The sequence below is a fragment of the Caloenas nicobarica genome, chromosome 1, assembly GCF_036013445.1.
Source record: "Caloenas nicobarica isolate bCalNic1 chromosome 1, bCalNic1.hap1, whole genome shotgun sequence".
NCBI classification, from domain to species: domain Eukaryota; kingdom Metazoa; phylum Chordata; class Aves; order Columbiformes; family Columbidae; genus Caloenas; species Caloenas nicobarica.
In genome coordinates, this window is record NC_088245.1 from 43,662,690 (window position 1) to 43,880,489 (window position 217,800).

A 217,800-nucleotide genomic window follows, 5' to 3' on the forward strand; every position below is an offset into this window, starting at 1 on the left:
TTCCAAGAAGCCAGTTTCCACGAAACTCCTCTGCAACCATTTCTTCCTGGAATTGTTTCCTGAAATAGAAACGTAATTTCTCGTGTCTGTTAAGGAGATATTGGCACAGCTTTACAGTGGAATGAATGCTCTGCAGCTTTTGGTTTCTCGTGGTGCAGTTAGAGCACACACAGCAACATTGTCAGCAGTTCTAGTAAAATTAGCAATCACACGTAAAGCAGGAGATGAGCTGGGACTTTGAAAAGTGTTTTGCTTATTTTAGCCTGCTGTTTTTAAAAGTAAGCTACTACACTTGCTTCCCAGAAGTTGGTCATGATTCTGGTCCTCATTCCTGAAGGAATCTCCACAGCAGAACTCTTGTTGCCTCTAGTTACTCAAAACCCCTCTCAGCTATAGCTAGTACTGCCCCGTTGTATCAGACTTGAGGGATTCCTGTGGAACTCCTTAGGCTGGTGAGAAGAGAGGTTGGAGTTCACTTCATATTCTTTTACATTATTTAGAAATCACTTTTATTCAAAAGAAATTGTAAAATGACTATTTTTTTCTTATCTATAATCTGCTGACAAGTAAAAATAAATAAATCTCAGTGAAACAAAACCTACTCTATGCTTTTCTTCCTATAGCTGTCATGAGGAGCTTGCTGGCAGCCAAAGAGCTGGAGTCCAAGGCAGTGCAAAGCTAAATGGCTTTGTGTTGTCTGCACTTTGTGTTGCATTTAGGATTCTACGAGACTGAACCCTAATCCCACAGGGTATCAGCTGTGAGGCTCCCAGAACTCATTCCCCAGGACTGATGCCTGGCTGGCTGCAGCCTTTGGCTTGGAAGGTGCCCTTCTTCGCCTTGCATCCAGTTCTAGCCCTGACAGAAAGCTGACCCACGTGCCTCTGGGTGGCCTTGTAATGATGGCTTGTGCCTATGTGTCTAATTTTTTGTCTTCATGACTTCGTCTTGCCATAATATATGATTCTTCCTTTTGTCCTTCATACAGTGCACAAGAGAGGGGCTGTATGGGATATTTCCTTCCACTTGATGCATTTTAACTGTATTTGGCCAATTCTTCCTGCAGAAACAATATTTTATGTTTTATTTATTACCGGCAGTTCTAGCTCAGCCCCTCTCAAATGCTCAGAACTTGATGGCCCTGATTTTTGCAGCAATTGGTTCCAGCATATGGATTAAAATGGAGTATGCCATAGAGACAGAGACAAGGTAGAGAGAAAAGCCCACTGACTTGCTTACCAGGCAATCCTAAGTGCTAAGAAAGGTAAAGGAGACAAAACTCTGTACCTGTCTTAAGTAGCATATTTTTCTTCTCTTCTCCTGAATGTATGTACAAAGCTATACACATGAAGAAGACACAAACTATACAGGTATATTACTATAATGAATAAAATGTTACCCAGGTATGTAAGAACACAGGAATGGCCATACTGGTGGTGGTCCATCACAGTACACCACCAAGGGGTGGTCCATCACAGTACCCTGCCTCCAATGTGACTGTGCGTGGATGCCCAGGGGAGAGTATGAACAGAACAAACATATTTTTGTGGTCTAACCTGGCAGGCAGCTAAACACCATACACAGCCATACCACCCCTGCAGTGGGATGGGGGAGACAACTCGAAAAAAGGTAAACCTTGAGGGTTAAGATAAAGACAGTTTAATAGGAAAGGGAAAATAATAATAATAATAACAGCAATATTAATAATAGCAATAATAGAAAAATATGTAAAACAAGTGATGCACAAGGCAATTGCTCATTACCTGTCAGCTGATACCCAGCCCATTCCTGAGTAGTGGTTCCCCTGGCCACCTTGCCCCAGAATATATATTGAGCATGACATCATATGGATTGGAAAATCCTTTTGGCCAGTTTGAGTCAGCTGTCCTGGCTGTGCCCCTTCCCAGCTTCTTGTGCACCTGGCACAGTGTGAGAAGCTGAAAAGTCCTTGGCTGCTTAACAACCAAAACATCAGTGTGTTATCAACATTATTTTCATACTAAATTCAAAACACAGCACTATAGCAGCTACTAGGAAGAAAAATTAACTCCATCCCAGCTGAAACCAGGATGCATATCCAGTACTTTTCCCAAGCACTCTCCTAGAGTCTCATTCTTTTCAGCTGAGTTTTCCCAAGCCATATGTGCCTATTCAAAAACTCCTAGTGCTCTATCTATAAGGTACATGCCCACCTGAATCTATGTATGTTTGTTTTGCATCCATGACATCCTTTGGCAAAGGGTTCCACAGACCGACTGCTTGTGTACAGATTTTATGTCAAATGTTTTTGACTGTAACATGTATTTGGTTTGCTGGTGAAAGAGGGAAATTATTTTCATGGCTTATGACTCTCCAGTTTCTCTATTATGATCAAGGAACTGTGGCTTCAGCTGCTTGGTGAATAATCACCCTCCTCAAGAATCTTAGGGAAACTTCCAAAAAAAGTGAAGAAGGGAGAAAAAAAAAAAAAGGGAAAAAAGAAGGATGGGGACTTAGCTCTTCACAGAGCTCTTTCTGGAAGTGGAGTCTGCTTCACCAAACCAGTTTTTATTGTTTAAGACAAATGATACTTTATATTCAGGAGAGACTCCCAACTAAACTGGTTTAGAATTTGGGATACTTCTTCATGTGGTGAGAAAACTTCATGTGTACATTAGCCAATGTATGCCAACTATTTTTCAGAAAAGAAAGAGCAAGAAGAGTTTTGATTTCTGCAGGTATCTACTTCTTTGCTGGTAGAGTCATAATCTATAACCAAAGTCTTGGGAATTAAGCAAATCAGATAGATACATGACACTTTCATGTGCTTTCATTGGCTGAAGAACTGAGGCTCCAAAATAAATCCTGATATTTTGCAGCATGTTGTTTGTTCTTTGCTTTAGGCAGTAGGGGCAGAGAAAACTGGAGTTTGTCTTGTGCCTGGCAGGATTTACTCTTCCCAAAATTTACATCTTTGCTTGCTGTCCTGGTTTTCTTGGGCCTTGTGCCTTTTGTGGGTAGTCTCTCCTTCACTTTCCTTTCTTCCTTTCTTGAATTGCTCTTTGCACTATGATCAAGACCTGAGTCAAAAAGGAGAAAAAAACAAATCCATATCAACTACTACAAAGTTATTACTCACTAAAACATACATGGCTTTGGTTTCCTTCACAAGAAACTGTGGTATTACAGCAGAAACATTTCCTTTACCAAAGGAGAGCCACAGCATGATTCAAAATCTGGTACTAAAATGTGGAAACTTCAGCCATTGGCATGCAACCTGTTTTTTTTGCTCCAGTGATAAGATATTCTATTGACGCCCTCTGGAAAGGTTCATTCCAACATTTCATGGAATCAGAGCATACATTCCTTTATGGTATGCTGATACTTATGACAAGCAATGATCAGATGGCTAAAGCCTCTCCCACCAGTAACTGCAGAAGGACAGCACAGGGTCAGAGGCATTATGCTTTGTCATTAGGTTGAGATTTTCCAAGCTCTTTTCCCTGAGCTGTTCACAAAGAGGTTAATGAGCTTCTGGACCTCTAGGGTCTCATCTGGGAAGCTCCAGTTCTGACCTCTGCCACAGTGTACCAGCTGCTGCTGAACACCAAGGAGTTTTCCAGCACTGCTAATGCACAAGAACCACCTGTCTTAAGTCTTTCAGTACCTTGAGACAGCTAGACCAAGAAACCCACCAAACAGAATGAAAACTTATTATTTGGTGTATTTCAAAAAGAACAATAACTGAGAAACCTTTTAAATATTGAAATGTCTTCTCTGCAGACTTGAAGACACTTTTGCCATCGTGTTTATTCATCTTCTGGGAGATCAGATTAAAGCTGGAAGAATGGAAATGTTCTCTTGTGGATATGATCTTATCACAGCATACACATATTCCTGCCTCCTGGGGCACAAATGGCACAAATTGTTGTGTTTTTTTTTTTTTCCACCTCCCAGGAGGCTGGGGTGGCTGAAGAGCTTGATCTGGAGCTGCTGCTTCCTTGTATTTCACACAGGATTTCTTCCTTCAGGGCCAAAGTGCTGAGAAGAAAACAGAGACTAGCACCGCTGAGACAGAACCATGCTCAGAGCTGAATGCTGAGCAAGCAGAGACTTCAACCAAAATGCCTGCTAGTGTCCCAGAGGCTGTGGGAGTCCGACAGGAGCAGCCTTTCATCGTTCTGAGCCAGGAGGAGTATGGGGAGCACCATTCATCCATCATGTACTGCAGGTAGGGGACTGGCAGAGAAGAGGGCTTTCTCATAGAAGCCTCTCTAGAGGACCAGCTGTGTCTGGCCTCCTTCTCCCAGCCTCTCTTCTGTCCAGCACGTTGTGCACATGCTCTCAGTTGTAGGGCAGTCGAGTTGCTGTGACTGAAAATAGCCTGTAGCTTGTGCAGTGAGGATGGACAGAGATTTTTGTGATTGGGAGATACCATCCAGGGAAGAAACTCCCTGGGAAAGCAGGATGGCATTGCTTAAGGGCATTATGCTTTGCATGTGGAGGTTGGTATGCTTCCTTGTGCCAGTTACTGTGGACCGAACAGGAAACGGTGCAAGGAAGCTCTGATTCCTGCAGAAGTAATTGGTGTGTGGCCATGAGACCAAGGATTGCTGAGCTATCTACCTGCATCTAAGAATTTTAAGGAGAAAAACTATCCAATTAGTTTTCTTCTGCACATAGGGTTGATTGTTCTGGACGGCGAGTGGCCAGCTTGGATGTCGATGGGGTCATCAAAGTCTGGTCTTTTAACCCCATAATGCAAACTAAAGCTTCATCCATTTCCAAATCTCCATTGCTGTCTCTGGAATGGGCAACCAAACGTGATCGGCTGGTGAGTAGCCGGTGTATGGAGCCTCGAGGGTCACGGCAGATGATTTGGGGCTGTGTTGCTACTTGTTGCACATTAACTTCTAGACAGCTGCCTTGTGGATAAGATCAGGCCAACAGTTAGTTTCCACTTCAGTGGGACATGGGCAACTGAAGCCTGTAGGGTCTAAGAAAAGCTAGAGTGGGGAATGTGCTCTGTGTATCGAGCAAGGAATTCACCACTGGTTGCTCCAAGATAGAAGTTCCCAAGCTGCAGGATAGAATCAGCTCCTTTAAGAGAAGTGCCTCTCCAGGCAGAGCAGGCAGCCCCTTGCAAAGGCAGGCAGAGACAGCCTGGTACAACAGCCCATGGGAGCCCTGCAGCAGGGAGTTGTGGGGCTTTATTCCCACCCTTTCTGCTTGTGTGGGTGTGAGAAAAGCTCTGTGGTCGGTATTATACTGGTGCCTTATGAGTTGGAGGTTGGTGTGTGCATAAGGAGCTTGGGACTTGTTTAAATATCATTGCAGTTTTAATGTTTCCTATAGCACTTTAGCTCTCTTACTAGAGAGGAGCCTTAAATTATATGCATTCTTCTGAGTCCTGGAACTGTTGCTTGTGTTTCACACCTTCCCTTGGCAAAGAGAGAGGGCTGTGTGAGACGGCAGGCCTGCAACCGAGGGAAATATTGTTTGCACTCTGGCACTGATGTGTCGCTGTTGCCCCCAAAATTCCACCTGTGAAGAGCTCGTGCTGCAGCTTGTCTCTTTCTTTCCTTTTACTCTTAGAAAGGAAGTTGTCCATGCAGTCATTCTGATGTTTCTTCTGCTTTGTTGAGTGTATTTCTCTGCTTGCTGGTAGATTCTTCTTTCTGAAGTATATGGGGATTCACTAGCAAATCAGGCTCTGAAGTGAGAAGGATCTGACTTGCTTAATTTTCTTTGGTGCATCCCTCCATGGTTTTACTTTTGATTTAAATTGTAGCACCACTGATAAAGCATGTGTGAGCCCTTCTGAATTATTTCCTTCTCTCCTGGGTGAAAGGAGTTGGCTTCTACTTGTTTTTTTTTCTTAAACTTAGATTGTTAGTTCTGCATTACTCTTTCCTTGCTCCCCTAGATATTGAGACTCCACATGTTTTGCATCCTATAATGTTGAGCCATAATCTAGAAAGTGGCTTTTACTCCACCTTAGTGCCTGTGAGATCGTTTTCTCACTGGAAAGCAGCTTCTCTGAGTCTAGGGTAGTTGTACTCAGCATGACATGCACAGAAAGACAGGATGTGCCCTAATGGGGTGATGCTTAATACAAATGCATAAATAGGAAAAAAAAAAAAACTTTGTGGTGGTGTTGGTGGTTGGACAGCATCACTGTACTCACTTGCACTCCTTCCATCTCCTCCTTGTTGGTTTCAAGCTGTTGCTTGGCAGTGGGTTTGGGACGGTTCGTCTTTATGACACAGAAGCAAAGAAGAACCTCTGTGAAATCAGCATTGATGAAGACATGCCCAGGTAACTATGGAATACTGATTTTTTTAAAATATAAATATAAATGTTGTTGGTTTTGACTGTGAAAAGGTAGGTGAACTCTCAGTGTTCCTGCTGCTTTTGTGCAACTACAGGACTATTCAGCCTTCACCCAGAGGGTGGTCCATGTCTGAGCAGTGTAAAACTGCTCAGTTAAACAAGAGACACTCAAACTCTGTCTAAGCACACGGATCCTGCCCCCACTTATGGTGCACCATGTCTTGCAGGGTCTTAGTGGGAGAGCTTGTGGTCAAGTGTTGCACTTGAAGCAGCTGCTAGAGAGAGGCAATTCAAACTGTTTGTGTTTCAGGATCCTCTCACTTGCCTGCAGCCCAGGCGGCGCCTCCTTTGTCTGTTCTGCAGCAGCCCAGAGTCCCATCTCCCACATGGACTACTCAGCAGTCAGCTCTGGGGGCAAAAGCATGAACCAAGTTCCTGGGAAGCTGCTACTGTGGGACACTAAAACGATGAAGCAGCAGGTACTGACTGGGTTTCTTTCCTTTCTCAGTCTGCTTGCTGAGAATGAGTGTCTTCTGTTTTAATGTGTAGGAGCCCTCTTTCTAAATTATACCGACTTTCTTTTCAGTAGCCTTCTATTGTTCCCCCCTTCCTCCTTTCACATCTGTCACATGCAGGATAAAAATGTTTTAAGTAGCTGCTGCGTTTGGGTGGGGATTTTTTGTTTTGTTGGTGTTTTGGTTTTTTGAGGGATCCTTCAAAATAGTCTGTAGCCTTGTTTCTATCCTGCCTGCACAGTTTCTGACTGGAAATCTCCCAAGTGGATTGAATGATGCTTTGCTTAGGCTTTCTCCACTTGAGCTATATTGAAGGGATTTCTTTGCTGCTGTTTCCCATGCCCTCCCTGTTTTTAAGTGATGTGCTTCTTTCAGAGACTTCATCTCCTGTCATTTTCTCTATTGTTTCCTTTTAGATGGATCACTTGTCCCATCCCTTGCCCTTAAGAAATGCTGTCCCTGACGTGTAGGAGAAAGCAACATACTCAAGCTAATGCCCGCCAGAACCTGGTTTTGCAGCCCTGAGGCCAGGGCTGAGAAAGCTGTGGCTTGGCTGAGGTGAATTGTTGGTTTAGTGTCCCAGTAAAATGCAGCTGCCAACCCTGAAGTCTGTAGTCATGAGAGGCGTAGGGCTCTGAAGTGGAGGAGTTCTTGCTACCAGATACTGTCTTTCCTCGCTCCTCTGGAGATCAGCTCCTCAGCACCCCCAGCTCTGTTTCTCAGCATTAATGCAGACTTTCCCTTCCAGCTGCAGTTCTCCCTGGAGCCTGAGCCCATTGCCATTAACTGCACAGCTTTCAACCACAATGGCAACCTGCTGGTCACTGGCGCTGCAGATGGGGTTGTTCGTCTCTTTGGTACGTTGAAATTAGGCAGTGAGGTGGCCCCTTGGTGTCCCCAGCTGGCTGCCCCTAGCATCCTTCTGCCAGCAGGGAGGCAGCTGTGGGACATGCCTGAACACCAAGATGGAAGCTATTTTCTCTCCTTCACAATAGCTCTCAGGAGTGAACTGACATAAACTTTCCCTGAGGGACATTGGCTGGAGACCCTGGTAGTGCTGCTGGATTTGTTGTTTCCCTCCTGCTGAGGAGCAGATTTAATTTGCCCTCGTGCCATGCAGTCTTGGCTGTGCCGTATAGCAGTACCACTGCCAAAGGCTGAGTCTCGAGGAAAGGAATTGATATTCAGCCTTCCAGTTGAAGGCAAGAGCTTCACATCAGTCCTCCTTCCCTGAGCAATTTCTGTTTCTCAGGTTTTCTCCTCTTCAGCCTGGCCTTGCAATAAAGGCAGTTTGGGCCTCCTCTGTGAATGAGAGATCTGCTTGTGGCCCAGGCGCCAAGCTGAAGGCAGCAGTCCCAGGTCTGTGGGAGGACAGGGCTGGCAGCAGCTGTGAGGGTGGGACAAGGGGAAGAGAAGAAGAAAGGTGGCAGTGCGGCTTGGATGCAGAATGCCTGCAGTTGGCAGTGAGCATGTGAGCAGCCCTGTAAAGCTGGGGGAAGAGGTGACTAGTTACAGGCAGTGATTTTTGTGGCCAGTGTAAAAGCCACATGTTGGAGAATAAGCACAGGGTGCTGGGATTGGATTGGGCTCCCCAGGCTGGTTTAGAGGGCTGGGACAGAGACCTTATTGAATGTAAAGGGCCTCTCTCTCTTCACCTCGGCTGTGTATGAGTAGTGTTCAGTGCTGGTTCTCCCCTCAGATATGCAGCAGCATGAGTGCGCCATGAGCTGGAAGGCACATGATGGGGAAGTCTACTCCGTTGAGTTCAGCTATGATGAGAACACAGTCTACAGCATAGGCGAGGATGGCAAGGTAGGCTCTGGGTGACCTACTGCTCAGCTGGCAGCAAGATCCCTTCTGGGGTCCTCTATATGGTAGGGATAGCAGTAAAAATACCCTCAGCAGCCTGCAGATCCTCCAGACTCTAACTGTAACCTTAGGTGTGCAGCACTACCCTGCTGTATGCAGTCTCTGCAGAGACAGTGGCTAGAAAGCGTATTAGCAGCCGGAGCCGTCTCAGACCTTGTCTGTAAATCTTACTGTTGGTGACATCTGCTTCCTAGAAAAGCCATGTGAAAACGACCTTTTGATGCCCTTGAAATCACATTTGAGATCTGGGATTCACCAGGGAGTAAATCCTTGACCACTTTGCATAAATTTCCTTGCCAGGAGCTCCCTGTTGCTTATAATAAAGGCTTCAATTTCTGCAGTTCCACAGTCTTCAGCAGTATAGAGGTATGGCTTAGGGAGGGAGGCTGCCTGAAGGTGTGGGTCCTTGGCTGATGAGAGTTACGTGAATTCCCGCCAGGATCCTGCATGCAATGTGGAAGGACACATAGGCAGCAGTGCTGGTGGAAGGTAGGGCATATATTTGCCTGGATAGCAGGCAGTATTAATAGCCTTTGCAGCCTCTGTTTTATAAACATAGCCACTTAGATGTAGATGTCAAAATGCCATATTCAATTCGTAAGGAATAGCCACTTTGCTTAAAAACAAGGAATGTCCCCTCTACTTTCATTCCAGTCAATTTAACTATTCACTTTTGTCATCTCTTTTTCTTCTTCTAGTTTATTCAGTGGAATATTCACAAAAGTGGCTTGAAGGTGTCTGAATACAATCTTCCCAGTGAAGCTACAGGTCCTTTTGTTCTGTCTGGATACAGTGGCTACAAGCAAGTCCAGTTCCCACGAGGAAGGCTTTTTGCTTTTGACTCTGAGGGCAACTATATGTTGACATGTTCTTCTACTGGAGGAGTCATTTTTAAGGTAAATCTGAGAAGTGATGGGAAGTACTCTTACGCATCCATACAAGCTCTTGTTACAAGGCTGCAACATCAGCCAGTGGAAGTTCTCAAACAGCACCTACCATTCCCTGCCCTGTGAAAACTGATGCTTAGTTTCATACAGTGTGCATTTTAGCCGTGTGTGGTATTAAGCAAGTGTTTGAACCTTCTATAAGTATTTGGCCCTGTGTTTGTAGCTAGAGTATGTGTGTTCTTTGTTCTTAAAGCTTAGCTGCAGCAGTTTTCCGTAGTGCCCGAGTCCCTAGGACAAAGTTGGTGGTTTTGTGGTTTTTTACTTAATACATTGATGCATGCCAGTTCAATGCAAAATGTGTGATAGTTGACTGATGCCTATCTTTAATCTGCCTTGTGTACTTGCTGATGTTATGTTAGTCCCAGACAGATTCTCTCCTCTTACTGTGTGCTGAAAGGAAATGAAGGATAAGGCTGAATGGTTCCAAGTACCCAAAGTTCTGTGCCACAGTAGCAAGTGGTTACTGACCACATGCCTTTTGCCTGCCTCCTCTTGAGTTGATGCCCATCAGTATAAGTCATTGCAAGGCAGAGGAGATGGAATTTTTACTGTGCATCTGGGACGTTCAGAGCACCCGCACTAACATGAGCTATAGTTTAGGCTTAAATGCTCCTCATCAGTGTGTGCTCTCAGCCTGTCTCATTTAATTACTGCAGCTCGGCTGGTGTCAGAAGCTGAGCTTGCTTGAGAGCATGCGCTTCTATTGTGAGACTAGAACTTTGTTTCTTCTCGTGAGCTACATGCATCTCAACATCTCTCTGATTTTTCTGCTTAATTGTGTATGCTGATAGGGAGATGAAGTCTGTAGCAGGCTTTGGCTTCGCCTGTGGATGCACTGTCCCCACCACAGAAACGTATCTCCTTAAAATCTTATGCTTTCCTTTTAGTTAAATGGTGAGGACAAGGTTCTGGAGAGCTGCCTTTCCCTAGGAGGACACCGAGCTCCTGTTGTCACAGTGGATTGGAGCACAGCTATGGACTGTGGGACCTGCCTCACTGCCTCAATGGACGGGAAGATTAAATTAACAACCTTACTGGCTCAAAAGTCTTAACCTGGACAGTGGTGAAGGGAAAGAGCAAGAGACTTGATGAACGGTGTTAACTCCACAGGAACAAACTGCATGGGAGAGAAGGCAAACCGTAGTCCTTCTTCACAATGTATATTTGCCTCTTGACAAAAGTTAAATATATTTGCCAAACTGTGCAATAGAATGCCGTTATGGGACCAGATCAGTGGGAGCACTGAAAAATAAATCTCCACTGACCCATTGTGGCAGCTGGACTCCCTCCATTAGGGAGTCTTGATGATCATGTGGCTAGAATGCTACTGAGATGATGTATTAGGGATTCTACAGCAGAAAGTGAGGCTGGAGGAGGCATGCACAGTGCATGGTGATGAGATGGCTCAAACCGGAAAGGCTGTTGTGAAATTAGAGTATTTTTTCAGTATAACACTTGTTGTTGTGCTGCTTTTTGTTTTATTTCCACAAAAAGAAAATACTCCCTTGCACTTGATTCCTGTGTTCTTCTTAGCTGTTGCTGCAAAACATGGAGGGTGGCTGGGGCAGTGCTGTACCCAGAGAGTCTCCTGTGTGGAGAAAAGACCCATGTGCACCCTTTCACTGGGTGCTTCCAGCACTGACACTCACACGCTGCGGGGAACCAGTGCAAGACATGCAGGAACAAAAAGAATTGCATTCGGCCAGATGTGTTGCATTCCCTGATGCTACCTGCTGCCAACTAGAGAAGAGATGCTGAGTCAGGCTTGTTGCAATGCCGGTGTTGGAGTTCAGAAGCTACATACCGCCTAGCAGTGAGCAGGTGGTGGACAGGAGGAGGGAGGGCCAGAACCGTTCTGGTCCTCTCTCATGCTCTCTGTCACTGGAGTTGTCTCTCTCCCTGCACACCCCCAACATCAGGGCAAGTGCTGTGCTCAGGTGTTGCAGAGGGGGTTGAGTGGACTGCTAAGCAGCCAGATTTCATCTTACACAGCACCACGGAACTTACTGCTGCTTATGTCCTTGGCCTTTATGGGGAGTTTACAGGACTGTTCCTGGGTGGAGGTCTCTTTCTGAGGTATGTGCAGAATGGGTCCAATTTACAGTTTGAAGGTAGGTTTGGTGTCTTCTCAAAGCTGTTTTGGTTTTAGAGCCCAGAGATCCCTTAACATTCACCAATGTGAAGGGCGGTTGCCTGGAGGGGCAAGTCTGCTTTTGCCAAGTGTGCTTCGGTGACTTTGTGAAGGGTGGCTTCTCCAAGTTGTAATTGCTAGCTGGCTATCTCCTTGCACTTGAAGTGATGAGGACTGGGCCAGGTGAACCTCCAGAGCTGGCTGCTTCCACTGCTGCCCAGCCAGACCTGGAGCACGATGGTTCTTCTGCACTTGCAGGTCTCAAAGCAGGGGTTAGAAATCAAGATTCCCTTGGCTAACTCTATGGCCGTTCTTCACTGGTGGCATCAGACCTCGCAACGTGACTTGGTGTCTGAGGAGGCTGTTGCCACCTTTGTGCCTGGAGATGCTGGCTACAGTCTGCGGTTGTTTTGTCTGTTGCACATAGCCCGAGGAAGACTACAGTTAGAGCAAAGCTGACGTCAGAATCGGGCAAAAGGCTGGTTTAGTCAGGCAGGAGGCGTAGCTGAAGGAAAGCGGGCCTGCAGCATGAAGTTTCCAGACCACAGGAGACATTTGTGCCTTGAAAGCCCAGCATCATCGAGGGTGGAAGGAGCCTCGTCTCGTCCAACTCGTCAGTCCCTGCCCTGCTCAAAGCAGGGTCAGCCAGGGCAGGTGATACAGAGCCACGTCCAGTTTGGAGCATCGCCAAGTGTGGAGACTCCACAATCTCTGTGGCACAAAGAGGCCACCAGCAGGCTGACCTGGGGCCTCAAGCCCCAGGCCAGGTGTCTGGGGCCTCCAGCCCATGGGCCCAGGAGCCCCACTGAGGCGCAGGCAGAGGCCGCCAGGCCCTGTCTCAGCTCCGTCAGGCCGTCCCTGTCTCGGCTCTGTCAGGGTTTCCCTGTCTCAGCTCTGCCAGGCCGCCACCTCACCGGGCACTTGTTTGTCCCTCTGGGCTCTTGGCTGCCGCGTCTGCCTGCCCCGGGATGCCCTGCTCCCCCTGCGCACATAGGCCAAGGCTGGGCCCTGCCTGGCTGGCGACGGGACCCCCTTTGGCTCCCCGTCCCCAAGGGAGCAGCATGCCCGTGCTGCTCCCTGACACCGCTCTCTCACTGCCCCCACAAGAGAAAATGATTATTCCTTAGGCTGAGGTGGCATTCCCCCATTCCAGCTTGTGCCCACTTCTTCGCACCTTTCCCCTCGGTGGGCTACAAATCCATCAGATCCCTGTGGGAGCTGCAAAGCTTCCATGGATACCAGAAGCTCGCCCACCACCTTCTGCCCAGACCACTAGGAGGATTGCTCTAGAAAGGAAGGAAGAGCCTGGTAACTGATTATTAGCAGTAGCTCAGCGCTAGTCCCCGATCTGAGCGCAATCATGGCTCAGGGCTCCCCAGAGGAAAAGGACACAGATTTGTGCTCCCTCTTGGAGACGTCTGCACGACTGATATTCCTTCAGAGCAAGGGCAGAGAGCGACGTGCTAAGTGCCTGCATGGGTTGAAAGCCTGAGTGAGCCTTCAAAGATAGGACGGTCCTCATCCAAATCTGCGAGGTCCCAAGCACTCCAGTTGGGCAGCAAAACGAAGACACGGAGTAGACGACACAGTTTATTAAATAGCAAGGTGCAATGGAGCACCTGGAACTAGATGCAGGGCAACGGCTGCACAAGGCGGAATGTAAAGATTTGCAGGCTTCATTCCTGCCCCTTGTGTGCTCTCTGTTTTCTGGCAGCGACACTTCCTCTGCTCCAGCATCTTCTTACTGCTAATGGCAGAGGTTCAGGAGTGACTGGGGAAGGGCAGGAGAAGAAAAGGCTTTGTGTTAGTTTGACAGCAGGCTGGGCCAAAGGCGGTACTGGGAAGCGGCTTCTGGAAGTACAGCGCTAATGTGCAGATCCAGATACCGAAAACCAAACACTCCAATGTGTCAACAGCAAAGCTACAGCCTGTGGGCTACAGCCACAAGTGGAAAATTGCGTTCCATGGAGATAGGGATCAACTTTTTGTGTTTTTTGCCTTATTTCTTGTCCAGCTCTTTCTCCCCTCTCTCTTTTAGACTGCTCTGCTTGGCTGTGACCTACCGAGGGAGGCCCGAATGACTTCTGAGGCTAAGCCCGGGTTCTGGACTGGTTCTCCCTGACTCCCAGGCAAAGTGGAGAAACTTCTCACAGGTCCTGGGTTTATCTTGCCTGCTGCATGTGTTGTTTCAACTGCATCTCCAGCTGTTGGGAAAATGTCACCAACTTGTAGGTGGCAAACCAAAAGAAAGTCAAAGAGAGATCTCTAAAGTCACTCACTTCTGTGGAAATCCGCAAGGTGGGAGGCCATCGAGACTGCATTTGTCACCTGCTGACAGAGTATTAAAACGTATTATAATCTCGGGGTATGATATAAAATATCATCTATAAAATATCAGATATAAAATCTCGCTCGGGGCCCCTGGGACTGCATCCTGCTTGGAGAGGCCATTGAGCTCAGCAGCCCTGCTGGGACTCCTGGCTCATGGGTTTTAGCTATCAGGATAACTACATCTATGTTCCTCAATGTCACCATCATCTAATGCTACAACAGCAGCAGGAGCATCAAGAGAGTTCAGTTGAAAGCCAGAAAGCTGAGGGATGGGGCGGCAGGACTTTAAGGGCAGCCTGTAGTCAGTAGAACAGAGGAAACGGTCTCTCCCAGGCTCTCTGGGAAAACCTCTTCTTCAAATTTCCCCACCTGAAGATGGAACTAGGCTCTGGTAGCTCGTGAAAAGGGAAGGTTGTGACTAGCTTACTGAGGCAGAGGCATGCAGGTCTTTCTGAAGGGCTTCAATGGCCTTGACTTGTTGCCGGGCTGTGGCTTCCAGCCTGGTCATTCCAACTTGGAGCCTGAAAAAGAAGTACAGGTCTTATCACAGAAGTCCACAAGAGCACAAATCCCAAAGGAAGAGTGTGATAGAACCTCATCTAAAACAAAAGCATCTTTGAAAACCATGTAGTATTATCTTGCTGGCATGCAGGAAGAACAGTCCGGTTGTTTTCCCACAATTGCAGAAAGCAAAGCCTTGCCCCGCTGTGTGACTTCCTTACTGTTGCATGTGTTCTTCCAGCTCTGGGATAGCTGCAGTTCCAGAAGATGTGACCAGAAGGCTCTGCAGGTTCTTGGAAGCTGTTAGATCCCTCTCCTTATCCTTTATGGCATTCTCCAGGGACTCAGCATAACACTCGGTCCGGATAAGCCGTTCTTGCAATTCCTGCAGCTGTCAAACCAAAGCAAGAATCCCCAGTAGTCAGCTTAGGTTTGATAAAAAGGAGTGGACCCCCAACTAAGGGTCTGTTCCTCACTCTGGTTTGCAACAGGAAAGGCTTGGGCCCCTGCCAAGAGACAAGAGACAGGCTTTCTCCCTACCTGAGCTTTAGAACTGTCCAGTTCCTTCTGCAGCTGCAGTTTCTGTTCCTGCAGGTCCCTGCTGTAGCGCTTCTCGGCTTCAAGTGAAGCTTCTGCTGCGGAGTACTTTCTGAGAGCGCTGGCAAACTCCTGCTGCAGCCACCTGACCCATTCCTAAAGAAATGGTGTTCCATGCGCATGGAGAAGTCAGGAAGAAGATGACAACAGGACACATGCTTTTAGTCATGGGATCATATCATCAGATGGATCTTCAGCATGGCCAGCAGGTGGAGGGAGCTGATTCTCCCCTTCTGCTCTGCTCTTGTGAGCCCCACCTGGACTACTGCCTCCAGCTCTTGGGTCCCCAGCACAAGGAAGACATGGGCCTGTTAGAGTGGGTCCAGAGGAGGCCCACAGAAATGAGCAGAGGGTTGGAACAAGGGTGGTGGGACACTGGAGCAGGCTGCCCAGAGAAGTTGTGGATGCCCCATCTCTGGAATTGTTCAAAGTCAGGCTGGACAGGGTGTTGAGCCACCTGATCTTGCGGAAGATGTCCCTGCCCACAGCAGGGGGTTGGACTAAATGATCTTTAGAGGACCTGTCCAACCCAAACCATTCTATGCTTCTCTGACTCAGTGAATTCAAAGATGAGAGATTTTGGCCACCACCAGCAGGCATCTGCTGGCACCTTTCTCAGCTGTCGGCAGCTCATCATGATGCTTTCTCTTCCCTAATACACAGAAAAGGCTTCCGTATTTTCCTCCTCCTCGGAACAGAGGCTGAGAGTCTGTGCCACTAGCTTTTTTCTAACCGACTGTTTTCCCTCTTTATGCAGCACTTCTGCTTCACAACAGGAACAAAATGAGATCTGAAATAGACTTCAGGTCCTGATTCGAAAGCAGCCTCTCTGCAGCACTCCAAAAGGAACTCAGTAGCAAGAACAGGTCTCCTTATAACTGACAGGCTTGATTTACAGATATCTGCATCAGGCCCTAAGAGTCACCTGACTGTCGCCTTGACAATCGGTTTGTGTTGAAGCCTCCTTCTTGAGCGGAAGCTCTTCTCTCTCCGGTGCAGAAACCTGAGCGAGCAAGAACACAGACCGACAGACAGTGAGGAAAGGAATCTGCAGCAACACAGCAGCATGACACTGCATTTCAGCAGCTGGGCTTAAGAAGCGTAACAATTCCGTTACCTCAGGAAGACAAAGCAGCTCATCCAAAGAGAAGTCAAAATCTTCTTCTTCTTGTGCTGCTCCTCCTGCTTGCAACACCCCTACAAAGAGGTAAGAAGCGCCACACTGCTGTGAGTGCTTGTTTCACTCCGCTTTTCCCCACCCGCTTCACTCCAGAGAAGCTTACAAAGGGAACCATTTAGTCCGTCAGGAAATTACCATTGTGGCGCTCCCCTTTGACAGGCTGCACACATGCTCCTTGTTGGCTTGCAGGTGGAAGCATCACGGCATCTAACAGTTCTGTTAGACCTTCAGAATCCGTCTGTGTAAATATAAAGACACGAGTTAGAACTGGCACTTCCAAAGAAGGGCAACGAAGCTGGTGGAGGGTCTAGAGAACAAGTCCTCTGAGGAGCGGCTGAGGGAAGCATGGCTGTCAGTCAGAAGAGAAGGAGGCCGAGGGGACACCTTATCGCTCCCTACAACTGCCGGAATGGAGGTTGTGGCAAGGTTGGTGTCAGTCTCTTTTGTCAAGTATACAGAAGTGGGGCAAGAAGAAAGGCTTTTGTTGTTCCAGGAAAAGTTTAGATGGGATATTAGGAAAAGCTTCTTCACTGAAAGAGTTATTAAGCACTAGAACAGGCTGCCCAGGGAAGTGGTTGAGTCAGCCTTCAACCATACACTTGAACTTGATGATCTTAAGGCTCTATTCCAACCTAAGTGATGCTAGGATTCTACCTCAGAATCAAAAGAGGAGTCATCGTCGTCGTCTTGTGCTGCTCCTGCTGCTGGCAACACACCTACAAAGAGGTAAGAGGCGCCACGCTGCTGTGCTTATTTCACTCCGCTTTTCCCCATCCGCTTCACTCCAGAGAAGCTTACAAAGGGAACCATTTAGTCTGTCAGGAAATTACCATTGTGGCGCTCCTCTGCAACAGGCTGCGCACACGCTCCTTGTTGGCTTGCAGGTGGGAGCAGGACGGCATCCAACAGTTCTGTTGGACCTTCAGAATCCGTCTGTGTAAATATAAAGACACGAGTTAGAACTGGCACTTCCAAAGAAGGGCAACGAAGCTGGTGGAGGGTCTAGAGAACAAGTCCTCTGAGGAGCGGCTGAGGGAAGCATGGCTGTCAGTCAGAAGAGAAGGAGGCCGAGGGGACACCTTATCGCTCCCTACAACTGCCGGAATGGAGGTTGTGGCAAGGTTGGTGTCAGTCTCTTTTGTCAAGTATACAGAAATGGGGCAAGAAGAAAGGCTTTTGTTGTTCCAGGAAAAGTTTAGATGGGATATTAGGAAAAGCTTCTTCACTGAAAGAGTTATTAAGCACTAGAACAGGCTGCCCAGGGAAGTGGTTGAGTCAGCCTTCAACCATACACTTGAACTTGATGATCTTAAGGCTCTATTCCAACCTAAGTGATGCTAGGATTCTACCTCAGAATCAAAAGAGGAGTCATCGTCGTCGTCTTGTGCTGCTCCTGCTGCTGGCAACACCCCTACAAAGAGGTAAGAAGCGCCACACTGCTGTGAGTGCTTATTTCACTCCGCTTTTCCCCATCCGCTTCACTCCAGAGAAGCTTACAAAGGGAACCATTTAGTCTGTCAGGAAATTACCATTGTGGCGCTCCTCTGCGACAGGCTGCGCACACGCTCCTTGTCGGCTTGCAGGTGGAAGCAGGACGGCATCTGACAGTTCTGTTGGACCTTCAGAATCCGTCTGTGAAAATTAAAAGACACGTTAGAAGTGGCACAGACTCCTTCTGGACCCGTCTCTATCCAGAAAACTCCTGCTTCAGTCAACATGCATAATGTGGTACCAGGTGATGGAAAGACCGAAAAGGCCAAACACAACCAGCGTGTTAGACATCTGTGTTGGTCTCTTTTGCCAAATATGCAGTAATAGTACAAGAAGAAAGAGCCTTATGTTGTTCCAGAAAAGGTTTAGATGGGATATTAGAAAACTTTCTTCACTGCAAGGGTTATCAAGCACTGGAACTGTCTGCCCAGGGATGTGGTTGTGTCACCATTCCTGGTGGTATTTAGGGGACGTGTACATGTGGTGCTTAAAGACGTGGTTGAATTGTGGATTTGGCAGTGCCAGGTGTGCAGTTGGACTCGATGAACTTAAGGGTCTCTTTCAACCTGAGTGATGCTGGGGTTCCAAGCCTGAGTCAGAAGCAGCAGCAGAAAGTAGAGAGCCAAAAGGTAAGCATGCCCAGTCGGGCCCCACCTTCAGAGAAGGTACCTCAAAATCAGACAGGGAATCAAAATCTTCCTCTTGCTCTGCTCCAGCGTCTGGCAAGACACCTTCAAAGGAAATAAGAGGCACAATGCAGTTGTGAGTGCTTATTTTACTGTGCCTTCTGCCATCCCGCGGGCCCTGCATTGAACAAAGGGTTCTCATTCTCCTTCAGGCCACAGCGATTTGTCCTCATCACCTCCTCCACGGTGGGGGATCCTACCTGCTGCAATCCGCGCAGGTGCTCCCACGGGAGGGGCAGCAGTCGTCCCAGAGGAAGAGATCTCAGGTACTGCTGGACCTCCTGTGCCTCCTACAGAGCATTCTCCTGTCCTTTTACTTCTGGCATATTTCTCCAGTGTCTTAGTAAAACTGTATACGAAAAGGAAGGAAACGAAATTGGTGAACGTACCCCCCCACTTGCATACGCTCTCTACAGGAAGTGCAACAGCCATTCATGATTGGCTTCGGGACTGGTGCTGCAGGCAGGGCTTTGGGTTCTTTGATAACGGCTGGTTTTATAAGATACCAGTCCGGTCAGTGATATGTGGGAAAGGTTTATCCCACAGGGGTAAAAGGATGCTGGGACAGGAATTAGCAGGGCTCATTTGCAGGGCTTTAAACTAGATTTGCAGGGGGATGGGGTTGTAGCTGGGCTTGCATCAGTGGGGCAGCATGCTGGAATCCATAAAGACCGGGAGGCCCCTCAGGCCCCTAGGGTGAAATCGGCGTACTCGGCTCGCTCCCTGAAGTGCCTGTTCACCAATGCGCGCAGCATGGGGAATAAGCAGGAGGAGTTAGAAACCTGCGTTCGGTCAGGAGATTATGATCTGGTGGCATTAACAGAGACATGGTGGGACAGCTCACATGACTGGAATGTGGTCATGGATGGCTGTGTCCTTTTCAGGAAAGACAGGCCAGCCAAGCGTGGTGGTGGAGTTGCTCTTTATGTGAGAGAGCAACTACAATGTATAGAGTACTGTCCAGGTGCGGTTGAGGAGCAAGTTGAGAGTCTGTGGGTGAGAATTAAGGGGCAGGCTGGCAGGGGTGACACTGCTGTGGGTGTCTATTACAGGCCTCCAGATCAGAGTGAGGATGTTGATGAGGCCTTCTACGGGCAGCTGAGCGTGGCCTCACAGTCACAGGCTCTGGTTGTTATGGGGGATTTTAACTACCCTGATGTTTGCTGGAAGGACTACTCAGCCAGCCAGCCTCAGTCTAGGAGGTTCCTCCAGTGCATTGATGACAGCTTTCTGATGCAAATAGGGGAGGAGCCGACTAGGAGAGCTGCGCTGCTGGATCTCGTCCTCGCTAACAAGGAGGGTCTGGTTGAAGCAGTAAAGGTGGGGGGCTGCCTTGGTTGCAGTGACCATGAGATGGTGGAGTTCAGGATCTCCTGTGGTGGGAGCAGAATACCGAGCAGAATTGCAACCCTGGACTTCAGCAGGGCCGACTTTGGCCTTTTCAAACAATTGCTGGAGGAAATCCCGTGGGCAAGGCTGCTTGAAGGTCAAGGGGCCCAAGATAGTTGGTTAACTTTCAGGGACTGCTTCTACCAAGCTCAAGATCAGTGCATCCCGACGCGCAGGAAGTCAAGGAGGGGAGCCAGGAGACCTGCGTGGTTAAACAGGGAACTGCTGGGCAAACTCAAGTGGAAGAGGAGGCTTTACAAATCATGGAAAGAGGGGCTGGCCACTTGGGAAGAATATAAGGCTGTTGTCAGAGGATGTAGGGAGGCAACTAGGAAAGCTAAGGCCTCCTTAGAGTTAAACCTGGCGAGAGGGGTCAAGGACAACAGGAAGAGCTTCTTCAAATACATGGCAGATAAAACTAACACCAGAGGCAATGTAGGCCCACTGATGAACGGGGTGGGTGCCCTGGTGCCAGAAGATACAGAGAAGGCAGAATTACGGAATGCCTTCTTTGTCTCTGTCTACTCTGCTGGAGGCTGTCCTGAGGAGCCCCGTACCTCTGAGGCCCCAGAGGAAGGCAGGGCAACGGAGGAGTTTGTCTTAGTTGATGAGGACTGGGTTAGGGACCAGTTAAGCAATCTGGACATCCATAAATCCATGGGTCCAGATGGGATGCACCTGCGGGTGCTGAGGGAGCTGGCTGAAGTCATCGCTGGACCGCTCTCCATCATCTTTGCCGAGTCTTGGGAAACGGGAGAGGTGCCTGAGGACTGGAGGAAAGCAAATGTCACTCCGGTCTTCAAAAAGGGCAAGAAGGAGGACCTGGGCAACTATAGACCGGTCAGCCTCACCTCCATCCCTGGGAAAGTGATGGAACACCTTATCCTTGGTGCCATCTTAAGACATATCAAGGATAAGAGGGTCATCAGGGACAGTCAACATGGCTTCACCAAGGGGAAGTCGTGTTTGACCAACCTCATAGCCTTTTATGAAGACGTAACAAGGTGGATTGACGATGGCAGAGCAGTGGATGTGGTCTACCTTGACTTCAGCAAAGCATTTGACACCGTCTCCCACAGCATCCTCACGGCAAAACTGAGGAAGTGTGGACTGGATGATCGGGTAGTGAGGTGGACTGCAAACTGGCTGAAGGAGAGAAGCCAGAGAGTCGTGGTCAATGGGGCAGAGTCTGGTTGGAGGCCTGTATCTAGTGGAGTGCCTCAAGGGTCAGTTCTGGGACCAACACTATTCAATATATTCATCAATGACTTTGATGAGGGAATTGCGTGTACTATCAGCAAGTTTGCTGATGACACCAAGCTGGGAGGAGCGGCTGACACGCCAGAAGGCTGTGCTGCCATCCAGCGAGATCTGGACAGGCTAGAGAGTTGGGCGGGGAAAAATTTAATGAAATATAACAAGGGAAAATGTAGAGTCTTGCATCTGGGCAGGAACAACCCCAGGTTCCAGTACAGGTTGGGGAATGACCTATTAGAGAGCAGTGTAGGGGAAAGGGACCTAGGGGTCCTGGTGGACAGCAGGATGACCATGAGCCAGCACTGTGCCCTTGTGGCCAAGAAGGCCAATGGCATCCTGGGGTGTATTAGAAGGGGGGTGGTTAGTAGGTCGAGAGAGGTTCTCCTTCCCCTCTACTCTGCCCTGGTGTGGCCTTGGCCTTGATGTTTTATTCACTGCTGTGGGAAGCTGGGAACCTGGTTGACCTCCCTGACAAACACATCGGCTTTTACAACTTCTGCCTGTGGAACGAGACAGCTGGGAAGCTGCAGTGCCTGGAGTACAAGCATCTGCAGGTGATGGGCATCAGCCTACTAGGAATAGTTCTAGCCAGGATTTGTGTGTACACCTGTCTGGTCTTCAGCATTTTCTACCCTATTTTTGTTGCACATGTGAAGTGCACAGAGAAGAGAGAGGGCTGGAAGGTGATCCTCATCATACTCATCATCAAGACAACAATCCTGTTTGGAGGCCTGATTATGTTTCTTTTCCAAACCTCACAGTGGATTCACCCCTCTGATTTCACTGGAGGCTTCCTGGCACTGCTTGGGACTCAGGCTCTGCTACTGCTCCAGATTCTCACTGCTACCTCATCTGGACCAAGCACACGCATCCATGTCAAAGCCTTTTTACTGAGGAGGCCATGCCCACTGAGATTCGACAATGAAGACGACGCAACAGCTATTGATAACCTGATTTATAACAGTAATCCCACGACAGCTTTAGTCACCGGCAGGAATTTGATCCTTAGTCCAAAGACCCATGTTGAGCCATGCTCTGGCACACGGCTGTGTGCAGCTCTCTTGAGGCGAGCAGGCAGCAGACACTAAAACTCACAGCGCAGCGTGGAAACTTCACAGTAATAGCAGCGTGTAACACACACCGTGGCTTGGGGCACAACATCAGAGCAACAGCATTCCTGGCCTTGACCCGGAGGACAGTGGACAGATCAGAACCAGCACACAGTGGACACAGCCCTCTGGCCATATCTAGCCTAAGTATAAGCAGCCAGAGAAGCAAACAGGCTTCCTTTCTTTGAGTTGCCTGAAGAGACTCTGCTCCTTCTCCACGTCCTGGACTAACCAGGGATGCCTTCAAGGCAATTGTGACTTGAGGAGCTGTGGCTTCACACTGCTGTCACAGCAGTGGCAGCCTCAGATGTGTACTGGAGATACTTTCTTCAGCAGGACCACCTGTACTTCACCTGCAGGAATAATATCTGAGGTGACTCTGCTTTAGTTCATTAGGGTGAAGGGGCCCACATCCAACCCCAGCAGCAGCAGAGCACCTGGAGCGGCAGCCAAACAACTTGCTGAACATAGCCCTGAAGAGGAGGGTTTCCACAAGCCAGCAGAGGATTTGGGTGCAGAGCCCCAGGTTTGTCCCTACTGATACTACGAAGCCAAGCCCAGCACTCCAGCAGCCTTTGAGACTCTAGGAGAGACTGGATCTATCTGAGGGCAGCTTACCACAGAGCCAGCTCAGCTCAGCCCAAAACATACCCCATGCAAGGGTGTGCTCAGGGAGCAGGGCCAGGGCCGCTGCAGGCTGGGTTGCAGTGCCCCAGCTGGGCCATCACAGCCAGAACACTGGATGGAGGCTCTGCCACGGCAATGCACAGCACTGCTCCATGCCACATCTGTAACCTCGCACAAACCTCGCCGGCTTTCCCCCCCATCCCCTTCAGGCACATGAGGGTCCGTTTTCTCTCCTGCTGCAGTCTTTGGGGGGATGTGGCTGGTGATGCTGGTTGGCTGATTCTTCATTTCAATAAAGGCTCTCGCGCCTGCTTCAGTCTCATCTTTGTTTGTTCACCCCCTCTTCAGACTGGGAAGAGGATGCTAAGCCATCCTCATCCCTTCATAGACCCCCATGCACAATGCCATGGGGTTAGCCCCCTCAAGATGGTCCCTGCCAGTCTGCTCCCACCCATGTCTTCCTGAGCTATGGGAGGCCTGCCCAAGCCTGGAGGCACATTCAGTGTCAGGTCCAATGTGGACAGCCTGCCAGGCCTCACTGCAGCTGTCACAGGGGGACCACAAGGACAAGGGAGCCCAAAGGCTGGCCAGCAAAGACATTCCAGGCCCAGCAACTCCGTGCTCCCCTCCAGTCCCAATACTGACTCACCAAAGAGATACTCACAGAAACTCAAATGTCCTCTTTAATCTGTCCATGCTCCAAGATACCAAACAGAAAGGAACATAATCTAATCTGGAGCACAGCGCACACTGATAGAAGTGAGTGCCCCCTTCCTTCTTCCCCATGGCCTTCATAGGCCTCCTCCCAGCTTCACAGGCCATCAACACAGCAGATACCCAGCCCACTCCAGGCTGTCCTCCTGCAATGCTGTCAGAGGGGCCACCTCCCCTTTGCTCCTGGGAAACCACAGAGGAGGCAGCATTAGCTGAAAAAGATCTCCCTGACATATTTCAGAACATCATCTTCAGAGTCCTCCCAGTCTGTCCTCTCTGCATCAGCATCAGCACCAGTGTCAGGAGGGCATGGGAGAGCCGGACCGCGGTCACTGCCTGCCCCAATGCTGGCTGTGCTTCCAGGTGCCTTGTTTGGTGCTTGCTGAAGCTCCTGCTCGCCTTGGCTCCAGGACTGGGTTTCCTCCTCACCTTCCTCGCACTGCAGATTCTGCCCAAAGAGAAAACAACCAGACACAGCTGTGCGACTTCAACCCGGGAGCACTCTAAGGAGGGAGGGGGGCAGTGCGGAGGGGCAGCCCATCGCCAGTCCCCAGGTTCCCAGCGGAGGCAGGTCTTGTCCCGCAGTGCCCGGCCGGGGGATGAAGGCAGCTGTACCGGCCCTGGCAGCCCCCGTGAAGGGCCAGGGCCGCGTCCCCACCCCCGGGGGTCCGGGCTCACCTCGGCCAGGACCGCCAAGGCCACGTCCACCAGCTCCGCCTCGTTCATACAATACACCACCTCCGCCGCCCTGCGCACCGCACGGGGAGAGACGCTCAGCGGGGGGAGCGCCGAGCTTCGCCCGCCGCCGCCGCCGCCGCCGCTCCCCCCGCCCCAGCGGCTCTACCTGGGCCGTGCCACCGCCTGCCGCCGCCTCCGCACCGCCTTGGCGGGGGGCGCCGCCGCCCGCTCGTCCCCCGCCGCCCCCATCCAGGCCGGGAGCAGCCGCCGCCGCCCGCCCGCCGCCATCTCTGCCGAAAGTCTCAATCATTTATACAACATCCTATCAGTATATACACGCCCTCAGGGGAGTCCTGTAAGCCTGATTAATTACAATATTTGCATACAACTTATATAGCATGACTCTTACTACGTCTGCTCAGTGAGTAGGGGATCTTCTGCAGGCGGGAAGCCTCCGAGAAAAAGGTATGGCTTTCTATTAAAATAATATTATCATGAGTAAAATTTTCTTTTGGTTATGCACGTCCACAAAATTTGGCGATAATCACTAGGTAATAAATCAACTGCCCTGCACGCGACCACTTTTAGCACTGGTGAATGTTAATGGATCTCCGGGCTCTAAAACCAAAACAGCCTTGAGAAGATACCAAATGTCTCTTCAAACAGTAAATCAGACCTATTCTTCACATAACTGAGAATGAGATCTCTGCCCAGGAACAGTCCTGCAAACGTCCCATAAAGGCCAAGGACATAAGCAGTAGTAAGTTCCGTGGTGATGTGTAAGCAGATAAAATCTGGCTGCTTAGCAGTCCGCTCAACCCCTCTGCAACACCTGAGCACAGCACTTGCCCTGATGTTGGAGGTGTGCAGGGAGAGAGCACAAGGGAGGGTCTTTTCTCCACGCTGGAGACTCTGGCACATCACTGTCCCAGCCACCCTCCATGTTTCGCAGCAAAGACAATGACGAGAGCACAGCAATCAAGTGCAAGGGAATATTTTCTTTGCTTGCTATCCTGTCCACCCCACAGCTGCTGCCAGCTCTCTCCCACAGACGTGGGACTGCTGCCTCCACCTCAGCACTTGGGACAAAAGCGGATCGCTCCTTCACAGAGGAGAGAGGCCCGAGCTGCCATTAGCACGAGGCGAGGCAGCTACACAACCCAGATGAACCCTGCAGTGCTTGGAAAGTAGCACCTGTACCGTGAACATGCCTGCAGTGAGCACTTCAGTCTCCAGCAGTAGTGCAGTAAGCCCTGCATGTGTGTGTGTGTGCGTCTGTGCCTTGCTCTTTATCAGCTGGCTGTGAAGATGTGTAGGATGGCTCATGAATGGCCGTTGCTCTTCCGGTACACAGGACACGCAAGTGTGGAGGTATTGATACCAAAAAGTCGGCAAAAAAGACTCTTTAACACTGTTTTGAAAGTGTTAAAAAGCAGGCACTTCTATTACAGTACGCCGGACGCTCGGAGGATCGCTCCTCTAATCGAGCATGAGCGTGACTTGCACTTTTTGGTATTTATTCCATATACCTCTTGCATATTCATTTGTCTCTACTGCTTAGTTAATACATTAAACATAAATTATTTACATAACCCCACCCTTTCCCGGAAGTCCATCTGCGGTATTCGAGAGTCTTTGTCGGGGGTCTCTAGTGCTCCCCGGTGGTCTTCGCAGCTGGTGCTCCCCCCGCTGTCAGCTTCTTGACCTAATTTCTTCAGCAAGCATATTGTCATTTTGTGCTGCTACTCAGCAAAAGTCCTGTACCCCGCTCTTCATTTAGTGGAATATTCCGCTTTCCCAGCTTGCAAGGTTTCTGTTACATGATGCCTAGCCTTGGTACATCAGGCCTAGTCTTGTTACATTATGCCTACGGGTTTCTAAAAGATTTTTGTTCCTGTTATCAGTATCTTTACCAAAGGCATTTCCTTCCCTTCTATATGTAGCCTTCCTAAGCAGCTGCAGCAATATGCGGGCTGTGAAAGGACAGGAGAATATCCTGGGGGAGGCACACAAGGCCCAGCAGTACTTGACAGCTCTTGCTCTGGGACAACTGCTGTCCTTTCCGGATCCTTCACCAAATGAGCGTTTGGAGTCCTGGAAGGTGAGGACGAGTGTTGTGGCAGCATTGAAGAAAGGCTGTAGGAAATCACTGCAGATATAGGAGAGGGGCCAGTATAAAAGATGAAGCAGTAACATGGCTTGTGAGAGTTGACATGAGAGTCAAAGCAGTCCACTCCGTTTTATCAAACCTAAGCTGACTACTGGGGATTCTTGCTGTGGTTCGATGGCTGCAGGAATTGAAAGAATGGCATATCCGCACCAAGGGCTAAGCCGAGTCCCTGAAGAATGCCATGAAGAATAAGGAGAGAGACTTAACAGGTGCTTTCACCCGTGGCTGACACAAAGCAAATGACTGTGCGTTTCTGTCTCTACAGCGGCTGTCAACAAGCCCCTCTGTGTCCACTCCTACTGCATTTTACTGCACAGGGGGACACATCCTTCAACATTTTGCTCCTAAGGAGTAGGCAAATAGGGCTCCTGAACAGCACATATGCTGTAAACAGCACATTTTCAAAGACAGATCTTGGCCTCCCTTTCAATAACCCACCCACTCTTGCATGCAAAATGGAGCAGACTGCAAATCTACCTGGCCTTCAGTTTCTAAGGTCAGGCTTGCTTGGGGTTTTGGCTTCAGGCAGCACTGAACACCGTCAGAGCCAGCTGTTTCAGCACGACGCAATCTGGTGACGCAAGGCAGGGAAGGAGGGGGAAGCCAGGTGGCAACGGACCTCGAGATGCCCACAGAAGTCACTTGGCTGCTTGCAGCCTGCCGAGGCACAGCTACCCTAACGCACCGGCAAAAAGGAGCCAACCAGCAGGCCCAGCTGTGGTCCCCAGGCTGCTCTGCCAGCACTTCAGCCCATGGAGCAGGCCTGCAGCTCCCCAGCTCTTTCCTTGCTGTCCTGCTGGCCCTCTTCTCCCTGCTTGGTTTCTGGGCAGGGGTCACGTGCTTCACGTGCCCAGCACCGTGCACAGAGCAGCTGAGGCACATTCTCTTCTGAATCACAGGAGCTGAGCAGCATTGCAGAAGAGCTCACTGGAGGAAATCTGGCCACGCAAACACACGCCTCAAACCAGCACGATGTACATTCACAGGAGCCCCGAGGGGGTGTCACTGTGAGTGACAGTGAGAGCTGGGCGAGAGAACTCCCGAGGTCCCTGCCCACCCGAGAGAAGCGCTGGCCGCCTCCAGCTCCACTTTTGGGGACCTGCATCGCCGGACTCTGCGGCCACACGCTGAGGGATAACAAGGAGCTGCTGAGGGGAGGGTGCTACAGCCACTGCCGCAGCCTCCAGCCACCCACCCCACTGCGGGCCACCCTTATGGTGGAGCGGGTGGATGCTCCGCTCTGCCCTGCTCTGCCAGCCTGCTCCCTGTAGTGACACTTCCGTGCAGCTCAGCACGCCTTTGTCCACGGTTGACTTCTCAATTTCGCGATAGGTTTGGCTCTCCAGTTGGAACTTAATTACTGCTGGACTTCTCATTTATTATTAGTCGAATATGAACTTTTGAGTAAGCCTCATGCTAAGGTCTTTTGGGCTGTCTAGCAACAGTGGCACAGGGCGAAGCTTTGCTGCGCGCTCAGCGCTTCCTCGGCAGCCCCGTCTGTGGCCACCCCCGCCGTATTCTCCCCCAGAACCGCGCCCGACGCAGACGGACGCATCCTTCAACAGTCTGAACGCGGCAGCGAACTGGGCTCCAGAACCGCAGCTGTGCAAATGGCACATTGGCAAACGCATTTCCCGGCCGTCCGGCCCCGCGGGAGCCACAACGCCGGCCCCGCAGCCCGCTCGGCCCCGGCCGGCGTCACCCCGCCCGCGGTGACGCCCCCGTCCCGCCCGCTGTGACGCCCCGAGCTGCCGCTGTGAGGCCGCCCCCTGCAGGCGCCGGCGCTCAGTGCTGTCGCCGCCACAGCGGGACCGGCAGCGCGTGTGTGGCTCGGAGCGTCGGGAGCTGCGACCCGCTCGGGACTCGCCTCTTCTCGGCTCTTCTCGCCTTCTCAACGCCCTCGACCCTCGTTCTCTCGGAGCTCGGTTCTGGGCTGCTCTCGCCCTCTCCGTGCCCTCTAGCCTTGTTTGCCAGGGGCTCGGTTCTGGGCTGCTCTCGCCCTCTCCGTGCCCTCTAGCCTTGTTTGCCAGGGGCTGGGTTCTAGGCTGCTCTCGCCCCCTCCGTGCCCTCTTGCCTTGTTTGCCAGGGGCTCGGTTCTGGGCTCCTCTCGCCCTCTCCGCGCCCTCTTCCCTCGCTCTCCCGGGGCTCGGCAGAGTCCGCCGGGTGCCTCCTGCGACTGCTCAACCCGGAGCGGGCCGTGCCCTCGTCGCCGCGAAGCATGCAGTGCTTCATCGAACTGCTCAGGAGGGTGCCGGAGCAGCCACCGTCCAACAGCGCTTCCGCGCCCAGCACCGCCGGGGCCTTGGAGCTCCGGCAGAAGGGCCGGGGCGGGCTGCACAGCGCGGCCGCCAGCGGCGACCTGGTCCGGCTGCAAGGAATCTGGTGGCGGAAGAGATTCCGTATCAACTCGCGGGATGCCAACAAGCAGTAAGAAGCGGGCAGTGCCCATAGCGAAGATCCGCGTGCCCTGGCTGCAAGAGCCGGCGAAGCCCAGCACGATCACGAGCACCCTAGGGACAGGCCGGCTCCACAGCGCTGCCCTTACCGGAGGCCCGCCCGAGCTGGGACAGGAGCCAGCGGATGCGCCACTCTGCCCTGCTCTGCCAGCCTGCTCCCCGTAGCGACCCTTCTGGGGAGCTCCGCAGGCCTTCGTGCAAGCAGAGACGGCTCCTTTCCTCTTCCTTTCCAGGACACGGAGTCACAGAGCCACAGGGCACAGCTTCCCGTTGCTGCTAGAAATCCCATCTCCCCTGTCTCTGGGATACATCCGGCGCAGGACTCGCTGGGGGCAAAGCCAGGGGCTTACGCAGACTCCACAGTCTCCGCAGACCTACGTGGCCTCCAGAGGCTCCAGGCTGCCAAGACGCCGTATCCTTTGCTCTGCTGGGTGGCCGGGCAGGTCTGGCTGGAGGCAGGGACCAGTGCCTGGGCACAGGAGTCCGGTTGTGCACCTTCATTGCCACAGCTGAGAAGATGCCTCCTGGCTCGACAGAGGTGCTGAGGATGGTGCCTAGCCAGCCCCAGGCTTTGGGTGTGCAACTGCTGCCACCGGCTCTGGCACGGGAAAGCTTGCTTTTGGCTGCTTTTTTGGCAGTTGAGCCTTGTGGCCCTAGGTGGTAGGCAGCACAGCCTGAAACAATGTCTTCGGCTGTCTTGTCTGTGTTAACTGGATGTATTTAATTTCTAGGACGCCTCTGCATCTTGCTTGTGCGAACGGCCATGCAGATGTCGTTCGATTTCTGGCAGGAAAGAAGTGCAAGCTAAACCCTCGTGGCATGTTTAAGAAAACGCCGCTGATGCTGGTACGTGGAATAAGTTACGCTGTTGTACGTGGGGCTTGTCAATGATGCACTGAGAGATTCCTGCCTCGCGTGATTCTTTACGTAGGCCTGTGTAGAAACAAGTATGTTGCAGTCAGGGGGGAAGGGGCATATGTTGCCTTATCTTTGAAGACGCTCGTACTTTCCCGTGTTGGGAAGATGCAGGAGTTCTGCCAGAGAGAAATGTACATGTGGGAAGTGACTCCTCCCTTGTGGCTTGTTTCCAGGCAGTACAGCACCAGCACAAGGACTGTGTGACCGCTCTGCTGGAGCATGGTGCCAACCCCGACCACAAAGGTGCTGGTGGCAACACTGCCCTTCACATGGCTGCCATCATGCCCAGCGAATCGATGGTGGAGCTCTTACTCAAGCACAATGCCCATATTGATGCTAAGAATGACGTAAGCTTGGGCTTTGGGTAAGGCTTCTCTTCCCCAAACTCGCTTGACTTTCCTGTGTTCTTCTAAGGGAGACAATTTCTCCTTTCAGTTGGGATACACTCCGCTTGCCGTTGCGGTCATCGAGCGCCGTGAAGAGATGGTCGAGTTCCTCCTTCAAAACGGAGCTGACGTGAACGCTCGAGATATTCATCAAAGGTGAAAGTTTTGTCAAAAGCGTGCATGGGACTCCTGAGCATTGTTCAGATTGGATTGATGGGAGCTATAGGAATGAGCTTTGAAAAAGAACCAGGAGCTGCCCAGAAGGAGCTCCTTCTGTGACACTTGTGAAAGCAGACCCGCACTCGGCTGCTCTCTTACCTCAAGGGACGATCTCTGCACTGAGGACTGCAGGAAAGCGTTGGCTGTGGTGCCAACAAACGCACGCGTGCGCGTGCACACACATGCACACAGAAACAGACACACATACACAGACCTCCCGAGTCTGCTCTGGGGAGACGCTTGGCCTGGAGACCTCCTGAGGTCCCACCACCCTCAATTGTCCAACGCATCCATGTGTTTTGCTGTAATTTCGCTCTGCCTGTAGGAGGGGAAATGAATTGTTTGAGGAGCAAAGAAGGACTCAAGTAATGGCAAGGCAATGTCTGCAGAAGCTGATGTATTTCCTATCGTTTCTTGGACACTAGGACCACTCTTAAGATTGCTGCTTACACTGGGAATACGAATATAGTACGGGTGCTTCTTCAGCATGGTGCTGTTCTGTCTCATCGAGGCGAGGACGGCTTCACAGACATGGGTTATCTCGATCGGTTTACTTCTGAGTAAGTGTTTTACACCCTTGTTAGAGCAGCTGCATTGTCAGCATGTCCGTGCTGATGCACAGCCCTTTTTGCTTGAATGGGGTGTTGAGACCTTTGTTGAAGCTGGGCTCAGTGACATCTTCTGATGCATGTCATTCCACGTCAAGAGCGGATTTGGAAGCTGGGCAAAACTTCCCTCCACAGCTCTCTCTGAGAATTCACCTGTGTGCTGCCAAGCTCCACTCGACTGACTAGCAACTACCTGCCTTTTGTTTCAGAGGGGGTCCAACCGATATGCCCTGATGAGTTAAAATCTTCAGCGGTTTTCCTCCTCTCGGGTGTAGTTTGGCTCCCCTGGCTGTTCCTTCTCTAAGGTGGCTACGTGCCCTTAACAGCTAGGCTGAAGGAAATAGCCCTCTCTCCTAGTGATGGTAAACTGTGCAGTAAAATCCCCTTTAGGAACAAAGCATGTTTGAGGATTGCTCTAGCAAAACAAGAGGTTGGCTCCTTCCCCGCAGGCTTCTGGCACAGTATCAGTCTTGTGCTAATGCACCGTTTTGCATAGCAGCCTTGGCCTGGAGCATGTTTTTATGATTTTCTTGCTTCTTGGGGGTTTCTTGTTTTGTTTTTAGTTCTGCTTACGAAGCCACCCTGAAAGTGGTCTCTCTCCAGAGCCCAAACTGCCCCTCTGCCAGGGTTGTTAGAAGATGACACCTGTGCAATGTAGTTAACCCCTGCAGTGCTTGGAATGCAACCGCAATCTTTGTTGGCCTCTTGACATCCCACTTAGGAGCTCTGCACACTCTTGGGGCCTCAGACTAAGGATGGGAATTTCTGAAACCCTTCAAAGTCCAGAAGGAGTTTCAGGAGATGTTACCCCAGCTTGACGTGAAGAGTGGCTGCAGCGTTAGTATTGCTTCCCGCTGAGGTAGAAGCCTTGTAGTTAGATGTCAGTCTCACTGGCCCCCAAAATGGAGAGAGGGGTTTATAACATGAGACTGTAGCCAGCAGGGGTGAATTACCCCATCGACATGAACAGGCACCTCTACTGCGAACATACCTGTAGTGAGTACTTCAGTCTGCAATAGGACCGCAGTCAGTTCTGTGTATGTATGTTTGTGTGTGTTGCCATTTACACCTGGCTCTGAATATGTGTACGATGGCTCCTGAATGGCTGTTGCACTTCCAGTAGAGAGCGTATGCAAGTGTGGGGGTACGTTCACCAATTTCGTTTCCTTCCTTTTCGTATACAGTTTTACTAAGACACTGGAGAAATATGCCAGAAGTAAAAGGACAGGAGAATGCTCTGTAGGACGCACAGGAGGTCCAGCAGTACCTGAGATCTCTTCCTCTGGGACGACTGCTGCCCCTCCCGTGGGAGCACCTGCGCGGATTGCAGCAGGTAGGATCCCCCACCGTGGAGGAGGTGATGAGGACAAATCGCTGTGGCCTGAAGGAGAATGAGAACCCTTTGTTCAATGCAGGGCCCGCGGGATGGCAGAAGGCACAGTAAAATAAGCACTCACAACTGCATTGTGCCTCTTATTTCCTTTGAAGGTGTCTTGCCAGACGCTGGAGCAGAGCAAGAGGAAGATTTTGATTCCCTGTCTGATTTTGAGGTACCTTCTCTGAAGGTGGGGCCTGACTGGGCATGCTTACCTTTTGGCTCTCTACTTTCTGCTGCTGCTTCTGACTCAGGCTTGGAATCCCACCATCACTCAGGTTGAAAGAGACCCTTAAGTTCATCGAGTCCAACTCCACACCTGGCACTGCCAAATCCACAATTCAACCATGTCTTTAAGCACCACATGTACACGTCCCCTAAATACCACCAGGAATGGTGACACAACCACATCCCTGGGCAGACAGTTCCAGTGCTTGATAACCCTTGCAGTGAAGAAATTTTTCTAATATCCCATCTAAACCTTTTCTGGAACAACATAAGGCTCTTTCTTCTTGTACTATTACTGCATATTTGGCAAAAGAGACCAACACAGATGCCTAACACGCTGGTTGTGTTTGGCCTTTTCGGTCTTTCCATCACCTGGTACCACATTATGCATGTTGACTGAAGCAGGAGTTTTCTGGATAGAGACGGGTCCAGAAGGAGTCTGTGCCACTTCTAACGTGTCTTTTAATTTTCACAGACGGATTCTGAAGGTCCAACAGAACTGTCAGATGCCGTCCTGCTTCCACCTGCAAGCCGACAAGGAGCGTGTGCGCAGCCTGTCGCAGAGGAGCGCCACAATGGTAATTTCCTGACAGACTAAATGGTTCCCTTTGTAAGCTTCTCTGGAGTGAAGCGGATGGGGAAAAGCGGAGTGAAATAAGCACTCACAGCAGTGTGGCGCTTCTTACCTCTTTGTAGGGGTGTTGCCAGCAGCAGGAGCAGCACAAGACGACGACGATGACTCCTCTTTTGATTCTGAGGTAGAATCCTAGCATCACTTAGGTTGGAATAGAGCCTTAAGATCATCCAATCCAAGCGTATGATTGAAGGGTGACTCAACCACTTCCCTGGGCAGCCTGCTGCAGTGCTTGATAACTCTTTCAGTGAAGAAGCTTTTCCTAATATCCCATCTAAACCTTTCCTGGAACAACATAAGGCTCTTTCTTCTTGTCCCATTACTGCATATTTGGCAAAAGAAACTGACACCAACCTTGCCACAACCTCCATTCCGGCAGTTGTAGGGAGCGATAAGGTGTCCCCTCGGCCTCCTTCTCTTCTGACTGACAGCCATGCTTCCCTCAGCCGCTCCTCAGAGGACTTGTTCTCTAGACCCTCCACCAGCTTCGTTGCCCTTCTTTGGAAGTGCCAGTTCTAACTCGTGTCGTTATATTTACACAGACGGATTCTGAAGGTCCAACAGAACTGTTGGATGCCGTCCTGCTCCCACCTGCAAGCCAACAAGGAGCGTGTGCGCAGCCTGGTGCAGAGGAGCGCCACAATGGTAATTTCCTGACAGACTAAATGGTTCCCTTTGTAAGCTTCTCTGGAGTGAAGCGGATGGGGAAAAGCGGAGTGAAATAAGCACAGCAGCGTGGCGCCTCTTACCTCTTTGTAGGTGTGTTGCCAGCAGCAGGAGCAGCACAAGACGACGACGATGACTCCTCTTTTGATTCTGAGGTAGAATCCTAGCATCACTTAGGTTGGAATAGAGCCTTAAGATCATCAAGTTCAAGTGTATGGTTGAAGGCGGACTCAACCACTTCCCTGGGCAGCCTGTTCTAGTGCTTAATAACTCTTTCAGTGAAGAAGCTTTTCCTAATATCCCATCTAAACTTTTCCTGGAACAACAAAAGCCTTTCTTCTTGCCCCATTTCTGTATACTTGACAAAAGAGACTGACACCAACCTTGCCACAACCTCCATTCCGGCAGTTGTAGGGAGCGATAAGGTGTCCCCTCGGCCTCCTTCTCTTCTGACTGACAGCCATGCTTCCCTCAGCTGCTCCTCAGAGGACTTGTTCTCTAGACCCTCCATCAGCTTCGTTGCCCTTCTTTGGAAGTGCCAGTTCTAACTCGTGTCTTTATATTGACACAGACGGATTCTGACGGTCCAACAGAACTGTTAGATGCCGTGATGCTCCCACCTGCAAGCCAACAAGGAGCGTGTGCGCAGCCTGTTGCAGAGGAGCGCCGCAATGGTAATTTCCTGACAGACTAAATGGTTCCCTTTGTAAGCTTCTCTGGAGTGAAGCGGATGGGGAAAAGCGGAGTGAAATAAGCACTCACAGCAGTGTGGCGCTTCTTACCTCTTTGTAGGTGTGTTGCCAGCAGCAGGAGCAGCACAAGACGACGACGATGACTCCTCTTTTGATTCTGAGGTAGAATCCTAGCATCACTTAGGTTGGAATAGAGCCTTAAGATCATCGAATCCAAGCGTATGATTGAAGGGTGACTCAACCACTTCCCTGGGCAGCCTGCTGCAGTGCTTGATAACTCTTTCAGTGAAGAAATTTTTCCCAATATCCCATCTAAACCTTTCCTGGAACAACATAAGGCTCTTTCTTCTTGTCCCATTACTGCATATTTGGCAAAAGAGACTGACACCAACCTTGCCACAACCTCCATTCCGGCAGTTGTAGGGAGCGATAAGGTGTCCCCTCGGCCTCCTTCTCTTCTGACTGACAGCCATGCTTCCCTCAGCCGCTCCTCAGAGGACTTGTTCTCTAGACCCTCCACCAGCTTCGTTGCTCTTCTTTGGAAGTGCCAGTTCTAACTCGTGTCTTTATATTGACACAGACGGATTCTGAAGGTCCAACAGAACTGTTGGATGCCATCCTGCTCCCACCTGCAAGCCAACAAGGAGTGTGTGCGCAGCCTGGTGCAGAGGAGCGCCACAATGGTAATTTCCTGACAGACTAAATGGTTCCCTTTGTAAGCTTCTCTGGAGTGAAGCGGATGGGGAAAAGCGGAGTGAAATAAGCACAGCAGCGTGGCGCCTCTTACCTCTTTGTAGGTGTGTTGCCAGCAGCAGGAGCAGCACAAGACGACGACGATGACTCCTCTTTTGATTCTGAGGTAGAATCCTAGCATCACTTAGGTTGGAATAGAGCCTTAAGATCATCAAGTTCAAGTGTATGGTTGAAGGCTGACTCAACCACTTCCCTGGGCAGCCTGTTCTAGTGCTTAATAACTCTTTCAGTGAAGAAGCTTTTCCTAATATCCCATCTAAACCTTTCCTGGAACAACAAAAGCCTTTCTTCTTGCCCCACTTCTGTATACTTGACAAAAGAGACTGACACCAACCTTGCCACAACCTCCATTCCGGCAGTTGTAGGGAGCGATAAGGTGTCCCCTCGGCCTCCTTCTCTTCTGACTGACAGCCATGCTTCCCTCAGCCGCTCCTCAGAGGACTTGTTCTCTAGACCCTCCACCAGCTTCGTTGCCCTTCTTTGGAAGTGCCAGTTCTAACTCGTGTCTTTATATTGACACAGACGGATTCTGAAGGTCCAACAGAACTGTTGGATGCCGTCCTGCTCCCACCTGCAAGCCAACAAGGAGTGTGTGCGCAGCCTGGTGCAGAGGAGCGCCACAATGGTAATTTCCTGACAGACTAAATGGTTCCCTTTGTAAGCTTCTCTGGAGTGAAGCGGATGGGGAAAAGCGGAGTGAAATAAGCACAGCAGCGTGGCGCCTCTTACCTCTTTGTAGGTGTGTTGCCAGCAGCAGGAGCAGCACAAGACGACGACGATGACTCCTCTTTTGATTCTGAGGTAGAATCCTAGCATCACTTAGGTTGGAATAGAGCCTTAAGATCATCAAGTTCAAGTGTATGGTTGAAGGCTGACTCAACCACTTCCCTGGGCAGCCTGTTCTAGTGCTTAATAACTCTTTCAGTGAAGAAGCTTTTCCTAATATCCCATCTAAACTTTTCCTGGAACAACAAAAGCCTTTCTTCTTGCCCCATTTCTGTATACTTGACAAAAGAGACTGACACCAACCTTGCCACAACCTCCATTCCGGCAGTTGTAGGGAGCGATAAGGTGTCCCCTCGGCCTCCTTCTCTTCTGACTGACAGCCATGCTTCCCTCAGCCGCTCCTCAGAGGACTTGTTCTCCAGACCCTCCACCAGCTTCGTTGCCCTTCTTTGGAAGTGCCAGTTCTAACTCGTGTCTTTATATTTACACAGACGGATTCTGAAGGTCTAACAGAACTGTTAGATGCCGTGATGCTTCTACCTGCAAGCCAACAAGGAGCATGTGTGCAGCCTGTCAAAGGGGAACGCCACAATGGTAATTTCCTGACGGACTAAATGGTTCCCTTTGTAAGCTTCTCTGGAGTGAAGCGGGTGGGGAAAAGCGGAGTGAAACAAGCACTCACAGCAGTGTGGCGCTTCTTACCTCTTTGTAGGGGTGTTGCAAGCAGGAGGAGCAGCACAAGAAGAAGAAGATTTTGACTTCTCTTTGGATGAGCTGCTTTGTCTTCCTGAGGTAACGGAATTGTTATGCTTCTTAAGCCCAGCTGCTGAAATGCAGTGTCATGCTGCTGTGTTGCTGCAGATTCCTTTCCTCACTGTCTGTCGGTCTGTGTTCTTGCTCGCTCAGGTTTCTGCACCGGAGAGAGAAGAGCTTCCGCTCAAGAAGGAGGCTTCAACACAAACCGATTGTCAAGGCGACAGTCAGGTGACTCTTAGGGCCTGATGCAGATATCTGTAAATCAAGCCTGTCAGTTATAAGGAGACCTGTTCTTGCTACTGAGTTCCTTTTGGAGTGCTGCAGAGAGGCTGCTTTCGAATCAGGACCTGAAGTCTATTTCAGATCTCATTTTGTTCCTGTTGTGAAGCAGAAGTGCTGCATAAAGAGGGAAAACAGTCGGTTAGAAAAAAGCTAGTGGCACAGACTCTCAGCCTCTGTTCCGAGGAGGAGGAAAATACGGAAGCCTTTTCTGTGTATTAGGGAAGAGAAAGCATCATGATGAGCTGCCGACAGCTGAGAAAGGTGCCAGCAGATGCCTGCTGGTGGTGGCCAAAATCTCTCATCTTTGAATTCACTGAGTCAGAGAAGCATAGAATGGTTTGGGTTGGACAGGTCCTCTAAAGATCATTTAGTCCAACCCCCTGCTGTGGGCAGGGACATCTTCCGCAAGATCAGGTGGCTCAACACCCTGTCCAGCCTGACTTTGAACAATTCCAGAGATGGGGCATCCACAACTTCTCTGGGCAGCCTGCTCCAGTGTCCCACCACCCTTGTTCCAACCCTCTGCTCATTTCTGTGGGCCTCCTCTGGACCCACTCTAACAGGCCCATGTCTTCCTTGTGCTGGGGACCCAAGAGCTGGAGGCAGTAGTCCAGGTGGGGCTCACAAGAGCAGAGCAGAAGGGGAGAATCAGCTCCCTCCACCTGCTGGCCATGCTGAAGATCCATCTGATGATATGATCCCATGACTAAAAGCATGTGTCCTGTTGTCATCTTCTTCCTGACTTCTCCATGCGCATGGAACACCATTTCTTTAGGAATGGGTCAGGTGGCTGCAGCAGGAGTTTGCCAGCGCTCTCAGAAAGTACTCCGCAGCAGAAGCTTCACTTGAAGCCGAGAAGCGCCACAGCAGGGACCTGCAGGAACAGAAACTGCAGCTGCAGAAGGAACTGGACAGTTCTAAAGCTCAGGTAGGGAGAAAGCCTGTCTCTTGTCTCTTGGCAGGGGCCCAAGCCTTTCCTGTTGCAAACCAGAGTGAGGAACAGACCCTTAGTTGGGGGTCCACTCCTTTTTATCAAACCTAAGCTGACTACTGGGGATTCTTGCTTTGGTTTGACAGCTGCAGGAATTGCAAGAACGGCTTATCCGGACCGAGTGTTATGCTGAGTCCCTGGAGAATGCCATAAAGGATAAGGAGAGGGATCTAACAGCTTCCAAGAACCTGCAGAGCCTTCTGGTCACATCTTCTGGAACTGCAGCTATCCCAGAGCTGGAAGAACACATGCAACAGTAAGGAAGTCACACAGCGGGGCAAGGCTTTGCTTTCTGCAATTGTGGGAAAACAACCGGACTGTTCTTCCTGCATGCCAGCAAGATAATACTACATGGTTTTCAAAGATGCTTTTGTTTTAGATGAGGTTCTATCACACTCTTCCTTTGGGATTTGTGCTCTTGTGGACTTCTGTGATAAGACCTGTACTTCTTTTTCAGGCTCCAAGTTGGAATGACCAGGCTGGAAGCCACAGCCCGGCAACAAGTCAAGGCCATTGAAGCCCTTCAGAAAGACCTGCATGCCTCTGCCTCAGTAAGCTAGTCACAACCTTCCCTTTTCACGAGCTACCAGAGCCTAGTTCCATCTTCAGGTGGGGAAATTTGAAGAAGAGGTTTTCCCAGAGAGCCTGGGAGAGACCGTTTCCTCTGTTCTACTGACTACAGGCTGCCCTTAAAGTCCTGCCGCCCCATCCCTCAGCTTTCTGGCTTTCAACTGAACTCTCTTGATGCTCCTGCTGCTGTTGTAGCATTAGATGATGGTGACATTGAGGAACATAGATGTAGTTATCCTGATAGCTAAAACCCATGAGCCAGGAGTCCCAGCAGGGCTGCTGAGCTCAATGGCCTCTCCAAGCAGGATGCAGTCCCAGGGGCCCCGAGCGAGATTTTATATCTGATATTTTATAGATGATATTTTATATCATACCCCGAGATTATAATACGTTTTAATACTCTGTCAGCAGGTGACAAATGCAGTCTCGATGGCCTCCCACCTTGCGGATTTCCACAGAAGTGAGTGACTTTAGAGATCTCTCTTTGACTTGCTTTTGGTTTGCCACCTACAAGTTGGTGACATTTTCCCAACAGCTGGAGATGCAGTTGAAACAACACATGCAGCAGGCAAGATAAACCCAGGACCTGTGAGAAGTTTCTCCACTTTGCCTGGGAGTCAGGGAGAACCAGTCCAGAACCCGGGCTTAGCCTCAGAAGTCATTCGGGCCTCCCTCGGTAGGTCACAGCCAAGCAGAGCAGTCTAAAAGAGAGAGGGGAGAAAGAGCTGGACAAGAAATAAGGCAAAAAACACAAAAAGTTGATCCCTATCTCCATGGAACGCAATTTTCCACTTGTGGCTGTAGCCCACAGGCTGTAGCTTTGCTGTTGACACATTGGAGTGTTTGGTTTTCGGTATCTGGATCTGCACATTAGCGCTGTACTTCCAGAAGCCGCTTCCCAGTACCGCCTTTGGCCCAGCCTGCTGTCAAACTAACACAAAGCCTTTTCTTCTCCTGCCCTTCCCCAGTCACTCCTGAACCTCTGCCATTAGCAGTAAGAAGATGCTGGAGCAGAGGAAGTGTCGCTGCCAGAAAACAGAGAGCACACAAGGGGCAGGAATGAAGCCTGCAAATCTTTACATTCCGCCTTGTGCAGCCGTTGCCCTGCATCTAGTTCCAGGTGCTCCATTGCACCTTGCTATTTAATAAACTGTGTCGTCTACTCCGTGTCTTCGTTTTGCTGCCCAACTGGAGTGCTTGGGACCTCGCAGATTTGGATGAGGACCGTCCTATCTTTGAAGGCTCACTCAGGCTTTCAACCCATGCAGGCACTTAGCACGTCTCTCTCTGCCCTTGCTCTGAAGGAATATCAGTCGTGCAGACGTCTCCAAGAGGGAGCACAAATCTGTGTCCTTTTCCTCTGGGGAGCCCTGAGCCATGATTGCGCTCAGATCGGGGACTAGCGCTGAGCTACTGCTAATAATCAGTTACCAGGCTCTTCCTTCCTTTCTAGAGCAATCCTCCTAGTGGTCTGGGCAGAAGGTGGTGGGCGAGCTTCTGGTATCCATGGAAGCTTTGCAGCTCCCACAGGGATCTGATGGATTTGTAGCCCACCGAGGGGAAAGGTGCGAAGAAGTGGGCACAAGCTGGAATGGGGGAATGCCACCTCAGCCTAAGGAATAATCATTTTCTCTTGTGGGGGCAGTGAGAGAGCGGTGTCAGGGAGCAGCACGGGCACGCTGCTCCCTCGGGGACGGGGAGCCAAAGGGGGTCCCGTCGCCAGCCAGGCAGGGCCCAGCCTTGGCCTATGTGCGCAGGGGGAGCAGGGCATCCCGGGGCAGGCAGACGCGGCAGCCAAGAGCCCAGAGGGACAAACAAGTGCCCGGTGAGGTGGCGGCCTGGCAGAGCTGAGACAGGGAAACCCTGACAGAGCCGAGACAGGGACGGCCTGACGGAGCTGAGACAGGGCCTGGCGGCCTCTGCCTGCGCCTCAGTGGGGCTCCTGGGCCCATGGGCTGGAGGCCCCAGACACCTGGCCTGGGGCTTGAGGCCCCAGGTCAGCCTGCTGGTGGCCTCTTTGTGCCACAGAGATTGTGGAGTCTCCACACTTGGCGATGCTCCAAACTGGACGTGGCTCTGTATCACCTGCCCTGGCTGACCCTGCTTTGAGCAGGGCAGGGACTGACGAGTTGGACGAGATGAGGCTCCTTCCACCCTCGATGATGCTGGGCTTTCAAGGCACAAATGTCTCCTGTGGTCTGGAAACTTCATGCTGCAGGCCCGCTTTCCTTCAGCTACGCCTCCTGCCTGACTAAACCAGCCTTTTGCCCGATTCTGACGTCAGCTTTGCTCTAACTGTAGTCTTCCTCGGGCTATGTGCAACAGACAAAACAACCGCAGACTGTAGCCAGCATCTCCAGGCACAAAGGTGGCAACAGCCTCCTCAGACACCAAGTCACGTTGCGAGGTCTGATGCCACCAGTGAAGAACGGCCATAGAGTTAGCCAAGGGAATCTTGATTTCTAACCCCTGCTTTGAGACCTGCAAGTGCAGAAGAACCATCGTGCTCCAGGTCTAGCTGGGCAGCAGTGGAAGCAGCCAGCTCTGGAGGTTCACCTGGCCCAGTCCTCATCACTTCAAGTGCAAGGAGATAGCCAGCTAGCAATTACAACTTGGAGAAGCCACCCTTCACAAAGTCGCCGAAGCACACTTGGCAAAAGCAGACTTGCCCCTCCAGGCAACCGCCCTTCACATTGGTGAATGTTAAGGGATCTCTGGGCTCTAAAACCAAAACAGCTTTGAGAAGACACCAAACCTACCTTCAAACTGTAAATTGGACCCATTCTGCACATACCTCAGAAAGAGACCTCCACCCAGGAACAGTCCTGTAAACTCCCCATAAAGGCCAAGGACATAAGCAGCAGTAAGTTCCGTGGTGCTGTGTAAGATGAAATCTGGCTGCTTAGCAGTTCACTCAACCCCCTCTGCAACACCTGAGCACAGCACTTGCCCTGATGTTGGGGGTGTGCAGGGAGAGAGACAGCTCCAGTGACAGAGAGCATGAGAGAGGACCAGAACGGTTCTGGCCCTCCCTCCTCCTGTCCACCACCTGCTCACTGCTAGGCGGTATGTAGCTTCTGAACTCCAACACCGGCATTGCAACAAGCCTGACTCAGCATCTCTTCTCTAGTTGGCAGCAGGTAGCATCAGGGAATGCAACACATCTGGCCGAATGCAATTCTTTTTGTTCCTGCATGTCTTGCACTGGTTCCCCGCAGCGTGTGAGTGTCAGTGCTGGAAGCACCCAGTGAAAGGGTGCACATGGGTCTTTTCTCCACACAGGAGACTCTCTGGGTACAGCACTGCCCCAGCCACCCTCCATGTTTTGCAGCAACAGCTAAGAAGAACACAGGAATCAAGTGCAAGGGAGTATTTTCTTTTTGTGGAAATAAAACAAAAAGCAGCACAACAACAAGTGTTATACTGAAAAAATACTCTAGTTTCACAACAGCCTTTCCGGTTTGAGCCATCTCATCACCATGCACTGTGCATGCCTCCTCCAGCCTCACTTTCTGCTGTAGAATCCCTAATACATCATCTCAGTAGCATTCTAGCCACGTGATCATCAAGACTCCCTAATGGAGGGAGTCCAGCTGCCACAATGGGTCAGTGGAGATTTATTTTTCAGTGCTCCCACTGATCTGGTCCCATAACGGCATTCTATTGCACAGTTTGGCAAATATATTTAACTTTTGTCAAGAGGCAAATATACATTGTGAAGAAGGACTACGGTTTGCCTTCTCTCCCATGCAGTTTGTTCCTGTGGAGTTAACACCGTTCATCAAGTCTCTTGCTCTTTCCCTTCACCACTGTCCAGGTTAAGACTTTTGAGCCAGTAAGGTTGTTAATTTAATCTTCCCGTCCATTGAGGCAGTGAGGCAGGTCCCACAGTCCATAGCTGTGCTCCAATCCACTGTGACAACAGGAGCTCGGTGTCCTCCTAGGGAAAGGCAGCTCTCCAGAACCTTGTCCTCACCATTTAACTAAAAGGAAAGCATAAGATTTTAAGGAGATACGTTTCTGTGGTGGGGACAGTGCATCCACAGGCGAAGCCAAAGCCTGCTACAGACTTCATCTCCCTATCAGCATACACAATTAAGCAGAAAAATCAGAGAGATGTTGAGATGCATGTAGCTCACGAGAAGAAACAAAGTTCTAGTCTCACAATAGAAGCGCATGCTCTCAAGCAAGCTCAGCTTCTGACACCAGCCGAGCTGCAGTAATTAAATGAGACAGGCTGAGAGCACACACTGATGAGGAGCATTTAAGCCTAAACTATAGCTCATGTTAGTGCGGGTGCTCTGAACGTCCCAGATGCACAGTAAAAATTCCATCTCCTCTGCCTTGCAATGACTTATACTGATGGGCATCGACTCAAGAGGAGGCAGGCAAAAGGCATGTGGTCAGTAACCACTTGCTACTGTGGCACAGAACTTTGGGTACTTGGAACCATTCAGCCTTATCCTTCATTTCCTTTCAGCACACAGTAAGGGGAGAGAATCTGTCTGGGACTAACATAACATCAGCAAGTACACAAGGCAGATTAAAGATAGGCATCAGTCAACTATCACACATTTTGCATTGAACTGGCATGCATCAATGTATTAAGTAAAAAACCACAAAACCACCAACTTTGTCCTAGGGACTCGGGCACTACGGAAAACTGCTGCAGCTAAGCTTTAAGAACAAAGAACACACATACTCTAGCTACAAACACAGGGCCAAATACTTATAGAAGGTTCAAACACTTGCTTAATACCACACACGGCTAAAATGCACACTGTATGAAACTAAGCATCAGTTTTCACAGGGCAGGGAATGGTAGGTGCTGTTTGAGAACTTCCACTGGCTGATGTTGCAGCCTTGTAACAAGAGCTTGTATGGATGCGTAAGAGTACTTCCCATCACTTCTCAGATTTACCTTAAAAATGACTCCTCCAGTAGAAGAACACGTCAACATATAGTTGCCCTCAGAGTCAAAAGCAAAAAGCCTTCCTCGTGGGAACTGGACTTGCTTGTAGCCACTGTATCCAGACAGAACAAAAGGACCTGTAGCTTCACTGGGAAGATTGTATTCAGACACCTTCAAGCCACTTTTGTGAATATTCCACTGAATAAACTAGAAGAAGAAAAAGAGATGACAAAAGTGAATAGTTAAATTGACTGGAATGAAAGTAGAGGGGACATTCCTTGTTTTTAAGCAAAGTGGCTATTCCTTACGAATTGAATATGGCATTTTGACATCTACATCTAAGTGGCTATGTTTATAAAACAGAGGCTGCAAAGGCTATTAATACTGCCTGCTATCCAGGCAAATATATGCCCTACCTTCCACCAGCACTGCTGCCTATGTGTCCTTCCACATTGCATGCAGGATCCTGGCGGGAATTCACGTAACTCTCATCAGCCAAGGACCCACACCTTCAGGCAGCCTCCCTCCCTAAGCCATACCTCTATACTGCTGAAGACTGTGGAACTGCAGAAATTGAAGCCTTTATTATAAGCAACAGGGAGCTCCTGGCAAGGAAATTTATGCAAAGTGGTCAAGGATTTACTCCCTGGTGAATCCCAGATCTCAAATGTGATTTCAAGGGCATCAAAAGGTCGTTTTCACATGGCTTTTCTAGGAAGCAGATGTCACCAACAGTAAGATTTACAGACAAGGTCTGAGACGGCTCCGGCTGCTAATACGCTTTCTAGCCACTGTCTCTGCAGAGACTGCATACAGCAGGGTAGTGCTGCACACCTAAGGTTACAGTTAGAGTCTGGAGGATCTGCAGGCTGCTGAGGGTATTTTTACTGCTATCCCTACCATATAGAGGACCCCAGAAGGGATCTTGCTGCCAGCTGAGCAGTAGGTCACCCAGAGCCTACCTTGCCATCCTCGCCTATGCTGTAGACTGTGTTCTCATCATAGCTGAACTCAACGGAGTAGACTTCCCCATCATGTGCCTTCCAGCTCATGGCGCACTCATGCTGCTGCATATCTGAGGGGAGAACCAGCACTGAACACTACTCATACACAGCCGAGGTGAAGAGAGAGAGGCCCTTTACATTCAATAAGGTCTCTGTCCCAGCCCTCTAAACCAGCCTGGGGAGCCCAATCCAATCCCAGCACCCTGTGCTTATTCTCCAACATGTGGCTTTTACACTGGCCACAAAAATCACTGCCTGTAACTAGTCACCTCTTCCCCCAGCTTTACAGGGCTGCTCACATGCTCACTGCCAACTGCAGGCATTCTGCATCCAAGCCGCACTGCCACCTTTCTTCTTCTCTTCCCCTTGTCCCACCCTCACAGCTGCTGCCAGCCCTGTCCTCCCACAGACCTGGGACTGCTGCCTTCAGCTTGGCGCCTGGGCCACAAGCAGATCTCTCATTCACAGAGGAGGCCCAAACTGCCTTTATTGCAAGGCCAGGCTGAAGAGGAGAAAACCTGAGAAACAGAAATTGCTCAGGGAAGGAGGACTGATGTGAAGCTCTTGCCTTCAACTGGAAGGCTGAATATCAATTCCTTTCCTCGAGACTCAGCCTTTGGCAGTGGTACTGCTATACGGCACAGCCAAGACTGCATGGCACGAGGGCAAATTAAATCTGCTCCTCAGCAGGAGGGAAACAACAAATCCAGCAGCACTACCAGGGTCTCCAGCCAATGTCCCTCAGGGAAAGTTTATGTCAGTTCACTCCTGAGAGCTATTGTGAAGGAGAGAAAATAGCTTCCATCTTGGTGTTCAGGCATGTCCCACAGCTGCCTCCCTGCTGGCAGAAGGATGCTAGGGGCAGCCAGCTGGGGACACCAAGGGGCCACCTCACTGCCTAATTTCAACGTACCAAAGAGACGAACAACCCCATCTGCAGCGCCAGTGACCAGCAGGTTGCCATTGTGGTTGAAAGCTGTGCAGTTAATGGCAATGGGCTCAGGCTCCAGGGAGAACTGCAGCTGGAAGGGAAAGTCTGCATTAATGCTGAGAAACAGAGCTGGGGGTGCTGAGGAGCTGATCTCCAGAGGAGCGAGGAAAGACAGTATCTGGTAGCAAGAACTCCTCCACTTCAGAGCCCTACGCCTCTCATGACTACAGACTTCAGGGTTGGCAGCTGCATTTTACTGGGACACTAAACCAACAATTCACCTCAGCCAAGCCACAGCTTTCTCAGCCCTGGCCTCAGGGCTGCAAAACCAGGTTCTGGCGGGCATTAGCTTGAGTATGTTGCTTTCTCCTACACGTCAGGGACAGCATTTCTTAAGGGCAAGGGATGGGACAAGTGATCCATCTAAAAGGAAACAATAGAGAAAATGACAGGAGATGAAGTCTCTGAAAGAAGCACATCACTTAAAAACAGGGAGGGCATGGGAAACAGCAGCAAAGAAATCCCTTCAATATAGCTCAAGTGGAGAAAGCCTAAGCAAAGCATCATTCAATCCACTTGGGAGATTTCCAGTCAGAAACTGTGCAGGCAGGATAGAAACAAGGCTACAGACTATTTTGAAGGATCCCTCAAAAAACCAAAACACCAACAAAACAAAAAATCCCCACCCAAACGCAGCAGCTACTTAAAACATTTTTATCCTGCATGTGACAGATGTGAAAGGAGGAAGGGGGGAACAATAGAAGGCTACTGAAAAGAAAGTCGGTATAATTTAGAAAGAGGGCTCCTACACATTAAAACAGAAGACACTCATTCTCAGCAAGCAGACTGAGAAAGGAAAGAAACCCAGTCAGTACCTGCTGCTTCATCGTTTTAGTGTCCCACAGTAGCAGCTTCCCAGGAACTTGGTTCATGCTTTTGCCCCCAGAGCTGACTGCTGAGTAGTCCATGTGGGAGATGGGACTCTGGGCTGCTGCAGAACAGACAAAGGAGGCGCCGCCTGGGCTGCAGGCAAGTGAGAGGATCCTGAAACACAAACAGTTTGAATTGCCTCTCTCTAGCAGCTGCTTCAAGTGCAACACTTGACCACAAGCTCTCCCACTAAGACCCTGCAAGACATGGTGCACCATAAGTGGGGGCAGGATCCGTGTGCTTAGACAGAGTTTGAGTGTCTCTTGTTTAACTGAGCAGTTTTACACTGCTCAGACATGGACCACCCTCTGGGTGAAGGCTGAATAGTCCTGTAGTTGCACAAAAGCAGCAGGAACACTGAGAGTTCACCTACCTTTTCACAGTCAAAACCAACAACATTTATATTTATATTTTAAAAAAATCAGTATTCCATAGTTACCTGGGCATGTCTTCATCAATGCTGATTTCACAGAGGTTCTTCTTTGCTTCTGTGTCATAAAGACGAACCGTCCCAACCCCACTGCCAAGCAACAGCTTGAAACCAACAAGGAGGAGATGGAAGGAGTGCAAGTGAGTACAGTGATGCTGTCCAACCACCAACACCACCACAAAGTTTTTTTTTTTTCCTATTTATGCATTTGTATTAAGCATCACCCCATTAGGGCACATCCTGTCTTTCTGTGCATGTCATGCTGAGTACAACTACCCTAGACTCAGAGAAGCTGCTTTCCAGTGAGAAAACGATCTCACAGGCACTAAGGTGGAGTAAAAGCCACTTTCTAGATTATGGCTCAACATTATAGGATGCAAAACATGTGGAGTCTCAATATCTAGGGGAGCAAGGAAAGAGTAATGCAGAACTAACAATCTAAGTTTAAGAAAAAAAAACAAGTAGAAGCCAACTCCTTTCACCCAGGAGAGAAGGAAATAATTCAGAAGGGCTCACACATGCTTTATCAGTGGTGCTACAATTTAAATCAAAAGTAAAACCATGGAGGGATGCACCAAAGAAAATTAAGCAAGTCAGATCCTTCTCACTTCAGAGCCTGATTTGCTAGTGAATCCCCATATACTTCAGAAAGAAGAATCTACCAGCAAGCAGAGAAATACACTCAACAAAGCAGAAGAAACATCAGAATGACTGCATGGACAACTTCCTTTCTAAGAGTAAAAGGAAAGAAAGAGACAAGCTGCAGCACGAGCTCTTCACAGGTGGAATTTTGGGGGCAACAGCGACACATCAGTGCCAGAGTGCAAACAATATTTCCCTCGGTTGCAGGCCTGCCGTCTCACACAGCCCTCTCTCTTTGCCAAGGGAAGGTGTGAAACACAAGCAACAGTTCCAGGACTCAGAAGAATGCATATAATTTAAGGCTCCTCTCTAGTAAGAGAGCTAAAGTGCTATAGGAAACATTAAAACTGCAATGATATTTAAACAAGTCCCAAGCTCCTTATGCACACACCAACCTCCAACTCATAAGGCACCAGTATAATACCGACCACAGAGCTTTTCTCACACCCACACAAGCAGAAAGGGTGGGAATAAAGCCCCACAACTCCCTGCTGCAGGGCTCCCATGGGCTGTTGTACCAGGCTGTCTCTGCCTGCCTTTGCAAGGGGCTGCCTGCTCTGCCTGGAGAGGCACTTCTCTTAAAGGAGCTGATTCTATCCTGCAGCTTGGGAACTTCTATCTTGGAGCAACCAGTGGTGAATTCCTTGCTCGATACACAGAGCACATTCCCCACTCTAGCTTTTCTTAGACCCTACAGGCTTCAGTTGCCCATGTCCCACTGAAGTGGAAACTAACTGTTGGCCTGATCTTATCCACAAGGCAGCTGTCTAGAAGTTAATGTGCAACAAGTAGCAACACAGCCCCAAATCATCTGCCGTGACCCTCGAGGCTCCATACACCGGCTACTCACCAGCCGATCACGTTTGGTTGCCCATTCCAGAGACAGCAATGGAGATTTGGAAATGGATGAAGCTTTAGTTTGCATTATGGGGTTAAAAGACCAGACTTTGATGACCCCGTCGACATCCAAGCTGGCCACTCGCCGTCCAGAACAATCAACCCTATGTGCAGAAGAAAACTAATTGGATAGTTTTTCTCCTTAAAATTCTTAGATGCAGGTAGATAGCTCAGCAATCCTTGGTCTCATGGCCACACACCAATTACTTCTGCAGGAATCAGAGCCATCCTGCTTTCCCAGGGAGTTTCTTCCCTGGATGGTATCTCCCAATCACAAAAATCTCTGTCCATCCTCACTGCACAAGCTACAGGCTATTTTCAGTCACAGCAACTCGACTGCCCTACAACTGAGAGCATGTGCACAACGTGCTGGACAGAAGAGAGGCTGGGAGAAGGAGGCCAGACACAGCTGGTCCTCTAGAGAGGCTTCTATGAGAAAGCCCTCTTCTCTGCCAGTCCCCTACCTGCAGTACATGATGGATGAATGGTGCTCCCCATACTCCTCCTGGCTCAGGACGATGAAAGGCTGCTCCTGTCGGACTCCCACAGCCTCTGGGACACTAGCAGGCATTTTGGTTGAAGTCTCTGCTTGCTCAGCATTCAGCTCTGAGCATGGTTCTGTCTCAGCGGTGCTAGTCTCTGTTTTCTTCTCAGCACTTTGGCCCTGAAGGAAGAAATCCTGTGTGAAATACAAGGAAGCAGCAGCTCCAGATCAAGCTCTTCAGCCACCCCAGCCTCCTGGGAGGTGGGGAAAAAAAAAAAAAAAAAAAAAAAAAAGGGAGAAGTTGCACTGAAACAGAAGCATTGTCAGCTCAACACCCCTTCTGCCAGGTACCCTCTGAACACAAGGACAGTGTGTTGCACAACTGAACCATTTAATATGGCCTCCTTGATTGTAGAGTCCTTTATATCCCGTTCCATGTGCCCAGCCATACACTTTCCTGTAAGAATTAAAGGAACTGTAACACCTCTGCTTGGCCTGCCTCAGCTGATACCAGAGGCCCATTTTGATGCCATTAGAACACATTCACAGGCAAGTCAACATATTTCAAGGAATTCTTGCATTTAGCAATACAAGTTAAATCTTTATAATATGCAGTTCAGTAAACCTGCACAAATACTCTTGTTGGATGGTGATCCCAAATAGATGGATTATCCTTGTCTGCCAGAGATTTAGTCCATGTTCGCTGGGACAGCCACTGCAGCCAACTGACTGATGACAACAATAGAATTGACATGAGTCCAAAAGCTGAAAACTCCATTTGACAGGGCAGACAACACAAATGGAGTTTTAGGAGGTGAAGGTACCTGAATGAGACAAGATCTGCACTGCAGCATACAGAAGCGTTTGAAAGCAGGTTAGTTTTCCCTTGCCACCAGAAGCTGAACAAGAAGCAGATACAGCACTTAAGCCAGTAAAACATGTGTAAGCATTCCTCTGCTAAACCATCCTCTGAAGATGAAGTGCCCCAAAATGGTATTGGTGTTAATGGTTTTGAATTCCTGTTCCCTAACACATCTTGCCTTATTTGTAGTAGCTTCACATCTTGAGCAATGGGTCAAACACTGCATAATCAAATCATCTGAAATCGCAAGGCTGGAAAAGATTGGGAAATAAATCCAAGAATGCCCCTCTCTGTGTTAGTTAATGAGGGGAGATAACAACCAAGGAATGGCACTCAAAAACAGTGCTGCATTTCAGTTTCTATTTTGCTTACACGCGCTGAAACAACAGAAAGCTAAATAGTATCAGTTTCCTCTAGAGCACCAGAAGCAACCTTTACAAAGCCAGGAAAACACTGCCTTAACCTGGAACATCACAGGAAAAGCAAAGTCAAAGGATTCTTAGCAGGAATCTGGGCTTGGCGATTTTCTGGTAAACGTTTAATTAAAGTGTTGTAGATGAGCCACGAAGAAAAAAGTTCTCAGAGAGCCTTGAGTGCTCAGTGGTGGAGAAACACCTCCTCTTTAAAGCAGTGTTTGCCCACACAGAATAGGCACACATATGGGCTGACAGGCAACTGTCCCTCAGCACTGTTGCTACCACAAGGCAGCATCTCATGCAGCCAAAATAAACATGGCTGAGATGCTGACATCATTCCTCCTGGGCTCTGTATCCTCTGACCACAGGGCTGCTGAAAGCCAGACAATACACATGTGAACAGATGTAGTCTGCTGACCTTCAGTGGTTAAAATCCAGGACACGGTCTTATTATTTAATTAGATGAGAAAGCAGGGCACACCCCCAGACAAAACAGCAACATACAGCACAAAAAAAAAATCCAAAAAACGAATGTTGCTATGAAGGATACTTCCACTACTATCCAGGAAAACTTTCTATGCATTTTTATCCGTCCCACACAGAGACTCTGCAAATCAGGATAACTCACTTGGGTGGGACAGATGACTCAAGCCCATTGCCACTAAGAAAAGGGGATAACACCACAGTATTTGAACATAACCATTAAGATGGATGAAACATACCCTTCCCAGGACCAAGCTGTTGAACACATCATCACGAAAGACAACTTTTCTTCCATTTGAAACATCAATACTGATTCCCTTCTAGGGACACAAACTGAGTGTGGAAGGAGTTGATTAACTACAGAGATTAACCTTCGATACATTTAGATCTGAGTAGCAGTTTGGAAGCTTAATGGGAACACTTGTGCTTGTTTTACCACCTAGCACAAACAAACTACAGAAACACCAGCCCTCCGCTTCCCAGCCTGGCAGCGTTGCCCAGTACCTGGAAGGTCCCTTTTGACAGCAGTTCCTTCCTTTCCTTCCCATGCTCTTGCAAGCGCTTCTGCCGCTGCTGCAGGGAACTTGACTCGCCTGCTACTAACCCACTGAAGTGGCTCTTCCCATCCTTACAGCTCACCATTCCTTCTTTTGCTTTGGCACTCTGGAAGGCAGAGGAATGATTTGGCAAATTTATGTTTGTGCTAGGCTGCAGGACAAAGAGCAAAAGAGGAGGCAAAGAAAACAAGCACCCACAATGGCTCCACGAGCCCCCAGAAAACAGCAGCTGTTCTTGTGCTGCATTTTTCAAGTGGAAGGAAAAGCTTGGAGCAGTGCTGTACAACAAGTTAACTACTTGGATACTGAACACCTTTCAACAAACACAGTTGAGAATTACCTGGTGATTTGTTGGTTCTTTCTTCCCTAGCAGCATACTGCCAGTCTGTGTTGGAGAAGCCCCACTTGAATGGGCTGGTCTGGAAGGGCCCTTTTTACTTTGGGAGAGAAAAGAGGACAGGAAGCCTCCCCTGGACTGAAGAGAATGTGCAGTACTCCTCTGGCTGCAGGTCATATCACTAAAAGAAAAAACAAAACAAAACACAAACGCACACAAACCCCCACCAAACACAATTATGAAAGTGTAGTGAGACAACCTGATCAAAGACCACCCAACAAGCAAAGTGCCAGCAGTTTGAACCACTGGAGGACAGATGTTCCTTTCCAAGCTGATGGACCACTACGCATTAAAAAAATGTTTTAAAACATCCTGTTAGTGCCTGGAGCAGATCACTATAATTACTGTAACCAAAGCTCACTTATCAGAGATGCCACTGAGACGACAGGCTCAGCTGTTGCTGAATCCCCTGTAGGGCCACCTCAAACCCCTTCCACTCCATTTGGTTAGTTTACAAAGACCCTAAGGGAAAGGCAGAGGAATCCAGATTTCCAAAGAACCTATTCAGCCAGGATTCCCAATTCAAGGCATAAACCAGACCTAAATCGAGAGGCATTCAGTATCCAGTGTTTCACTGAACACCCTTAGATATTCAGCAAGTCATGTTCAGCAATTTTAAAACACAGGCCCTCAATATCTCAAAAACTGGGCCCACAGAAAATAAGGAAGTTTAGGTCCATTGCTATGATTACACACACCTCCCTTCTCAGCCCACAACACCAAGAGCAGCAGCTGCTTCCCAAAACAAACGTCTGACCTCACTCCGCTGCAGCTTCCTCTGAGAGCAGAGCAGCACCCAGGGGAAGGGGAATACAATCACATTCACTGTGTCTATCCTCTATTCCAGGAAGGAACTGTTCTACCAAAGCTGAGCCTTGGGTTGAGCAAAGACAAGTAAAAAGCAACCAAAACTGGTCGCCACACTAAGAGACAAGTCATACACACAAGGAATGCCACTTCTAAGGCAAGTTTTTCTAGTATAAATGGACAAAAAGTGAACATGGGAATAAATCATCCCATCCCTCACATCCCCGCCCCCATGTGAGGGACTTCCCACAGAGTAGTCAAAAAAAATAATCTCAAATTAAACTCCATAGTCTGTCCTGTACAAAGAGTGTAAAGCAGTTATCAAGGTAGTTCATCGTACACTTCGGTCTATTTAATCAGACATTTTTTAGACTAAAACAAAGACTTTGTATGTGGTCTCTGCTACAACTTCTATTTGTCACTGTCAGCAGCATTTGAACCATTTTCCTCCTGTCTGAAAAGGAGTGGAAGAAGAACATGAGAAAGTCAAAGCCTCAGCAGTGTTATTAAGACCTTGTGGCTAAGCTGCATTTGTTTTCAGATCCTTTTAAAGCAAAGAAAAAAATCTCAATAACACAATGAATTCAAACACAGACTTGCTTTACATGACTGTGTACTGGGGGAAAATTAAGAGTCTAAATAACAATTAAACAAGGTTTATCGCTGTGTATGTTGCCTAATTTCCACAGATGGGAATACAATAGATGTAGCCATAGAACACAGTTTAATTGCAGCAAGTTTATGGGGAATTCTGTGCATAACTGAGCCTCGCAGAAGAGAAACTCCTTTCCCCTTGAATTTGCAAAAGCAAGAAAGCATCTCCGCCTAACAATGACCCCTTTGGGTCAGACAGTAACAGTGTACCAAACAACACATGGCACTCGCCTACTGCATGCCAGGCACTAAAGAAAACAGGAGTCAAGAGACAATCCACTTCATCCGAGCAACACTGCAAGGTATTGCACTGTGTGCAATGCCAGTGCCCTGGCTGTCCAGAACACCCTGGTGTAATGGTGAGAGCTGAGCAGAAGCATTTCCATGTGTGATTGGCAAGAATCTCTCTCCCAAATGGCAGGGAAGATGCCAGTCACAAATTCCCCCATTAAATCCACTTAGTTCACCAGAATTTCTGCCTGGATGTCTTTCCCAGGGCAGGGAACAAGGAAATGACACTCGAGGAGCCTCCCTGACCCAACAAAAGCAGCAGAGCCTGTCCCCAGCAGGCACTCACAGCTCAGAGTCCCCGAGTCGATCCATGTTGGCCACATACGCAGGCAACTTGTGATGTGCAACCGCTTGTTCCACCTCCAGTTCCTCTTTCTTCATGCGTGAGGACTCAGCCTGCAAAGCAAACAGCTACAAGGAGAGAGGAGAGCCAAGTAAACAGAAGGTCACTGACATTAACCTCCTTCCCACTTGCTGTTTAGTCCTTTTAACAGCCCTGGAAGGGTGAGGAGGGAAGAAAGCCACTCTGGCTGACCACCACACTAAGTCCAAGTAATCAAAACAAGCAGTACTTAAGACACACGAAACAAGTCTACTTAAAACCCTTGGCTCCTCTCCTTGGGCTGTTGCTGAGGGACAGGAATGGTGCTGGGAGATGAGAGGCAGCCAGGGCAGAGCTGATCAGCCACCTCGTGCTGACGGTTCAAGGCCAGGACAACGCGCATGATTGCAGCAGCGATGTACGGGCACCGAGCCCAGGAGGTCGTCTTTTTCCCACAGCCAAGGGCTTGGTAAGCTGGCAGGGTGCACAGAGGGCAACGCCACCAGGTCGCTCTGAAACCCAGCTCCGCACCTCGCCCAGCTCCCTCCCAAGCGTGGCAGTGAGATTTATCTCCACGTGACGGAGAGACATTTTCCTCTTAGCAGAGAGGAACGTCAAGATGCAGCTTTCTGCGGTTTATGCCTGTGACTCTTGTTCACATAAAGCAATCCTCAGGCTTTGCTGTTTCCGTAAATTTGTTTTTCAGAAATAATTCTTCTTTTTCCTTTTATCACAGTATTTAAGGAAGGAAATTACAAGAAAAAGGAGCTTTAGAAATCCAGTTGGTTATTCACGTATTTGCATTGTTTCAGCAGTGAAATCAGAATCACTACTTCGTTTCAGCTAGCATCAAATTCAGTATTTATTCACACCATTTTTATTTAAAACATGTATTCCATAGGTAGCTGCTTCCTTTTCTGACCTGAGCAGTTCCCCAAAAAGAAAAGCCTAGTTTTTACCTCTGCCTATTTGCCAGAGAATGCTTATGCAAACTCTAAGTTATAGCAATCAACATACCACAAACAAAAAACAGCTTTAATTTGATTAAAAGTACAGAATACAAAATTGGAGGAAACAAAAGAGCTCTATTTGAAAACATACCTTATCCTGCTGTCCCAATTCACTGACCACCTTTGTAGAACCCTCCTGTCAAAGTTTACCTGACCCACTGACTCCATACAGTACAGTGACAAACCTCACTTTTTTCCCCCAAAAAAAGCCTCCTTTTTGAAATCAATTATTCTATTTTACTTTTTAGAACAAATTAACAATGTTGATCAGCTACCAAAACAGTTGAAACAGGAAGCACAACATACACTGTGTTTTGTAAAACAGGAGGTAAAGCACAAAACTTATTTTACTGAAGTATTCATGCAAAGAAAGGTCTTTCTTGGTATGGCGGAGGAATTGAAACTAGAGCCCTGCTTACATGAACAAGGCTTTCTGCTCATACATGATCATCCCCATGTGATCTGTAGTTTTGAAAGTTCTTAAACTGTGGATTTCCCAAATCTAATAGAAAATCACACCGGGAAAGGACCAATGTGTGTTATCTGCTGATGCTACTGTCAAAAACAAGACTTGGAGCTGGGCAACATTCTGTCTGAACTGGTAAGCCCTTCTTACAGTTTACTGTAAGGTCATTATTTGGGAAACAGACATTCATGACATTTCAATTAGCTGATCTAAATTGCTTTAAGTGCACTGCAACCATGGTTAAGTGGCCATTTCAGAAGTAACAGTGTTTGTCTCTTTGCCAGAAGTTATCACCCATTTCTATTGCTCCACCAGCTAAAATCTGGAAATGACTTAACACTATTCACAAGTTTCCATGCTAAGTCAGACACATATACCCTTAACCTGCCACTAGTTTCAGTCTTGACTTCGCGGCATATCAGGAAAGGAGTATGCACAGTGTCCAGCCACCTGTCAGATAGCACAGGGAGAGGGACAGTAATACCCTAAGCAGACATTTCACAATATGATCACAACGTCTGCTGGAGACGGTTGAAAGTTAAGCCAAAATAACAAAGGACTCATACAAGAATCTGCCTTGGAATAACTGCACTGAACAGCTAGAACTTTCTTGAATGGGTGGAACAAATTTTACAAAACTTACGATCTCATGCAGTCAGCAACTAAAGAGTGACTTCGGTTCTGACCTTATGCCGCAACGATTCATTTTCTTCTTGTATGAGACTGCTCCTGAGGCATTCAGCTTCGAAGTTCAAAATGACTGGAACTGGTGAGGAATGTTAAAGAAAACCAAGGCAAAAAATTGTGTGCACCTGGCTGAATACTAAAAGTCAGTGTTTCATAGTGGCCATTTGCCTGTAAGACAGCAAAGTTTCCAAGTCCAAACTACCAGCAAGAAGTGCAACGCCAGAAGACTAGTAATATTTTAGCTACACAAGCTAACTTTGTACTTTCTTTGTACTTTACTGTTGCATGAACTACTTCACACTCGGGCTTTGCAAGGATTTTTAAATTTTTCCTTTTTACATGTCAGAAGTGGAAGACAACACAGATCATGTTAATGCCTTATTGTACACTGAAGAAACAGCTGTATTCCAGCTGCAGTGTAAACAAACAAGGTCAGAACTTGGTAGTGTGGGACAAGAGCTGTTCTTTCTGCCAATACTGAACCGCCCTATTACAGTGAGCTGTCACTAGACAATGTTGTGAACTTATGTACCCAGAGAAGGGTCTAACAGGAGATTCTAGTTCAGTTATGGACTATGACCCAAGGTTGCAGGCCTGTGTTGCACCATGCCAAGCAAAGAGGAAAAGCATTTCAAAACGAGATGTGCACAAGATTTGTAGTCACTTGCACAGGGGATGAGTTCAGCATTAGCAACAACCACAATTGTTTGTGCTCAGGGAATAAAACATATAATCAGATAATTGAACAATAACTATTCCAACATCCTCTGGTAAACACCAGCTTCCTATTAAGTCTTGGCTCTAAATAATCACCTGAAAGCAGCATGTTCTGCAATACTATTAATATATTCTTGGCGCCAGTGTTAATAGTAAGCGTAACACCAGGCCAAGAGAGATTTAACTATTAGCTGCAAAAAAGGATATGCATGCACTGAAACAAGACACTCAGGAAGTTGTGCAGAGACACGATAAACGTATCTGCCCACTGGCGCGAGAAATAGGTGGCGAAGGTGGGGTTGGAGTCGGGGGCGGGGAGGAAGGGCAGGACAAACCAATCCTTCCACTCCACCTGGTTCTGGAGCTCAGAGGCCTGCTTGAGGAAAAACTCCTGCGCCTTGTCATTACGGCCGCTCTGAAACACAGCAAGAAGAACAAGGCTCACACTTCCATTCACGCCACCACATGGGAACATAGGCTCTGCATTACGAACACACTAACAACTAATTTCACCTCCCAACAGAGCAAGTGGTTAGTTAATGGATTCATCTAGGAACAAGGGTTTTAAATACACTACGAGAAGCTCACAAATGCACTTAATCTGACCTTCTTTCTAGTCACCAGTCTTGTTCAAAGGCTGAGGCAAATCAAACTGATCACTTACACTGACTTCCAGCTAAACCAGTGCAGTTTGTGCACTGATGTAAGATGTCAGCATTCATATACAGGACTAAAGTATATTTCAAATTACTCAAGTTTACAGCAGATGTGGCCTGAAAAGGTTTCCATCTGATACATCATTCAGACAGGACGGTCATACCTCAAGGTAAGCACAGGGCAAAACAAAACATGAAAAAATGCACTTCCAGAAGTGTGCATTAGATTTTGCCTCCTCCAACACCCATCATTTAATATTTTCTGTCAGGGAATGGAACCAAAGGGGAAACACTGCTTCTAAATGGTAAGAAATGAAACATGAATTCCTGACAGGTATTTGTCTATTCTGTTTGCCAAAGCCCACCCTGTGTATTGTATTCCATTGACTTTCCTAGGGTTTCAACAAGATAATCTTTGCTCCATTTTAAGCTCATTATTTTCTGTTCTATTCAAAGCAAACAAAAAACATTCACTCGTTTTCTCTCCCACATTACCTTGTACAGACTTGAAGCCCACTTCTCTCATCTCTTATGAACTAAAACTCAACTCCACCAACTTCAAGTCACCTTTTTTTCTTCTGGACCCTCCAACTCCCTTGATGCTTTCTTTAAGAACCATGGTGCCTGGAAGATCTGGCTGAGTCCTGCGAGCAGGTTAGAGCGGAAGGAATACAGACAATCCTGCCTGCTGATCCCCATCGCTTCAGTAAAGCACTTCCCTACACTGCTGTTGCCTGCTCCATTGTTCCTTATTCTGCAGAGCAGCTGACTACTTCTACCTATATACAGGGGCTCGGGGCCTTTTTCTGGCTGTTTCTTCAACTTAGGAAAATTGCTTGGAGCATTATTCTTGTCCTCCTCTGCCACATGAGAAGTGTTTACGAACCTTGTGATCTCTCCCAGTATCCAGGTTATTAGCAGCAGCCGAGCAGGACTGAGCTAGCAATACAGCCATCCTGTCTGAGAGGGACCTGCCTTCATGTCTGAGTATGAAATTGAGAGCAGCCCTGCAGAAAAGCATTTGGGGTTCTGGTGGATGAGATTGGACATGAGCCGGCAATGTGCACTTGCAGCCCAGAAAGCCAATCGTATCCTAGACGGCATCAAAAGGAACATGGCAGCAGGTTGAGGGAGGTGATTCTGCCCCTCTGCTCCAGTGAGACCCCACCTGAAGTCCTGCGTCCAGATCTGGAAGCCCTCAGTACAGGAAAGACATGGACCTGTTGGAGAGGGGCCAGAGGAGGCCACAAAAATGATCAGAGGGCTGGAACAGCTCTCTTAAGAGGACAGGCTGAGAGAGCTGGGGTTGTTCAGCCTGGAGAAGAGAAGGGTCCAGCAAGACCTTATTGCAGCCTTTCAGTACTTAAAAGGGGACTATAAGAAAGATGGGGACAGACTTTTTAGCAGGACCTGTTGCAGTAGGACAAGGGGTCATGGTTTTAAACTAAAGGAGGGGAGATTCAGGCAGGACGTGAGGAAGAAATTTTTTTTACAATGAGGGTGGTAAAACACTGGCACAGGTTGCCCAGAGAGGTGGTAGATGCCCCATCCCTGGAAACATTCAAGGCCAGGCTGGATGGGGCTCTGAACAACCTGATCTGGTTGAAGATGTCCCTGCTCATTGCAGAGGAGTTGGACTAGATGACCTTTGAAGGTCTCTTCCAACCCAGACTATTCTATGGTATCTTGCTCTCAGTTAACCATATTTCCCTCCTGCTTGAGCTTCCCTAATCTCTGCATCAAATTCATTACTTCACTCCAAATACACAACACATGAATTGCTTGTTCCTTACCCACCAGACCTGCCAAGAGGCTCACACGGGTATTTCATTGCTCTGGTTTTAGAGACCAGAATCATTTTTTAAAAGAGAACCCTAAAAAAATCAAACATTACCTGAACAGTATGGACAAGGTAGTATCGGAATAAGCTTGTTTTCAGCTTGTTCACTGTTGGTCGGTACACATCTTCCAAACGGCTGAAAAGGCGCCGGTCCAGGTAACTCCAGTAATCCCGCAGGGCAGCCAGATCATAGCTCTGAACAAACTGCTGCAGCTGGTCCACTATCTTATCTACCTAAAGAGGGCAAAACAGGGAAGACTGCGGTCACGTGAGGGCTGTGCCAGAACAACAGACTTTCTGTAACTTAAAGCTGAGAAGCTTTAACTGCACAAAACCCACTACAATCCACTAATGCATTAGCTATTTTCCTAAGCCATGAAACACTCTGCATTTTGTATTAGCACTCTTCCACTCCACAGCACTTCTCAAATTAGAAATAAACATGAAAGAACATAGCCAAACATTTTGACAAGAAGATCACATTTTGTTAAACACAGTTGGTGCAGTTTTTTTGCAAGTAACCAAAACTTTCCACTTCTTTTAAAAGAAGTCAGTTGACAATGAAGAAACAGGAAGAATGTGATTAAATGCTGACAACTCAAGTGCAGCATGTGGAAAAGTCGTATTTTTAAAGGAAAAAAAATGTATTTAGCCAATGGAAAGAGGAAAACTGCAACTTTTGAAGTACTTTTACCTTCAATAACATCATCTACTAAGAAGGCATGGCATAAAAGTTTACAACCTTTTTTTTTTGTCATTATGTCTCTTAAAAATTCATTTCTGCAATATGAGTGAGGCAGAACAGCAGTGTGGGAATCAACTTTTAGTTCAGTGATTTCTGATGGCCAAGTCAGGCATTAGGGGAAAAAAGAAAACCTGTACCCTATACAAAATTCAACTACCAAAGTTGTTAAATACGTGGCTTGCTCCCCTCTCATCAGTTAATGTCATAAGACATCAACCGACCTCTATTTCTGTGGCTTCCTACAGATAAAAGAAACAGAAGTCTGTGATTCCACCAGTCCCGTCTTAATTTTGTCTTGGGCAATATTATGCCAATTAAATCAATTGTTTAATGACATCTAAACATTAGCAAAGTGCTGATGTATTTTTAAAAAAAGCAACATGTTTTATGAACGATAAAAGGTTATGCTGCTGGTTAAAGAAAAATCTGACAACCCAAAACACTACAGTCAGCGCCCAGAACTGCTGCTGCAGGAACCCAAAGCTTGCACGAAGGGCTGAAACTGTATTTTCGAGGCCGGCAAACTCTGCGCCAATTTCCACGCTGGTGCTTAAATCATCCAGACTAAGGAGCAGAGCTGTAAAGCAGATGGATAAATATCTCACGACCGAGAGGAGACCCAGGCAGAGAAACGTCCTCCTGCCGCCGCTCCGTACGCGCGTCTCCTCGGTTCCCCTCGGCACGAAGCTGAGAACCCCGGCTGGTTTACGGCTCGGACGGAGGGGCCACGGGCGGCGGCTCCAGACGGGCCGGGCACACGGCGGGCGGGACCTGCGGGCCCTGGCTGGGCCGCCCGGGGAGGGGATGGAGCCCGTCACTCCCCGCCGCTGCGGCGCCAAGCGGGAGCAGACCCTTCCGCTGCGCGAAGCCGCCTCGCCGGGAGGCTGCGCGTACGTACACAGCGGCGGCCCCGCCACCGGGACGCGGGGGGTCCCGCCTGCGCGGCCGGCCGGGCCCCAGCGCCCAGCCCAGCCCGGGCGGGGCGAGCTACTTGCGCGGGGGCTCCGAGACCTGCCCCGCCGCCGCCCGGCCCGCTCCCGTCACCCAGCCCTGGGAGCGGGTGCGCGGAGGGACGCCCGCGGCCTCCCCGGGGGGCTCCGCGGCCGCCGCTTACCCGGAAGCCCTTCTCCCGGTCCGCCTTGATCTCCGCGTCCAGCTGCTTCAGAGCGGCGGTGAAGCCGCGGAAGAGCAGGTACTCCCGCACCAGCTCGTCCGTCCGCTCCGCCGCCGCCGCCATGGGGGACCCGCGGCGCCGCCAGCTCCGCCCGCCCACGGGCGGGGAGGGAGGGGGCTGCCCGGCCGCTAGCGCGATGGTCCGGCCCAGCACCAGCAGGACTACAACTCCCAAAGTGCTTTGCCGCGGCCGCCCAGTGCAAGGAACGCCGGGAGTTGTAGTTCCCGTCGCCGCACATGCGCACGGCCCGTCCGCCTTTTCCCGCCTCTTCGCTACCCCACTTCCCCTCCCCGCCAGCGCCCACAGCCCGCGTTTTTCCCACCCCCTTATTGGCTGCCGCCGGGCGCTGGTTGCGTCCCGATTGGCCGTCCGCCACGTGCGGCTCATGTTGCTGGGCGCGGACGGGCAGAGGCGCAGCGGCGGCCATGGGAGGGGGCCGAGCCGGGCGGGGCGGGGCGGGGCGGGGCCGGGCGGGATCGGTCGATGTGGATCTATCGGTCGATCGATCCCAGCGTGGGCCCCCGCGGGCTTTCTCCTCCCAGCCGCTGAAGAAACAGCAAGGGCGGGCGTGCTGACGTCTAGGCCGTACTTGCGGTCGGTAACGGGGCTGGGGGCTCCGGTCCGGTCCGGTTGCCGGGAAGGGCTTCCCCAGGGCGGGCACCTCGGGCTCTGTCAGGCCGGGGGTGGCTGCAGCGGGCCCGGCTGGGCGTGGATCTGGCCCTCTCACACGTGTGTATGTGTGGTGTGGTGTCCTGCTCCCATGTCACGATTAATTGGGAAAGAAATGGCCATCCAGTGTGGAAGTCTGGATTTTAATAACGAGGGGAGCTGAGGAGTCAGCACTTTGTGAAGCTGAGCCGTGGATATCCCATGGAAATGGAGTGTCAAGTCATTGCAGGGAAGGGTGCAGGAGGTGGGGGGCTTGTCTTGACTGTGCGTCCTACCACACCATTTACTGTTAGTGGCATATTAGTTTTTAGTCAGTACTCACAGGTGGCATCCCTCGGGCAAAGAGACTATTTCAAACTCCATGATCCCCTATAAAAAATGAGTGGGGAGTGCTCTCGTCAGTCACCCTAAACTTTCCTTTTCTGTCTGTCCACTGCGCAGGCTGTAAGGTTTATTTTTCCTCACTCGCATATTTGTTCAGTATAAATAGATGTTGCATTGCAGCTTTTGATGGAGACAGCTGGAGACTGTAGCAAGCCACAGGCAGGAGTGAGTCGCAGCCCCCTGACACACCCGCAAGAGGTAGAACCCCGTGTGGCAAAGCGGCGCTTGTCACAGGCACGCCACCGGGCTACGTTGTCAAGGCTCTTCAGCAGCTTTCGGGAAGCTGTTTTATCCCAGTCAGACAACTCAGCCTCAAAGGTGTGGAGTGACAGCTGTATTTCTCTGTGTGTCACTATTATGCACGAGTATGTTTGAATTTAACCAAGATTATTAGGATGGCCACTCCATCTTTACGGGTGGCTGTGTGTGTGTAATTTCACTGTGTACAGCTTTCGTGGATCCCTTTTACTTTAAAGCTACCAGCTCAGCATGAGCAAGTTGTTCACTTTGCAGTCTCTGGGTCATGAGTTTATCATGTGCCTTATCTGTACTTTTCTTACTTTTTTTTTTTGCAGCTTCTTTTTAGCTTTGCGGCTTCTTTATAGTGCTTTGAAAACAACCCAAGGGATCCCACGATGTTGTCTTGATTTCATAGCATTTTGCTATGAAATCAGAACAGTGAATTTAGGCACAGAAGTAGTTATAGAGGAGGGAGTAATTTATTCAGCCTTATGAGGTACACTCTGGCTTCAAGACACTCTGGAAAAATAAGTCAGGAAAAAAACCACCAGTACTGTTTATTGGTCTCTACTAAACTAAGAGCCTATTTAATCAAAACAAAATTGTGTATTAAGATTAAATTGACCCAAAATTCTACTGAAAAGATGGATATTACCATGCTTGAGGCAAAGGAATAAACATCAGGAATCCTGTGCTCTGAACACGCAAAATACTACTATGTGGGGCTTGTGCCTGCTAAGACTCTTACCTCTCATGCAGTTTGAGGTAAGAGTTTAGTTTGCCTTGTTCTGAACACGATGCAAATTAAGCAGAAGTTACCATAATCACAGAAGCCAAGACTAAACAGATACTTGTTCTGTCTGGTCTAACGGGACTATCTTCACATACTAATTCTTAAAATTGCTTTTTTGTAATATCATGTGCCCCTTGCGTGACTTTGGGGGGCCAAGGAAGGTAATTATCTTCAAGAGCCTAAATACAGAAGTTCATAATCCTAGTCCTTTGTGTCTGGCTAAAATATCCAGTGTGAACTCTCTGCAAGGTATACGTCCTGTCTAAGGTGACAGTGGATGGTCTTACCAATCACATAGATCTTGAAATACTTTTGGGATGTGTATGTTTAAATGCATTTGCCATATGTTCTCAGTTATGCTTTCGCTAAATGATGAAGGAATGATGTGCAGCACTGAAGTTATTCCAGTTTACATCATTGTAGCTGAGGGTAGAACATGGCAAAGGCTTCTCCTAGCAGAATTCTCATGGGAAATGATTAATAAAGTCTTATGCCTAAAGTTGGTAGACGTCCAATAAGACTTCACAGCATAGTATTTCTGGACATGCTCCAAGAAGAGAATGATCCAAACAAGACCAGTTGCTGATGAAAGAAGATTAGAGTTAAGTAGCAAATATCTACGTGACTGTGTGTTATATCTATGTATTGCATAATATATATCCAAATGTTTATATTTTGTATTTAAATTTGCTCTGCTGTTAGTTATTTCTCCTTTTCATGTGGATAATGGTAGCTGGTGAAACAACACAGTTGCTTTCACAGGGATATTGAAATAATGGGAGGTTAAAATGAAGGAAAAGTGAAGAAAACAACCAAGGCACGTTAAAACATTAGTCTAGTCAGAGCAGAGAGCAACAAGTTCTGATTTCTTCTTATGTTTAGTATCAGGTTTTGCGTAAGGCTAAGAAATCTATCCAGAAGCTGGAGCAAACCTTGGGTTCTTTGCTGAAGATGAAAGGTACTGTATGCAAGTATTTGCCTTGGACAGAGCGCCTGGACTTGTTTTTTATTTATTTGTTCAATAGAGACAGATAGGTACACAGCTGAGCCCATTAAAGCATTAGAGCCAACTGTGGCTTTAGTTGCAGCAATAAGCAAGGGATAGCACAAAAATCTATGGACCCACTAAGCACTGCACCTCAGAAATCCCCCTCTGACTTGTTCCTGCCCCCTCTCCAGCCTGGGCGAAGGAAGGAAACAAGTAATTCCTGCTACCCCGTGGCAGAAAGCAGGTCAGACAGCATGCCCTTGTCACCCCGCTGCTGAGTCCCCCCACGGCAGGTGTGGGGCTGTTGTGGGTCCCTAGGCTTCATGCTCAGGCTCCCACCGTGCTCCTCCCGGCCACAGCCACCAGGCATGGTAGGCGTCACAGTCATCATGGGCACCTGGCGCTGGGAGTCGAGCACGACCTGAGTGTGAACTTCAAAATAGGAGGGTCTGGTGTGAGGTAAAGCAGGAGGACAGAGAATCTGCTGAGGAATTCCTAGTATAGGAAAGGGAAACCTCTAGTTAAGAATTCACTCGGATAGAAGCAGGTAAGAGCGATGCCGTGGGTTTGTTTCCTGTCAGTTTGGCAGGGTGTCTTCATGCACTTCTCCGTTATCACCCGTGACACTGTGGGCCAGGGTGGTAGCTCCTGCTACGGGGCTTCACACATTTGCCAACCTGCCTTCTGTTCTCTGATGCTGCCCACTGCCTCTGGTGGCAGCACGTTGGAGTAGGGGCTGGTGGGGTAGAGTCTTTGGACATATTTTTGTGCCCCTTCAAGTGTCCAAATTACTGTCAGCTGGGAAAAAAACATTGCTTATTCGTGCAACTTGCACCTCCAATTTGCATCAATTAAAGTGCCAGTGCTTAAAATGGGCAATCTTCTCTGAACCCACATCATTGGATAACCCATAGAAGTCAGTCGCAGGTAGAAGCAGTATTCTGACAGAGGAAAATTGAAGGGATCAAAAGCAGTGAGGCTGATTGAGTAGAGTTGGGAAGTAAACTTTCCCTTTTATTTACTTGTGTATATGTACAATTCATACTGCTTGTGAATGATGGGTTGATTGTCGGGGTTTTACATGCAATTTGCTCATTATGTGGCAATCACAAAGTACTGTATTGACTAGCGCTTGCCTGGACTTTGATTTGCTGGTTGTTTTCACCATCAGTTATGTCAGACCAACATTAGGAAGAAGACATTGATTCTAAGTTCCTCAATGATTACGAACTCTCAATAATGCTAGTTACATTATAGGAGAGGCAGAAGTTTCTCACACCGTTTTTGCCTAATTAAAAGCTGTGGCTCATGAAGAACCAGTTGTTGAAATTATTCTGTTTGATTGGGGCTGAGGGTGAGAGGGAAGCCAGAAGTGCCACTGATGTTACAGTAACCTTTCTGCTGACAACAGAGTCCTTCAGCCTGGAGGATGGAAACCCATCCAGCATGGGGGAAGTCAGGGAGGAATATGTCAAGAGGCACTTCAGCAATCACAGGTAAGGACTTAAACCAATCAAGGAAAGGTGATAATACTTTGTACTTGCTTCCATCCCAGCATCTCTGAACCTCTTTGTTACTGAATTTCCAAGCAGAGGCCTTTCATGATGAAGAAAAGATGAAGAGATTTCACCTGGCCCCTTTAATCCTGTACAGTCCATGAACACTGCAGGCACCTTGTTGGTCTCTTTTCCAGTCAGTGCTTGTATTTCCTTTGCCTTCTATGTGGCTCATATACACCAAGAACTTCTCATTCGCCCGCAAAGCAAAAGGAGGAGGAGAAAGCTGACTTGGGAAGAACAGCCCTGTTCTCTGGAGTGACCATGACAAGGGCCTTATTAACCCAGTTAAGAAGTTGTTCATGTGGCTCTTTTTCCGGTGTGTTCTTTCCAGTGCTGCATCAGCCTCAGAAGCTGCAAGTGGGAGTGACTCTAGCATCTGGCATTTGATTCAAGAATGTGAAAAACAAACAATGGAAGAGGATGAGAAGCCAGAATTTATCCAGTGTCCAGACACTTCATCCCCGGATCTGGTGGAATTTGAACGGTAGGTGCACCCCACGTTGCCTTCAGTTTTTTAATTTGTTTGCATTAACACCGTTGCTGCATCTGCCTTGCAGAAGCCTTGTGCCTGCACCTCTGGCCCTGCTGGTGATGAAGCTGAGCACCTCCCAAGCCTCTTACCTGCGACTTAACATGTGAATGACCTCACAGCATCATAGCAGCCCTCAGCTCTGCAGGCCTCGGAAAATCCTTGAAGATTTTCCACCCATCCTCAGAGAAAAAAAAATTCAAGTGTGTCAGTCCATGTGTGGCTGTGCTTTACCGCTGCCCAGGTGGCTGGCAGAGTGAGATGCAATGTATCTGCTAACAGTAGTGGTTTAACAGGCAAGCTCAAGTGGAACAGGAAGTTATTCATCCAGAATGATTTCTGCAAGTGCATTTCCCTGTGTCGTGGTGGAAGATACCAGAAAGCACTCCTCAAAATGTCTGCAGCGTGGGGAGGATGAGGGGAACCTAAACACATGTGTGTTACACTTACAGCTAGTGGGTACAACTCTGTAACCCCCGCTAGGACCAGCTCCGAAGTGCCTGATGCAGGATCTAAAAATCCAAACGCATTGTCCTCATGTCAGTGGTCTGTATATTTTAATCTGGGATTGTTATGGTAAAATTACTAGCTTTTTTTCAAAGTTATCAATATCTTAAGACTGAGTACATTATTCATCACATTCTTCCACTTGCTGTCAGACAGCACTAGGAGATTCTTAGGGGTCATGGATGCTTTTCCAAAAGGATAAGTGTTCAGTTCATTGTAAAGATTTGAGAAACCGATGGATTTCTAATCTATCCTGTACCATCAAGCAGAGTCTGTTTTCCCCTGGACATTCCAGAGTTAAGAATATGCAGTGCAGGAGAATCCACAGCTGCAGCTGGCATCCTCCTCCACAGCATCACCGCCATAAACAAAAACTTTGGCAGTTCCTTCTTCTCATTTGCTCTCAACCGATGCTTATTTATAAAATTCCCTTGGGTTATTGAGTTTTTCATCAAAATGAGCCTGCAGCTGTGCCAGCAGATGGCACCAGCCGCCTGCTACTGTTCCTGCTTTTGCTCCTGTATGAATTGGAGGTGGCTGTAGTAAGGTATCATTTACAAGACCTTGAAATGTGCTGAATCAAGTTTTTCTGGGGGAAGGAAGTTTTGCTTCGTCAAATACTGCAGGACAGAGCTGTAAACACCTGACTTTCCCGTTCTTCACTGACAAGGTTGACCAGGGCCTGTACCATGTGGGCTCTGGCACTTATCCTACAGTCTCACAGCAGCCTGCAGCTGGTTCGTGGCTAATTCTTCTCAAGAAAATATCTTTTATAACAGGCATAAAACAATATAGACTCTTTAGCAAATAAAATAACGGCCTTTTGGTGATCATCTGATCACATTATTTGGGCAGCATCAGAAATGTTTTGAGCTTCAACAGACTTGTTTTTTTCCATGCTCAGCAGCAGGAGCTACGATGGTAGGACTACATAGTACTCTCTGTCCAGTGCAAAATGTAGTTGTCTCCTTCCAGCTGGGAAGAAAATAATTGAGTCACAGTTCAAGCTTAATTTCTTTATCAAAGCAGTCTAATGGTGACTCGGATTCACCTGTTTGAGAAACTCCAGATCCTTTGTTTGGAGCTGGACATCCAGAATCCTTGGTGAGCACAATACCTTACATGAAAACGCTTATTCCCCTTCCAGTATTTTGTCTCCAGCAATGGTGGAAAATACTCCAGAGTATGAAAACTGGATTTTAAACAAGTTTATGCTTGTGTGCGGAATTATCTTAAGATCTTCAATATTCATTTGCTGGAACTAATTTAAAAAAAAAAACCCTGAGCTTTTTTGAGTTACTTTCTCATGCAATACTGTTTGGTTAATCAAGAAATCTTCCAAGGAATCATTTTGAGCCCAAACTTAGTAACAATGAGTGCTGTTTATAGAACTCTTGGTTTGTACTCCTTTGATCTTGTTATTTTCCTCTGAGAAGCTCTAAGCATTTAATTAACATAAAATAACCTTCAGTGCTGCTTTCCAAAGCAGACATTATCATCCCTGGTTCATTGTGCCACACGGTGCTGACAGAAGAGTCGGGCTCATTCCGAGATTTAGTCACCAGGTTGAAATTACGACACTTATGTTCCAATTCCAGTTTCACTACAGAGTGGATGGAAGTCAGTCCTAGGAATGTAAAATGGAGGAAATTGAGCTCCCGTGCTTATTTAAGTCAGAGCATCCAGGCCTGGGGTAGTCTCTTTGTGTGTATGGTATTTAACATGTCAGGATATTACCTCAGCCGAGGCTTTTAAGTGTATTGCAATGCCAGTAAAAGTATAAAAAGTGACTTACACTGTAAAAGCCTCAGGATACAAAAGCAAGTAACTCAAAATCTATTAAATGCCAGAATGAGGTTTGCCTGTGCAACAAGTAGAGCCTGCAGCGCCTGGAGCTTCTGTTGTGAGGCAGTCCTGCTGGGACCGGGGCTGGAGCCTGCCTTTTGCAGATGAAATCTTGGCAGAACAGGGTTGCTAAACCCTTCAAACAGCGTTGGGCAACCCTCAGTAATTGTATGAAGTCTTAGCGGGGGCAGTCAGTGAAGTAGTTACAAATCAGAGCTACTCCGCAGCCTCCTGCTGATTTACAGTAGACGGCTGCCTCATAGCCTGCTCCTAAGAGATGCTCCCTTTCCTTTCATTACAGATACCTGTATTTTTATAAGCACACAGTGGACCTGCTGATAGAGCATGGGATTGTTTGCACTGAGGAGGTGCCTCTTCCTGAGGTCTCCACAGCTATTTCCTACCTCTGGCAAGAGCTTTCTGAAGAAAGGAGAGACAGCATCTTGCAGTACTGTAGCCAGAGAGATTTCCTCATGGATCCTAAGGCTGCGTGCACAGAAGGTAGTGTGAGGGACAGCCGAGGTAACAGTCAGGAAGCCAGTGGTTCCTCAGTCTCCACACCAGAGGAAGTAAGTGCTCAGTAACACATACCTTTGGCCTCTGAAGCTCAAAGCCTTCAGTTGCTAATTGGCTCGGCAGCTTTTAATTGGAAAAATAATGGTAGTTGTAATTAAGCTTTCCCAAGACCACTTGAATGCATAAGTGGAGGCAATAAGCAGTCCTTGAGTACATGTCTGCACTGAGTTCTCTCTCGGTAAGATACACAGCAAGCTGTAGGAGTGCAGTGGTAGTAACCCTGCCGACTCAGTCTCCACTGACCTGTAGAGTTTCTGTGCTAAGTAACAGTTAAATTTGCTCTAACTTGTTCCAGAGGGAGCAAGACTGAGAATTACGCAGTTACTGTGCTCCACAAACTCTCCAAGGAGCGCAGATGAGCTAGATCCGGAAGGAATAACCAGTTTGCCAAGGCCTGCTGTGTTTTGGATTGGGTGGTTTTTTTCATCAAAGCACTTGGTAGCGAAGATAAAGTATTTGTAGACTGGCTCCAGTGGTACAGGGCCAATGACTGGCTGTGCAGAGCCAAGAAGTCAGTGACTGAGTATACCAGGGCATTTGTTAAAAAGAGATGAAATAACAGCCAACTTCTTGTAAACTGTGCCTGGAGCACTGATTACTTAAGCAACTAGCTGCTCAAAGACATGCATATAATTTTCTTAGCCGCAAGGGAGGGACAGTTGTCCACCTTTAGCATATAAGTAATTGCATTGACAAACTCTTTTTTGAGTGTCAGGACACAGCTCATATTGCTGACCTCCTTAAGGAATGTCCTGGGGATGTTGCATGTTCAGTACGTTCTGGTACAGAAAATGTGTGGACTGCATAAGGGCAGAGTGAACTAATGAGCTGCTCAGTCTGTTGCAGGGAGCATCCAAACTCCTTTGTAAGACAGGAATCAGATCTGGGGAGACTGGATGGTACAGCTGAGGTCTCCAGCCATAAGCAGCAGCCCACAGTCAAGTCTCTAAAGCACTGAGACAATTAATGTTTTTTACTGATTTTTTGCAGAGATGTTATGTCTCATTGAGGTTGAAGCACGAGCCTAAGGGAATGGACTAACTTTGTGTTCCTAGTCATGAAATGCAGTTATTCCTTATTATTCCTGACTCCACAAAACCCTCTTGGTTTACTCTAGCCGTAAACTTATCTGTTAAATGGATAGAAAGAGTATCGTGCTTTTTAAGACTTCATTGTTAAAAGTGGTGCCCTAGGTAAAACTTTTAGGTGGCTGGATATGTTGACATCTGAAGTGTTTTCTCTGATAGGTAATGTTTGAAGATGCGTTTGATGTTGCTGCTGGTTTCCTTGACAGAAGTGAGACTCAGGGAATGTCTAGCCAGAGGTAAACTATAAACTCATCCCTTTTGCTAGACAAAGTAAGTTAACAGACCCCTATCAATACTCCCCAGAAAGTTTGCTGTGGAGTAAGGCAGTAGCCCAGCTTCTTTTTCTGTGCCTAATTTTTAGTAAATGAGGAGAATAGCAGCCTCTAGCAGTCGTGCTCACAATTGTGAGGTCTCTTAAGGTCCAAAAGTGAAATGATTAATAGGCATTTATGGCAGAATCAGTAAGAATCACTTTTTAAGAGCACCCCATCACTTCAGCATAACTAGAGTCCTCCTGATTTTATTCACCACTCTGCATAGCTTTCCATCTTCTCAAATTACAGTATTTGTAATGTTTCCCTTTTCTCTTTCTCATTTACTAGGTCTATGAGGACCAAAAGCTATACCCTGGATAAGTTAGCTAATCACAAACTGTACTCTCATTTAATGAGACAAAAATTATCATTTTTTTAACATTGTCTCCTTTACCTTTTTCAAGTACTCTAATTCAATCACAAGGAGGTGATCAAGCTAAAGTGTGTTTGACCTGAACAGTAACATCAAAGAAATACAAGACCTGTTAAATAATAACATCGCTTTCCTCTGCAGGTCAGATGAGTACCTAAAAGAGAACATGTCAGATACAAAGCTGACGCTGCCTTTGATTTTTCCCAGTAGACCAAAGAAAGAAAAAGGTTGCTTTCCTCAAGAGGAAAATCACATTATGACTCATCTTTTATGCATTCTTGCTACTTAGTCTTCATTAGGATTGTTTCTCTTTGAAAATAGTGGGTTTAATCTGATTTTTTAAATCCTGTTTTCTACTTACTTACTTTTTCCATATTTAGAGAGTTCTTTAGTGTGAATCTCTTCCTCTCTTTCACCACTATTCCAGAACAGAATGAATGGAAATAAGGTTATTTTCGCTGTTTATCAGAATATACTTGAGTACATAATAAAGCTTAACAAATATGTATCCATTAAATAACATTTACTAGGTCATAATTGCTGTTTGCTTTCAAAATGAGATTAAGTATTCCTTAATACTGCAATGTATTGCTATCATCTTTGCAATTGTTTAGGTCCCAAATTAGATTAGTATTTCAGTAGTCAACATTTATACTGTTCCTTTCCTTCCCTGTCACTCTGTGCCTTGTAACTCTGGACAGAGGCATGACAGCAGAACTTTGTAAAATCCCAGGGAGAATATAGGGGTGAGGTCTAGAATGGATGTCTTAGCTTTTTGCCGAAGTTACCTGAGTATAAACCTGCCAGTGACAGCTAATATGTCATTTCATAACCACGTGTTACTGCATTCACTCAAAAACTTTACCAAAGAAGTCAAAGCTGTTCCTCTGAACAACCCTACCAAGTACACTACCAAATAAGTATTGTTGCTCTCTGTTATAATGGATATATACTTCCCCAAAACAGTGTTACTATAGCAGTCTTGTATCAGTGAACCTCTTTGTTGTGATACTGGTTTCTTGTATTGCTGTTCTCTGTTCTTACGCAACTTCCTTGCATTTGTTAGACAATATCTTGTGAATATGTCCACCTCCACTCCTCTCTGTCTTGCTTGGCTATTGTCTTTAATATCTGAATCACACTGAAAACAATTTGAATGTTTTTTCATTTTATAAATAAAATGTGGAGAAGAGAAAGTAAGTGGGAGGAGAATTAAGGAACAGGAAATTAAATGTAGTATCTGTTCCATTTTCAGTTCAGCATTTGCAAGCAGCACTTCAGAAAATCCAGAGGATCACCACACACTCTATCTGCAGATCACTGACTTCCTGAAAAGCCTCTTCTTTGCTAATACACAGTTTTGCCAGGTAAGCTTTGCCAAAGGATTCCTTATGGAAGGAGCAATTTATTTCTGTCATTGTCAGAAAGGGATTTCTGCTTTCCATGTTTCTGATTGTATTGTCCAGAGTCGTTACAACTTGAGGTTCAGCACTTCAGCTGTGTCATTCCAAAAGGTCAGTAGGATTCCCTTTGTAAGAGGCAAAGTGTGAGGGGTTATTATTGCCTAGAATGTTATTCAAAATGGCAAATGACGTGAGTTTTTTGTTTGATTTTGTTGTTGGTTTGGTTTGGTTTTGTTTTTTTAATTTTAATTGTTATTATGAAAGTTCCTTGTAGAAAAGCTTGAGTGATCTCATCTGAGCAGACAAAGCTCACTTGGCAGTTCTCCATTAACCCCCAGCTGCTTCATTCAGAGCTCAGTAGAGCCAACTTTTGCTTGTCGGGGTACCGGGTTCCCTACCCTGAGGTTCCCTCCAGTGGCAAGCCCTAGAAGTAGAGCATTCCTGTTCTTGAAAAAGCTGATAAACAGCTGCTGGGCTGCCTCTTAACCTCAGCCTACTGTTACCAGTTCACTGAGCCAGAAGTCATTGTGTTTGCCGTGTTCTTCCTCCACTTCTTGCCCTCCTGCCAAGGAGGTAGCTCAGGGCTTGCATGTGAGTGGAGGACCAAAAGGGAGATATCCCTCAGCCAGAGCATGATTGTTTGGGCTCAGAGACAATTGTACCACCACAGTAGCCACTGTTTTGCTATTTTCTATCACCTAGCTGCCACACAGTCTCTGTTACTTGAGCAGATGCTGCTTGGAAGGAAATAAGTGCCTTTGCGATGAGGGGTAATTGGAACATATAACAAAGCAGAAACTAGTGTTGCATCACTGTCTGAATCTATCACATGGTGACTGCTGTGTGCCATTTGGTTCCCCCCACCTCAGGAACACTGTAGCACTAGAGAAGGTGCAGAGCATTGGCAGCAGGCACAACAAAAGGCACTGAACAGGAGCTAGTAGAGTAAGACTCTTCTGCAAAAAAGACCGAGGGGTACCGTGAGAGAATTTTGATCCCAAAAGGTGTGGATTTGGTACGCAGAATGATTATTCATTGTGTCTAACACCAGAAGAACTAGAAAGTATTCAATTAAATGAACAAACGTTAAAAAATACTTGTGCATGCAAATTACCAGATTTAACTCCTGGGGCATCAATCCATTGACAGTTACTAAAATCTGAAGGTCCAGATACAGTTCCCAGCTCAGAAGGTGCTCACAGCACAGTGTGCCATAATGTAGGAGCTTATATTGTGGAACAGAGCACACTACACACACAATTCTTGCATTTTGGGTCTAAACATCCACTCCTGGCTGTTGTCAGAGACCAGGCACTGATGTACACAGCCCTTTGGTCTGTGAATAACTATGCTCTTCATAAGAGCAAAGCTCTGCCTGCGTTTATATAAATGACTATGAGCTGAGCACTCCTAGAAAAGAAATAAAAGCTTTAGGCAAGATATGGTATTTTCTGGTTTAGAGTTTCTTTTTTGAACATCATGCCCGGGAGCATTAGGTGGTCCCATTTTGTCCTTCTGCGTGGTGCTGCATTGTTAGCTGTGAGCCCATCACAGTCCATCTCACAGCTCCCACATAAGGTGGTATGAGAAGAGGCAGCGTCTCTTTCAAGCTTTAAAGAGCGACATTTGGAATAAGACTAGGAGAATGGGAATGATGGGAAGGCAGGCAGCAAAAGAAGCTGAAGTACTGAAAATTGGCAGTTGCCTGAGCTCTGTGAATCCAAAAGAAAATAAAAGGCTGCGCGCGCTTCTTTTATGAAGGAACTTTGAGTTGTCTGCGATAAGACAATAAAAAGGGAGTTTGAGCAGAAATCACCCAGGCTAGAGAGTACCGATAATGTGAAAGTCACAATCTGTTTTGATTTAGATAACTGCAGTACAGCACATCTAGAGAATCCTGCCAAGAGGCAAAAAAAATTACAACTAACTAGAATTTTTTGTTTTGAGAGCAGAAATTCAGGTCCATCTCAAAGCAAACAGATTGAAGTGGTTATGGAAGTGGTTGCAGAGCAGGGCTAGGAGATGTTCCAGCTAACTTGAAACACACCAACTCAGACAGCAGCAGAGAGCTCAGTATAGGCTACATGCCTTACTCCAGAAACTTGGCTACTAAGTGCATCAGGGACTTCTGCAGTTGAGACGGAAAGGAGCCCCTCCTGCTAACCTTATGGCTGTGACAGAACCCCCAGCAGACCGTTCCCCTTCCCTGGATGTGGTGCCTGTGCCGGTACCACGCTAGCCCAGGAGTCTGGGCAGTGCTGGGATAAATTGTCCCAAAGACAGAGTGATGTCCTGGTGCCCTGTGCACACACTTTGTAGAAGACAGAGAGGTGGGTAGCAGGTGCCAAAGTGAGGCATGTGATGTGCACCTGACTGAAATAAGAAAGGCAGCCGATGGTCTCCTTCCCTTTAATCTGAAGAGGTGACATGTTTTATTGCTGGTCATTACATGCCTGTCTTTGTTATGCCATTTCTGGTTAACAGTCCGCATACAAAGTACTATTGTGAGATTGTGTATCTCGTATTTCACCATTTCCTAGTCACAGATCCACCGAGTGCAGCTCCTCTTGAGCTGCTGTCCTGACTCTCAAGGCTGCCAAGGGCGTGCACCCCACTGGGATAAAAAGCTTAAGACCCACACAAGAGGAGGGAGAAAATCATTTGGGCAGGAAAGGGAGGGCTCTTAAAAGGACAGTGACCCAAAAATGAGGACAGGAGCATGGAAGCTACATGGTAGAGAACTATTTCTTAATTAATCTCATGCTCAGAAATCTTGTAATTTTCCGAGAGCCGTTGTCTTAAGGTCACATCATACGAGATCCTTAGCAGCAAAGGCAGTAAAGAATTAATTTAGATTGAGGTCCAAAGGTTTTTCAGTATCTAAGTGAAAGTATCTAAGTGAAAGTCAGTGGGTTTTTTTTCTAATTAGCACTGAGCACCTTTGCAACTTCAAAGGCAGGCTTTCTTTCAAAATTATGGATTTTAGATGAGTCACTTGACAAGCAAGTGGGATTTAATGCTCCTTAAGCTATACATTTTTTAAACAGCACCTATTTTTAAAACGAGTCTTACTCTAAAGAGTCTTACATCAATGCAGAAAGTAGACTAGATGGACTGCAGACACGAGCACTTTAATCTCCTAGACTTTGATTTCTCAAGAGCCACTTGTTCTCTGTAAGTTGGCCAAAGAGAAGACCATTTCCTTCTGTTTCTAAAAGAGCAGCAAAGCCTGAAGTCAGCAGAAGTTAATGGCTCAGGGAAGCTCTCATATCATCAGAGCCTGTTATGTGACCCACCTGCTACCACAGTCAGTAAAACCTGTCTAAACGATGTAAATAGACACAGGACAGAGCCCTGTGATTTTAGAAATAAATTGGTTGAAAGTTTGAGCCATTCTTCATCAGGCACTTGACAGGTGCTGGTTGCTGATTCAGAGAGGAAGGAGAGTTCATGGTGCAGTAGCTGACACATGCCAGCACTTGACAACTAACTGTATATTTGAAACACAATCAACTTCTGCCGTTTTTAACCCTGCTTGGCTTTGGGGGGGGCTTTCAGGAAGAAGATCTTCAGTTCGATTATGAGACTGTGATGCTGAGGTGCACTGAGACCTTCGATGATGAAGATTTCTAAGCAGGATCTCTGTTTGCTAACATTTTGCCGAGCATTGCTGGGTACATCAGGCACATGAAGAGACTGCATCTCTTTCAGTGAAGCACCTCTCTGAGCAGTGTGGAGACACTGTGTTAAAGTGGTTTGTTACTGTTGGCTTCCCATTCCCTCGTCAGTGCTTCTTGACATCAGTTGAGTAATTTATACCTTTAAAAGTTCCAGGTTTTAGATATTTATAAAATCTTAAGAAATACTCTTGTCTATTGCTTTTTAATGTTTAATCTCACTTCCCAAGTAAACAGAGACACATACAGTTAGGTGACCTTGCCTAGCAGAAGCTGTGGAAGAGCTGCAGAGACATCACATCAGCAAAAGCCTGTGCACCCCCATAGGATGCAGATCTTGACCTGCAACCTGCAAAAATCACAAAGTGCCCTGCATCCTGGCAGTGATTATTTTTCGTGTAATTTTTTTTTTAATTCGGGCTGACAAGGAAAGAGTGGTTTCCTCACAGAGAGTGAGATGAGGCTCTTCCATTTCGTTTTGAAGACAACAGCAGTGGCCACCCACTCCCGAATTGTCCAGAGAAGAGCAGGCACAATAATACACTTCGGATTATTTACTTTTGCAAAGTGAGGAAAGCTGAGTAAGCAGTCCTGTGCTCTTCTGCCACATCTCATTCTTTGGTGAGTGGTGCTGCTCAGATAGTGTCTCAGAGATTAAAAATGATGTGAAGATGAATAAAATCCTTCATATCTCTGAGCTATCATTAGAGGCTCTCTGCAGACTCAGCCAAATGGTGTTCTGGCAGTGGTTATGCTGAGGTCATGCTAACAGCTGTCACAAACAGAAAGGCTAAAAGGTTTATTTCAAAATCTAAACTAAAGCTGGCATGCCCAGGTATCCATTGCTCTTCAGCAGGCAGGCTTTTAGGCTGAATCCAAGAGGGCTGGGCTCTGGCCCAGCACTGCCTTGGTGCACAAGAGCATGGTACATGCAGCTGTACTCAAGCAAACACATGTGAAGACAAGTACTGAAGTACAGGGGGAGAATAATTCCTCCAGAGCACTTGCTGTCCCTGCAGCTCTGGCTGTGGTAGCACTCCCAAGTTGATGTTTGCCAGGCTGCTGCGTTTGGAAGTGGGGCTGGGGGGTCCTAATTGCACATCCTGTTTGGGCTTGAGCCACTCTGGGTTCTCCAGGGTGCAGCCTTGCCTTTTCCTGGCCTTCCTAGCGTGCTTCATGTGTACAGGCTACCATTGCTTTGAGGCTATATGCAACACTGGCTCTCCCTCCTTCTCCTCTCCCTCTCATTCCACAATGCCAAGCATGTCCATCCCCTGGGCAGTCTGGGTTTTGGGACACGTGCTGGTTGAAATACATGCACAGACTTTGCAAAGAATCCAAGGTTAAATCATTTTTTCCTTTAGCTAGTACAAGAGACATACATACATACCTAGAGTAGTAAGTATTTGCAGCCCCTCGCTTTACAATCTATTGACCATCACATAGGGCACTCCTGCTGCCCAGCTCATGTCTTCTTGTGAGAAAGCTGTGAAAATGAGCTGCTGATGAGCCATTCTAGAGACAGTGCACCTAGGTACAAGCAAATACCCATCACTGGGTCTCCTTGGACAGAACACCAGGAGCATCTGCCTGGACTTCCCCACTAGCTGCCTGCCTCCCTGCCAAGCTGCAAGCAGAGTGAGCCCGCACCTGGGTGAAATCAGTGAGTCCTGCTGCACTCAGGACTCAGCAGCAGCACAAAGGGAAATACATTGACAGGTAGCTGGCTGTTCTCCAGGCAGTCCAGAACAGCCCTCAAGTGCTCGGTTTTACACTTGAGGATCCTCTAATATTCATGTATTTTCATTAAGCAGCAAATAAACAGAAGCTGCGTCACTGCAGTGCAAAGCCAAAGCTGTAATCAAACCTCAAGTGGCCACATGCAGCTGGGAGGAGCGGTGTCCCTGCAGCCTAACCCCTGCCTGCTTCCTTTTAAAATTTGGAAATGTCCCCCTGAGGTAAATAAAAGGATATTTTATAAATATATAACAAACACACCAAAGGGGGAATTTTAAAGGACGTTTAGGAGCCTGAGCTTGAAATAGGGACATAAACAGATTCTGAAAACTGCCTCTCAGCCTCAGCAACAGCAGACGCAGCTGCCCCCGACCAGCATCCCCCCCACAGCTGTCTGTGCGTCCTGAGCCATAGGACGTGCCAGGGTGAGGAATGAGCCTCCACTGGGGGCTGGAGCCTCCTCATGCCAGGAGCTGTGAAGTCGTGCGCAGGTCTACTCCAGGGAGCTTGCGAGCCAAATACGAGATGGGGACACACAGACATGACAGCAGGCTGGGCGTGCAGGATGGCAACAGAGACGAGCAATGTTCTCCATCTTTGGGGTAGGGAACAAAAAGCCAACTGAAAACGGATTTTTTGAAGGAAATCTGTGCCAATAGTATTTTTTTAAATGGATCTAAAGCAAATATAAATCTCTGGCACTTGCCAGCATCCTAACAGGTCTTAAAAGGAGAAGCAAAAAGATACAGCTGCTGACACAGAGCCAGTAAAATTACTGAGGGGTCCCCATGTATGCTTCTCACTTCACTTTTTCCATGTGGGGATCCCAACTGTAGCACGGAAGGAAAAAGTTTCACATGGAAGCTGGAGCAGCTGAAGGCTAAATGGCACAGCAGGTTTTGGCTTTACTGGTGTGGCTTGGGGACCTTGTTCATGATCTGTGTGTTCTGTTCCCAGCCAAACCAACCCTCCAGTGTGTGGTGGGTCTGGGCAGCAGCAGCCTGGCAGCTTCGGAACAGGACACGGGGACGAGGAGATGTAGATTAACAACTCGCTTTCACACGTGTGCCACAGCACATGTAAATTCGAGAGGTCTGATGAGTAAGACCGTGGTTTGGGTTTGTCTGCTAGATCCCCTGCGAGCATAGGCTGGCTCTAAATGAGCTTACAGATGTAGTCAGGGTTGTGAAGGATGAAGAAGCTACCAGAGCTGAGATGGCTGGGAATAGTCATCTCTGATGGTGGAGGGGAATCAGGTATACTTAAATGTGCAAACCATTTTTTCTCCCAAAGACATAACAACCACAATCTTCAATAGAGACACTCCAACCTGCTAATAACAGCAAACTATTTATACCATAACGTTTCCTCCTTAAGGATCCCTAATGCTCACACAATTGATCTATGCAGGCTTCATTCACTTCCAAAGCAGAAAAAAATACATATATATATATCCCTTACTTTTATCTGTCTATCTCTCTCTCTATATATATATATATCCCTTACTGATAAAACAAGCCACCTACAGCTGCAGGATAGGACTGAAGACCTGGACTGTGACAGGCACGAGGAATAAAGGTTTTTCATTGAAACCACCCAGGTTCTGTTCAATCTTGAGACAAGAGGGCTAAGGGGGCATGGTATCGTGGCCTTCAGCTGTCCAATGGATAGTACAGAGAAGGTGGGGTCAGACTTTTCTTCAGAGGGGAACAGTGAGAGGACAAGAGTCAACAGATACAAGGCGAAGCATCGGAAATTCCAGTTAGACATGAGGGAAAACACTTTTCCCCATGAGGGTGGTCAGACACTGGAAGAGGCTGTGGCTGTCCATCCATAGCTCAGTTGGACACGGTCCTCTGCAGCCTGGTCCAGCAGCACCAGCTCTGAGCAGGGGCTGGCCCAGATGACCTCCAGAGGTCCCTTCCAAATGAATTGCCCTGTGCTTCTCTGAACACTGCCTGCCACTCATTACGGCGATCACCCTGAGAAATATTACACTGTACATTTTATTTATTTTTCCTCCAACATATCTAAGTATAAATCTCCATGCAGGAAACACAAGCTTATGTTACAACAACAATGTTATTACACAGCACTGGCAAACAGCACCACGTGCAATCACATTGTATATGGCCATATAGGTTAAGGCTGTTTCTGCTGATCATGGTAAGAAGCAAGAATCTGCAAACCGTTTTCCAGAGAAATGGTTGTCACCACACAGTCACCGCATGAGACCAAACATGTACAGGGGGCACAGGATATAGTAGTAGCTGGGTTGCATCAGATTGCGAGCAGAAAAGTTTTCTCTTTCATCTTTGATGACGATTCCTCTGTCTTTGTAGGGTTTGGTGCCCTGGGGAAGCTGGATCCCCTGAGAATGCTCCCAGCACCCCAGGTGGCATTCATTTTGGTGAAGCTGGGGTTTTCTGTTCGGTCAAGAACCTAAGTAAGGTTTCTAGATTCCCCCTGCAGTCTAAGGTGGGAGAGGCATGTTCAGAAGACAAACCAACCCATTCACCTTAGATGCTTCTCTTAGAACAACATTCATTTGGCTGACTTTAAATTATGATAATATGGAATGAGATGAATCATGACCTAGAGGTGCCCGCTCCTGCCCCTTGGACAGGATGCCTTGTAGACCACGAGCTGAGAGGTGAGCATTGCCATTACAGATATTTAAGGTGGTGGGGACTAGCCTCAGCCCAAGGGTTGCCCAAAAGTAGTTACAGGGCCCACGTGAGGGATGCCTTCTCCTGTGGCCCCTTGAGCAGCCAAGACGGGACAGGAAGAGCTCTGCTTCAGCTAAACAGCTGCTCCTTGGGGTCCCCAAGGCTCAGTGCAGGGAAGGAAACTGAACATCTTTCCCAGGCATTTCTTGGGCTTTGGTGTTCTCCAAAGAGGGATTATGTTCTTCCCAGAGGTGGGTAGGCAGGAGCAGAGAGGAGAAAAATGACTCCCTCAAGGTCACCAGTGGCACAGGGTGCAGGGCTGGGAAGAGAAAGACATTATCATTCTCCTGCTCCAGCCTCTAACAGCTGCCAGCTCATGTTCAAATGATGGAGGCTGCAGACACACTTTTCAGACCTTGGCTTCTGAGATGAGTTCAGCTGCAGGCCAGGTGCTTAGATCCTTGTATCAGCATCTATCTCACAGTCTCTTTCTGAGCTTGCTTTAACACTGCTTTCCTGTCCAGCAGCTTTTAGTTCATCCATGCTCTTGCCACCAGGTAGTCTTTTGGGGCAAGCAGGGAGATATCGAAACCAAGAAACAGAGCAGTGTTTGGTGCCAATGCCAAACGGGAGGTCATAGACCTTGGAAACGAGCTGAGAGTTGTCCGCCTCTCCCTTATGGCTGTGCTTCCATGCCAGGAGTCCCCGCTCCTCCTGTGTTCCTGCAACAGCAAAAATGAGATGATTGTGTTTAAAACAGCGGGTGTTCTGAGCACAGGATGAACTTGTGTGCTTCACACTCACTTCTCTTAATCCCAGCAGACCCAGCGCGACATATAGATCCCATGCACTTAAACCCTTCTAGCCTCAAAGCTCTTCATAAAAAAAAAATCACTGATGAGCTCCTAGACAATACCTGCAACGGCTTCCAGATAAGCAGTCTTCTCCACTGCTTTCCACGGGAATCAGGTGCACCAAGACAGGTTTTCACAAGCCATGGGGCATCCAAGAGCTGTTCAAAGAGGGGATCATACCATGCGAGGAAAGCAAGGCTGGATGTTAACTGCCCAGATACTGCGGAGTGGGGGGATAAGGTTGAGCTAGCTATTCCTAGTCAGTCACAGGCATTTACCCTGGCCAAGGAATTGCCAAGTGCCTGTAATTGTTGCAGCAGCTGAGTCCCTCTGGGGAAAGAGAGTGAGCACACCTGGAAAGTCTGCCCGGAGGAGCTGAAGATCAAGGGCTACAAGAAAATTAATGTGCCAAAGGAGATTGGCTTTCCAAGAAGCCTGAGATGGTAAAAGAATGTGGTTAACAGAGTGTCCTTCCTGCCCTTTTTCTGTAGCAGAGAAGAGGGTTTCCTCTCCTATTCTTATGCCATCCCTCCCCAGGCTTGATGAAAATCGGAGGCTCTTTGCTGTCTGTGAGGGCCAGCTGCAGGTGCTGTGTCCTGTCTTGGGTCACCAGCCTTTCCTGCTGCTTTCCACTGCTGTGGCACCAGTTCAGCCTCATAAGGAGGCATGCATTGGATCCTTCACTTCTTGTAGTTGCCATTCTCTCTCAACCAGCAACATGGCTGGAATTTTCCCTAAAAGACATTTTTTCCTAATAAACCTTTTCCTCAGACTAGGTTGTTCCTGAAAAATTAGTTAGTTTTTGACACGATGCTCTTTTCCAACCAGAGGCCATTTCAGTGATGTCTCCTGTTCCTCTCCCCTTTCCGGGAGTTGAGTCATATGGTGTTTCATGGTTGCTAGCACAACTCTACCCATAGAGCAGTAGTCATGAAGACGAAAAATACTAGGAAACAAACCCTAGGGCAGGCACAAACTAGTAGCTTAATTCATTTCAGTAAATCCTACCTGGAATGGTGTTATCCAGGATAAACCCCAGAAGTCCTCCTACAAACATGCCAGTGGTGAGAAGCACCTGGATCACCTGGTCCAGCTGGATGATTCCTAGCAGAAAAACAAAACTTTGGGTAGTAGTACAGAGAGACGTGTGTTTGACCAGCAACATACCCCATGCAAAGAGGCTGCCAGCTGCATGCTTGTTTAAACAGGATTTATAAATCCCAAAGCAGAGCTTAAGATTTGGCAAGGGAAGGGAGATTGATCTCACTGCCAGTTTCAGACCTACTGTTTTATTCTGTGTAATTATCCACTGACCCAGCTGCCAGTGGGCAGGAGCTGACTCATAAGTACAATAAAAGCCTATTAACAGTGCAGAGCACAGGACTGCCCCAGAAAAAGCCGCCTTCTGCTCCAAACATGTTCTGCACCTCCACGACATAACACCAAGCAGTTCCCTGCAAAAGCACGAGCTTCAGTTCCCAAAGAAATATAGGTATATTTATCATGGGATTTCACCACAAATTAATCAGGTGTGATGTTTCTCTGTAAGGGCTACTTGACATGAGCAAAATAGCCCAGTGACATCTGATAGCATCTGATAGACATCTATACAGAGTGTGATTTGTGGGTCCAGCTCTTTCAAGAGCCCACCCAGCATGCCATATATACTTTAAGAGAGGACACTACAGCCTTTGTGACAAACACATTAGTCACACGAAACACAATTAAGGCATAACTGTTGGAGGACTGGAAATTAAAGTGAACTTGATGGAATTTAGCAGAGGAGTCTGCTCTTGTGTTTTGGAAGCACAATGTTTTATTGTGTACGATCACGTAAGCAAGCCTCATTCATTGAGATCTTTATCGGGATTCAGCCCTGGAGTATTCTCCTACCCAAAACCCCATCCTGGGAATGTGTCTCAAGGAAGAGCTCTGCAATCCTTAGCCTGGCAGAAATCTGTTGAGGCGCAGTCACTGACCAAGAGCAGAGATTTTCACACCAGAGCTGTGCATCAGAGCAAAGGGCAAGAACAGCCCTCCCAGAAAGAAACAGGCGAAAGTCAAAGCGCAGGTTTCAGGCTTTTATGAGGAAAAACTGTATTTTAAAAGATTTATCTGGATCAGCCTTTGCTTCAGTTTTATACTACAGAAAATGCTCCAATGATGTTTCTTACCTGTTTCCAGCAGCGCACTATTTTTGCTCGCCCAGTTGGGAATCGTGAGGCCAGCAAATACAGAAAATCCAAAGATAAAGATGTTTCTGGAGGAGTTCATATCTGTGTACTGCACAGTTAAAATGCATACGTTACATTTGCAATTACCCAAATCTGTGGATTACTGTTGTGTTCATGAGACGTGCTCAGATGTAAACTCTCTCCCTGCACACAGGAGTGGACCTGCACAGCAACCCTGGAGCTGCTGGGGCGTTGATGATCCTGCTGCCCAAGGCCAGCAAGTCCTGCCCAGCCAGGGAGCCCTCTGTGATGTAGCCCCTCTGGGTACGTGCCCTCACCTTCACCCGAGGAACTGCCAATGCATGCAAATGTTTGCATTTGCTGCAGTGCGATTTTGTGTGGCCTGGTAAGAATCACAGAATCATAGATCAGTTTGGGTTGGAAGGGACCTTCAAAGGTCATCTAGTCCAACCCCCCTGCAATGAGCAGGGACATCTTCAACCAGATCAGGTTGCTCAGAGCCCCGTCCAGCCTGGCCTGGGATGCCTCCAGGGATGGAGCATCTACCACCTCTCTGGGCAACCTGTTCCACTGTTTTACCACACTCATTGTAAAAAATTTCTTCCTCATGTCTATCCTGAATCTCCCCTCCTTTAGTTTAAAACCATGACCCCTTGTCCTACCATGATAGGCCCTGCTAGAAGGTTTGTCCCAGCTTTCTTATAGGCCCCTTCTAAGTACTGAAATGCCACAATAATGTTTCCCTGGAGCCTTCTCCAGGCTGAACAACCCCAGCTCTCTCAGCCTGTCCTCATAGGAGAGGTGTTCCAGCCCTCTGATCATCTTGGTGGCCTCCTCTGGACCTTCTCCAACATAACCTGACTTGAAACCAAAGTCCCCTTCCCTAGGGATGAAATGGTGCTCACACAGCTGTTACCTGCAAATTGGAGACTCCCACTGCCGTGATAACTCCAAACATGACCAGGAACATGCCTCCGATCACGGGGGCGGGTATGCTGGCAAGTATCGCCCCGACTTTCCCAAAGACGCCGCTCAGGAGCATGGCGCAGGCCCCGGCAATGATCACCATTCGACTCCCTACCTGGGGCAAGAGGAAGAGGAGGCAGTCACACATGGACCGGTGCAGAGAGGGGAAGGACGGCAGGCTTCAGCACCCATCTGCAAGGCAGTGGTTCTCCCTCTGGACAAAGCACTCAATGGCACATTCAGTCGCAGGTTCAGATGCAGCCACCGGTGAGCTGGGATGCTCACACTCCATCAGCATTTACACACTAGTAAATATTTATCATGAAAGGCACCCTCAGAGCAATCATGGATCTGCACCTATTTACTTGATGTTATCCTCTTTCTTACTGTTGTCAGGACTTTAACAGTTTGCTGTTAAACAAAAAGTTTATTATTAAATGAGGACCACAGTAATCCCCACAGACAACTTTGCTCTCCCTCCAGCCTAGAAATGTCTTGGCAGACCCACAGGCTGGCACTGCAGCCATACAGTCAATTCCCTGGACAATCCTTCCACCAGGGTTTGGATTGCCATCTAAAACCAGTTTTCAACTAGGTGTCCTACACCGATTCCTCCATTCCCTGGAGACCAAGATTTGGGAGAACAGAGCTGACCAAGCTGGCTGCTTCCATCCCGAGCTCTGGGATCTGATACATCCTTTCCGTGGTCAACAAATGGCTAATAAGAAGTGGGGAAGTCTCTTGATCTGCCCCTATCTCTCATCACCCATCTAGCTTCAGTAAAGCCATTTTCTTCTCATTTTTTTTCCCTAGGAAGAGGGAGGGTGGCCTTTTCTTGGTTGGGCACTATAACAAAGACAGGATGAAGCGCCAAGCCATGCCTTTCATTCAGATCTGTACAAGCATGTTAATAGGAAAGAAAAAGAGTATCTGGCAAACAAAGGGATGAGAGAGACGTTTACAGACTATTGAAACTAAAAAGAAAAGCAGCAATATTTACTAGACTTCAAATTCAAGATATGACTTGTCACACCAAAACTTGGACAGCTTAAAAAATCATGCTAAGATTTACAATGTTTGTGTCTTAGGCAGAGGAACTCTGTAATCCATTGCAAACATTTTATAATTCCATTAAATATTTTAATCCTTCCCATTAAATATCTGAAGAATGTCTTATTTACAGGAAGGGCTTTTTGTGAAAGCTCTCCACAAAAACATTCGCAGTAACTAGTAGTGTCTCTTTTTAAGTATTTTCTTAAACATGTCCCTTTAAAATATTTTAAGTCTTACTTGATTGTGAAAGATAAATGAAAAAGATTCAGTGGGGAGTTTCAAAATAAAATCATGCATTGCCTTCAGGTGGGCTTTTTATATTCCTTTGCTTAAAACCTCAGGACATCATTACCATGAAACTGTAATTTAATAAAAGCCAACAGATCTGTTTGTTCCAGGATTAGAATGAAGCTTCAGATTCTTAATTTGCCAAAATGTCCAATTACCCAGTACATGGAGCTGGCCTTGAAGGCAAATTAACTAATCCACTGATACCACAACAGTGAGCATATGCTGCTAAAGCCTCTAGTTTTGAGTTTGTTTCAGTTATGTCAGGAAAACAAGAAAATCAGGTCTCTTTTTTAAGGTCAAAGAAACTGCATGGTTTCCTGATATGCATATGGTGACTTTGAGGTCTTTACCTCTCCTTAAAATCCTCCTCTTCTTTTCTTGGAAAGGAGAGCTTAGTTCTGGCATGCTGAGCTTGATCAAGCAGCTTAAACAGAGATGCCTGGTGCCATTTAAGATGTTGCATCTTGACAGCTTCCAGCAGCTTCTCCTGTGCCTTATCTGACAGCCCTTGTGGATATCTGAGATCTCCAAAGATGTTTCAGGTGGTGCTGGACACCTCTGTTTAAGTAGAGGAAACAAGTCCCTTGCATTTCCATTTCTTATGTACATCCCCATCTATTCCAGCCAGAATCTTTACACTGATTTAAGTCTGACTGAAATGAGACTGTATTTTCTGCTCTTTTAAGAGTGAACAAGGGGAGCAGAGGTGGGATCTAAGGGAAACAGCTCTCCTGAGTCAGCAAGGATGCCATGTTCACCTGAAGGACTTTGCACACATGGGGAGAACATGTCCTGTGATCTGATAATTATGAGTCTGGCCACTTCTGCATTATGCTACATCCCATACACACAATGCATACAGCAAACTAAATGTCAGGAAAAAATAAGCTCAGGTATATGGTCAATATGCACAGATTTCATAGTGACAATTTACATGTGTCGACAGGCTAAACTGGTCTCCATGCAGACATCCAGACAGCCCTTGCTGCTGGAAGCAGCCACCTCGGTCAGACACTAATGCTTTAGTCTGTGAAATATGGTTATTGTGAGTGAGGTTTATAAAATCCAGTGAAACAAGCAGTATTACGGAGTGGGAGCCGTAAGTCAAATTCCACATTTGTTTACTGACTCACAGCTCTGCTGACATGACATTGCTTATTTGACAATGATTTAAAAATGTTTTCCAGTTGGCTGCTGGATGTACCTGTCTCCTGGTTGGAAAGCTTAGTGAAAATCTCAGATCTGGTTGTCAAGCTTATATCTGGAAATTTCTTTCCCTTATAAGAGCAATAAGATACTCAAGGGATTCACAAAACTTTATAGAGAAGTAAAAACATAAAACTTTCCCATCACATTTTATAATCCCAAATAAATAGTCTAACTTTCACATGATTGCCATTCTTGGGTTATAAAACTTGTGGAATTTGAAGTTCTGTTAAATATTTTCTTTTTTCTTCCCCTCCCCTCCCCTCCCCTTCTCTCCTCTCCATAAATATATTTAGGAAGACAGAGAAACAGAGAGACAGACAGACAGAGAATCTTTGATAAAGTCAGTCCTCAGGAAGTTTCCAGGTTAGCTCAGATGTAACATACTCTCTTTAGCCTCACCTAAGCCAGGTGCTGTGAGTAACCACAATCTGCACTCATCCCACGTGCAGACCATAAGCAATGGAAGAGAGGGACTGACCACCTCCGTTCGGTGCTGCTGAGGCGGTCACCAGTGTGCCAGGGCACATTTTTCCAGCGTGCCTTGCAGGAGATGGGCTAATATCACATCCCAGGTCCAGCACACGCCCATGTGAACCACATCTTTATAAATACACCCCTGGGGGAACCTCCAGGAGGATCAGGGCACTGCAGCCACCCCGTTGCAGCAAGGCTCACCTTGGTGATGCCCAGGGCCCCCACGTTCTCGCTGTATGACGTGGTGCCATTCCCGGTCCCCCAGGCCCCGGCCAGGAGGCAGCCGATGCCTTCCACCCCGATCCCGCGGCTGATGGCGTGCTTTGGCGGCGGTGGGGCCCCAGCCAGGCGGGCGCAGGCATAGTAATCTCCCACGGACTCCAGCATGGAGGAGATCACCCCGGCTAAGATGCCAAATATCCCGGCCAGACTGATGGTCGGCACTCCCCACTGGCCTGCAAGTAAAAAACTCAGTTCAGGTTGGTGGGGGCACATTTGCCCTGAAATGTATTGCGGGGCAGGGACGAGAGCAAGGATGCTTGTGGGTGTTTGCCCAATTTTTGGCATTTCGCCTCCCCCTGCTAGCCGTAAGCAGAGGTGCTAGCCAGAGCAAGGAGCAGCACGGTGGGATGGGAAAGGGGGGGCAGTGGTACCTGGGTAAGGCAGCCGAAACCAGGGAGCCTGGGACAAAACGTCCCCACGGGTGTCTGTCCGGGCCAGGTGGCCGTAGGCAGTGGGGTCCGCAGGGAGGATGTCAGTCACTGTCAGCACGTAGCAGAGCAGCCAGCTCAGGGACAGCCCCAGCAGCACCTGCCCAACACATGCACCAGTGAGGTCCAGTTAGGGCATGGCCAAATCTCTGGCATGGTTGTGGGGGACAAGGTGTTTCCCTGCCTCACCCTTTCCCCTGCACATGGGATGGAGGCAGAGGGATGACGGGGGTCCTGGTGGCCCTTTCTCCCTCCTTTCCTTCCCAAATGCAGGACCATGGAGACCTTCTCCCTCTCTGTGCAAGACCTCCTCACTGTGCAAGCTGGGCTGAGAAGCGCTACCTCAACCGGACACGAGTGGAAAGACCCCAGGTATCCCGGGGTGGGTGAGGTCAGTCCCTCCACCATGACCACTGGGTCTCCGGGGATCCCAACATACCGGGAAGATCTGGAAGAGGTAGACCGGGGAGACGTGGCAACTCTTGCCTCTCTGGTAAGACGGCAGTGGCACAGGGACATCTTTCAGGTACTGAGAGAACAGAACTATGAAAGCACTAGTCCTAGGAGAAGGGAAAACCAGACCATGAGAAAAAGTGGGTGCTGAGTTGCCCACTTGTCCTCACATTAACTGAAGACCTGCTGCCCAAGGACCCAGGATTCCAGAGAACCCCCAAAACCAGGCTCTCAGCACCAGAGGGTGGCTCCCCACTCCACCAAGCCTAGGGTCGAACAAGCACTACCAACAGCGCTGCTGCATTTGCAAATTTTTTTTTTCCACACTTTTGTTTCAAAACCAACCCCCTAGATGGTACATCACAGAGTATGACACAGTTGCCAGAGCTTAAAAATGACACTTGAATAAAAGAAAAATGTGAAAGGTGTGCAAGGTCCAGGCAGACTACGTAGGAAACTGTTCCTGAACCTCTGTGTGATTCAGATATACTGGAAATATAGGATGTATTGGTTTCATGACTTCAGGTTTACCTATGCTACGCTGCAAGTGGCAAAAAGCTCCTACATGGCACAGAGAAAAGAAAGAGGATTTGATTTGGTTGTGCAAGTCCCTGCTTTAAAAGAAAAAAATGTGGTCGGACTGTGGGGCTGCAGGTAGCGCCCATACAGCCCTCCCTGTCAGCCAAGACAGGGAGATCATGGCCTTCTGGTCTGTGAGGGCTCCTCAGTGGAGGGGTCTTCCAAGGCTCATGCGTGCCCCTGGCAGCACCCAGGGCTCATTCTGGTGGAAGCAACAAAGAGGCGCAGCTCCTCTCCCATTGCTTGTGTAGGACACATCTCCTGCAATGGCAGCACAGCTGGGTGCGCTCACAGCAAGCCCTGTCTTCCCCCCGTGTGTCCTCCTCCCTAGAATGGGCAACCAGATGAAGCTGGAGGCTGTGATATGTGGTGAGAGGGAAGGGACTGGACACTCCAACTCAACTGCTGAGCTGGTAGAAGACCTTGGGTATTTTCCTCTTACGTTAAACAGGCCTCTGAAGGGCTCCTCCTTTTTTTTCTAACAAATCTGAATTGTATACATTGAGTGAATTGATCCCAATAAGATTTGGTGAGAAATCGATTGCACCAGCTGAGGTGCAGTGACAGTGCACGGAAAACTGGTATTTTTCCATGCATGAAAGGGTGGTGAGCTATAGGTGCAATATTCATGGGCAGGCAGAATACCAGCAGTGCAAAGGAAACATTAACCTCACCTCTCTGCAAAGACACGTCACAACATACGACCAAAGGTTATCTATCAGTCATGATTCAAAGCACTGAATGACTGGAGGCAGAAAGTCTGAGGAGGAACTGGTTTCCATTTTTGTTTTCTAAAGCTAGAGAGCCCAGACAGACTGTGTCAGTGCATAGCTTGTGCATTTGCATTAACAAAGGGGCTCAGCAGCCTCATGAATCACTGCAGAGCCCTCATCTATCCCAGGTAGGTGTCACTGCTTATTATTCAGGTTGCCTGACATATTCCATTAACAAATGCTATTTTCAGCTGCTTGTAATTCTGCCTAACTTTACCCATTCAGGATGAAAATTTCCATGGAAAATGTCGGCTTCAGGCCAAATATTTCTCGAAAAATATATCCCAAACCTATTTCAAAGAGTGATGTTCAGGAAATAAACATAGTATATAGTCTGCATTGAGAAGGTCATTTTGCCATGAGCAGTAGCAGGGTCTGCTTATGACCTGGAGCAGAGATGATAGAGATTTAGTAGAACTTGTTCTTTGGGGTGAAGGATATTGATATTTCTCACAAAAATCTGCTCAACTATGACCAGTCTGTAACAATGATCATTCATGCCAGGTCCCAAGAAGCCAGCAGAAACATCTCAGGCTGTAGCATTTGCAGCTTATAAGGACTGTGAGCTTTCTGAATCTGTCCAGACCTTGCCCAGCGATGACCTGTGTATGCACCATCACCAGGGAGAAAGCGAGCAGCACCAGACCAGTTTCTTGAGGCAACAGCGGGTATCACCCATCATGGGAGCTCTGGGATGTGATGGGGCTGGACAGCAAGCCTGAGACCATGCAGCTCTTGCCTTCTGCCTTCTCCATCCCCCCTTTCCCTGATGGCACCCAGGGAGCATGGAGGAGGCAGCAAAAGAGGACACAAATTCAGACAGCTCAAAGCACAATGATCAGGTTGGGGCTAAGGTGTCTGAGTCATGAAAGAAAGGTCTGGGATTAGCACGGGTAGAGGACAGTACAGAAATGAAAAGGACAGAAAGGGTGACTGGGGCTGAGAACAGGGACATGGGCTGGGATCCCGTTAATGGGGCAGCACAGTTGGGCAAAGAGGTCAAGCAAAGGACTGAGACTAGAAGCCACTAACTGGAGAAAGGAGGCAGAAAACTTGTGATAGTCCAGACAAGTATATACATTTTGAAGGGAATATTCAGACTGGCTAAGCAAAGGGGTTCGGACAAATTATCAGAGCTGGAGAAAAGGACAACAAGCCAGAGATGCGGCAGGAGAAACAATTGTGAAAGGAAAGGCAGGGTTTGTGGTCATATGGAGTGCTGGTGGAAGAAACCAGTTAAATGAGGAACTGGAGGTGGAGAAGAGAGGTGGCTTTTGGGGCCTGGGAAGGCAGGTGCAGGGAGAAGAAGAGAACCCGAGAGAGGTGGACCAGAGCACGTCCCCACAACAGCACGCTGCCTTCCTGGGGCTGCAGTCAAGCCTGGCCCTGAGTCTCCAAAGGCAGCTCTGAAAGCACTAGCAAACTGACGGGACCCCACAGAGAGGATGACAACCTACTCCTGCTGCGTGCTGTCCCAAGCTGAGGTCTGCATTAGGGAGCTGAAGGTGCCAAAACTGCAGGGGAACCACGCAGTGGCATTTCTACTTTTTGAATTAGTTTCTGAAATACTGAGGAAATCCTGCCACAAACACATTCATACACTCATGCATAAGGGCACGCACACAAATATCCCTGAAACGGCTCTCAGTGCTGCAAAACCACATGTGCAAACATTTCCAGAGCTCCCCAGGCCCTTTGTGGAGAAAACAATTCCTCTTCATCATGTGAAAACAATACATAAAGTACCAGCTATTTTAACTCAAAGAACACCTAACTGTAAGTGTTTGTCATTTTAGGAATTTTTTTTAACTTGAATAATGAGTGTGTAAGATAATGTGCATAGACTATCCCCAGGAACCACACATGAGAAAGACTTGTTTCTCTACTGATTTATGAACTTTGGATTTTCTCAAAAATCAGATTTTTTTTAACATGTTTTTGGGTTTTGCTTTGTTGCTGAGGGCTCTAACCTCCTGGGGGAGGGGAATTATGCCACACTACTGTCTTCCACAAGACCGCCGCATGTTAGAGCTCAACAAATAAATCTCCAACCCAGGAGAACCCTGCTACAGACCGCAACACTTGAATTCATATTAGAGATAGGCAGTTTCTGTATTCTCAGCTTTCCCACAGGGAAGTAAGACTTACTTACATGAATGCTATGCCCCAGTGCTGCCCAGCCTCGTCCCCAGCCGAGTCAAAGAGAGGTAGCGCAACCAAGGTGATGGTGGGTGCAATTGTCAGGGGGCCGATGAATCTCATCAGAAATCCAAGCAGGCCAGAAAATCCAATGAATATTTGAAAGCAGGAAGCTACAATGATAGCTCCTTGCACCTGGAAAAATGTAGGAAGAGAGCAGAGGTTGGAGGGAGCTCCAGTTGTTGAGCTTTTCCTTAATAAGTCAGTGCAAAACCAGCGTGAGAGCCAAGCTCAGCCTCCAGTGACAGACCAGCACAGAGGCTTCCCGCTGACCACAGCAAAGCCTGGCTGAGCACATGTGGAGAAGGACCACCAGAGCACCAACACACCATCTCCCTCCTTGGGTGATGAATTTAGTCTTCACCAGGGCTAATTTTGTTCCAACGACTCCCTCCTCCCTGTCCTCTTGGGCCACCCAGGAATGCACCAACTTCCCTGCACCCTCCCTTCCTGCTCCCCCTAAATGCAGGGGAAAAGCTCTTGCCCTGAAAATGGGAGCAAGACCATGGTCTTCATTCATCCCCAATATGGGAATGGCTTGGGGCACTTCAGCACGCTGATGGGGCAGATGGGTCATTACAGCTTCTGGTTTTTATATGGTTTCCCTCTGGGGACACATTTATCACCCTGAACTTTGCTGTATTTGAAAATCACTGCTAAGTAGCCAGCAATTACATGCTGAAATGCCGTTCACTGCCCACATCAGCTCCAGGCAGGGGACTCAGGGGTGAGGCTGCTCTCTGTCTTTGCAGATTTGGTGATAAACCCGGGCTGGGTCCTCTGCATTGCTCAGCACCTTCCCGGTGGGCCTGGGATGAAGCACCCAGCCTGAAAGCAGAAGGCAGCAGTGCCCTTGCAATAGATTTATGTGTACTAGTAGGGAGCACAGCCTGTGCTGCACAAGCAAATCCTTTGTGAGCTCATGCTTCCCAAGCGCTTTGCAAGGCACTCCAGTATATGTATTGACAGAAGCAAATTTAGCCACTTACTCTGATAAGGCGATAGATGTAGGACAAGACAGTGAAATCCCTGAGCTTTTCTCCTCTCTTTTGACTACTTAAGAATGCACTTTTCCTTAATATTTACAGTCCTTGCATTTCTTTACACTAGGTTTCCTGTGCTTAGACAGGGTCCCTTCCTTCCCTCCCTTCTTTCCTCAAAGCTAACCATGCTTCATGGAGAAGGGATCTGGCTGGACCAGTGCAGACTTTGCAGGGACCATAAATCACCCAAGGACCACACATCCCCTGTTCAGCAGCAAAGAACCTGCTTTTCTGCCAGAGACTAGATGCTTAGGAAGCTGCAACAGGGTGAGGGCAAAGGTCCATTGGGAATGGTGGGTTCTCCAGCACCGATGGCCCTGCCATGGTCAGGTGCTTTTCTAGAAGCAAACAGCCCTGATACAGAGCAGGTAGCACCAAAAGTGTAATATACCTCTCGCATCCGCGTCTGCCAGACTTCAATGAACTCTGGTGAAGAGGCATTCACCAGGCTGGCATTCTGCGTCCAGGCAGGGCATTTCCACTTGGGGAGAGACAGCATCGCCAGGGTGGGGGTCAGGAACGCAAAAGTCCCTCCTTGAATAATAGGCAACCTGGAAGGAGAGCAGAGGAAAAAGATAAGTGAGAATGCTAGAAACACAGCTCTATAGGAGTGAGAGAAAGGAAAGTGAAATAAATTTAAAATTCAGTCTGCCCATGGCCTTTGGCAGTATCTTTTGAAATGTTCTGGCAGGTCTCCCTCACTGACCGCAGGTCAGAATTGCTGCCCATTGCACTCAAGAGCTATGACCTGGGGGGAAGAGCTCAGGTTCAAATATAGGCAATGGAGAGGCTTGTGGATGCTGGATTCAAACTCTGCTACTCCATGTTAAGGAAGAAGTAGACTTCCTAAGGTGTGATGAGACCACAGAGCTGGACATAGTAAAACAACAACCAAAGGGAAAAGCTGGAGGAGGGGAGACCAAGGAAGAAACATAGCAAGACTCTGAAGAAAAGCTCAGCATTGACCTAGGCCCAATTCTTGCCCATATCCAGTTTTTTGCTCTGTCTCCTTCAGCTGCCTCCGTTTTCTTCACAACCTGCTTATGAGCTCAAGGACATGCACTGGCTACTCCCCACGTCACAACCGTCCTCATACTGAGGTCAATGGAAAATGTGACTTGGCTTTTAGTGCAGTTGTTTGAAGCTAATGACTCTGCCTTGTTTCCACTGACACTGGAAAGGAGACCTGTGTGTACAGGTCTGAGCGCGCTGGCTGGGTGAGACCTTGTCTCTCTCCCCACGCTGTGTGTCTCCTGGCTTAGAGACATCGCTCTGGAGACCCCTCAAGCTAGCAAGGAGCTCGCACCTCCAGAAACGCTCAGCGCTGGCTTCGTAACGAGCTTTGTGCAGTGGAACTGGTTCTCCTGTGAGCTACACCAGCCTCTTCTCCTTACACCCATGGAGAAAGTGAGACAGAGACCTAAAAGTGGCTCTTCGAAGCCCTATGGGCATTAAGTTCCCATTGCAGTGCGAGTTGTTTTGGCCATTCCTCCAACATGCTTGAAAAACCCAAAGCTGCCCAAGGGTGCAGGCTGGCACAGCAGCTCTGAACAAGCCAAGGGAAACCTCTGAGGTGCCCAGGCTTCCTGTGTTGAGAAAGCACCCCTGCGAGCATCCCCCAAAGCAACCTCTTCTTGTGTCAGGAGCTGTCATGGGCCTGCTCAGAAAAGCAGCAGGGCAGCGAGCCAGGTCAGTGCTTCCGCAGGACATGGATTTCCCTGAAACAGGGGCATTTCCACCATCCTCTGGGAAGCACAGGAAAATAAAGAGACGGCATAGCTGTAGTAGCACCATATCTCCATCACCTAAAACAAATATTTATACCACTGCAACTACTCATGCCATGCGTAATCAAAGCACTCTCGAAGCTTTGCCAGTAAGTTATATTTGAATATCAGTCATCCGTGGAGTCACTCATTTATGGCTTTCAGCCAAATATCTTGCAGCCTTCAAAGGATTTTGCTGGGCAAAGCAGAAAACAAACAAAAAGAAACAGAGAAGGCCCAGTGCCACTACTGTTCAATTAACAATAGATTTATAGCTCCTGCTTTTTGGCCCTCAAGCTGTTTCACAGCCGGTGCTGGCATAAGTGGGCTCAGGGCAAACTGGAGTGCGGAGGTGATGCATACAGGGCATGCTGAGCTCTTTCCAAGAAAAGCAGCAGGTTTAAACAAGGAGAAGTTATACTCTGATCATCACTACATGATGTTCAAGCAGCTGCTAAGGGGGGCTCACCATAATGGCAAGCGACCTGTGTCTCCCCTCAGGAGCCTCTTGGATAGTCTGTCTGGTGACCGTCTGGGACCTGTCATTGCTTTTTCATGCTGGGTAACATAACTGAGTTGCAGGTTGCAGTGGGCTGGGCTTTTCCCTTGGCTACTGCTTCTGGAGGGCTGCTTCTGAATCACACTCACTCTTGGTGGGAACCTTCCTATCTCTATGGCCTGTTCCCATCCATTTGTTCATGTGCCAATATCATATTTTAGCTGAAATGGTTTCTCTCTGCTTGATACCTCCCATTTCTCTCCCAGACTAGTTGCAGCCATGCCCCTGTAGCTGCTGCTTTGCCAGGCTAACCAGGCCAGCCTCTGTGAGACAAATGGTCTCTTTTCCTCGTGCCACATTAACAGATTGTCTCCACTCCTCCTCTGAATTAGTCTTTCTTAAATACGGACACTGGGAACTGTGCAGAGCACTTAGCTGAGGGCTCCCCAGGGCCTTGGAGAGTGGCATGGATGTTTTCCAGGAAAAAGCATCCCCTCCAACTCATTATTTACCATTTTTCTGGCTGTCTTTTGGGGACTCGTGGTTATCAACTACTACAGCATTTGAGGAAACAGTACAAGGAGAAAAAAAATAATCTGCTTCCAACTGTCTCATCAGGCTTGGTTTGCCTACGGCTACACCTCGGGCTGAGTCCCACCTTTCTGGCAGGAATGTCCTTACGCATTAACGCTGGGGCCAGCAACGAGGCAATTACGTCCTCAGCACAGAAAAAGCCATTCAAGCTTATCCTACAGGAACAACTCCTCACAGCTTAATTTGATCTGTTGTTCCTCATTTAGCTGTTCAGCCATGGGAGAGGCTCCCTGCTACTCTTTTGTCCTCAGCTAACAGTGAGGAGGGAACATCAGGGCTCTTGGGTATTCATCAAGGCGTTTGGGGGGTGCCTGGGAGGGCTCCAGCCTGAATCGCACCAGCAGCCACAGTCGTGCACCCCAGCCTGAATTTAACCAAACTGAGAAGAACCAGATTCTCTTTTTTTTTTTTTTTTTTTTTTTGTGGCCAGTGTGTCCCCCTTCCTCTACTAATCCTGTAGCAATGTAGGAAAAGGGGAGCACGTTTCAGGGAGACATTTGCCTACAGCTGCTTCTAAAGACAGAGGGAGATGGAAAAGTTGTACTGGGAGAAGAAACAGGATGAGTAAAAACATTCTGTGGAGCTGGTAGTTGACAGTGATTTGATGGTAGAAGACTTTTAAGCAGGTCATTCAGATTTGGAAGCCAAAGAATGTGTGATTTTATCCTTTGAAGTAAGAAACACAGGTTCCCACCATATTGGAGGGGAAAAAAAAGCCTGTGGAAAGAGAGGCAGCCCAGAGTTATGACAAGGGAAATAAAAGAAATTGTGCAAGGCCAACAAAGATAGAGGATCTTTGTGGCAAGAGAGAGTGCTTGTAGTCATGTCTCTTATTAAACACTTCATTTTCTGGGTAGTGAATGGCAACTCGATGCTCATCTCCTCACCACTGGATTCAACAGCTCAGCCAGCAAAGAGCATTTACCTTCAGATTGTGCCACGAATGCCTGAGCATGGGGAGTGGTACTGCTTAATGGGGTAAGCTGCAGAGCTCCTCCCTGAGTCCCTAAGGGGTGGCAGATGGGTTCCAATTTCTCCCAGTTATCCCCTGCCCCAGAGCTTCATACAGGCTCTGTGGTCCCTTGATCCTGGGCCCAGATCAGAAGGGCCCTGCCTCAGCTGGGAGGATCCCTGGGATAAGGAGCAAGCAGATACTGCTTACCCCATGTTCAAATGGTTTATTACTTTGTAGGACAGACTTCTTATAAGCCCAGACAAAAGTGCATCAAGTACCAGGAGATGCAGAAGTCAGAACAGTGAGGTAGCCTTGCAAAGCTATCACATACAGCGATTTTAGGTTGCTTTGGCATGTGCCGTCATTGCCCAAGGATAGCAAATGACCCTCACTGATAGGTAAACTCTACAGCAGACTGGTGGCCGGTCACATAGTAATTGCATCTACAAACTTTGTCACATGTCCCATTTCTTGCATTTCGCCTACCTGACTCCAAAGAGGACTTGCAGCAGGGTACAAATCCCTGAGACAAAGAAGATGGTGCTGATCAGGTGGCTCTGGGTGAGGAGGTCATGCTGGAGGCAAAGCTCTTTGGAGAGGATCAGCGGGATGGCTACGAGACCTCCCATGGCTGTCAGGAAATGCTAGGAGCCACAGAGAAAGACTAGGTGAAGGAGGACACAGAACCAGCTGTATATTATTCCCATGTTGTTGAGGAAAATCTAAATGTAACTCACAGATTTGTGTTTGGATGATACTAGTATTACCCATTCAATTTTGTGGCAACTTTAATGCTGTTAGGAGCTGTTCCAAAGCACCTACAAGAACTGCAATGCATACCCATAAACTCCTTCTGCTTTCCATGCCCAAAGACCTTTTGCAGTGCTCTGGACTCCCCAGATCAATCAGAAGCAGCCAGTTTATCCCCAGCACTTGCAGCTGCCAAGGCTGCTCTTCCAGGAAGGTGAGGACATCCCAAGGTAAGGGGAGAGAGCAATCAGGCAAAGTGAATGCAAATGTTTCAGTCCATCTCATTTGCATCACAAAGGATAATATAAAAAAATGGCAAATTGAAGCTACCCATTCTTTGCTATCATTAGTTTTCTCATACAGTGTAATTATGGATAACCATAAAAATTGGATAAATCAGGCATTGCATTTTTCTGAAGAGTCACTACAATGACCTTCGCTTAACTACTAAATGTGAAAATATTTTTTCAAACTTATTTTTGCTTCAAATATTAACCTTAATTGTGGCGAGCAATGGGCAAGGCAAGGTTGTTTCAGTCAGTTTCACTTCCCAGTTCTCACCTCAGAGCACAGGACAGCAGTAATGGAACCGGTGGCACTCAGAAACTCACTGTGCTCATTAGAAGCATGTTTGATTAAAATTATGATGCAGATGTGTTCAGAAAACCTTGTCTTAATACACTCCGCATTTAAGATGACTGTCTAAGGAAACAGAGTACAAAATGTCCACCAGGCTCCAAGCACAGCCCATCATTACCTTCATCACTCTGAGGTCTCCCTTCCCTGATGCCACATATCCAGCGTGGCACTGGTGGCACTGGGTCATTTAACACGCCTTGGCATGGACACCAGCCAAAGCAGCATGGGCCCTCCTGCTTAGCTTTTATTGCTGTGGGAAGGCAAAAGTTCAGAAGCCCTTAGACGTTTGGCTATCTTCAGCCAAGGTATCTGACCTGTTCTTATTAATTATGTGGTGCCAGCCCCAGGGCTCTTCCTTCCCATTTTCCCTTCAAGGGGCGCAGTGTAGCTGTGGGCACAAGGATGACAGTCGGTGCTCAGGAGCTGATCGGAACGACCTGAGTTTACAGAGGTCCGGCCCACAGTTCCATTCATGCCTACTGAAGGTGAAGCAGCCCCAAATTCAGGTTTCACCCCCATCAATCAGCTAAACAGCCATGAAACTTCCACCCATCCCCAGCCTCCACCTGCTCCCCTGTCACACCTGAATGCCCAGCAGGATGCACAGGTACCAGGGGGGCACGTCCGTCACGGTGTAGGCAAGCTTGCTGCTGCCGTGGCCCATGCCCCCACCTTCCTTGGGGCCCTGGGCAGCACGGTCCACCGAGGAGAAGTGGTGGCTCCCATCTTCACCCTGGCAAACAGGAGAGACCCTTCATTAGCCACAGCCCAGCTCTGCAGGCAGCCAGCAGCCACCTCTCTTGCAGCTGCGCTCCACGTTTTGCAGGAACACCTCGCATGTGGCTTTCAGCAAGGGCAGGATAAAAAAAGAAGAGCAAGCATGGAAATTGAAATGGAGGTTAAAACACCTATGGAAATTTTTTATATGCATGTGTGTGTCTAGACCAGAAGAAACATTTGAAGGTGTCTCAGCCTCAAAGGGACATCTGGAAAAAGTGCATTAGTATCATTAATGTCTAGCTAAGGATGGAGAAACTGTGACTAGAAGCAAGAAAGAGTGTACAGTGGGTTAACTGGTGAAAACTGCACTGATCCCTGGTCTCTGTCCTTCCTGGCTGTCCCACCCAAAAAGCGCTCTTGATAAAATATGCTATAACAACTTGGCCGCTACTAATTACAGACTAGAAGCATGTTTTATATTTCATTTTCTTAAATCTTCTCTTTCCAGCCTCCTTACACTCACCCTTACAAACGTTCCACCTCAATAAATGCACTTGCCCTTTGTCTTATGAGAAAACCTCGCTCCTAGGGAGGAACTGGGTGAAACACAGGGACACCAGTGGATAAGGAGTCCTGGCATCCATATCAAAGGAGCCAAGTCAAAGCAGGGGTATCGGGGTGCTGCCCCAGCTCCCCTTGCCTGCTGTGGGGACTGGCACCCCGAGGGATGACCCAGGGTGAGGGCAGCACTGGGGACCAGGAGACAGCCTGGGGATCTGAGGGCTTAGGGAAGTGACAGGGTCTGAAATAGCTCCCCAGGAAGGCTGGGATCTCCTTCCAGGAAGACAGAAGCCTCAGGGCTCCCCAGGGAGCTGTACATCTTGCAGAGGTTATTTATACAAAGATGCATTTTGCCAAGGAAAGCAAAATATTACTTTGCTTCAGTTGCCACAGTTTTTAAGCTAAGTTGTCCCTTCCTTCTTCCATACCACCCTAACCTCTGACTACATATGTGCGCACACACACACATATGCACACAGCCCCCCACCCCGCGCGCACACATCCCTACGCACGCACACACATGTGGTAGAGGGAGGCTGCCTGGGAAGCCACAACATCCCAAACCATTTCTTTCATCGGCCCTTCTCCAGCCACTGAGTCCTCGGCACGCTGGCAGCAGGGAGCTTTTCTGGGCTGGGATGCCCTGGTCCCTCAGGCAGGGACAGAAACCTGCTGTCAGGAGATGATCAACCAGTTTGTCAGCACCAAATGATGATTTTTTTTTAAAAATTATTCTCCATATCCTGCTGAAACCTGAAGACTCTGAATGCCCAGCAAAGAGAGGTTGCTGCAGTAACACTCCCAGCCTACCTACTGATGGAGGCAAACAGCTAGTGCTTCAGTCAGGGAACAGCGATGTAAAATTAATGTTACATTCAGCTGTAAATTTTGCAGGTGTGGCAGATGAATCCTGAAGGACTTAATAATTTGCCTGAAACATGCAGGTTTCCATTCTCACAGCTGAGCCTCCAAAGTCCCATTTTAGGTCTCACTGTTGAAAATGTGCTATGTAATACCTTTTAAACACAGTATATTTATCCAGCCTAGGCAGGCTGGGAGCATTACAGATACTTCAAAATAGATAGGTGAAAGCAGAGTTAATTCAAACTGAACTCAGGCATGAACTTCAAGAGCAAAAGGTATTCCCGAATAATTCCCTGTGGAGACATTTTCATTTCAGAACAGGACAGCCTGAGCCTTGGATTAACAAATGTACAGCAAGGTATTTAGGACTGCTCATGCACGGAGTTATTTGGGGACAGCTACTCCTGAATAACACCATGGGTAGATGAATCCTAAGACAGGAGAACAGCAGTAAGCTTCTTTCCTTGTATTGCAACTTTTCCTGCGTATATTCCAGCGAGGCAAAGCCTGTGCCAGTAACAGCCCCGCATGATCATCACATGAATGCCTGATCCTCCCCAGGAGCTGGAGGGGAGTGAGCAGGGTTCAGCGGGAGAAGGATGGAGTGGAGATAACAGGATGACAAGTACTAGAGTCAGTGGGCTCAAAATGAAACACAGGAGGTCCTGTCTCAACATCAGGAAACAATTTTTCACTGTGAGGGTGACCAAGTACAGAATGGGTTGCCCAGGGAGGTTGTGGAGTCTCTGTTCTTAGAGATATTAAAAATCTGTCTAGATACAGTCCTGGGCAACTGGCTCTAGGTGGCCCTGCTTGAGCAGGGGGGTTGGACAAGTTGACCTCCCTTCCAACCTCAGCCAGTCTGTGATGCTGAGATTCAGGCAGGAGGACAAGGCAGAAGCAGTCCAGAGTGGGAGCGAGGAACCACTGCTGGTGGTTCTCAGCGCAGCTGCTCCCACAAACCCAGGGGGCCAGGACTCCCTCCGTGTGCCTCAGTCTCCAGACAAAGAATCAGAGGCCTCAAAAGCATCTTCAATAAGCGCATCAGGAAGGTGGTCAGAAAATGAGCTGCTTAAACCACAGGTAAAAAAGACCTCTGTCTTCTACCTTCTTTGGGGTGATTCAAACCAGAAGTCACAAGCCTTATGGCAGAACAGGTAGAAATGGAGACCATACACAACAGCCAAAGAAAACCTCTGCATTGCTCAGAACATCTCCCTAGGGCTCTGCCAGCACCCCCACTGCTCTCAGCGAGCTCACCAAGTTACCTGGGAAATGGGAGACCTGGACACCAGGAGGTTAAATGCCACCTCCAGGGCCCCCAGGCAGGTGGTCTGTACTGTGGTACAAAGACCCCACGCTCACACCTGCTGTCAAGAACATAAGTGGCTCTTTTGGTTTCTAATGGAGGTGACCCTGTGCCCTAGGCTGTTGCTCTGTGTCCCACCCCTGAACTGACACATCATTTACAGCTTTTACCACCCTGCTGTAACCCTACAGGGTGCCCTCCCCTGCTGACACCCAAGTCCCTTTTTCTCCCACCTCTCCGCCAGTTCACCCTGCTAGAAATAGATCCACAAGACAAAGAAACACACTCTTCACTCGGCTAAATTTCTACTGTAATTTTACTAATTAATACATCAAATGCTTTACCCAGGGAGATAGACAGAAGGAACTGCAAGCCTGTTTGCCTTTCAGTGCAGATACACTTGTGCTGCCATTCATCTACGCTATCATTTTAGAAATAATGGGGGGAAAAAAGAAGAGAAAGGGTGCCAGCGAGTAGAAAGGACACTGAGTCTGCAGCAGCAGCAGGCTATAGCGAGGGAACCATTCCTCGGATTCCTGTTGATAAAGGAGCCGAGGCAGATGTTTGCCACACACCAGCATCCTCGCAGCCAGTCCGAGCCCCCTGGCTTTCCCTTTCTCCTCCTTCCGCAGGGCTCACACCCATTTATGCAAGAATTACCCTTCAGAGACTCACCACAAAGCTGGGGTTATCTAACCCATTGAGCTCTTTGTCTGAGGAGAGGGTCATGTCTTCCACTTGCCTTCACCGACTGCCTTGAAAAAGAAAGTAGGAAGAGGAAGGAAAGGCTCACAAATAGCCACTTCTCCCGCTTCAACACAACCCTAAAAAAACAGGGTGAGAAGACGCAAAAGCTGGTATTTGGGAGACAACCAGCACTCAGTCCTGGCTATTCATGTGAGCCGTATCACAGCAGCATTTCCTTTCCCTTGGCTTATATAAGGGACTCCTTTTCTCCAGCTGATTAGAGGATCGGCATCAAACCAAACTGGAAGGCAGCCCTTCCCTAGGCTGAGTGAATCAGTAACTGATGGCAGAAGAATCTTCCTCTGTAGGTAAGAGTGTGAAAGGGTATCAGAGAGGCAAGACATTTCCCTGTTTTCCTGGCACAGCCTTGAAACCCGTTGCTTCATTATTGATTCAACAGCAACTTGCGTTTTCCGTGTGGGTTGGGCCTGTTTGAAGAGCTTTCTGCCGAAATTTAGAAAATTCAGCTCCTAGATGTTTTCACTTTTTCCTCATGTAGACTGCTGTGTACTTTGGCTTAGGTACAAATGTCATCATCTTATATGATAATCCTATTACAACATGAAAAGAATGAGGATTTTACTGGGAACCTATTTAAGGCGGCAACCAATAATCAAGCCATCAGAACATGACACCAGGGAGGCATAAAAGACATAAGATTCAAAAAGGACTACTTCAGGCCATCTGATTACCTCGATTCAGCTAAGCATCCTAGCTGAATGGTGATTATCAGATGGCACAAAGCACAGTTACCTCTCTCTTAATAAGTAGCAAACAGTGTTGATGCTCTAACAAGCTGCTCTAGCCACCCCACCCTAGCCCTCCTCATATTAAATATCCATTTAATTTAACGGCTTCCTGAGGCAGTGAACTTCCCAGATGAGCTGCAAAGAGTTCCTGTGGAGACATGCTATCACCTACACACAGTGATCACCCATTGGGAACACCTCCTGGTTTCCAGGCAGGAAGCAGCATTAGAGACATAAACTCTGGTCCCTATTTCTCCTATAGAACTTTGGTATTCTCAGACCTTCTCTTCAGACCAGAATGGCATTACAGGGTGAGACAACCTCATCCTAAACACCATCAGTGAAGCTATGAGCTGCCAGACAGCCAAATCTTAAGGTATCAAAATTACCAGGTGTTCAGAGATTTGCAAGATCTCCTCTCTGAACAGCCATTACATATGGATCTCCCAATATTTTTACTGCAGGGGCTGCATTTCCAGCCCCACTGATCTTGGCATGAGGCTACTTTTTTCTGCAAGCTCTAAATGAGAACTCTTTCCCTCGTCAAAATACACCAGACACTTTCACCCTTGACTCTACTGATTCCCCCCACAGAGGGAGCAGCACAAAACTGTCCCATTTTACAGACTTGCTCATCTCTTGTTATCCAGTGCACTGTGTGGTTATGATTCAGTGCATATCTTACTGCTTCATCGTATATATTGACAATGTCCATTAAGCAAAACCAGTGAGGATGCAATACCAGTGAGGATGCAACGTTGCAAGTCTCTAAGAAAAGGAGCACTGGATTTTTCCATTTGTGTTTTGAAGGTACATTCCTGCTTGCATTTCTCAGTGGATACAGCACAGACCTCCAAAAAGCCATCTAAGTCTGTCTGTTCTGATATCCTATATTGACCCTACTTCACTCCACGAATAAGCCACTCTCTGTGCCTCACAGTCTGTCTCATTGTGAATTTTTTTTGGTCAAGCCACAGCACAATATTCCTCTGGGCCTAGTCTGTCTTCCCAGTAGAATTTTATAAGACCTCCTATCAAAAGAGTCCTTCACCTCTTAATTTCAGCCCAGTATCTGTTTAATGACTCCTCAGTTCTACCATAACCTTGTTTTCAAAATGAGACCTGGGCATTCAGTAACCAGGGTGTCGTCTTCTCTTTGGTTGTATTAACCTGTGTACAACCCAAAGGTGCAGGTGCATTACAACGCCCGCGTCATTTAGACTAGCATATGAAACTGCCCATGCAAAGAGGATTAAGTGACCAGGACGAGAAGAATATAAAATATAATAATAACAATAACAATAATAATAACAATAATAACAATAACAATGACAACAACAAACACAAAAGCAAAAACAAACCCCACATCAGGAACAACAAGAATCTCTTTTCTCAAAAAAAAAAAACTGGGCAGAAAACAATTTTGCCATTCTGGAAAACTCGGAAGCGTCAAAAATGTACTTTAAGAGTGCCAAGGGACTGCAGGTTTTCATGAAAAATACAGGAAATAAGTCCTACTTCTCCAAAAGCCTAGACATCAGAGCAGGCCTGTTAGGAATGAAGAGTTTAACAGTACCAGCCTTTGGCCAGCAAAAGGTTAATGCTGTAATCTGAAATCTAGAATCGAGAAGAAGGTTACAAAATAGCACAATGTACATATCAAATTAGAAATTTATATAGTTCATATGAGGTGCCTCAGCCTGGAATAGCCTGCCCTTGGAAATAAGCAAAGCATCTAGGAAGTCTCTGTGTGCATGCCAATGTCTTACATCATATGTGTATGTACATGCATATATTTGTGTATATATAACAGGATTAGCAAAAAATTACTCAATCGTGAGGTTTTTCAGAATACGGAATTATTCAATCAGCAAAGATGCATCCTTAACCAGTAATGTTGTCCCTTAATAGCAACCTAATCAATTGTGTGAATGGCTTTTAGGCATAAATGGGCAGGCATCTACCTGTTCAACTTATTCATGATGTGTTAGGACTGAAAACAAAAGAAAATAAATTATGGATTCCCTTTAGACTTGTGTGTCTGGCATATCTCCTACTACCAGTCAAGCGACCTGGCCAGCTGTTCATGTCAGCAGAGGCTGTCTTGGTTTATGTCCTGGGGGCAGAAGCAGCCAACTGACAGTTAAAAGCAACTGATCAAGTAAAAGCTTGGAGACATGGGAGACCCAGTTCAAATCTTCAGTCTTGATCCCAAATCTCCTGTACCCACAAGAAGAGCCTGGACGATCTGTATCCTAACTCTCCCGACAGGGTCTTTTTCTCTCTTATGCTGTATTTCTCCCCAAAACTCAAAGTATTTTGCAGGCCACGCCTCATAATGAATCGACTTACAATGCCACCCTGAGTTGCACACCTGGACTGCCTGTGATTCTGCCTCCATGACCAAGGAGTTTCCCTGCACTCTGCAGGTGTCCCCACCTAATTGCAGTTGGTGTGGCACCAGAGTGGGAAATTCCAAGACCCTCCTAGGAGACACAGGTGTGGAAAGTGCCTGCCACATGCAATCCCCAAAAATCTGGGTAGTGACAAATCCGAAGGTGCTGGCGGCGCCCTCCACTGCCAGCAACTGCAGGCAGGTTTGGTGAGAGGGCACTCCCACTGACTCTACCCATCTGCAATGCAGGCACTGATACACGAGCTTCCTTTGCACCCAGCGGTCACCTCTAAAACCCTCACTGCATCTTAAAATAGGAGTCCCAAATGGGCTAGATAAAACAAATCCCATTTCTTTCCTACACTAGGAAACAACCAAGAGTGACTGGTGCAGATGAAGATGTCTAAAGTTGAGTAAGAGGAGTCCTTCCGTGTGTGAATATCCACACGTTACCCAAGGAGGTGCAGACATGGTGAGTCACATCAAGCCCCTTGCTGGGAGGGCAGATTCATCCACAATGCTCTCACAAATGCGTGGCACTGAGCCTCAGGTACCAGAGCTGGGAAAAGATGGGTTTAGAGGGAGCTCAGGGCTATGATATAAAAGTAGTGTGGTACAGAAGAGGTATCACATGGAGACCTTGCACAAAAAAAAAAAAAAATTTAAAAAAGGAATTATCTTCCTGGAGAATGGTTTGTTCTTCCACAGAGCTAGCCCTGGTTGGCTTGCGTGAAGGATGTACCAGTAAGAGAGCTAAGCAAATGACTTGTAATATGTAATTTAGTCGCAAAATACCTCTGCCTGCACAGCGCAGTGCCCAGCTTCACACAGACAGCCACCACTGGAAAGCAGGGTACAGGGAATGGTGTTAAAATTCCACCTTGGCAGGATATTGATTTTTGTAATAATAAACCCTTGTAATAATAAACCCCTTTATGTCCCTCAGCCCCAGGAATAACTTTTAAGAGCATTAGCAAAGGAATAATCCATGTCATCTACTCAGCATTTTGAGCATAAGCTCAAGTGTGGTTATTGTGTCCTGGGGCTTTTGCTGAGCCCACTCATTCCCCAGCACATGTGACAAGACTTACCACAACCAGCCCCACGTCAAAGGCCACGCTTGTGGCACGTGCTCGGTCCACAGCTGTTTAGCATTGGGACACATCTGGCAGTGGAGAAGGAGACAAAGGGTACAGACCTTGGCTCTTCCCACTGCCCCCCAGCCACCAGCCAGCTCGTTAGCCCTGACTGTACAGCAGCAGTAGGCACATGTGGCATGGGGCTGGCGAAGGGGCCAGTTCAGAGTTGGTCCCATCTGACTAGATGGGTGCATCCCCAGCGTCCACAGGGTTGCCTGTGTGCCGGAATATGACCGTGTTTGCAGGGGGGGGAATGGCCCGGGTCTGGTTCCTCTGCTTGCAGTGTTACGCTCTCACACAACCCAGCCTGCCTCAAAGCTTGCACGAACAGCAAAATCCCTGCAGTTAGAAGAGGAAAGGGGGGAAAAAAACCAAACAACTAACCAAAACAAAACAAAAAATCAGCAATATTCACTGAGCCAGGGAGGACCACCCCCTCCTCACCCTGCTCTCCAAGGGGAGCCAAGGAAAGCTCACAGTTTAAGAAGGATTAACCAGGGAAGAGAAGAAATTAAAGTAGTTTCTGAGCAAGATCATTATAAGTCATGGGAGGTTGAAACAGGTTTTCCTGAGAAAACAAGTAAATCCCCTGGAAAGAAGCCAAGAGGGATACCAGCACAGCCAAAACCAAAAAGAAGTGTCCAAGGATCAGATGGACAGACAGAGAGAGTAGGATTAAGGTGTTGCCAGGTCCAAAGGCCCATGGAGGTGACAAGAGACCACTCTGCAAGAGCAAGGAGGGCTGAAGCGCTGCTGAGCTGCCCTGGGGGTGATCAAGAGGGGGTTGCAGCGCCGTGGAGGGACCACAGGTGAGGTCCAGCCAAGACCCAGCCCCGCAGCTCCCCTCCTTGCTGCAGACTGCCTTGGCCGCACCCCTGGCATGGGACAGGACAGGGTTTGATTCCACCTGACATTTTTTTTCCCCCTTTATGCGCTGCAGTAAATCGCACAAAGACTTTAAGACCACTGTTTGTGTTTACAAACAGGAGCTGCCCACACATCCAAAGCAACGTTTTACCTCCCCGGGCCCACTCGGGCAACCACGCTTAGCCAAGCACATCGGCTGCAGCTACGGGCAACAGATATAAAAGACAGGCCAACAAAAACCAACCCACAGAGCCAGAGCATCTCCCTGCCAAGCTGTGAGCTCTTGCCAATGTCCTCGCACCCAGTCACCAAGGCCACTGTATTTGTGCCAAAGCTACTAACGAATAAGAGCCTAGGCTTTAACCCTTATACCTGCAGTAAGTCCCAGGTTGCCCCAGGACAGGCAAGGGTGCAGGACAGGAGGGGCAAAGGAGACCTGCAGGGTGAGGTGAGCTCCTGAGGGTGCAAGGAGGGGAGAAGATAGCCACAGCAGGGGATGCTCCAAAAACTGCTGCAAAGCCCTGCTGATGACACAGCTGGTATACTGGCTGCTGCGGAAAGCTCTGCACAGAGGCATTGGCTGCTCCAAAACATCTTGGTCTCAAGTGCTCGGGTGACATGGGGCACCTCACCGCTTTCTGGGTGCACACAAGGGACTAGGTAGGTAGAGGCAAGTAAGAGGAACCTACATCCCAGGGGGCAAGAACTGGTCACTATTACAGCCCCTCCAACTATAAAATGTCATAAAACACCAGGGCCTGAACTGACAGGCAGAGAGATGCTGTGCAGAGGGAATCCCAAGGAAAAGGGAAAACAGATTTCTCCACAGTTCCCACAGTGGCAAAGCTGGCAATGTTGCTGCTATGAAATCCTTTCAATTCCTGTGGCTCATGTCCCGCTTCACTGCTGTTGACAGAAAATCAGCCCTAGGCTCTGGCAGGATGGAAGAGATGAGCACAGGAGGGTCTGCAACTCAGGAGTCTCAGCAGTGTGCTTGAGCATGGATTTCAGCAGGTAGAGGAGGAGGAGAAGGAGGAAGAGGAGAAGGAGGGTGCCTAATGTGTGGCTCCAGCACCCAGAGAGATGGTGACAGCCAGTCCCTGCAGGAGGGAGCTGTAAAAGATGAATCTCAAGCGCTTGCTGCTTCTCATTCCCTTTCCCATGGCTGGTTTCTCTGCGGGGCTTCGGAGCCACTCAGCCAAGCAGCCAGAGCAGGGCTGGCAGTGGCAGGAGCAGGGACGTGGGGTTTGTGCCGACACAGAGGAGAGGCAAGCGCCAGGGGGAGAGCGGCTGCTAGCTTTGCTGCTCAAAGCTTAATGCCCTAAGAGCCCAGCTGACTCCTGCTCAGAAGCAAAGGGAAAGCGCAGGCACCCGACGATGCTGCGTTTCCCCAAACCATGACGGGACAAAGGTTCGGGAAATGCATCACCCTTTGCCTGCTGCCCTGGAGCTGCCTGAGTTTTGCCTGGAGTGATGCTGCTGGGACTGGGACCATCTCGCCTGGGGCAGGACACTTCAGAAAGGGGCTTCCCAAAGACGCTGCCAACAGGACGTACGTGCACAGCAACGTCTCAGGTATCTGAGTGAGCGATCGCCCACCTCTCCCTCTGCAGGGCTGCTTGGGGCGAAGGTATGCATGGGGTGAAGCTGCGCACAGGGTGAAGAGCACAGAGACATGTCCGTGATGGCATGATAGTGCTTTTCCCGGAGGGCATGGAGGCACACATAGGGCTGCAGGGCTTTGCATGGTCCTCACGGCCACAGCAGCTTCTGTAATCTGGGAGAGATATGTTACCTCAGAGGCAAAGTTGCTAGGTACAGAAAGGAAATTTAATGCTCGACTGTCTTCCTTTGAGGGTGAAGTCCTCCTCCACGTTAACCTCTACGTATATCACAATGGACCAGCTCCCTGCCCAGGGTATGGGTTGCACTAAACACATCCCTGTTCCCAAGGGATGAGCTGGGACCCTTGGGAAGAAATAAGGATGGAGATTTTTTTGAAAGCACAAATAATCTCCAAATGTTGAGGGTGATTATTTGTTTTTAATCCACTTCCTAGAGCAGGGCACGTGCTGTGCCCCAGCAAATGAGACACAGTGTTGGGGCTGCCGTGGGGCAACCACCTGCCCAGCGGTGCAGGTAGCCTGCCCACCTCTGTGTGTGGGCAGCAGCACAGAGCAGCCCATGCCATACTGCTGAACCCTTCACCTTCCCAAACCTTGAAGAACTATATGTTGTTTCCAAAACACCTCTCGGGAACAGTCTCTGAACCCCCTTATCTCCAAATCACAGTGAGAGGTTGTTGTGGAAGGTGTTAGCCAGTCCCGGATAATTTAGCTGTACAACAGATCCAGTCCAGGCATCCAGGAAGCCTCCCTGGCACCACTGAATTTCTTAATCTCCACTACCTGTTAACAGTATTGCTGGACCTGGAGAAAGTCTGATCTTACTGAACCTGATCTGCTTCTTGTCAGCCCCTCTGGAGGAGAAGCCTACATCATCTCAGCAAAAGCGGGGGCAAAACAAACCTCTCTCTCTCATATTAGCCTTACTGCTGCACTCAGAATTTCCCTCAAAAGTTCCCCCTGAGCTAGATAAAGCACATTTCTGCCTGCAGGTTTTCAGCTTCACTTAGCTAGAGTTGATCAGAGTACTTGCCTTTAATTCAGGATATTGTTATTTGTGATACCTGCTACACAAGAATCTACTCATACACATTTTGTTGGTCTTCTGTTAGTATATCCAGGGCTTTTTTGCAAGCACACAGTCAGACTGGCATCCCTTTTGAAGCCTGCTTCATCCCCAGCTCTCACCAGGTACTAGCGAGCTGGTATATGGACAGCACTAAAGATGCAAAAGGTGCAATGCAGAAAGGGTGATCTAAGCAGGATAACAGAGTAGCTCTGAATAGTTGTGGGTAACAAATTAGGAAAAAAAAAATAAAGGCTGGGATGAAAAAAGTACCTCTCTATAGCATAGAAGAGTAATTTTATTGCTTTGAGTTCCAGCCGTCAATATTCTCCCAGAATACTGCGGTATTAAAAAATGCTTATCCTCTTCCTTTCCCTCCTAAGGGTCGCTCTGTGCATGCTGACCCCACCCTGCATCTTCCCAGTCCCACTCCCGCTGTTCAGTAGCTGCTCACATTGCAGAGTTTGCAACTAGAAGACTTACTTTCCAGACAAAGCCACCAGACTTACCTATATCTCTCCTTTAGGATTACACAAAAAAAATATTTCAGACACTTGTAGGACCTGCGGGACTGACATAGGGGCCAGGCAGCCTTTCCATAAGGATGACTGGCATTGGCTTTGTCACCACTTGCACTTAATGTCTCCCCTTCCCCCCCAGCACCGTGCATGGCTCTCGCCCCTCCACGCTATGGATACTACTATGTGGACAGAGGCTCAGGCATCTCCTTGGGCTCGGTCCTTGTGTACTGGTGCCAGGAGGGGTACCAGCTGGTGGGCAGCGAGAGGCTCTCCTGCCTCCGCCGGGAGAGCATCTCATCCTGGAGCCACCCCCCGCCCCACTGCCAGGGTAAGGAGCCTGCTGATGTGACCCAGCCCTTGCGCACACTTACGGGGTCTCAATGGGGTGCAGGTGATGGAACAAGGGGTAATGGTTTTAAACTAAAGGAGAGGAGATTCAGGCTAGACAAGAGAAGTTGTTTTTACAATGAGGGTGGTGAAACACTGGCACAGGTTGCCCAAAGAGGTGGTAGATGCCCCATCCCTGGAGACATTCCAGACCAGGCTGGACGGGGCTCTGAGCAACATGATCTAGTTGAAAATGTCCCTGCTGATTGCAGGGGATTGGACTAGATGGCCTTTGAAGGTCCCTTCCAACCCAAACTTCTATGATGCTACAATGGCCACTTGATTGCTAACTCAGGAGGGGAGGTGCAGCCACCAGCCCTTGCACAGGGGTTTTCTTGCTCTGGCTGAGCTGGCGAGGGCAGGAGGAGGAGACGGGGTGCCCCTGCCCCTGTGACCCCAAGAGGGGACTACTGAGGTCCAGGTCTCATCTGCACAGGTGAACTGCCATGCTTCAGAGGCGCTCCCTGCAATGGCATTTAATGAGCTGCACAAGGCGGCAGGGTTGCCAAAGGGGTGAATTCACCTGGCATGGGCTCAGCAGATAAGCAAGGCCTTATCTCACTCCCAGTAACTGCTACAGAAGTCACCAACTTCAGTCAATCCCTGGCGCTCAACTCCAGGGCACAGCCAAAAGGTTCCAGCTGGAAGAAAGCTGAACTGTCATAACCCAGCAAGTGCTATTTGTGAAAGCACATGCTGAGCATGTACCAGTTGCAAAGGGCCACCACATTTTTTGTGGTACAAGCTCAGCGAGAACGAATGTCTGAGGGAAATGGTTGAAGCAAAAAAGTTTATTGCTTTAAAAGCTTTCTCTCATGTGCTACATGTTGCATGCATACATAAAATAATTTCAGGAAAAGTGCCCTCAAAGTTATATATTTTTGCAGTGGCAAGAAAAACCACAGAAGTAGTAAATACTACATAGCTTATGTGTGGATTATATTGCTCATGCCCTGAGAATTAAAGACCCAGGGCCCTTTCAGAAGCAGTTTATGGGCAAACTTGTGCTGCCAATAGCTGGCTAAAAGAAGAGGTTGAAATGGAGAGGGTCTGCCACATTGGCTTTTGACACTTCTCTTGCACTTGCTCAAGATAAACAAAATCAGTTAAAAGAGATAGCATCTCAGGCAGGTCAAATTAGAAACCAAAGTTCTTCAACCACAGGACACCCCTGCAGGTGCTTCAGCTCAGAAGCACCCCAGGCAGTTTGTCCTTTAGAAAGGAAAACAAAAATAAAGCAGTTAACCTCAATTTCGAGCTGTAAAATCTGGTGATATATAGTCAGTGTCTTCGGTTCATAAAAGTTAACACAGCAAAATAAAAGCAATGAACTTTGTTGCAATAGGTTACAGGTACTCCTGTAGTAAAACATTCATTAAACTTATTAGCAAACCTTTTCTTGTGCACCGCTTAATGCAGAAACAACTTTGATGAAGCAAAAAAAAAAAAAAAAACACACCTCCAAACTTTAAATCACACCTTGAGTTCCCCAAAATAAAGAGATTTTAAGACAAGTTTAAAGGAAAAAAAATTGTCATGGACTTGTTCTCTTTGAAACAAAAAACAAATCCCTGTACTTTCAGAAGTCTTAGTTTGGTTGTTTTCCGAGTGTCATAAGGTTGGGTTTTTTGAATCTGTGTGTTTTATTACCTTGAAAACCCAAACATACAATTTTTGTGGATGTTAGCAAATGCTTTCATATTATTTTGCCCTTGGGATGGGAGTCACGTCCCTAACTTTAGACATTTACAACGCAAACATCATTTAGTTTCCATTTATGATTCAATCATGATGTAATTCAACTGCTCCTTCCAGACACCCGTCAGGTGTCCGGCAGGTAGAGATCACATACTTGGATGGACCACACACCCATTCAAGAAAATTCTGAAGGAAGTAGCTATATATTTTTTTCAATGAGAGCAGTGAGATGCTGGCCCAGGTTGCCCAGAGAGGTAGTAGATGCCCCATCCCTGGAAACATTCCAGGCCAGGCTGGACGGGGCTCTGAGCAACCTGATGTAGTTGAAGATGTCCCTGCTCATTGCAGGGGGGTTGGACTAGATGACCTTCAAAGCTCCTTTCCAATCCAACTTATTCTACAATTCTATGATTACATCCAACAAAGTCTTCTTTTTTCTTTTTTTTTTTTTTTTAATTCTACAAATTTATTTTTCTTTCATATACTCATGCTTCCTTACACCATTTTAACCGTTTTCCTTTTCAACTATTTTCCTCTCATCGCCGCCTTCCTAACTTTTTTCTTTCTCTCCCTATTTTTTTGCCCTCCTTGGCTTTTTTCCTCTCATTGCCACCTTCCTAACTTTTTTCTTTCTCTCCCTATTTTTTGCCCTCCTTGGCTTTTTTCCTCTCATCGCCACCTTCCTAACTTTTTTCTTTCTCCTCTCCCTATTTTTTTGCCCTCCTTGGCTTTTTTCCTCTCATCGCCACCTTCCTAACTTTTTTCTTTCTCTCCCTATTTTTTGCCCTCCGGCTTTTTTCCTCTCATCGCCACCTTCATAACTTTTTTCTTTCTCTCCCTATTTTTTGCCCTCCGGCTTTTTTCCTCTCATCGCCGCCTTCCTAACTGTTTTCTTTTTTTTCCTTATTTTTTTTCCTTGGCTTTTTTCCTTTTTATTTTTACCTAACTTTTTTCTTTTTTTTTTTTTCCTTATAAATTGTTTCCCTTTCAAACCTTTTTCCCTTCTAACTTTTTTACTTCTTTTTTCCCTTTTTCACCTTTTCTTCTTCCCCTCCCCCCCCCCGCCGCCCCGCTCCGTTTTTTTCCCAAAAGGAACAATTAGGTAAAAACACATGTCCCAGGTGTGTGGGCGGAGGGAACAAACAAAACCCGAAACAATCACCATCACGACCAAAACAACAACAAAAATGGTTATTAATGAAAATGGGGGAGCGGGGCCGGGGCGGGGGCCGCAACGCCCGCGAACGCGGGCGTTGCGGCCCCCGCCCCGTTCCCGCTCCCCCCGGCCGGTCTCCGCTCAGCCCCCCACCCCGTTCTACCCCCGCAGCCGCCCCGCAGCCCCCGACCCCCGGCTCCCGCGCTGCGGTGGCCGCCTCGCTGCTGAGCGGAGCCGTCATCCTGGCTCTGTCCGTCTCCTTCGCCGTGTGCTGCTGGCGGGAGAGGGCGAGGAGGAGCCGCGGAGGGTGAGTAAGGAGGTTGGGGGGTGTGGGGGGGACGACGAGGTGGTTTTGGGGGACGGGTGGGTGGTTAAGGAGCTGGAGGAAGAGTCGCTGCTGCCATCTGCTGAGACGCGCAGGTTGCAGCCACTTCCAAGCCATCTCCCTCCCTGCACGACACTCCTCGTTCACGCCTCTGAAACCACCCGCGGCTCGGCACGATCGTGCGTAAAATAAAGTTAAATCTCTGCTCCGACGTGAAGGTGTGTTTGGCCCCAATGAGGAAAACAGGGATTTGCAAGGGGTCCCTGGGATGCTGCTGGAGGTTGCAGAGCGGCCTCCTGCAAGAAAACATGGCACATGGAAAGCTTGCCGATTTATGAAAAGCCCTCCCCGTAATGGAGGAAGAAGGGAACAGGCAACACCTGGAATTCTCCAGGGTAGCGGGATATCCCTTCTCTGAGGCCAAGTTTGGTGCAATTCCCCAGCAGGGGAAAAGGGGGAGAATCCTCCTCTGGGAAGCCACACTGGGCGAGCCAGGACCGCGCTTGCAGAGCAGCATTTCTGCAGCAGCACTTCTCTCTTTTCCTGGCCTAGGGTCCAGGAGGACCTCTTTGGTTTTGCCAGTGATAGTATCCTAAAGAAGGGGCCTGGAGCACAAGTATGGTGAGGAGCGGCTGAGGGAACTGGGGCTGTTTAGCCTGGAGAAAAGGAGGCTGAGGGGAGATCTTATCGCTGTCTACAACTACCTGAAAGGAGGTTGTAGCACGGAGGGTATTCTCCAAAATAACATGCATTAGGACAAGAGGAAATGGGCTCAAGTTGCACCAGGGGAGGTTTAGATTGGATATTAGGAAAAAATTCTTCCCAGAAAGGGTTGTCAGGCATTGGAACAGGCTGCCCAGGGAAGTGGGGGAGTCACCATCCCTGAAGGTGTTTAAAAGACGTACAGATGAGGTTCTTAGGAACATGGTTTAGCGCTAGAGTTGGGTTATGGTTGGACTCGATGATCCTGAGAGTCTCTTCCAACCAAAACGATTCTATGATTCTGTGACAGGGACCATGCAGGAGCCTACCTAGGGAAGTAGTGTTAACTGAGAGCCTTATTCCTTATTATCAGAAATGTGCAAGGATAAGGAGTAAAAAAACCCAGCAAGAGACAACATTGCAGTCTCTCAGCAGGCACCAGCCATACCTATCTCCACTGGGCTGCTCTTCCCCAGGCTGGTTGGTGCCTCATACCAGCACCTCTTTTCTGCAGGGCTGAAACAGCTTTGGTGCTTTCCTCTGGGAGTGGAGGAAGGGGGTCAAAACCATTGGGTGACAATGTTGGTTTAGGACACACACATTCCAAATCTTTCAGGGGGGGCAGTAAATGAATACAGCCCACAAAATGCAAAGAAAGCACCTGCATGGGCATCTCTCTCTCCACCTTGCAGACAGCAGCATAGGAGAAAAGTCAGAGGAGGACGGAAACGCAACCCCTCCACCCCTGATAGGGGCAGGAACGCTTTCGGGAGGCTGAAGCACTACCACCGGCGCGACTACCACCTCTCCACCCTCTCCAGCTCTGTGTTCCCGGGGGCATTCGCAGGCTGCAATAACCTGCCTTTCCAAAGGTACGGCTCAGACCCCGCACTGGCACTGTCCCCCCAGCTCCTCACACAGCGGCAAGAGCCGCTCCCAGACCATCTGGAGGCAGGACGTAAAAAGCCCTCGTCTCTTGGGCATTCAATCCCCTGCCTCACCCTCTTATGTGCTCCCCACCGAGCACCAAACAGCAATGACGAAACCCTTGTGCCTGCTCGTTTTCAAGGGGAGGTGAGCCAGAGGACCGGGATTCCCCTTCACCCTGCCTCAGCATCACCTGGGTGCGCTGCAGGCTCCCATCGGTGCCGCAGCCCTTTCTTACCCTGCCCCCCTCCTTGCCTTTACCAGGAGCTCCGAAAACCCACCAAAGCTGCCCCTGCAGAGCTGGCACCCCGAAGCACAGGTCTTGCCGCAGCTGGTGTTCCAGCCCGGTGCATCGCCCATCACCGCCCTGCCCAGCCAGCCGCCCCACAACCTGCTGCTGCCCGACATGCCCTACCCGGCCGACCTCCCCGGGGACCTGCTCCCTCTCTACTACAGAAGCCATGAAGAACATAAGCTCTTCACCAAGTTCAGCAGGCCAGTTTGAAAATTTAAACTGCCATTCAACGTTTTTTCCTTTTTTTGTTTTTTTCTTTTAACATCATTGATTCCTTGAAACTCTGCAGAGCCTCAGGAAAGAATTTCACAAGAGCCAATTACTTCACCTGGGCTTTCAAATAGAGAAAATTTGACACTTCACGTTGAAAGGCTTTTTTGATATAATCCCTCTATTTCCATCCCCATGTCTAGAAGTGCACATTTCAAACAGGAGTTCCTGGGTTAAAAGCTTCTTAATTGATCATTTTGGTGAGAGGCATAAAGCCAAGTTTGAGCAGCTCCAGCTTCACCTGCAGGCTGAGCATGTGCAGACTTTCAGGTTTTAACCACAAGAGTCTGATTTTCTGTTAGTGGCTCTTTTAAAGGCTGAAAGACAGCCAGTTACCAAGAACAAGGAATCTGTGTCATTTGATAGTTGGAAGTATTTACAATTCATTGCACCTGAATGCAGGCTGAGATTTAAAGATTTGTTGTTGTTGTTCAGAACTCGATATATTCTCCCATTTCTACACAGACAATCTTAGACTTGCAAGGTGCAGTGACAAGCGTGCAAAGGTAGCCAGTCAAGAGGAAAACAGGAATTTATCTTTAATACAAAGGACCTAGCACATTTGAAAAACAAAAAAACCCAAAAAACCCACCAAAACCCAAAAACATGCAAACAACACCACCACCACCCCCCCAAAAAAAACCCCAAACAAACAAAACCAAAACCCACAAACCAGCAAACCCTTGGGTTTTTTAATGCCTTCTCTCTGCATCAGAAATTCACATCAGGTATACCAGGACCTACAGCAGTGCCCCAAGAGCTCGCCTAAGCATGATCATTTGCATTCAGAAAGCAATAACACCAATATTTCTGTCCAGGCTTTCCTGGGTGGAAATACAGGGGTGTGTCCCATGCAGCACCTGGCCAAGCAGCTTCAGGACACCTCAGCCCCTGTTTGCACAGCAGGACAGACCTACACCCGCATAGCACACCTGGTGCAGTCTGGGCACGCAGTGCTCGCTGAGTAACATGGCATCCCGTGTGCACAGACATGCTGTTTGCATCCTGCAAGGCGTTATGGTGTTAGTCAGAAGAGGTGTTGGCAGCCCCAAGAGCTGCTGCACACGTGGGGTGGGGAGTAAGAACGAGCAGCTGGGACGTGAACCCTCAGCATCACCTGCCATCCAGTGCTCAAGGATGCAAAGTGCGATACTCAAGACAATCCTGCTATAAAGGCAGTGAATTTCAGTTTGCTGACTTCATTTCTGTCAACATTTGCATCACATTTCAAGGAAAGAAGCCTTAAAAGACGCAAGGTAGCACATCTTTGCGATAAGGCAAGACCTACTAAGTGGACATCTGGGAACCACAGCCGCTTCTTCCTGGAAAGAGGGCTAAGGACACTGGGTTTTTTTCTATTCATAATAATAATAATAAAGGAATCTCTCCCTATTCCACCTCCTATGTCTTCTTTTCACATCACCAAACTATGGAAAGCCTGCTTTGGGGGCTGGGTGTGATGGGGGAAGATGTAGGGAGTAAAGCTCTTATAGAGCCCCTGCAAGATGAGAATGGCTGCAATGGCCATTTACCAGCAGCTGCACCACAAGAGGGGAAAAACCTGTCATTCTCCTAAGACAACTGAAGCTGTAGAGGAAGTACAGGAAAAACAGGACCCACTCTGCGTTTCCCTTTGGCTCACATCCTAACCTTACCTTTTTCTCCTCCCTCTTCTTTTCCAGCCAAGTCTAACACACGGGGAGGGCAATAATCGTGCTCCAAGGTAAGATGTTCATCAGTTCCCCCACAGATGCTCACCAGACTGCTCACCTGTTGGAAAGGTGCTCTACATGCAGACGCACCAGCCACGAATTTGGACACAGCGCTAGAGGTGTTTGGGGCTCTCATGCGTTAATTGGTGCCAATACCCACAGGCTATGCTCCCACTTCTGCCTCACCAAAATAGGTTTCATAGTCAGCAATTCAGCCCAGGATCCACTCTAGGAACAGCACTGCCCAGTTTCTGGTTCATATAGGAAGGAATTGTCTCGTTAAGAGATTAAAACAGGAGGGGGGAAAAAGGGAAAGGAAAAGGGAAGAAGAAAAAAAAGAAAAACAAAACAACAACAAAAAAACCTCCAAACCAAAACAACAAAAAAGTGAAACTGAAGATGGGAACTGGACTTTTCCCATCTATTTCCTTCTCTTTCTCTCCCTTGTCATTTTCTAAGGAATAAATAAAAACCTCACTACAATTCCCCCTCTCTCCAATGAGATTTTTGTTGAAAATTTAAAAAAAAAAAAGTTTGGGACACAGAGTTTGCTGTTCTTTGGATCCAAACAAGGCTTTAAAACCAAGAGTGGGATTTTTTTGATACGTAAGATTAGAGATTGACACCTGCTTTCACTGCAAACTGAAATGACGCACATTTTGGATATAAACATCTTTCGCCAAACATGTCCAGAAAGGTGCTGATTTTGAAGTGTCACAACAAAAAGTTAGCATTTTCAATAAAAACTGACACAGTAGTTTTTCATACAGAGAAAACTGTCAACTTTTAAAAAGCATTTTATACAACTGATATTTAAAAAATGATTTACTTGACAAAATTGAAAAGTTTCCTTTGGGTAACTTTTTCCTGACTTTTTTTTGTGTTTATGTGCAAAGTTAAGCTTTCTACCACAAAAATTTGATCTCAAAATCTTGGCAGGCTTAGCCAAGTTCCTCCAGCATGGAGAAGCACAGCCAGGTCTTCCTCAAAAGTCATCTCAAGCTTGCAGGAGACCGAAACCAAGAGAAGAAAGATGGGTTAAAGGCAGGAAGTCCAACTCCACCATGAGTTTCCCTACCAACCCCTTAGTCTTTGCCTCAGTTCCTTCTCACCTTGGACCAGCATGGCAAAGACCTGATATTAACGTCGCAAAGAGCCACACTCAGCTTCCCCCCAGGAAGGCACCATCAGAAGACAACAAGAAGCACTGTTTGCAATTATTTGCTAAAAGAGGAAGGAGAAGGAAGGTAACTATGTAGAAGCTTTAATTGAATTTCTAAATGGGGAAAAACAAGCCTCATAAGCCTGTAATCCAAGACATTCTCACCACATTACTCAGTGGTTCCTGTTGGAGCCACCATCTACCCGACCTTTCCTCACCAGAGCAGCACGAGGTGCTGCCCTCGCCACCATTTCCCCTCTGCAGACCATCAAAGAACTCCAACTTTCTCCACGGCAGGGAAGGGGTTTTCCAGCTGTCTAAGATCCTGGCCTCTGTACAGGGAAGCTGAAACTCTAAGAGGTTTCATTGTTAATGTTTTATGCTACATCAAATGCAATATCCCACTATGAAATAAATCATACATTTCTATTTATTTTGTATTTAAATTATATGCATGCAATATCCAACAGAAAGGCAGGCCCTGGAACTGGAGGAAGCCACCTGAGGAGGGATGGAGACGGCTGCAAGGCCAGCTCATTGCCAATTCTGTCCCAGGCAAACCTCACAAGCAGTCCTTTTCCGCTCTGTGTCTGAACAAAGAGAGAAAGCACCCTCAGGTGTTTTTTCAAAACAGGATTTTATGCTTCAGACTCCACACTGGAAACCTCAGCCTGCATGCTTATCTAGAAAGAGCTAAACCAGTTTTGGCCGCAACTTTAAGTTCTTCAGTGAAGTTCAGCGTACCAGGCTCCTAGCACTGTCGGCACCAACAGAAAAGGTTTCAGACCCTCCCTGAAGACCTGGGTGAGGGTAACGCTGGGACCTGTAACATTCAAATGCTAAAGCCATGAAGCTCCAAAAATATATTGTGATCTTGAAAAGAACAGCCGCCCTCTGCCAGTACAAGCTTTCTAGACCATCATGTTAGACGTTGCTGTGCTGGAAGGAAGAGGAGAGAGCTGAGCGTGTCCCGCCCTCTCTCCAAGCATCTCTGAAATGGAAATTTGTCAAATTTGTGAGTCTGAGGACTGGGGGAAATAGTGATCCAGCAAGATTTCACAGGACAAAGCAACAGTACCTGTGCAGTGACTGTGTCCCGCTGAAAGCCTCCACCTCATCTGTGCTGCAGGAGATGGGTCCTCCTGACCACCACAGGTCAGGCAGATCACTCTCCCATCACGTTTAGATTAATAAAGACTTTGCTGTTGTTTTCCTCCACAGTGACAACACCCACGTTCAGATGACTTCCACACCTAGTACCACTGTGTCAGACAACCCTAAACCAGTTCTCTTCATCAGAAAAGCTCGTAACAAATCTGTTGCTGTCACGACCACCCAACTCACCTTAAACCTCTACCACGGAGCAGTGCAGGCTCCTGCATCCCCACAAGTCACTCCAGCTCCCTGTACTTGTGAGGCAAGAACTCCATTTGGACATTGTGATCTCAGGAGCCTTCACTTTGCCATATAAGCGTAACAGCGGTAAGCCTAGGGCAAAGGCAAACCCCAGAAAGAAGGGAAGATGAAGATCTTGCTCAGACATGGTGCTCTCACATGCAGATCAGAGCATGCTGGGGCTATGCAGTCTCTTACACTGGAACCTGAAGCTATGACAATACTTCACCTTCCCCCGCCTCCCCTTCTTTAGGAGCTTTGTTTACAGTCCCAGCCATAAACAGAAGAGGACCTGAGAGCTGTTTCTCATCAGCAGAATGTCCCAAAGTAGGGAAAAAGAGAAAAAGAGACACTGGGATTTGGGCAAAGAGGAAGGAGCACAAGTTCTTACAGATACTACAACCACATTCAGCTCAAACAGATGATAATAAATCAGTGAAGCAGAAAGCAGTTCTGTAGTTAGCCATATAGCCACACACTGCTGGAAGATGTAAAATAACACCTATGCTCAATGCACGAATTCATGTCAAACAGCACTTTATTTGCCTTGTGCACACTAAAAATTCCTGTCACTGGCAGCTGGACCAGAGGACAGTTCATTCCCCTCAAGAAGTTACGAGAACCTACAACCCCTTCAAATAGGGCTGGTGACAACCCCAGTGCCCTAACCCTTCCAGCACTGTGCCACCCTCAGCTTCTTGACATACCCCAGTTTTGAGCAGTAAGTTTTTATTCCAGCACTACAGCTTTCCCCAGCAGGAATTAGTCCCAGGCAATACAGGACCTGCCACACAGTGGATTTACGTGTGCTGAAGACCAACACCAAACCTAAGCTCCTTTGCAACTTCAAGCAACTTCCACGCACCCTGAGGGGAGAGATGAACAAGAAGCACCCAGGCGACTGTTCTACAGTCTTCCCAAGTGTATTTTTCTAAGCCCCCTTGCAAGGGTGAGGGAGGACATTGGTGCATGAGCCAGTCTGTCCCCAGAGGAAAAAAAAAAAAAAAAAGGTGTTCAAGCCAAAACTCTCCACAGCAGCATGACCAGCTCTACCAGACTGTAAAAAACCCAAACCACAACAGAACAACCAACCTCCCCTTCCCCCAAACCAAGCAAATAAACAAAAACCCTGAAAACACAAAGCCAAAAAGCCCCAAACCCACCACCACCAAAAAAACCCAAAACAACCCACAACCAAAACCAAACTACCTCCCATAAGAAAACTCAAACACCCTGCATTTTCCCTAAAATCCAACATCTTGAATGCCTATTATTAAAGGAGCATCTCAGAAAAAAACCTTTTTGGACAGAGTCCAACCGGAGGGAAAGGAAAACAAAGTTTGGAATTCAGGAACTAGGATACAAACCCAACTTCATGATTAAAAACTGTCATGGAAGCTGGCAACAGTGTCTAAAGTGTAGTTAAAGCAGCCCTGTCAAGACATTACATTTATAAGAGCAGACATCTGCTCACTCTTGACTTGCAAGTAAGAAATGGAAATTATAAAAGGAACTTATGCAATGGCTCTTCATCTTACCTAGAAGGTAACATTATACTCCTTGCTGTAATCCAGAGAAACATCATTCCCTTCTTAACTATTAAAAAGAAAAAAAAAAAAAGGCACCCAGTATGAGCCCAGCACTGCTGACCCCCAAATTACTATGCTTAAATTGAGAATTCTTTGAAAGTGCACCACAACTTCTTGTAAGAACACATTCTCAGCTAACAACTGCCTCCCTTCCCTCGACACACATCCGTATCCATTTTGCAGGAGGAAGAGTCTGGTCCATCCTCCTTCTCCAGTTTCATCTCCACCAGACACTATCTACCAAATGAGTTGCTAGTCCTGAGTCGCCAGCCTTTTGGTCAAGCACCGTTCTTCGCTTAATGCAAGGAAGAGCTGCAAGTATCCATACAAGATATAAAACAAGAGGCCATGCACTGAGAAGATCCCATGGACACTCTCCTTTCAGTCAAGGTTCCTGTACAGAATTTCTTGTCGCAGGAAGACTCCATCAACAAAAGCCTCAGGAGAAACTAATTGAGCTCCACATGGTTGAACAGAGTTGCTTCCCAACTGAGTGGGATGCAAGAATCACCATCAGACAGTACATAAAACTAGGCTAAAAGAGGCAGAAGCTGCACCCACACATATCAACCTGAACATGGATATATTTTAGTAACACCAGCGTTACCCACCTAATAAGTCTTTCCTGGGGGGGGGGCAGCACTCTAAAGAGAAAAAACATTCTAGTTGCAAACCTCTTCCTGAAGGCTAAGAGTTTGTCAGCAGGCCGACCACACAAGCTGTTGTATGGCAGGAGGGAATAAATGCTCTCCAGAGCAGCCAAAGCTTATTTTCTATTGGTGGCAGACCACAGGCACAGGTTTCCCTCAGCGTGTCCTACACTTCAACAAAGAGACAAATCAAGAACAAACAAAGGCGGCACCTTCAGGAATTGCTGTGGTACAGAGGAAGCAGTTACAGCTGCTTTGGGAAGCTTGCTTATTTTCAGGGTGAGGAGGGGTACTCTTCTAAAAGAGAAATGTTAAAGGTCAAAATATGTCTGTAACAACTGGGGAAGGAGAGACCAAAAAAAAAAAAAAAAAAGCCCATTGCATCTTCCCCAGCACCTTCAGCAGACTGTTCCCACTGGGCTGCATCCGCAGAGCTGGGCTGGCAGCAGGCACTGGCGCAGGGGAGAACATTCCCAGCCCACAGTCCCAGCGATCAGCACTTCTTCCACCACCAGCAATTGCGGTGGAGGATCGTGCAGGGGCTTGACTAGGTGACAAAAACTTCTTTGCTTTGCTGGGGAGTGTTGGCATCAAAGGGTGTGCACGGTCTCCCAAGTAATCAGAGCACACGACTGACCTGCAGCAACAATACCTGTCTAGAAACAGTTCCTAGCACAGGCAGTAAATACAACACTAAACAGCAACACGGGTAAGAGAAAAGCAAGAGCAGGCAATTGTCAACAAGTGACATTTTACAATGCAGCATATTCAGAGGCCCTTCACGCAGATTCAGTGCCTGGTTCCCCTGTCCAGCAATCGATTCAGGACCTGCTTCCACTCCCTGGACCGTGACAGGCCAGTCCCCAAACCCCTGTTGGGAATTCCCTTCCATGGCCCTGCCAGCAGCAAACAGGAGGGCAGCCAGCCTGAACCGCACAGCTTGCACTGGGTGAGATGTCCTTCTGCACAGGCACCTCTAGGATTTCAGGGGCTCTGCCATCCTCGTGAGCTGCATCAGCCCAGCACCCCAATCAATCACAAGGTTGCTGGTTTTAAATATCTTTAGTTGGAAGTATTTGAGCTTGCCGGAGGCTCTTCTGTATGTGAAGAGCTCTTCACCCCCTGTTGTGCAGTGACAATATTTTACAGCTTTAAGCGAGGATGCTGACGGAAACAGAGTCATAATTAGAATTCTCTGCCACACTTTCAGGCACATTATTGCACGCTATCTGTCCCAAAAGCCATGGCATTTAATTCAGAATGTACAAACAAGTTTTGCATGCTTCAGATTAAAAGAATACCACCAATAATGGACAGAGACAGCCAGCCTCCAGCTATTGCCATGAGTAAAGACAACAGAATCCCTTTAAAAATTTTAACATGTGAAGTATGTATGCTTTTTCCACCCTTCAGTATAGAAGTCACCATGCAAGTAATATTTCCATGAAAAAGTGCTCCAGTTTAGATGAACAGGAAAAAAAACACAAAACATGCAATGATATATGTTTTACCAGATGCAGTAATTAAAAATCCAAGTTTAAAAAAAACGAAAAGCAAACAAAGTCATCATCAAGTTTTCTGTTTTATTTAAGATTTTAGTTTTAATTCTGAAGAAAGAGGTACATTTCCTTGGTTTTAGTTTTAGCATCAGGTTATAACCATGTTTATTTATCTGTTTCTCTTTTCCTGTCTTTTCAATACTGCACAAACGTCCAGAAACTACAGGGTTAAGTAAAAGCTGCAGGCAGAGGAGGTCAGAGGTTGCTCCTGATGGTGATCATGTGGCCCCAATGCAGTGCTATCCCAGAGTGCCCTAATCAGGTGAATCTTTGTTTTTTTGTAAAAAAAAAAAAAGAAAGAGAGACCAACAGAGGAGACAGAAAGACTGAAGTAAATATCACTCGTGTTTCAGCTGCTAATTATATTATGTATACGCTAGGTATTAAATCTGTGAATACTTTTAAAACATTAAAGTTTACTTTAAATCTAAAGCCAAAATTAAAGAACGATCTTGTTCTCCCCTCTTTAAACCACTCTTTAGCAACATGCTGGTTACTCTTAGCTATAAGTGTTTTGTCTTCCAACACACTTCATGTCAAACTCTGACACAATAAAATCCCCTTCTCAAAAAAAAAAAAAAAAAAGAAACTTAGCAATTTCCCTGTGTAGTGCCACACTGAATGCAAAATAAATGCCAGGCCACTGCTTGCCCCACATATTCAGTAACTTCATTTAAATTAAATACGTTTTTCATGTTTCTGCATTTGATTCTGCATTGCATTTTTCCCCTACTGCAGATTGACACTTTCCCACTAGGCAGAAATACTCATGTGCAAAAGACATAAGACAGTAATATTCTCCTTAAGCATTGAGACTGCATTTTGATTTCTCTCTCTCTTTTTTTTTTCCCCCTTAGAATGGTTATAAAATATTTCAAACAGTGCATTTCAAACACTGGCTCAGCAGAAACTTAGCGAAAAGGTACGGTCATGACCCTGTGATGGCATTGCATTTGGGGGGGAGGTTTGATCAGGAACTGGATTCTTCAGAAAGAAAGATATGACAGGGAACAGTAGGTGGGCATGGGGAGGAGTCAGGGTGGGACACTTCCTGCATTTCTAACGTTTTGGGTTCTCTTTTCTTTTTTTTTTTTTTGTTTTTTAAATTTTTCCTCCTTTCCTAATGACGATCCAGCGCTGAGCTCTGTAGTAGATCTGTGGGGGTTTTACTGGGGGGTCTGAAGGCTGTCTGAAAGCCTGGAGGTGGGGAATGGAAGCTGGCGGGGTTTGAAGGAGGAGAGTAGGGATTCCAGCTGGCTCTGTGCAGAGGGATCTGTGTGCCGAAGGGGTTACTGTGGTGCGTCTGTGACGGTGCTGCACTGGGGCCGTCCACCTCTGTGAGGGCCTGAAGAGATTTTAGCCAATGTGGAGGATTGTCATCTTGAAGGGTGTCTAAACTGTTTCCTGTGGATGCTGGGATACCTACGAAGAGAAGAACAAACAAAAACAGGGATACAGGCAAGTCAGAGCAGAAGCAGTAAGCTGAGCACAAAGGAGGTCAATTTAACCTAACAGAAAGCAACAGTGAGAAAATATGATTAGTTCGTACAGAGAATGCATTTTACATTATTATATGTAATTACGCTGCCCGCAAAACATTTAACATTAAATCCGGATAGGAGAAAGTTCCCCCTCAGAGCACTTCTTCATAAAACACACATTTTTCTGTCAAACATCCTGTGCGAAGAGTGCAGCCCTGTTAACTTGACCTTACGACACCAAACTAGCAGTACACCACATGGTTCACCTCCTACTCTGCCTACTTAAATCATGCTTCAGCCTCTCTATCAGGGAAACACAACCAGACAGCCTTATAAAAGAGAGCTTTATAAACAAGTGGAGTACGTCCCTTTTTAAATAACAAAGTCCAGTGAATGCCTTCAGTGCCTCAGGACCAGCAGCGCACATACCGGACATGCCACCCAGCAGAAGGGACACCTAGGTTGACCCTAGAGATAAGCACTGATCCACCTGACTGCCTGCAAAGGTCCTGGGCATGCATTGCAAAGGCCTGAGTGATGCTTTGTTACGCCTAGTGGTTCCACAAAAATTCCAGGACCCTCGAGGTTTTGTGGATGGAAGCTGGAAGAGACCACCGCATACGGACTTTTTTTTCTTTTCCAGATGTAAATCAGTTTGTGCCAAATACCCATTTGATGGTTTGCCAGCAGAGCTTGAAGGAGTGAGAAACAGTTACCTGTGATGATTGCAGGGTCCATCCAGCTGCCAGGGCTGTCCCAACTCAGGCTGTCGGTGGTGGCAGTGTTGGACGTTGGTACACTGTGGTTGGCGTTGGAGGGGGAAGAAGCATTGGGCAGTCCACCAAAGTTGATGTTAATGTTCGGTAGAAGTGCCCTTAGCCCGTCCTGCCATTCCTTCATATTTAAACTCTCTACAGAACTGCTGTTGTCTAGGAGATTTACCAACAAAAAAAATGAAAGATAAAAAAATAAAAAGCTGAAGTTAGAAACAGATGTCTTTCTTTGGTGGGGTATGGGATTTTGTTTTTACTTTTTAAGCTAAGCATTTATTACTTTCCCTATTCAAAAACTAGGGTCAATGTTTATATGATTGATGAATTACTCAGAGGGACTGGCAGGTTTTAAACCAAATGTAAGGGAGTGGGAGAAAGATTTAACTCCTCCCCCAATTCATATTTCCCCATTTTTTTTCAGTTCAGAGGCTTGAATAATAATGGGCACAGTGGCTCTCCTCTATTACTAATAGGGGAAAACCTACCAGATCCTTTACGAGAATACCTCTGTTGCAACCTAGATAACCCAATTCGGCTGCGTTATTAATGGGCAGCAGGCTCGAAAGGGTTGTTTTCTTTGTAGTATATTAAAATGAAGAAAGGCTAGGTAGGGCTTTGCAATAGAAATCGAACATGAGGAACCACAGAGGCGGAGGAATCTCACAGAAGTTTTTTGTTTTGTTACAGCTTGCTCATTCACAGCCCTACAGATGTTCTTCTGAAGGAAATGGTAATTAGGTTCTCAAGAAGTTGGAGGGAGTGCAATTTCCTCTTGCAGTTGAAGAACAGTAGCGAAAATTCTTTAGAGACCTTTCGGAATAATTCCCGACAGCAACATCCTCAGAACTTTGGTTAGAAGCAAACCAGCTGGACACCAAAACAGTCAAGTCTCAACTATTTGCTTAAATGTTTCAGGGCATGTGTTGAAAAAGGACAACAGGATAATGTGGCTACTGGCACTACAGAAAATGACCCCTGAATATAAATGTTACACCGTGCTGTCTAGAATAGACTATCAGGTTCTACAATCCATGTCCTGCTTTAGGTTTCTCAAAGCAAAACAAACCAGACACAAGCGTCCTAGTATTTAACATCCAATACAGAAAGTCATAATATATTTGAAAAGAAAATGTTGGGTAGTAACATTGCCAGTACACTCTTTTTGACAAAAACCTAGCATACATTTGGTTGTTTTTTTGTTTGGTTGGTTTTTTTAAACCATCTTTGGCTCTCCTAATTGAAGAAAGGACCTTAATGTCAATCACAAGTGTTACAGTGACAGAGTTACATAATGCTGCTACTTCGTCAGCAACGGAAGAGATTTAAGTCTTTATGAAAAATTAGAGAACATCACTAACTTGCAACTCTGTGTGTTGGAGAGTGAAGAAAGCAGCTTCACTTACTATCAAAACCTGCCTTGGCAAATTTTGTAAAGCTGAATGCTCAGAAAGAACTGATGTCTCAAGCAATTACCTTTTTGTAACTGGAGAGGAGGGAAAAAAACCACAACAAACCACAACAAAAACCAAAACAACCAAACAACAAACCAAGGTCTTGAAATCCTGTGCTTTCATGCAGAACTTCCCTTCCCCAGGCCAGAGCTTTTTTAGAATAAACTTTATATCAGATTCTGCTTCTGTACAGAATTGCAGCAAGCAACTTCAATCACAAGTCACAGCAAGTCACACCTCAGTCCATGTCACCAACTGAACTTCAAAACAAATTACTATGCAAATCTGCTATACCCACTTTGCCTACGATGACTGTTGGAGCAATGCATTCATTTCTAACCCTATGCATATCTAATGCAGCTGGTTTAGCACAAGCATCCATCTGTACACATAAACATCCCCACATAGCAGGATGGCAGCTGACACCTAGAATGCCCGTGGCCAGACAGACTGATGCTGTGCATGGAGCCTGGACAGGGCTAGCAGCACGGATGCAAAGAGTGTACTAGGAAAATCATCCTCTGTGCCCGGGCAAGTTTACAGAATACATTTGACCACAGACCCTGGGAGGTTTACAGTCAACTGCTGTGATGCCCGCTCACTGGCTGGAGCTGGGGAATCACTCCTCAGAGGTTATACCTTGAGGTACCTCCATGGGGACGACAGACAAATCCTAAGCATTTTCATAGCAAAGAAAAAACAGCTTAAAAATCAGGTAGTGGACGTAAACTGAAAAACCTGTCCATTACAACATGCATCATGTTACATCTAAAGATTAACATTTTAGGTGCTACAAGAGAAAAAAAAAAAGGCAGTAACAGAACTGCAGCTCTGCCTCAAGCAACTTAAGATGAGCTTTTTCTTAGCAGCTCAGCACACAGAAGCAACCACATCTTCAGACATGAGTGTGACTGTATCTACACACTGTGCACAGCAAAGTGCTCTGCAGGGCCTGCTGTGTGAGTCACCTTGGGTAAAAAAAAAAAAAAAAAGGCAGGAACCAGGCTTATCTGTGATTTGTTCTGTGTTTGTTTAGCATCGAGCCATAGTGCATACAACCAGCTTTCACTTCTACTTCATTTCTCCTACTGTAAATCAAATCTACTTCCTGTTCCTTCCAGAGCTTGCACTTATTTCTTTGCAGTCCTAATGCACACAATAAACAGCTTCCAAGACTTCGGTGCAATACATTTTTCATTCAAACCTACAAAAAACCTTCACTTAAAAATCTAGTTACATGATCCTGGGGTTAAATAAACCAAAATTTTAAAAAGTAATAGAAATATCCTCAACAGATATTTGCTCACAACTCTCATGAACATCCATAGCCTATTTGAGACAAGTTCTAAATTCATTTTTTGGAACAAGAGTAGTCAGCTCACCATCACAGGAATAACTGTGCAACAGATTGTGCATGGGACACCATTAGTTTCCTCTTTATTTTCTCACCGCTGCTTCCAACAGCTTGTGCAAAGAAATGCAGCTGTGTAATTACTTGCTGCTACTACAGGGCAAAAAGCACACACAAGATGCTGACTACGACCATGCATGAGTGAGCAAACTCATTGCAGTGCCTGCGAGCTGGGGACCTGCAAGCTCATTATGATCTTAATCATGGATGTTACTAACCTCCAATTTGCCCTCGAAGCTCATGTGCAAGAAAATAAACACGTAGCAACCTACACACCCACAACATGTCATTGAGGAAGTCTAATGAAGACAAAGCCAGCAAGATGTGGTGGCTAATAAAATACACATGCTTTTGCCATGTTAGTCTCCATTTTAAAAGAGACATAATACAGCATACATAGGAGTCCAGAAAGACAGCAAACAGTTCAGATACAATATTTTCATAGAATGGAAAAGGCTGGCGCTGTTTGGTGAGGAGACAACCTGTGAGGCAGGCACAGAGCACCTCTGCTGTGTTACTTTAACATGGAACAAAAGAAAACAAGGAGAAATTGAGGAAGACTGTCCTTTATCTCAACTATCAGTACAAAATTCACTTGGAATCACAGAAGAGATGAAAGGCCTAAAAGGATTCAGTATCTATAACACCTGTATTATTTGCAAGCAATAAAGAAGTTTATTTATTAAAATCTTGTGCTCCAGAAGTGACAAATTCCAAAAGACTTACTGTCTTTTCCAGACAGCTGGGTTTGTGGGGCCAAAAGGCAAAAATATTGCCCTCTGACACCAAAGAAAAAGGAAGCACCACATTACTCAGGTGTCTCTAACAGGCTTTTCCACCTTGGCCAATAAATGCAGAGAGTTTAAAAAAAATAAACCAAAGAACAAAAAAACCCCCCAAAACAAACAAACACACACACCCCACACCAACCCAAACGACCAAAGTTTCATAGCTTTGTCAGATTGCCAGACTCTAAGGAGAAATGCTGCAAACAAATTATTCTTGTAATATGGGATCTGTTAAGGGATTAAAATGCATTAAGGGGTTAAAGTAGATGGGATAAATAGAGAATGCCATGTTCTGCAGCACTACCTGCACTGCCCTCAGAGGCCTCAGTTACTGGCTATGACAGGTAAAACACCCAGTCAGGAATAAGTCCTGATGTAACCCATTACGTGAGCAATCTTCAGGCTCCACACAGTGATACTCAAACCAATTAAATCAGCATTTCTGTGCTGGAGTCTGACAAGTTTTAAACAAGAGACTAAGTGAAAATGTAAGTCCACCCCAGAAGCAGGAGTTGCTTCCACCTCCTGAAGAAAATAAGTATCTTCAGAAGAAATTACTACTCACCCCTCAGCTGTTTTGTCCTTTTTGTTAATTATGTTTCACCTTGAAGCCAGTACCATAGTTAAAAATGAGAAAAGGTTAGCTCTCAGTTAATACAGATCTGTTAAAAAGGGCATTTGCCTATTATCTTTCCCTACTTCTAAACGTAATTGGCCAAGGAAGTAATTTTTTGACGAGCAAGCAGACTTCTCAGTTGGACATTGTAACCCAGGGATGTGAGAACCAACACAGCATGCTCTCCCTCTCTCAAGTAGTGGGAACTCTGTCTCCTTCCATAGCCTTATCCTAATTTTAAGTAGTGTGTCCACAGACAGTGGGAAAATATAGAAGAAAACAAGTCAAAACCCAGTAGACTGCAATGAAAAGATTTTACACATCAAGATAAATTGGAGATTCCTCCCCCCATGCCCCAACCATTCCCCACTGAAAGCACCACTATTCACAAGAAAAACATGCTCAAATACACATCCTGAACTCCAGTCTTCCCTTGATGTGCATTTCATAACGCTATCTGGCCTGGTGGAAACTTGTGTTTCCAGAGGTGAACAGATCCCACAGTTCTAGCACTGAACTTTTTCATGTGTCTAAGGTAGTATGTCAACATGAAATAGAAGCACTTTTATGTATGAATAAAAATTTTCAAAATCAACCACTGTATTAAAGTGAGCAAAGGGAAGGAAAAAAGCTTCACCAGAAACTTAGCTTGTCCACTCAATTTAAATAAAAAAATGCTTACAGTTACCTTAAAATAAAATATGATTGAGAAGCCTGAACATTCATCTGTATAAAAACTGGTCATTTAATGGATTTCTAAATGAAGTCATTGCCCCATCGTGACATTGTACCAGACAATGTGGTGGTGTTACTTCAACATCCTCTACTCGCAATGCCTTAACATTATTCCTTCACGTCAGGCAAAGCAGCGTGTGTTTGGGGGAGGGAGGGCAAAGAGGACGATGGCCAAGCCAGAAACACTGTTCTGTTGTACATAATCAATATGTTATGAAGTCACGGAACAGCCCGTGACAATACAGCCGATGCTTGTGCAAACATCTTCTAAATTCCAACAAATGACACCACAATGTAGACCCAAAGGTGTTTCAGATTTGCCCGCACCACCTTTGTGATGCGGGCGCTCTTGACCTTTTATATTGAGGGGAATGGGACAGTATGTCTTACTTGGAGGAAGACAAGCCCACTAAAATGAACGTCCTACAGAGACTGGACCATTTCAAATTATTGCCACAATTCTGATACAAGTTTACGATCAAAACAATACCAAAATTCACACAGTACCTGCTTAAATAGACTGAGAGCAAAGCTCACAAGACCATCACATTAAGAAAATGTTAAGCAAGTGTAGTTCTTTGCTCTGCCAAAATTATATTACAAGTGTCTGACTTGGTATTAATTGTGTAAAACCATTAAATATTTTTATGGCAAGAGACCTAAATATTACAGTCCTGCTGAAAAGCAAGCAGTCCTGCAAACCTTGGTTGCAATTATTTCTTTTTTTAAAAAAACCATCAGTATGCCATGTGTGTGGCCAAGGCACACAAGAGTGCTACAGAAAAGCTTCAAATAAGCAAAATAAACTCAGCAATTCAGAGGAAAACCATCATATGAGATAAACCCAAACTTACTAGCAATGTCACATACCTGACTGCACAGAGTAGCAACAAAAGAAGCAAAGAGACTATGAAGGTGTATTTGGTAGTAGAATGGTTATTGCAATGACCTGCTTATAAGAAGACCTCTGTGGAATCCTACCAGGAAGAGTTTACCAGGAGTCTTTCACCTCTATTAGAAACAAATAGGGTCACCAGAGAAGCACGTGCTTTGCAGCAACATCCCTGTTAGTCCCAGTCTGTGCTTTGCACAACCATATTCACAGACAGACTGTTCTTTCTGTGAAACAGCCCATTACCCTATTCTGAGAAGTGACCAGGACTTCCTATTTTCATCTGAAAGTGACTTTCCACTATGGGTACTCCTGTTTTTCCAAAAAGTTGTCCAATATTTCATTCTGAGGGGGAAAGGGAAGGAAAGGACAATTTGCCACATCTTAAAATTAAATGATGCCCACCACATTAGATAAACTCAAAAGCCTTTCATCCAAAGCTTATATACTTAACCATCAACAACACAGTTCTGATAAAAACTGTACCTGTGTCACTTCAATATGAATAATAAGCTTGTTTGCTCACGGAATTTTTAACACTATGAGTAAAATCCCATTTAAATCGCTATGGTCTGAAGGATTTCACTCTCAGACTTCATTGATTCTGTGTATCTACGATTTCTAGGAATCTCACAATACTTAAACTAAACGATGCAGTTTTACCCGTTCACAGAGGCCTGAGAACGTCACTGGCAGATTAAAGACGACTGAATCTGTCCACATTTAAAACAGCAGTGCAGCCCATCAGGAACATAAGTAGCAATTTTGTATTAGGGAGACATCAAATGACAGGAGCACGAGAAGACAAAGCTGTTTGAAGGGAACATTTAAAAGCCACACTGACATTCTCTACACACTGGAAGCAACTTGGTGACCCATGAAAACAGTTAAGTGTCATTCCACAGCGTGGATTTCAAATGAAAGTCTTATGGTCATGAGCTCTAAGAGCCAGAGAAACAAAATATACATACATACACACACCCCTCTATGTACATACATACAGCTAAAATATTGGCTCCAAAAGTCAAGAGACACCAGTTCGCCCTCCACTTTAAAATAATGCAAGTAAATCAGCTTTTATCTTGATTTCACATTCCTTTCTATGATTATATTAATTCTACATGTACCAAATTAAAGATAGCCACACAAACAAAAAAGCCACTATTTTTCAATTTAAAATAAATCAAGTGCAACTTAACATGCCAGTAAGTTAAGCTATCAAGTAGAAGAGGAATATATCAAATTCTAGAGTATGCTCTTCAAATGAGAACATTAGTTTTTCCAAATAATTTGCCTTTTTGCTGAAGATCTGACAATGTAACTTTTATGCTTTCTGTGACTAAATTAAGTGTAAAGAGTCAGAAAACTTCATTTGTTTTCAGAGGAAATCCCTTTTACAACATCAGTGAGGGAACAGCTCATCTTAGATATTCAATAGGAAGATTAATATTTGCTCGTATGTACACTATCAGAATTTTATTAGGTTTGAGAAAAGCAATTTTACATTAAGTATTCTGGAGAGTTCTTGTGATTGACTTACACTTACCATGGCTCAAGAAACCAAATCTAATACATAGTTATAGCAGACAGCCAATTTTAAGCTAGAAGTAAATTTCAAATTAAGATTCTAACTTGCTTTGAAAAACATGCCTGACTTCGTATCAGATGTCTCCACAGTATCACATCATTTCTTTATTACTGACTTTTTAATCGGGGTTTTTTTTTTTTTTTTCGAAAAATGTATTGTGGTCAAGTGCAGGACCTCAATCAAGTTGGAGTACACTGTACTGCACACAAAGACAACAATATGTACTGTAACGCTTCCACCTTAGTCAATAAATAACCTTTTTTTTTTGAGAGCTAACAAGACACTTCCCATCTAGAGAAGGATCTCACAGAAAATATCCAGTTCTCACCTCCGATTATCTTAAATATTAACATAAACTAAACTGAGCACACAAAGACTGTTCAGATACTGAAACAAAGGAAATGGATACCTGAATCCTACATACAGAACGGTTTGATTAAAAAGCCCAGAAAGACATGCAATTCCATTCAGCTGAGAAACGAAGTTCATTTTAACTTGAGTATCCCTGCTGCTTACCCTTAGTTCCTGCATCAGGGTTCAATCTCACCAGGTTACCCTACCCATCAATAAAGAGAGGCTTTGACCTAAAATGAAAATCCAGAAGTGTATTTCTGGGACATGCATATATATGCATAAATAAAAGCAAAACATACGGAATTTGCCCCATGATCAACACAATAACTAGAACTGACAAAGAAAAATCGGATCTTCAGACTGCATCAACAATTACCAAGAGCCTATCTAGTCGGGTTCTGGATTCCAAGGAGTACCCAACCAATCCTCTGACAAAGTCTGAGAGACCAGCATTAGAATATGCATTCAGTGTACTGAGAAATTATAAATTAGTTTTTAATTTTTCCACATTTGATTAGATACTTCAATCATTCTGTGGGAAGATTAGATAAACTGCAGGAAAGCTGAGAAGAAAAACCTTCCATGACAGTAAATGAATTCTGATTACTAAACGCTGTATTCCAATAAAGGCGACCCACTTTTTTAATGCTTTTATTTTTTTAAAAACCAATACCTTTGGGAACAAGCTAAAGTTCAGCTGAGGTTGTGATGTGGAAGGAACCACGAGATAGCAAAGGAGGGAAAAGGTCAGATTCTCCCCCCTCCCAAATGCGATTTGGTATCACTGGGAGGAGAGAAACATTTTGTAAAGCTGCTCTTTTAATTGCTGTTATCCCTTTAGGATATTTCATTTACACTCCTCTACCAGTACAATTCTTAGAAAGATTATGTTTGACCTTTCAAGTTGTTGCATTTAAAAATGCATTTATGCAGAAAGCCTATGAACTGTGCCTTTTGCAAAAATTCAGTCATAATTGACCCAGAAGACGATGAAGTTTTGGGTCTGTGTCTCTTGTTAGACACTGCTCCTAACTGGTGGCACTGCCAAGTGTACTGATTTCCAGTCTTTAAAGGGAAAACACCAGGTTTTTAAGATCACCAAGTCAATTACATCTTTTAACTCATGCTAGCAGTTAACTGTATGTTTTGAAGTGCCAGTCTGTATTTTAGAAAAGCATCCAAGGGAACACAGCAACCTGAGGAGAAACATCTGCCAGCCAGAGGAGGGAGACAGATGCTATGCCAGCCCACAGAGCTGCCTCTGAACTACTGCAGAGCCCTCCCGAGATCTCGCAGGTTACCCCTGAAAGGAAACATCCTTTCTAACTATTGGTGAACCAGCTCTAATGAGGAAGGGAAAAGTTCTTGTTCTATAAGCAATAAATACAGCCCTCCAGCCGAAAACACAGGCAAAGGCCCAACAGGTAGTGCAGTTGAAGCTCATTTGGTGACACTACTACAGACACGAGCAGTCAAGAAATTTGATGCGAAATACCTCACATGTGCTTGCTACCTTGTTTCTGGGGAAGAGTTACCCAAAAAGCTGTCAAGGCTGATGTTTCAGCCTGCAAACTAGGTCAGCCACTCAGGCCACCTATTTCAGCCAACACTGCATTTGTTTCAAGTCTAGCAGTGTTAATGTGATTAGTCATTCCTCTGATGTATTGCAGCCAAGAGGAATTTTTTTTTTTTTTTACACTTTTTTCCTCTATATTTTTGTCACATTTTCTTCTTTCAAAATAAAATCACACATTTAAAAATAGGCATCTTACTACTCAAAAAAGTAGGATGTCTGTTTTTCACTGCCATCCCTAACAATCTTACAATCAAAGATTTTAAAACATTCACAAGAGCTCCAGACCAAGCTCCCAGAGATGAGGGTACAGATATTTATATACAGAGCTTTGTATAGGAGATACTGTTCCAAATAATCATAAGAAAAGATGCCACAGGGTTTTAAAAACAGTTGCAATACTAGCACTCAAAAAGCACTGGGAGGGAAGGGTGAGTGTGTGAGATGAGATTTTAGAACAGATGGAGAAGTAGCAGGACACGAAGGACAGGTGCTGTGGATGAAGTTCTCTCAGAGATCGTGACAAGATTACACTAAGGCGGGCAGGCATTAATAATAAATGTAGAAAACGTATAGAGTTAAGGGACAAGACACTACAAGTAGGACAAGGAATATCCATAGCAGATTTCAAATAGTGCGACTTCAATCTTGACACTGATTTAATATTTTATAAATTAATGCAAAATCCCAATTCCATTTACTTTATTTTAAACCTAGCAGCAACACACAAGGTGCATTAGAAAACAAAACAAAAATAAACACCCCAAGACCTCCAGTGCAACGGAAGCAAGCAAGCCAAAACTTTATTTCCAAAATTAATTTGTTCCATATTGTGCTGAACACTTCACCAGTGAAACAGAAAATTAGTTACGATGGAAAAAAAAAAAAAAGGAGAACCTCCATGGAAATAAATGGGATGCAATGGGCATTAAGGACTGAGAAAAACAAAATATTCAGTGGCAAAGGCTGCACTAAGAACAGTCATCTTTGATGAGGAAAACAGGATACACAGGGTCCATGTAACGGTGAGGGTCATTTATAAACAGTACTTTTCATTTTACGATTTCAAAGCAGTGTTCAGGCCTTTATTTTCAAATAAGGATTGACCTCGATGTCAGGGTAACGTATCCACTTTCTGCATTCTGGAAGGATACGGGCCTTTGGAGGTGCCACACACAGCACCTAAAACTAATAGTTGTATCAGCCAAGATTTTTGCCAGATTTCCTATTTTCCATTTTAATACCTAACCAGAGAAAGACTTCAGCTACAGGCAGCCACAGAAAATATGATGTTCAGTTGCCATGCTTTGTCTAGCTGCTGTTGGGAAGCCAAACATCAAGGAAGACCATCAAGTGAGCAAGCAGTCTTCTTTACAGGATTAGTAAAAAAAAAATAGACTAATGAATCTCTTACTGTTACAAGTAAGGCCATCAATACTTAAAGCCTGCATTAAACCTTTCACATATTGTCAGGTCAAGAGGAAAAAGTGTAGCAAAATGCTCTTTCAACCACTGCATCCAAATAAAGGGATGTGAGCACTGTTTAAGTCATATTGACTGTTGCTAGGGTATGGGATTAAATGCATTTTGTACACAGCATTTGGAGAATTTTAAGTTTCACAACATGCTGAATTCAACAGCCATAACACATAGGCCAGACCCTCTCTTAAAAAGGCATAGTAGCTGTGGTGGCTTGACCCTGATTAGATGACAGGTGCCCACCAAAGCCACTCTATCACTCCCCTCCTCAACTGGACAGGAGAGAGAAAAATATAACAAAAGGCTTGTGGGTCAAGATAAGGACAGGAGATCACTCAGAAATTACTGTCATGGGCAAAACAGACTAGACGTGGGGAAAAATTAATTTATTACCAATCATATCAGAGTAGGATAATGAGAAATAAATCTCAAAAACACCTTCCCCACACTCCTCCCTTCTTCCTGGGCTTAACTTTACTCCTCATTTTCTCTATATCCTTCCCCTGAGCAGCACAGGGGGTCAGGGAACAAGGGCTATGGTCAGTTCACCATGTTGTCTCTGCCACTCCCTCCTCAGAGTACAACTTCTCACACTCTTCCCCTGCTCCAGCATGGGGTCATTCCCAGCAGAGACAGTCCTCCATGAACTTCCCCAACATAGATCCTTCCTATGGGCCACAGTTCTTCACAAACTGCTCCAGCATGGGTCCCTTGCATGGGGTGCAGACCCTCAGGAACAGACTGTTCCAGAGTGCAAGGCCACAAGCCCTGCCAGCAAATCTGCTCCAGTGTGGGCTTCTCTCTCCTCACAGGTCCTGCCAGGAACCTGCTCCAGCACAAGCTTCCCAGAGGGTGACAGCCTCCTTTGGGCATTCACCTGCTCCAGTGTGAGGTCCTCCATGGGCTGCAGGTGGGAATCTGGTCTACCATGGACCTCCATGGGCTGCAGGGGGACAGCCGGGCTCACTGTGGTCTGCACCACAGGCTGCAGGGGGATCTCCGCTCCAGCACCTGGAGCACCTCCTGCCCCTCCTCCTGCACTGACCTCGGTGTCTGCAGGGCTGTTTCTCTCACGTATTCACACTCCTCTCTTCACTGCTGTTTCCGCAGCAGTTTTTCCCCCCCCTTCTTAACTACGTTATCCCAGAGGTGCTACCTCCATCGGTCAGCCATGGCCAGTGGTGGGTCCATCTGGGAGCCAGCTGGCATTGACTCCATCAGACATGGGGAAGCTTCTGGAATCTTCTCACAGAAGCCACCCCTGTAGCACCCACTGCTACCGAAACATCGCCACACAAACCAAATACAGTAGCAGAAGCAGAACCCCCCCAAAACCCCACAGTAAATTATTATCCTAAGACCACAGAAAAGTGCCAGCTGCCATGCTCTGATTTCAGTTTTTTGGGTTCTATGACTATATAAAACAAGCTGTGTTTTCCTTTGTTCAGTAAACAGAACCAACTATTAAGAATCAACCCAGAGAGAGGAGACAAAGTCAAAAGGACAAAGGTCAAATAAGAAAAGTGTGCCCCAAATGGAAATGAGGTTATGTTTTAAGAAAATACTAAGATAAATAAGGACTCTTAGTATTAAAGGCAGAGCATGTCACTGCTAATTCTGATATCTCACCTTTCTCTGTGGCCCAAATAAAGTCTTTTAAACAAGATGATCGTAGCCAACATGTAGGGATCTTTGCTTGTTTTACTAAAGTGTTCTCCAAAAGGTAGCATTAGGCAAGAAAGGATTCGATGTTCAAGAGTAGTTCAATAGCTGGGGGCACTGAGGCCAGAAAATTTAAAGTGGGAGAGGATGCAACACCATAAGTTGTTCCAATATGTAAGAGCTCAGGACTTAAAATAAGTGTGAAGAACCTGGACCTTCTTAATATAATCTTAATTGCTTTGCCCTCCCTGCTACCAGCTGTTGCTTCACAAAAACCAAAATGCAGGCAAGACTCAAAAACATGCCTGCTACTCAGTGTCTCAATAAAGAATGCAAAAACACTACTAAAATCATTGCTGGATGGCACCCAAACTTAATAGAACTGTCTACCTATTTATTGTCTCAATCTCATCTTTAAATACATATAATCCTATCAATTAGGCTGCACATATTCAAGAGATAAAAGCCACAACATCAAAACAAATAGGTCTTGAGACAAGAATTTTTTGATTCGTCCATTATATTTAACTACAAAGACATACAACACTCAAGCCCCCTGTTTTGAAGTTTCAGGAACAGTGCACAGAAATCTGCTGCAATCTCCACATCAATGGGCTTCATGGCTAAAATAACTTGATGGATTTTACAGCTGTTATCTTCACAAACAATGGGTAAAACTTTCTTCCTCTGCCCTACGCAGGATTTAATTCTTCATGCTTCCTGTCTGCCTCTGTGTCCACTTGACTATTTCCTCTTAGATTTCTGATATATGTACGATATACATAAATTGTCTGTGTTCAATAAGCATTCGGACAATGCTCTGAGATGTACATTTTAATTTTTAAGCTGCCCTGTGCAGAGTCAGGAGTTGGACTTGATGATACTTGTGGGTCCTTCCAACTTGAAGGATTGCAATGATTTATATGGGAAGAATATACACACAATATTGTGTAGCATTAGTCTTGGAAGAGTTCAAATTTAAAACTATCTCATTATTATTGAATTGATAAGTTCTTACAATTAAGTTCTCTCATTTGGAATTATGTTCAGGATAATTACGAAATTAAGAAATGAAATAACAGCCGGTGTTTGAAAATGTCAAGTACTTTGTCTTGCATAGAGCTGACAGGAAAGATGGACTAACCATTTACAACTTTTTCCTCATACTTTTAACTGTGTAAATTTGTTCTTATACTTCTTCTATGTAATAAAATCAATAACAACCAACCATTCCGTAAGCTCAAGAAAAAAAACTTTCTATTTTCCCACTATTAATATGCATGTACTTCATTTTATAAGCACCTGTCTCAAAACACACTGTTAATCTGAGACCTGCTTTACTCTATGATTCAATACTATACCTACTACATTAAAACACAACACCAGGCAGTAGGGTAGCAAAGATGACAGCGTATTAGCTATCAAATTACAAAGAGTTTCCTGTTATCCTAAAGTAATGTAAAAATAAAAGCACCCACCCACGCTGCTGTCAGTGGATCTTTCCTTTGGCATTATCTGCAGAATAAGGATAGCCACTGTCCTATATTCTTAGGATAGCTTGCCTACAACCTGGAATAAGATTGCTTTTAGCAACAATCATGCTGTCCATGGAGTCACTCAACTTTTCACCTGAAGCACAGTAACACAGTTATAACTACACAGTAAATCATCTAATCCATCCCACGCCAGAGAACAGCAACAAGCCTAAATTGTCCTTTGCAATGAAAACGTGTAACATCTGTGATGGTTTGCAAAATCATACCGTGGGGGAGAAAGAAATTGCTAGTTTGGGAATCAGTCAATCAAAAAGTTCATTTAAATATGGGCTGGGGACACATGTATGCATAATGAATATGACACATTTCAAGTGTATGTATATATATATATATATATAAAAATAAAAAAAATTATGAAGTCAATCATGTGTCATATCACTGGCAACTGCAGAATGAGTTCAATAAAGACTGCGTCCTCTGAGAAACAGGTTACCAAATTCCATTCAGAAATTATTTTGAAATGAAAGCTTTAAAAAAAAAGTAGGTAGTGCCTGTGTCCCTCCATTTAAATCTGATGCACATCACAAAAGAGCCCTACCTTGAGCTGTGTGGTTATGAGTACAGCACAACAGCTCTGCTTCTCAACTAAACAAAAGTTAGCTTCAGAACATTACATTTAACATGTCACATATCAGCATTTCAAATTCATGTGAATACTAATGCCCACCTAAAGCAGAAGCAGCAGCAGCTTAAAAGATGTCATTTTCTTCATACAAGCTTCCAAACCACAAATACACTTAGTGAAATCAACTAAAATTGGGTTTAGAAAGCCTAGAAAATAGTATACTATCTTCATATGATATTATAAAAGTTTGTAGATCTGCTTGTTTTCACATAAATGAAATAGAAAAGTTGAAAAGGGTTGATTAAATAGAGCAAACACACAGAATGAGTGTTGTTTGCTTTATGTGTTGGGTTTTTTGGTGGTGGTGAGTATTTGTGTGTGTGGTGGGTTGTGGGGTTTTTTTGTTTGTTTTTAATTACTTGTCCACTATTATCCACTTTTGGAATTCCTAGTCCTGGAAAACGTGATCAAAGATATTTGGAAACATGCAACTTCAACAGCGGTTGATAGTCTCTACTAAACGACAGAATGTGAAGTTTTACCTGCACTAGGTTTCTTTTGCTGTTACATCTGAAACAGCTGAGTTGATGACATTTTCAAAATCCCCCCAATACAGACTGACAAGAGAGCTAACAAAAAAGAGGTTCGGGTATACACTAGATATGGATTTGAAAGACAGAATAATCAATAAAATGGAAACTATTAAGTCACTACACACACATACAAAAAAAAGGTATGAGAGCATCTCCTGACTTTCAAATTATTTGTACTTCTGAAGCAGATCACTAAAGAAAACCCTAGGCACTAAATACCAAACAAACAATAGAAATCCATAACCCATCAAACAAAACATGAACTGAGACTTCAGCTGTTTTCTGACAACAAGAAGAGTCATCTGTGCAAATGATTCTTTTTTCAAGATATATCAAAGCTGACACGTAGATCAGCTGAGAAGTGTTTGCACTGCAGCAACTGCTGCTATCTAATTGTCAGCCAGGCAACTCACAACGTTTTCTATAACAACAGATTAAGACCAGATCAAAGGAACTTTTCTTAAAGACTACAGCAGATGTTTATTTTCTGTTTTTAGCACTGTATCTGCCAAAAATATTTTGAGATTAATTGGTTCTAGCAGTTGCGTACAAAAAAAGGATATACTTAAATATCAACTCTGTTGCCTTAAAACATATGGAGGAAATACACAGCACAGGCTGTGCATCAACCATACCACGCAACTGGCTCTTCAAGAGTTATACCAAGGATCTGTGACACAAAGAGGTCCACTTTCAAACTGCCAAAGGCAACTAAATTAATGCTATTTAAAGAATACTTTTGCAAACCTAGAATCAACCTGTACTACAAAAAGATCTTTTTCAACACTAAAGGACTTTTCAGGTGTCCGTAGTCCACGAGATAGTCTTGTTACTGGCCCCTCGAACTACCAATTTTTAGAACTGAGTGGTAAAGTTGAAACTTTATGTCTTGCAATGTTTCTGGAAATTCTATGTAGTTTAGGGGAAAGTAAGCCACAATTTGCAGCGCTATGGATGCTGCATTTTTGATTCCATGTCAGTCATTTTAGTCTAAAAACTTTGCCACTGGCAGTATAAAGAGTTTTGAACTACTTGCATTTGTAGTCTGGACCAAGTGTTTCTACTATGAATCAGCCTAAGGACCCTACAGCAGCACTGTAGCTTCAAGTCTTCAAAGAGGACAAAGGACAGGGAAATAACAGCCAAAATTAGCTCTGGTACTAGAGCATCAAAAAACACACAGTCACTTTTTCTAGATCATTTTCATGCACTATGGCTAGTACTTCTCAGGACCATGAAAATAAAGTAATACTGGCAACATTTCAAGAAGCAGTTTTCTCCATCTCAAGGCTATAAAGAGCTTACAGAGACTTTCTACCTGCAGTTCATTATACTCTTTTTTTTTTTTTCCCTGTTAGGAAAGGAAAACCTGTTTGGGCCAAGCTAGATTGGAAGCATGGAAGGACTTCAAACTCCAGAAGAGATTTTAATCAAGACAATTATTGTTACAGTTAGCCGGCCTGACTGCACATTTATTTTTCCCCAACATCACAACCCTCACAATCAGGATGAATCCTCTTACACACATTACAAGCATCCATTCACTGAAAAATTAGCATAATATTAAGGCCATCTGAAGTAGAGAAATGAACAGCACTGAATGTTTTATTGTGCAGCCATTTGGTTATGAGCAAGAAGAAGCAACCCAGTGAAGACATCTGGCACAAATTACCATCATTACTTTTTTTTTTTTGCACAATTTTAAGAACTCTGGTCAGCACCTGCATGTTGACGAGGAAGTCACAATGCGCTTCCAAGGCCTACTCTTAAGGAAAGACAGTCTGGCAAGACTGAAGAACCAAAATATCAATCTCCTTCGGCACAAAATTAAGCGGGCACAGAATACTCCACCTTCCTTATAAAGCTCAATATTACAAGGCTAAACATCCAGAAAACAATTTTTAAAAAATGGAAAGGGGTTATTTAAAACAATATTCCTCCCTCTTCTCATAAACCTAGTATGACAGTCAAGAGATACCACTCTACCACTTGTAGCTGGCTATTCCTCCTTTTCCTGTCCTAGCTCAGAGAAGCTGAAAGCATGAATTAAGTCATATTCACGGCTGTCTCGATTCACCTACCTGATATAGGGATCCCTCCCAGACCTGTGCTATGTTGTGGTGGGAGATTCAAGTCCAAGAAATTACTATTTGAGGTGGGATTTGCTGTGTGGTTCAAGTGCATGATGCTATTGCGTGGGAAGGCCATCCAAGGATAGCGAGCTGCTTGGCCTGGAAAACTGAAGGAGTTGTAAACTGCTCGATGCTGTTGAAACTGTGGGAACCTCTGTGGCATGACTGGAAAGGTGCTACTGAGAGAGTTGGCATTTGTGGGTGCAGCAGGATGCAGGAATCCAGAGCCTGGCCCTTTGGCAGTTGTAGTGTGTGGGGTAGGGTTCTGAAGAGATGTGGGCGAGAGGGAAGGTTGGTCTTGGACTGACAGTTCCTTCTCAATCAGGTCTGCTAAGGCTTTGCGGGTGATGTCAAAGGGGTCAAACCCTAAGTCGTCCTCTTGCTGTTTGGAGGAACCAAACCCAAAAGCTGCTTGCCAGTCTGTGGAGGAGGATACTGGTATAGTTTCTGTCGAGAGGAACAGGATTGAGAACAAGAATTAGTAAGTATTTATCTATATAAAGTTTCAGCCTCAGTGTACATGAATCTATGTTGCCAGTTATCTTTAATCTAATACTTTACACATTCCCCAAAGACACCTTATTCATCAGCTTAGAATGCAATTTTCTAATCGAGCTGTCATCAATATCTACTTAAGGTGAAGTGGCAGAAGTAAGAAATAGTATTTTTTACTGCAGAATTGCTCTGTTCCTGAACTACAGAAAAGCCAAATAAGTCAAATAAGTAGTTTCAGTAATAGCACTAAGTAGAAAGAAAGCAAATACTTGCTTAGAACCTTCTTTGCACCCATATTACTTGATGGAAGTGTGACCAAGCAGACTTTAAATAAGGTTGTTATTCAGTTCAGTATTTTGCTTTCAGTATTAATGCTGTGTTTCAGCTCTGCTGTACAAGAAAGGTGGGGAGATGTTTCCTCTCAAAGGGGGATCCTCTGAGTAGTGGCTAAAAAAACCCCAAACCAACTAAAAAAAAAAAACAAACCCAAACACCCAACTGTCTACCATTAAAAAAACAAGCCAAATTCTTGAGTAGACACCTTGATAAAACAAAAGGAAATAAGGAACTGCTTTACAAGATATTGCAAAATATTTTGAGGCAGTGTTGCAAAAAAAGGGTTATCAGACTTTGCCTACAGTTTCAATTACTACTTCATTTCATGATACTGCTTAAGTTTCCTATTCAGGTTCAGCGAATGCTGGATCTAGTTTCACAGTATTTTTCCTCAAAACTGTTGTAATGCAAGATGATAACTAGCACAAGGTAGCATCACTCACAACACTGACTCCCTCTGCTGGCAGGGAAACTAGTGTGCTGCTTTAAGTAGTTAAAATTAAGCTCAGTATCTTAGAACAGAAATCTATACTTATATTTTCACTCTAACATCCATGACGATAGATAAAAAGAGTTGCTAGACACACAAAAACTTGTACTTTGTGTTCTTATTTAAATAGCAACCATACATTTTATATTAATTATGAAACAAACAAGATCTCTAATACCTGGAAATTGTCTCTTACTGCTACTTAATCCTCACAAAATTGGCGCATACAGTACCTTAGCAGCAGGTAATTTTCTCCGTAATAAATATTGTTTACAAACAGGATCATGACACCCAGAAGTCAGACAAACATCAAAAGACGACTAATCACCAAGTAAACTGTGTCCTAAAGTATTGTTTACATTCTGTTTATTACTGATAGTTTAATTTTTCTAACAACTCTCTCAGATTTATAATTTGTGAGCTCTTAAATACTGTTAACCATTCCCAAGACTATATAAATACATCTAAAATGATGTTTTACTGATAAGAAGTGGTATTCTTACAGGAAAGTACCTGGAAAGCACAGGTATCTTTCAGTTGATGCAATTAACTATATTTTTATCTCTTCCGAATGTATATAATCTCACTTCAGAAAGAGGAAGATTAAGCACCTTCAGATACTAAAGAAAATTCTGAATTCCACTGCACATCTTCTGATGTTAGAATTATAAATTATAACGGATTATTACACCGACACTGTATTTTCCCTGTTCTCAATAAAAACCTGTAACATTAAGCATACATGTCACATCTTAATACTTAAATAGGTACATGGATAAGAAAAACTAAAATAAGCACTTTGATAACTTAGCCACAGAGCTGGAAAACTAAGAGTTTCTTCTAAAAGAAACCCTTACATCAGTGCAATTCATTTGTAGTTAAGTGACAAATTTTAATCATTAGTGAAGGGGGGGAGAAAAAAACCAAAACACAAAATCAAAACAAAACAGTACAGAGCAAGTCCTAGAGTTTTTGGCTCCACACAGTTTTAGACATGAGTTGCAAAAGCAAGCAACATCCAGCCATGTAAGCTGTGCACATACCTGATGTGAAGAGGCTCTGTGGTTCTGGTGCTGTGGGCCAGTCATTTGAAGTCTGTGGAGAGCTGGGGAATGGAGGAAGCCCACTAGGGATGGGGTTAGGGTGCCGAAAGTTGTCAGAGAAGAGCGACTGTGATTCTGTTACAGCTCCTTCAAAAGGAGACCGTGCACTGTGATTAGATGAACTGATGGGTATGACTGGGTTTGGTTTTGTTAAACCAGGTGGTGGTGAAGGTGTGTCACTATTTGTTATCTACAGGCAAGAGAGGAAGAGAAATAATTAGGACATGTGTGTTTATATATGAAACATTCTTCATTCTTCACTCATACAGTTGAAAAAATTCTTTAAAACTTTCGGCTGCAATTAGATTAGTTAATATGTAGCTCAGTACAAGGTGAAATATATATATAAAAAAAATCAACTTAGTAGCATTTTTCAGTTTTGTTTAAAATCATGAAACACGTCAGAAAGTACTTGCTTTTCCAACTACAAGTTGCACCAAGTCCTCAAACTCAATTCTTATTTTCACAGATTTTATCTTTATATCTTACCTGCTGGGAGCTGTCACCATTTCCTATACTGAGGGAATCTGAAGGTTTGTCGATAGGGCTGCAAAAGTGGGAGGGGAAAAGAGACATTAAGACATTCGAGTATTCAACGTGAAAAATCAACATTTGCTTTTGTAGTGATAGAAAAGCCCTTGATATAAAGACAAAGCAAAATTAATTAAGAGGAATAAAGAAGGAAAACAAGTCCACTTATTTATGAGTGGTTTTTTTAGTCATAAGCATTCCATTAATTTGCCATAAACCGTAATACTTCTTCCCACCACTCTCCATTCTGGTTGTTGACTGCCCTGTTAAGGAGTAAAAGGAAAGTTTAAAATGTATTCAAAGTAACTCTATATGATTCAAGAAAACAGGAGTCCTGTTCTATAGCAACATTTAGTAGTAGTCAGTTCCATTTATGCTACTACTGGAGAGAAAATTTGGAACAGATTTGTTTCCCAAATACCTAAGTTGTCAGTTCCCACACAAGTCCTAAATAAATCTGAGGAGAGATTAAAGATTAAATTAAGTATTTAGTCCTGGTGGCAAGTTAAGCTTCCCACTAGCCTTCAAGCTTTAACTAGCAGAAATTAGCTCCAAGGTAAGAAAACCAAGTTTTGAGATGACAGAAGAGGAAAAACACAGAAAAAGACATAACAAAAAAATGCCCAAAACCATAAAGAAAATAGAATATAAGATACAGCAGAAAACCACCTCAGAAAGCTATTCACTGAGAATTAACATGACTCAGCTGAAATGGCACATCTCAGGATTCAAGATTCTGACAGACATCTGTGAGTTGCATCAATTACACTAAATACCACACTAATGAAAAGGTGTTAGTTTAAGTTCAGATTAAAATCTCTGCTTTACAACATCAAAGTACTTTCAATTTTTATCTCCCTATAAGAGAAGATGCACAAGCATCAGGCTGTACCCAAAACACCAGTCCTACAAACAAGGACCAAAAGTAAGAACATGAAATTCAGTTCCATCAAGAGGCCAGAATGTAATGAGTCAAATTACAGGCATGATGTGTTAGCATAAGGCAAATACATATATAGTAATTATTTTAACTGGGTTCAACTTCAGATTCTAGCTATACCTTGTTATCAAACACCCATCCCTTGCTGCTGCAAGTTTAAATATTGCATAGAGCCACATATCAAGGCCAAAAATTCATAAGATTGCTTCCCTCACATTTGTTCTCCCCATCCCAGAATAACTACAGTCGAAACCCAGGAGAATTAATTCTTCTCCATTCTGAAGAAACTGTGTAAGAGTAATCCATTGATAAAAACAATTTTTGTGCAAAAGAACACTGATTGAGTCAGTATCTCAAAAAGATAACTGAAGCTCAAGTATTTATAACTATAAAAGAAAAATCAGGGGAATATACTTGCAAACAAGTATTACTCCAGTGAAGATTTACGAATACTTTCTACTCAGTGGTTCAACAGCATGAATAAAGTTCTTGCAGCTGGAACAAACTGCCTTAGGTTAGTAATTTCTGAGTACCTATAGTGCAAAAGTTGGCCATAGACACTTCACTATACAATCATCCTGACTGTCGAGTTGATATTCCAGTCAAATTATTTTCCCGAAGCTGCTGACAGAAAGTCACAATGCTGCAGTATAAAAAGCTATGTGTAAGACAACTTTTAATGACAATTTAAGTGCTGAAAATGTTTATTATGCTGTAACCTGCCTAAGAACACTTAAATTGTAAAGACAGGCTCCCAGCCCTGGAGAATAAACAAGATTCATTATCTATTGGGTACAATATTTTTACCTACTTTTAGTACATTCTTTTGAGAGGAGGCTGAATGTCAGTACTGAGACGCAACCATAGGATCTCTGATCACATCTCAATGGTACGGCTATTAAGCTTAACAAGCAGTTACCACTTTCAGCAGCACTCACAACATTAATGCATCACATCAACGAAGATCAGCTACCTAATCAGCAACACCACCTCTTTAAATATTAGGGTTCACCTTGTTATTTTCCCATCCAACCCCTGAATGAACCCAACAGATATGACCTAAGGGGGTCCCTAAAAAAAACCCAAAACAGCATGACTACAGACTACCATCAGAACTGCAAATAATGCTTACAATGGAAGACGACCCCAGTTCTACTCAAGGAGGGCACCAAAAGAGGAAAAAATGTTGGTTAGCAATGAGGAAGCTATTGCAAGTAGATTCATTACTTTCTCTGCTCAAAGAAGCCTCAGTTGAATCTGCTGCCCTGTTGTTCCTGCTACTGAGTGATAATCAGGGAACCTTTACCTCCGCAGTTGTGTTTCTAGAACACACCACTGTAAAGAGATGACAGATACTCAGCCCTAACATTTAGCTTCCTTCTGTTGAAACTTTTCCAAGTGACAAGCCTCCTGATGTACAGCAACTAGCACATTACTTTGTGGAAGCTTCTGTATAGAAATGATGGGCTCAGCTCTGTGTCTGGGACTGCCACAGCTATTTAAGCTGTTGATCCCACGATTATTCAGTTCCCCTCAGCCCTTAACTGCACCATTACTTACTAACTTTACATTAGGGTTTTCCTGCACAATCTGCCAATCAGTCTTTTTGACATGGGATAGGCTAAGCCCAGCTTTTTGTGATCTGATCAGGATTTAAATCCAGCTCTCCAACCAGAGAGAGAGTCTGGAAAATCATTCCCTCCACACCAATTAGCTATCTGAAGTATAAAAGGCAGCACAATTACCCGAAATCTGAGTCTGCACCATCTGGAGTCATGTGTTCTGGGTCTGTACCATTTTCTAATATAGGAGGCGTTTTCCTGTGTTCCATTGTTAAACCGTTGGTTGATTTACTTGAACTCTGTAATGATGGCCAGGCATCTTTGTTATTACTGTTGGGTCTGGAAAAAGGCAAGAGCAAAAAAAAAAAAAAAAAAAAAAAAGAAGAGTTCAAGTTATGAAGAAAGTGTTTTTAAAAATTTTAAGCACTGAGGAAATGAATCCTTGTGCCAGACAATCCATAAGGATAGATTTATCTGGATATTCTCAGATTTTAAATGGCGATGACTTTAAAAAAAAAAAAAAAAAGAATTAGTAGGGTAGAGAGGGAAGTGAGAAAACTGGGGGGTATTACATTTTCTTCACTGAATATATAGCTGCTCTGCCAATGCTGAAGTCCAAATGTCCATTTGGAGGATAGGAAAAAAAAATATTAAAAAAAAAAATATCCATCAACAGCTTCAAGTATCCAGACCTACACACACCTCATTCTAAATTATTTGCTTTATCCTGTAAGTATTTTCAAGTTCTGAAAATCATGGACTAAATAACTTTTTTTTTAATAAATGTTTTCTGAGGCCCTATCAAGACTGGCCCCAACAGATGAAGTTTGTGTTATGTCTACATAAGAGTCCACAGCTTTACTAACAGATCATGAGACCAGTCAGACTAACACACTGCTCAGTCAACTTACTGCTCCCTTCATTTCTAGTTTAAAGCCATGATTACTTCCCTCTTATAAAGCAACATTAACTTCAGAGCATACATTAGATCTGAAAGAAGTTCAAGAGAGGGCTCAAAGCCCATTTTTTTTTCCAAAAATAGTTACATTTTATACAAAATGAAGTAAGCTGGAATATTATATCTATAACTCAATGCGTTCAAATACAGTGTCATCTGCTACCCCTATAATCTTGCTGTAAAAGATTTGTCTTTTTGTTCTCCAGCTCTTTCATATTAACTCTGGCTTTTCATTTTTCAATTAGGATGCCATTTTTAGTGTCCAAGTGCTGTCTTCACAAGGCACAAGCTTTCCAAAAAATTTTTTTAAATATCTATGTTCCTCCTGATGCCCCATTCATTATTATGCTCTTATTACATGGCCCAACATGTATTCAACATCTCTAGGTCAATTTAGTAAGTTCACAGTCAGAATCTGGAAGTTCCTATAGCTGTTTATAGCAACACAAGCGTTTCCTACACCTATTCAGAAAAAAGCAGTATTATTAGCTACTCTCAAATCTCAGTATTGCACGATTTTATATCCTACCTCCATCTTTTCTCATATACCTATTCAATATGTACACAGATGAGAGCCTTGACCTGATTTACAGATCTCTGCTTTGTACACAATTGAAATAAGTTGGAGAGTTGATCAGATACTGAACATCAAGAAATGAAGACACATCATCAGTGCAATGCCAGTCATTTAATATTCTCACTCTTACAAAAATGAGCTGTAATCTAGATATAACAAGACTTTCAATCCATTAACAGGTTGGGGGGCGGGGGCAGCAGGTTTTTGTTAAGTTCAAAGCTGCGTGTTTCTGAAGGGCTGTTCTCTAAAAGACCAGCAAGTGCTTAACAAGCATTTCCACTTATAGCTTAAGAGAGCATCCATTTCATTTCTTCAGGAAAAGATCAGCAGGAAAAGAAAAAAAAAAAAGAGCTTGATCTGTTTTAAATGGGGAATATACCTCTAATTGTAAGAGAATGTACCAGGAGTACCCACATAAATAAAGTGGCACTGGGGGATTTTAACATTTGCCTTCAGCAGCAAGAAAAAAGGTCTGACAGTAGGAGCTTTCAAATTAGAATACAATTGTGAAAAACCATTTATGCACAGTTTAGGAAATTGTTATTTACTACTGGATATTTATAATTAAACAGCTACTATTTAGAACTCAACTTCTGTTCAATTCCTGAGTGAAACTGAAATCCTGTACCCCAGAAACACAAGAACCACAAAATTGTCAGAGACTCTGACAAACTGCCAGAAATATTAATATTATATCAACAAGTGAGAGAAAAATGAGAACTCGATTAGGTAGAAAGCTGTGAAGAACGCACATTCACCAGCTCACAAGCTACATTTTGTACTGATGAGACAGGACTTGAAGAAACATCTCAAAATCCCAGCTACAAGAAATTTACTTTGCAACCCAAAAGGTGGTGCTTAGCCATTAGCAAAGAACAGAGTCAGTGTTGTGATGATGATGTTCAGCTGACGAATAAACTCCAGACCACTTGTTGCCTTTAGAGTAATATGTTAGCACCACAGACTTGCCAGATTCCCATTCATAATTGCTTTCTGAAGGCTGAAAAGTTTGCTGCAGTTTAAGACAGAGCATTCTTTCCTTGCTGGTATCATTTGTTTTACTGGGATCTAATTAGGTTTCAAATTAAGATTAGTTCAGATTTGAACATAAAATAATACCCACATGCAGAAAGTAGTGTATGTATTTTCTTTACTCACTGCACTTTACCTTCCAAGTTCATATTGAACCAGTGCCCAAGAAATAAGAAGTGGCACAGTCCTCAAGAATTAAGATCGAATTGGAGATCCTGACCCCTTGCAGTCAAAGAACATATGACACTTCCTCCAGAAGTGAAAATAATCCCAGTCCACCAGCCAGGATACCAGTTTTCAGAATTATATTGTGCTAATTCAATCTTCATTGGCAATATTTTAGGTACACTACCCACTTTCTTGCTTAAACTGTTGGGCAGTGATGCTACCAGTGGCAAATTATTGTCTGAAAAAAATCAGTAGTGGATAAATCAGCATGCAACACAAATCCTGATTACAAGACCAAGGTGCATGCAAAGTGCAATCTAACTTTTACATTCCACTCTGCCCACCTCATTATGAAAATACTAAAAAAAGGAGTGGAGGAAATTGTTAACATGACATTCTATGATTTGAGTGCATAATTCACATAAAGACTGATGACCTTACACTTTCATTTATCTTTGTATGACTATGTCCTCACATGGACAGAAATCTTTTCATAGCTTACTGAACAAACTACTTCAACACAATTAACAAGCAGTAATAAGTGATATCTGCAATTACAACACAGTGAAAAATATATAATTTCAGTTTACTAGATAAAAGCAAGAAGTCTGTTACTCATATTTTATGAATTCTCACACAAAAGAAAAACCGATTTTACTTTCAATTTCCAAGGTCTTTACACCTAATATAAGACTGCACTATAAATCATGATCTTAAAAACACAATAAAAAACACATATCAAGACTGCAAGGTGTCTCAGCTGTGAGAATACAGACTACATTCATCATGATACCATACCAAGAAAGCTGACATTTGGTCTTTAATAAATATTACGTGTTTATGCAAATATGAAATACTAACCCATCTTTCAGAGTAGGAATACCTCATTCTGAATGAGTGATCCAAATGCACATAGCAGAAAAACATTCCTTTACCAAGACTCACACTCATTTTGTGTGCATGTGTCACACAAAGTGGTGCATGTGTCTCTGCACAAATAAAATAGATGTAAGAGTTTATCATAAAATAGCCACTAAAAAAAAAAAGGCAACCTAGGCAAAACAATAGGAATAAAAAACTTTTCTTTGAGAATAACCAGGAAGAAATCATAGTCAGGCAGCCTAGTATCAGTACTTACGTATCATACCTCTGCAGTGCTGTCACTTTGTTTTTGTTCTTGTCAACTGTACCCGTAGATAACTGGAGAAAGTTGGGGTTTAGTTTGTATAATTCTTGCAGTAGTTTCTGTTCATATTCCTGGTGCTTACCCGCCTAAGGGAAGAGAAACTCACGGTGAATAAATACTGGTTTAATATATATTTTATAGACATTAAAAAAATATATTTATGTAAACGTACATACGTACTTCCCAAAGCTTAGTAACTGAGCTTTAACAATTTAACAAGTCACTCCTGACTGAAACTTAACACAGTGCTTCTCTGCTCAGCACAGACATGATCTCAACCAGTATCAAGTTTGCCTAAAAATCAATAGGATAAACACAATCTGCTGAGAATGAATCTGAACAGTAAAGGGGAATCCTACTTCACTAACATGATAGAATTTTATGATAGTGTCAATAAGCATAAATAAAGAAGATCCAAAAAATTTTCAAAAAAAGCCTTCAATAAGATTTCACACCAGAAGTTAATTTGCAAAGCTGCCCTGGGATAGAGGAAAGGTTCTTGTGTGGACTGAAGCTGGTTCAACGACAGAAAAGGTAAGACTTTCTGATCACTTTTAGGGTGCAGAAGAAAGCAGTGAGGACTGATGACTGGCATCAGTTTTACGCAACACTGTCACCATGCATGAGAAATGAGTGAAGAGCAAGTTCTTTGCTGACAATATCAAGCTCTTTGTGTAGTAAACTGCCCTGCTGATAATAAAGAACTCAAAAAGAACCCCAGAGAACTCAGCAAACAGGCAAAAAGGTGGCAAATAAGCTTCAGAGACATGTCAGGTAACACACCAAGGGAAAGTAGGCTAAACCATACTAACACATTATTGATCTGTGAACTGGATGTTACAGCTCAGAGAAGAGATACTGAGGTTACTGCCAACAGATCTTCAAAACTGTTGGTTGATTATACACTGGCAAACAAACACAAAAAGTGTGCTGGGCATCATTAGGAAGGGCACTTAAAAAAAACCACTAACCACAGGCCGCACTACACACAAAACATTGAGGAATACTAAATTAAACTCTGCTTCCCCGACATCATGAGTGTGATGCGTCTGACCTCTGCATTTCAAGGAGGGCACAGAAGGTACAGAGAAGGGCAACAAATTATCACAGAAAGGAACTACTTCACAAAGAAACTGTGATTTGCAGAGAAGGCTGAAAGAGAGAAGATCAAGTTTTATAATATCATAAAAGTAACAGATAAGGTGAATAAAAGTTTTGCTTTCAGCAAGTATTACAATGCTAAGATTAGGGTACACTTGACAAAACTAACTGGGAATTGGTTCAACACAGGCAAAAAAAGCACTTCACAAAACAGCTGGTGAACTTCTGGGGCTTGCTGCCACAAAAGGGCTGACAGTATCAGCAGGTCAAAATGGATTAAATAAATGCATGTCTGACAGCTCTATAAGAAAAACTAAAAAGCCTAGACCAGAACTTACCCCCAAACAAGTATAACATAACAGATAGAGGTGGTGAACAGGGAACTGGTTTGCAAGTTCTCCTTGAATTTTATCTCCTATTACCATTAACTGTGACAAAATATTTACTACAGGGACTATTCACCTGAACCAAAGTATATTTTAATTTATGAAAATGTACCTGAAATCTTCAGAAACAACTGCTAGTTTGTGGAGATGATGTTCAATAGATATGGATATTTTTCCTCATTCTCTGGCTTACATCAGACCAACACACAAAATAAAAATCTACTTGTACAACATTCGTGTTAGCACTAGGGTTGGGGACCACCTGCTTCACGAACAGACCACGTGCAAAAATTACAGCACGGAAGCAAGGCTGCCATACTTAAGAACGAGTTTAAAAGCTTTACCATACCTCATGTAGAGGGACAGACCCAGACCTAAAGATCTCAAAATGCACAACTTTTGAGAGAGTAAAGCTACCTATTTACTTGCTTCCCTACCCTAGATAATAAGCATTTTGATGTTGAAATAGTAAAAAAATCCCTGCATCGGTATTTATGCACTATTACAGTCACCCTCAAGATTTTATTTCCAAATGGTTTCTATACCCTTCACAGGGTAAAAGGGATATCAGAATTCAGATAGCATGGTCAACCCACAGTACAATAGTTAAGCCATGATAACTGGCCACACACACAAAACCTACATGAAAACACGGATCTGCACTAACTTCTTCCACAGAGATTTAAAGTTACATATATTACCTTGTATCAGTATGAACAAAGGGCAATTACCAAACTCAAGGTTATTTGAATTCTTGGCTAAGAGTTTATCTCCATCTCTTTGGCTCACGAACACTCAGTGGACTTTTCAGCCTTTAAAAGCAGCATGTAATGAAAAAAGTTCACTAACTGTTCACTTCCAATATTCAACTGGTTAATCACCGTTCGGATTTCAAAATTCCTCTCCGCCATAACATTCACCAAAAGGCTACATTATACACATATTAGACTAAATTATACACAATAAAATATATACATACTACATTTCATATGTTTCTGATTCATTACACTTACCTGCATTTCTTCTTTTGTGAAACTGGCTGCTTCATCTCCCAGCTCATGTAGATACATGCAGTCTGGTTTTGGACACTGCATATTTTTTAGAAAGTAACTGCAATATTTTGTTGTACCTAATGATGCCTGAAGAAAAGAAAAATCTTTACTTAAGAACTGTAGGCTAAAAATGCCTTTTATAGTATAGGAAATAAAAAAAAGCCCTATGTGCAAAAAAAAAATTTTCATTCCCAAGATTTGGAGTTCCATCATAATGCAGTTTTTGAGGCATACGGACTAGGAAGCCCATTTTTAAGAAATCTATATACTCGACAATTAGATAATGAGGATTATTTCTATTTTAATCCAATCTAAATAAACACCAGAGAGCCTCAGTAAATATTTGCATTCATAATCATAAGCCAAATAAGTAGTTATGAGTTTGTACTACATGAAACGGGTTAATGTACTGTAGCAGGTTCAGGAAATTAATGTTAACTACATTATTTTTCTATGGCCACCAATTTGGTCAATTCAGCCTCAATACCTGTTTACACAGCTATCAAAAGGAAAAAAAAACTTTGCAGAGAGCTTTTGAGAGGTGTGGTGTTTGGAGTACAGAAATACTCTGTAAAAGTGAATAATCAGGTTTTCACGCGATGCTATACAGCAAAAAAGCCACTGTGGAAAGGGGAAGGTGGTGCATCTCTTTCTTTGTCTTAAACTTTTGCTTTGAGAAATTACCTGCTAACCCCCTAAAATATTGCCTGCTGGAAGCTCACTGAACTTCCATGTTCTGATTAATGCTAGGAAAATAGATCAAAATCCAATAAACTGGACACATTTATTCATCAACACAAGCATATGCATAAAAATAAAGTTTTATACTACACACTGATATTAGTGTCCTAGTACATACACATAAGAACATAAAAATATTACCACCTTAAGTGTCCTGCCATCTACCACCACATTATTGACACACTGTATAGCTCTGAGAGCATCTTCTGACCGGATGTAGGTTACATATGCACTGGCACTTGGACCCTGGAAAGGAAATATACCTTTTATTTAATCTCCAAATCAGATCTGAACATTAGGTTGCTTTTTTAGCAGCTCACTTCATAAACTGGTATATTCATGGCTGGATGCTTTTAAGGGGAAAACTGACAAAAATTGTAGAATTCATAAAAATTTAGATGTGATGCATAAAGTATGAGGAAAAGAAGAAATGCACCTAAATGTTGCTTAAAAGTTTTAAAAATACTTAACTAAATGTATTTTACCCCTGAAATGCAGATCAGCGTATAAATACCACATTACTGCTTCTTTGAAGGTTCTCATCCTGTCTCCCAGTTTTAAATTTTTCTACTTTGCATCGTACATCCAGCTTCAAGTTTGGTTGGACAATGTCTCAGTAACTTAACAGTAATTTGATTTTTGCAATGATGGTTTTTTTCTTTTTACTTCTTTAATCTATGGCTTAATCTGAAATAGGGAGCCCCAAATTCATTCCGCATACATGTATTTTCTCTAAAGGAATTTAAAAAAGAAAAAATAAAAAAAATCACGAGGGCCTCTGACTTACCTGTGAGCCTGCATATGATGTGCTGTTGTTAATGACAACTTTATGTATTTTACCAAACTTTCCAAAATATTCTGGTCGTTTCAAAACCTACAAGAAAAGAAAGTGAAAGGGGTATACTGGAAAGTTAATTCATATAGGGCTGTACTTATTCTTCTTGTGTAACTGTGCAACTAAAGCCTTTAAATAATAAAAACCATCTCTCTTCTACAAAGAGGAGGAAAGAGTGTAGATGTAGATTTGTTTTCCAACATAAAACGTGGTTACTTGCAATACAGAGTACATTGCCACTGCAGTAAAGAACTTAAATGAGGGATATTTCACATTTTATGTTTTATTTTTCAAATTTCTTTCAGTACTCAGATCACTTAAAACCTACCCTGGCAAGATATAGGAATATTTCATGCTGAATGGGATGTATGTATCTATTTTATAATTGAAGGGTGGGGGGAACCAAACCAAACCAACAAAAAAAACCACCACACCAAAACAAACACATTAATTCTAGTTTCAAAATAGCCACATTAAACTTGCATCCAGACATATTAACTACTAGGAAAAATAGGAACAAAGCTGAATCCTGAGTCACTTGCCCCACTCCAAAGAGAAAGAATAAACAAGTTAGCTTGAGATAGCCTCAAGTTTTCAGAAGACCAGACTAAGTATGGGAAGACAATACACAACACTTCCCAGGGGCAAAAAAAAACCATTTCAGAATCAACACCATGCTGAAATGAATGAGCAAATATTGTATCCCTAAAGAAAAAAAAAAAAATACTCCTGTCTTGCCCTTCCCTGCATCAATTAGTAATAGCACACCATTTAGGGATCCTGTGCCAAACAGGAACATCTCCAGCACATTAAGCAACTCTGTTGAATAGTGATTACCTGTGTGCCAATGGAACTGGCAACGCATCTGACACATTTGGTACCAAAAGCCTTTCTTTTTCTATCCCTGTGATGGAAGGAGGTGCAGAAATACTGACTACTCATCCTAAAGCTAGGTAAGGTAAGGGTATTTCCTGCTCTAGACAATAAGCTGAGATGTTAAAAAGGAAGATTTGTTTCCCCAGCTCCATCTTCACATCAACACTGGACAGTACAGTTAAACTGATCCAAAAACTTCTTTACCTAACCACTTCCATTCCCTTCTCAAGGGAACACCAATGTCTTCAAGATCTAACAGCATTAATCACATCTGGAACATCCTGTAGAACCGCAGGGCACATTGTATAGACAACCAGTCACTCACTGATCTCTAACTGCTCTTCACTTGATCTATAATCTCTTAAAAGATCCTACAACCACCCTCAGGCATCATTCTATAGAAGACTACAATCCTAAGCAGAAGAGTTTCTTCAAGGGTCTTGCAGATTATAATCCTGATAAGATATGGCAGCATGGCCTTCACAATTTCCACAACAGCATGTCAACATGAGTGGATACAAAACACTTTTACTCATTAGCACTAATTCCATTAGCCACCTGCAGCTGACTGGTGATAAAGCAAATAAAACATTCTAAACACAATCAGTTTTCTCAAATGAAAAGCTTACTTTTGATGATGCAGAGTGGCAACCGAACTCTTTCCTGGGTCTTCCTCTTACCATTTTTTTTCCTTGCATTGACATCATCCTTATGCTCCTTCCTAGTTATACTACAAGCATTAATTAGCTTTTTTCTTCTGTCCCTACAGGTTCGTGCTATACTTTATATTTGTTCTTTATAATCCAAAGCAGCTCTCTCATTTTAGAATTGGTGGTGCCTGACCCAGCAGATCCAGCCTAGAAAACTCAGTACCTAAAAAAATCCTTAAACTTATTTTTAGCTTAACAAGTCATTTTTAAGCAAGCATCCATACTCCCAAAAGCAGAGACAAACACTAATTGAGATTATTTTGGAGGAGGAAGCTGAGTGGGTTCCTTAAGAGGGGGCCTCAGCAGCAGTGAACTTTTTCAATGCTGCTTCATTTTGTACCCATGAGGGAGACAGACAAGGGTGGCACAAAGGTATTCAAATGTTTCCTTGATAGTAAGTTAAGAGCAAGATCTGCAAGTGCGAACTGCTCACCTCTGGATCTGCTAGGCGCTGAGATAGCCCTACCACGAAGACAAGGTTCTTCTGTACAACCCGTACACTGGCCAAATGTTTGCGATTCTCTGATATCTTCTGTTTTCTCTCATTTTGTTTCTGTTTCTTTTCATTTTTTATCCTCTGCAGCTCTTCCTGGGAGAGTGGTTTGTACACTGCTGGATCTTCTGGATATGGCTAAGTATAACGAACACCATTAAAAACAACCCATATAAGAAACAACACATTTGAAAATCATAAATCCTGATGTTTTAATGCACAAATTTATTTCTTCTGTTACACCATTCTGATTGTTATGGCCAGCCACATCATAGAAGTAGCATAATCAGTCCTTTAGGAAAAGTGAGCCTCTTGCATATTTTCATGGAATTCTCCTATTTATAGACATAATCGCGATTTGGGCAATAGCCACATTCTAATCCAGCTGCCTAGTCAGTTTGGTAACACTACAAGCAGCTGCAACATGACGGCCAACATATCCTGTTGAGATTTCACTAATATAGCATAGTAAGTGTGGCAAAGGCATGCCCTGCATATTCACTTGTCTGATACAGATTTGGATATTTAAGTGTATTAACAAAGTAAAGACCACAGGATAAGAAAACAAAATACAAATGTAATTTCAGTGGCCCACCAAGTTCAAGACAGTAACACTGTTACAGAGCTCAATGTTTACGTGGTTAACTTCTCCCAGTGAAGAAGCAGATTCCAATACAGTTACTGCATACTGATTTCATAGTATTCTTGCCATGCTTTTGTACCAGTTTGAAACTTGGTCTTTGTCTTCCCTGGACAAAGGTGCATTTTTAACCTCAAGATTATAATCTACAGGTAATTCTTCAAACAGACATAACACTAGATTTTAATCTCAAAAGTACACAGCAGAAGTACAAGTGTCCTCAGAGTTACCTAGAAAGATTGCTCTATTCATGCAGAGCATTGCTCTAAAGGCACTATTTTAGCCTGGTCTTGTAGGCCACAGTGGACATCTGGCCCAGATTACTCCTCAAAGGAGTCCCATATTCCTTACCTGTCCCAGTTTTCTCAGATTGAAAAATCAGATTGCATACTTTATATACAAAGCAACGCTAAGCACAGAAGCAAGTATATAAAAATGTATCTCAAACAAAAAGAAGTGTTTTTAAACACTGAGATGAAGTAAAAAAAGTGAGAGAGTACAACAGATGCACATTAAAGACTTTAAAATAAAGAACTTAAGATCACCAGTATGCTGAACCAAGTTCTTTGCTTGTACTATGATAACCAAAGGTTTCAGGGTACAAGACCAACAAAAATGAATTTAACTTTTTCCTGACTGTCCTCTGTTAGTAGTAGAATACAAAACTAGTTGCCATACTAAATGACCTGTGAGAAATCTACAGCAGCAGATCAAAATAAGGTTTTGGTTAAAAGCATATATTCCTCATACTTGCATGATGCTACTCAAAGAGCTGCTAAGTGCTCAGATCTGATAGCCTTCTGAGTTCATCCCCAAACAAAACAAGATCCATTTTACAGTTTAAAGTTCAGCATCGTGCTCTACATGAGACATCTCCTGAAAATATGCTGCAGTCAACTTCAAAAGATGGCATCTCATGGCTAAACATCAAGTCCTTAAAACATGTTTTTAGTATCACAAAGGGATTTAAAATTGTAAGATACTTTAGCAATAGTCCTCAGTCCTTATCATGAAAACACAATAAGGATTCACATTACTCTTGAAGAACTGTTAAAATGTACCACTTCTTAAAAAGTTATGTTATTCACAAGTAATACTGAATACCTTATACAGATTTCACAACGTTCTTCATGAACAACGATGACGTGTTAGTAAGGTCATTTGAGATTAGCTATACCCAGTGATTATCTTGAGTTTTAACACAGGTACACATGAGGACTTCTAAGAATAATTCTACAAGGCATTTCATTTATTTAAAGAGCTTCTCAAAGTCCGTGATAGTTAATCATGCAGAATAAAGAAATAGATATTGTTTTGTTTTAGGGGACAAACTGCTCAGTAAAGAGAGAGTTAATTCAGTTATTACAGTCAAGCTTTCAGGTAGGAATGGGAAGAAAACAAGTGCACCAGTACGAACAAGGTGGATAAAATTCCAAAAATAAAACTGCTCGCCCTACATGAAGTGATGTGGTGTCACACCCACAATCCACCCTTTCACAAACTAATTCCTTTTTCACATCCAGTACTATGCAAGGCAAGGCTTGCAAGTGTGCTCCTCTCTGGTACTGTGCAAGAAATGAATTCTTGGTTGTCACTAGGTTTAGTATGACCCCTGGAGGCCCAAGAAAACTAGAGCAAACAGTGCTGAAGTTCACCAGCTTCTTTCTGGACAAGTATAGCCACATTCAGAGCATATTCTCCAATGAGAACTAAGTCAGCCAGTATGTTTCTTCTCTGTACAGCTATTCACTACTGGAGATTAGTCAGGAAACCTTCCAGGTAGCTCAAGCATAACCCTGAGCAGAATGTTTATTTGTCTACAGTAAAAATGGTAGTTTGTATTTGCACAGGAGAGCACAAGAACTGCAGAGAGGCACATGACTAAACAATAACTTCAGAATCAGGGAAATGTCTTAATCTCAGGAGAAAGTATATGCTTGAATAAGAATTTCAATCACTTAAGAAGCAGCAGCAGTTGATTTGCCACCATGGTTAATATCACTTGTTTGAGCAACAGAATCACCAAAAGTTCTTGCTAGATACTATAGAGCTGTACTATATATGAAATGTTTCATATGTATGTTTATCACTGTTACGAGATGTTTAATGCTTCTAAAGAATATGAGTAGCTGGATATCCTGACTTGCATGACTTGTAAATGAATCTGTGTGCACCTCTTGAATCTCAAGAATAGATCAGAAACCCAATCCTAAGAAGCGATAGATGATTTTCCTATCCATATATAACGCATGGCACGATGATAGGTAAGGGACATTGCATATGTAGGGAAGTAGAAAGGCAAGTAAGCACAGCACAAACATTTCAGAAGTTAATTCTAAAAAAAGTAAGTATGAGAAATCCTGTTCCTTTCAAATAAGAATGTAGACTCAGTCTACAAATAGGACAATAAATGATTTCATCTTCAGAGTGATTGTTTCCCACAATGTTGATATTCATGAACTCAGATAATAGTTCAACTATAGACGGAACACATGCAGGGAAGGCTGGTGGAATATGGCTCTGAAAGCCAAGCAAGGTGGACAGACTGCTGGTGTATCTCACAGTACCATTTCATCTGTTGTCTACCCTGTCCAACCCTACAAAATAGGTCTCAGGTCTTGCAACAGCCAAAGAGGAAAGGCTACTGACATGACCACTTTTTCTTTCCCCTCACCCCAAGAAGCATAAGATACTTGTTAAACCTGCTATCACTGATTCCTTATCTAGTAGAGGATTTGAGATCCAAGCAAAGTAGCTACATCAAGTCTTATCAGCATTGTGTGTTTTCAGATGCAAGACATTAAGAGATGTCAACATCACTGATTCACTAAGTTTAGCTGACACCCTCCACTTAAGTTATACAAATCCTCTTTAGCAAAAAGCACAGAAGCCATCTAAACAAGATGTGCCAACACAGAAAACGACCAGATTTTGGTTACACTAACTGCAAGTTGCTGGTAGTCCTACAAGAACTTCATCGAAAGTCCAAATGTCTCTTCTGTAGTCTTTTCTTTAATCAGAGATGGCCCTTGATGAATTCTCAGTCTTCCTGACTAAGTTTGTCTTGTTATTTATGTTTTGCTTTCTTTCAGACTTTCTTCCCCACATTTTCCCAACTGTTGAAAGTTGAGCTGGGATTTATCAAGTATTTTGCTTTCATCACTCCCAGATGGGTCACATTCCTTCCACACAATGGATGTACCAACATTTCCCAGTTGTTGCTTTTCTACCGAATAGGTTCTGAAATGAGAAATACAGAGGAAGTCAATAAGGTTTATGCATAGTATACACCATACTACTTATATCAAGAATAGAAAAATAGCAATTTCCTAAATATTTCTAAATCTCAATTGTTGCACTAAACTACTCAGTTGTGGGATTAAAAGCAGCAGAGGAGAGAACTGACATTCTGAGACTGTATATTAAGACCAGGTCTTCCTTTTGCACAAAAGCAGGACTAGGAGAAACATGGACAAAAACATGCTTAAAGAAGTCGGTTGCTTGGTCATAAATGTAGCAGTTTGCTATATCTCTCCATCTCTAACACAAGGTGCCAGGAGGAAAAGCTTGCTAAATCAATGAACTGGAGAACAAGGCAAAGTCACACCACAGGACCAGATCTGTATCAAGTTATATTATGCGGTGGCAATGCAAAGCAATTAAGAAATGCAAAGGAGCCAGGAGGCTTCTTTACTGTTGGATTTAAAAATTGCAACAACTGACACTAAGGTCCGAGAGTGCTATGCTGTATTAAAGCAACGCAAGGGACTGAAACAGTACATACATTCGTATGATAAACAGTACTTAGACTGCTGAGTTTTAAAGAAAAGCAGCAAGAAGAATCACTGCAAAGATAATCACTAGATTTACAACCAGAACCAGAGAGTCTGGTAACCTGTAAACCAGCTTTTGGCTACAGAAGTCTCTTTTGAGGACAGCATATTTTCATTCTAATTTCACTAGTTAGAAGCTATTTCACTCATAGTTAAGAAATCAATTGACTGGAGAAAACAGGAAGGCTTGCTTAGCATCTTACAATTGACTACACCTACAATTCTGAACAGTACCAGGAATTCAAAGCTGGTCAGTTTTATTTTTTAAAGAACTACTTTCTGTAGTTAATTAAACAGAAACAATTTCCAAGTCTATTTCAGAAGACTCCGACAAAGTTTAGAAAGCTTTTAATGTCTTAAGACTAACAAGAACTAGTTTACAACCAGCAATCAAGTTAAATTCATACTAGCACCTTACTTTCACAAATCAAAACAAAGCAAGTGTTGATCTACTACTGTTACTACCAGGAGGGAACTTAAGACACATTAACTCAATTGACTACAACAACATGAACATATGCTGCACTTGCAAATGTTAACATATATAACAGTTCAAGCATGTGGAAATATCTTCTCCTTGGTAGAAAAAAAAACCTGCAAGCCAACATCTTTTCAGTTAGAAATAAATTAGAAAAGGTTAGGAAAAGAATGGTATGTATGCAATTCACAGTTAAGACCTATCAAGCCACTGTATAGCCAAACTATTTTATCACAAACTTTTCCAAGATCTCCCCCAAACCTCTCAATGAAAATCCCTGGATAATAAACGCCTTCATTGCTCCTCTCCACAGACTAGTGATCAAGTCACTGGAGAACTTGCACTGCATTCAGTCCCACTGGCATAAATAGCAGTTATCTATTATGTAATTGTGCATAACATACTCAGCCTTGCTTTAATATACATTTATTCACAGTCCATTTTGCAATAAGTATCCTGCAGTGGTATGTATGCACATTATAAACGTGACATATCTGCTGAAACCATAGTACGTACTATAAACTCTCCTGCAAAAATTTTGTTGCTTTGCCATTTTCTGTGCTTCAGCATTTTAAGTGGTCACACCCAATACATACCAGAGTAGATATATATTACAAAACTGCTTAGATCTTTTGCCCACAAACCTTACTACACACCGATACGAACTATTTAGACACAAAGACACATACCTGGTTCAGAAGGCCCAGCACACTTCAAGAGGTGGTTTCTTCAGACTTATTTGATGCTGCTGTCAACTGTGTAGCTCAAAATGATTTATTCCCAAGATCTTGATGGGGTCTCTGTGCCACAATGTCTTTGTCTATGCCACAAAAGGAGTGTACTCCTCAGCCTCCTCCACGCAAATCTCCTACAATCCAGCGATATAGCTGCAACTCTACTCAAGAGCATCTGGCAGTCCATGGATGAAGAAAGCATCAAGAACATAATCCTTGGCCATTGTGAAAGAGAAGGTCTCCCAGAACGGTCAGTGTGCTTCGTGCTGATGGTAGCACTCATTCCAGCTTTTCTCCCAAAACTGTTTTTCTGAGCAAACTGTATCCAATTCAGCAAAATATTTGCACATCCAATCTTACTCCAGACTATTCAACATTTAAAAGCTCAGCTGTGGCAGCATCCATATTTCATAGAATCCAGATACCCAGAGGCAGCAAATAGCTTGCTGATGCAATTTTTCAGATAAATTCCACAGATTTCCAATAATGAGTAGGCACAGACAAATCAAACAGTGGTTGGCAAAAAGTAGGGTAATAAATCCAGGTAAATGAAGCGACTTACACAGACAAGGAAATTCCAGAAATCTCATGTTGTACCAGAAAAGAAGTCGTCTTCTTATACTATGAAAATTACTCTACAGCATGTGTCATCTACAGCAGGTATCACATGTCGAGACTGACTGGGCTGATGACAGGTAGATCTTCCTTGTAAAACATACAGCTCAAACACTGCAGCAAATTTGCACCGTTTTTAATAAACGCATGCTGCTGTGGGATAGCCTTCAGGCTTGTGGGGACGTCCAAACAGGTTAGTAGTGATAGCTCCAGCGTAGCCAAAGCCCAAAAGAACAGCAAGAAAATGACTGGAAGTGCTTATAGAAAGCTGTGGCAGCGAATAAAGATCATGAGACCAAGTAAGATTACTTGGAGTCTGAAAAGGGAGCTATAATGAGACAGGAAACCAACAAAGACAAACTAAGGATAGGATCACAATTAAATAGCAGGAGAAAGAGGGGACATAAGTAGCTGTGATTAACAAAAAGAGGAAGGTGAGGCAAGAAAGTCACAATCCAGGGAAGTCGTTAAAGAGAATACGATATTAAGAAAGAATTTTATTAAACATCGAAGATAAGGAAATAATGAGGTTAAACAAAACACTAAAAGGAGGAGAAAAATAATTCAAAGGTAAAAGAAGGCAACTTAGTGAAGCTGAAGTTTATAGTTGTGGTCAAAGTTATCAGCCAGACATCAATTAAGAGACAAGGAGAAATTGTGACTTTCAAAGTACTACCTTTAAGCATTTGGCAATAAGATCAGAATACTAGACAAAAAGTCTTAGCCTATATTTTGAAATGCTTTAAAGTTTAACACCATTGGATATATTTTCCAAAGGTTTTACATGTTTAGTGCCCAGAAAAACATGGGTTAGAAACTTCAGTGCCACAAACAAAACAAGCAGGTGCTTTATAAGCTTGCCTCAGACAGCTCTGATAGTTTAGCTGAACCTTGGCCCTCAGCAAAACACCTGATGCTGGAACTCTCACTGTCCTTCCTGAAAAGACTTTGTTAATGGGTGAGCACCCCAACTCAAAGGATTTTTTTTGCCTCTTTTTTTGGCAGTTCTCCTAGCATCAACATGCCTTGATTCTGATCCGCAGCATTCTCTATTAATCCAGTTCTGAATTTAACAAACCAATACTAGCCATTGCACAACAGCTTTGACATATATGCAGACAGAATCTGAAAGATCCAACACCTCACCCTTGATCTAGGCCATAATTAAATGAATGTTTCCCTGAAGGAAAAGGATGCCGTTGGTACGAACACAATGCAAGAGCCTTGTGATATGTGCAAGACAAGCTGCTGTTCCAGGATATTTACCTTTCTGCAAGCAGGACAAAGTCCATTCTCGTCAGTGCGGATACGATGCCAACAGAAACGACAAATTTGGTAGCCACAGGTGCAAGGAAAGAAGTTGATGTCATCGATTTCCAGAGGCTCCATGCAAAGAGGGCATTCCACAGGGTCTTCCTTAGCATCAGGGCTGCGAGACATCTTTATATGTTCGCAGAGCAGCAAAAGTTTATAATAACTTAATAGACCAAGAAGGTCAGCACTTGAAGGTCTGTAAAAGAAAAAAAAAAGGTTATTAGTACTTTTAACAACCTTTCTTTTGTACCTTTTAATGTTTCAGTTTTTTGTCACTTTCCTTCTCCCCACGTTATCTACTAACACACAATCTACTCCCTAATAAACTTGAGTGTCCCTTCCTACTTATGAGTCACACAAGTAATACGAAAGATAGCACTGGTGATGTACATTCCTACCTGGAGAGGCAAACACTTCTTTGACAGTTCACTAGCTTGTCTAGGTTTCAAACCATATAGTTGCAAAGAAATGCTTAACAGTGTACCCCATATACTGCTTCTAAGTTCTGCCAGCTCCTTTAACTATTGCTATCTTGACATCTTCAAGAAATCCAAAGTAAAATCATTGAATGTAGGATGTCATGTTTAAGATCCATTCACTCCTTTGCTCAGAGACTTGGAACAACATTTAGGTCATCTATTCAGACTTTTCAGTAGGGTTACAGAATTATCAAACAAAAACATGGAAAGCTGCTTACTCAGGAGGATTTGGTTTTTTGGTCATTTTTTGGTCCAGAGACTGATCTCTGAGATCAGCCTTAGGACTGTTAGTCAAGATTTGTCAGGTATGCACCTTTGTACATGTGTCAAACAACTTTAATCAAGTCATTTATGCTTTTCACCAGCCTTCAATTCACATCAAAGCCCAAGTTTATAGATGTGGTCAAAAAACCCCCCTACGTTTTAACTTAGAGTGCAGCTACAAAAAGGTGTTTCTGGATAAGAATTTTGAAGAGAACCAAAATTCAGGTCACCATCTTTTAAACTAATTTCTTCACCTCAGTCATTTGAGTATGCTTCTATTCTGTCAGTTTAAGAATGAAGCACAAGGTTACTTCCAGACTCAAAACAAGGCACACACAGTCATCACTGAGATATTCAATCAGTTTGGGGTATTTTTCTTTTTTCATTTAAGTACCACTCTGGATATTTGAAGTTGTATCTAATCTCAGCAAGCTGTCTCCATCTGCTGGATGAGACACACATGCAGATGGGACAGAATAAAAGGGCAAGAGTAGAATTTTTAGGTGGACCTTTTAGAGGTAGAAAAACCCAAACAAACTAGAAACCCACTGAAAAAGATGTGACCAGAACTGAGAGTTGGATGGATATACTATCTGTAACAAACTATACCGCTTCTTTACAAATAATTGAGCTCAAAAGTTTTTTAAAAATCCAAAATTCTTTTTACAATTATGCCACACACACACAATCAGGAGTCCCCTCTAGTTTCTCAGAGAGTTCCCTCTTTCGTTTCTAATCAAAAACTACTACATCATGTACTATCCAATCTTGCTCCAGGCTTTTAGGAGCAAGCCCAGAAACAAATTCTCACATCCACCTACTTGAAGAAGAGTGACATTTACTCCTGTCCTTGGAAATAAGATGACTGAATGTTTTGAGAAAACCCTTGCTCACAGTTTTCTGTATGTTGTAGTATTAACCTAATGTATCTATGGTTTGATACTTTAACAAACACAAAACCAAAACAGTCCTGTTTATAATCTTCCACACTCAAAACTATACTTCCTTGCATAAAGTCTCTCTCCTAAAGCCCAAGAGGTTCCAGCTCAAGGATAGGATCCCTCTAGCATCAGTCTATAATACTTGTCCCTGTCCTGTACATGTCCTCAGGGACAGAAATTCCTCTGCAAGCAGACAGGAGAGAACCCTGAAGAGGAACAGCATACACACACACAACCAAAGCACCATCCAAATAACACAGCAGAGAATACATAGCTTTATACAGGAGCAGCTGCATCGTAAGTAGGTTAACCTGCGTTCACAGGCTGATATCAGGAGCCATGGGTAACTGCAACTTCGACTAGTTTGGTAGGGAGTGTAGCCTCTAGGCACAAAGTGCTGTTCTGGTAAACATGTACCACTGTCCCAGAGAGAAAGTTCTACTGGATACTCACATAAAAGTAAGGATGAGAGAGAAAGGATTTTAGATGTGCTAAGCATATTTTCTCTTTATGGCATGCACTAACAACACTGTCCTCTTTCTGACCTTCACAATGATTAAAATCAAAAAGTTAAAACTCCTACAATACAGCAGCTTTTACTTCATTATCTATGCTTTCATTAGTGCTATAATTACAATAATTTTGACAAGCTTAAAACCAGGTTCTAGGACCTTACCAGTGTTTTCTACAGAGAACACTAGCAGAATCTGACCTGAAGAAAGGAAAGGATTAGTTTGGGAGCTTTGTCTTGTTTTGAAGAACACATTCCCACTGGCTGAAGAGTGGGAGGAACTGTTAAAAATCCACAGCAAATTATTTAATTGCTTATTATGCAGATAACTTAACACACATTGCTATAGCAACCCTTACATTTCTTGTAAACTTTTCACACTTGTGCAGCAGCAAAACCATTACAACATGGAAGTGACATTAAACTGAAATATGGTATAAACTCAGATTTTCTGCAGTTTAGATTTGGAATTGACTTTGTCACAGATCTCCAAACAACAGGTCAGTAAGCAGACACCATATTCCCTTCAACCATGTACTCATTCCACCGCACGCTTAGCAACTTTGAGCTTACTGAAACATGTCTAAACAAAGCCATACTAGTGCTAGCGAAGCTGTAGTTAAAAGTGCAGTTTGGAAGAAACTTCAGCCACCACAGTAAAACTACTGATTTAGGAAGTTACTATTTGGAATCTCTGCTAAGAAATGTCATCAGTTCATGTGAAAAAAAAGTGTGACATATTAGCAAGTGTCTCTGGGATATACAGACGAGCTCTAACAAAACTGCAATATGATTAACATTTATGAGCTGTTTAACACTAAGAGTTCAGCAGCTGCTAGCAATAATGCCGATAGCTTGATTCAGTTAGCAAGTGGCCTGTTATTTTACAACAAGGAGTGAAGAGCAGCTGTGTGCCATATTTCTTGAAAACAAGTAAGAGGCAATATTTATTTATTTGAAAAAAGACCATTCAAGCATCCCATTTAGAAATCCTCCACTGAAGTGTGTCTCCTTTTTAGGAGGGTTTATATACCAGTGTCTGTGCTTCAACTCCACATCAGAACAATGCTTGTTTTTTTCAAAACTGGAATAACATGCGTAGTAAGGCATCATTAATGCATTGTTCATATGGCACTACCGAGAAACAGTGTAACTAGTCAGCTCTAAAGCTATTCCAAAGCTATTCCAAACAATTCAAGATTAAGGTCACAGGAAAAGCAATGCAGCCATGGTAAAAAACAAAAGGCAGTTTTACATGCTGTGTTTAATCCAGAGTATTTGGTCTTTGGGATCAAATTCAAAGAGATAAAATTAATAGCATCTTAGGAGAAGAAAGGAGGAAGGTCGCACACATGTGCACATGCGATACAAGCAGCTAGAATTTGTCCAGTCACTTTCCAAAACACCAATGACTGCAGCCAAACGGGGCTCCGACAGTTCCACATCCTGTTTACAGGAGACTCTGCCAAACAGTTCATGCACACAGGGATGCAGCCGAGGTGGGCAACGTCCAGCAGCATCTTTTAGATTCAGTGAATTTGTAATAGGTTATAACCAAAATATAGAAATATATAGTTGTGTGTCTTATCTCTTCCGCCACGCCAATAAGTTCCTTTCTTCTTCAAATACATATGCAAAATGAAAAAAAGATAATTTTTCATTAACTCTGAAAAGTGCTTACTTAAGTGGATTTGTCAGCTGTGTCTAATCAGCTTCACTGTACAATTGTTTCTCTTGATGAAATCCTCCAAATATTGCAGCCAGGGAAAAAAGAGATCCTACTATTTGAGTGTACTTGCCTAAACACAATTTTACTTTTAATATAGGCAGAGATTTCAGTCCATTTAGGATGCAGACATTGCCCTTCCCTTTTTCAATTGAGGTGAGCAAGTTTAGCTTCCAGCAGTTTATCTTCCCTTCTCAATTTTAAAAGGATTCATAAAAAAGGGGGGGCAGGGGGAAAACAACTAGCTTCTTATCTATTCTTTTTCCTCAAATGTACCAGTTTGAGACTTTGCATACACTCCTCATCTCCTCACAGCACACACCAGAACATCTCCACTTGCTAGCAGTTCATTTTAGTACACGTGTCCCTTAAAGTTTAAGTCCTGCCCTGGGAGGGCAGACACGTTCTCCCCCTCACACAATGGACTGAATCCTGCCTTGTTACTTGCTTTAAGACACCAAAAGCATCACAGCCAAAAGTTGTCAAAATTTAGCCATGAAAAACCTGAGCAAAGGACTCGCATCCCAAGAAGTATTTGGAGACTTAGGGCCTCTTGAAGGAAAAAAATCCAGACGTGTTAGCTAATGTTTCACTTAAAGTTCAAACATACCTGACAGTTGAAGTGAAACAGGTCAGAGTCTATGCACCAAACCTTTAGTAAGGGCTCATTAAACTTACGCAAACAGAAACTCATACTTTTCTTCACGGCCTTGTATCTTTTGAAACTCATCAGCCCTGACAAGTCTCAAGAACACAGTGCGGATGCTGCCTGTGTAACACCACGGAGAAGGCAGCTCCCACCCTGAGATCCCCGTTCCCACCCTGACAAAGGATCAGTCCCCTTTCCACACTTCACCTCCATGGTGATCCCACATCCAAGCTGGAGACTAAAAGGCAAGCAGACTACCAGCAGCAGCTGTAAATGGGTTATCCCCCCCTTAAATCACGGGAGCAGCAGCAGCTCTGTCAGGCCAGCACAGGGGCACAGCAGCCCCTGCTTGGAAAAAAATCTCCTCCTGCCAGTGACTCTGCTGAAAGGAAAGCAGCCTTCATCACCTTGGTCTCTCAACTTAAAAAAGGCTATCACCTCATTGCATTGCAGTGACCACTGGATGGTTTACATCAAAACCTTTTCTAGGCAGGGAGGGAGATGCAGCAAGTTAGACGTTCAGGGCCCCACAGAGAACCAATATAGGAGAAAGTTCATATATGTGTGTCCCAAATCATGGACGGTTGGTCTAGTCATTAAAACATCGAGTCTTGGGTCTTAATTAAGTCATCCACATAATTCAGAAAAAAAAACCTGGGGAACTTCCCCAGGTCACCTCTGACATGTTACCTTCTACTTGCCTGTCTTTTTCTGAAGCACTACACAAGGAAAGCGATGCCTTTCTCCCATCAGCCCTTCACTCTCACCAAAATACAGTGATATTTTACAATCATCTGGTTAGCAACACTGACACAGGAGACAGCACGAGTGCTGAAAATGGGCTATGCTTTTCTAAGTTTTATGGTGCTGTTACTGAGAACAAAGACACCTCAGTAGCAAGCAAGCATGCCCTTGAATTCATTCAAGTTAATTTTCATTTGAGACAGCGGGAAGTTCACTTCCTACTTCTTTTTCCTGACCACACTGAACATTTAAAGCAAACTGTACTACTAATTGCAAAATCATGCCCAGTAACTGCATGATCTGTTTTCTCTCATGTCTTCTCTCAGGAATAATGTTTATTAATCTGTCTGAGGTCTGCACCTACATTTTGATGACAGTACAAACAAAATGTAAGAAAAGTAACAGGTAGACAAAGTCCCAAATGTTTAGAAAGTATGACCAGGAATCAAGTAGCCAACTCAGAATTTTTAAAGACAGTGTTAACACCGACTAGGATTATCCCCAAGTTATTTAGCTCAAAGAGGTCAGAACTGAAGTCTCTAGAGCCTCCTCTGCTTTAAGCCTCCCTGCAGATGCTTGGGGAGCTCACTCTCACAGTTTCGGGCTTCAAATTCTGCCATCATAAGCAGTCGTAACGTCACTTGAACCAACAAGACTAACACATAACTATTATTGCTGGGTCATATTTTACCTAAAGCAATCCTCCATCCAGTTTATCACACAGCCATGCAGAAGCTCACACCAGCACAGGGAAGACTTAGAAAAAGCACCCGGGGGTAGTAACTGTTCAAGCAGCATATTCAGCAACAGTACAAAAATCAGCCATTCACTAGATAAGTTTCAACCTAATGCCCTCAAGGCATACTAATAACAAAAATAGAAGAGTCAGATGCCATCTGCTAAATGAAAAGGGAACTAATTATTCTTTATAAATCCAGTGTGATCACAAACTATTTCAAGACAGTTATGTGGCAAAAAAGATGCTTTTCACTCATTTAAACTGAACCAAGAATTGGTCACCGTAGGCTTGTTATAGGACTCAGAGCTTTCATGCATAAACGGTTACATCCTATCAGTGACACATAAATGTCATGATGTTATTTACTCAAATAAATTACTTTCTTACAAATCGTGAGCAGAATCAAGGTGTTAAATTTTATTTAGAAAGAGAATAGGCCAAATAAGATTCTGACAAACTCATCCACAAGCACACAAAGCACTTGACACAATTATTGAAGACCACGACACTGTCGTAGCATCTAGGTCAACTCATTAAATGAAATTAAAAGCATGATATTGCTATATAATTTTCCAAATTAATTCTCTGCATTCATTCACATTAGAACTTGAATGCTAGTTTTCCTGATTTTCTCTTTCCGCATGTCTCCATTTCATTTTTGTACCCATAGCACAGCTATATATAGACATAATATACCAAAAGCATGTGGATAATGAATTAGAAGTGGGTTATACAACTACCAGTTTAAATATCTTACAAGTCTATGCCACAGACAGTGACCATCTCATATCTGTATACAGATTCCAGCATGATTACTTCTGGCTTCTCAGGACACAAGCAGAAGATGCTCAAGGAACAGGTGAAACAAAATAGCCATACCTATATAGATTTGTATACAGCAAATTATATATCACAAATTGTTGTCAAAGAATGTTGCAGAGACCATAACTTATCATGCAAAAAAAAAATCTGTCAAAAAATAGATCCATCAGCTGTCAAACATTAAATACGTTCAATCTGAACTATCTTGAATTCCCTAAATCTCTTATTACTGGGAAAAAGGGTGCTAGTCCACTTCTTGTACTTTTTCTTCAGAGCATCTGCTACCAGTCACTGTCAGAAAGAGGATCCAGATAGATCAGCTTGCCAGTCATGCAGCAACCACAGGCAGCTATTAAACAGGCTATTTGGGGAACAGAGAGAGTCTTTATTCTGTTCACGCAGCACTGTAGCACAAAACACTCATTCTGCAGTCGGGGTACCTACACACCAGCGTACCATAGTTCAATTTTTCCATAATGCAGTATTCTGTTTAGTCCTTAGTAAGGTAATACATACTCAAACACACACTTGTTCTCCTTGTAAATCTGTGAAGCACTTGGAAAACCCCTATCCTTTCCATGTCCAGTTTTCGCCTTGTTTGAAGACTAGCATATTGATTTCATTGTAGAAGACTCACATTCTAGCACAGCAGCACCATCTGACAGTTGGAACAGTGTTTTGTAAAAGGCAGCTTAGAGATTAGAAGTTTTGTTAATGCATATACATGCAGTAATTTATGATATGACAATATTTACTTGTAAAGGCGGTCACTAACATAACAACACATATTGCACAACAGTGCAGAGTACCCCAGCAGACTGAGTGCTTACTGATAATGAAATGAGCTAACGCTGTGCAGGCACTCGCACTCCCAAAGCACAGAGCCCAGGTGAGCGATGGCAGTTCCACCTCACCAACCTGCGCTTCCATCTGTTTCACACAAGTTTCCAACCCCCAGTCTCCCCAGTGCTTTTACCTCCGCAGACTAAAAACTCCAGACATAGATGTTTCATTGGTGCTGTCCCGAGTAAATTTGGGGACACTGGCTGGAACAGCCCATGTTGCAATCCTCTGAAGCATGACTTTGTGCAAATGAAGTATCTATGAATTTCTCGTTCTTCTGCTGCCTTTTACTCACTAGGACTTAAAAATCACTTATTTTAAAGACAGACTGCAAGTTAACCCTCCTGTCAATTTAAACTAATTTTTATGTTTAAACTAAAGTATATTTTCTTCTATAACTACTATATATGTTGATCTACAACTAAATAAAGTGTTTTTTTAAACTCAGAAAGTCTCTGCATTACCCATACTTAAGTTGTTGCTGTTTCCATACATAACATGTTCCTCTGATTTTTAAGGGTTTGTTTCTTAACCCAATATCACTGGTACATTTAATAACTTCTTTTAGGAAAAAAAAAAATCTACACAGACTTTTCAAACTAGCAAAGCATAGAAAAGTCATATAAAGTCTTAGATATGCTTGTAATATAAGACAGTATGTTCACAAAACTTGAAACCAATTAAAAATATCTAAAAGTAGCAATGTTAACAGTAGGTTATATCTCCAAATCCTTCAAGATTTCAGAACTAGTATAGCATATCCTCATTTTCCTTTCCTGAGGGTAATAAAAGAAAAAAGCTTTTTCACCTTAAGAGAATTGGTTCCTCCAGTGAAAGTGAACACATCATTGAATTAGTAAATTAAAGTGACTTGGCATGACCATGCATTTAAGAAAAGTTGGTACAGCTGGTAAACAGATTTCAGTTCTTTGGCTAGTGAACTCCAGTAGAGTAATTAATGCTAGAACTCAGTACTAGTATCAATCAATGAGTATTGATTATATGTTGAATATGATGAGTACTAGAGGAAACGCTAATTTATGTGACAAAGATCACTAAGTAGTAGACTTGCATTATAACACTTGTCAAACTGATTTTTATAGGGGAGTTAAGCAAACAAACTTATTTTAAGAGACATGATCTGCAGATCAATTTAAAATTTAAATAACAAACCACAAAACCCATGACCCAAAAAGCACAACATGCTGCCCAAGTGACCACACCAGTGCCACCCTTCCCCTTTGCACAGCAGTCCAGGCTGCTCTCCTCTCTGTCCCGTGACACAGCTCAGCTCTGCCTGTCTCCTAGGCAGCCCTCTCACCAGCTCCCACTTTTCACCAATCCCTCTGGTGTCATTCAGCCTATTCATATTTTCCTAGGATGCCTTCATCCAAAAGAGGAGAAAACCAGTGTTTGCTCCAGGCTTCTGGCTACCGTAGTTTTTAATCAGTCTGTTTCTTTCTTCGCTGAAGAAGAGAGGTAAGAACACTCCATTCTGTAACGAAAATTTCTTGCACTAGCTTTTATTGGACTGTATACTTAATAATAAAGGCCAATATTCCCAGATCCAATTATAAAGAAAAGCTTGGCTCTGAAGAGCTCCACAGCCTTTAAAGAGAGACGACCCAGAAATTCTCACACACAGGGTAAAAAAAAAAAAAAAAAAAAAAAAAAAAAAAAAAAAAATCACCTCACTTGAGGTTGCAAGACTGTATTTGAATATAACCCAGTTTGCAACATCCTGCCAGCAGCCATCACCTCCTGGATAATTTACCAGAAGGACTTATTTTTGACCTGCTGCTCCAGCTGCATTAGTTCACATACACTTAATATCACAACTGGTCTGATCTGAAAGGATTCCTGAAGAACAAGAGTCATACATACCATCACTGAAGTACAATCTAGCACAGAGCATCACCAATGCAGTACGCTCAGAAAGAAGCATATGCAATTTTCTTTTTTTTTTTAACATACTTGCATTAAAGGACAGCTCAGCTTTTGCATTGAAAAACCTCTCATTTGCATTTTCATGGTGCAGCACGAACAAGACTGCTGCAGCATCTCTAGAAGCCCTAGCCTGCCTGTCCAGCTGTACTCATTGATTACAACAGTTGTGCTATCCAGTGCAAAAACCCTGTAAACAGTTTTCTTAATAACTCCTGGATATTTGTGTTATTCAAATGAAGGAAAAAGAATACCTCCTGCAAACAGATTTCCAGAGATTTTTTTTATTACCTATTAGATAAATACCTTCCTCTATAGCAAAAAGATTTTTTGTGATCTGCCCATGAGGAAGCAGCTACAGAAACCGTATGTTCCACAGAAAGCATAACTAAGGAAAATGCCTTGGACCCAAGGCACGCTACACATGAAATTTTTCTCTTTGGATTTAAAAAAAAAATTCACTGATCTTAAATTATTAAAAATGCAACACTACTTTTTGCTCTTAGTGGAACAGTATCCAGTAGCTAACACACACACAATTCTGAAATTATTTAAGGAATAATACTAAAAGTTAGTATGGGGGCGAGGGGGAAGAAGCACAGAAAAGCGGGATAAAAGCTGATCACACCAAAGAGATACACATTCTAATTTGCATTATATGCATTATAAAGACACACACATATTTCTGTGGCCCATAAGAATTACCAAAATGACTTGCAGAAAACTAGGCACAAAGTAAAAGACTGACTGATTGCAGGTCATGTTTCTTGTCTCTGCCTGCTAAGTATCTCAGGAACCTTCCAAATTCCTTAATTCTCCCTTATGAATTGTTGAGATGTCACAGCAATATTGAGTGATAACAAACTGGAAAAGTGTATCAGCCACATATTAGTACTATTAAAAAACCCTCACACAACACAAATAGCAAGCAGTAAATTTTCTGCTCATTTACAGGTGGGGAGGATTGAGCACTCCACCTGCGTTGCCTCTAGCTGAGAGCCCCCTTGAACACTGTTCTTAATTCTACAGACTGCTCAAGATGCTCTTCTTGAACAGAAAGAAAAAAGTGAATGTACTAGATAACTCTTTTTCTTTGTTACCAAGACATGAATTAAATTAAGAGTTATTCACTGTGAAGCTTAATAACACAGATGAATACACTTCAGATTTAGCAAATGGGAGATCCAAGTCAGTGTTAGCAACAACCCCTCAGTTCCCTTCAGCAACATCCTTGAAATTAGGAAAGCATAAACTAAGACACCAGGAAAATCTAAGAACACATTTTAAATCATTCTTATCAAAGCTCTTTATGTAAGTGTTAAAATTTGCTTAAAACCACCTTCAGAAAATGGATGATAAAATACTTAATGTTGATTTGTTTTCTCCACACCTTCTCAATTAAAGGTGCATTTATTATACACTTCAACTCCTGCAGTTGTTCAACATTTTCAAAAGAGAACAAAAGGATAACTTGACCTTTAAGTATTACAGACCTACTATGCGCTTTTCCAGTCATTTTAAACAGCAAACACAAACATATCAGCCTAATTATTGTTTTCTTAGCAACAACAGTGTTAGGTCTCCCATGTTTTTCCATAATCCATGAAAGAATAAAGACTTCTTAGCTGGGCTGGAGGGAAGAGAAGTACCAAAACAAGTCTAAGACTGAGAAATGTGCACAGAGAAAGCCTTATACAGCTCATCTGTAAGTTCTGGATGAACAGTGATTCCAGCTTGAGTGCTTCTGCTAATCAAGTAATAATGCAAAGCACTGAGCTCAGAAGAATAAAAACTCTTTGTCAAAGTCCATGCACTCCTCAGTGCCCACAACTCTATCATGAAACTCACTGGCATCTGATGCCAGAGATCAGAGGGCTGGCATGAAGCACACTGTGTGACACATTGATTAGCAAATCAACAGCCACATACAGCACTGAATTGAACATGCTTGCTTATTCTTATACAAGTAAAACACAAACTTCATCACTTCCCTGGTCAGAAACTGTGAAGCACCTATGTCAGTGCCACACCTCACTTGTACTTGAACTGTAATCTTAATTTATGAAAAAAATAAACCACAGCAATTCCTTATTTCATGCTGGAATTATGCTTCACAGAGATCTCAAAACATCTTCTGATTCTCCAGGCTATAGCTTTAATCCTGACTACTCAAAGTGTCCTATTGGATGCCATGAGGCAATAAAGCCTTCACAGGATTTACTTAATAAGAACTGTAATAACCAGAACAGTCTGCATGGTACAGATGCAATATCAACAGGATGCATGCCTCACTCCTGAGAGTTTCTATAGACCTCAAAAGAAAAAAAAAAAAAAAGGCAAGGGAAAGCAGCCCAATCTGTACATAAGGAAATCTACATTCTTTAAAAAGAGTCACAAAATGATGGAAAGAACTCCAGAGATACCACTCCTCCAGAGCTGAAGCTGCTCCTCTGGAAAGCGGGCAGGAGCCACGCTTGACCTCTCTCTTCTCAAGGCAGAAGCTTCCACACCGAGGTCAGCCCTATAAGCAGGAGCATCAGCACATGGCTAACTAGACCTCAGCTTTAACTGAAGAAGACAGAAGAGAGTAAGAAAGCAGCAATTATATGATGAGAAAAAGAATCAACTGCTCATTGCCACACAAGCCATTATTGAAAAGCTCAGGAACAGAACAGAGAAAGTAAAAAGTTAAATTTTAAAACTATCATTCTATATATCCGGATCCAGAGATATAGTGTAGGAACTGTGATTCTGTGTGCTGCTATTCCACCATATAGGAAAGAGTGCAAGGAAAACTGCTGGAGCAGTAACAGCTTCTGACAGGTTTACTCTATCAGCTTTTTTGCACTGTAACATTTAAAATACTTCCAAGTCTGAATTGAGTACCCTGCCTTTTAATGATGCCAGTTACATACAGTCAAACCAAGATGAATAGCGCTTTTTCCCCTCCTCCTCCCCACCCCGTCTCTTTTTTTTTTTTTCCTTTTTTTCCTTTCTGGTAATTCAGCCATAATTTTTCTTCATGTACATCACATTTTTTGAATATGCTGTGGTCTACAGCTCAGTGGTACAGAGCAGACATAACACACACAACTGCAATACATGACAATGTGAATTTCCAAATTCAGGTCTGATGGGAAAATAAGCCATTACATTTTGTACAGTCGTTTCTTGAAATGAGGCTTAGGAGGGGCAAGGGAGGAAAAAAAAAAATCCAAACAAAACACACAAAACCACACACAGCAAACCACAATCAAACCGATCCCCTGGTTCAAAGTGTTCCTGACTCAGCACAGTAAGAACAAGCCAGAATTTTCTCTTTAGGAGCATCAAGCCAAAGTTAATGAAGTTGCATTTTGAATTTTCAAGGAAAACACGCAGTTTGGGAAAGATCGTGACAATCAGCAACCAGTCACAGAACGCTGACACGTAAATTGCCATTCCCAGTCATTAAACATCACAAAAATCTTTAATATATTAAGCAGGAGTCTAGAATTGGGATTTCTTGCCTGTATTTACTAGAATATAATTGAAAAATCTCCAATGTCTTAATACACATGGCCTGCAAAATTGGCAAAAATAGTTTTCCCCTCAATCCCTGCACATTCATTCTTTAGCTGATAGCAATTAGAGCCTGTATTGAAAAAAGCTACAAATGAGGAGTGCAAATTTATAAAATCAAACGTAATTAATGCTTGATTAGACAGTTTTGAATCAAATTTCAGTGAGGTAAAGGATAAATCTCTTCACAAACATTTTATGCAAAAGAGCTATAAACTCTAGTTCACATTTATTTTTAATGCCATTTTGCTTAAGATTTTGGCACACATTTAGTTTAGAAGTCATTTGCAGGTTTACTTTCACAGAGTCTGGTCAGTCACACATCTTGATCAGGCAGCTGGGGAGGATCCCAGTCCCTACCTACTGAGCCTGTACTTCAAAACTTTTGCTAATGCTTTGCAGATGCTTCTTAATGGGTAGCTGCAGTAGCATATTTTTAGGAAAAGGAACTGATAGTAAAAACATTTTAGAGAAGACTTTGCATACTCTTCCTTCACTGAAAGCAAATGTTTTTCTTAGAAAAGTGTTAAGATACTTCAGAGAAAATAAGTAGATTGAATTTCTTTGCCTCTCCTCCTATTGGGTTTACAGAATCAGAGGTACACTGGCACTCTCAGTATTGCACATTATTTCAGCATCCAGCCAGGTATTAACCATCCAAATAAGTATCCATTCATAAACAGAAACGCATCAGATTCTCCAGGTGTGAACAAATACTGCAAAGCCTAGAGCTTTTAAGATTTAGTCTATAATTAAGTCAAATGACCATGCTAGTTAGAGCTAGAGTTAGCAGGCAGTCAAAACAAGAAGAGGAAAAAATATCCAACTGTCCACAGAGAGACATGTCACCCCCCATAAATAATTTTTTGAGCAAAGTCATAGAACATGTGGACCAGAACAATTTTGTTTTCTCCTTAAATTTCAAAATGGCTTTCAATAGGGTTCTGCTGACCTCTCTGAAGAAACTAAGCTGCCATCAGAAGTGTCTGTCCTCTCATGGATTAAGAATTGATTTTAAAACTTAGGGGAAAAAAAAAGTAGAAACAACAAGGGAAGTCAACCATGGGAGCTCCACACAATTCTCTGGTATCACAGATGTAAGTCATACTGTTTATTAGTGATTGGAGAAAGAAAGCAAGGAAGAAGTGGATGAAAGTTACTACACCAAAAGACTTGCCATTTAAGACCAGTACAGACATCTGAAGGATCTAATGAGATCGAGGAGTGATAAGATCGTATGAAATATATTGTTACTAAATGCCAAATGATGCAATCAAGGAAAAAGGACTTCTAAATGAGCACAATGATGTGCCAATCTACTTAGTAGTTTTAAGGAACAAGCTCTCTGAGCTGTCGTAAGTATCTCCTGTAACATCAACTCAGTAATCAGTCACAAACTAAATACAAGGAACTATGAGAGGAAAAAAAAAAAGCACCAAACAATATCACTGTGGAATTCTACAATGCACCTGCATCCTGTACTCCGAATAACTCTGCTTTCCTCTCCCGACACGCAGAAAGAACTAGCAAGCACAGAAGAAATAATGGGAATTACCAAATGTATCATAAGGAACAAAACTGACCCGCTGGAAAAAGGGTACTGTGGGTACATAAGTAAAATGGAAGAGGCAAACAGAGAATATGTATATATTCACATTTATATATGTTACATTATATATGTGTACATAAATAAATAAATAAAACACTGTGCTTGGTTAAACTGTGAAACTCCTTGCTATCAAAGGTTGCAGATGACAGAATTTAAACTGCTTAAAAATAATCAGACAAGCTAAGCAGGATGGAAGATACAGTATAAAGTGAGTAGTTCAAACACTATTAAGCAGAAAACACACTGCCAAGGAAGTGGCTGGGCTTGACACTCCTGGGCTGGAGAAGTCCACAGACTTATGGACTGCTACCAGAAAGCATCCTAGAAACTATCGCTATGTTCACCCTGATCTTACAGTCTTCTCTAGAGCATCTGCTGCTGGCCACTAACCACGGCAAGATACTGGGACAGACAGTTTTGTTCTGATCTAGCACAACAGTTCTTGCACATGGTATTAATCTAATTTATTACAAAAGTTCCACACTTTTTAGAAACATAAAAGGGGAAAAGAACCATTAACGCATACCACTGAGTTTGAGTGGTTTTGGACACTGGTATCCTTCTACGTATTTTTAATTTTATTTCCTATCCCCAGAGCTGACTTTAGCATTTTGATAAGCACGCGTTTACAGCAACTGGAACCTGACAGAGCATAAGCAGTTATTCACCTAGCATCTGCTAAACAGAAGGAAGTGAAAGAAATGCACCATACAGAAAAGACAGGGCAGGTACAGAGATTTCCATGTTTAACTTAAATCAGGAAAAGTTCTCCTCCAGTAACTCCACCAGAAGTCCTGAAGCTGGTTACCAGCAGCTAGCCAGGCAACAGATACACACAGAGAGCACAGTTTTAATCTAAAGAGTGACTGAAGTGTCACTGAAGGGAAAAACAAGAGCAGCTACATAAACCCAGTTTGAGCAGCCTCCAGGAGGGTTCCTGCTTATCACCTGCTGGCAAACCTTATCACATCAACACTCCCACTAGGTGGAGAAAGATCATCCTCAAACACTTTCTGCTTGTATCCTCTCAGCTAGGCAACATAATCAGGAGTTTGAATATGTGCATTTTCACTTTGCTGTGGATAAGGTTTCTGGGAAGAATATTAGTTAATCATGTATTTGTTCAGATTAAGAGTTCAAGCCCACTTCTACCAATAATTTAGGGCTGGACTCCACAGTAATGCTGTACTTACAATAAAGTAATTCACAGCCAAGTTACAAGAGCCTGTATCCCAGTGCTCCCTTCAGTTTACTGCCAGACGAAGCTTGTCGTCATTGTATTCTGCCCTCATAGGTATGAAACAGAGGAAGCAGGCTGCCATGGATTAAAATAGACTATGCAAATCATTAGGATCCAAAACATGTGGAATACTCCATGATGGACCAAAAAGCCATGGGAAAGACTTTACAGGACTTCTGCTGTAATGGGAAGCACGGCAGACACATAGAGTGCATCTTCCAACCAGTATCAGGAAGCACAGACAATCATGACATGCAGCCTGAGCAGGTTCAGAGAAAGCCCTTATCTCCTCAGCAAGGGCAAACATCCCAGGGAGCTCAGTATCACAATGAAGAAGTGTGAAGAAATTCTTCACTTCTTCTGGTGAAGCTCAAACATATAACAACCAGGAATTAGAGATGAGTCTCTAGAAAGACTTTCACACAGCCAGCACACAAGCATCTGATCATCTTGACAAATCTGGTCATATCACAGGAATTTGAGAAAAGACTAAATCAGTTCCTTGGGAAGAAAAACCACAATCACAGCCCAGAGCCACAACTCTAAGAATTAATCCAATGTGTTCCAAAACTTTTCATTTACAAGAAAATCCTGCAGAGAAGTATCACAGAATTTCTACAAGGGAAGGTAGTATACAATTATTTTGTTTCAACATTTAAGAGGCTGCAGTTAGTCCCACCAGCTAAATGGCATCTTGCATCAAGGTGAGGTCTTTTCCTTGCCTTCCCACAATACACCTATCCTGGGAAATGGCAACATTAAACCTTGCAAGTCAGACATATTACTCTGAGTTGCAGGCTGTTTACACAATTTGTTTCACAGAAGAATCAGTTATTTCTAAACAAGGTCTATTGTGCTCAACCATTGCATTAGACATAAAGGAGACATCATACATCCATGTCTACAGACCTTGTCTAGCAGAAGGGAAATTCAGAGGGCTGGTGCTAACACCAAAGCTGACATGACTGTAGTAACACTCCACCTCGCAAGAAAACCTCACAGGTTTTCCCTGAGATAGGGCTACATAAGATTTCAAGAATAAAGGAGGAAAAAACATTTGCTTGTAAGGAAAACATTCTCTATGGTCATTGAATGACTAGACTTACTGAAGTAATTAATGTTCGAAACTACAACAGAAATCTCACACCCATGTCAGGTACCACAAACCTAATTTCCAGAGTCAACTTTCAGAATATATTAGCAAGTATGTTAGAGGCTGATGCAAACAGACTTAGGAGGCCAAAAGTTTAGCTCGCTAAAGCCTGAATGCACTTGTAAAATATTTCTTACCTTTCTACAAATTAAGCTGAAAGAATTTGCCTCATACCCTTCCCCAGAAGTTGAGATCCTTGCCTTTGCAAAAGGTAGTTTACTGCATTAAGATTTCACATTATTCAAACTAGTACGAATAAAGATTGTGGAAGCACCAAAAAAAGCAAGGTGGGGATGATCAAAAAAACCCACAACACACCCACCCACAAACCAGAACTCTAGTATGCTACCATGACTTCTCTGAAGCTCCCTTTGAAAATTCTTAGCTTGATTATCACTGCCCTTTTTCACCCTATGGGAAGAAGAAGAAACACAGCTGTCTTCCACTACTAATGGTGCAAGGGTTTTTTTGTTTGGGGCCAGAGATGTGTTTCAATTTAGGAAATAAATTTTTTTGGCGTATATCCTTATATTGGCTCCAAGTTTCTCCACTCCTCTCAGAGACGACTAAAAAGCTTTGTTTACGGTGATCTGTTCCAGCGCCAGACCCTACATGGCCAGCAGAGCAATAATCAAAGTCCTCAGTACAAAACAGTGCCAGAAGCACCATGGTCCTGTCTAGATAAAAAGTCAGGAACAGAGATTCAAGAGAACTCTCAAAGTAGTTGGCCTAGAAGATTAAATGCAGCAAGAATATCTTACTTTCTTGATCAGTATAGCAATCCATTATAAGCCTTTGAGCAGAACACTCCTTTCTCTTTCAAGACACTGGTCAAAGGAGAGAGGCCTCTATAAGCTCAGGGAGGCTCTCCTGGCATTCCTTCCAGACAAGCTGAACCCAGGCAAACATGTATCAAAGCAGCCCATCAAGAAAAAGTTACAAGCTTCAGGAATTTCTTAATTAAAAATAAAATTTAAAAAAAGATGCAGGTGATTTATTCTGAAAGTCATTAGCACCCAACAGCAATCTGAATGAGCAATATATTACAAACAAGCCTCACACTAAAAGCAGCTGTATAATCCATCGCACACCTCTGAAAGGTAATTCCTGAATTCAAGCAATACAGAATCAAGAAGCAGCTGCACCCTGACTTCTTACTCTTTTAGCAGCCCAGGTCAAGTACAGCAGCTCCTCAGGACAGAGCTGTTCAGCATGTCCAGACTCAGATACAAGACCCCTAAGAACAGAATCCACTGAGCATCAGAACATCATCCTTTTCCCTTGCTACAATCAGGCATTTGAGATGTGCTGTTATTGACTCTCAGCCTTCAGTTTTCAGAGCTCAATCATTTATGACTGCTCTTCTGATGACATCATTCTCTTTTCATTAGGACATCCCACTTAGTAAGTTTTATGATATTTGAGTCTTGGACTTAACTACAGCATTACTTGCACATATCCTAAAATTGATTCTCAAAAACACCCCAACTGACGCTTCTGATTTAGAGAAAAATAATTTCAAACCCAATTTTAAAAGGGAAAATGGCTAGCATACATGGCTATTATAAACAGCCACATACCCCTGCTAATCAAGGTATTTGAAATATTAATATGCAAATAAACCTAAATCAGCAGTCGTATTGAACAAGAAAAATAATCCACCCAGTCTACTGGCTTAGTGTTTAGAATTTCAAGGATGCCAAGTAATAATGAACCAGAATGAAATACAAATGTGTGCTTTTTACGTTTACGCTTACTGTGGGACAGACAGCACTAGATGGTATTTGACATGCTATATTTGCTTTAGGAGAACAGTTAAGCACAAAGCTTAATTTGATGAGAAAAAGTCTTCCAAAATTAGTCTTAAAACCACAGAAGCTCCATTTGAAATGTGCATGCAGAAATAAGAAAATAAAAACAATGGGTCACATTGCACTACCACCTTTGTGTGGGCTACCATGTGATTACAAACCAACAGTAAAAACCTTACAGTGTGGTTTAGTCTTTATTTGCAAGGTGTTGAGCAGTAATTAAGTGTTTTAAAGAGCAACGAGAAAACCCCTATTAGTGTTCCTACATCAGAGTGGAGTGGTTTCACTGTCTCTAATAGAAACGTTCACTTTCAAAATAATGCTAAGTCACCACACCAAAGACTTACTCCCTGGGTTTTAAAAATATATTTATCAACATTTATTCAGTAAACAGCATAATTATAGAAGCATCTTTCCTGGACACTTGGAGAGTGAAGGGGGGTATCATATTATTCAGACACATGGCACACAGGTTATCTGCTTCCTGACATATGCTATAGCCACCTCACAGGGAATAGACTACACATTCCAAGTTCTTTTCATTCCTATCTGCGTAAGGGCCAGATCCATACAAAAATGAAGACAGTGTAAAATAATCTATACAGACCACACCACCACATAAAGTATCTTTGCTCCTCTGACTCAATAAAATAAGACACATTTTACCTGCCTTTTAAGAAGGGACATCTGTCTTTGAAAATCGGGTTAGTGCTTTCTCCTTAGCTACTGTAACAGAAAAGGCTTGTCATCAGTATTATGCCTACAGATAGCTAAATCAGATGTTATGAAGAGTTTTAGTTGATAACAATGCATATAGAAAGACACAGGTAGTTAATACTGCCCATAAAGCATTAACATGGCAACAGTTAGCTAACAATGGAGGGTGAATAAACGGCAGCTTTGGTTTTGTGTGTTTTGGTTTGTGGGGTTTTTTGTTTTGGTTTGGTTTTTTTCCTCCCTGTTTTTCATCCATTCTGTTTATTAAAACTTGGTTATTTATGCACATACCAACTACATCATTGTTCCCAGTTCTACACTAGAACATCAGTCGGGTAAACCACCAGCTCTCATACAAACAGCAAACCTTTGGAGAGGGATGAAGTACTCCTGCTGCTGCTAGAACATCAGCAACTCAATTCCCAGACCCTCTGGAAGGAAATGCTCATTGGGTGGAGTAAGTAGTTCAGAGAAGAAATCCAAAGTCAGAGAATAACAGAGAAGTAACCTCCTCTCCCAAGAGGAAGAAAGCCTGGCAAGGTCAGCGGCAGGGACGTGCTTCCCACTGCCCCATTCCTTAGGGTTATAGATTACAGCAGCTGCCAGGTTCGCTGCCTTCTCTGCAAGGCAAGAGCTCCAAACTCACCCCATGTAGAATTCACATTATTTCTCCACTGCAATAAGCCCCAAGGTAAAGTGCTACTTACAGGAAATCATCTTTCAATGAAAACTCCTGTTTAGTTTTTCCACTTTCATATGAAAGTTTCACTGAAAGCCTGAAAACTGTTCTAAACACTTTTAAAGTGGTATTTGTAGCCACAGGGTTTTTTAATTATTTTGAGATGTATAGCCATGCATAAGACTAAGAAAGCTGGAGTACACAGAATATTCTCTCTAGATTAAGATCACAGCATATAAAATAGCATAAGATATCACTACACAGAAGGAAAGTTTTTGACATGAAATCACGAGTCACTTTGTTACACCTGAACATAGAGGTATCAATACCAAAGACAAAGCATGTGCCTGCAGCAGCTTTTACTTAACTGCAGGACACAGATCAAGGACAGACACAAGACAAGAAAGATGGAGAGAAAGAAAACATGTCTTCTTTCTAGCACTGCACACCTCTGCAGAGTCCGGAGGCTGCCAAGGATGGAGAAGCCACAACTTCGTGCCTTGCACACACTCCTGTATGCACTCTCCTCCAAAGCAGCCACAAATTTTGTAGGCTGAGATTGTACCTTTTATTAGACCAACACGTATAATGAGTTGGTATACTGGTCTAACACAAGATACTACCTCTGCATCCTCCACTTTGCACAGGTTGACAGCATGACGAAATCTGACACTTTCAAAATTCAGTAATTATTGACTGATATGAGTTATAAATAGCCTCTTTAACACATCCAGCACTCGATCCCAAGTTCTGATGTCCCAAATTTTCATCAGAATTAAAGATAAGTTTGTTAAATTAAATAATTTTTCTTAGCGTGTGCATAAGAAATAATAGTCATTTACCTTGTTACTCTAAGTAAACAGCAAGAGGAGGTGTGGTCATTTTCACACTAAATTAAGATGAAGTATGGCACAGCAGATAAAACCAACAGCTACACTTGGGGGGTAGGAGGAGTGAAGAGGTCTTTAAGACACTCTTAGAAAGAAACACATCATAAGTTATCCACTATACCAAAGTCTTTTCAGACAAGGTAGAAGGAGAAAATAAAGCCTTATACGTACTATATCTGAGCAGTACAATAATCATCTTGCATCAGTTTAAAAGGGATAGAAAAAAAAAATCTCTGAACTACCTACTATACAGTCATCACACAGTGTCTGTAACAGCATTATGGGCATTGAACACCACAACTACATTTGCTCCTCATTTAAACACATTTACAAATCTTGCATTTAGTCTTTTCTAACAGTTGAACAAAAATTTGGGGTATAGATGGCAAAATCCATTACATATGGCTATGTAAATCACGCCAAGTATTTTAGGTGAAACTGCAGTCATGTACTGCTAGAATTTGTTATCACAACACACTTTGTGCAGGAAAAAAAATATTAACTGACACAAGCTTAAACTGAAAAAGCTTAGGAGTTTACTGCCTTCCACACAACATACAAGGTCTGCTTCTCAACTTTTTTTCAACCTTTAAAAGGCATTTTGACTTTCAGAATGGTTCTTATACAAATTATCTATAAAATTACTATGATGCAGAATTGCTTATATGGTACAAGTAGCTTTCCCCCCCTCTACCCTTCAAAAATCTTACTCAAGATAACAGTTACAGTTGCATTTTTAGATGGCAAAAGGCAATATTACTTAAATTTTATTTTCAATATATCTAGCAATGGTCAAAGTACCTAATGTAATTCACCGATAAATTATATAAGAGGCAAGCTACAACAACCTACAACAACAGAAAAGGTACTGTTATGTTCAACATTTCCAAGAAAAAAAAAAGGGGGGGAAAAATTATACATTTAGGTGAAGAGCCTGTCCATCATCTCTGCTCTTCTTAAAACAGAATGCCAAATCCTGTTGTTTGCAAAGCACTACTTCTCCTGTAGTCACTGAATATTTTAGAACTCTGACATTTTAGCTGGCACCTAGATCTACTCCAGGGTTAGCGGTCAACACAACATGTAAACTACTTACTGTACCTGTCAGCTGGAGTCCAGGTCTCTGGTACCATGAGTATCCCAGTTTGCTCATAACCCCCACTAAGCTATAGTTGAGCAGAGAAGCGAAAAAAAAGTCAATCTGAAGAATGTACTACCTTCACATTCCTCCAGGCCAGAATTAAGGTACACTTTTAGGATTATTTATATTACCCCTGCTAAAATTGTTTGACTGACAAAAAGCTGAAAAACATTACTGGACACAGAAAAAGCTCTCTTAAACAAACTCAAAGCATTCTACAAAGGTATTGGATAGTTTACAAGCACATACATTAGTTCATCAATCCCTAATTAGCTTTAGTTTCCAAATGCCATTAAACCGTCAGAAGTCTTAGTACATAAGAGTGAAAATGACTGTCCAGTGTTTTGTTTTAGAAAGAAACACAAGTAGTAAAGAACTGAAAAATGATGTGTCCTTCACCTTTCATCTAACAGCAATATCAACATAACAAAGGGTTAGTTTAAAATCACTTTTCTAATTACCCAAACAGAATTCCCATGCTTGAGAAAGAATACCTACAAAATCTAGAATAATTAGTGTAAATGACACTATCTGTAGGTAAAGTGCAAAAATGAAGAAAGTTTGGGGTGCTAGGCCCAGATTTCCTCCTTTGCCTGCATTCTCCCAGGGGACACTGCACAACCTATGAATCACCATAATGATATTCAACACCTAATTTTATCTTTCATGTGGTACTCCATTCATAATCCTGCTGATCACCAAGAAGCTACCTAAAGGTCTTTGTTTAAGCATAAGATTGAGACTTCTAAGTTCTGCCAGAAGACAAATTATAGTATACTTGCAGATACAAATTGCAGAAGACATTTGGGAATATCTACTATAAAAATGTGATTTTTAGCCAACAGAAGCGAAGTCTGCTTCTCCCGCTTTTCGCAAAGACACAAACAACTACAGGAATGAGCATTTAGCCACATCCAGCACTGCTGCTATTTCTGAGGCTTTGAACAGAAGTATCTAGCCTACAGAACAAAGGAAAAGAAAAACCTTACAGGAGAGAGATGAAGAAAAATACCCACAAAAAACCAACCAGATGCACAAGCTGCCCCAACTTCAATCCTAAACCACTGTTATTCTTACCCATTCTCAGCCTGCCTGCTGCTGTAGAAAGGCAATGCCAGCACCTGCAGTACCATGGACAGGGTACGGAAAAGTTGTTGCTTCTGGGAATTTCATTGCTGAATTTTAAAGCAGCCAGCTCAAACTTTAGTAAGACAAACAAACCACCTTTGACAGTGCAAGAGATGCAGCAATCTTCTGTTTTATATCCATAAGCTTCAGTGTTTACATCATGGAGTACCTTTCAGTTTAAAAACTTTTTTCCATGTCCACTGAAGCCACACTTCACATATTTTAAGGCATTTAATATAGGTCCATTACTGATACTTGGCTTCAACCTTTAATATAGACAACTTCATATCCATCAAGCTGATGATTTTTACATTTTTTGCTACAGAATCATAGAATAATTCTAGAGTTCTTTAGTCAACCTCTTGCTCGAAAGAAGGTCAGCAAGATCAGTCTAGATTACTCAGGGCTTTATCCAGTTGGGCATCAAAACATTCAAGGATGAACACTGCAGAACTTCTTTCACCTGTCCCAATGACTGTCCCACTCCATGGTGAAACATGTTCCTTTTAAATGCAGTTATTTTAACACACGTCTGCTGTAGCTCACCTGCCTTCCATACACTGCCATAAAGAACCTGGCTTGGTACTCTCAATAGCCTGCCCATAGACACCAGAAGGTTACTATTAGTTCCTCCTGCTTCCCAAAGCCTTCTCTTCTGCAGGTTGAACACCCATTTCCCTAAGAACTGATAGAATTTTAGCAAACTCTTACCCTCATAGGCATCTGCTAGACTTAAAGTCTTCCATTACAATATAAAGTTTTAATTCAGAGTGGCTTTTGATATTCATCCCTGTACTTCCCCAGATTAGACTGCAGGAGCACAGACCTCATACTAAAACCTGCTCTAGTACAAGCTGAAATGAGTTGTACACTGCCTGTCTGGGCTCACTGTAATCCCCCTCTGGGACATACCTCAACCCTAAAGAGAGAGCATCTCTTGTTCAGCCTGTAGCTGTTTCTGAACTAGAATTAGAGTTATGGAAGAACTTCTAAAAAAACCCACACAGTTGAATGACAGTTCTGCCAAGTAGAACAGAAGTTTTACAGGATTTTATATACATATATATGTATGCGCGCACACACTTGGATACATAGGAAGAAGTAAAGATGCCCAGAACTGAAGGCAGGGGAAAACTAACAACCCACCACTCAAAGTATGTAGATCAGAAATATATCAGAAAGGAGAATAAGAGTACATTACTAGGGCTGCTGTCTAAACCATTAAGTTATTTAAAAAGTGAAATACATTAACAAATAAGCCACACGCACTCCACTGACTGAAGTAAATTTCTGGTAAGGTACAGTGCCCTGACAGTTACAAGGAATTGTTAACTACTGGAAAAATCTATGTCATGACTAGTCAGTCAATGAATCCCAGAGACAGAAGAGGAAGGAATTAAGAGAGATGTATCCAAAGATTTACTTCAGCAGTAAATGAGATGTGTACCAGGCTGGAGGGCAAGGTGGTGGGAGCTAAAGATAATGGAAGAAGCAGCAATGCTTCCTTAACAGATTTTTTTAAAAAAAAAAAAAGGGCAATCTTCTCTGCAGACTTCCATATCGCTCTGGAAAATCCACATCCTTTGTTTCATTCCCAGATGTAGTAGAGCAAATACATCAGAGAAGGGTCTGTATTCCTCATCCAGCCTCTATTAAAAAAATCCCTACAAATAAATTAAATCTTTGTGCCTACTTTAAAAAAAATGTTCAGAATCCTTGAGAAGCTACCAAGAATCACACAGCAGGAAGATTTGGGCAGTCTCTTCAACCTCATCCTAAAACTTGGGAAACAGCACAGTCACTGCCCCCAGATTCACTCTCAGCCATTCATACTTAATACCTCTTCACCCACAAGAGAGCAAAAAAAAGCCAACTTGACTTTTGCAAAAAGTGACAACACTTGCCTCTCACCACAGTGGAGTAGCCAAGTCTATTTAAGCCACAAGCGAATGAACACTTAACAACTTGGAGACGGAATATTAGTTTAATAACTAACTGGGGCCTAACTAGCAGCATAAGAAAGATATGGAACTGCTCAAGCAAGTCCAGAGGAGGCCACAAAGCTGATCGGTGGGCTGGAGCACCTTCCCTATGAGGACAGGCTGAGAGACTTGGGGTTGTCTGTCCTAGAGAAGGCTCCAGGGAGACCTTATAGCAGCCTTCCAGTACTTAAAGGGGGCCTAAAAGAAAGATGGGGATGGCCTCCTTATGAGGGAGTGTAGTGATAGGACAAGAGATAATGTCTTTAAACTGAAAGAGGGTAGATTAGATATAATAAATAAATTCTTCACCATGAGGGTGGTGAGGCACTGGAACAGGTTGCCCAGAGAAGTTGCAGATGCCCCATCCGTGGAACTGTTCAAGGCCAGGCTGGATGGGACTTTGAGCAACATGGTCTAGTGGAAGGTGTCCCTGCCCATGGCAGGGGGATTGAACTAGGCTATCTTTAAGGTCTCTTCCAATTCAAACCATTCTGTGATTCTACGAACTTGCCTATACTTTCCACTTTAAACCTAAGGCAACACAGCAATGCATTAGAACTTGACTGCATTTAGGCAATGCTCAAGGCAGAAAACCAAAATATTAGAAATTAAGGCCTTGATGCTACAAACATTTAAGTAGTAAACTTTATCCAATGGAATAGATCCATCAACTACAGTGAAATTACAGGATGTGCTTGAACCAGAGAACCAAACCTACACTTGCAATATTAGATGGAAAAATTTAAGTTTTATTAAAACAATTCCATAGCATAAAGACGGCAGTTGCACAATATAACAGTCTTGGCATGTAAATCCACGTGGTACAGTGGAACTGTAAAGTTATGATAGAAGTTTAATGTATACAAGCCCATTTCCACTTTAAAGGGACATAACATCTACACTGAGGTACTTACACTTAAAAGTTTTCAAGCGTGCACAAGTAACTAAAGCATTAGCCTCTGTGGCCAGTAACTACAAAGCCTGATGGGAAAAAAATACATGAGTGAAGCATTTCAGCTTTCTTGATGGATGCCTGGAAGGTAAAGTTGATAGCAATTACAGCACACATCCTGTGTCCAAATTTGTAGTACTATCAGGATGTAGGTAGAAATTAGGCCTCTGGTTTATTTCTTGTTTTATGTTGAAAATGGCAAAGGGTGAAGCTCCTCTAAAATCTGAAATTCTGTAACATATAATTTAAGACAATAAAGTATCTCTTTCAGCAATTTAGAAAACAGTTGGATAAAACACAAAGTACATCTAATTAAAATGCACATCAAATAAAGCAAATGATCTATTTGTTCTCTTGGATGAATAAAAACTTGACTCAGTTCAGTTTAAGTACAAAAAACAAGAATATTGTGCTTAGGACATAATCTGCTTGGGGCAGACAAGAGCAGGATGCTGCTTCAAAAAGATTCACTGATATCTGAGCCAACAGAAAATAGTACACATGTCTACCATGTCACAGTCACAATCACACTTTGGGATAATTGTTGGCTTCTATAGAGAATACTTAGAATTCTACTTCATGGGGGAAAAGAACAACAACAACAACGAACCACCAAAAAAGCCACCACCTCACAAATGTAGAACTGGAAAACAGAACAACAAAAAGAACCCTAGATCTCTTCCCAACACGTTATTTTTCTGGGTTGTACTTCAGAATCTTACACACCCTGAAGACACTGGTGGGACAAAAATATGAAATATTAGGAATTTCAGTTTGAAATTCACTTCAGAAGTAGCCACTCCATTTCCCGCTTTCTACTGCTTCAGCATACATTGTAATTTTCTATGAAATACACCTTTTGGAAGCTGGAAGACTACACTTAATTCAGCATTCTTTCACCAATATGATTGCCATCATAACAAAAAATCAGTATAAAGCAGATCTTAGACCTACAAGTCTAAGTATTTTGGGCAACAACTCTTGGAAATTGATTTTGGCTCACTTCTATCAGACAGAAATAAGGATAAGAAATTCTAAAATCTATGCAAATTAAGCTAGAGGTGAAAACTACAATCACAAGACTGTCCCAAGGGTCAGAGTTACATTACATGGAACTAAACTTCATTCTTTTGGGGTAGGAATTAGGGATGACCTTAAATTATTTAAAAGTTGTTATTTATTATACCTTAATACAGGCATTTAAAGACTCCAGCTAAGAATCTTGCATCGCTGCCTCCAAGTGAAGGCTGCATTCTCCAATGTGATAAAAACTACACAGTTTTAAGGATTCACAAGTTAACAACAAGATATAACCACTTACATGTACTCCAGTCTAAAACTGGTCAAAATAAGTCATAGTGTTACTGTAGACAACCATTTTGTATTTGCAAAAAAATCGAAGTTAAGTTCAAAAAGCAAACCAGAGTTCAAATGTTTAGCCTAGAAGCACAGGAAAACTGCAGAGGATGGAAGAATCTTGATATCGTTCACTCCACAAACCTGCTAAAAATCCAGAAAGGCGGCTGTTTCATGCAGTATTCACTCACATCATAAATCGCAATTCCCACATATCTGGTACACAAGCCACAATCTTCTGCTTCTACTTTTCAGGGAAATACATACTTATTACTCAAGAACAGCAGTTGAGAAAGATCAGGACCTGCATTTAGGGAAGTACCTTTATCTCCATGGGGAACAGAACGTGTAACTGCTCAAAGATAACCTATGTGCTGTAGTAAACAAATTCTAGAGACCGACACATGCAAAGCAACTTCCATAAAAGAAAAGAGATAAAAAGGAAAGGGAGAGCATTAAGAACTATCCTAATGAAAGAGCTTTCCAGGTAATTTTTTAGAAAGGCTGGGCAGAAAGGGAAGACTAATTTAGTATTCCAAAAAGAAAAAAATCTAGTAAAAATACTCAAAAGCAGAGCATCAGCTTCCACTAACTTAAGTAGGATGTGCAGTACTGGTTTTAGATAAATCCCTTCTACTGCTACCTCAACTATACAGAGGTGCATTAAGTCAGGCAGGTGAAGTTAAGTAGTCATTTGATTCATACAAAGCACTGAATTAGATCCCAAACAAATAATCTGTCAGACTATGACAAATATATGCTGTAAAAAAAAAAACCCACACCACAGTTCAAGTTGACTGCAAATGCACTTGCCCAGCATATCCTTTAAATGCTGTGACTTTTTAAAACTAACAGAGACAGTTCTGAGTTTTTACTGATCAAGAGCAGCTGAATGCAGTTCCTTTGGAGAAGCCTAAACCCATGTGAGATGCAAATTAACCAGAACCTGTACGAAATTCAAATAACTGCTTTAAGAGAATGAAGAACTTGCTATTAAATTTAAGTTTCTTTAAGGAAAAAGAAAACAAAGACAACACTAAGGAGGCCTCAGAAACATTTATGCTGATGTCAGCTCTGTTTGAGAAGTTGCTCTCTAATATCTGGGTTTATATTTAGGAAGAAGAAAAAGAAACAAACAAAAACCACAAAACACACTAACAAAAAAAAACACAACACCAGAGAGTGACATCAAGTCCATCTCCTTTCTTCTAGTTCCATATACTAGGGTCTTTCCCGAGTCCATTATGAGTCTCAGAAAAAAAATGGTACAGTCAAAAGATGCTACACTTCACGGAAGTTACCTTCACCATGCTTTCAGAGGAGGCATGCACCGAATACAGCAGAAACAGCAGATGGATGCTCCTCTCAACCACTAAGTGTCTCATTTATTAAGCATAGATGACTACAGCACTGCAAGTGCCAAAAGGAACCTGTCTCTCTCACCTCATCCTACCAAATTACCTTTGTTTGAAAAGAAATTCTGCTTCACATCTACTCAATAGTTTTATATCTATATATATATACACACATACATACACACAGGGTGTTTCAAAAAGATGGACCCAATTTGAAATCACTATACTGCTGAAACTGGGTCCATCTTTTTGAAGTACCCTATATATACATACATATATATATATATATATATGCATGTATGTCTGCAAAGAACTTAAAAAAAGACCCACAGTAACTTGCATTAATTATCAGTAAAGACAGAATAAACATTTTACTTCTAAGTGCCTGTTTTCTGATTCTTCACTCTATACTCTATAACTAAGCTTTAAAAGCCATGCCACTGCAAGGTCCCTTATAAAGACAGCTGTATGAGTTCTCTTTTTGGTCACCAAACTTGAAAGCAGTTAGCTGGTTTCCCAGAAAAAGACACTGTTGTCTCCAGAACCAATTCTAAGTAGTTTCTGCCGGAGGTATGTTTTCTTCACACTGTCAGAGAGTCATATGGCAACACAACACAGCTGGTTCTTACCAAGTTTCACTGTGCTATGTATTTATATAGTAGTAACCAGAGCAATAGTTCTCATACAAGGTATGACGCTGCCCCACCCCCAGGGAATCACTAGCATGAAGGTTAAATTGGAATGAGACCATGAGCAAAAGAATTAAGAAATTAATAGCTCTAAAATGGCTCAATTAGAGCAGGAAGCCACTACACTGGTGAAAACATGAAAATGGACCTACCTTGAATCATGCTTACAATTATAACTATTATTCAAGACAAAAATGAAAATGTAATCCAGAGCAAAGACAACGCTACCCATGTGCAGAAGACAGTTTGATGACTAGACTATAAGAGTTGATATTTCCTTAAACTCCCCAGCTGTTCTTCCATATTTTCAACATACACTAACAGTTTTGTAAAAGAAAATCAGTGATCATCCTCTAGTTTCAGACTTACCACCTGATGTTCTAGAACCAGTTTGCCACTAACTGAAACCACAATATTAATATGTTAAATATATGCTTTACTAAATGAAAGGATTAGCAAAGCAGCTTTCAAAGACAGGAAGAAGCTATAATTTCTCAAATGTGGCTCCTCAGTAACTTCCTTGACCCTTAGTCTAGGATGAAGTTTTGTAAAACAAAAGCTTGCCTTCTTAGGAAAAGGGATTCAACTTGCTAAACAACCAACAGAAGCACATGCAAACAAGCTCCTTCAGAGGAGCAGCAGTTATATGATAAATGGCAGTAAGATTAAGTCACTAGACAAATTGGATTAATACTACTGGGCCTCTCTCATTTGGCCCAGTGCTTTTAACATAACTCCAGCCCCTGCAGTTCACACTGATTAAGGGAAATGCGTTCAAATTAACTATCGGGCAAGTTGACCTATAAACACTAATTTTGACCTAGCAAGTTTTGACCTTTCATTTTCTGCAAGTTTAGAAGCTCTCAGTGGACACTTTCTATGAATGAGATAGTGAAGACTAATTCTCAATTTCATTCAATAAAAAAAAAAAAAGGAAGTTGTCACATGAAATGAAGCAGTAGCTATTCAAAGAGAGGGAACAGTTTCTATTTTTGCAGTGTCCAACAGCCCAAAGTAACTTCTACAGATCATACAGATCTTTAACTGACAGGCACAGCTATAGTGACATGTATCTATCTTCATTCATTGTATTTGGAGAGAGGGTAGAAAAAGAACAAAACAGTAGCTGAACACTTTCTCCACACATCTAGTGATTACTGCTACATATTTCTTTCCACAACCCATTTTTCTAAATTTCTAGGCTATACTGCAAAAGAGAAATTCAGAATAACAGCCACCACATGCTTACCCATCTGAGATTCTGCCTTCATCAAAACATCTATCACTTAAACTCTCTCAGGTAGGCAGTTCCAAAGTACATATCAATATAATTTAATTACTTACACCCATTCGTGCACTCAAATTCCATTATTTTTTTGTTAAGATGTTAAGTTATTGTAACATGTAATAAAAGAGGGGTTTAGAAGCAATAAAAGTACTCCACCTGCAAGTATTTCACACTCTAGGTGTCTTAACCCATGGATCTTGCAATTTAAAATTAATATACACCATTCAAAAAGGATTCACATTAAATCTCCACTGGTGATAGAAACTTTAAACCAAAACACGACATGTAGCCTGCTTTCAAATAAATGTCATCTGTTGAATTCAGTGTTCCTGAAACAAATTGCCCAGCTTCTCACTTTTCCACTGCATTAAGCTGGGACACTGGTAGCAGGTCTTCCTATGCACTGTACTTTGTCCTAAAATGAGCAAGACTGCTACCCTTTTAGTTATTATTTTTCTGTATCAAATCTTACATGGAAGAAACCATTTAAGAACACCCACAGTGGGAAAAGTAAATGCCTCTTCTGTCAAGCGAGGAAGAGATTAGAGCTCAGTAGCCCAAAATGCAAGATTAGGTTGCAATCCACTACGAACAAGGCCTAAACATGTGCCAAAGTAAAACCAAGGATGAAACACTACTTAAACAATAGTACACTCTCATTCCCATCACGTTTTTTTGTCATTCCTACAAAGTTCCTGTGATTCTGTTCAGAATTTGAAGAATTAATTAGAAGAAGTTCAAAGCCAAGGAAGGGAAGTGCGCTGTCATTCTTACAGTTTCTTTCTCTATCCACTTCATCTCTTCTAAAAACAACAACAAAAACCCACCACCACACCAACTTCCTGGTGCTAATAATTAATTAATACTTGTGATCAAATAGAAGATATTGCAATATTACCTTCCAGCAATCAAGGACTGCTAAGCTGTGACGAGTAAAACACCCAAAGCCCAGAAGGGGACAAGTCCAAGGATATATAATACGACAGGGGACCCTCCATCTCACAACCAAGACATGCAGAGGTACAGTTACTTTATAACAGATATTGTAGTCAACTGGAAGCCAGTTCATATCAGGCATCTATTCTTCTTGAGATATCAGCAAGATAGAAGAAACTGATGTTGGGATCACAGTATGTTAGAAAGCCATCCACAGACAGCTGAAGTTTTCCCTTCTTCCCCTGCAAGAAAACAACCTGATCAAACGCAGACAGCACTGCTCAGGGTACAAGCCTCAGCCAAAAGCTAAGCTCCCTTTCCATCAAGTTCAGTAGCATGTTTGCTTGATCCCTATATCCACCTTTACTTTTAACTCGGTGACTAGAAGACAAAATTCCTCCTTACACTGACCCCAATCCACCCTTCCCCAGTTTGAAAACTAGCAACAGATGAAGTATCTAATAAAAACACACAAATGATTGATTAATCATGAAATTAATACTAACATATTCTGTTCTAGAATAGAAACACAGTACATAGCTTCCAGAGTACACAGAAAGGGACAAGCAGCGTCTTTGTCTGTATTTTCCTAATGGTTTTGGATGCAGGCTTCCTCAAATTGTTAAAGCATATATGTAAGACAGTTTATGAATGCATTATTTTGCACATATGTATTTGGAAAACACTTTTAAGTTCCGTTTAAATGACAGACTCCAAGAAATACCTTGGAGTTGTCACGTTCCCAGAACAGCCAAGGGGAAGGAAAGGAAAAAAATACCACCACAAAACCTACTTGATCTTAGTACTATGTGGAAATCACTAGTTTAAACACTAATTCTTTCCTTTAAGCTGGTGTAGCCAGTCTAATAACAGCTAGCCAGAAGTCAAGAACATACATTCTGAATGCTCACTAAATTAGTAGAATCTTTGATACAATTTTGAAGTAAGAAAACAATGAGGATTCCCTTTTCGAGCTCACACAAGAAAATGCCATCTGACAAAGCAAAGCATATAAAAGTTTCTAGTATGACAGAAAACCCAGCCTGATGAAAACATGCACGTGACTGAAAGAGTTTAATGCAAAAATGCATACATGCTTTTACTTACAGGGGTTATATTCATATTTCCTGCTAGATACTTATACAGCCCTCCCAATTTGCTTACAGGAAGAACCAGAAGGTCTGAGCAGCATCTCAAGCCAAGCCAAACCATTTGCTGCTATACTTCATTTTCCATGTCTAGTAAGTGTTTATAGTGGTTAAAATGTTAGCAAATGTTAACCAGACTCCTAAATGGAGTTCTCCTAAATTCCTGGACTATTCTCCAAGAACCAGAAGAGGTGTGGGCTCTATTTATTCACGGATCCCTTACACTGCTTCCATCCAATAAAAACGAGACAAAGCAGGTAGAAAAATACACACTAGAAAGCAAAGAAAGCATCAATATATTTAAAGAGCTGAAACATTCAGGACATTAGAGCAAGGTAAGTTATGTGGCCTTTCACACAGGCGCTTACTCAAGATATCTCAGCAATACCACACAACTGCAAGTGGGACAAAAGGTGGTTTGTACATCCTAAGACACCATCCACCATGTGAATCTTTGAGAAACCCTGATCCTAGCAGTCTTGCTGAGCAAGTCATTTCCTTCCAACATGTGGTAAGGCCTATAGATCAGCCTCATCTTACCAGAACAAGAAATTTAGTTGTCCAAGGCCTAAGAGGCAATCTTTGATCAGCCGCTTAGCAGCTACCTGTGCTTACAAAACACTATCCATTTGAAATAATCTTTTATTTCAAAGAAGTAGGCAAAATTTTGAGAAATGGTTGCCAGAGTTAAGGCTTCAGGGCCCATACTTAAGATCTTGGTCAGAGTAATTTCAAAACATTTCATTCATAAAGAATATCCTAACTTTCCTGAACAACAGCCATGAAAGACAACATGTATCTGTTTATAATGAATATTTTTAATTAAACAAGAATGCCACATACTTGCATACATTCTCTCACCAGCTTTAACCCAAGCCTTTTATTTAGTGGGCACTGTATAGCTGTTCTTCAACTTTCTGAACAAAAGGTACCAAGAAATTAATAGAGCACTATTCCTGACAGGCACTCACCACCTTTTCTCTGTAAAGAGAAAAGCTGTTAGCATCCTCCAAGACTCTTAATTTTAAAAGCTAATAAAGAGGCACCTGAAGAAACAACAAAGTTAAAAGCAGAGATCACTTTATCCTTGTATTCCCCCTTTCCAAAACAATCCTTTCCCCTAGAATGAATGTTGCTTGCAATTCAGCCAACTTCAACTGCCAAGCATTTCTAAATGCTTGCATGTGTTCATCTTGTTTATGAAATGGAAACTCTATCACAGAATCCCAAAAGCCTAAAATACATCATACCTGAATCCTGGACCATGCTCTAGTTTATCACATTATTAGAGAAATGCTAAGAAACTAAAAGTATATTTGAGTATTTGTAGGCCACCTAAACTAATTCACCTCTCAAGTCAAACAGTTATTTTATTCACTGCTCTTCATAATCCTGTATTTTATTTTTTTTCTTTTTCTCTTTCATTTTTTTTAAGCAGGGAGAGAAGGGGTCCAGAAGCAATTTCATTCTTCTACATATTGATCTTTCAGTACAAGCGTCCCTTCTGTTAGCGCTAGTCACCATTTTTACAAGAATATGAAGTCAAAGTACAGTGATGCTCAAGTCGAGACATTTCAAAACTAAAACAAAACACAGTTAAAACACAAAGTCAGAAATCTGTACAAGCTCAGTAAACGCTCGATTGGCCAACATTAACTTCTAAAACTTTTGGACAGGAGTAAGATAACATCTGCAGGTCTAGAGTTTCCACAGCTTTAACAAGTTGATGGGTTTTGCTTACATTAACATATGCTCTAGAGAGAATTGCTTCTCCTATGAACTATGTACTTGATATTACATACTGACACAAATATATAAGCTATGGACAATTAAACCCTTTCAGGTACAGTAATGAACCATTTTAATTATCTAGCGTATTTTCCTTCCCCTTCTACTGTACAGACGAAGGCACTGGCAGCTCACTTTCAGACTGGCGGGTAGAGCTGTATGACCATCACTGGAAGTAGGATGGGAGCACGGACGCAGCCTTGTCATTTGCTTCTGCTAACACACAAAATGGAAAGAGCCCCTAATATTTTGCAAGTATGAGACAGAAAGTTACGTACCGGTTATTTTACCAACAGACAAATCTCGGGAGGTTACACGGACCATCCAAAATAACACCAAAAATAAGAGGCTGCCATTTACCATCTGTTTGCCTCTCTCAGGAGAAAAAAAAAGTGCAGATCACAAGAACAAATGGAGCCTGGCTCCGGGGAGAAGAAGAAGGGGAGAGAGGAAATTTCCACGCGAATCCTAAATGAATCACGCCGCGGTTCCCGCGCCCGGCCGCGCCGGCCTCCCCCGGCAGAGGTGAGCGGCTCCGGGGGCACCGTCCCCCCGCACCCCCGGCCGGCGGCCCTGCCCGGCCCAACGGCTCCGCCGCGGCGGGGCGGCAAGAGGAAATACAGCAAGCCTCCCCCGGGCAGCGGCACGGACGGAGCCCCCTTCCCCGGCGCCCCCCGGGGAAGAGCCGCTCGCTCGCCCCCTCGCCCTCCCCACACGGCCCGGTGCCCTCCGCGCACGGCAGCTGCCCGGCGCGTCCCCCCCACCGCCGGGGCTGGCACCGGCGGTTGCGCTGAGGCCTGCGCCGTCCCAGCGAAGCCTCGGCGCTCTCGTAGTCGGAGCGGCCCGGCTTCCCCCCGCTCCTCCTCGCCTCTCCTTCCCTCCCTCCCTCCCTCCTTCCTTCCCCGGCCTGGCCTTCAGCTCGCACTCACCCGCCTTCCTCCTCCCTGCCCGGCCCGCGGTGCGTGTGCGCGGCTCTCCCTCACGCTGCCCGGCGCGGCGGCGGCGGCCGGGCCGGCGGGGGCGGGCGGGTGGGTGGGTGAGCGTGCGGGGTGGGAGGCGAGGGGAGAAGGAGAAGGGTGGGGAGGCAAGGAGAGAGGCAGCGAGGAAAGAGAGGAGAAGCGGAGGGGGAGGAAAACCGCAGCAACGCTCCTGGGGCGGGACCTGCGGCGGCGGCCGGCCGGGCGCTTAGGCGGCTGCTCCGACGACCTTTACGCGAGAGACGGGTAATCTCCGAGCTCGGGGCGCTCCGCTGCCAGCCCGGCCACCATCTTACATTAGGGAGACTTGCCCTGGATGCCGCCTCCCCTGCGCTTGCGCCGCCGACAGTGGGCGGGGGAGCAACGGCGGGGGACGGGGCGCGACAGCGGCGGCCGCGACGGCGCGGGGCACGACGGGACTTGTAGGCGGCGGCGCCGGCCCGGGCAGCGCGGGAGGAGGCGCCGCTGTGCAGTCCCGATCCGGGGAGGGCCGGTCCCTTTCCGCCACCGCTGCCGCCCGGGTGAGGCCGGGGACGCCAACCCCTCTCTCCAGGCAGGGCCGACCAGCTCCTCCCGCTCTGCGGAGTCCCCGGCCGTAAACCCGCTGCGATTTCAGCCACCTGTTACTGGCCACTAAACCTGCGCGGGTTTAGAGCGCTGGATTGATTTTTATTTCCCTCTCCTTGATGTTGCTTTGTTGTTTATTTGTCGTTTGTTTGTTTGTTTGTTTTTCTCCTGCCAAGTCGAAGCGACCCTGTCTACCTCCCCGTTAGACCGTGCCGGTGGTTGGCTGCAAGATCCGGGGCGGGGATGTCCCCCCAGAAACCGGCTGTCACGGCGCTGGGGTCGGGACTGGATGCGGCTCCCGCTGACCGCAACCCGGGCAGCGGTTTCTCGCAGCGGGTCCTTCCCCTCGCAGGCCGGGAGAGCGGGACTGTGCCCTGCGCTGCCCCGGCCCCCCCGCCCACTGGTGGCGACCTCTGCCATCCCCCCTCTGGAGGGGACCTCCGTGCCGCCTCCCCCCTTAGCTTTCTCTTCTGTATTTATTTATTTATTTACTCCCCCCCCTAATCCTCACAGGTTCCAACCGCGAGGACCTGGTCTGACAGGATTCCTTCGCTAACGAGGACTTCTGTTTCAGAAGCTGCAAAATTTGGAGGGCCCTTCCATGTTCTCCCAGTTCCCGGGCCGCTGTGCTGCTGTCCCGCCAGGCGCAACTTCGGGTGGCAGAAGCCTCTCTCACCTGCCTGGAGCATCTCTGTTCCCCAGGCACCGCTGTCCCGTGGCAGCAGGCACTCACATCGTGCTGCCCCTTTCCGGAACAGATTTTTGTTATTGTTACTATTATTATTATTATTAGGATTTTCTCGAGTCCATTTCCCATTTGGAACAGAAGCCAAAGGCATGGAGAAAAGGTGTTTTCTTTTTTCTTTTTTTTTCTCTTCACTTACAAAACCAGGCAAATTCTCTTTTCATGCATAGGGGCTGTAAGTAATTTTGACAGAAGCAGCTTCCTGCAAATTCTCAAGGACAGGATCTCTCCCCTGCCAAAGAGACTTTTCTTTTGGTGTTTGTATTGCCAGAAACTCACACTTCTGTCTCCTCTTTCTACCAGTCACCCTAGGCTGTGGGCCTCTTAACACTGAACCCATAACTCTTCCTTCCTTTTTCCTGTAATCTCTGTGCCACACAAAGGACCGCATCACCTCAGCTAATAGACAAAAAGAGCACTTTTACTCACCACCTCTATAGCTCTCCAGTGGCTTTTCTGCACTGGCATCCTTAGCTCTCCAAACAGGCAGCCTCATCCTGGGTGTTTAATTATTAGTTATCTCCAGTGCACAAGGCATTACTACTTTTACTATGAGAATACCCACCTGAGAGCTTTACTTATTTCAGCAACTGATAGGAATCCTCACAGAGAGCACTGGCATAACTATTTTGTTTAGTGGCATAATGTTTTTCTTCTTTACTTCTGTGGTTTAGATTGAAGTGTTATACTAGCGAAGTGTTTTACTAGTACAGCCTCGTACAATATGCCCGTTCCACTAACACTAAAGTGCCTTCTGTTGGCATAGCTTGTTCTCCTTCTACAAGTAAGTTAACATTATCTTGTGCATATTAAATTTTATATTGATATATGTATATCCACAACAGGAAAGCTCTATGAATTAACTTTACCACTTGGCTGTAGGCAAGACCCAGGTCTACATAAAAATAAACCCTGTTTTCAGTAGTAATCTTGATATGCAAACACAAATACAATGCTTATTTGAAAACAAAACATAACAATGGAATATAAACACCTATATATGACAGAAATTCTGTGTCTTTGTGCGTATATATTCAACTGTAACATATACTTCATACAGATAGCTACATATTAATAAAATTCAGGTGAACATATAAAAAACCAATATATTTCTCAAAGAGTTTATAGTTTTCAAGTTTTCATAACCTGTATATAAACCTTTAGATTCCAGAAGTACCCATTATGTAAGTAACTTACATAAGTAATGTCATTGTTGACAAGCATAATACCTGGCAACGTTTCCTGTTGAATAAAAGCAAGTACTCTGACTTGAAAAGAAAGATTAAAAATAATATACCTAAAAGCTGCAATTCTTGGGCTGAGTTGAGGCTGTTTATTAAGTGAATTCTGTGATTTCTTTCAATCCAGTATTGAAGAGTCTTCCTCTCAATAAGAGTCTGTTCATATCCCTTTGCTGAGCCCTGCATGAACACAAATTTCAGCATCATCCACTAATAACATAGAAAAAAACCTACATGGCTGAAGATTATTTTGGCTGATATTACTGAAGCTTACCCATAGTCCTGCTTCCACCTCTGTTTTAATCTGGTAAGAACAATTCACTAGGCCATCACGTGGCCATTGTAAGATTTAAGATGTCCTTAAATTAATTATATTCTTGCTATTCTTGTAATTGTTTTCATTAGATCAGTCTTTCAGAGCCACATTTTGACACCATTTTTGCTTTTGGAAATGTTTGGTTTTCATTTGTTTTGAATAGATCATAACTGAGCAGGACTGTTTCTAAGAAATCATTTCCATACCTACAAGGAAAAGCTTTCAGAATACATTTTCTTGGAAATAACCAGTGTGTACCAGCTAAAATAAAAATGTGTATCCGTATGATTGATATATTGTGCTTCAGCCCCCATTTCCCTGTGATTTGTTGCATATGCACTGTTGTGCATTGATTCACACCACGTGCTGGGAAGATGTTCTCCCAGCCAGTGCTCCACAGCTGCTTTCTTATGGAACCAATATAGGAACCTACTGGGATTCTGCAGTTGAGGTGAAACCAAGCTATTTCAGGAACCCTCCAGTGTTAAGTCACCGCCATTTCAAATGTCTGCCAAGCTGTATGGAGGAAATGTAGTGGAGATCGATGGTGGAGTGTCCTGAGAAGGGATTAGAAAGACACCCAATGCTGGGGTACAGATACTGGCAGAAAAGGAGGAGATGGAGACTGGGTAATTCGCATGCCTGGTTGGCATGAAGAGTGACTATGCTGGAACTTAAGGATGGTAAAGTTTGCAAAGCATCTATATGGACTGGAGTCTGAATATTCAGCAACAAAAAAACCAATACAGCAGCAACTCTGCATGTGGACATGTGTCACCACAAGTGCCTCAGTGCTTGCCAGCAATCCAGTTGGCTTGCTGTTCACTGGATTGATGCTGGTCTACCAGTGTGTGCTGGAAATATGTATTATGTGTTTGTTTCAGTGTGCTGGTACTGAGAAAATACTTCAAGATTTGGAAAGTTCACGATCGCAAGTTGTGCTGGAAGCAGTGGCTGGATGTGTGTGCCTCTTATTTCAGACTGAAATAGAAAACAATATATTTTTTCAAGCTTCTGCAAAGCCTCATTGATTACTGTGGAAATTTCACAGATATTAATGCAGAATGATATATAATAGTTGACAGATTTTTTAGAAATCCAGCCTTATTTACTGCAACAAAAATAAGAATTGCTCCCCAGACTGCAATGGATGTTAATGATGTGTTCATTCCTTTCATCACTCTGGGAGATCCAGACATCTTTCTGCTTTTCTAGCTAATGATGCCTTTTAGTGGGCAAATGTGTTGGAGAAAGGGACTGTATGACTGTTCTGAGTAACCGTAGAATAATAATGAAGGACTTTGTCTCAGGAAATTGAAGAGCATGTAGAGGAGCCTCACAAACACTCTGATCAATATTTGCTGCAAGTGGCAGATGTTCACTGTGTCTTGTTTGAAATCCATGAGAGAAGGAGGAGGTGTCCATGCTGCTCAGAGAAACAGGATGAGGGATTTGTCCTGCTCTTTCTTAAATGAGAAAATACAGTGGTGAAAAATAAGTGTATTGTAGCCTAAGATATGAAAGAGATGCATCTTTTTAAATGTTTTTGTGTTATTAGGAGAAAATGAGAACTCTAGTGGGATGCTTCAGCCAATCTTTTCATGATAATCTTTACTTACTTGGCATAACTCTGGCACAGGGCATCTTCTCTGCTAAGTGCACCTATCTTTGCAAATGAAAGCAAAATTCACCCCTGTTTTCTGGAAAGGGTGCAGCGGGGACCTCTGTGAAGCTACCAGTGCTCTTGTTAAACTCTAGGTGCGCTTGAGGTAGTGGTATAACGTCCCAATATTCTTCAGAGGTCTGTTCCCTTTTGCACAATTTATAACAAATCTTCCTGTATGTTGTTTTCTTTGAACCAAACTCCTCTGAATCTAGACACTTACGTGAAAGTCAACTCAAGTTGTCACAAGCAGCCTTCCAGCTCTTTTTTTGCCTTCCATTCACAGAATCCTTCGATTTCTTCCTATCCTCCTTTTCTGAAACATTTTTTATGCACCAAGCAGCTTGCAAGGCTCATGTTCCTCATCATAATGATGCCTCGGTTGCCAGAGAGAAATTGCAAATATTTGTCATCTCTGCACTGAACTCAGCACCAGTGATAATAGGTTTCATTTTTTTTCTCATTTTTGAAATCTCATTCCCATCTGTTTTTCCAGTCTGGGCTTCCCTAGGAAATTGATCTTCTCAGGGAACCCAGTAGTGTGTAATAAGATGCCTCCCACTCTACATCTCCTTTCTGTAGAAATCCTATGCTGGTGTTAGAATGGGAAGGAGGGAAGAAGATGCTGGGTTCATGAGAGGTGAATAGTAACAGGATTCAAGTTTGCAGTTCTATGTGCACCTCTGTAGCTATGTTACTTTGAAGTGTGTTTCCAAGAGATGAGAAAAAGTGTTACCAAAAAAGGCAATGGATAAATCAGAAAGATATGCAGCATTGCATAGAAGGGTACTGAAATATATTCAGTTGCAGAAGTGAGAGACACCATGCAGATAAGCAACAAGAAAGTTGCATTGCTTTGTTCTGTGCATAGTATTAACAAAATGGAGCACAGTCTTTGCCATAAGATCTCTTATAATATACACAGGTCAGCTTCATGTGCACTAGAACGGAGTAGACTTTAGAGCAATTGGCCTGTATCCAAGAATTTTATATTGCTAAAGATTTGATTACAAGTGTCTTATAATCTCAGCATTTTGAAATATTTGATTTTGGTAATTTGTCTCATAAAATGTAACAGGAGCTAAAGAATGCTGAACTATGAGCCAAAGTATATTTGTTATTGCTTTTTCTCCTGCATCCGCTGTTGCAATAAATATGTCTGCCTTGCAATCCGTGTTCCCTTTAACTTGTGTGGTGCTGCCACATTCTTTGAGCGGCCAGAAGAGCAGCAGTGAGCCCAGGTGTGTAGTCAACCAGCGCGAGGTGGGGACAGAAGATCTGAGCTCTTGTTTGTGGAGCACCACAACGACCACACTAGGGAAGGTGGTGCCAAATGGATGGAAAGAGGCTCATAGTTCATATAGCTCATTTCCGCCACCAGGGATGTGCTCCAGATAGTACCTAGTGTAGAGATGCAAAGCTACCATATAATACAGGACATCATTGGAATATTTTTCCTCTGCAGCATTTTCAAGCTGACTGTCTATCTGGGTTTCAAACAGCATTTTTGTAATTTCAGTCTTTGCATTTCAGTTTAGTTGTTTGAAAGGAAGTGTTAGCTCTACAACTTCCGATTTGAAGTGACATCATTTGACAGCTGTGATAAATCACCTGGGTACAATACTGGGGTTCAGTGCTGAATTCTCACGGATAAATCTTTCACAGCTCATCCTATTCTGGACAGTTAGAAGTCCCGGAGATTCTGTTCACCTCCCTTGTCCTCTTGTAGACCAGCCAGGGTTATTTTGCTTTATGGTGGCACTGCTCCTTTTCCAAGGAATGTCTCTCTCTTGCATTCAGTTTGGCCAGCACTCACAAATCCTAGTATTTGAGACATTGTCACGGAGTATGGACTGGACACACACTGCTACACACAACCCATGAGACAATACTGGGGAGGAAAAGAGGTGCTGCTCTAGAAGAATGTGTGAATCGGCAGGGAGGCACACACTGGAATTGCAAAGGAAGCCATCAGCATTCAGTGAGAGTGATAACATGCCTAATCCAGATGATCTTGTAACAGAAGAGGGCACTCAGGGGCCAGACAGCAAATAAATCTCATCGCATTACACAATGGGGGAAAATCATTCAAAAATGGACAGAATCCTCTTATGAGCTTGATGCAGCTCATAGCTGAAGGCCGTGGGCTGGTGAGCCTGGGTTTCATTCATGCAAAAAGCAAGCCCAGCCACTTTACAACAATCTTTGTGAATGCACTCAAGCCAACTCATTTAAAATATTTGAAGTAACATTCCTGTGTAGATGGGACTTCATTATGTCACTTGTTATTGTTTTCAGGGAGTCGTCACCTGCTCTTTAAAGTGCAACATACATTATGAGAGAGAATGATTGCTCATTATTGTTGTATTCCTTAATTGCCTTCTATATTACTGTGTTCAAAGGAATGTGTTTTTTCTCTTCTGCCCTTCTCTGCCTGCATCTGACAGGACTCAGCATTTTCCACAGAGCTCAAAATTGCTCGCATTCTTATAAAAACGCCTCAGCCATATGGGATTTGCTGAGATGAAATAAAAAGTGCACGACTTGAGAAAATGCAATACTTGATCCTGCGTATTGATTCCATGGCTGCCGTATAAACAGGGACTGTTAGTTACAAGAATTTCTGCGAACCTTATCAGCATTGGAGCTCATGTTCTGCACAGGCCAGGCGTGATGGGAGTTCTCCTGTCAAGAAAGTATGACGTTGCGTTAAAGGATTGGGGTGAACTTTGATGCTTGTAAATATATTGCACCAGCCAAGTTCCAGCTGCAATCTTGCAGTTTTCCAGGCAGATCTACTTCCTTTTTCCAAAGGAATGCGAGCTACTGCAACTAATTTTATGCTATATAAATAATGCTGATAGAGAGACAAGCCTGAAATTAGGTAGGTTAGATAGGCAAAATACTAGATTAAATAGGAAAGTCGAAGCATTCGTTAATCAGAAATATGAGTATGTTCCTTAAGGAGCTGCAGGAACCTGACTGTAATGATGACAAATGAGAGATCCCAGAACAATAAGATCAGTCTTGCATATAGGCAGCACCGTAACTAAGACTCTGTCTGACACAGATGCACTTGTTGTACAAAGAAATTGGGCCCTTATGTTCTGAGAGAGAACATTTCCTCTTCTTAACAGCCTGTGCTTGACACACTGATAGAGTGAAGGTTGTGCTGTGTGCCTTGTGCTGCTCTGCTCTCCTTCCCCTTCTGCTGCATCTTCCCCCCAGCACCCTGCAGCATGACGGGGCCAGGCTGAGAGACACCAAGGGCAAGGGGAGCAGAGATCAGCCTTGTATCCCAACTGTATTGTGTAGGTTAACCAAGACACCTAAAGGATGGTAGATATATTTCTATTTAAATGTATTTTTGTATTCTTTCATATGTGTTTTAAAATTTTACTCTGTTTTCCCCTGCAAGATTTAAAAATCATTGGCATATTACTGCATGAATAGGAGAATTTCCTGCTAACAGGCCAGACATAGAATTAAAGCCCTGAGTAGACCTAGTTTGTTTTACTCCTAATAGCCTAGCACTTGTTTTTTTAAGGAATGATAAATTGCCTCTGATTCTTAAATAGGTTATTTTAAACTGTAGACACTCACCCTCTGACAGGAGCCATATTTTGCCAAACCATTTAAATCATGTGCTTATTTTTACTTTAACTTACTTTCATTTTGTTTTCTTCTCCTTACTCTCTTTGTATGGTATCGTACCTGGGAAACCGAAATGACATTTTACATAGCAAGCTTCAGCACATATGTGCCACCAGCACTTCCACCGATAATGTATTGTGTCACACTTGCCTGAATTGCTTATAATTTGTTTTATGCAAACGCACTGTATGCTGAACCTTAAAATGTACTGCACAGTTTTTGGACTGACATGGGGAGGAGGAAGGATATGCTGAGTTTTTTGTGTAGTTTTAGTCCATGCCTAGCAGTATTTCTCCTAACTAGTAAATAAAACATTGTAATGTCTAAAAGCCACAACTTTCAAACCTTTTAGGTGTTTATATTTGTGTGGCATCACATGATAGTAGCCTGATTTCAAAACAGGTGAGCATTTGGAACTTCTCCTGAGATCAATGAAAACTCATGTCTGAAAGACAGTTCCATTCTGCAAGTTTCCCACACAGGATTTCCATGTTGAATATTAGACCTAGACTGTGGAAAACACTGGGTACAGTATTATGATACAAAAAAGAAGGGCACCCACTAGATTCTACCCAATGTATCCAGAATCTTCTATGCTTAATCTCCTGGGTGTAAGGAATTGAAATAAATTTTGAAAATACTTCAGGTTTAAGCTATGACTAAGCAGAATAGTAGGTAATGAAGAATCTCCTGAGAGATGAGAATACCACGGAGTAAGATGCACAGGGTGATGCCTGACAGTAGGTTCTGCCATAAGCATGTGGACAGCTTCGTTGTCCTCAGAGGAACCCATTTGTTCAACTGACGTGGTGGGCCACTACTTCGTTCTCCACCGCAGAAGCAGTGGAGTAAGAGCGTTATGATCAGGTGGGCAGACAGCTACTTCCCACCTGAGTAAAAAGACTTTGCCAAAATTAGGGATGAGAGGGAAGTGAGCTGCTGGTTGCTTGCTTTTTCAACCCTTCTCTTCGCAGGTAGGAATCTAGACACTGGACTTTCTTCCTTCTGAGTAATAGATACCTTTCCTCATTCTTCTGAGCAGTACATGCCTTGACTCATTGCAGGCTTACTTCAAAGGCACAGAAGTCAGAAGGAGCACCCTCAGACCTTTTCTCACTAGAGGGAAGTCAGACATTATCACCTCAGGACAGGTAAACAGTAAGTAGTCTTAGCTGAGGTCTTAGTAAAGACAAGGGAGTTATCTTTTCATCTTCAAGATCTAGCTAAAATCCAAGCTTCTTATCCAAGCCTATCTCAATGTAACAATGTAATTGAAAATACCTCTGTGGATTTTATTTAAAAATAGTTAAGTAAGTGCACTACCTATTTATGGACTTATGACTATTTTAATGAAAAATGAAAAGAGCAGAAAAGAAGAGTGCAGGTCACAAAAGGGAAAGCACTGTTGTACTCCTAGACAAAGGAGACGGTGATGGCCTAATTGAGTCTTACTAGGCGTTGCTTTCTAATTGTTGATGTGACCGAACATTCAAAACTGTAAAACGTGCTTGGCTAATATTCTAAGTAGTGTACTTGCTTAAGAAAACTTAGATACGACATAACATTTGCCTTTAATTGGTACCTTTCATCTCAGATAACTGAGAAATTAAGAGAGTACATAGAGCCACCTTAGGTTTTCATAGCTCATCTGCATCTTGTATAGATCTTTAAAGTTTAATAACATGTTATGTCCTCCTTACATTCCCACGAAAAAGCTCTGCATTTCATGAAGCAACTTGTTCAAACAGCTCTGCATGTCATGAAGCAACTGGTTCATGACAGAAGTCTCCAAGAAATTCAGCACACAAAAGTCCAAAGGAAGGTGGCTCTAAGCCTTCTCTTTAGGAAGTGCTCCAGCACTTAAGCTTTTGCACCTGTGAAATTCAAGGGGCTGTTTTAAATAAAAGCTGTAAAAGTGAGCCCTGGCAGCTCCCTCTGCAGAGGGCTGGCAACAGCTGTGGAGCAGACTGACAGCACGATTACCTCTGAGGTGTGACCCCCCGGGAAAATGCTGAGCTGGGACAATTTGTTCATGTCACAGCATGTGACAAAAGCTTACCGGAAAAGTGATCACTCCTGTCCTACCACAGCAGTCTTTGTGTCAATTGGTTCTAGCAATGAGAGCCAAGGCTTCACACTGAAGAACTTACTATGGCATGGCTGACTCCAGCTGTGATTTGGATCAGAGAAGGGTGTGGGCAGAGAAGCATCATGTGAGTAAGAACATACACTGTCATGGGTGACACTAGCTGTGTATGTACTTACCATCCCCTTGTTTTTTCCCCTTAGATATCAACAATTAATACTACTCTCTTAACTTTCTCCAAGTCTATGTTTACACAGTATTTCAAGAGGAGGTAAGTTGTTTATGAACAGAGTGTCCTAGCAATGAGGGAGGCAGCTTGAGAGGGAAACTAATTCCTCAAAAAGTTCTTTTTTTTCTGGTGTTATACATGAAAGTTGGTGTGAGGTAAGACTTGGAGTTGGCTCATTATTTCATGGAGCCATGAATAGAGAGAAAAGAGACAGAAATTTCAGACAAGACAGCAGTTTATTGAGAGCACTAGCACTATATGACTCACTGATTTATCTCAGTAGGAAAACAAACCAGAAAGTATAAGAGAGTGACTCTGAACAATACAAAGAAAAACATGTTTTTGTTCAGGTAAAAAAAAAAAAAAAAAGGGACACCCTTAGAATACAGATTTCCTTGGTTTGAAATACCTGCAAGGAAAAAAAGTTTGTGGCTGATCAGGTTGACAGAGCTTGTGGCAGTGGTGTCTCCTTTCACATATGGTTCAGGCTTTCAAGAACTCTCCGAAGTAGCAGACACTTAAGTTATGTTTCTTCATGATTTAGGCAGAAAGTGAATTAGTATTTGAGGCTTACATTACTTGAGCAAATGCTCTAGGCAGTTGAGGGCCTTGGATTGTGGTTCCCTCAATTATTTTGGTTGACACTTATTCTTTTGTCCAAAAGACTTAATCAGTGAGACAAATCACAGGAGAAATATTCTTTACTTGGTGGTCAGATTAATCATTTGAATGGCGGGATTATCTCTGTGCTGCTCCCTAGCAGGTTCCAGTTCCATATCAGGTGAAAAGTTAAATTATTTTTGCAAAATGAAGTGGCACTAATGAGAGATTGAGAGCATACAATGCCAAAGTCCCCTCCAACCTTTATGGGAAGTAGGAGATGCATGTTAAGATGGAGGGGGGTATGGAACTTAGCAAACCTCTCACAACCTGAACAAGAGATCTGAACTCCTCAGTGAAAGGGAGGTATTAATCTCTCCTATAATGCTGCTTGGGGTTTCACCTCAAAATTGACACTAGAATTTCTGAGAAGTTCTGGGAAATCACACCTCAAAGCATGTTTACCATCTGCCAACATAAAACAATGTCCAACTAAGACAACCAAATGGCACAATCAAATCTTCATTAAAAATAAGGCCACTCCATTTTTAGGTGTTTCTCATAGTTTAATGTTCTTGTGTAGTTATAGTCTGCAAGTAAACCTGCAAGTAAACCTTTCCCTCAGTATCTCAGAATGTCAGTACCTCAAGCTTGTCCTTGGCTGGACCTCAGTGCAACTTCTTGTTTCTGTAGACAGCCTGTGCATTAAATAAGACTGAGAGTGATGCATTAAAAAAAACCCCAAATTATATTATTAATAGGCAGATGCCTAAGAATGCACAGAGTGACACACTCTGAGTGTTATTTCCAAGCAAATATTGATTGTTGTTTGTGAAGAGATAGCACAAGATGTAAAGCCATCCTGAGATCATAATTTACTGCTGTCTACTTAAAGACAACTGGTATGATCCTTTATGCAGAGATCAACCCTAATGATGAATGTGGGTCACTACTTTTTCCTGCATGTTCTTGACCTTCAAATCAGTATTTCTTGTATGCATGCTTTCAATAGGTTATTAACTTTGGAATGAACTATTCTCCTACCTATGCTTCATTATAATTCCACTCAAGTTAATCTACAATACTAGTAGTTTTGGCTTGTGGAAGGACATAAAGGATTAGTATTCCACCACGTTGGACATCTACAGACACACACAATTAACTCTGATAATTTTGTCTTCTCCATTGGTTAAGTCTCATTTTATCTGAGTTCAGATTAGCTGACCAGCATTTTTTCAGCACTACATTTCAAAGATAGAGATTTAGCTTTGTCTGATTTTGAATAGGAACGTTCTTGAATGATGAGGGAAATTAATTTTGGCCATCTGACACCATCTAGAAGAAACATATGAGAGATGTATGTGTCAAGCAGCTCAGAAACCTGTGCATAAAATGAAGGTTTTCCACTATTCTCCTTTTAAGCACTGAAGCAACTGAATGAGCATAAGCCATAAACTCCAGCCTTGATCACTCAAGCACATAATATAGTTTAGTGCTCCAGTGTCTAAGGTGTCACCTTGGCAGGAGTTATTGACCGTGTGGTTTCAACAATTGCCCCATTAATTGTGAACAGCTAATATTGTTTTTCATTATCATCTGCAGCACAGTCATAACCAAATAAGGCAGGAGGAGACTTTAACAGATATGTGATTTCCAGTGAAATATATTGACATCAGAGCCAATTAATACAGTTGCCTATTTCAGAAATCGGATTTGTTCAGTTCATGTCCTTCCAATTCTTGCTCTTGAGGATAATTCTTCCTGATCCTCAGGAAACTGCAACAAAACAAAAATGGACTGGAGCAGAAAGAAAATCTTGTCTTATGCTACCTATTTAAACAGAGCTTTCCTTCAAATAAGCTATCTCAGAACATCAGGCCAGGGGAAGTATTTCAGTAATTGGCCGTCAGAAGTACATGGGACAAATTCTGCACACATCTTTGGTGTACAGGAGCTTCTTATCTTGTACCCAGAGAACTCCAAAGAAGTGGACAACACTGGGAAAATAATTAACAAAATGGTAGTATAATTTGTGAAGCAATTTCAGGTTGCAGTAGAGATGGCATTGTGTGATGCTGTTTTTCCTGAGTCTCACCGGTTCCCATATCAAATCCACTCAGTTTGTAAGTATAAAGTAATTTTTTTTAAAAACTTACTGCAGATTATGACTATCAAGATACTTTCTCTCCTGTCCCCTGTATCATCTCCACTTGCAGAAACCCTGTGCTTTACATTAGTAGCACAGACATTTTTGTGCAACTTTACACATCTTCAGTGTTGCCCAAGTGTCCTCATTGCACTTCTGTAGCTTTACACCTATTCCAGCACAGCCGTCCTCTGATGAGAACCCAGAAGGATGCAAAAAGCATATACTTCAGCCTGCAGGATACACACAACATGCTTCCTAAAGAGCTCAGTGTGAATTTCAGGACAAAGTCTGAATTGGAAAGACTGGCAACTAGCAAAAACATCAACCATCTGTAAATCTGGTAAGGAAATTACTGAACAGAATGAATATCAATAAGGTGGTTGATGTGCCAACACTTCTACACATACTATATCAAATATCTACACTTTGCTCGTACTTTGTCTTTCAATCATTTCCTCTGTTGCACGTTTCTCCACCTCTTACTGTAAATTACTAGTAGCTACATCATTACAATAATCAGATTATCTCCCAAGCTAGTAATTGCCTCATTCCCTTCAGAAGCTGAGTAGAGAAATTATTACAAAAAAGAAAAGCTATTCTTCATTCTGGGACAGAGAAGAAAGAATAAAAAGACAGATAACTCTAAGTGCCCCAAAGCAGGAATTAGGAAAAAATTAACTCATAGTACATCACATGGCAAAGAACAGTATTTTTATTTTACCTCTGAAGCCTGAACGGGGCTCATAAAGACCCAACTGTCAAGCAGGAAAATTACTGATACTTTTTATCAAGGCATTCCTTTCTGGTTAGATGCCTGTAGTCAATAATTGTT

General features: G+C 44.2%; 9 protein-coding genes and 1 pseudogene across 14 annotated transcripts; 5 read left to right on the forward strand and 5 right to left on the reverse strand.

Moving 5' to 3' along the window:
* Window positions 1–4,103: 4,103 nt before the first annotated feature.
* Window positions 4,104–11,158, forward strand: LOC135985836 (WD repeat-containing protein 91-like). Its single transcript, XM_065629525.1, has 8 exons — window positions 4,104–4,210; window positions 4,663–4,813; window positions 6,203–6,297; window positions 6,623–6,791; window positions 7,576–7,684; window positions 8,527–8,639; window positions 9,395–9,592; window positions 10,531–11,158. The coding sequence occupies exons 1-8, from the start codon at window positions 4,104–4,106 to the stop codon at window positions 10,693–10,695; spliced, it is 1,107 nt and encodes a 368-aa protein (XP_065485597.1). The 3' UTR covers window positions 10,696–11,158.
* A 2,615-nt stretch (window positions 11,159–13,773) lies between these two features.
* Window positions 13,774–18,992, reverse strand: LOC135985910 (uncharacterized). The gene is made up of 12 exons (XM_065629650.1): window positions 18,958–18,992; window positions 18,761–18,909; window positions 18,529–18,605; window positions 17,913–18,015; window positions 17,733–17,794; window positions 17,214–17,316; window positions 16,321–16,400; window positions 16,129–16,191; window positions 15,147–15,299; window positions 14,828–14,997; window positions 14,533–14,626; window positions 13,774–13,833 (listed from the first exon to the last, which is right to left on the reverse strand). The coding sequence occupies exons 1-12, from the start codon at window positions 18,990–18,992 to the stop codon at window positions 13,774–13,776; spliced, it is 1,149 nt and encodes a 382-aa protein (XP_065485722.1).
* Window positions 18,993–21,585: 2,593 nt separating this feature from the next.
* LOC135984446 (transmembrane protein 140-like) lies at window positions 21,586–22,283 on the forward strand (annotated as a pseudogene).
* Window positions 22,284–23,607: 1,324 nt separating this feature from the next.
* On the reverse strand, window positions 23,608–24,625 carry LOC135984447 (cell cycle regulator of non-homologous end joining-like). Its single transcript, XM_065626765.1, has 3 exons — window positions 24,501–24,625; window positions 24,335–24,404; window positions 23,608–24,104 (listed from the first exon to the last, which is right to left on the reverse strand). Exons 1-3 carry the CDS (start codon window positions 24,620–24,622, stop codon window positions 23,865–23,867), a joined length of 432 nt encoding a protein of 143 aa, XP_065482837.1. The 5' UTR covers window positions 24,623–24,625; the 3' UTR covers window positions 23,608–23,864.
* Window positions 24,626–29,084: 4,459 nt separating this feature from the next.
* Window positions 29,085–41,230, forward strand: LOC135985994 (ankyrin repeat domain-containing protein 36B-like). The gene is made up of 17 exons (XM_065629765.1): window positions 29,085–29,170; window positions 29,324–29,452; window positions 29,689–29,806; window positions 30,052–30,225; window positions 30,314–30,420; window positions 30,909–31,043; window positions 32,276–32,424; window positions 32,580–32,656; window positions 33,170–33,272; window positions 33,391–33,452; window positions 33,871–33,973; window positions 36,878–36,957; window positions 37,087–37,149; window positions 37,979–38,131; window positions 38,281–38,450; window positions 38,652–38,745; window positions 41,066–41,230. Exons 1-17 carry the CDS (start codon window positions 29,085–29,087, stop codon window positions 41,228–41,230), a joined length of 1,968 nt encoding a protein of 655 aa, XP_065485837.1.
* Window positions 41,231–41,837: 607 nt separating this feature from the next.
* Window positions 41,838–61,204, reverse strand: LOC135997551 (WD repeat-containing protein 91). Of its 2 annotated transcripts, XM_065650220.1 has the most exons (15): window positions 61,019–61,204; window positions 59,214–59,393; window positions 56,871–57,078; window positions 55,946–56,028; window positions 53,748–53,872; window positions 51,653–51,830; window positions 51,260–51,418; window positions 48,975–49,174; window positions 48,464–48,614; window positions 46,981–47,075; window positions 46,487–46,655; window positions 45,594–45,702; window positions 44,639–44,751; window positions 43,686–43,883; window positions 41,838–42,747 (listed from the first exon to the last, which is right to left on the reverse strand). In XM_065650220.1, the coding sequence occupies exons 1-15, from the start codon at window positions 61,139–61,141 to the stop codon at window positions 42,583–42,585; spliced, it is 2,256 nt and encodes a 751-aa protein (XP_065506292.1). In that variant the 5' UTR covers window positions 61,142–61,204; the 3' UTR covers window positions 41,838–42,582. The 2 variants fall into 2 exon arrangements, with proteins under 2 accessions (XP_065506292.1, XP_065506299.1); XM_065650227.1 differs by lacking the exons at window positions 56,871–57,078; window positions 59,214–59,393; window positions 61,019–61,204 and having other exon boundaries at window positions 41,839–42,747; window positions 55,903–55,977.
* Window positions 61,205–61,608: 404 nt separating this feature from the next.
* STRA8 (stimulated by retinoic acid 8) lies at window positions 61,609–76,174 on the forward strand. Its single transcript, XM_065650240.1, has 9 exons — window positions 61,609–61,672; window positions 62,252–62,449; window positions 64,047–64,122; window positions 65,564–65,648; window positions 66,043–66,195; window positions 68,894–69,161; window positions 70,416–70,492; window positions 72,199–72,310; window positions 75,905–76,174. The coding sequence occupies exons 2-9, from the start codon at window positions 62,258–62,260 to the stop codon at window positions 75,977–75,979; spliced, it is 1,038 nt and encodes a 345-aa protein (XP_065506312.1). The 5' UTR covers window positions 61,609–61,672; window positions 62,252–62,257; the 3' UTR covers window positions 75,980–76,174.
* A 4,708-nt stretch (window positions 76,175–80,882) lies between these two features.
* Window positions 80,883–102,614, reverse strand: LOC135999123 (solute carrier family 23 member 1-like). The gene is made up of 12 exons (XM_065652612.1): window positions 102,561–102,614; window positions 99,015–99,164; window positions 97,529–97,686; window positions 93,620–93,779; window positions 92,139–92,320; window positions 88,621–88,741; window positions 88,125–88,281; window positions 87,673–87,926; window positions 84,395–84,559; window positions 83,458–83,566; window positions 82,292–82,387; window positions 80,883–81,151 (listed from the first exon to the last, which is right to left on the reverse strand). The coding sequence occupies exons 1-12, from the start codon at window positions 102,612–102,614 to the stop codon at window positions 80,883–80,885; spliced, it is 1,875 nt and encodes a 624-aa protein (XP_065508684.1).
* Window positions 102,615–109,179: 6,565 nt separating this feature from the next.
* On the forward strand, window positions 109,180–116,694 carry LOC135985499 (sushi domain-containing protein 3-like). The gene is made up of 5 exons (XM_065628882.1): window positions 109,180–109,357; window positions 111,134–111,322; window positions 114,407–114,542; window positions 115,955–116,134; window positions 116,454–116,694. The coding sequence occupies exons 1-5, from the start codon at window positions 109,180–109,182 to the stop codon at window positions 116,692–116,694; spliced, it is 924 nt and encodes a 307-aa protein (XP_065484954.1).
* Window positions 116,695–124,847: 8,153 nt separating this feature from the next.
* CNOT4 (CCR4-NOT transcription complex subunit 4) lies at window positions 124,848–204,034 on the reverse strand. 5 transcript variants are annotated; one of them, XM_065632463.1, is made up of 13 exons: window positions 203,671–204,034; window positions 167,609–167,852; window positions 159,983–160,180; window positions 157,916–158,002; window positions 157,273–157,374; window positions 156,349–156,474; window positions 153,810–153,934; window positions 150,111–150,266; window positions 147,384–147,441; window positions 146,835–147,084; window positions 144,420–144,917; window positions 127,019–127,231; window positions 124,848–126,243 (listed from the first exon to the last, which is right to left on the reverse strand). In XM_065632463.1, the coding sequence occupies exons 2-13, from the start codon at window positions 167,780–167,782 to the stop codon at window positions 125,942–125,944; spliced, it is 2,289 nt and encodes a 762-aa protein (XP_065488535.1). In that variant the 5' UTR covers window positions 167,783–167,852; window positions 203,671–204,034; the 3' UTR covers window positions 124,848–125,941. The 5 variants fall into 5 exon arrangements, with proteins under 5 accessions (XP_065488535.1, XP_065488526.1, XP_065488544.1 ...); XM_065632454.1 differs by having other exon boundaries at window positions 153,801–153,934; XM_065632472.1 differs by lacking the exon at window positions 150,111–150,266.
* Between the last annotated feature and the right edge of the window lie 13,766 nt (window positions 204,035–217,800).

Excerpts from the sequence above, each read along its gene's own strand:
- LOC135985836 (XM_065629525.1), top strand. The coding sequence starts at position 4,104 with ATGCCTGCTAGTGTCCCAGAGGCTGTGGGAGTCCGACAGGAGCAGCCT. Across the intron at positions 4,211-4,662 it reads TCATCCATCATGTACTGCAG|GGTTGATTGTTCTGGACGGC; the intron begins GTAGGGGACTGG and ends TTCTGCACATAG. Across the intron at positions 8,640-9,394 it reads GCATAGGCGAGGATGGCAAG|TTTATTCAGTGGAATATTCA; the intron begins GTAGGCTCTGGG and ends TTCTTCTTCTAG.
- LOC135985910 (XM_065629650.1), bottom strand. The coding sequence starts at position 18,992 with ATGGCTGTTGCACTTCCTGTAGAGAGCGTATGCAA. Across the intron at positions 18,016-18,528 it reads TTGAGGTACCTTCTCTGAAG|ACGGATTCTGAAGGTCCAAC; the intron begins GTGGGGCCCGAC and ends TAATTTTCACAG. Across the intron at positions 17,317-17,732 it reads ACTCCTCTTTTGATTCTGAG|ACGGATTCTGAAGGTCCAAC; the intron begins GTAGAATCCTAG and ends ATATTTACACAG.
- LOC135984447 (XM_065626765.1), bottom strand. The coding sequence starts at position 24,622 with ATGGCGGCGGGCGGGCGGCGGCGGCTGCTCCCGGCCTGGATGGGGGCG. Across the intron at positions 24,405-24,500 it reads CAGGCGGTGGCACGGCCCAG|GGCGGCGGAGGTGGTGTATT; the intron begins GTAGAGCCGCTG and ends TGCGGTGCGCAG. Across the intron at positions 24,105-24,334 it reads CCTTGGCGGTCCTGGCCGAG|AATCTGCAGTGCGAGGAAGG; the intron begins GTGAGCCCGGAC and ends CTCTTTGGGCAG.
- LOC135985994 (XM_065629765.1), top strand. The coding sequence starts at position 29,085 with ATGCGCCACTCTGCCCTGCTCTGCCAGCCTGCTCCCCGTAGCGACCCT. Across the intron at positions 33,453-33,870 it reads ACTCCTCTTTTGATTCTGAG|ACGGATTCTGAAGGTCCAAC; the intron begins GTAGAATCCTAG and ends ATATTTACACAG. Across the intron at positions 38,746-41,065 it reads ACCTGCATGCCTCTGCCTCA|TCTTCCTCGGGCTATGTGCA; the intron begins GTAAGCTAGTCA and ends CTCTAACTGTAG.
- LOC135997551 (XM_065650220.1), bottom strand. The coding sequence starts at position 61,141 with ATGGCGGCGGCGGCGGAGCGGACGGACGAGCTGGTGCGGGAGTACCTG. Across the intron at positions 59,394-61,018 it reads ACCGGGAGAAGGGCTTCCGG|GTAGATAAGATAGTGGACCA; the intron begins GTAAGCGGCGGC and ends TGCCCTCTTTAG. Across the intron at positions 56,029-56,870 it reads TGTCTTGTTTCAGTGCATGC|CAGTTCCAGTCATTTTGAAC; the intron begins ATATCCTTTTTT and ends AACATTCCTCAC.
- STRA8 (XM_065650240.1), top strand. The coding sequence starts at position 62,258 with ATGGAGACAGCTGGAGACTGTAGCAAGCCACAGGCAGGAGTGAGTCGC. Across the intron at positions 65,649-66,042 it reads AGGCACTTCAGCAATCACAG|TGCTGCATCAGCCTCAGAAG; the intron begins GTAAGGACTTAA and ends TGTTCTTTCCAG. Across the intron at positions 66,196-68,893 it reads GATCTGGTGGAATTTGAACG|ATACCTGTATTTTTATAAGC; the intron begins GTAGGTGCACCC and ends CTTTCATTACAG.
- LOC135999123 (XM_065652612.1), bottom strand. The coding sequence starts at position 102,614 with ATGACCCTCTCCTCAGACAAAGAGCTCAATGGGTTAGATAACCCCAGC. Across the intron at positions 99,165-102,560 it reads TAGATAACCCCAGCTTTGTG|GGTGAAGATGGGAGCCACCA; the intron begins GTGAGTCTCTGA and ends CCTGTTTGCCAG. Across the intron at positions 81,152-82,291 it reads CCTGGATAACACCATTCCAG|GAACACAGGAGGAGCGGGGA; the intron begins GTAGGATTTACT and ends TTGCTGTTGCAG.
- LOC135985499 (XM_065628882.1), top strand. The coding sequence starts at position 109,180 with ATGACGGGACAAAGGTTCGGGAAATGCATCACCCTTTGCCTGCTGCCC. Across the intron at positions 111,323-114,406 it reads CCCCCCGCCCCACTGCCAGG|CCGCCCCGCAGCCCCCGACC; the intron begins GTAAGGAGCCTG and ends CTACCCCCGCAG. Across the intron at positions 116,135-116,453 it reads AATAACCTGCCTTTCCAAAG|GAGCTCCGAAAACCCACCAA; the intron begins GTACGGCTCAGA and ends TGCCTTTACCAG.
- CNOT4 (XM_065632454.1), bottom strand. The coding sequence starts at position 167,782 with ATGTCTCGCAGCCCTGATGCTAAGGAAGACCCTGTGGAATGCCCTCTT. Across the intron at positions 156,475-157,272 it reads TAGATGGCAGGACACTTAAG|GCATCATTAGGTACAACAAA; the intron begins GTGGTAATATTT and ends TCTTTTCTTCAG. Across the intron at positions 150,267-153,800 it reads GCACTGCAGAGGTATGATAC|ACCCAACAGTAATAACAAAG; the intron begins GTAAGTACTGAT and ends GCCTTTTTCCAG.